This window comes from Ammospiza nelsoni, chromosome 10 (assembly GCF_027579445.1).
Source record: "Ammospiza nelsoni isolate bAmmNel1 chromosome 10, bAmmNel1.pri, whole genome shotgun sequence".
In the NCBI taxonomy this organism is placed as follows: domain Eukaryota; kingdom Metazoa; phylum Chordata; class Aves; order Passeriformes; family Passerellidae; genus Ammospiza; species Ammospiza nelsoni.
In genome coordinates this window covers 421,949-679,774 of record NC_080642.1, presented here as the reverse complement: position 1 = coordinate 679,774, position 257,826 = coordinate 421,949, and the positions used below count along the sequence as shown (strand labels likewise).

Genomic DNA, 257,826 nt, shown 5'->3' with positions numbered 1-257,826 from the left:
CCGCTCCTGCCCCGGTGTCCCCCTCTGCTCCTGCCCTGCAGAGCGCTGCTCGATTCACCATCCCACCCTACGGGGGACTGCAGGAGTGGAAGGAACAGCTCTCCACGAGTCCCTGAGCCTGCTCGTGGCATGTACCAGCCACCAACAGCCTGGCACCAACAGCCTGGGCCCAGCTTGGCCCCAGCACTGGCAGCAGAGTGGGGGGAACAGGTCTCTGTGTCTGCACAGCTTCCTCACTGAGGCTGCCCCAAGAACTGCCCTGTGTGACAAAGACAGTCCTGAGTCCTGATTTCAATCACTAATAAATAATAAAATCAATTACAATAGTCACCTGAGAAACATCCATTCCTATTACAGAATTTTGTGTTTTGTCAGGGATAGGGATGCTCTGCATCAGGGGTCTCTTCCCATCCTGAAGCCTTTTCCAAGCAGAGCACAGGCACCCTGGTCCCTTCTCTGGGATTCCCAGAGATTCTCTAGCTTGGTCAGAGTAAAACCCCCAATAAGGGTGAAAGGTACCCAGAAATCTCACCCAGGGAGATACAACAGATAAAATTTCCCATGGGTGTCAGCTCTCTGTGCAGAAACCCAACATCCTCAAGGCCTCCATCAGAAAAGAGGCCTCCATGGAGAGGGGCCCATGTCTATCTGAAAATCTTGGGTGAAATGACAGATTTCTCCTTTCTCCTGATGCAGCTGTGGCACTGCCAGGCACAGTGAGCTGCAAACAGCAGACAGCCCCATTTAATGGGGTAATGACACGATTAGCCGGGCTGCAAAGAGAGCAGGGCCCACCCGCCTTCCCCGCGGTGCCCGACGTGCCGCAGGGGGAGTCTCCGTGCTCTGCTGCACGGGTAAAACTGCTCACTGAATGCTCCTCACAGACACACTCGTTGGCACGTTATTACTCAGGCCATGGTGTGCTCTGTGGCGATGGTTCTGAATTGAGATAAAATGTGTCATCAGCCCCAGATGTACAGGGTGAGCACTGGTGGTGGCACAGATTACAACGCTGCCCAGCTTTTTTCCTTTTTTTTGTTATTATTCTTAAAGAGTCCAAAGCCTGAAGTTTTTCTTAGGCTGCAATTATTAAAATAATGAGTTCCTTCAGAAAGGCAGCAAGGCCAGCCCGTGTCATGGTGCTGCTGAAGGGGTTTCTGTTCCCAGCGTTTCAGGAGCTTTAATTCTTTCTCATTAAAGCTGACAGTGTCTGACCAATTGCCCCACTCTGTCCGTCTTATTATTTTTCCAAATTTTGTTCACATCTTTGTTTTGAAAAATAACGATTGTTAAAGTTTTCAGGGGCAGGAGCATTTTGTTTTGTTTGCAAAGGATAAGAAGTCTCTGGTTAATCTGTAAGAGATTATCTGAATCAGAGGAAGTGTGGGAAACATATGGACAATCTCATCTCTCCCTCATTAGGAGATAAAGTGTCCATGCTCCTCATTTCCATCCCAGCATTGGAGATAACAGCTTTGCCTTCCTGCTGGATATCGTGTCAAACAGATCCAGATTGGAAACAAAGGTCTCTCCCCTGATACGGGAACCAGGAGCAGGATCCTCATGTTTTTATATTAAACCCCTGTGTGAAATAATAATAAACTGACCCTTTTGTACCTTCTTGTGTTGTTTAGGCAGCTTTTGTATTTTCCGTGAGGAATTGTGTCACCAAGGCAGACCTGCCCTGGGCACGCCGGCCTGGCTGGCACTGGGCAGGAGTGGGAGCATCTCAGCATCCCTGAGCTCCATCCCAGGGAGGAGTGCTGGAGTCCAGCATAAAGGAGGAGGAGGTTGGCTCAAAAATAAAAAAAAACATGTAAGTCCCAAAAGTGAAATTCATATGTAAATGCAAACTGCACCAGGTGAAACAACAGACACTTATTTGCTGCTTTGTTGGGCATTTTTCCCTTTCAAAAGGTAGATCCCAAACAAGTTATGCTACTAAAGACATTCCTGCTGTATTCTTTACCTTTTTCTTTTTTTTTTTTTTTTTTACTAAATGTATCTAGGTATAAAATAAAATATAGTTTTAAGAAGTTTGCAGATTTTCAGGCCTAGGATTTTTGAATTTTCTTTTTCAATCCTACTTGTTATCATCCAAGTGCCTGGCCTAGCGCCAGTGGAACTCCCCCCTTCCCTGCCTTCCACAGCCTCCCCGGGCTTCCAGAGCCATGGCACATTCCTGCCCGCAGCGAGGCAGCCAAATCAAATATCAGCTCCTGGGAATGTTGCTGGTTTCCCTCACATGCCCTGGGTGAGGCTCTGGGGCTGGCCGTGCACAGTGCCCGTGGTGCTGCGGCACGTTGGGGCACTGCCCAGAGCGGGTGCAGGTGGGGCTGCACCAACTGCACACCTCCTGCACCTCCTGCCACCTCCTGCCACCTCAGCACACCTCCTGCACACCTCCTGCACCTCCTGCGCACCTCCTGCACCTCCTGTGCCTCCTGCCACCTCCTGTGCCTCCTGCCACCTCCTGCGCACCTTCTGCCACCTCAGCACACCTCCTGCACCTCCTGCGCACCTCCTGCACCTCCTGCACCTCCTGCCACCTCAGCACACCTCCTGCACCTCCTGCGCACCTCCTGCGCCTCCTGCGCACCTCCTGCCACCTCAGCACACCTCCTGCACCTCCTGCGCACCTCCTGCCACCTCCTGCACACCTCCTGCACCTCCTGCGCACCTCCTGCACCTCCTGCGCACCTCCTGCACCTCCTGCGCACCTCCTGCGCACCTCCTGCACCTCCTGCACCTCCTGCCACCTCCTGCACACCTCCTGCCACCTCCTGCACCTCCTGCCACCTCAGCACACCTCCTGCACCTCCTGTGAACCTCCTGCACACCCTCCTGCACCTCCTGCACACCTCCTGCGCCTCCTGTGCCTCCTGCACCTCAGCACACCTCCTGCACCTCAGCACACCTCCTGCGCCTCCTGTACACCTCCTGCACCTCCTGTGCCTCCTGTGCCTCCTGCCACGTCCTGCACCTCAGCACACAGCTGGCATCTCCAAACCAGTGCACAGCCAGGATTTGGGCGCTTTGATCCCATCTCCAAACTGCCATCTCAGATCTGAGCTGCCCAGCTGTGGGGGGCACTGCCTGTCCCCTAAATGACAGAGGCATCAACAGCTCACAGCCACATTTAGAAACAAAGAAATTCTTCAGGGAAAAACCACAGCCAACTACCTACTAGTTACTCTCAATATTTAACCCAAAGCACGGCTGCTGCTGGGCAGGAAACGCTGCTCTGGTGAAAGCTGTGGAGTTTTACCAAAGTATCCCTTTTGCTTCCATACCACTTGTGCATCTGTGACCCAAAACAGCCACGTTTAAAAGTGTTCTGCTGTCAAACTGCCAAGGGGCACAAGTGGAAGCACAAGGTGAGTCTGCCTTCACACAGAACACAGTAATTCCAGCCATGGAGATGTTTCCAAAGGACAGCAATAATGCACAGCCTTTTGTACAGCCCCACTCTGTATAACCCAGCCATGCTCCAGCATGGGCACAGACCAGCAGGCAGTGACAGGGAGCAAGTCCCCTCTGCCAAAGGAGAACATGAAAATTACATTTCAAAGTCTGGTTTAATTTCTGTGTGGCCATGGAGGGTTGTTGCTACTTGGCCTATGCCCACACTGAAATATTACATATAAGGAGAGAGGCAGATGTGACTTAGTGACCCATGCATTTTTAGCCAAATAACAAGCATGTGATATTGTCCCATGTTTTAGCAAGCCCCAGCAGTGCCCAGCCCCAGCCTGGCACCGTTTGACAGCACCCTGTGTGTACTTGCACGGCGGTGTGAGCGCCACAGCCCTTCACCGGCTCCGGCAATGCCGAATCCGCGCCGCTCCCTCTCCGAACGCCGGGCTCGGGCGCAGGAGGGAAGCGGCGTTCCTGCCCTGCCAGGGCCCGGCCGGGGGCAGTGCCGGGGCCGAGCCCCGCCGGGCAGCGGGCACGGCACGGAGGCACAGCCGAGCGAAGCACGGCCGCGGCCCGGCGGCACCTGGCGGGGAGGGAGGGACGCGGTGTGTGCCGCCAGGCTGCCCGCAGACAGCCGGGGCCGGGCACGCCCTGCCCGGAGCGCCGCGGGGCCGGGGCCGGGGCCCAGCGTGTGCCCGCCGTGCCCGCCGTGCCGGGAGCTCCGCGCCGGGGCTCGGCACCAGCACTCACACCGAGCCGGCGCCGGCCGGCGGGGTCCGGCTGGGAGCCGCCGCAGGACCCGCCCTGGCCCGGCTCGGGCACAGCCTGGCCGGAGCGGAGCCGCACACCCCAGCCCTGGCGGCTGCCCTGAACCCGGCTCGGGCACAGCCTGGCCGGGAGCGCATCGCAGCCCTGGCGGCTCCCCCGGGCACAGGGCAGCCCGGGCACAGCCTGGTCTGGAGCCGAGCCGCACACCCCAGCCCTGGCGGCTGCCCTGAACCCGGCTCGGGCACAGCCTGGCCGGGAGCGCATCGCAGCCCTGGCGGCTCCCCCGGGCACAGGGCAGCTCGGGCACAGCCTGGCCGGAGCGGAGCCGCACACCCCAGCCCTGGCGGCTGCCCTGAACCCGGCTCGGGCACAGCCTGGTCTGGAGCCGAGCCGCACACCCCAGCCCTGGCGGCTGCCCTAACCCGGCCCGGGCACGGCTCCGCTCGGCTCGGCTCGGCTCGGGGGATGCTGGCCACAGAGAGGATGCTCAGCTGTGTGGGACAGCCAAGACTCTCCATGTCCCTGCCTGGGTGAAGGCATTGCCTTTTTGGCACATTTTGAAGGGATGCCTAAAGGCTTCCTCCAGCCTTGCAAACACTCCAATCAATCTATCTTTCTGTCTCTTCAGGAAACCACAGCCCCCAGTTTCTTGAGAAGACACTGCTAATTCACATGGGTCTAGTTGAGACCTACTTTCAGACACATCCTCTGCTATCAGACACCCTCCAAACAAGCATTTTATTGCACATTTTCCCAGCCTGAGGAATTAACCAACCAGATAAAGACGTTACTACCGTGGAGCAACTTCTCTGGCTGACAGCCCTCATCTGGATGCACCAGCCCCATCTTGTCAGACCCAAGGCAAAATAATCTGAATAAAAATATAAGAAGGTGACAAGAGTGTTGGTTCTGCCTTGCTCTCATCAAGGCCGAGTCAAAGAAGACAGTTTCAGGGTTTTCTTCTGAAATCACACATTGCTCAAGAACTGCCAACAGGATGATGGAACCCCAGTGAAGCAGAGCAGGGTGACCAGCACAGCCCCAGAGAGGACAGACAGAACGCACCTCACACTTCTCTCTGACACAAACCAGGAGCTGCCCTGAGCCGCTGTTCTATGGCACAGCTGTTCACAGAGCACCCATCCCCTTGGGCAGTGTCCGGGCTCCTGGCCCTGTTCCAGCCCCTCCACAGCCTGCCATGCCACGGACAGAAAACCTGAGCAGTGCCCAGTACAGAGCAATTGGTGCACTGGGCATACTGGGATGCAGGGTGACACCACCAGGGCCGGGGTTAATGATCAGCTCATTCTGTAAACACCAGCTGCTTTCTCTAACTCGGTATTTGGAGATGCACTCTTTCTAATTAAGTAGTGACTATAGTTACGTGTCGTAAAAATCAGATTGCAAATAATTAATCATTAGGTCATGTTTTAATTGGGTTATTTTTAGTGAAAAGGCATCCTTTGTCTCTTGTGGTTTTGAAAAGTATATAAAGAAAAATATGAAAGATACTATTACAGCAGGAAAGAAAAATAAATAAGAAGTGGCACATCCAGACAGTGAGTGCATTCAACAGGTTTACAGTCTGCCTGTTACAGGCATGAACCAGAAACTTGCTCTAAAATAAGATTTAAGGAGCCCAAGGAATCAAAATCAAGTCTGTCATGCTAAGAAATACTTTTGGAGAAACTTACATTCGATGCTATCAGTACAACAGGCTGAATCAGTGTAATGATAGGCAGCAGCTTTCAGAAAAACTGATTTCTCTGCTGTAATTCAATATAGGAATAATGTAGCTAAGAGGAACCATTTAACTCTCTTTATTTTTATCTTTATCGGTGTAAAGCAAATACATAGAGTGGTCTGAAAGGCATTTTAGGAGGTAAGCAGGCTTATCCTTCCTCACACAGCAGCTGGTCTGGAAAAGCTGCGTTCATAAATATGGCAAAAGTCACACCAAACCCCTTGGAAGTTTGTATGTCACAGCAAGCAGAGGAACTGTTAATGAGAACAGGATAATTGTAACTAAACATTAATTCCTCTGTATTTATTTTGGTACAAGGTCAATTCTGATGTTATTTCTTCCCTTGCCAAGTTATACCAAACACTCTGCCCAAAGGTGTTGCAGGCAGGAGAAAACAAAGACTGAATTAATCTCTGATGGGAACAGGAAAAGTCATTTTGGGATCCTTTGAGGTTACTACTGAAATCCTTCTAGGAAATGACAGAAATCAAAGCAGAGGAGAGAGCATCTGCTCGTCAGCTCCAGCTGCATGCACGGGATGAGGATGAAGGAGGTGCACTGGTGGCAAGGCAGGGATGGGGCTGGGACAGACACGGGGGTCACAGCCCCCTCCTAAACACAACCAAACCCTGCATCCAAAGGGCCTTTATGGAATGCAGCCATCTAAAGCGTCCCGTGACACTTCCCCAATGAAGCACAATGAGCAGCACAAAGCATCACCATTTTGTAATGATTGCCCTGAAATGCACAACAACTAATTAAAAGGAAATAAGAAAAAACACCCTGAAAGACAAATGGGCACTGAAAGTAATTTGCTCCCAGGGATCAGGGAAAGCTTATTTCTCTGTGACAGAACTATAGACACAAACCTCAGAGAAGCCAGCATTTCTTAGGGCAGTCAATAGCTAAAACATTCCCTGCAAAAATATTGGGTTGAAATACACAGAAACTAGAATATCCCCATACACCATAAAGAAAAATAAACATTAGGGTGATAAAGTACTTCCTCTCCTGTCAGAAATGTATTGCTAGATATAATATCATGGCAATTGAACCTCATACATGAGGTTTTTAAATCCAGGCCCCCGTAGAAATGTGCTGTAACAGGATGGTGTTTGTTTTCCCTGGCTGCTGCTCACCCTGGAGAGCCCCCAGCCATTGTGCTCCTGCAGGAGGAGGATTTCCGCTGGTAAACCTGCCAGGGAGCACAACCAGGCACCCCAGGAGCTGCATTTCCTTAGGAGAGTGGGAAACCCCTCGAGTGCCAGGGGCTGCTCAGTGACAAAGGCGATGCGAGCAGCCCAAGGCCCAGCGGGTGAAGTCGTGTTTGTTCTGAGCCTCTCCATGGGCTGACCGGGGAAAGGAGCTGTGGGGACTGTCTGAAGAAAAAAAGAGAAAGAGAGAAAGTCCCAATTGCTTTATAGCTACCATTCCAAGGATGGAGGGAGCCCATGGGAGTACTCACACAGCCCCAGCCGTTTGCCAGGCCAGCTGAGGACACAAATGCCGCGTGTCCCTGCCGTGTGTCCCTGCAGAGGCAGAAGTGCCGTGTGTCCCTGCCCTGTGTCCCTGCCGTGTGTCCCTGCAGAGGCAGAAGTGCCGTGTGTCCCTGCCCTGTGTCCCTGCCGTGTGTCCCTGCCGTGTGTCCCTGCAGAGGCAGAAGTGCCATGTGTCCCTGCCATGTGTCCCTGCCGTGTGTCCCTGCAGAGGCAGAAGTGCCGTGTGTCCCTGCCGTGTGTCCCTGCCCTGTGTCCCTGCCGTGTGTCCCTGCAGAGGCAGAAGTGCCGTGTGTCCCTGCCCTGTGTCCCTGCAGAGGCAGAAGTGCCGTGTGTCCCTGCCGTGTGTCCCTGCAGAGGCAGAAGTGCCGTGTGTCCCTGCCCTGTGTCCCTGCCGTGTGTCCCTGCAGAGCCCGGGGCAGCTCCAGGCAGGTCCCTGGGCTCACAGCTGCTCCTCGTACCTCCATTTACAGAGACATTTCCCCGTGGTTTCCCTTGTAACCCAGCTCAAAGGGTTGGTTTTTTTGCACATTGCCTCTCAGTTACTCCACCTGCAGAGGCCTCCCTTCACCCCTCCTGCCTCAGCACAGAGCAGCTCTCCTCACGTTGCTGCTCATTTCCCATAAACCAAACTGGGTCCCTTTATTTCTCTGCAGGAGCTCCTGGCTCCACCTGGCTGTCCCACCACAGCCCTACACCACAATGCACGTACAAGCTCTCTCTCCAGCAGATCACCCAACCAGCCTTCCCCAAGAAGTGCCACATTCTGCAGTAATTTTTTCTGCTGTAACTTTAGTTACAAAAGAGACTTTTGAGAACTGTCACCTCATTCTTACCTGCTCAGCCTGCTCCTTCCTTGTGACCCCCACCAGCACAGCCCACGGGCAGCACAGGGTCCTTGTGCAGGCAGGAAAGCAGCACCACAGCCCCTGTTTAACCCTTTGGGCCCCACATCCTGTCTGATGGGGCTCCTGGGCCAGGTGGGACCCATTGCCCCCTCTGGCCCCTCACCTGGACACCGCCCAGCCCGTGCCCAGCCCTGCATCACCTGGCTGGGAGGGCAACAGCTCCCTGTTCCCCCAGCTGGGCTGTGCCAGCTCAGCCCCCACTGTCCCATCAGAAAGAAGGAATTGGGCCAGCAGCACGAGGGCTGTGTCTGCCCCTGAACAGCATTCACCAGACAGGGCAGGCCTCTGGGAAGGAAAAAGAATTCCTAAGACCAAGCCTTGGAGAAGCCAAAAGCACAGGATTTATTTCAAAAGGCAGTGGGCAAACTGAGGGATTGCTTTATTTATAAAATAATTGCTTCATCTGGACGGTTGTGAGACCTTCCATCCTGTGACTCTTATAGTGGCTGTGTCAGGAAGTGAGGCAAGAGTGCAAGAATGAACAAAGCAGCACTTAAATGTTCCACTTCACTTATGTGGGTCAAAATCTCGATAAGACACAGAAAGCTGAAAGGAAAATGAGTCTTGCAGGCGCCTTGCTCTGGCAGCCCTGCAGTGCTCTGCGCCCAGGTGGTAGTGCGTTCTGCTCAGACCCTGATGCTGCTGATCCAAAAGCTGCTGGAGCAAACAGGTGAAGCTCCAGGTGTTCCCATGAGTGTGCCTGCACACCTGGCTGCTGCCCAGAGACCTCGGGGGGCTGCAGAGCTGCCCTCACCTCACCAGCCAGAGCACAGGCTGCCCAGAGGGTGAAGCTCCTCCCGGGCTCCACGAAGACTATTTTCAGCTCATGTATTTTTAGAAAGTGAAAACCAAATTGAAACCAAGCAGAAGTCAGCTGAATTAGTATCTTCATTACTGTCAACGTGAGCAGTTAAACTCTGAATGAGTGACATGGTCAGGAGCCCTGTGCTGGTGCCAGCCCCTTGCAGGTGCCCAGGGCAGCCACCCCTCACACAGCACTGCCCTAAACCCACAGCCCCTGTGTGGGCAGCCTTGCTCTTCTCTTACAAATCATTATCATTAACACACTGCAGAGCAGCAGCTGCTGTGGCACAGAGCACTGCAGAGAGCTGGGGCAAGCAGCAGAGGCGGCTGAGCACAGAGTTGGGCAGTGCAGGGCAAAAGGTGATGGGAACAAACCTGGGAAATTCCCTCTAAATGTCAGGAAAAACACATTTTACACATTCCAAGCTGCAGAGGACCTGAGGTTTGGTAGGGTTTGGAACGAATAAGAAATAGATGCACGTGTTCTCTCGTGGGTGTGAAGCTGGCTGTGAGTTCCCTGCAAGGACGGGCTCCTGCAGGTCGCACTGAAGGGGAGGCTGAGCCCAGCCCGGTGTGCTGGCCCTGGGAAAGTGTCTGTGGGGCTGCAGGGAGGGCCGGGGCAGCCCCAGCCCCTGCCCTGCCCTCACCCTCTTCCCAGGAACAGTTATTTTTAGGTCACTTACCGCCACTAAAACATACTTGGACTGTTTTCAGGCTGACTCACAGCTGAATTCCTGTTCTGGAGGCATTTTCAGTCCACACCCAAAATAAGGAAAGACAAAACAAAATGAAACCAAGAAGGCCCTGTCTGAATCAGAACCAAAGCCTGTGCCCAGCTGTGCTGATGCCTGCAGCCCAAGGGTGGCTCTGCCTGGGGGAACCTGCACCCACCTTGGTCCTGCTTAGCCCAGCTCAGGTGAACCTGGTGGTGCTTTGGAGCTTTATTAACTGAAATTTCTCCAAGTACCACTCAGGAGTAGAAGAATTAAGCAGAGAGGAACATGCATGTGGAGCTTGAATGTGGTGGTTTATATTATCTTTTTTATCACATTTTTAATTGCAAAACCAGCAGCATCACAGTTAATTGTGTAATGATCAGAAGTTTCACTCATTAGTTTAGGGAAACAGAAGTCATGGAAGCTTTAGAGGTTGCCACTAATTCAAAGGTACAAACCAGGGCTGTCCCAGAAGGGGGAAGGACCAGAGCCCAGCAGGTTTTTGAGTCCCTCTGAGGTGCTGGGCTCTGTGTGGAGCAGGGATCAGGCAGGGACTGGCTCCTCATTAGCTCCTGGTTCATTAGTGCAACTGCTAATGAACTTGAACTAAGGTCTGAGTTCTGCCTCAGGCTATAGGTTCCACGGGCACTTATAGACAGCTATAGTGAGGCTAGGTAGCTCCATACCCTGGTGAGTGGCTGTGTGAGCGCCCCTGTGAGCGTGCCTGGCTGTCCTGGTGACCCATGAAGCACTTTTTGTCCCGGCCCAGGCCCAGGTTATGGCTCACAGAGCAGCTGTCTGAGAGCAGCGTGCTGTCCCTCAGAGAGCTGCCTTGATGGCTTTTGATGGCAGTATCAGTGGGCTGTGGAGCATCCCAGTTCTGGCCTGTGGGAGCGAGCACAGCATCCCTCCTGGCTTGCTGGAGGCAGCTCAGCAGAAATCTCCTGCACGACGAGGTGACAGGTGCATTTAGAGGAACACAATCAGCTCATACCTATTCTATTGCATAAATAAAGTTATCTAAAACAATGGCACATTGCTGAATGCTCTCCCTCAGAGAGTTTCCTCCCAGACCTCTCCCACCACAAGGGGTGTGCTTACTCATTCACCTCCCAGTGGCTGTCAGCCTGCCCAGGAGCTGTCTTGTTTTGGCCATCAGCATCTCTCTGAAGTGGTCACCCATCAGGAAATAAAAGATGGGATTAATGGCACTGTTTAGGAAGGCAAAGGGTCTGGTGATGATGTAAGCAGTGGTGATGACTCTCTGCGTGCCCCCAGAGACGTTGAGGGCCGGGATTCGGGAGGCGATGCGCACGTTGCGCATGACGTGGTAGGGAGTGAAGAGCAGGGAGAAGGTCACCACGGTGAGGATCACCAGGGTCAGGGGCTTCTCCAGGGTCAGGGCGGAGCGGATCTGCTCGCTCCTGTTCTGCAGAAAACAAACCATCTTCAGGTAGAAGCAGCCCATGGTCAGGAGGGGAATGAGGAAGCCAAAGACGGTCAGGAACATGCTGTAGACGAGGCTTGTCACGGGGTCCCCAGAGCTGGCGTAGTCAAGGCACTTGTAGTTATTGGCAGCTGTGACAGGCTCCAGGAAATACAGCAGGGGCAGCAGCTCCAGGATCACCCCGATCCACACGGCAACAGACACCGCCACAGCCGTGTTCCTCTTCTGCAGGATGTGGTCCCTGAAGGGGTGCTTCATCAGCATGTACCGGTCAACGCTGATGACCATGAGGAACAGGATGCTGCTGTACAGGTTGGCGTGCAGCAGGAATCTGTTGCTGTGGCACAGGGTGCTCTCTGCCCACTGATCTTTGGAGTAGCTGTTCACCAGATTTGGCAGAGTGCACAGAAATAGCAAATCTGATATGGATAAATTGAACAGGTAGACGTTGCCGCTTTTCCATTTTTTCAGGCAGAAAACATAGCCAAACACCACGATGATGTTTCCAAGGGCACCTATAATGAACTCAAGGCTGTACATGGTGGAGAGATAATACTTTTCCAGTACTCTGTTTGTCGGAAGATGGCCACTGGTCTCGTTCACAGCCTGGAAAATCACAAGAAAAAGAAATAAACACCAAACCCAAGTAAAAGACCATAGCACAGTTATTGTTATATCATTGCTGTAATCAGTGAATGCAGCCTGCAATTTCCTTCCAGCCTACAGGGTAAGTAGATAAGTGACCTCAAATATCTCTCCCACACGGGACTGGTACTTGCAGACGCTGATCAGAGTTACAGAAGGAGATGAAAACTCACCCGAGCAAAGACCTGTGTGAGGAACTCAAAGTGGGAGCATCACCTGAATGAAGGCATCAGTCACAGTGTGCCAGCTTGGCCAAAGCCAGGGCAGTACCGGGGCCAGGAAAGTGAAACCAGCCCGTGGGTGCCCTGTCAGAGCCTCGTGGAGTCATCTGCCCCTGTTACCCAACTCCAGTCCCGTGGGTCCTGCCTCATCACTGAGGGGTTTGCTGACGGGGCCGGTGAGGGATGAAGGCAGCAGCGCTGCTCAGAACTGGCTGGGGAGCCAGGAGAGATGTGTTTGTTAAATTAACCCAGCCCTTAATCGAGCGCTTTGTGAGCTGTGCTGCAAACTGGGTACCAGAATTGCACGGAGGATGGAGCACATCTCCTGTGCCTTCTGCCAAAGCTTCCTTCAAAGCTGCACCACACATGAGCTTGCTTTCTTTCTAAAGGCTGGTTAAAAAATGCTTTCATCTCCAGGGAAGGAAACAGAGCAGCATCTCAAGTGTTTACTCCCTCCCTCCTCAGCAAAGCCACCTGTCCCTGCCACAGGACACAGACAGCTTTTGGTGACAGCCTTGGATAAAGTGTCAGCAAACAACTGGAAAGCAGGGAAAACCAAATGCCAGAAACTGGGATATAGATCAAAACTGAACTCAAGCTAAGGTTAAGCATTTCCAAAGCTGTTTTGGTGTCAAGAACTTGCTCACAGGTCTTTGTCCTCAAAGCAGAGATCAGCTGTATTTCATTTCGAAGGGAGATGATGAGGCAGAGCAAAAACTCCATCAAGCCATTTCCATCAACTCTCTACACTTACTGTGTGCCCCCCAGGAGACAGAAATGCTACAGAGAGCCTTTACTCTGCTCAGACCTCACCTGCTGAGCCCTGTCTGCTCGGTTCTTGAGGAGAAACTCAACACCTTAGCGAGATTCTAGTCTAGAAAGCACATCCCAGACATCAGCAATTTCAATAGCGACAGTAATTGAAAGTTCGGTATGGACAGATGCAGTAATTGAAAGTTCGGTATGGACAGATGCATTAATTCAGAAGTTGTTAGGAAATGGATCAGTTTAAGGCGAGAAGGAAGAGCAGTTGGAGCCCCCCCAGAAGCGTGGGTGCCATGCAGGGTGCCCATGGTGGAGCCTTACCATGGCCGGGCCGTGCTGCCTCGCCGCGGGTCCGGCGCAGCTCTGCGGTCCGCGCGGCGCCGCCGCCTCTCACTCAATCATTAACGACCAGGGCAAGGCGGATCTGATGCCAACAGCACTTCCCCTTGGCAGGAACCCGTGGGGAACCAGCCGGGGGGAGGCACCCCCTGCTCCCATCCCATGCCCTGGGACAGCCGGGGCTGCAGGAGGGCAGGCCGGGGCAGGAGGAGCAGCAGCTCCTCACACAGCAGCACCAGCTCCTCACACAGCAGCACCAGCTCCTCACACAGCTCCCTGCTCTACTGGCATTGCTGTAGAAACTACTGGCAAAGATAAAAATACAATAATGCTGCTAATGCGGAGTGACCACACCCCACAGCCAATAATTGCACCCCTCTGCCGTGGGCAGGGACGCTCCCACTAGAGCAGGCTGCTTCAAGCCCCATTCCACCTGGCCTTGAGCATCCTCAGGTATGGGGCAGCCACAGCTTCTCCACCTTTCCCTCCCCTTTTTTTGTGATGTACTTCACAGTTAGCAAATATTAACCTCATTAATATATATAAAAAGTTATTGTAGCTTTTCTCTGTGGACAAGGCCAATAAATCAGCTCATATTTAGGCATTACCAAAGCTGATTTGAAATTTCCCCCATGGCTAATAACCGACACTGGCTTCTCATTTACCACCTTTTAAATATCTTGTTCATTCAGGCAACTGCTGTTGCGCTGAAGGATAAAATAGGGCTGAAGAAATGGAGCATTTCTTCCTTCCTGCTGCAGTAACTCCTCAGAAAACTGGTGAGGGAGCAAGAAATGCTCATTTCAGTAGGCTTAGATTGGTCCCTGCTTTACAGCTCTGCAACCATTGCCTCAGTTGGTTGTACTTCTAAGCAGTTTTCTATCCCCTGGTTATTTTGGGGCTGTCCCAGTCACACACGCTGGCATTCCATTGCCTTTCAGCAGCCCTGTCCATCAGGATCACCTGAGCTGGGCTCAGCACGGGCTCTGTGCTGGCTGGCACTGCAGGCCTGCAGCTCCCAGTGCTCCTGCCAGGGCAGGTTGGGTGCTGCTGGGCTCTGATGGGGCTCCAGCCCAGGAACCAGCAGGGACCCCAGATCTCCATGGGGTGAGCAGTGGTGGCAGCCTTGGGACCCTCCCCGAGCCCTCCTCAGGAACAAGGGCCCGGCTGAGCACACCAGGAGCAATCAACCAACACTGCCAAAACCACCAGAAACACAAGAGCACTGTCCAGTTCTGGGGTTTGGGGTTTCGGGGGTGGTTTGTTGGGGATTTTTTGGGTTTTTTAACCGGTGTAGTACTGCAACAAAAAGTTAAGGATTCTTAAGAAAAGGGTGATGGGGAAGCCCAGATTGGTGGGGATATTTTGAGGATGCTTCATTTCCTCCTTGACTCACCTGCAAGCATGAAGCCCCTCTGTTCATGCAGCTCCCACTGCACCCTGTGGCAGGAGCGTCTGTGACCAGTGTCCCTGTGCTTGGGCGTCCTTGGAGGGTTTGATCTCTGCACCCAGAGCTGGCTCATAACGGGGTTGTGGACCCACCATGGCGAGGCTGAGCTTTGTCCTTGACTGTCAACCACCAAACCCCATCCTCCCTTCAAGGGAAGGCTTGTGGAGATGTACCAGAGCCTTCCCTTCTGGTGGTTTGTCTTGTTTTTGGTGTGGATAAACTTACTGCAGCTCCAGCCTCTCCTGCCAGCAACATCAATAGTGCAGCTTTCACTGCCTCGTTTTGTGCCTCACCAGGCACTTCCAATCCCAAAACCTATTTTAGGAACCTAAACAAAAACACACAGCCCAATCAATCATGAGCCCATATTTAGGTGTTGGTGCTTAAAAGCCATTTACTTCTGGTTCCAAGAGCATCCTATAAAAACACACAAGGGAAGGTTGGCAATCTTTGGCTGGCATTGTTCCTTAGAACACAAATTTCTCTCCTGCCTTACAGGCAGTGTGCCTGGCAGCGCTGATGCCCGAGCCACGATGGAGGAAGCGCAGTGTCACAGGTGGCAGTGTAGATGGGGAGGATGGCCCAGGTGTGCTCCAGCTGGGCTGGCACAGGCTCCTCCAGCAGCCCTGAGGGGAGGCAAAGCCACCTGAGGCCAACACCTCAGCCCAGTGCTGCCCTAACAGCAACGTCCCAGCGCTGCGGGCAGGAGAGCACCAACGCCCCTCTGGCTCACAGCAGGGCAGCCTGCTGAGGGATGGGATGTGGGCACGTCCCCTCCAAACCAAAGCCACAGCCATCCCCCTGAGCAGCCTCTTCAGCAAGGTTGTCTCCTGGAAACCCCAGCTGGGCTCATTCCGTTGGCATTTACAACCCAGAAATGCCCATCCCAGGGAACACTCTTGTGGAAGTGACCCTAAAACTGTACAGAAAATCAAACCAAAGGTGTTAATGAGCAAAACCCCCAAGCCCAACTTCCTCAGGAGCACTAAGAGGCTGTTAATTAATCCCAAATGTGGGAGGAATAAAACGGCAGTGGAGCTGTGTCTGGCAGCAGAGGAGCCCAGGCTGTGGTGGGCACTGGGCTGTGCTGGCAGTGCTGCAGGGGGACCTGAGGAATAGCCCCCAAACCCTCTGGGACTGAGCACAGGAGCACAGGTGTGCACCCAGGGGGTGTGCAAAGGGGCCAGGACAGACCCACCCGAGCACGGCTGCTTCCCTCGAGCACAGCCCAGCCCAGCCCAGCCGGACTGGGGGCAGAGCTGGAGCTGGGGCTGTCTGCAGCAGCCACCCCTGGGCTGCCACTGCTCCCGATGCACGGGACACCAAGGGACAGAACACTGCTCTGCAATCAAAAACCAGTTTAATGTTTATATTCATCTGAATGAAGATGGAAAACAGCAATCATCCCCTACACATGCCATCTGAACAGGCTGCACGCACTCAGGAAAATAACCCAGAATTATTGAAGATTCAGTATCTTTTATGCAAAAGAAAAGGAGGATACGTGAAGTACCTGACCAGTGGTTCATTTACTTAAATCAACAGCCAACCCTTGTATTCATGCTTCAGTCAAAAGTTTTAGGGTTTATATTTAACACACAAAACATTTGCATAGAAGTTATTTGTTCCACATAGCCAGCTGAACTATGTTTCTTTTCCGAGCCTATAAAATTTCTAAGCTAATTCTACTTTTAAGAAATCATATGTGAAATCTGATAAAAAATTTCAAGGACAATTAGAATACCCAGTACAAGACTGAACAGATAAGTAGAGCACAGACCACGCAGCAGTGTTATCCTAAGTCTGGGACCTTCACAGCTTCCTTTTTCCAGTGAATATCCAGTGCTGGTGTGATTCACTAATTCCTGCTAGTGCAAGGATTAAAGAAAGGAAGTAGGAGTAAGATATGTGCTTTAAAAAAAAAAAGCAAAAAACCCAACACAACAAAAAACCCCAAATAAACAAACCCCCCAAAAGAAACAAACAAGCAAAGCCCAAAACACTTGCACAATTTTTAGCCATCCCACTGGGTTTCCAAGCACCTCCCTCAAGCTGTGCAGAGCGGGAGCAGCCTGTGATGGGGCAGGTCCCTGCAGCTGCCCCGAGCCTCCTGCAGCTCCCGGTGCTTCCCTGCAGCCCTGGCAGCAGCGGGGCCCCGCTGCCACATCCCACAGAGCCAGAGGGGACAGAAGGAACGGCCCCGAGCACGTCCCGTGTGCCCGCAGGCACCTGGCCTCGGGCACACACCACGGACTGAAGGTGCGACAGGAGAGAGAAGCAGCAGCAGAGAGCGGGCAGCAGATCCCAGAGGCTGCGGGGCCAGAGGAGGAACCCGGGGCAGTCCCGGCACTCTGGGGGTTTGAGGTTCGGATGGTAGCACTGGAGGAACGTTGGGTTGGGATCAGGCTGATTTCCTGCCAGACAGGGTGGGAAACGCTCCAGCCCCAGCACCGCGAGGATCGCAAAGGGGGACGGCGATCGCGGCCAAAATGCAGCGGAGCTCCAGTCCCGCCTGGGCACGCGAGGGGCTGACTTCGGCTCACAGGCTCTCCTTCAGCCAGCGCACGCAGGTGTCGAAGAGCCGCCGGCCCACGGCCAGCTCCAGCGGCCAGGCCAGGAAGGTCACGGCGCCGTGGAAGGCGTCCTTGGCGTGGTGGTGCGTGACGGGCACGCCGGCGGCGCGCAGCCGGGCCGCGTACATGGCGCCGTCGTCGCGCAGCACGTCGTGCTCGCAGGTCAGCACCAGGGCCGGGGGCAGGCGGCGCAGCCGCGCCTCGGGGGCCAGCAGCGGGCACGCTCGCGGGTCCAGCAGCCCCGGGACGCGCCGCGCCGGCCCCGCGGCAGCCAGGGCCGGGCCCTCGTAGGCGTGGGCGCCCCGCATGTCGGCGGGCAGCCAGCGGCTCCAGTTGAGCAGCGGCAGCAGCGGCGCGGCCTCGGGCGGCACGTGGCGGCCGCGGGCCATGGCGGCGCGCAGGGCCGGCTCCGGGCTCAGGTACTCGCTCCAGAAGCGCAGCATCAGCGCCCGCGGCAGCAGCGGCTTCTGCGCGTTGTCCCGGTACGACGGCAGGTCCAGGTCCAGCGCCTGCAGCGCGGGGTAGATCAGAACCTGAGCTTTCAGCTTGGTTTTCACTTCAGGGTCCTCCGACAGCTGCAGGAAAACAGAACCCGTTGCAAAGAATCGGGAAAGGTGTCGATTCTCCCGCACGGACAGATCGTCCGAGGTGAAGAATGAAAACGCACGTTTTGCAACGTGAGCAAAATAAGATTATCGATAAAACCAGGATAAAGAAATTCCGAATCTATAGGCAGGTTATCTAGAACAGCGTGCTGTAATAAAAAATTCTCAAACATCAAATATAATTTTATTTTATTTCTTATATTGAAGGATAATGATTTTGGGGGAATATTCTTTCTGAAATTTTGATGCTTTCTGAAGTATTGACAGAAAATTTTCTATAGCTACTGAAAATTTCTATTACATCATAAAGCTTTCATGTTTCTGGGTCTCTTTATCATTTCTCACAATTTATAGCATGTTCATCAGTTTGGCTTTTAACCCTGAGATGTTACAACTCAAGCAATTGCAATTCTGTGCATTTTAGAGATGTAACAAAATGTGATGAATTGAACATTGACATTTCTTACATGTCAATCTTTTCCCCTCTTCACTAATAAATTTTCCATTTTCTCCTTCATCTTCTGCCTTCAGCATCCACAGTAAATTCACCACCATTCCCAGGGTTTCGTTGCAGCCCAAACAGCTTCTCAAGAGAGCAACAACATGGTGCTGACTTTATTTAATAAAGCTGAAGGAGAAGTGCAAAAGGCACCAGACTGTATGCTCAGACACCGCAAAATTTAGTGAGGGTTTTTTTTTGTTTGCTTGTTTTCCCTGCTATTTGCATCTTTATGAGTCACATAGTTAAAATTCCCTTTGCAAACATCATGCCTAAACCAGACAACACGAGCTTAAGGTTGGAGTGATGTAAGGCCTGACTCTGGAGGGCAGGGAGCCTTTTTAGGGGACAGGTGTCTGGATGGCATAAAGCTCCTGTGATGGCACTGAGTGGCTCAGGCACAGCTGCCTGGTCCCCAGAGCCCTGTGACAATCCCGCAGGCTGTGACACCCTGACAGACCATGAGAGCAGCTTTCCTCAGTGGTGGTGAGGCTGCACAAACCCTCTTTGAGCTGCAAACCGTCGGTGCTGTACCTGCTGTGCCACGGCTGCAGCCAGGTTGCCCCCGGCGCTGTCCCCGGCCACGCAGACCCGCGCAGGGTCCACCCCGTACTGGGACAGCACCTTGTCCTGCAGGAAGAACTTGGTCACCGAGTACACGTCCTCAAACTGGGCGGGGAAACGGTGCGGAGGGGCCAGCCTGTAGCTGGGGGAGGCAAGAGCAGGGTGTTAGCACCTGCTGTTAATAAAGAGAAGGGTTTACTCCATCTCCCTGTTGGGGGATGTTTGTTTCTGTGCTCTGAGAAGTGGGAACTGTCTGTCCCAGCTTTATTACCCACCCATCTCCCTAAAGCCAAAATAGCCACCAGCCACAATTCCCCTGTCACCCTGGCAGCCTCTGCTCACACATGTGTGTAAGTCAGCAGGAAAGCACGCAATCAAACACAGGAACATTGAAAAATCAGATTAATTGAAACAGATTAATTTACTCCAAACCCTCATCCCATCTGGAAGGAGAATATCTCTTACTTGACTGACACCACGACAGCATTCAGCTCGTTTGAAATCCGCCGAGACATGAGATCGTAGCCATGCATGCCTGCAATGGAAGCCCAGTGCATGTGAGAACGGGCACACACACACAGAGCCCAGTCTGTTCCCCTTGGCAGCACTTTGAGCTGACTTTCCCGAACCTCCCCTGTTTTCAGCTGGTGAGACCCCCGTGCCCTGCTCCTCCTGTGCCAAGTGCCACGAAACCAAAGGCAGGGCAGTGAGGCGTGGGCACAGACCCAGCCGCGATGTGCAGGGCTCACCTGCGTCTCCCAGGCACCAGCCGCCGCCGTGGAAGAAGAGCACGGCTCTCCTGAGCCCCGCAGGCGGCCTCTGGGGCAGGAACAGGCGCACGGGGACCCCGCTGAGCTCCGTGTCCGTCACCGTGACGTTCTCGTCGGACGTGGGAGCCACCAGCTCCACCGTGGAGATCAGCCTCAGCCCCTCCATGTAGTGCATCAGCCCCAGCAGCTCCCCCAGCTCCGACTGCAGCACAAGACAGGGCAAGCTGATTCCAGGGCAGCCTATTCACTCCCAGACAGAATTCCCTGCAGCCTTTTGATGCTCTGTGCCGGTGTGTGAAGTCGCTGTGGCAGTCACACAAACAGGCCGGAGCAGAGTGCCCCCACCTGAGCCTGGCAGTGCCAGGAGCACTCATGGCATGCACCCACACTGCCACCAGCTGCCCAGCAAGGCCAGAGCCCGGCCAGAGCCAGGGCTGCTGCTCCATGCCACACCCAGACTTGTGCTCGGCGTTCATGCGGGTCACCTCTGCAGCCCAGTGTCAGCTCAGTGAGCCACCAGCACCAGCATTGTCCCACGGAGAGCCACCACAGCCCCTGGCCTGCTGCTGGCACCAGCGTGGTGTGGGGACAGCCCAGGGAGCACTGCAGAGCCACCCAGAGCCCCTGCACTGCTGCTGGCACCAGCACCTGGGCTCCTCCACCAGCACCCCGGCAATGGGACGTGACCCTCTTCCCACCCCAGCCTCACCACATCACAGCTGAAACAATAAGAAATAAAGCCAAGCTCTTACATGTTATCTGAAGGTGAAAACAGATGAAATTCAGAGCAGGTTGGGGTTTTAAAAGGAAGAAAACAGCCAAGCCTGGTGCAGAACCTGTTTGGAGTTTGGCTTCGCAGAGAAGCTTTATAGTCCCCAGGGAGATTGTGGAACCCCCACACTGAGTGGTTATCTGCTGACAGGTGTAACCTCTGGCCTTCCCACTCTGATAGTGGAAGCCATACAGTCTGACCCTGCCTGGTGCAGTTTTTTCCTTCAAATTGTATTTAAATCAACTGCTTTATCAACATCTATATATTACCAGGTTTTGAGCAACCTAGTCTAGTGGAAGGTGTCCCTGACCTTGGCGGGAGGGTGGAATGAGATGAAATTTAAGATCTTTTCCAACCCAAAGCAGTCTGGGATTCTGGGATTCCATGCTATAACCTTCTTTTTCAGGAGCTGGAATAGCACAGAGCTCAGCCCCTGCTGGCAGCCCTTGACAGGGATTGTCAGCACATTTTTGAGCCACCTCTCTCCAGGCTTGGAGCGGGTGATGCCAGGGGAGCCCTGCCAATCCCAGCGTGCTGGAACTGGGAGGGAGATGAGTGGGCAGGCCCTGGCACACGGCAAAGGGAAGCACAGGTCCTTGCCATCAGCTCCATGAAAACAAGCAAACACACATGCCCCTGCCAGAATTGCTGTTTTAGCCACCACATTGACACCGTTTACATAAACATGTCTCAGTTGTTGCTTTTCCCCCAAGGATTAACATCTTGGAAAAACAAATGTCTCAGTCAGAGTGAGTCCTGCTGTGACTCCAATGAGCCTGTGAAAGCCCATGGTGGGAGGAATTCCCTGAGCCCCAGCACTGAGGGTTTCCAGAGCTCTCAGGGCTGTTTTCCACAAGTGGACAATTTACATTGTGGAAAACCACTGGGCTGCTGCCTGCGGTTTCCAGGCCATATCAATAAAAGGAAATGGTGCCCTCATCTGAAAATCCTCATTGTCCCAGTGTGAGATCATGGGGTGTTATGGAGCGGCAGGAAAGCCAGCCACTTTGGGGCTGGGATCCCTGTGTTTTGGAAAGCACTTTCCTTGTGCTTTGCAAGGCATTTCCCCAGTCCCTACGGCAAGGACAGACCCACACCCTGTGCAGGGGAAGGGATCCTGGCTGTGCCCGGGCAGGGGCAGCGGCCCAGGGCTCCAGAGGGGCAGGGATTGGGATGGGGACCCTCGGGGGGCAGCCCATGAGCAGGGCCCAGGCTGGGTCTGTGCTTTTCCAGAGCTGGGCTGAGGAGGGGGGAGCTCTGGGGGGATGGCACACAGCGACAGCAAAACCCTCCTGCTGTGTTTTGTACCTTCCCCAAGGGCACAGGGCCCTTCCTGGAATGCCTGAGGGATTTGGGGCTCAGACTCCACAGCAAGTGGAGCAGGTTTGCTCTCAGAGGCTGCTCCCCAGCTTGGCAGCACATGGGGCCAGGACACAAGCACCAACAGGCCAGGGAGAGTTCCCAGCCTCCCTGCTAAAAGAGGGGGCACCCAGAGCCCCTGAGCTCACCCAGCAGGGCTGGGGGCTCCCCAGGAGCCACCACAACAGGGCATGGACATGTGCCGTGGCATGGGGCTCTTGGCACCCCCTTTGGGAGCCCAGAGAGGATTCTACTGCCCAGGAGTGCTCGAGGGTGGCACTGTGTCCCCTTTGCTCAAACCTGCACCAGGGAGTCAGAGAGACTGCACCAGGTCCCCTCTGAAACCCAGCCCTGCCCCAGTGAGCTCGAGTCACTGCCCTCCAACTGCACGGCCACTCAGGATATGCTTGGGACAATTTAGGGCCACCTCACTCTAATTTGCACCAGTGCAGCTCCAGGAGGCTGTGGCTCTGCCCATCCCTTGGGATTATGGATTCACAGGAGATGAGAGCGCAGTTACAAAAGGCGTGCCCACAGCCCCGCCGTGCCCAGGCAGGCAGGAGAGCAGCAGCAGGCGCAGCCCCACCTTGCAGGCGATCGCAGCACCGCTGTGCCAGGCAGGCAGGACAGCAGCAGCAGGCGCAGCCCCACCTTGCAGGCGATCGCAGCACTGCTGCGGCCAGCAGGGCCTCCCTGCAGAGGGACAGGGTGGCCGGGCAGCACCGGGCGTGCCAGGGCAAGGGGCTGCCCGTGCCCGCCTCCAGCAGGGCATTCAGCAGGGCAGGCAGCGCACCAGCACTGCTGAACACGGCTGCTTTCCTTCTCGCCGCTCTCATCTTCCACCACTCAGCCCCGAAACCAAAACACGAATCCCTGACGCACAAAAACCTCCTCATCCTCCCTGCTCCTGCAGGCAGGAGAGCCCTGGAGAGTACCCCCGCCAACAAGGGCTGTCTCACACAGAGATGTTGTTTTGTGCGGTTTTCAAGCCTTTTGGCCAGTGGATTGCCATGAAACCACAGAAATCAATAGAATGTGAGAGCTGCTGCAGCGTCCCCTCCCCGGACAGCCGGGGGAGCCGGGCAGAGGAGCCAGGGATGATTCGGGCAGCAGGGCTTGAGCTGCACAGCCCTGCACGGCAGGACAAGCCTGTCTGTGCCTGTCGGTCCCATGTCCCATTCGCTACTCTGAACGGCCCTTTCTAAGGCTGCAGGACCAAACCTTTCCTACGTTTCCTTCTATCACAGTCACAGTTCAGCGTTCCATTCTGCCCTCGGGTCCGTGTGACACACGCAGCACACACACACACACACACACACACACACACGCACCCCGTGCCATATCCCCGAGCCCACAGAACCCCCCTGCCCGGCCCCAGAGCTCACCAGGTGCCCCAGGGCCCTGATGGCAGCCGAGAGGAGCATCACGGTGCCGGGCTGGGCCAGCTCCGGGGGCAGCGGGCTGTAGATGTAGTAGGCGAGCAGGGCGGTGAGGAGGCACAGGCACAGCAGCCGGGCCCCCATCCTCGCACGATCCTCTCTGCGCTCCGGAGCCGCTCTCACCCACCCACCGCCTCCCAGCGAGCCAGCGCAGGGCAAAGTTAATCCCGTGTTTTGCTTGGGTCCCGGCCAGGAGGTGATTTCTTGTGTTACCACCCGGGGCAGAGGTTACTCCGCTGTGCAGCTTCCAAAACAACAGGTTTCACCAGCAGATTCCCTGTGCAGCAGCCGGGAGCCGCCGAGCCGGCCGGTCCGGCTCCGAGCCCCGCACCGAACCCCGCACCGGGCTCCGCAGTGAACCTCGCACGGAACCCCGAACCTCGCCCCGTCCCTGCCCCAGCCCCGCACTGAACCCCGCACCGAGCCCCGCTCCGAGCCCCCCGGGACAGGCGGCGGAGGGAGCGGGACGGGAGCGGCGGGGCCGCACGGTGACACCCAGGTGCCCACAGCCGTGCCGGGTGTCCCGGGGCACGGAGCTGCCGCTCTGCAAGGCAGGAGCTCGAGCAGAGCCTGCGACACAGCGGTTTTACCTTTTCGCATTAAAATGTAGGCGATTTCTTTGGCTAAATTCTACCAGCAGCAAATCGGCGCAGCCTCGCGCTCTCCGGCCGAGCAGCCTTTGGAGGAGCAGACAGAGCAGGAACATCACAGAAAGCTGAGAGCCGAGCCTTGTGCCACCTGCCCAAACACAAATGAAGATTGGCCCTTAGTCAGACTTTCAGACATTTAAGTTCTGAGCGCCTCTAAACTATTCAAGTATTTTAAAAATCCATCCCTGCTCTCTGTCCTCAGCACTTCTGCAGCACAACAGCCAGTGAAAGCCCAATGTTCCTGACCCCACTCCCACAAAACCGAGAGAGAACACAGCTCCATGGCCACTCCACCCAGCCTGCCGTGCCAGGTGCCGGCCAGGGCACAGGTGAGCTCACTCTGGCCCAGGTGAGGGTGGCCTGGGTCCCAGCAATGACACGTGGACACGCAGGGCTGGGCGCAGAGCAGCAAACCCATGTCCTCTTTTGCACAGCTCAGGTCTCTTGTCAGGGGCTGAGAGGTAAAACACAGGTAAAGAAGGCAGATCTCAGGTGGCACGGGAAGATGAGGCACAGCTGATGATGGGGCATGCAGGACAAAGTCCTCTCCTGCCCTGTCCCTCCCAGGAGAACAGGAGCCCCCAGGACGGCACTGGAGGAAGAGGAGGCCAGACTGGAACCACCACAAAACTGGTGTTTTATTTTGCTGCACTTAAGGAAGGTTTCCCACTCTCCTTCCAGGCTGGTCTCCAGGTGGAAGCGTGGCTGTGCAGCGACAGCCGGGGCTCTGCTCCTGCCCCGAGGTCACCCTTGCCTTAGGGCAGGAGATCACAGTGCTTAACCTTGAAAGACCCACTGTCTCATCCCATGGCAGAGCCACTCCCCTGCCCTCCAGTGAACCACCCCAGCAACCTCCCTGAACCCGCAGCACTCCCAGATGGAGGAAATCATAAACTGATGCACCCAAAGGAACCGTGCAGCACCAGCTGCAGCACCAGGTGCAATATGGAAATGCCTCTATGCCAATTTTGTGAGCGCCCTTTCAGTCAAAGGGACCAATTTTGTCAGAGCCCTTTCAGTCAAAGGGACAGCACAAGACCTCTGTGAGACAGGGGATGGGTGCCAAATGGAGCACATGGATGTTAAAATCCAGATCCATCCCACGCAGTGCTTACCCTTCATACCCCAGCACCAGCCCTGCACTGCCAGTGCTCTCCAGAGCCCACACCAGCACTGCTGGCTTGCTGTGCACCACCTGCTCCCCACCACTCACAGCTTTCTAAAGCAAACATTCCGTTTAGTCCTTTCCCTCCTTATTTATTTCATTCAATAAAATGAATGGAGCTTGGAGCACCTGGTCTAGTGGAAGGTATCCCTGCCCATGGCATGTGGGAGGAATGAGAGAATTTTAAGCCACTTCCCCAACTCAAACCATTCTGTAGTTATACAAGGATGAAATGTCACATTGCTGCTTTTCCTGCACGCAGTGTACCAAGAGCCATGAAGCATGCCCTGCTTCCCACCCCCTGCATTCCCATGCAGTCCAGGCTGCCGATGTTTCAGAAAAACACGAGTGCAACGTTAAGCAGGCTAAAGCCAGGGTAAAAGCTGCAGTAGGAAGAGCAGCAGGCAGCGTGTGCCCCTGCTCAGAGCCAGCATTCCCTGCATCCCTGTGCTCCACAACACGGACAATCCGAGCCAGGATTGCCTGGGTGTGCTCAGCCGTGCAGAGTGGCAGGGACTCAGTCAGGCACTGACCTGCCCCCTCAATAAACCAGCAAACAATAAGTGTTGCAACATCAGGCTGAGCTTTCAGACTGTGGTTTGGAAAGGAGATATGCGTAAGTTTATAACCTTGCACCTTGTTTGTAACAGCAATCCAGGCTTACAGCCCAACGCCTGTTTGTAAAGCAGTCCCTCTTCACCCCCCGGCACCCCAGTGCACCCCCAGAGCATCGCAGGCCCTTGTTTGTCTGTCAGCCACGGAGTCATTCAGGCTGGAAAATCCCCCCAGGACCATCGAGTGCAGCCATGCCCTCAGCACTGCCCAGGGCACCACCAGCCCCTGTCCCCAGGTGCCACCTCCACACGGCCTCTCCAGGCTGGGGACGCCAGCACAGCCACGGGCAGCCTGCGGGCATCGATTCCCACTGTGCCACCTCAGCCTGCCCTGCGGTGCAGGTGTCAGCACTGCCTCGAGTGCAGGTACAGCGCTGCTGTGGCCCCGGCTGTGCCCGGGGTGCTCCTGGCAGGGGTGGCACCCCGGGCATGTCCCTGCTGTGGCCCTGGCTGTGCCCGGGGTGCTCCTGGCAGTGGTGTGCCTGCACAGGTGTGCCCACATTGTCCGGGCTCACACAGGTTGCCTGTACAGGTGTGTCAACACCGCCTGGGCTCACACAGCTGTGCCCGCACTGCCCGGGCTCACACAGGTGTGCCCGCACAGGTGTGCCCACATTGTCCTGGCTCACACAGGTGTGCCCACATTGTCCGGGCTCACACAGGTGTGCCCGCACAGGTGTGCCCACATTGTCCGGGCTCACACAGGTGTGCCCACATTGTCCGGGCTCACACAGGTGTGCCCGCACAGGTGTGCCCACATTGTCCGGGCTCACACAGGTGTGCACACACAGGTGTGCCCACATTGTCCGGGCTCACACAGGTGTGCCCACATTGTCCGGGCTCACACAGGTGTGCACGCACAGGTGTGCCCACATTGTCCGGGCTCGCACAGGTGTGCACGCACAGGTATGCCAACATGCCCAGGCTCGCACAGGTGGGGGGACCCACACAGGTGTGCCTGCACAGCCGTGCCCGCACAGGTATGCCGACATGCCCAGGCACAGGCGTGCCCGCACAGGTGAAGGGGAGGCAGAAACGCTTTGGTGCCAGCACCGCAGTGCCCACGGCAGCGCTGGGCTCCCGTGCGAAGGACGCTTTCAGGAGAGGGAGGGAGAGGCCGCCGGGCGGCAGTGCAGCCCCGCTTTCTTCTTTGTTGGTATCTGTACTTTTAATGCTGCTCACAGGACTGCAAACTGGCCTGTTTCTGGGGAATGGAGGGATGGCATCCACAAGAAATTTTATACAAGAGAATTTGGACACTGCTGTTTCATCTGTTGCTTATTACCAAATTGCAAGTTGTGTAAATGGAAACAAATGTCTTATTTGACAATGCGTTCATACCCTGAACCGAAAAAAGCAATTCTCTGAAACTCAGTAAGCAGAAGTATGGCACATGCAGTATTTCTGAATACAAGACAGAGCAGCAGCTCCAGAAACACACTGTGTTCATGAAGGCATTAAAGCAGCCAATAAAACACCTTCCAACTCCATCTAAAAAGAACATTATTATCAGGATAAGGCAACAGGGGATCTCAAATAAGTCAGTGTTTTGCTTTGATGCTTTCAGACTGAAATCTTGCTTTTAAACATGCAGCTTTTACTGTTTGGCAGGAAGGCAGCAGCACTTTTGCTTTCCACTCTCTCTGTTCCAGGCGAAGCAGCAGCTCAGAGCTGCTCCTGGGAGTGCAGATCCTGCTCTGCACCAGCACACCAGCTGCTCTGCCAGGTGAGGACAGAAACCCTCAGGGAGCCTACACAGAGCCAGGACTGCACGCTCCCAAACACTCCCTGAGCTTCTCCTCACACTGAAGGTTGTGGTTCAAAGTAAATGAAGGAACCCAAACTTATATAAGGATTTTGTCTAGCTCACACCTCCCAGTGCCACCTTCTCACTGTCCATCTAGTTCTGGTTCTCATATAGTTTCCCATTTTACAAAAACAAGCACAATTCCTGAACTCTGGACCAGCAGCAGCTCGCTGGAGTCGGATTTGCCATGCTGGGGGAACAGATAAGGCAGAGAAGAACCTGAGGGACAATCAGCAGGAATCTTACACACAGTTAAAGCAGTAAATTTTAAAAAATAGTCGATAAATTGAAGCCCAAGGCAGTCACTTGGGAAGGGGAATGGCCATCCAAAATACCACGAACAGGAAAGGGACCATTTGGGAAATGTTTGCCTCAAGAGGGGGCTTGGATCTGTTTGCCCAAACATGTCTCTGGCTCTGTGAATGCACAGATGTGCACCAGCAGGAGCACGTGTTGGAGGCTGAATTCTGAAATTAGTGACATTTTGGAACTGTAGGGCCACCAGGCAGGCCAAGGATGAGGAACAGGAGGGACATTATCCACACCAGAGGTTCACAGCTTCTCCAGCTGAGCTGCCATGGCACTGGGGGATTGAACTCTGAAATGGAACTGCAATAGCAAATGAGGAAAAAGCACAGCAAAGCCCAGGATTTGGTTACTTTGCTGTTTACCTCACCAAATGAACACTTTGGGATGCTTCTGAAGGGTACACACAAGGTTATGCAGAGCTCCACCCCACGGCTCCAGGGCAGCCCCACTGTCCCTGGGGCCAGGGCGGGCGCTGCAGGTCTGTGCCTGAGGGCAGAGGGCGCAGAATGAGGGAGGGCAGCTCCTCCCTGCACAGCTCCAGGGCCCGGGGGCTGCCCAGGCTGAGGGGCACCCCCGGGGCGCGCTGGGATGGGGTGGGATGCAATGGGATGCAATGGGATGCAATGGGATGCAATGGGATGCAATGGGGATGCAATGGGATGCAATGGGATGCAATGGGATGCAATGGGGATGCAATGGGATGCAATGGGATGCAATGGGGATGCAATGGGGATGCAATGGGATGCAATGGGATGCAATGGGATGCAATGGGATGCAATGGGATGCAATGGGGTGCAATGGGATGCAGTGGGATGCAGTGGGATGCAGTGGGGATGCAATGGGGATGCAATGGGATGCAATGGGATGCAATGGGGATGCAATGGGATGCAATGGGGATGCAATGGGGATGCAATGGGGATGCAATGGGATGCAGTGGGATGCAATGGGGATGCAATGGGGATGCAATGGGATGCAATGGGGATGCAATGGGGATGCAATGGGGATGCAATGGGATGCAATGGGATGCAATGGGATGCAATGGGGATGCAATGGGGATGCAATGGGGATGCAATGGGATGCAGTGGGATGCAGTGGGATGCAATGGGGATGCAATGGGGATGCAATGGGATGCAATGGGGATGCAATGGGGATGCAATGGGGATGCAATGGGATGCAATGGGATGCAATGGGATGCAATGGGGATGCAATGGGGATGCAATGGGGATGCAATGGGATGCAATGGGGATGCAATGGGATGCAATGGGGATGCAATGGGATGCAATGGGATGCAATGGGGATGCAATGGGATGCAATGGGATGCAATGGGATGCAATGGGATGCAATGGGATGCAATGGGGTGCAATGGGATGCAATGGGATGGGAGGGTGTGGGACTGCCCAGACACAGCCCGTGCTGCTGGGCACAGCCCGGCCCCGCTCCTGCCCGGCTGGGCTGGCCCTCCTCACGTTCCCTCCTCCAAAATCAGGAAAAAGGAAAGCAGCGACGGGGATTCCCACGTGCTGGGAACACTCTGATATTGCTGCTGAGCAGATAGAGCCACAGCACTAGCAGAAAGTGCCCATTTGCACTGGATCTCACATTCAATAAACCAAATATGCAGCAGTACTGGGACTTCCACTGGCTGGGAGATAACCACATGGCTTGTGCTGAGTGAGCTCAGTGTCCTGGGGAAAGCGTGGGCTCCTGGGACACAGCGTGCCCCCCAGGTGCATTTCACGTTTCCCCCTCCACAGGTCTCTCATCTGCTGCTTGTTTCTCCCAAAGCTGCCCCGGGCCCACCTCCCTGCAGGGCCCTGCCAAAGGCTCTCCCTTGCAGAAGCAGGTCCTGCTGCCCAGACCTTATTTCTACAAAGATTTTTCTTTTGTTTTGTAAGCAGAAAACCTTGATTTTCTTAATTTGTTCCTTTTGTGAATAGGAGAGGGAAAGGAAACAAGCAGCAGTAATTCTCACCAGCTGCTGGAAACACCAACACAAAAGACCCCAGGGATGTTTCTTCATGCAAGAGGAGGTTTGGCCAAAGGGCCACAGACACTTGGCTGTGTATTTGTGAGAGAAAGGTTAAACCAAAACCCTTGTGCCACCAGGTGCCATCCCCTGGGGCCATCCCTGCAGCAGGGCCAGGAAAATGGATCTTAACTGCTCCTATTCCCACTGGAAACTGGGGGCTCAGCACATGCCTTGAGCTATTTTCCAGCATCAGTCTCATTACATGGCTGTGACAATGGGAAGATGCCAGCAGCTCACATTCCAAGCAGCAGACCAAGAACTTAATATTACAACTTACTTTATAAGCTTCTTGACCAATGACACGGAGCAAAAGCACATTGACAGTATTTATATCTGTATAGTATATATTCTATATTGACAGTAGTTCTATCCAATCACATAAGCACACGTACCTTTGGTTAAACAATGCTTGCTTATTTTGAATAAAATACCTGCTTGTAATCCTTAAAGCACAATGCACAGAGCTCCATTATTAAGCTTCAACCTTCCTAATACCTTGCTAGATAAACTTTTCTGCAGCTTAGAGAGTTATTCTAGACAAGCGTTAATACACAGACCATTGTTCTATTTGTCCTTGCTTTTCTACAGTTTAAATGATTTTTCTGCTGACCAATCTCATGGCTGCTGTTTTAGCTCCAATCACAGTTCTGCTGTCTCTGGGGCCTGCCTTTTGCAGCTTTCCCAAACCCTCTGATTTTGTGGATTCCCACACTCTGGGGCCGTTTCCCTGCCGTGGGGCAGCGCCCAGCCAGGCATTGCCCTTGTGCAGGGATGGAATGATGGAATGTGCAGGGATGGAAATGCTCTGGGGCCGTTTCCCTGCCGTGGGGCAGCGCCCAGCCAGGCATTGCACCCACGTCCCTGAGGCCATCACTGCTGCTGCTCAGGTTCCCCATTTGCAGAGCAAGGCCCAGGGCTCCCACTGGGTGATTTGAAGTGAAAACCATCTACAATTATAACTCACTAAAACCTCTAAAAACCCATTTCTGTCTTTAATAATAATAGTGCAAGCTAAGCAAATAGCTCTCAAACCACTTCTGCAAATATTAAATCAGCTCCAAGACTGTGTTTCGCCTGTGGGACGGTGAAGCAGGGATGGAAATGGACTCCTGGCTTTGCACAGTCCAGGGGACAGAGGCAAACCTGACTGCTGGTGCCTGCAGGCTCCTGGAAAAGCCTCCCTTTGTGGCCCCATCACTTACAAAAGCACTTTGGAAAGTGCATCCCATCACTGTGTCATGTGTAAAACCATTAAAATGCTGCAAGAGAATCCACAACCTGTGCCAATAGCCAACAGAGCCGAGGAAAACAATATCAGAATATTAACAGGACTGAGATTTCTGCTGGGACTTTACCAAGGACTGGCCAAGAGGGTTGACCAAAATTCATAGAAACAGCCTCAGGATGTGAATGGCGTCAGACTAAACCCCCACAGCCCCTGCTTTTTAAACAACCCCAGCAATCAGCAATCAGTGTTTCTTGCCCCAGCCCCTGACAGCCTGGGCACCCTTCCTGTGGCATTTAACTGAGTGCAGCTCTGCCCAGAGTGCTGCAGGTGCTGCAGGAGCTGCACGCCCACCCAGGCAGCAGGACAATTTTACAACTAAAGGATTTTTAAAATTATAAAATGCATTACAGAAAATTTAGCTTCTATAAACAGAAAAATCAACTTCAGGAGGAGGTTGACTTCAAGCCACAAAGAGGCAAATATAAAATTATCAATGTCTGCATTTGAGTGGAAACTCTGAGTTCCTGAGCAATTTCATTCCTGCTGTAATGCTGCTCCAAGCAGGAACTTTCACTGTCAGCCCTGCTGTAATCCTGCCACAACCAGAAACGTTTATGGTTTTTCCATGGGCTGCATTCTTTCTGGCCAGGAACAAATTCAGGCTCTCGCTGCCAGAGCCAGCTCATCCCGAGGTGTTCCCAAGCTGACAGCCCAGGAGCAGCCTGGCTGCTCAGCCTCGGGAAAAGGGGCAGAATTTCCAAATTCCCCAGCAGAGCAGCCTTGGGAAATGGGGCAGAATTCCCGAATTCCCCAGCAGAGCAGCCTTGGGAAATGGGGCAGAATTCCCAAATTCCCCAGCCAGAGCAGCCTTGGGAAATGGGGCAGAATTCCCAAATTCCCCAGCCAGAGCTGCATTAGGGAAAAGTCAGGCATGTCATCCAGTTACTCAGGCTCTCTGGCTTGTCTTGGTCTTGAAATAAAACTATTTCAAAAACTACACCTGGAAATGTGTCACAGCCTCCTAATGACTCGGATGAACAATTCAAACACAATCTGCTGCTGCAGGTGGAAAAGGCTCCCTCCTTCCATCCAGGCCCAGCAGATCAGGAAGGAAAATCTTCCTGGTATTCTGGGCTTTGCTCCAGAGCACAGAGGAGGGCAGAGGGGCAGGGACAGAGCCCCAGGAGATGCCCACACAAAGGGCACCCGATGCCCATGCAAAGGGCACCTGATGCCTGCTGGCACCCCCAGAATGCTGCATTTGGGGCAGTGACCACAGGAAGGAACTGCAGCTAAAAACCTCCTGCAAGAAAAGAGGAAAGGGAGAAAAACCAGAAAAGGTTTTTCTGGAAGAGGAGGAAAAGGAAGAAAAACCTCCTGCAAGAAAAGGAACTGCGAGAAAAACCAGGACAGCATTTGATGTCCAAGGAAGCAGAGAGGAGGAACACCAATGAGTCAAAGTGCTCAGTGCAATGGCTTAACAACTGTGAGAGCTGTTACATCCAGCATTCCTTGACTCCCTGCTGGCTGCTGTTTCCACGCAGTGCTTTGGTTTTAACACAAAGTTACAGCTCATAATGCTGGTGAATACATCAGCCAAGAGCAGCGTGTCCATCCAGGAGGACAGAGAGAAGCTCCTCATGCCCTGCCCAGGCAGGCCGGGAAGGAGAGGAACGCAGCAATGGAGGTGAAGCTCTCCATCCCTGCGTGCAGCCCCAGAGCTGCTGAGCACCCCATGGCAGGGGAGGCTTGGGGTGAAAGCCCTCCCAGCCCTGCCCCGTTCCGGGGCTGCTCTGGCCCACGGAGCCCTGCACAGTCAGGCAGCTCCTGCACAGCCTGCTCTGGGAAGGTGTTTGTGCTCAGTTTTATGTTCTCCCACCCTGTGCCCCTCCTGCACTCCTGCTGCTGAAAGCACATTTCACTGAGGTGGCTGCTCCTCTCATGGCCGTACAGATAAAATTTATTGTCTTCTTAATACATGGAATAAAATGGTAAAATCTGTCACACACACTGCTGCGCTGGCTTTGGCTGGGCTTAAACCACAGCAGCTGCTTATCTCAGAATCAGGATAAACAAATCACACTGGCTCAGTGCTGCACTGCAGGAGAGGTGCTGGCCCCAGATCTGTTCTTATTACAGACATGTGCCACTAATACCAGTACTTCTCATGCTGCAAAAAATCATTTATCCACGTGACACGAGGGGTTTGTCTCTGAGCATTTCTGCCCACCACAATCTCAGTGTCATTCCCACAGCCTGGTTGGATTTCAGGCTCCCCTGGACGCCACTTCAGGGGGGTTAAGCCCTTGTGCACATCAGTGGGAACTCTACAACAAACCTGCATCCTCCCAGCCAGGAGAACCAGAGGAGCAGAGCTGAGACCAGGGTGCCAGGGCCCTGCAGGCCTCCTCCAGCTGAGCAGGGCTGCTGGCGTTTGCCAGATGTGTTTAGTTCCATTTATCTCCTCAAATACAACCAGACACATCCAGCCTCTCGAGCCAGCAAGCGCTCACATAAACATCTGAGCTGGGGAAAAAATAATGGAGTGCTGGCAGAAAGGGAGCCAAATGTGTTTGTCAGAGGCACTTGGATTTGCAAAGCCAGCCCTCCACAGCCAACTCAGCTCTGGAAATCAGGGGGAGTTTACCCATGTCATCACTGGATCAGAATTTGGCCCCCCATCCCTGCTCACCACGACCCAGAGATGGAATCCAGCTCAGGCACACCCAACCAGGTATTTTCTGCAGGGAGTCACGAGGGAAAGCTGCCAGCAGGACAGAGTGAGCCCTGGGCACCCTGGGCTTGGCTTGTACTTGAGCCAGCATTACCAGGGAGAGGGGAAGCCAGCAGGAGACCCTGCCCAGGAGAATGCCAGGCAGAGCAGGGCTCAGCGCAGGGAAAGTGCCAGAGGTTTCAACAGCAAGGAAACCCCAGCTCCATGTTTGTACACAACTCTCCCAAGCATCTGCACTTCAAAGATTCCAGCTACGTGGCCTCTCCGCCAGATGTTTCCTTTTCTTCTGAGACCAGAGATGGATGGAGGGAGCAGAGTGCAGCTCCTGGGCCAGAGCAGCCCTTTGGAGACAGCCTGGGCTGGGAGCCTGGCACAGCCTGGCACGGCCTGGACCCCCAGCACCCCCAGTGCTCCTCCCAGCCCCACCAAAGGCGCCGTCCCAGCGCCTGGAAAGCAGCACCAGGGGCCCAGGGTGCTCCTGTGAGGCACTGCTGGGATGTGCCAACACCCAGCCCCATGAGCACACACAGGCACGGCGTGGCACGAGGGAGCCTGGCACCCAGGGCTGCCTGAGCAGCAGCACCAGCCCTGCTGGGCCTGGGGTCTGCAGCAGCCCCCCACCCTGTCCCTGCTCCCCTGTGCAGGAATTGCAGCTCCCAGAGGGGATCTCACAGACCTTGGTGCTGCAGTGAGACCGACACAAACTGGAATAAAATCCAGTTTTCACTCGCGCATCATGCCATCCCATGACCAGTGGGGCACAGAGGCTGCCAGCTTTGCCCAACACACACGATGGTAATCGCAGGACTGTAGCATCCTTCTAGGGCAGTCGCTTTGGACCTCACATTGTCAGCAAAACCAGAACAAAGCCAAAGGCTTTCTGCTAAACACAAGGAGATAAAGCAAACCAGAGGCCAAGAGCATGTGAATTTACAGCTAACTACTCCCAGGCAGCAACTCTGGTCTTGGCTAATTTCAACATCAGAAAATGTTTTTCCAGGAAGGACTCAGAAATGAGCTGAGTCTTTCAGAAAGGGAAGGAAGCCAAGCTGTCCTTTTTCATTCTTGTACTGAAAAGGGAATTTTGAAAGTCCTTTTCTAGGAAAGGAAAGACTGCATGTCGTTCAAATGCTGGGAAAGCAGTAGTTTTGCCCAGGTAAGCTTTGGGCTCTCCCACCTGTGGGCACTGCCTGGGGCACAGCCCTGCTGGAAGGGTCGGGGTGGCTTTGAGCAGCTGCCCCAGCGCTGCCAGCCCTGCCCAGGGCTGCTCCCCAGGGAGTGCCAGGCACAGGGAACACAGGAGGGGCAGGGAGCAGCTCCAGAGCCACCACCGACCCCTGCCAGCAGGGAACCTGGTGCTGTGCAGTGAAACACAGCACAAATGTGCGTCGGGTTTGCAAACGCAGAAAATCTCCTGCGATCAAGTCCAACATTTACTGCAAATAAATCCGGTGTTTAGAGTTGTTGTCCAAGGGCTTTGCACATAAACAAGGTTTATTAACACGCTGGCAGAGGTTTAGAAGCTGTTTAATTGCACAAGTCCCCGCTGGCAGGGGCAGATCAGCAGGACAAACCCCTGGAGTGGACCCAGAGCAGCCTCAGCACAGCACCAGCCTGGGCTCCAGCACCTGCAGGGCTCAGCTCCCCGGGGAAATCACTGCTGCACCCACATGACACCACGGAGCAAAGAGCCGTTCTCTGTTCCACTCAGGAAATTGAGGCAAATGTTGTAGAAATAAGAACAACATTGCTGGGGCTTGTGAGCAGAGCTGCTGAACGTGTGGCTCAAGAACTGCTGAAAGAATTAAGGACACATTCCTTTCAGCTTGATTCAACAATTTTCTTTATGTAAAACAATGCAGCATTAAGCTGACTGTTGTGGAAAATTCACCGGTTTTTAGCAGAGACATACCAGCTTTAAACAGAAAGCCCTCAGCCTGCATTCACATCTTGCTGTAGTTTTACCAAGACCAGCATTAAAGTCTTTCTTGATCTATTTCCTATTGTGAGGTTCAGCCATTCCAAACCAGAGTCATTGCCATGTCCCGATCAAAGCAAAGCTTTTCTGTACAGCAGTGATGGATTGTACCTACAGCAGCAATGCCTTGCACCCACAGCCTCTCCAAAATCAGTGATTTGTCCCAGTGCAGCAACAGAAGTCAGTCATGCTTTTGGGCTTGACCTGTCTTCAATTAAGGACTCAGGAAGACAGTCAGAGTTTGAGATTCCTAATACAGCACATTTAATTTCCAGATGCAAGCCAAGGAATAAACAGAAAAGAACATTTATTTTAGCGGCTGTCGAGTCGCTTCCAAGTGCTCTCTATCCCACATCCCTGACAGGATAAATAAAACCAGATCACGCTGGGCTGAGCACAAGGGATCCCAAACCCCAGAGCCTGGAGATCCCTGCTTGCCCGGGGGTCCCTGAGGGTCCCAAACCCCAGAGCCTGGAGATCCCTGCTCGCCCGGGGGTCCCTGAGGGTCCCAGAGCCCTGAGGATCCCTGCTTGCTCAGGGGTCCCTGAGGATCCCTGCTTGCTCAGGGGTCCCCGAGGGTCCCTGCTCGCCTGGGGGTCCCCGAGGGTCCCTGCAGCACCTCCAGCCCTCAAGTGCCAGGGTAGCAGCACAGTGCCCCCAGCCCTGAAACGCCAGGAGAGGAGCACAGTGCCCCCCAGCCTGGCACCAGGGCCTGCCCCACACTCTGCCCCTTCCCCGAGCCCCCAAATGATGGAATTTGCATTGAGGGCTGTGCCAACAGCAACAGGGAGGCGAGGAACCAGAGCAAGCTGCGGGGTGAGGCAGTGGAGGCTTGCTGCACTTCGATATGTACAAAAGCATCGGATTTCCTGACTCCAGCACCGCAGCTGGATATGCCATAGGAGGCCTGCTGGAAGAAAACAGTGCTCTGGAATAGTCTGCAGCATTCATCCCTGGAGAGTCTCTTACATTCATAATGGAAAGGACATTTGATCCAACCGACAGCCCCGACACAAACCAACACACAGAGGAGTCTGAAACCCACTCCAGACCAAAGGGAGCACGAGAGCAGCCCCAGGGAACCAGGCAGGAAAGGCTGTGCCCCCGCCAGACCCCTCCTGCTTTACACTGCCCCTGACAGAGAGAGAGAGCTTTTGTTCCATCCAGCCCTGCTGAGGGTGCCCAGCGCCACCAGGGACGTGCCAGCAGGGCTGGGCAGGGGTGGCATCTCCCCCAGGGCACTCCCACACCTGGAGCCAGGTGCCAGGGCAGCGCTGGGCAATGCTGGCACCGCCTCCCAGGGCACTCCCACACCTGGCACTGCAATGGCACCAAAAGGCATTCCACAGGTAAATAAATGCTCTCACAAATAGACATCTATACACTTCCTTGGTGCGTGAGATTGGCCCTGGTTTCCTGTAATTGGAGTGGAATTCACTTCACTGATAAAAAAGTTTGTTTGAGCCTCTGGGCCCAGGGGACCTGGATTTGTGCCACTACCAATACATCCATAGCTCAGAGCTACCACAACAAGACAAAGCCCAAGATGCTCTAGAGATCCCTTTAGTGATGTAATTAATTCAGAATTGCCCCTTCCCTTGCAGTCAGGGAGGCAGTAGCCCAGGCCCCTGGCCAGCACCTTTACTGGGTTACTGGGAATGGCACAGGTGGCCCCTCCAGTCCAGCAGGGCTGCTCCTGCTCATGCCCCTCACTCGGGGCGTGAAGCCATCAAATGTGGCACCTTTGTGCCATCAAATGTGCAAATGTGCCACACTGAACTTCCTCCTGTGCTCCAGCAGGCTCCAGACATTTTCAGCATTACACCTAAAAACACCCATTTTAAACCACTGAGTCACATTGCTCTGTGTGACAGCTCAGAGACTTCTCTGCAGGGGTTTGAGGTCAAACTCAGCCTGAGAACCAGAGTGCAGAGCACAGACAGACACTGCACAGCCTCACTCGGGCTGGAGCAGAACTGGCCAACACAGATTCAGAACCTCACCTGCAGACGTTTGTGAAGTGGCTTTTTGACCAGATCTCGATTTTGCCTGGGGTGATCCACGTTAAACCACAACACAAATAAGCTTATTAAGTCTAATAAGTGACACCACAGCTCCAGCGTGGTTTAAATGTTGAACCACCCCACATCCAGAGCTCAAAGCAGAGCAGCTCATGAGCATTTAATCTGCCATAGGGCACAGCCACTTCCAGAGCTTTGGGAAGCCAACAGCCACACAGCAGTCCCCGTGAGCCATTCAAGGAGCCATAGGAAAATATTGTTAGACTAAAGTGGCAGAAGAGACAGTGGGAGATCATTGTCCATCTATGACCTCATTGTTTCAATTAGGAGAATTACAATTTTTAAAGGATTTTAAATTAGGTATTCTCAGCTACTTGAAAGTGGTGGAGAACCACTCTGCTGTGCATACAAATGGAGAAAAAGGAGAAAGTGACAAGTTTGAGCTCTCCACTTTTCAATCCATATCACACTTTCCATGCCTTCTCCTCCCAAACAATTCCTCCCATGCTCTTCCAGAGAAAAGCTATTCCATCACTTAGAACCAAGGGTTTTAAAATGGCCCAGCAAGTGAGCATCCCCTCTGCCCTCATCAGCTTACCAGTGCCAGTTCTCCACCAGCCCAGCAGTGCTCATTTGGCACACACAGCCCCAGAGCCCACATTGACTGTTTGCTGGCACAGCCACAGCAGGAAAGTCTACCAGTGCGAGGAGAGTAAATCCAGTTCTGTGTGACCCACCACGGGGAGCTCAGCCAGCAAACCACATTCCCCAGGTGAAAACCACTCCTCCCCCCTGTGCTGCCAGCATGAAGACCCCAGGGTGGCACTGAGGCTTCCTTACCTGCAGAACAGGCACCTTTGCCTCCTTTCTCAACAGAGTTCAGCACAGAAGAGCTCTCATTTTCTAGTCTTGACTTTTACAGGCCCATGCAGTAATTCCTACATCCATGAGGCTTCTCACACCCTGCCATTGCTGGTTTTCAGTCCCAAGCCTCCAACCAGGGACACAGAGAGCCCCTGCCCTGCCCTGCCCAGCCAAACAGGCTCTGCCCCTGTGCCTGCCCTAAATAGCACCTAAATAGGGCACCTGTGCCCCACCCTGCTGGCACCTGAGAGCAGAGCAGCTCCTGCCCGAGCAGGGCTGGGACAGGCTGATGGGCAGGGGAGGCTGCAGCTCACACCTGGGCTCTGCCGTGAAACTGTTCCTTTAATTGTCACGGGGAAATAAAACAGAATCCAGAAACACACTGTGACCTGTAACTTGGCAATAAACAGCCATGCCTCATCTCCCTTACCCAGAGGTTTCTCTTGGCTTCTTTGGGTGAGGGCAGGGGTTGGTTGGGTTTTTGTTAGGGGTTTCTGTTTGTTTTTTCAACAATTTAAAAGCTGAATTAAAGACCAATGTGCAGGGCTATCTTCAGCAGATGACAAATTGTTATTCCAGAACAAGCAAAACTTGCGCAGCAAAGATCAGCTTTTGGTTTGCTGGGAGATGTTCAGGTTCTTGTTAATGAACTGCAGAACACTTTCCTTTAATTACTGCATTAGACCCATAGGTTATGGATTTGTAGGCTTGCTGCCTTATCCTGTGGATGTAAATCCATGATGCATAGTGGCCATCCAGAAACAGGAACATGCCTGATTAATCACCCTCAGGAAACAACTGCAGAGAGCAAGACAGAGACCTCCAAAATCTGGTTCAGTGCTGCTTTTGCAATTCCAACCGTGAAATACCACTCCACTAATGTAAAAGACGAGTGTTGAAAGCATCCAGGCTGCACCTGCAGAAGTGCTTTGGCAGGAGGGCCTGGAGTGGATCTGCAGGTGCCTGACAGCAGATTAAAGATCTCCCCGAGAGCACAGGAACCCCTGGGGGAGCAGATCAAACATGGAATTACCCAGCTGCTCCAGTAATGAGGAGAGCAGACCTTCCTCGGGCACACCGAGGGTCAAACAGGCTTTTCCTCTGACTGCAGGGACAGAGAGCCCCTCCCTGCTGCCCAGGACACAGAGAGGGGTCACAGCGTCCCAGACACAAAATGCAGGAACCCCTCTCCACTCCACAGGTGCTGGCCGTGCTGGGTGAGGCAGCCAGAGGAGCTGCTGTGGCTGCCCACCCGTGGGGGATTCACCCAGCCCCGGGTCATCCCTGCTGCAGGGGGTTCAAAAGCACCAGCACGGGGGTCCCTGGCCCCTCACAGCCGGTGTGGACATCAAGGACAGCCCATCCCTCCCCAAGAGGAGGGATTGTCTCCAGCCCGGGGGCGGGGGGAGCACGGGGGGACAGGAGGGGTCTGGGGTACAGGGGGGCAGAAGGAGTCTGGGGTAAAGGGGAGACAGAAGGAATCGGGAGCACAGAGGGGCAGGAGGCACCTGGAGTGCAGGGGGGACAGGAGGAGTCTGCTGACAGGAGGAATCTGGGGTACAGGGGGACAGAACGAACCTGGAGCACAGGGGGACAGAAGGAATCGAGTCTGGGGTACAGGGGGGACAGGAGGAACCTGGAGCACAGGGGGACAGAAGGAATCGAGTCTGGGGTACAGGGGGGACAGGAGGAACCTGGAGCACAGGGGGACAGGAGGAGTCTGGGGTACAGGGGGGACAGGAGGAACCTGGAGCACAGGGGGATAGAAGGAACCTGGAGCACAGGGGGACAGGAGGAACCTGGAGCACAGGGGGACAGAAGGAATCGGGAGCACAGGGGGGACAGGAGGAGTCTGCTGACAGAAGGAATCTGCTGGGGACAGGAGGGCACAGGAAGGCAGCCACGGCCCAGGCCCCTTCACAGCCTGCACTCCTCTGAGGGCTGCCTGGCTTCCTGGAGGGCAGCACTGGTGCCCTGAGCTCAGCACCCCCTGCCCACGCAGACAGCAGCACTGTCCCACAGCAATGCTAGCACAAAGCACCAGCAGCTCCAAGCACTGACCCTGCCTCCAGAGGCACTGGCTGCTTGGCTGGGAGCCTGTCCAGCTCATTACAGCGGAGCTGGAAGGTCTGGCTGTGGCCTTAGCCCCAGGAGAGCTGTACCTAGGTGTGCTATTGTGAAAATGTCCAGCACGGCGCTCGGAGGGTCCTGTCCTCCTTTCCGAGGATCCAGCCACCCACCAGGCATTGGGAGAGCTGGGCCAGCAAGAAGCTGCGAAGGAGAAGAACAGCATGAAAACTTTGCACAGAGCCTTTGAGGAGAATTGGCGCAATGAGGAGAGAAGAGAGAGCGCGAGGAGGGACAAACGGAGGCAGAGTGGGAATGCAGGAACAGAGGCACCTGCAGGGCTGGCCTGGGAAACAGCAGGGACAGCATCACAGGGGAACAGGGGCACGGGGAGGGACCAGCCCATGCCTGCAATGGAACAACCAATGTAACACCAAACATCACCAAACAAAACCCAGGTACATAATTCAGGCACCTAATTAAGATTAGAATTGCATAAAAAACCCGTTTGCCGACACTGATGCATGAAACACACCAGGGTGGCATTCTCCAAAGCTGCCCCTTTAATTGCATTTCTATTGACCTGCCCACTGTCCCTGCCCACAGTGCCCCAGGAGCACACAAACCTCACAGATGAGCTGTGGAGCAGCTCTGCCTGCCCTCCTGGCTCAGACAAAGCCAGGTTATTCCACAGAAAGGTACATTAGGAACTGAACTGCTGAAAAATGAGCTGAAATTGTGAAATTCCGTTTTTGATGCATACAATTTGCTATACAGATGCAGTTCACAAACAGCTCCCTCGCTCAGCTTTCCCCTTCCCAGCCCTCCTGAGCTCACACTCAGTCACACTTTCTCGCCAAAATATAGTTTCACTTCACAAAAAGCTCCCTTCATTCTCCCTTGTAATGAATTCCAGCTAAACCAATGTCTCACAGTCAGACACGGGCCAGGATTGCCAGCAAAGCAGCGAGCTCAGCCGGGGTTTGTACAACCACTGTGCTCCCTGTAAGGCTGCCCCGGAGATCCCAGCCACATCACAATAAAATATTCCACATGTTCCCCAGCCACCTTCCGGAGGGAGAGCTCTGTGTCTCTTGTAATGCAATGCTCTGCCTCTCAGCAGTGGGAGCTGCAGCTTAATGACAACAGACAGCACATCCTGAGATGAAAACCCTGCTCTTAAAATATCAACAAGGTCCACGTACATTTAAAACATTTGTTTTTATTTTAATGCAGATTTTCAGAAACGTGATTTTGGAAAATATTCTCAGAAGGGGCTTCAGTTCCTTGTCTACCATGTCTACAAATTATGGAGACTGGTACAAATAATTTAAAAATGTCTTTTACCTTGAGTTTAAACTCACAGAAGCACAGCATTGGAATGTGTCACTGCAGAAGCCTTGACCTCAGTCTCCCAGAAGAAAAAAATTGATGAGCTGAAAGAGAGCAATTGATGCTTTGCTTTTCAGACAGCAATTAGGATGGAGAAAAGGCACATAACACCAGCCTTCTCACCCTCTCTGGCACCCAGGGGAACAGAATTCAGCGTGAGCTGTTAACATTCCCCTGTTCTTAGGGTGGCACCTGAAGATGCCGCCTCAGGATTCAGTGCAGGGCTCAGTTGAGGCGTTGTTCGTTTTTCTGGGACCCCCAGTGCGGTGACACGAGTGGGGCAGTGTTTCCTGCCCAGCTCCCGTGCTGGGTCAAGGTGAGACCATCCAACCCTGAGACAGCAAACACCAGCCAGCAAATCCCACCAGTGAAGCTCTAACTGCCCTACACAGAACACCCCGTTCCTGCCAACCCTGCTGAACTCCCACTGCTCACATTTGATTTTGAGCTCATCTGAACCATTTCAGAAGCTCTAAAAATATATTTGAGCCTTTATCTTATCTTTAAAGCTTTGTATTGCCTTTACATCTCCAGTCGGACTCCTAGAAGGAGGTTTGCCCTAGAATGACACACTCTGAGCATAAAGCTGCTGTCAGTGGAGTTTGAGGCTGTCACAGACACCTCTGAGCCGAGAAAAGCCCCCGGAGCACCGACAGACACCTCCACAACGAGAGGGAACGTCCTGCAACCCGAACTGAGGGTGGCACCGGCCGGTCCTGGGAGGGTCGGGCACGAATCCCCCAGACAGAGAGCGCTCCTCGAGGGCGAGGCAGCCGAGCCCCGCCGGGCGGCCCGGGGGATGCGGGATTCCCGTGTGGGGCTGGGGGATGCGAGGTTCGGGGATGCGGGGTTCCCGCGCCGGGCAGGGGGATGCGGGGCCGGGGGATGCGGGGTTCCCGTGCAGTGTTTGGGGATGCGGGGCCGGGGGATGCGGGGTTCCCGTGCGGGGTTTGGGGATGCGGGGCCGGGGGATGCGGGGTTCCCGTGCGGGGTTTGGGGATGCGGGGCCGGGGGATGCGGGGTTCCCGTGCGGGGTTTGGGGATGCGGGGCCGGGGGATGCGGGGTTCCCGTGCGGGGTTTGGGGATGCGGGATTCCCCCCGTGCGGAGCTCCCAGGGAGCGGCGGCGCCGGTCCCGCAGCATCACCGCAGAGGCGGCGGGCGCTCCTCCGTCCCCGGCCCGCAGCGAGCGGTGCCGATGGGGCTGCGGGGAGCCCGGGGTGCCCCGGGGGAGGAGGCGGTGTCGGGTTTGCCCCTGCCCGGCCCCGGAGGGAGCCGCAGGTGGGGACGCGCAGGTGGGAGCGAGCGGCCGGTGCCGGTGCGGGTTTGCGCGAGGGATGCGAAATGAGTTAATTCTGCTCGGAATGGGAAGGAGCTGACGTGTGGAGCCGCCTCCGGGGGATGAGCCGCCGGCGGGGCCGGGAGCGCTCGCACAGCCGGGCCGGGGCGCACGGGGCACACGGCGGGCACGGCTGCGGCTGCCCCGGCTCCCCGCGGGATCCCGGCTCTCCTGCCCCGCACGCCGCACGGGCACCGCGGGGCAGCCGTCGAATGACAGCGCTTTGCGTCGCGACACCGACCCGTGGCTGAGGGGAAACCCGAGAGCTGGGGGCCGGTTCGTGGGCGGGTTTTCCTTTCGAGTTAAGAATTCCTTTTTGCTGATGGCTTAACCCGAGCGGCTGGGCTGGGCTCGGCTGGCGCCCCGTGCTCTGCTCGCCCCGAGGAGCCGCCGGGGATGGCAGCGTAGGACCGCGCACGATGCGGGCCCCGCGCACGGAGTGGGGGCCCCGCTGGCTGGGGACGCTGCTGGCCGCCTGCCTGGCCACCCTGCCGGCCGCCAGCGCCTGCCCCCGGCCCTGCGCCTGCCGCGGCTCCGCCGAGCTCCACTGCACCTTCCGCTACCTGAGCGCCGCGCCCCCGCGCATCCCGCCCGACGTGCAGCGCATCAACCTGGGGTACGTGAGCCGCGGCAGCCGAGCGCTCCGCCTGCCCTTCGGAGCTTTGCACGACACTAATTAACCGTCCGGGTTTAGGGCTGAATGTAACCACAGCTATAGGTGGGTCTGTAATGTTCTGCAGTGCTCAGCAGGGGCTGCAGCCGCAGCCAGCAGAGCCCGAGACCACCCACAGAAAGGAGAAATTCTGGGCATGTAGCACAGGACAGTGAGAACTTCAGACGGTTTTGAACTTAACTTTCCTTTATATTACCCGAATGTGTTGTGTCTGTAGGACGGAAGCTGGAAGAAGGCTGAAATAGATTTCTCTCTGGGGAAGGATAGTCCAGAGCTCAGAAGGTGGTCTGGAAAGGGAGCACGGGTATTAAATCTGCAGAGACTTTGCAGTGATGCAACACCATGGTCGGGGGTTAGATCCCCCTGTGAGCCTTTCACTTAGGGGCTGGACTCAGTGATCCCTCTGGGTCCCTTCAGATCCAGCCTGCTCTGCGATTCTGTCACTCAGGATGTCCCACAGCATTAGGGTCTATGCTTTCAGCTGCTCAGTTCAAGGGAAATTTCCCTTGTCTGGCCATGTCAGCCTCTGTGGTGGCTCCGTTCTCTGAGTGGTTAAAGGAGCAGGGAATAGATCACACCCAGGCTTGTCTGGCCCCTTCACGCAGTTTCCAGCAAGTGTCCTCTCTCATAAATCAAATGATCAGACCCATCAGCAGTATTTGTCTGATCTGTGTGTCCCTTTTGACACACATACCCTTTGAACCATGCAGATGTGTCTGCAGAAATACACAAGGAACTTTTCACTGAGGTGGTGGCACAGTGAGCACAGACAGATGTGTTTCATTGCTGTCACTCACCCCACGCACTGGGAATTCACCATCAGAGCCCTGTCCTGGAAAAGCGACCACCTTTTGTGCCAACCTGAAGGAATGACTCACTTTCCTCTTGGCAAGGGCAGTGCTGCTTACCTTCAGCCGTTCCCAAAGAGTGGTGCTTTTGTTTTGGGTTGGTTGGATTTAAAAGCTGTGAGCTGACTAAACCCATCCCATACAGCTACAACAGCCTGAGAAAACTCAGCCCCACGGACTTTGCTGGCCTGGAGAAGCTGGAGCTGCTGATGCTGCACAGCAATGAGATCAGCACCGTCCCTGAGAAGGTGTTCAGAGATTTACGCTCACTGCAGGTAAGAGCTGAATGAGCAGCGTTAATTTGGTTATGATTTAACTCCCAGTGATACTGGTAGGCAGCCACAGGGCAGCCTTCTGCAGCGTTTCAGTTTCCTGTTTCTTACCTTATTCATGTGAAAGCCAACAGCCTTCAGAATCCAGTGTCCTGGTGGGAAATGTCTTTCCTTCCCAGGCAGGCACTCAGGTACAGGGTACAGAGCACAACAAACACTTTGGTAGGTATCTCTCAGCTGTGCCTTAGCAGGAAACTGCAGTCAAAACTCTTCCTACAGAGCAGAAAGATTGCAAAGCTCCAACTACTCTGTCTATAAAAGGAAACCTGTCATTGTTAATTTGTTAGTCAGTTTGGGGCTTTTTGAGGATTTTTTTTCCACTGAGATTTCCCTTTCCCTTCAGTACAATCCTGTCCCTTTCTAGCCTTCATGAAAAAAGGCCAAACTGTGCAGAAATTTAACACACTGCATATAAACACTTCAGTTCTTTAAAGAAACTCCAGTTACCTGGCATTCCTGGTCTGGTGAAGAACTGTCACTGCACAGAGCAGCCTTCAGCAGCATTTATTAGGGGTCCTATAACTTTAACATGGCTTAATATTATGCATTTGCTACTTTTTCATGAACAGGTCTTAAAAATGAGTTACAACAAGGTCAGAGTGCTTCAGCAGGATGTATTTTATGGCCTGAACAGCTTGGTACGGCTGCATATGGACCACAATCAAATCGAATTCGTGAATCCCAATGTTTTCTACGGACTCACCTCCTTGAGGCTGGTGCACCTGGATGGAAATTTCCTTCAGCAGCTGCACCCAGACACTTTTGTGACCTTGCGCTATAGCCAAATATTCAGAATATCCTTCCTGAAGCACATCTCTCTGTCTGACAATGCGCTGACTTCACTTCCCCAAGAGATGTTTTCCTACATGTCAGAGCTTGAGAGCATTTACCTCCATGGAAACCCCTGGTCCTGCGACTGCAGCCTGCAGGGGCTGGCAGGGTGGGCACAGGAGAGACCAGGTGAGCTGAAGTTTTGTTCATGCTCTTCAATCCTGTTGTAGCATCCTGCTCTTCCTGATACAGTTAATTGTCCTCTACTCACCTGTTTATTCTCCCAGAAAAGACTGGAAGGTAGGATTTGTGTAGGCGTGTGCAATCAGGATAAGGAGATTAACACCACTGCATTTCCCAGATAAAATGAATCTTGTGGCCATTCCCAAGTGCAGCTTTTCTTAATGGAGAATTTTCCTTGGCCAGTCTAAAGCTTCTGTGCACTGGGAGAATCCACAGGGAACAAGCTAACTTTTGTGGAATTGGCAAGAGCAAGAGACACATTGAACTTGATTCTTTACAAAGAAAGTCAGGAACTCAAGGGGCTCTGGGACTTTCCCTGCTGCTGCCATTCACATGTCACTTCAAGCTTTGGTTTTATTTTATTTTAAAGAACCTCTTGTTAGTAGCTATATGTCATTTTTAACACTAAAACTTGTAGCACAGAAACTTACTGAAGTTTTCTTCCCTTCAGATATTATAAAGTGCAGAAAAGAGAGAAGTTCTGGTGTCCAGCAATGCCCGGTCTGTGCTAGTCCCAAAACTCACAATGGGAAAAGTTTAGTGGATCTCCCTTCTGCATCTTTCACCTGCACGAAGCCAGTCATTGATGACTCCCTGAAATCCAGAAACCTCTCGGTGCCAGACGATGGGGATTTCAGTTTTGTGAGTTCCAAGGACTTGATGGCTCCCATAGGATCTGTGGTTTTGAATATGACTGACCAGGCAGGAAATCGAGGCAACTTGGTTTGCGATGTCCAGAGACCTAAAGAAATGTCTCCCATCTCGTTTGACCAAAGCGGCCCCAGCAGAGTGCTCCAAGCCTCGTTCTCAGCATTCCTGGTGTGTGGCATCGATTATGGGCACATCCAGCAGCTGTGGAGCATCCTGGCCCTGTACAGCAGCTCCCCTTTGAAACTGGAGCAAAGCGTGGGGACAGCTGAGGAGCCTTCTGTCAGCCACAAATACAGGCAGGTGTACGGCGAGAAGGATGAGCTGTTCACCAGGGTGGAGGCCGCGCTGCGGGCCGAGCCAGCGTGGCTGCTGCAGAGGCAGGTGTCGCTGCAGCTGGACAGGACAGCCAGCACGCTCAGCACGCTGCACCTGCGCTACGCCACCCACGCCCGGGTGGCCCTGCCCGGCCAGGACGGGGAGCAGGGCAGCCACGGCTGGGCCCTCATTGCCAGGGACAACAGCACCCAGACGGAGCACACGGTGCTGGTGGGGGGCTCGGTGGAGCTGGGGTGCCAGGCGGCCGGGCAGCCAGCTCCTGCCGTGGGGTGGATACTGGCTGACGGCAGCAGGGTGCGAGCCCCCCACATCAGCGAGGATGGCAGGATCCTGGTCCTCAAGAGCGGGCTGCTGACGCTGAGGACAGCTGACGTGTTCGACTCGGGGCTCTACCGCTGCATCGGCACCAACCACGGGGACGCTGACGTGCTCACATTCCGGATTACAGTGCTGGATCCCCACGTGGGACACGGCGGCGTCAATGGAGCCCGGCTGCCCGCTGCTCTCGGCGGCACGCTGCACCTGCCCTGCACGGCCACGGCTGCCCCGGACCCTGCCGTCACCTGGGTGCTCCCTGAGCACACGATCCTCCGCCAGTCTGCTGGAAACAAACACATTTTTGCCAACGGCACCTTGAGAATACAAGGGGTGACGCAGCGAGACCTGGGCTACTTCCGATGCGTGGCGGCCAACCGGTTCGGGGTCGATATTTTGGTTTTCCAAGTGCTGGCGAGACAGGATGAAACCGCTCTGAAGAAAAGGCATGGAGCTGTGGGAGAGTGGGAAGAGGGCTCTGGCAATGAGCTGCTGCGCCCTGCTGCAGCACAGAAACACCCCTCAGGCACCGCAGGCCCCCTGAGGGCTCTCGGGGAACCTGCGGCACCAGCGGCCAGCAGCCAGGGCACACCCCACAGGAACAGCCACGGGAACAGGCCTCACCGGCCCCACGCTGACAGGACGGGCCGGCGCCTCAGGGGACGCAGGAGACAGTTTGTTCCCTCGGGCAGGAGAGCTGATCCACAGCGCTGGGCAGCCCTGCTGGAGAAAACAAAGAGGAACTCGACAGTGGCAGACAAACGAGGAGAAGCTGCAACAGAACCACCCGTTCAAGCCCATAGGCTCTCAGAGGTACCCGGGGATGAGGAGGAGGCATCTGGTGATCTCGTATCTCCAGAAGAAGAATTCATGATAGCAGCAACAGAGAGATCCCCAGTGCCTGCTCTGGGCAGAGCAACAGAGCTCACCATCACTGCAGGGCCCAAGGGGACTGAGAATCCCCCTCCTGCCTGGAGCACCTCTGTTCTGCTCTCAGAGCCAATAACTCCCCTACCCTCACCTCCTCCTCACCCTGGGGCACCTGCCAGCAAAAGGCTGCAAACACTTCCCAAACCTACAGACTCATGGGAAAGATCCAATTTGAGTCAAATATCAGCAAATGGTGTAAAACAGCCAACTGTACCAAGTGGGACAGCCATACTCCTCCCTGCTGGGCAAAAGTCAATATATTCTGGGGAAAGTAATAACCAGCACCTAAAGTCTGCATCCATGACAGAAGCTACAGGCACCAGCAAGGCTGTAACTCCCCAAAACACAGCACACAAGTTACATATTTTTACTGGGTCTATTGATAATGTCCCCACCAGAACAGATCACCAGGTCCCTGTGGCAACAGTCAATGCACCAAGCTCTGAATTTGGCCCCATTTATTTTGACAGTACTCAGAAAGGAGGAGCCCCTAATCCACCTGCCTCGACTTTCACTGCTCATCAGCAAATTCAGGTTATCCAGGGGGGTCCAACCCATCCAGCCCAGCTCCAGCAGCACCATGGAAGACGAAGGAAAATTTCTGGTCGGAGACGAACTGTTAGACCAGGACGTGTCCCAGGCATGAAGGAGCCCCGGTACAATTTTGGGAGGCCAGGGTCTGCCAGAGGAAGTACAGCTGTGGCTACAGGTGTCCAACTTAATATGAACTATATATCAAATGTACCAACCTTGAATAACTCCAGCAGTTCCATCATCAATCCATTTAGCCCAGACACACCCCAGTCCTCCCCCTCCCCCATGAAAATGCCATTGGAGCACCCCATGGGTACCCATCAAAACACAGCATTCCTCAGGGAGGAGGAAAAGAAACATGGTGCAAGGCAAAAAGCTGCTGCCACAGTCGTGTCTGTCACTGCAGAGAACACTGCCCCTACTGCAGCCAGTGGATTGGGTGTGACGGGTTTGAAGCCAACAGTCACACTTGTTCTTACTCCTCAAACCAACACCAGAGCTGCCAAAACCAAAATACTCAGAGTGGGAGGAAGGAGAGGTCAGAGGAGGAAGAGGCCTCCTAAAACACCTGCCCCACAGCGTGTGGCTGCAGCCCAGAGCACTGCAGGCACTGCAGTGAGCAATGCAGCCACCCCTGCAGCCCAGAGCACTGCAGGCACTGCAGTGAGCAACGCAGCCACCCCTGCAGCCCCGAGCACTGCAGGCACCCCTGCAGCAAGCACAGCAACTCCTGCAGCCCAGAGCACGGTGACAGCTCCCGCATCACCAGCTGTGCCTCCAAGCCTCGCAGCTGCAAACCCTGTCCCCGGGAGCAGCAGTGCGGTCCCCAGGACCGAAGCAGCAGCACTGGGGGTCCCTGAGAGCCCCGAGGCCCCTCAGCACAGGCCCACAGCAGCCACACAGACAGCAGCAGCCCCGGGCACCTGGAGGGGCACCCCGTCAGCAGTGGCACTGCCCGGCACTGTGACTGCTCAGAGCCCCCCCATGGCACCCCAAACCCCACCAGGCTCGCACAGGAACGCCCAGCTGGCCACGGCACCTGCTGCCAGTCCTGCCCAGACCCCCACCATGGGTGCCCAAACCTCACCATGGCTGGACGAGCCCCCTGGTTCCACCAGGGCCACGCCAGGGCCTGCCCAGCGCACCAGGCCCAGTGCCAGGGCAGGAGGAGAACCCCGCCTGGGTCTGGGGGAGGGAGCTGTGCGGGAGCAGCAGGGAGCACAGCCCACAGTGCCAGCCGGAGCTGTGCCCGCTGCAGTCACTGCCCCCAGCACCCTGCGGCCCTCTCCCCTGCCAGCCCCCACTGCCGCCGGGCCCGCAGCGCCCCCGAGAGCGCCCCCAGCCCCCCGGGGGCACGGCCAGCCCCAGCCCCATCCCCAGCCCCATCCCCATCCCCAGCCCCATCCCCAGCCCCATCCCCATCCCCATCCCCAGCCCCAGCCCCAGCCCCACCCCCATCCCCATCTCCATCCCCATCCCCAGCCCCAGCCCCATCCCCATCCCCATCCCCATCCCCATCCCCATCCCCATCCCCATCCCCATCCCCAGCCCCAGCCCCAGCCCCAGCCCCAGCCCCATCCCCATCCCCAGCCCCATCCCCATCCCCATCCCCAGCCCCATCCCCATCCCCAGCCCCATCCCCAGCCCCAGCCCCAGCCCCATCCCCATCCCCATCCCCATCCCCATCTCCATCCCCATCCCCATCCCCATCCCCATCCCCATCCCCATCCCCATCCCCAGCCCCATCCCCATCCCCAGCCCAGGCTGCCTCCCCAGGGCACCGAGAGGGGGAACGCGCTGCAGGCACCACGGATGCCATCTCCACAGGGACGGGACAGGGACAGCTCCGTCAGTGCCTCGTCTGACAGGCGACAGAACCAAGACACCACCACCCTGCCCAGCCCCATCACCGCAGGCTCTGCAAGCAAAAACCACTTCTCAAAGCCCAGAATAGTCGGAGGGAAAGTGGCTGCTTTCACTGTGCTGGCGGATTCCGATGCTTTCATTCCTTGTGAAGCTACTGGGAACCCCCCTCCAACGATACAGTGGACCAAGATATTAGCAGGTGAGCTTGATAAACCTCTCTAGAATTTACCTTCCATTAGCCCTGTAGTTTGGCACCTCTTCTGTGTGCCAAACTCAAGCACTGCTTCATTTCAGAATACTGAGAAATATTAGTGGAAGGTAAACTTGGAAACAGTGACAGACTCGATGGAGAATCTTAGTGGTGATTCTGGAACAGATCTTTAGTGAAATTATTAGAAAAATCAAATCTATGTTTAATTATAATTCCTTGCTTATCATGGGAAGAATTCAGTATTCATTGCACATTACCTGCTATTCCAGGACAGTGAGACAAGCAAGAACAAAAGTGTGGTAGAAACCACTTAAATTAGGTTACAGCTGTGCCAGGTTTGGATTGCAAAGCCCCACGTTCTTTATCCAAACTTTGTCTCTACTGGACATTCAGCTTCATTCCTACTTTAAAGCTTTATTAGTCTATACGCAGAATTCGCTGATTTCTTTCTGGTTTATCGCTGTTGTCTTGGTTATTTGGGCAGAGAAGAGCAGGTCAGGGTATTTGGAACTGAGGAAAACGCAACAAGAGGCAGGCTGTGCCAGTCAGTGCCAGGCTGTCCCAGGTTATCCCAGCGTGTCCCAGGCTATCCCAGGCAGTACCTGGCAGTGCCAGACTTTGCCAGGTTATCCCAGGCAGTGCCAGGCAGTGCCAGGCTATCCCAGCGTGTCCCAGGCAGTCAGGCAGTGCCAGGTTGTCCCAGCGCATCCCAGGCAGTGACCGTCCGTGCCTTGCTCCGCAGGGCGCGACGCCGCGGCCCCCGGCGGTGCCAGCCGCTGGTCGGTGCTGCCCAACGGGACGCTGTCCATCGCCCGGGCGGCGCCGCAGGACGGCGGGCAGTACGAGTGCACGGCGGCCAACGCGCTGGGCTCGGCGCGGCTGCGGGCCACGCTGGCCGTGCTGGCGCTGCCGCCGCGCATCGCCGCCGCCCGCCCGCCGACCGCGCTCTCGGGGGGCTCGGCGGCGCTGCCGTGCCGGGCCCGGGGCAGCCCCCCGCCCCGCATCTCCTGGCTGCTGCCCGACGGCTCCGAGCTGCGGCCGGGCGCCGCGGGCCGCGGCAGGGCGGCGGTGCGGCCCGACGGCACGCTGCTGCTGCGGGCGCTCACCGTGTTCGACCGCGGCACCTACACCTGCCGCGCCCGCAACGCCGCGGGCTCCGCCGCGCTGCCGCTGCGGCTGCAGGTGGTGGCGGCGCCCCCCGCCATCCTGGAGCGGCGCACGCAGAGCGTGGCGGCGGCGGCGGGGCAGAGCCTGCGCCTGCCCTGCACGGCGCGGGGCCGGCCCCAGCCCAGCGTGCACTGGGTGCTGCCCGGCGGCGCCGTGCTCACCCCGCGGCGGGCGCTGCGCGCCGGGCCGGCCCTGCTGCCCAACGGCACCCTGCTCCTGGGCAGCGCCAGCCCCGCCGACAGCGGCACCTACGAGTGCATCGCCACCAGCTCCACGGGCTCCGACCGGCGGGTGGTCAGCCTCACGGTGCAGCGCACAGACACGCCTCCCAAAATTGCCAGCGCCTCCCGGGAACTGACGCGGCTGAGCTTTGGGGACAGGCTGCTTCTGAACTGTACAGCAGGTGGCGAGCCCAAGCCCAGGATAATCTGGAGGTTGCCCTCCAAGGCTCTTGTGGACCAGTGGCACAGGTATGACCCTTTTTTCCTCCCCCTCTGTGGAGCTGCAAACACTGTCAGCTCTGGTGCTCATGTAAGAGCCTATTACAGCACTAATACGCTGTGAACTAAACCAAATTTTAAGTATTAACAGTTGTGAAACATCTGTTCTAACAGCATCTGTATCTAATAACAGACCTATTAACAGATTACATCAATTGCCATAGGTGAATGAGGTCTCAAAACAGGTACAAGTCATATTTGAATTAAGATAATTGCTGTCACCATGCACTGGTTGACTGCTGTCAGTTTAGAGGAGGGGGTCATTTGTAACAGATTTGTGAAGCAGGGCTCAGGAGGGAAGGGTTTCTCTCATCTCTGCCATGTCTACCTTTGGGGTGTCCCCCCACTCCCTCCCACATAACACTCACCTCCACCTTAGGAGAGAGAGCCCCAGGCCAGGGTGTTCCTAGCAGAGCCAGCACTGCTCACATCCAACAACTCCAAAACTGGCAGTGACATCAGGGTAGGGCACGCTGGGTGGGCAGGAGGCACGGGTACAGCACCTGTGGAAAGGCTCTGTGTTATACCGTGCTGCCAGCACATTCAGTCCCTTCCAGTGCTTAGTGTTCACCCCCAGCACTTGCTGCCATAATTCTTTTCCTCTCTCTCTGTCCCAACAGAATGGGAAGTCGGATCCATGTCTACCCCAACGGATCCTTGGCCATTGAGGCAGTTACAGAAAAGGATGCAGGCGATTACCTGTGCGTCGCAAGAAACAGAATCGGGGAAGATCTGATCCTGATGAAAGTCAGCATCGCAATGGAACCAGCCAAGATTGACCACAAGCAGCAGTTCAAGAAGCTGGTGCCGTACGGGAAGGGTTTCAGAGTGGACTGCAAGGCCTCGGGGTCGCCCACCCCAGCAATATCCTGGGGCCTGCCGGATGGGACGGTGGTGAACAACGCGATGCTGGCGGACGACAGCGGGCACAGGGCTCGCAGGTACGTCCTGTTCCACAATGGCACTCTGCACCTCAACAAAGCTGGAGTGGCAGAAGGAGGAGACTACACGTGCTACGCCCAAAACACCCTGGGGAGGGACGAGATGAAGATCCACGTCACGGTCGTTGTGGCAGCCCCTCAAATAAAGCACAACCACAAGACACACGTCGCAGTGACAGCTGGAGACACAGCCCAGCTGGACTGTGAGGCTGCTGGAGAGCCCAGGGCACAGATATTCTGGCTGCTGCCCTCCGGTGAGATGATCTCCTCGTCCACAGACAGGCACTCCCTGCACGCCAACGGCTCGCTGTCCATCAGCCAGGCCGGCCTGCTGGATGCTGGGGAGTACCTGTGCGTGGCTCGGAACCCTGGCGGGGACGACAGCAAGCTGTACAGGCTGGCTGTGGCTGCCAAACCCCCCATCATCAATGGCCTACACAGGAACAAAACCATCATGAAGGTGACGGCAGTGAGGCATGCCAAGAAACACATCGACTGCCGGGCAGAGGGGACACCTCCTCCCCAGATTATGTGGATCATGCCTGATAACATTCTCCTAACAGCCCCATATTACGGGAGCAGGATTGTGGTGCACAAGAATGGGACACTTGAGATTCGGAACATCAGGCCCTCAGACACGGGGGATTTTATCTGTGTGGCACGTAACGATGGGGGAGAGACCGTGCTGGTGGTGCAGCTGGAAGTCACGGAAATGCTACGGAGACCAACGTTCAAAAACCCTTTCAACGAGAAAATAATAGCAAAACCTGGGAAGCCTATCACACTGAACTGTTCTGTGGATGGAAACCCTGCCCCGGATATAAGCTGGATGCTGCCCAATGGCACGTGGTTTTCCAGCAGCATCAGGACACCCCAGTTTGTGACAGGGAGCAGCGGCACCCTGACCATCGCCAGCGCCCAGAGCCAGCACGCCGGGCGGTACCGCTGCGCTGCGCGGAACCAGGTGGGCTACATCGAGAAGCTGCTGCTGCTGGAGGTGGCCCAGAGGCCCAGGATCCTGAGCCAGCCTGCAGGGCTGGTGCAGGGGGTCAGCGGGGAGCCCCTGGCCCTGCACTGCCCGGCCGAGGGCAGCCCCAGGCCCCGCGTGGCCTGGACGCTGCCCGGGGGCCGCGTGCTGCAGCGGCCGCAGCTCCGCGGGCGGCTCCTGCTGCTGGACAACGGCACCCTGCTCATCGGGGCGGCCTCGCCCCTCGACACGGGCACCTACCTGTGCCGGGCCCACAACGATGCCGGGGACTCCTCCCTCAGCGTCCCGGTCGTGGTCGCGGCCTACGCCCCGCGGATCACGGGCAGACCGCCCCCGGCCATCCACACCACGCCAGGGGCAGCCGTTCAGCTCCGCTGCGTCGTGCTGGGCCTCCCCAAGCCAGAAATCACCTGGGAGCTGCCTGACCGCTCCGTGCTCTCCACAGCTCACCAGGCCCGGGGCTCTGGGGGCGCGCTGCTCCACCCCACGGGGACCCTGCTCCTGCAGAACCCCCAGCCCTCCGGTTCGGGCACGTACAGGTGCACGGCGAGGAACCCCCTGGGCACCGACACTGCAGCCACCTACGTCCACGTCATCTGAGCCAGGAACGCTGCAGGAGTGGTGGGAACACAGGCTGCAGCCAGGCTGGGCTCAGCCCTGCAACGGCTTCAATCAAAGGCAGCCACAAGCGCCTGAGTGCCTGGGCACATCACAGCATTCAGTCTGCAAAAGGAGAGAGGAAAGGGACAATTAGCTCTAGCATCATTTGCTAGCATTGGTTCTCTCCGTGTTCAGGGCATTTAAAGGAAAGCAAAATTAAGGCGCTTAAGTGCCTGAGCCACAGCAGGAACAAACTCATAATGCCCAAGCTACGGCAGGAACAAACCCCACAGTGCCCAAGCCATGGCAGGAATAAACCCCACGGTGCCCAAGCCACGGCAGGAACAAACCCCATGATGCCCGAGCTATGGCAGGAATAAACCCCACGGTGCCACGGCAGGAACAAACCCCACGGTGCCCAAGCCACAGGTGCCCGGCTGCACCGCCCTGGCACAGGGGCCAGCAGTTGGAGAGGGCAGCGAGGGCAGGAGGGTGTCCTGCACAGCAGGGACACAGGCAGCACCTGAGAGCTCTCAGAACCCTGCTCCCTTCCTGCCCTGCAGTCTCCCAGCAGGGCGCTCAGCCTGCACAAGAGAAGGGTTCAGGATGCCCCACTGCAGCTGTGGCACTGAGCACAGCGGGATCACACCCAAACTCAGTGCCCGCCATCCATCTCTGGGCCCTCAGCTTTACACATCTGCCTCCTCAATCCCCAGCTGTTTTCTTCATTAGACACAGGGAAAATGCACGTGCTTCTAATGCTTTTAATTGAGTGATTCTTTGGAAATCTGATGTGCTGAATAAAACTGGAGTAATCCTGTACCCTAATAACTCCGTGGGCGCTACAGAAACCGCCCCAGCTTTGCTCAGCAAAACCTGGTGCTTACTGAAGGCAGTTTCAGTGTTTTACAAGACTTCAACATCTTTTCCCTTTCTGAAACCAAATCCCTCACTTTAAACATGTTGTGTAATCTCCTGGCTACCAGGCTGCAGGAACTGCTGAGGTTATCAAAGGCACTAACCAGCACATGGAGGTTTTTGGGGGCACAAACCCAGCCCACAGCACCTTCTGCTGTGCAGGTGTTGGCAGAGGAGTCTGCACCAGGCAGGTGCCCATTGCAGCAGCACTCTCCCATCAGTTTGTTCAACGTATAAGAACTATTAAAAACCCCTCAAAAATGGATGAAAATTATATAAGATTAATACTTTTTAACTCAAAAGCTGCAATATCAGCATGACTGTATTTTCTCTACTTTTCTATAGCAAACTTTTCCTAGTTATCCTCACCTACCTTAAATATGTTTGGAAAAACTGTGGCAATAAAGGAAACAAGCATAATGAGAATGAAAAAGGATTTGGCAGTGACAAATGTTGGGTAAATTCATTTACTAACCCAGCAAAGGCTTCAATCCAGCAGAAAGTCGTGTCTCAGAAGTAATTCAGTTTGTTCAGCTGTCTTCATGCAACTCTGGTTTATTACTAACAATTTAATTTAAAAGGATCCTCAAGCAGTAAACCCCATTTTCCCCCCAGCCTGTTAGCAGTGCAGCCCAAAAATCAAGGATGCCAAGTCAGGAGCAGTGCCCTGTGATGGGGCACAGCAGGGCTGGGGGCAGCTTGATAAAAACCATATATCTCTCTGTCAGACTGCAAAGGTCATCTTATACATTTGTTTTCAAAAGCAGCATTTCCTTAAACTTTTTAGCCACTCTCTAGTATATTCTGAAGACTTTACATAGTTACAATATAGGTTAGTTGTATTTGGAGCTTCAGGAAGGAATATTTAATATCTATAACTGGAACCAAACTTTTAAACTTCTGCTCGGAGAAGTCCCAGGAATGTTTCTCAATTCATCACACAGTGCTGCCCTCTGGAGCCAGTAAATCGCTGTAAAACTCTGATTCACTAACCAGAGAAAACGGACAATCGCCCACAATATAAAGCACCTATCTGAAATGCTGAAAAAGTGTGAGCCTGTGGATTTATTACATCTAGAAGATGGCAAATTACTCACCATGGCTCTTGGTATGAATCAGAGAGGAAATAACCCAAAGGGCCTTTGTTCCTTTAATAGTCCATTTCTCCCTCACTCATCACAGAACCCCACCAGCTCTGACACTGCCACCACAGGAGTTGTTCTGGCTTATCCACCCACAGAGTTCAGCACCTGAGCACAGACAGAGCTACAGCTGAGAGCAGAAAAGCCCTTTGAGACCCCCCAGCTGACAGAGGAGTCAGCCAAACAGGGAGAGAAACAGGACAGGGTCACAAATCTGCAGGCTGTGCCCCCCAGCTGGGGCCAGGGGCTGGCTGTGCAGGAAGGGCTGGGCTGGGGAGGGGTCCCATAGGTGTACCCCCAGCCTGTGCCCCCACGGGCACCCCCAGGTGTATCCCCAAGTGTACCCACAGGCTGTGCCCCCCAGCTGGGGCCAGGGGCTGTGAGAGCCAGCAGGGCTGGCAGTGTGAGCAGGGGGAGGCACTCTGTGTGAGCAGGCCTGTGCACAGCCCTAAAATACACAGCAGAAGGAAATGTGAGTTCATACCTTGATAACTCATAAGTAATGCCCATTTTCCTACTGAGTTATGAAGAGACAGACAGGTTCCTTGTTGTTGGCAAGGATGTGAACTCCTGGTGAGGTTCTGGTGATTCCCACTGCCAGCTCCAGGCACACCCCAGCCTCAGGAACAGGCACCTTCTCCAGGCATGGTCAGGTGGAGACCAGGACAGCTCAAAGTACCAGGGTATGAGCAACATGAAGAACTCCACTGAAACATCAAAAAGGCCAGAAAATCATCTTAAAATCACAGCTACTTAAGCCACAGCACATGGGCAATGCAGCTGGATGCTGAGGGAATCCCAGCACACCCATGGATGATCCAGCTGGATGGATGCTGAGGGAATGTCCATGGACAGTGCAGCTGGATGGATGCTGAGGGAATGTCTGTGGGCAGTGCAGCTGGATGGATGCTGAGGGAATGTCCATGGACAGTGCAGCTGGATGGATGCTGAGGGAATGTCCATGGACAATGCAGCTGGATGGATGCTGAGGGAATGTCCATGGACAGTGCAGCTGGATGGATGCTGAGGGAATGTCCATGGACAATGCAGCTGGATGGATGCTGAGGGAATGTCCATGGACAGTGCAGCTGGATGGATGCTGAGGGAATGTCCATGGACAATGCAGCTGGATGGATGCTGAGGGAATGTCCATGGACAATGCAGCTGGATGGATGCTGAGGGAATCCCAGCACACCCACACCAGGGCTGGCCACACTGGTGCAAGGCACGTTTCCAAACTCGTGCTCCCGGTGACTGCTCAGCTCAGGAACCCACAGCCCCAGCCCCAAGAGAAGGGAGAGCATCTCAGACACCAGAGCAGGCTGCACAGCAGGACAGGTTAGTGTGGGAGGCTTTTCCAAACTGGTTCCATTCGAATGGGACCTGGGTTTAAACCAACGTGTTTGGTGTCAATATAACATGACCAGGAAGCATTTCAGAAAGCTGCTGATGCAGTGACAGCTGCAGCTTGCCCCAGACAAGAGGAAGCCCACACAAACCTGGGTGAGAGCCAGCAGGGCTGCCAGGCCCTGGTGATGCTCCCTGTCCCCAGCTCCTTCTGGGGGCACCCTCAGCCATCAGCCAGACAGAAACGGGGACAGGGCACACCACCACACTGCTTTCACTATTAGAAAACATCCACTTTCTGCATGAATCATTTCCTTGTACTTTTACTAAATTTAAGCAAGTGGCTTTGCAAGGTTTTGGGGGTTTTCTCTTTGTTTGAAAAATGTAAGTTTTCTTTTCATCTCTTCTTTAAATGCAACACAGAAGGTACATAATGCAAGTTTAGTGTCCCAGACATGAATAAAAGTAACTAAGTGTCTTGCAGGGTTCCCAAATTTAACAGAATATGAAGAAAGTCCTAGAAATCTCTTCCCATGCCCACATTCCTGTATTCTTATTTTCTTCTATTTCTTCTTGTTATCACCAGGAATGTTTCAGTCTTTCCTCTTTTTCCCAGACAGGAGGAATGACAGAATTAAAACATGAGCACAGAAAGCAATTCAAATGAAATGCTGAAAGTGACACACATGACACTTACTCTTAATTTCTTCACTGAATGCCTGTAAGCCCTTTTGCTGTGCTCAGGCCCCCCTTGGGAGGGGTTTGACAGGTCTGAGGTGAGTGTCCCACTGATGAGGACCCCCAGCGTATCCAGCACAGGGGTGAGCAATCCCTGAGAGTGAAAACAGGTGTTATCCTGGGAGCTGTGGCTGCAGGAGGCCCAGAGAGAGATCTGATTCATGGCAGAGGCCCCAGAGGCAGCTCAGAGTCAGCACAGGCTCCAACAGAGCAGGAGGAATTACAGTGCCCAACAAGGGAAATGCTGCGGGGAGGAAAAGGGAATAAAGGCTCCAGTGCTTTCCCAAATGGAGGCACAGCCCGCACAGACCCTCTAAAGGAAGCAGTAACAGGATGAAAAGATAACAATTACACACATGCAGCCTAGGCTTAAAGCTGTAATGACAGGAGCCAGCTGTTTGAACAGTGCAGAGGTTCTGGCTGCTCTGCAGATCCACAGCCCCTGAGGATGGCCTGCAGGAGCAGCAGGGCCACTCTGGCTGCACCGGTGCTCCCTGCACTGTCACACATGCGTGTCTGGCTGCACTGGTGCTCCCCTCACTGTGTCAGACAGTCTGGCTGCACTGGTGCTCCCTGCACTGTCAGACATGCATGTCTGGCTGCACTGGTGCTCCCCTCACTGTGTCAGACAGTCTGGCTGCACTGGTGCTCCCTGCACTGTCACACATGCATGTCTGGCTGCACTGGTGCTCCCTGCACTGTCAGACATGCATGTCTGGCTGCACTGGTGCTCCCTGCGCTGTGTCAGAGTCTGGCTGCACTGGTGCTCCCTGCACTGTCACACATGCATGTCTGGCTGCACTGGTGCTCCCCTCACTGTGTCAGACAGTCTGGCTGCACTGGTGCTCCCTGCACTGTCACACATGCATGTCTGGCTGCACTGGTGCTCCCCTCACTGTGTCAGACAGTCTGGCTGCACTGGTGCCCCAAGTTTGTTATCAGCTGAGATGCATTTGCAGGGCTTCGTGCATCACCTGCCTGCCTTTGGCATCGTCCTGGTACTGCTCTTCTCTCCACTCACTGAGGATCTAAGGAAAAACATTGTACTAAGGTTCTTTCCTTCCTGTCATGGTCTCCCTCTAAGTATTGTGGCCTTTTAGCTATAAGGAATCATATTATTGACCTCTTTATCCTTCTCTCTGTTTAAGGCTTAGAACAGGCTGAGAAAATTGAGAGGAAGAAGTTCATTTGTAAAGAGCTGATGATCTGCTGTCATTTGTGTGAGTACATTGTCCTGTTGCAGAAAAAACGAATCAGCTTTGTCACGCATTTCTTAGCAATATTGCTTGAAACACACTATTTCACAGTGGGTAAGTCAATACGTCTCTTGCACTGGATGCAGCTTCCCAGCAGGATCTGGTGGGGTCTCCAGATGAGAAATGACCACAAACTCAGGGAACCTGGAGCAGCTGCAAATCAGGGACAACCCAGACAATGAAAGGAAAACCCAAGTGGCAGAAACCGGGGGGGAAACCATCAAAGGAATGAATTTCCCTGGGACGCAGAGCTGTGTCCCAGCCTGGACCTGAGCTGAGGGGCAATGTGGGAGTTCAGCATGGCACCAATTGTCACTGTCACAGCAGCTGACAGAAACTGAGCTCAGGGAAAGGAGGCAGGCCCTGCTGGGCACTGGGGATGCTCAGGCTGGAGCAGCAATGAGGGCACAGGAACCCTGGAGCACCATGAGCAGGGGCTGTGAGGAAGCTCAGGAGGAACAAAGGAGGGCTGCAGGCACAGCCAGCCTGGGACCAGGAACGCTGCTGTTTGCAGTATGCAAAACTCTTCAACACTTTCTCTGTGTCAGCTGGAGAGAGTGACAGGTTTTCCTAAGGAAGGACAGCTCTAAATACATACAAACTTCTCAGGATCAAGCAAGGGGCTGGGAAGACATGCTCTCAGGGCTAACACCTTTATGGTTTTTCCTAAAAAGAACTGAAATCAGACTTCAGTTCGTTACATTTCTCTGCAACAAATTTAGGAGCAAAGATGTATTCACACTCACAAGAGGAACAAGGCCTCCCCCTTTTCCCCTCCTGGGACTGCTCCTTTTGGCACAGCTCTGTAATTCCCTGGGTTTACACCATCAAACTGCTGACACACACCCACCTGACAAAGGTGCTCACAGCTCTGTGCTTGCTTTTCCTGAGTAACCTGACAGTGCAGGGGTGCCGGGAGCCCTTCCCTTTGCTCATCCTGACCTCGGGGCCGCGAGCACCAGAGGCAGAAGCGCTGCTGGCTCAGCAGGGACACGCTGCAGGAGAAGCACACACAGCACTGCAGCAGTGAAGTTATTTTGATACTTCCCATCCTCAGTCCCTTCCCTGTTTTGTCTGCCCGTTTTCCCCTTAAGCGGCAGTGCTGCCTCTGTGTCTCTTTCTGTTTTAGTCAATTAAATCTTGGCAGAGGCATTCAGTTCAGGAGGGCAGAGCCCCAGCCAGCCCAGCTGCACTGAGATCCCCAGCTCAGGGGCTGCCCCACGCCTCAATGGGACCCACTCTTCTCAGATGCCCTTTCTCCAAGTGCTAGCTCTCCCTTTGATTTATTAACATCCTGTAGTTCAAGAGAGAATTGACCAGTGCCCCCTCAATCTCACTGCCGGCCCGCTCCTTCATCCAGGGAGGATGAGAGGAAGGACCTGGCAGGGAGATAACACAATGGGGAGAGTGGCACCAGGGTGAACCCAGAGCCACCCCAGAATGCTCTGACAAAACTGGAGCTGCTTCCTCAGCACACAACTGCAGCAGCTACCATTTACCTGATGCTTTTCCTCAGCAAAGCCAGTAAAAATTCTGAATTACTAATGCAGGGTGCCAACAAGCTGAACGAGTGCCAGACCAAAGGCAGTTACTTGTTTAATAGCACTCACCATTTGTGGAGAGCTGCTCAGAGTGATGCTTTTCCAACTCCCACAGTGGCAGACACCCAGGATTTGTGGCAGAACACAGAAAACCCATCTGAGACCCTATTTCCCATCTATATTTGAGAGGGACCTGCCTGAGTGTAAATGCACTGGGACTCGGGGTGGAGGTCAGGGTGAACACCTGGAACAGTCACACACGTGCCTGCAGCCTGCATGGGGGCTGACCCACAGGGAAATGTGCCTTTGGCCTGGGCTCTGCTCCTGCAGGACACAGGGACACAGGACAGCGGCCACGTTCCTGCCTTGCTCTCAGGGTTTCCTTTCCCAGAGCATTCCCAGCAGTGAGCCAGCACCAGCTGCTTCCCACACACACTGCCATAAACACACCACACAGGGCTCTGCACACCCTCACCAGCACCACGATCGCCTTCAGGACTGCACACACAGCCCCACTTCGCTGGTGCTGTGAGCAGCAGCCAAGAGGCGACAGTCACAACAAGAACAAATTCCAGAAAACAATTTCTCTGTGGCAAGAAGAGGAAATCTTGTAAAAAATGGGTATTTTTTACCAACTAACGTTTCCTTTGTACGAAATCCTCCTCAGCCAGAACAGCTACAGAAGCTCAAGAAATGAAGAAAGAATTTAATCTTCTGGCATTGAAACTGCAGCCTAACAGGTAAGTGATTAATTCAGCTGGGGTATGTGGTTATGATGGATTAATATCAAAATAAGCTGTGGGCACTGAAATAGAAACAGGAGCCTGTTGGTTCACTGCGTCCATGTGAGCAGGGAACTGAACCACGATGAGACACTGAAGCCTATGTTGCTTTTGACACCATAGATTTAGGAAATTACTTCCCTTACCTCACCTGCATGACAAATGAGCCAAAATTAAATGCTGTAAATGCTTGAAATCACACTTACTCTCCATTTCCATGTCAGGCTCCCAAACAGCACAGTGTGTATCCCTGTTAGTGCCTCTGCCCTTCTCAACACTGCCAGTGCAGAGAATGAGTAATTTCAGCAAATTCCTCTAGTTTTACCTGCATCCAAACCATTTCCCAAACAATTGAGATTATTGGTATCAACTCCTCAGTAGTGAAACATCTGCAATTTTGAACTTGCACTGTGGATATTTTCACCTGTGAAAACATGCAGCCATCAAAAACCAACTGTGGGTTCACAGAGGTGTGTGAGCACCCAGCATCACAGACTGAGGTGTGTAAGGCCCCTCTGCCAGCTCTGTGTCACTGCAGGACCCTTCCCCTGCCCAGCCAGCACTGCCATCAGGAGGGAGACCAGCCACAAAATCAACTGGCATTAAAGAATTTCACTTCGGAGATCCCATACAGTGTAATGTGGGATCTGGGGCATGATTCAGGGTTATGTAACAGCTGAAGAAACAGCAGTTGACTCACCGCAGTGCAAGTTATGTTCTCTCTATTCTAGAGTGAAACTCCTTTGGCTGCATTTAGAATTTCCCCTTTGTGCTCTTACAAAACTGCTTCCTCTCAGCTGCTCTGCCCTGCCAAGGATGCCCCACACTCCAGAGAATCACAGACTGCTTTGGCTTGGGAGGAACTTAAATCCCATCCAGTCCCAGCCCATGGCAGGGACACCTCCCACTGTCCCAGGTGCTCCAGCCTCAGTGTCCAGCCTGGCCTGGGGCACTGCCAGGGATCCAGGGGCAGCCACGGCTGCTCTGGGCACCTGTGCCAGGGCCTGCCCACCCTGCCAGGGAACATTTTCTCCCTCACATCCAATGTAAACCCAGTCTCTGCCAGTTTAAAACCATTCCCCCAATAAAAACTCTTACTGCTTTTAAAAACCAGATTTTTCAAAAATCTACGTAGACAAAATCCATAATCTATAAATTACACATTTAATAACAGGAGGCAAGGACCTAATGCGGAACCTTCCCTCATTTCCAGACTTAAACAGGAAAGGATTGTCCTGAGCTGCTCAGTCTGAAACAGCAAAACTGCTGATACCAAACAACAACTGCTGGTGCCAAGCACCAATTCCTGGTACCAAACAACAACTGCTAGTACCAAACTGTTCCTGACAGTCTGACAGCAATGCTGCTGCTCCTCCCTCCCTTCTGAGACACCGCACAGACTGATTTAACGCGGTAACTCAGAGTACATTCTCACAGCAGGGATGAAAGCGAGCAGGGTGCAGAGGCAGGCACAGGACAAGCAGGAGGCAGGAACTCTGCAGAGCTCGCCTGCACAGTGCTGCTGCCCCTGCACGCGCCCAGCGGAGCTGCCCCGGCGCTCGGGACCTGCCCAGCAGCCAGCAGCTCACGCTGGGAGCCGAGGGCTCTCCAGGACATCCAGCAGAGCTCTGCTCCCACAGCAGGCTGGGCTTTGGGTGTTGCTGTACATCGTCATCTGCTGCACCTGGAATGTGCACGCTGGGACCCAAACCAGAGCTGCCTGCAAATGCACACGGCAGGAACGCTGCTGGCGTGACAAAATCCTGCTGGGTTAACATTGCATACAGGTTTTCAAAATCCTGCTGGGTTAACATTTCATACACACTTCCAAAATCCTGCCTGGGTTAGCACTTCGTACACATTTTCAAACTCATTTTGGTAAGCAACATCTACCAGATAACAAGGCTGATACACCTAGTTTGTTCAAGTTTTCCTGCAAACAAAGTCTTGAATTTCCCAACAAGTTCTTGGACGTTTCTAGGGCTGAAATTGTGAGCAGCTGGGCAAGGCCCAAGACCCTCCTCCCCAGCCTCTTGCTGGGACATCAGGTCTCCCTACAAGGCACAGAACTCCCCCCCCAGCACTGCCACCCCCTCCAGTGTCCTGACCTGTGAGATGCAGTGGGACACAGGGAATTCATTAAGGAGAAATGAGAAAATATATCCAAATTAAAAGCTACATTTGGCAATAAGGTGACTTAACAGACAGGATCTGGAAATCGGTAAATAGAGATTTTGATATTAATGATTAGACAAAAGGGCAAGAACTGTCCCAGGCCAGGAACACCAATATGTGAAGTGGTTTTCTTGAGGGAGAAAAATAGTGTTAGTGAGGAATGCAAATTTCACACCCAATATATTCCAAGGAACATTTGTCTCCAGCATAAGGTTTTGTATCACAGGGACAAATTTCCCTAATTGGCCCAACTGGGAAGACTTCCTCATTACTGGAAAGAATCCATGAACTGAAGTTAAAACATCTCCTGCAGCCCTGGGACCCCCTGTCACTGCCAGCCCCAGCCCAGCTCCACATCCTGACACCCCAGGCAGGAGGACAGGTCATTAGCAGGGTAATTAATTACAAGGACCGTGCCTGATGTTAACCCTCTGCTCCGACAGCCACTGCCACAGCCAAGACACAACTCCAGGGAGCGTTCCACTCTGGGACAGCCCTTGCACCAGAAGCAATACTGAAGGAGTGGCCAGGAGATAGAATCTTTAAAAAAAAGTGAAGGAATTGTTTTAAAAGAGGAAGTTTACGGAAGATAAGTAACTGCTCCAGGCACACGAAACCAAACACACGCCTCCCTCACTGACACACACTCGGAGACACTGCAGAGGAGACCAGAGCACAGCAACCCACAGAGGGTGAGTCTCTAAACGTGAGCATCTGTGAATTGTAATTTATTTATTATTGCTTCCAACGGACTGAGAGAAACAGCTGGTCTTTCGACAGGCCAGAAAGGAGCTGAAAATGTTCCTGTGAACACACAGTGGGGTTGGGCTTTTGGAAAGGAGACCAACAAGGGTGTAATGTTACTGCCTTAAATATAGCTGTTTCAGAACGTATACATACATTTTATTAACAGTTTTCAGGAATTTCTAACTCCACTTGACAAAAAAAAAGGTGCTTCCAAACAAGTTCTGTTTATCATATCTTCAACAAATTATTTACTACCCTGTATTATTACTAGACCCTATTTTGACTTATTATTGTAGATTTACCTTAACAAAACTTGTTATTTTTGTTGCATTACTGAACTTTAGCTTGTAAGCAGAAGAAATTAACATAGACGTCAGACATTTGTGTAGTTCTATATTTCCTATTTCCTTTTCCTGGTGTTTCTGATTAAATTCTACTGCTGCCAGGTGTCTGTAAACCTACTAAAATATTATTACTGAGAAATACTCTCCTGTCCCCTATGAAATGGAACCACAAACCTGAACTATGCAGACCCAAACTAGGGACAAAAACCAGGAGGGGAACAGCAACTGGGCCAGTTTGTGGGTATCACAAGATGAGGATTTGCATCTGAAGGGCTTCCATTCCTCCTTTACAAAGTAAAAGCCAAAAATATGCCATATGGGAGCCTAATCCTTTTTTAACTTAAAAATCAAGGAACTGAACATTCAAGCATAAAACTTCACAAACTCAAACGCGTTTGTGCCTCTCCCCGCACCAAAGGACGCCTTTACAGAGCGCTGCAGCTGAGATTTGGCAGGATTTCCATCCAGCCCTGCCTGCGCTGCCCCGCGGTGCCCCAGAGCCGAAGCGGGCACCCCAACCCGCGGGGGCTGAGGGGGCTCCGGTGCCGCGGGGCTGCCCCGGGAGGGTCCCGAGCCGCGGGCACGGCGGCCCCGGGCTGACACAGCGGGAGCGGGAGCGGCCTCAGCCCCGGCACCCCGAGCACGGCCCCGGGCACCGAGCACAGCCCCGGGGACAGAACAGCCCCGGGCACCGAGCACAGCCCCGGGCACCGAGCACGGCCCCGGGCACCGAACAGCCCCGGGCACCGAGCACAGCCCCGGGCACCGAGCACGGCCCCGGAACCCCGAGCACAGCCCCGGAACCCCGAGCACGGCCCCGGGCACCGAGCACAGCCCCGGGGACAGAACAGCCCCGGGCACCGAGCACAGCCCCGGGGACAGAACAGCCCCGGGCACCGAGCACAGCCCCGGGGACAGAACAGCCCCGGGCACCGAGCACGGCCCCGGGCACCGAGCACAGCCCCGGGCACCGAGCACGGCCCCGGGCACCGAGCACAGCCCCGGGGACAGAACAGCCCCGGGCACCGAGCACAGCCCCGGGCACCGAGCACGGCCCCGGGCACCGAGCACGGCCCCGGGCACCGAGCACAGCCCCGGGCACCGAGCACAGCCCCGGGCACCGCACAGCCCCGGCACCCCGAGCACAGCCCCGGGGACAGAACAGCCCCGGGCACCGCACATCCTCCGGGCACCGAGCACAGCCCCGGAACCCCGAGCACAGCCCCGGGCACCGAGCACAGCCCCGGGGACAGAACAGCCCCGGGCACCGCACAGCCCCGGAACCACACAGCCCCGGGCACCGCACATCCTCCGGGCACCGCACAGCCCCGGGACCCAGAGCACAGCCCCGGGCACCGCACATCCTCCGGGCACCGCACAGCCCCGGGCACCGAGCACAGCCCCGGGATTGCACAGCCCCCAGGGACCGCACATCCTCCGGGCACCCCAAACACAGCCCCGGGACCACACATGCTCCAGGCACCAAACATCCACCGGGGACAGAACATCCCCCGGGCACCGCACATCCTGCGGGACCGAACATTCCCCAGAGACCAAACAGCGCCCAGGGACCGCACATCCTGCGCAACCCCCCATTCAAACCGTGCCCTGGATCAACACTCTGCAGCACATCAGTAAACAGAAGACAGATGTTTACAAACCCTGACACTTACTACATACAAATCCATTGAAAAAAAAGACGTAGCTCCTAAAGTGGTGTCTTGTACACCCCAAAGAAATTGAAATATGTGTAGTTTGTTTCATTGTAACTGTTTATATTTAGTCTTTCAACTACGTGTAAATATCATATAACATTGACTTACTGTATGCAGCTTAAAACCTGAAGCACTGCTCTACAAGTCGCATAAGGAAGAAATATTTCCTTCAATAATAACCATCCCCAAAGTAACAAATCACTACTTTTTTCAAGGACTTTAAAAGTTTTGAGAAACAAGGCTGTGTACAGAAATAACACTAAGGACTCACAAGCCCAAAAGGGGCAGACAGGAATGCAGCTCTGCGCTCAGAGAAGTTGCACAATCTGACAAATCCCCGCTCCCTTTACAAATAGTGCCTCTGGGAGTCAGTCAAAGGCAGGAAGCAATCTGCTAATTATTTCTTAAAATTTCATTTCTCCCTCTTTTCTACAGAAAACAGAAGCAGAAGCTGCTAGTGCATCATCTGGAATCCACAGCTGTCACTGGCTAAGAAAGCAGTTTGGAGCCAGAGCAAGGTCTGAGCCTCAGGCCGGGGATGCTCAGCTGCTCCTGCTGCCTCTGCCTGCTCCGAGGGGCTCCCCGGAGCCCTCCTGCCCTGCTGCAGGGGCTGCCAAGGGCCCCTGGCTGAGAGCAGCCTGTGCCCAGAGCACTCAGCTCCTCCTGGTGCCCGCCCTGGCCCTGGGGTCCATGTGCCCACTCTGCCAGGGCTGCTCCCACAGCACGGGGCTTGGCACACCAACCTGCTTCATCTTCAAAGCAAAAGCCTTTTCCCTACTTTCTAGGAAGAAATACAACTTTGTCAGGGCTCTGGGCATCAGCTGAGAGCACATCAATTCCCTGAGTGCCTGTTTCCCACAGGCAGAGCCCAGACACAGAACCAGCTGCATCACCACACACCTGAGCCCTGCCCTGGCCCAGCTGGGTGCACTTGTTCACAACACAACAATTCAAAGCTGACTGAAAAGGCTGAAGCCTCATAACAGATAAAACTCTCAATTTCTTCTTTTTTCTTTCCTGTTTGTTTCTCCAGGGAGAAGAGATACCACAATGCAAATGAAAGCCATAACCCAGTTCAGCTCCTCCAGGAATGACAGCAACTGCACCAGCGACAGCAGGATCAGCCAAGTCATCTTCCCTTTACTCTACACATTTCTGTTCCTGGTGGGGATCACCATGAACGGCCTGGCAATGTGGGTCTTCTTTAAAGTACCCAGTAAATCCAATTTCATTATCTTCCTCAAGAACACTGTGATTTCTGACTTCCTCATGATCCTGACTTTTCCCTTTAAAATCCTCAGCGATGCCAAGCTGGTGTCCTGGGTCCTGCGAGGGTTTGTGTGCCAGGTCACCCAGGTGGTGTTTTACTTCACCATGTACATCAGCATCCTGTTCCTGGGCCTGATAACGATTGATCGCTATCAGAAAGCCACCTCACCTTTCAGAACCTCCACTCCACGGAGCCTCCTGGCCGCCAAGGTCCTGTCCACAGCCATCTGGCTGTCCATGTTTGCTCTCTCGCTACCCAACATGATTTTAAATAATAAGAAGAAAACACCCAAGAACGTAAGGAAGTGTGCTCTCCTGAAATCGGAGTTTGGCTTAGTCTGGCATGAAATTGTGAACTACATTTGTCAGCTCATCTTCTGGGTTAACTTAGCAGTCATAGTGGTATGTTACATCCTCATCAGCAAGGAACTGTACAAATCCTACAAAAGGACTCGATGCACAGGGAAGGGATCTAAAAAGACTGTCAATCTCAAGGTTTTCATAATAATTGCTGTGTTCTTTGTTTGCTTTGTGCCATTCCACTTCACCAGAATCCCCTACACCTTGAGCCAAACGAGAGATGTGTTTGACTGCTCTGCTCGGAACGCCCTGTTCTACATGAAGGAGACCACGCTGTGGCTGACGTCCCTCAATGCCTGCCTGGATCCCTTCATTTACTTTTTCCTGTGCAAGTCCTTCAGGAAATCCCTGCTGGACATGCTGTGCAAGCACAGGGCAGTGTCAGGGGCACAGACTAAGGGGGATGACTCTGACGAGACGCCGCTCTAGGTCCCAGGGCTCCTCTCCCCTTCACACACCTTCACTGGGGGTGGCAGGAGCACAGACCCACGAGGAGCATCCAGATCTCCGCTGACTTCCTCAGAAACAGCCCTGCAGATGAAGCACGAGCACCCTGGAACCACCACCACTGCTGCAAAAAGAGAAAGCTTAAATAAACACCAGAGGAGTCCCCCCAGCCTCCACCCTTGCCAAAACCAGAGCTCCTCGGCTGTCAGACCCCAACCTCCACGGCTGTCAGAACTGATGGGAAGAAGTCAGAACTGAAAGGTGGAACTGCGAGGAAAAACTTAAAACAGAATCATGAAATGCTACAGATGATACCATGAACTGTAAAGATGTTGCAGAAATAGCTAAACTTGGGCCAGAGTAAAGTTCATGACAACACAAGACCTGAGAAATGCAGATAAATGCACAGTAGATGTCATTTTTCAACACAGGGAGTTGTCACCCTGTATGCAACTGGCAGACAAACAGAAACATACAGAGAGCCATTTGGGCAGAGTTTTGGTAACAGAATAACACTTTGCTTATCTCATTCTATGCTTTCAGTTCCTAATCCATTGACCAATAATTAATAGTTGTATTTCAGAGGAAATTATTTCTTAATTAGGCTTATCTTGATATTAATTAAATCCCCAAATCCTTCCCCTTACTACATAAATAAATGAAGTAATGTTTTCACAGAGAACATTATATTAGAAAACATACAAACACTCGATTTAAATCTTACTGAGAGCCTGGGGAAAAACAGGCTCATGGTAACTCCTTTACTGATGATTAAGGGCAGCTTTTTCCACTGTAAAAAATACTCAACCACTTCCTTTTTGCACTTGGATAACTTGAAAAAAAAACAGGGAAGTATTTTCAAGTACATGACATTTTGAGGTATCACAGCAATTACCCATGAAATAGATTGTGGGCTATTGGAATAAATTGTGGTTCATTTTTCACCACTGCAAACAGCTCCAGCTGAGCAGTGTGTGTCCCTAGCACACAGGAGCTCAGCCTGCCAAAGCCATCACCTGTCCATCCTTCCTGGGACCTGTCCCTGCCTGCCAGGGCACTTGTGCAACCCAATTTCCTAAGAAGTTAAAGGGCAGCTCACTTGTTGCACCTACTGCCACCCTCAGCCTTGGGGTCTGTGCATTTCCTACAGCCCACAGGGGTGAACCCACCTGCCTCAAACTGTGCATTTCTAATAATCCATTGGGATGAACCCACCCTGCCTCAAACTGTGAATTTCCTACAGCCCACAGGGGTGAACCCACCTGCCTCAAACTGTGCATTTCTAATAATCCATTGGGATGAACCCACCCTGCCTCAAACTGTGAATTTCCTACAGCCCACAGGGGTGAACCCACCTGCCTCAAACTGTGCCACCCCAGAGCGTGCTCCCCCAGCAGCCCACAGCCCCTGGGCCAGGTCAGTCCCCATTAATGCCCAGGGAGGGCAGTGCCACGAGCCCCACTCCCACCCAGAGCTCATTCTGCACACATTTTGCACCTACACGTGCAGAGAGAGTGGCAATTAGGCAGGAGCTGCTTTCCCTGGCCAGGTGAGCCTGTCCAGACACCAGGTGTGCACAGGTACCTGCTGACAGCTGGGGACAGCATCAGGAGCTCAAAACATGGAAGGCACTGCCTTGGACAGCAGTGCTGGGGCACTGCAGTGGACTGTGATGGTCACCAGTGGGGACCAGAGGGCAGGGACAGCCGGGACACACCACGCTGGTGGCAGTGCTGAGCGTGACTGAAGCCCAGCCTGCTCTCAGCAGCCATTACCACTGACACCAGCACCTACATTAGCCAAAATGCCCCAGGTGCTGATGCACAAACCCCTGACACTGCTGCAGCCCAAGCTCCTTTGGAGCAATCCCCAGGAATGGCCTGAGCAGGAGCACTGCCCACAGCGAGCCCTGGGCCAGGGCTGTCCCAGCAGCAGGCAGCAATGGGCTCACACAGACAGCTCTGCTCTCACAGAAATGCACCCAGTTGCAGCCCAAACCCAACACACACCAGCAACCCACGCAGCAGTACCGGCCCCGGCAGAAGGGGCTGCGAGCTGCACAAAGGGGCAATCCCTGCCTGCGTGGGCTGAACCCCAGGAATCCCTCGGGAGAGGCAGAGCCAGCCCAGGCCCTGTGTCAGGGACACCAGGGGCAGGAGAGGGGGCAGGCCCTGGCACCACTGTCAGGAGGCTCTGAGCAGACTCTTGTAATGCTTTGGCAATGACTGGTGCCATCCAGAATACGGAATTCACACACAAACAACACCCGGGAGCTACGTTGGAGGGTTATCCTGGAAAGCTGTCAGGAAAGACTCTGTGTTTGCTCATCCTCCCAGCCCAGGTGCAGCAGGTCTGTCTGCCCCATGCACACACAAACCCAGAAATGTGCCTGTCCTGAGAGGCAGGCTCAGCTTTCCTATCCCAGCTCAGGAGCAGATGGTGTGCTTTCTCACACAGAGCAAAGGGAAGAGACAGAAGCAATAGCAATGTGACCAACTCAGGCGGCACTGAAATGAGGAAGGAAACCACACACCAGCAGAAAAACGTCTCATCTTTCTACACATTTCCCCACTCCCAACACTTTGCTCGAGGCTTCTGCTGGCAGAGGAGCAGCGGATGAGATGGGGACAGCCACAGAGGGCCCTGTGACAGCTGCTGCAGGCTTGCCCAGGTACTCGGAGTGTTCGGGGTGTGGGGGGTGCTCAGGGCGGGGAGCCACCTGTGTGCAGCTGGCATTGGAAATGCTATCTGAAGCTGTGCTGATAAGGGAAAGAGTGGGTGCTTGGAAAGAATTACCAGAAGTCACATACCCAGGAGTGGCTGGCTTTTGGACCACAGCTCCAACATTTCTATTTCTATGTTATATTCAACACTAAAATATTTCTATTTTAGTGTTGAATGTTAGAGATATTCAGAATATCTCTAACATTTCTATTCAGCACTAAAATACATTTCCATGGAAAAGCCAGCAGTGCTCCAGGCAGTCTGCTCTTATACCCTGCTGACATTACCCTAGGCCTCCAAAATAAGTGTGAACCCTTTTAACTCTTCAGTGGATGCTAGCCTGCAAACAATTTAAATTTCAGCAAAGATTTAGATTTTCCATGAACCAGAAGAGAAATTGGCTGGGCTGTTTAAGCCACACTCGGGTTTGGTGTTTACTCATGCAAACCTGCTGCCACGGTAAGGAACGTGTAATACTACTACAGAAGGGTGTGTTTTGTGTTCTCTCCCTCCTTCTCCCCCAAGTCTGTTCCCAACCATGGGAGGCTCTGCAAACACGAGCTCTGTGGGTAACACCAGTGGAGCTCCCTCCTCTGCACCGTGCCAGCGTGACACCACCGTCACCCACCTGCTCTTCCCCGTGCTCTACACCCTCATCTTCCTCCTGGGGCTCCTGCTGAACAGCCTGGCCTGCTGGGCCTTCTTCCACATCCCAAGCACATCAACCTTCATCATCTACTTGAAAAACATCTTGGTTTCTGATTTCATCATGACGCTGATGCTGCCCCTGAAGATCCTGACAGACTCCGGCCTGGCGCCGTGGCAGCTCAAGGCCTTTGTCTGCCGCTTCTCAGCCGTGATATTCTATGACACCATGTACATCAGCATCGTGCTGCTGGGGCTCATTGCTTTCGACAGATTTCTCAAGATTGTGAGACCTTTTGGGAAGTTCTGGGTGCAAAACCTGACCTCAGCAAAGATCCTGGCGTCTCTGGTCTGGCTCTTCTTCCTCGTCCTGTCCCTGCCCAACATGGTCCTGTCCAACAAGGCAGCGACGCCGCAGTCCGTGAGGAAGTGTGCCTCCTTGAAGAGCCACCTCGGGCTGAAATGGCACGAGGCTGTCAACTACGTCTGTCAGTTCATCTTCTGGACTGTCCTCATCCTCATGCTGCTATTTTATATAGTCATTGCCAGAAAGGTATATGAGTCCTATGTAAAAACACAGAAGAAAGGCAACAGAAGCGAAAAGCGGATCAAGGGGAAAGTATTCATCATTTTTACCGTGTTCTTCCTGTGCTTTGCCCCCTTCCACTTCAGCAGGGTGCCCTACACCGTGAGCCAGACGAGTGCCCACATGGAGTGCCGGCTGCAGAACCAGCTGTTCGTGGCCAAGGAGAGCACGCTGTGGCTGGCAGCCACCAACGTCTGCATGGACCCCCTCATCTACCTGCTCCTCTGCAAGCCCTTCCTGCAGAAGGTCTTCTACAGGAGGGTGAGGGCTCTGCAGGGAGCAGCCCAGGCAAACCCAAAAACAGAGCTGGACACACAAGCATCTCCCACTGAGTCCTGATTCTGCAGCTGCACACTCTGCTCTGCATCCGCATAGAGAACTTGAAAAACAGTTTGGTTTACTTCTGCTGAAGAGCACAAAAGGGTGTTTGCCAAGCAATACTAACAGTCAATAAATGCAGCAAAATGGATTTTTTAAGTACACTCACTGCATAGCCTTAATGGCCAAAAGGCTCTTGCTCAAACTGCCTAAGACAATCCACAGGTTAATTCTCTCTCCTTTAAACTAAACCAACTCACTTGCTAACACCTGAGCAGCTTACTGACTCTGGCTGCTCTGAAGGGCAATCCAGCTTTATTTGGGAGTGAACCCCAGAGCTGGTGACCATGTATGTCAGTAATTCCTACCCTGAGCGTCAGCTTGGCTGCACACCAAGAGCAGGCAAGGGGAGGAACAGAGGCAAGGACTCGGTCCCTTCCCAGCCCTCCTCGCCTCTCTCACACATGTAATTACTTTGCTGCCACCCACAATGTTTCACCACCCTTCCTTCTGCTCCCAGCAGCAGCACCTGGTGGAGGGCAGTGCCCCTGTTCAGTACCCCAATTTCCCAGGGCAGTGCTGGCAGTGCCCCAGTTCAGCACCCCTGTTCAGTACCCCAATTTCCCAGGGCAGTGCTGGCAGTGCCCCGGTTCAGTACCCCAGTTCAGCACCCCATTTTCCCAGGACATGCTCCTGCCCAGGCGAGCAGAGCAGCCAGGGCTGCATCCCCACCCTGAGCCATGTGGGGCTCGGCCCCACGCTGCCCTCACCATTAAGGAACACCCAGAGATGCCCCCTTGGTGGCACCTTCACCCTTCCAGTCCCAGGCCAGGCCAGGAGCAGGGGCAGGGGGCCCCGAGAGCCTCCCCATCCAGAGACTCCCCTCCACCCAGCTCACCAGACCACTCACAGGGCTCTCCCTGCCTATCCCACGGGGACTCTGCCTGCACAGAAACTGACCCCAGATTCTGGAATTTATCTCACTAGTTCAAGACTGCAGTGTCCCTCATCCCAAACCACCCCTTCCCCTCCAGCTCTCCTGCCAGCTTTACTCTGTCTCACACGTGCCAGACACTTTGATCACCACCAGACTGCTATTTTTAGAATTTCATTGTTCACAGCAGCCCAATCCAACCCAGCAGGTTGCTCCATACAGCTTGATTTTCTCAAAGCTGCTCTAGATTGCTGTGCATTAATTATCTCTGCCCCTGGGGTTCCCCAGCCTGTGCCACACAGGGAGATGGATGTCTTATTTAGCAACTTATACCCACTACATCTCCTCCACCAGGCATGTTACACACCTTCTGCAGCTGGAACACCCTTCCTAACTGGAAACTGAACTATCTCCACTCAGCTTTCAATTGGTTCTGAATCTGCCTATAAATCAGTGTTATCTCAGCCATTGTCTACCTCTTACATTAAATGCTGCGGCATTAAAGGCTCTCCCCACACACACATGCACTGTTATCAGGATTAACTTTGCTCCTTTAGGAAAAGTAAATATAATACATTCTCAGCTGCTGAAGTAGCCAGCCCTTCAGTAACTTGTTGGAGGAGCATACAGGAGGCTGGAACTGCTCCTCCCAACCTGCTGACACAGCCTGACAGTAACAGAGGGCCCTGAGCCAGACACTGGCAGAGGAGGGTCTGTGCACTGGCCTTCCCCAAAGCACAGCTCACACAGAGCTCCAGGGACTGCCAGCACATCCAGCTCTGGACCGGCAGAGCAGGCGGGCACTGAGGAACTAAGAAGATGAAAACCAGAAATTTCTTGTACTTTGTGATTTCTGCTCGTGACCGAGGCTCATCCAACGCTGTGCACACACAGTGGCAGCTCACACAGCTGAGAGCCCGTGTTAGGGTGGGTGTAACCACAAAATGGGATGAGTTGGTCCTTAAATAAAGGGTGTGACAAAGGTTTCTGAGCAGTCTTAATCATCTGTTTTTCAGCTGTTACTTCTTAGGTAGGTAAAAGGAAGCCAAAGCTACCAAACTCTGTGGCAAAGGAGTAAAGGTGACTGTGAGGACAGAACACCTGGTTGGTGCACCTAGGGGAAAAGTCCCTAAATACTAGCACTTGGGATTTTGCACATTTTTTCTACAAAGTTTTAGATCACTGCCTCCAGATGGAATAAAAACCACAGCAGTTAAAATGGCTCAAAATTTAGCTCTCTGTTTTTTAAGGCTCAAACAAACACCCCAAGGAGAACTTTGCTTTGCACGTGATCAACCAGAGCCGTGTTTGGAGAGCAGCTCTGCCCTGGCAGGAAGCCCAGAGCAGCTGCCATGGGCTCCCCACATTCCTGCAGGGCTGCCCAGGGATTTGTGGAATGCTGCAAAGTTTACCAGCATATTCAATACAGCCATCACCATTTTCCCAAACCTGGTTTCTGTCCCAGCCCACCTGGGAACGTGCTGGTGCTGCCTTGAGCAAACCCCTCGCTGTTCCCTGACAGAGCAGATGGACAGGACAGCAAACACCAGCACCATTCCATCTGTGCTGGACAGGACAGCAAACAGCAGCACCATTCCATCCCATGGACAGGACAGCAAACACCAGCACCATCCCATCCCATCCCATGGACAGGACAGCAAACAGCAGCACCATTACATCCCACAGACAGGACAGCAAACACCAGCACCATTCCCATCCCACAGACAGGACAGCAAACACCAGCACCATTCCATCCCATCCCATGGACAGGACAGCAAACACCAGCACCATTCCATCCCATGGACAGGATAGCAAACACCAGCACCATTACATCCCACAGACAGGACAGCAAACACCAGCACCATTCCATCCCATGGACAGGACAGCAAACACCAGCACCATTCCATCCCATGGACAGGACAGCAAACACCAGCACCATTCCATCCCATCCCATGGACAGGACAGCAAACACCAGCACCATCCCATCCCATCCCATCCCATGGACAGGACAGCAAACAGCAGCACCATCCCATCCCATGGACAGGACAGCAAACAGCAGCACCATTACACCATTCCCATCCCACCTATGCTCACTCCAGCCCATCACATCCCAGGCAGCAGCAGGGCTCTCCCTTCCCACAGACAAATATTCCCTTGCATGGTTTGTCCTCACTCCAGACAACCTAGAAACTGAAAACTGGCACAAGGCTTTGAACCCTTTTGCAGAAATGACCCTTGTCACAGGCTCCCATGGGCCAGCTCCACACAGAAAGTACTGACACTCGTCCTAAGCACCTCTGCAGGTCACTGGGTTCCTGGAAAGGGAACTACAGGGCACTCAGCAGGTGAGTTTAGTAGGAAATCACTCACTTGTGTACATAGAGGCTTATACAAATTTTTCATTTTCCTCATGTTTCAGAAAAAGGAAGTATTTTATACCCTCACATGCAGCCTCCTGCCTCACGTCAGAGGGACAGCATGGTAATTCCTGGGTACCCAGAGACAAACTGCTCTTCAGAGACATCCTGACCCTTGGCACAGCTACACACATCGCTCCACAGCTACACACATCCCTCCAGACACATCCTGACCCTTGGCACAGCTACCCACATCCCTCCATCCAGGCTCCCCAGCTCTGAGTACTCCGAGCCGTGCTTCAATTAATTAGAAATGCAAACCAATGATTTGCATCCTGAAGCAGAGCTGGGCAGACAGGTCCAGCAGCCACGGTCTGACCCACATGATGGCACATGCACAGAGCCAGCAGGGCACAGGGGGGGACTGGGGGCACCAGGACAGAGCTGAGCCCGCAGGCAGCACCAGCCAGACAAGGCCTGCAGCTCCAGGCTCCCTGTCAGCACACAGCGAGGAGCTCACGGGGAAAAGAACTGAGCTTTGAAAGTCAGCTCTTGGTCAGAGACTTTCCTCCTTCCTTCCCTGTGAGTGAAGGCAGCACACAGTGACTGGAGTAACCCACACCAGGAAAGGGGAAACGCCAGCTCTTCCAGGACTCTTCCCCTGACAAAAGCACCTCCACCTGCACATCTGCAGCTCCAACGCTGCAGAATCCTCCCCGTGGTGCAAGCTCTGGTCTGTCTGACACTTTTCTGCTTAAAAAGCAGAAACAGCCAGTCCTGTGCATTACCCAGGTGATGAATCTGCTGTAGCACAACCTTGCAGTTCACATTGCTAAATATGGCAGTGAAGACGTTTTAGAATGAGGTAACACAGTAATTGTTGTAATAACGTTGTTCGGGTTCTTATGAAATTTGAGAGTTGCTCTCTAATCATCAAAACACAAAAAGGGACATCCAGCCTGTAAATAACGTGAACAATAGTTAAGTTACAGGTTACCTTCAGCTGTTCTTTGCATCAGACCTTCTCACTCCTCCTGCGCTGTTTCAGGGCAGGCTCCCCCATTCCAGGGTTTCGTGTGTCAGCTCGTCCTGGCCTGCTCAGCCTGGCAGCTGCACGTCTGCATGCCGCCTGCCCGGGGATGCCAGGGCACCGGCTGCCAGCCCATCACGTCCTTCTGTACGCCAAAATACAGAGATTTTAAAGAAAAGTTAATGTGCCTTCGCACCATATCCAAAAACTAAAATTAAAACCCCATTCCAGTGCAGATTTTATTTATTATTTGAGTGTTACTAACACACCAATTTTGGTGTGTAAACTCCACTGCCAAAGTGCCAACCCCTGAACACCTGGGTCTCTGTAAGCAATTAAATCACGTTTTTTAAGCATTTCAGTTTTCACTATAAATTTCTTCCCTCTTTCCCCATGGCACATCCTGCTGCACTGGTTCTCAGACCCCAGCCTGGGAGACCACCAGCACTGGCAGCGATGAAAAGCAGCAGCACAAATGCAGGCAACACATGTTGTTGTGCCATGCTGGACTGCAGGAGTGGCTGCATTCCCTGAGCCCAGCTGTGCCCACAGAGTCCAGCTGTGCCCAGCTGTGCCCCCGGGCAGGGATGCAGGAGCTGTGCCCCACACAGCGCCGGCTCTGGAGCTCAGTGCCTCGTGCAGGGCGTCGTTCCAGGGGGTACAAACCCCTCCAGACCCCCTGAGCTTTGTTCCCCCACGCCAGCAGGCGCTGCCAAAGCCCAGAGCACAAGGGACGGCTGAAGGAAGGCAAGGGGAGCACACACTGTCCTGCACAGTCAAAGCAAGGCAAAGGCTTCATCAGGTCTCCTCTCCCTCGCTGCAGGGAAAGCCTCCTCCACCCTCAGGGGTGCCTGAGCAGGACCATCCCCTTGCAGGGCATGCAGCTCCCGGGGAGAGCGCGGCAGCCTGCAATAACAGAGCTGAAAGCACAGCAGATGAGCCCGTGTTCCTGCAGCCTCATCTGCATGGCCTGCTTTGCCTTGCAAAGCTGGGCTTCAAAGGCGAGCTGTGCCAGCAGTCTGAGTGATCAGGGACTGTGCCTGACCCGAGGGAGAGGTCCCGGGGCAAGAGGAGATTCTGGAGTCTGCCCACGAGCAGCAGAGTGGGATTCAGCACAGGGATGCCCAGCAGAAGCTGCTCAGCCCTGTGGGGCAGCAGGTGGGTCCTGCTCCGGCTCAGCCCCTCGCAGGCTCCTGTGCACAGGGGCAATAGGGGCTCGGCCCCTCAGGTATTTGAGAAAAAAATTGAACATGTCTATGGAAAAGGCCAGGCAGAACAGACAGAAAATGGCCTTGGCAGCCACTGCTCTCAGAGCACTGGGGATTATTCTTTCTTTTCTCCCAAATTTTTAATGAAAGAAATGGGAATTTGCTTTCTTTTACAGAAGGCAGCAGATATGGAAAATTACCCACTTCATCCTCCACTGACATGAAGCAGAACTTTGTCCCAATAGAGCAGTCCCAGTATAATATGTCCCAATTTTACCCCATGATTGTTTCAGGGCTCTAGAGGCACTAAATAGTCTGATTGTAAACATGTGTACCGGCAGGACCACGGAGGGCAGGGCTGTGAGAGGCACAGTCAGTCCTAAGGAGCACCACGGCAGGAAAGAGGGCATTTCAGCTGCAACACTCAGTGACAGACCCGGAGCTCCATTTTCATCCTGCACGTTATTTAGGAGGAAGGATCGGTTCAAAGCACAACACTAAAGGCAATATAAATACAATCAAATTAATAATTGACAAGATAAGCTCGATCAGTAGATATTTCCATGTGTCCAGCACCAGATTTGCAGGCTGGCAGCGAGTGCAGAGGCAGCAGCACCTGCGGGCTCCGCAGCCTCCCCAGCACGCTCCCCCTCCCAGGTGAATCACTGTCTGCGTCCCGGCTGCGCTGGAGCCAGGAAGTGAGCGGGAGCTTCCCTAGCCTGGCATGTGAGTCATTCCCAGGAATGAGAGAGCCAGTTGCTCCACTTGCTCCTGGCCAGGGGAATTTTGACTCTCTGAGCAGGTATCCCCCCCAAAAAAGCCATCGGAAGCCCAAAAATCCTGCTGGCAGCCATGGTCGGTTCGGCTGCCCTCTCCCAGGAATTTCTCTCCTGCCCAGTGTAGCTCCAGGATGGGTTCTGCAGGAGTCTGAGGCGCCTCTGGGATGCAGCTCCGAGAGCGGAAGGCGACGATGGTGACAGGTAAGCGAGCTCTGATCATCCGAAAAGCATTCAATAAGTTGTTCAGTGAATCTGCTAGCACTTTCTCACCCTTGGCTGGAAAAACAGGAATTCAGATATAGTGCTGAAAGACAGACTTGGAACCATAAACTGAATGCTGGATCAATTCGAAGCCTGAAACATTCTCAAAATAGCGTGCCTTTACCAACCTTTACCAACTCGTACATGGTATTCATGGTGGCAAAAAAGTTCGGTTTCTACTGAACCTTCCTTCTCAGATACGACTCAAAGTGCAGGTGGGTCCATTGTTTCAGTAACTCGCTTCCTGACAGAACTTAACTCATATGAAATTAAATTCAGCAAATACAGTATCTGAATTTGCTTTAAAAGGGTTTTTCTGTATTCCCTTTCACCTCTTTCAGTACAGGAAAGCAAACTTGAGCTCTCTCTCTATATGAGGAGAATAAATGTTCTCTTCCTTCGTACTTCATTCAAGTCATGTTAAAACTTGTCAGGTTCACTGGAAAAACCACATAGCTCTGAATGAGCAGACTGATCTGATGAGTCTCGCGGCTTGGGAAATATCTGAGGTGCTTGCAAAAACCTCTGTCTTTTATGGAGATCTCATATTGGGAAGGTTGTTGTCGGTTACGGAGCGCTGGGAGAGCAGCGCGATTCGAGGGTTTGTTAAAAATCACTTCTTTGTGCACTCTGGGGCCTGCAGCCCCTCCTGAGTGCTGCATCTGGAAACTGGCAGCACTTCACACTTCTTTCCATCTTTGCAAAGAATTCTGCAACCCTCTTTAGAAAGGGAACCCAGGAAGCCCAGGCAGCCTTTGGCTGGTGTCGCTGATTCACTCGCAGGCGCTGGCCCTGAGCACGGCGCCACCAGCACTTTTCTGGTTGGGGGAAGCTTGCCCTGCTCTGTCCTGGTGGGCCAGCAGCCGCGGGGCTCCGGCAGGGCCTCTCCTGGCTCCCCATCCATGGGAGGAGGGACGGCAGCGCCGGGGACAGCCCCGACACAGGGACCGAGCAGGGGAACCGGGGCTGGAGGGTGTGCGGGCATGTCCCGCACGGACACCGTGTGTGTGCACCGGGCTGGGGGAGAAAAACAGCAATTTGGGCAGCAGCAGCAGCGAGCCCTCCTCCTCCTGCTCCTGGTCAGCTGCTCGGGGCTGTCCCAGCTCAGCCCCGTGTCCCAGCCCCGGGGCAGGGAGGGAGCTCGGAGCCCAGAGAGCCCGGCCCGGCACACAGCCCGGCCCGGCCCCGCACACACAGCCCGGCCCCGCACACACAGCCCGGCCCGGCCCCGCACACACAGCCCGGCCCCGCACACACAGCCCGGCCCCGCACACACAGCCCGGCCCGGCCCGGCACACACAGCCCGGCCCCGCACACACAGCCCGGCCCGGCACACACGGCCCGGCCCGGCACACACAGCCCGGCTCCGCACACACAGCCCGGCACACACGGCCCGGCCCGGCACACACAGCCCGGCCCCGCACACAGCCCGGCCCCGCACACACAGCCCGGCCCCGCACACAGCCCGGCCCCGCACACACAGCCCGGCCCGGCCCGGCACACACAGCCCGGCCCCGCACACACAGCCCGGCCCGGCACACACAGCCCGGCCCCGCACACACAGCCCGGCCCCGCACACACAGCCCGGCCCGGCCCGGCACACACAGCCCGGCCCGGCACACACAGCCCGGCCCCGCACACACAGCCCGGCCCGGCACACACAGCCCGGCCCCGCACACACAGCCCGGCCCGGCCCGGCACACACAGCCCGGCCCGGCACACACAGCCCGGCCCCGCACACACAGCCCGGCCCGGCACACACAGCCCGGCCCGGCACACACAGCCCGGCCCCGCACACACAGCCCGGCCCGGCACACACAGCCCGGCCCGGCACACACAGCCCGGCCCCGCACACACGGCCCGGCCCGGCACACACAGCCCGGCCCCGCACACACAGCCCGGCCCGGCACACACAGCCCGGCCCGGCACACACAGCCCGGCCCGGCACACACAGCCCGGCCCCGCACACACAGCCCGGCACACACAGCCCGGCCCGGCACACACAGCCCGGCCCCGCACACACAGCCCGGCCCCGCACACACAGCCCGGCCCCGCACACACAGCCCGGCACACACAGCCCGGCCCGGCACACACAGCCCGGCCCCGCACACACAGCCCGGCCCCGCACACACAGCCCGGCACACACAGCCCGGCCCGGCACACACAGCCCGGCCCCGCACACACAGCCCCGTGCCGGGCTCCAGAACCCGACCCCGGGCACTCCCCTGGCTCCACACACCCTGGGGACACCCAGGGGCAGCACGGCCAAACGGGACGGGAGCCCCGGGACAGGGCAGCGGGGCTCCATCCCGACAGCTCCACACCACAGCGGCACTGCAGAGACCACAGGCTCCTTCCCAGCCCCCGGCACAGAGCCCTGGAGTGGTCAGGACAGGAACCAGGCACTGGGAATGCTCCTTCTCCTCACCTGGTGAGCAGTCCCTTGCTCACCTTCCCAAAGCAAATCTCCAGAAGAGCCTCCTCTTTGGTCCAGTGAGCACCAGCAGAAGCCAGGCAAGCCCCCTGTGCCCCAACTACAGCACTGAACCTGAACTGTGCAGTCTTATCAACAGAGTGGGGCTGGTGGAAACACACCCAACACACCCTGAGCTCCAGACCCTCGGCACACCCGTATCAGCTCCACGGGAGCCCAGGCTGCAGCAGACACCAACCCAGGGCTGCCAGGAGAACTCCAGAGAAAGGAGGCAAGATCCATCCATACATTTCAACATTAATCCCTTCCAACAGAAAAAAATACCGCAGCACCTTAAATGAACTCAAACATTGCACTGTCAACCATCAGAAACTGGGTTTCCACTCCTGACCAGCAATGAACCTCACACAGGGTGCTGCCGCAACCACTGCTTCTGGCTCTTGCTCAAGGCAATGTCAGTGGCATCTAAGGGACAGCAGATGCTGAGCAGCACAAACTGCACTGGGACCAGCCTGTGTCACCCTCCCTGCAGCAGCAGGCACTGCTCGGTGCCAGGAGCCAGAGCTGGGGGGCAGGAGGGGCAGCAGCTCCCACAGCTGTGCCCAATGCCGTGCCCAGAGCCAGCAGAACTCCCCAGAAATAACGGCCTTGCACCAGGCTGGACTTCTCCCTGAAATCCCCGTGTCCTTTCCTTCCTCTTTCAGGCAGTGGTGCTGCTGTGAGTAGCAAACAGCATGGTGTGGCAGCAGGATGGACTGGAGCACAGAGAAACAGGCACACGTGGATTTCTTGGTGCTCCTGTGATGTGAATTAGGACTGCATACAAAAAAATCAATAGAAATTGCTTCAGCACAAAGAAAAATGCCTGAAAGTTAGACTGGAGTTACTGAAAGGCTTAAATGGCAGTGGCTATGTGCACATACCAATAATTATTTTTGTTTCCCAAGATATTTTCTCACAGTGGTCCCTGAGGGATGTGATAGAGGCACAACAGACACAGGTCCAACAGATGAAGGTGCAGTGCTACCAATCACACACTGCATTTCTGTGTTTGTGCCCCAGACATCTTGATTCTTTTAAAGTGTCATTTTGAAATTTTTACTTAACGTTTTTTGCTGTGCAGTGAAATAAGCAAACCTAAAAGCGGATCTTTTCAGTAAAAACCTCTGACTCAAGCCTGACCATCTCAACCGTGGCCTTTGCTGGTGGGCAGCAGAGTGTGGCAGCCACAGCTCTCCCATGGCAGCTGTGGCACCAGTGACAGGGACAGGTACCAGTGACAGGGCACAGGCACATGCCACCCGTGCCATGGCACTGCCAGCGTGGCACCACGCTCTGCAGCAGTGCCAGGGCCCCCTGCTCACCTGCACAGGGGCTCTGGGCCCTGCCCTGCCCGTGGTCGCGCACGGGGCTGCAGCTCAGGGGTGAATCCTGGGTGGGGGCCAAGGAAAGCCTCTGTGCAGGGCCCAGGCTGCTCCCACAACCAACAGCAGCATCTTCTGCAAAGGAGCAAAGGAAACATTCCAGAGCTCCTTTCCTCCTTGCTAATTAGAGGCTGCCTTATGAGAAAACATTCATTATCCCAGCTCTGCCAGCCACTGTGTTGAGCTCTCTTTTTTTCTATCCCCTCCAAAAATCAGCCAGCAATTGCAACCCAGCTTCTCCTGCAGCGAGAACAGCTGCTCTCCTGCTGCCCAGGTGATGCCAGCTCTGTGGGCAGAGCGCTCAGCCTCATGCAAAAGCCACTGCAGTCCTCAGGAGCAGGGCAGCTGTACCTTGCCATGACCCTCAGAGGTGACACAGCCAGGTTGGGCACAGCCAGGGCCTGACACAGCCACCCTGGGCACAGCTGGGCATGGGCACAGCCAGCCCTTGGCACAGCTGGGCATGGGCACGGCCACCCCGGGCACAGCCACCCGTGGCAGTCTCAGCTGTCCCAGAGGAGCACTGAGCCTCGCTGTCACTTGGTGCCAGTGCGGGGGCTCTGCAGGGCACAGGTGACACTGGCACGGCAGGGATGGGGACCCTGGTCCCTTGGGCACGGCAGGGATGGGGACCCACACCGCTCCCTGCCAGCAGCGTGTCCCAGCACAGAGCCAAGGAGGGCTGCTCCCGTGGGCATCCCCACCTGGATGCCAGCTCACGGCCGGGCAGGGGTGCCCCCTGGCCACTGCCCTTCCTGTCCCTCCCGAGGACAGACGGACAGGGCAGGGCCCGGGTCCCAGAGAGCAGCCAAAGGCAGAGGGAAGCCGGCTGCACAGCAGCTTCCCAGGGCAGGATGCTGCTCTGAGACATGCGGGAGCAGAGCTGGGGGAAGCCCGAGGAGGAACCTGAAACACAGAAGGGGTGCTGTGCCAGATGCTGGAGCAGCTTTCCGAGCAGATGCAGGTTCCTATTTCTGGCTAGGACTAAGGAGAGGGGCAGCACGAGCCACAGCTGGGACAGTTGTACAGGCATGGGGGCACGGGGGGCACGGGGGGCACGGGGGGCACTGCTCTCACCCTCTCCCAGCCAAGGAAGGGACCCTGCTGGCTCTGACACCCCACGCTCAGTACCGGGGCTGCTCGGGGCCCCAGCACTGCTCAGAGCACGGGGGACCCCAGGAGCTCCCACCCCACCCTGCAGGGCCAGCACCAGGAGGTTCTGGCTACAAAACACCAGAACCATCAGAGTGTACTGCAAAAACACCAGAACCGTCAGTGTGCTACAAAACACCAGAAAGAACCATCAGAGTGTGCTACAAAACACCAGAACCGTCAGAGTGTACTGCAAAAACACCAGAACCATCAGAGAGTGCTACAAAACACCAGAACGAACCATCAGAGAGTGCTACAAAACACCATAAAGAACCATCAGAGTGTGCTACAAAACACCAGAAAGAACCATCAGAGTGTGCTACAAAACACCAGAAAGAACCATCAGAGTGTGCTACAAAAACACCAGAACCTCAGAGTGTGCACAGCCCAGCAAAGAGGGCAACTCACCGAGGCAGGCAGCGACTCAAACAGGAATTTCAGGTTATTCCACTGTGCATTACCAGCACATTAACGTGCTCCTCCACCAAAAGGGAGCTGGACCATTTTTGAGAGAAGCCTCCCAGGAAGGGAAAGGCGGCTGTGCCATGGCAGCTGGGACTGGGCTTGCAGGGAGCAGGAGACAGCACTCAGACAAAGAAAGGGATGCAGGCAGGGCAAACAGAGCATGGAGGCTTGCTCAGGGACAGGGACAGGGACATGGGACAGGTGTGGGTGACACAGAGAGCAGAGGCACAGGCTCAGGCCTGCCTGCAGCAGCTCCATGCACACAAGCTCTTGCCCTGCACCAGTGCTTTCCCCCTGCATCTTTACAAACAACTCTGTGATGTGGTTCTGATGGGCAAAGGAAAGAAGGCTTTGCAGCAGCCTAGGGCAGGTTTAATATCTGCCCCACATGTCTATTGCTGCACCAACCCTGTCATTTACCCATCCTTACGGTGATGGGTGCAGCAGGAGGCAAGGAGGCAGACACCAACAAGTTATGGGTCCAAATAAAAAACATTGCTTGAGACTCTGCAGCCCCATGACCTAGAACAGCTGGTCTAGAACACAAAGAGAGTTTTCTAACTCTAAAAAGTTCTAAATAAGATGAAAAAAGATTAGATTTGAGGATGTACAATTTCTTTAAACAGGAAGGTAACTTAAAGCCTTAGTCACCAGAAGAACTCTGCAGTCATTCCCTATCCACCCGACACTGAAGGCTGCCATTCAGCCTATTATTTCATTTCTTCTCTGAGGTTACATCAGTCATGCACATAAACCAGTCTGTCCGCATCAGCAGCAAGAGATTATCTCATCAACCACGGACAAAGCACAGAAGCTACAAGAAGTAAAATGTATTCTGCTTTACAAAGCTGCTGGATAAAGCAGCAGCTTCTAGTGCATCTTCAAAGCCTTCCAAGCAGAATACATTTGTATAGCAGACTGAGACAGCTGCTTAGGATAAAATTGGTGAGGAAAGTGTCCAGAAAACTGGACAAGGAGAGGAAAGGCAGCCCTGCTGAGCACAAAAATACTGTATTCAGACAAGTAAAAAGTCCACAACTAGAGTACACAGACAGCGAGCATCTGCAAAATACCCTAAAATACTCTTCAAAGAGAGCACAGTCTTCATCTCTTGTTGCAATAAAACACATGAAAAAGAGTGAATTCTCCATATAACAAATGTGTTCCTACTCCTGGAATCTGCAATGTAGCAGGCTTTGTTGGAAAGAATGAAGCTACAGAGGACAGCTACCCCAGCTCTACACTTGATCACTACCCCAGTGTGTAAATAATGAAGCCACACTGCTCTCAGTGCTCTGCCCACCACAGCACCCCTCAGCCTGGCAGGCTTTGATAGGGAACTCTGGAAACACCTTTGGACTGCTGAGTCTGAGCAGGACCATGGCCCTGCATCCCACCTTCCATCACACAGCAGCTCTGTGGTACAGGAGCACAGCTCTGCATCCCTTCCATCACACAGCAGCTCTGCAGCAGGAGCTCAGCTCTGCATCCCTTCTGTCACACAGCAGCTCTGCAGCAGGAGCACAGCTCTGCATCCCTTCCATCACGCAGCAGCTCTGCAGCAGGAGCACAGCTCTGCATCCCTTCCGTCACACAGCAGCTCTGTGGTACAGGACATGGCTCTGCATCCCTTCTGTCACACAGCAGCTCTGTGGTACAGGACATGGCTGTGCATCCCTTCCGTCACACAGCAGCTCTGCAGCAGGAGCATCCCACCAGCACTGCAGGAGGTGTTTGGTGTGTGGGGAGGGCAGGCAGGTGCAGGTGCAGCCTCTCTGCTCCGCCCTGCAGCCACCAGAGCAACGCTGAGCTCAGGAGTGCTGAGCACAGGGCCCAAAGCCCCCTGGCACAGCTCACACTGGGGAACAGTTTGCTGCTTTCTGTTCCCAGCCACGTTTGTTGAGATCATTTCGGGACATATCCTGACACCAAAACCATCAGGAACAAGAAGACACAGAGAGGCTTGGCCTGCACACCAGCACGCAGCTCCCAGGATGGTTCCAGGGGCCTGGACGTCCCTGGGCAGTCTGAGGGTGGTCACAGCTTCCCTGGGCAGGGACACAGGGCAGGGTCCGCCCTGGGCAGGGCTCGGCAGGGCCACGACAGGAATGGCTCTGGGGACACTGCAGAGGGACAGCAGCTGTGTGCAGCCCGGGGCACACAGAGCCAGCCCCAGCAATGCTGCTGCAGCATTCCCAGGGTCACAGCAGGGCACACAGCAGCCCCAGCCATGCTGCAGCATTCCCAGGGGTACACAGCAGCCCCAGCAATGCTGCTGCAGCATTCCCAGGGGTACACAGGGCACACAGAGCCCCAGCAATGCTGCTGCAGCATTCCCAGGGGTACACAGGGCACACAGCAGCCCCTCCTGCTCTGCTCCAACCCCAGGTACCACATCCAGCACCTCCTGCCTTCCCTGCACTGAGGGTTTCATGGAGCACCTGCCTGAAGAGCCTGAGAACAGGGAGATTTCCAGGGGCCAGGAATTATGCAGACTTAAAAGAAACCCAGAAAAGCAGGGAAATAAGCACCTTATTTACATAAGGAGTTAGATATGCATCTTTTCATAAAATCACGTACTCTTTTGATCTCTGCCTGCTGGGCAGAAAAGAGAGCTGCAAATCCTCAACAACAGCAATGGATGGACTATTACAACTACAGCAATGATGGATTACTGCTGCTCAGACACACAGAAAACAAAACACCTGCAACCCCTTTGACAGCCTCGTCACTGTCAGAGCAAACAGCGCCAGCCAAGAAGCCAGACTGGTAAAAAGGTTAAAATACCCAAGTTAAAGGTTTTTACTGATGCTTTCACGCACCATTACTTGCTTTGGTGCCACCTAGTGCCACACAATACAGTTCCTACATGGGGATGGCACCGAGAACAGTTCTGATCTGCAAAAGGGCTGCAGGAATCCCATCCTCTATTTGTTCCCATGAGAACAGTTGGGTCTTGTGGAATTGGTGAGATCTGAACCATTTGCTAGTTTTCCTAGCAAAATTTGTAAGCAAAAAATGAATCCCAGAAAAGTTACTGCATTTGCATACTGATTGAGGCAAGAACAATTTGGAGAACAGCCTTACAAACTGGTACTGGCAAAATCCCTTTTGACAATATCAAACATTGTGATGCCATATGGCATTAATGAGTTTCTGCAGGTTTCAGTGCTCCTTGTGTGCCAGTTTCTATGAAAAAGGAACAGGAACTTGTCATTTCCACCATTTCCACCCCAATTTCGGGAATACACTATGAACTTATACACAGATATCTCATAATTACTGATAAAACTTTTTTGCTTCAAGAAGTGAATGATGATTAAAAAAAAAAAAAATCTACTCACTGAAATGAGCAAGAAGAGGGCAATAATGAAGCCCTGACAGCAGAACCACTGTGCAGTGTCAGCCACCTCACCTCCCTCTCTGGGAACTCCAGAGGCAGCTCCTGTCACAGGGCTCCTCTCATGCAGGGGACATGGACAGGAGCTCCAAGGTGGGGTCTTCTACTTTCCTTTGGTTTCAATTTGGATTTTCTTTCCCCAGAACATCATCCTGGCACAGGCCCTGCTGCATCCCAGACCCACGGCTGCCAGTGGGACTCCTGAAGAGCATTTCAGCCGGAAACCTACAGCGACACAAAGGATGGGGTACAATTTGTCCTATGGAAAACTGCCAGGTAAAATAACGATGGAAATACAAGAGATTGATAAGTGTTTATTTTATTACTGTAGTTCCTACCAGCTTTTGAAAGAAATCAGTCATTGCAGCACGGCTGTGTGAGCACTGCCCAGCCTGCCCCACAGCCAGCCTGCTTGGCCTCACCAGACAAGGTCAGAGCATAAACAACATGAAACAAAACATACTGACATTTATGGCACAGTTTATAAGCTTTTCACAAACATTTACATATGAAATCTTAAAATCCCCCAGAGACTGTGACTTTTGAGTGCATTTAAGTAAACCAAGTTAAAATTCACGTTTTGATAGGCCTGAGGAGTCCCTCCAGAGCCCTGTCCCATGACAAACATCTCAGCTCACAAGTCACACTCTGTCAAGAAAGCCAAGAGCTGACAACCCGCAGCTCTGAGTTATGGCTCACCCGGCAGCCTCAGACTGCCAGAGAGGGCAGCTCCAAACTGGCCAAGTCTGTAAAGCAGCAGAGAGCTTTACCATTGTTTCCTTGCTTGGTCCCATCTGTAAAACACCATAAAGCTTTACCATTGTTTTCTTGCTTGGTCCTGTCTGTAAAGCACCATGCAGATTTACCTGTTGTTCCCCTCATTTGTCCCCACCTTAAAAGCACCATGAAGCTTTACCTGTAGTTTCCCTCCCTTGGCCCACCCATAAAGCACCATGAAGCTTTACCTGTAGTTTCCCTCACTTGTCCCCACCCATGAAGCTTTACCATTGTCTCCCTCCCTTGTCCCCACCCCTAAAGCACCCTAAATCCTTGCCATGGTGTCCCTGTCCCGCAGACAGCCGCCCCAGCCCCGAGAACAGCAGCTGGCCCAACGGCAGCTCGGCGGCGCGGGACGAGTTCACCACCATCGTGCTGCCCGTGCTCTACCTCCTCATCTTCCTGGCCAGCCTCCTGCTCAACGGCCTGGCCGTCTGGATCTTCTTCCACATCAGGAACAAGACCAGCTTCATCTTTTACCTCAAGAACATTGTGGTGGCGGACCTGCTCATGACGCTGACGTTCCCGTTCAAGATCATCCAGGACTCGCGGCTGGGGCCGTGGCACTTCAACTCCTTCCTGTGCCGCTACAGCACGGTGCTGTTCTACGCCAACATGTACACCACCATCGTCTTCCTGGGCCTCATCAGCATCGACCGCTACCTGAAGGTGGTGAAGCCCTTTGGGGACTCGCGCATGTACAGCATCACCTTCACCAAGGTGCTGTCGGCCTGCGTCTGGGTGGTGATGGCGTTCCTGGCGCTGCCGAACCTCATCCTCACCAACGGCTACCCCACCAGGCGCAACGTGGACGACTGCCTGAAGCTGAAGTCTCCCCTGGGAGTCAAGTGGCACGCGGCCGTCATCTACATCAACACCTGCATGTTCGTGGTGGTGCTGGTGGTGCTGATAGGCTGCTACATTGCCATTTCCAGGTACATCTACAAATCCAGCAAACAGTTCATCAGCTCCTCCAGCCGGAAGAGGAAGCACAACCAGAGTATAAGGGTTGTCGTGGCTGTGTTTTTCACCTGCTTTTTGCCCTACCATTTGTGCCGAATACCCTTCACTTTCAGTCATCTGGACAAAATTTTAGATGACTCTGCACATAGAATCTTGTATTACTGTAAGGAAATGACCCTGTTCCTGTCTGCATGCAACGTCTGTCTGGATCCCATCATTTATTTTTTCATGTGCCGATCATTCTCTCGAAGGCTGTTCAGGAAATCCAACATGAGAACCAGGAGTGAGAGCATCAGGTCCCTGCAGAGCGTCAGGAGGTCGGAGGTGCGCATCTACCACGAGTACACCGACGTCTGAGGGCACCCCAGAGACTGTGCTGACCTGTGAGGGTGCTTGTATATCATGTAAATAAAACGTCTCTAAGTGTCTGACCACGGAATCTCATTGAGAGATGTGCAGACACGTTCAGCTTTTCTGTGCCAGCTCAGCAACATCCACCTCAGATTCCATCCCCGCAGGGATCAGGCTCACTCCGTGGGGTTTGAGTGGGTGGGTGGGTGGGCAGGCTGGCTGGTTAGGGTTGGTTGGTTGGTTTGGAAGTCATCACTCCATGGGGCTGGGGTGTTTTGGTGGGTGGGCAGGCTGGCTGGTTAGGGTTGGTTGGTTGGTTTGGAAGTCATCACTCCATGGGGCTGGGGTGTTTTGGTGGGTGGGCAGACTGGCTGGTTAGGGTTGGTTGGTTTGGGGCCACCATGAGGCTGCCTGGGCTCAGAAGGCAGCCCCGGGCCAGGAGGCTGCAGGCAGGATGGGCTCTCTGGCATTGAGCAGACCCACTGGCAGCAACCCTGTTCCCCAGGGTCTGCAGAAGGCAGCAGGGGAAGGGGAGGGCAGGAGGTGGCACAGGCCCCGTGGGGACCCTCGGTGTGCCCAGGGCAGGGCTCTGGTGCCACTCGGCTCTGTGCCACAGCCCCGGGGCTCCGTGTCCCTCACCCGGCACCTGCACTGAACCCTCTGCACCCTGCGATGCCCACGTGGGTCAGTCTGTCCTGGGCTCGCTGGGACTAAATCAGGTTTGTTTAGAGCAAAAACTGCTGGCACAAAACCTGACCGAGCTGGCAAAGGCAGGCTGGAGCTGTCAGGAGCCCTGAGCAGCCTGCGCTCACAGCCAGCCCGGTGCAGTGCAGCCGCACAGGCAGGAGATGGCAACAGCCCATCGGCCACTGTCTGACACTCCAACCACTTCCCTTCTCATACACACACAAAAAAACAACACACCAGAAAATCCTCAAAATGCAGCACACAAATGACAAAATTAAGCTCCGCATGAGAACATCTTTCATAAAGCTTTCCACTGAAAGAGCAGTTTCTTTCTTCTATTTTTTTTAACACTATTGGTTTAGGTTTAGATTTCGGTTTATGAATAATTAAGAAGTTGAAATGTAAGTATGATAATATTTGGATTAATGCAAGTATTATGAAACCACTTACATGATTAGGAGAGAGTATTTCTGGTAAGGAAGTCAGAATACTTTAGCTATTTATCCTACTTTAAATAAAAATATTTTAAATAGCTAAAATACCACAGATAAACCCTGTTTCTCAATCAGCTTTGTAGAAAACTGTTCGCACACAGCAGACAAGTTCTGGGACCAAATCTGCCATCTTGCACCCTGAGCAGTCCATGCACGTACAAAACCATATTAAGAGAGCCAGCTTGGGGACTGGGTTGCATAGCTTAAATTCTGACAAGCACCAGATGAAATGGAGTGATAGCATTGAGGACTGGAAGATCTGCCCACAGAACTGACGTTCCTAACCAAAGTCTGTCCCCTCAGGTCTTATATGGTTAAAGCCAATCAAGGCTGAGTGCTTCTGGTCTCCCTTTCACAAGTGTCGATCACCGAGGGTTTATGGCTTGTTAAATTGTGCCTGATGGTTGCTGTGTTAAATCCACAACGGCCTTTTCCCAGGTGGGCGGTGGGCTTCCCCCGCAAGCCCAGCAAAGCCCCAGGAGCCCCTTCAGGGGCAATGTCCCTGCTGGTCCCGAGCAGAGGGCACCAAAGGCAGCTGAGGAGGCAGAGCAGGGGCTGGGGCCGGCCCTGGCCCGGGGGGAGCTGCTGGGGCAGCTCAGGGGGGCCGCAAACACAACCTGTGCCTGCATCCCCCGGTGTGCTGCGTGCCCTCCCGACAGGACGCACACTCACCGCCCCTCTCACTGCCCACGAATTTTCAACTGAAGGATGGATTTTCATGGTGCTTCCCCCTAGGAGAGAAACTGCTGAACCCTCACATAAGAGCTTTCCACCAAAAACTCAGTCACCCAAAGCAGCTGCACTCAGGTGATGGCATGGTGCCCTCCAAAGCTCAGCCTGAACATTCCCCCTGTGCAGGGACACAGGCATGAAGCAATCAGCAGCGTCTGGGAAGGGTCCCAGAAGGGAAATCCGTGTTAAATGTGGGAAGGGAAGGCACAGCCATGCAGCCCCTGCACGCAGGCCAGGCAGGAGCAGCCCCTGCATGCAGCTGAGCTCTGATTGCAGGCAGCGCTGCAGCCTGAGCCCTGCATGCACCCTGCACTGCAGCCTGAGCCCCGCATGCAGGCAGCGCTGCAGCCTGAGTCCTGCATGCAGCTGAGCCCTGCATGCACCCAGCACTGCAGCCTGAGCCCCGCATGCAGGCATGCATGCATGCAGCCCTGCACTGCACAGCCGCCCCAGAGCAGCCCCGCATGCAGGCAGTGCTGCAGCCTGAGCCTTGCATGCAGCCATGCATGCATGCAGCCCTGCACTGCACAGCCGCCCCAGAGCAGCCCCGCATGCAGGCAGTGCTGCAGCCTGAGCCCCGCATGCAGCCATGCATGCATGCAGCCCTGCACTGCACAGCCGCCCCAGAGCAGCCCGCTGTCCTCGACTGGTGCATCTGTGACAATCTGGTCGCTGCTTCGTGCACACCCACATGCATGACGGCTCTTTGAAGATGCTCCTTGGGAAGTATTTTCCCAGGGCTAAATATGAATTGTACAACAACATCCCAATCCCCAAGTACCAGATAACTATATTTAATTTATCCAGATCTGACATGGAAATTTGGTCTCTAAGAGTTCATCGTGAAAGAAAAAGCCCCAAGGAAGTTGTGTGGAAAGTCTCTGACCTGTGACTGCCCTTTCAGAGAGCCTCATCAGAGCAGACATGGATATAAACTCTGGCTCTGCAGCCCCAGAGTCCCATTTTTAAGAGGAAACACAGTTTTCTGGTGGAACTACAACAGCAGATCTGATCCAAGAATGCAAGGAGCAATTCCTGAACAACTCATTAACATTTGGGGTTTTTTACATTCAGGAAGATGTGCATTACAGTGTTTGTAACTCAAATGCAATTATATCTTTCATATTCTGATTGAATAGCCAAGGCAGAGCTCTCCATGCCAGGGCATTATTGTGGCAGAAATGTGATTTGAACCTGTACTCAGAGTCAGCTCCAGATCACTACTGCTGCAGGACTTTTGTCATCACATTTATTTTGCACTCGGTTTCTGTGGTTTTTCTACTAATGACCTTTCCTGTGACTTTATACCAATGCAGCTTCACAGGAATCCTAAAAAAGGAAACTAAACCCACCAAATTTCTAAAAATCTGTCCTTGCATTGGCATCCACCACTCTCGAGGTGGATGAAGCAGTGGGAAAGCACTGACAAAGAGAGTGGCCGTGGCAGGTTCACCCAGCCTGGTCAGGGCTGGAAGCAAAAACCAGTGAAGAAAATGCAAAACTCAACCTGCCATGGAGGCCAGGGTTGGAAGGATAAAGCAGTGAAGAAAATGCAAAACTCAACCTGCCAAGGGGCCCGTGGTGCAGGCGCCGGGGCGGATGGGGCCCTGTGGTCTGTGTTAACCAGAAATGCTCTGCAAACCAAACCCACCCCTACCGACACAGCTGCCCTGTCAGAGCACCCACAGACGCCGGAAGGTTGGGCTGCAGTCCCACCACAGAGCCTCACACATCAGGGGCTACTGAGGTATAAAAGGTACCCCAATTCTGCATCTGACTGGGGCATGAGAGTCCAACACAACACTGCAGGGACAGACGGACGGGTTTGGCCTCCTCACCTCCCCACAAGAGACACCATTTCACAAGATTTCTGTCCTCATCTATGCCCAGTGCTCACCCAGATATAGGCTTGTGATCAAGACACTTGTGACCAGATATTAACCTTGTGACAGATATTAACCTTGTGACCAGAAATGGTGGAAGAATGAGAAAGAGGTAAAAAAAAAAAAAAAAAAAAAAAGGAAAGAAAAATGTGGAAAAGATAAAGGAGTTATTTGTGCAGTTTTTGAGGAGAGTTTATCTTGCACACAAAATGAAATCAAAAGATCCCCATTTCCTGGAAAGGCTGCAGATGTAGAATGCATTATTCTGAAGTCAGAAAATGAGGTGCTTTAAACACAATTGTCTTTTGAGGAAGAGACACAGGAGAAATTGCAAAAATTATGTTGATGGCCTTTGAAGTACAAATGTGCAACTAGAAAAACTGCTGTCTGTGCCTGAAGGACAAGAGGACCATCTGCAGGAAAGCCTGCTTTGACTAAGTAAGGAAAATTACTCGATCAGATCCCACATGAAGGGTTTTCTAGTTCAGCCCAGCCCAGTCCCCTCTCCTGCCACCCCCTAAGGGCAAACACCAGCCAGGAGCAGCAGTGGTGCCACCCAAACGTGGGCACAGCTTGATGAGAGAGCCCCAGACAGATCCTTGTAAGGGCTCAGCAGGCACCCACCCATCACCCAAACAAAACCGAGCAGAAAACATTTGCTGGCAGATTTGACAGGGCAAAAACACAGCTGGAAGTCCTGCAATACTTTTGTAATTAGCTGGCTTCTGGGGGGATTATCCTAAAAAACATTTTTTTTTTTTGCTCATCCTGCTTTCAGCAGTTCCCAGCGCTGGCCACTGATAGCCCAGGACCTGCATGGATTCGTGCTCAGGAGGGCTGGCAGCACTGGCAGCTCTGCCAGCTGGGCTGGGGAGGGCACAGGAGAGACGCTGGGCACAGACACCCCTCCCCATGGCCAAGGCTTGGGGCTGCGTTTGGAGCCCCTGCGTTCAGAGCTCCGGCAGCACCCGTCAGCCCAGCCAGGGCTGCAGAGCTGCCAGCCCTCCCTGCACTGCTGCTGCAGCCAGGCAGGAGCCGAACCAGCCCAGCGCCGCTGCCAGCACGACAGACCCGCTGGGACACGCCAGCAGCGCTCTCCCCTCTCTGGGGCACGAACCCACCACCAGGATCCTGCAAAGCATTCCCTTCTTGGGCCCTCAGCTCGGGCAGAGGGTTAACAGCTTCTCTCAATAGCACAGCCAGCAGCTGGAAAGTTTGGTGTTTGTGGGAAGAAGCAGACTTGTATGGCTAAAGGTAAAATACATTATCAGTTTGTTCTTCAGCCACCTAAAGTGCATGGCAGAGTGCGGGGCCTTCTAGTGACCATGCTCACTGCCCACTTTATAACCCTTTGGAAACAGCAGCCGTATCTTGAGATCCTTAAACATTGGATTTGGCTGGCATGTTGGAAAAATCCCCATGTTTGTACAACAGAGCAACCCCTGGGTTTGCCCAGCTGCCCAGAGCCATTCCAATGGGGTGAAGCTGTACACAGAGCTCAGGCTCCCCACCCTCTCTTTGAGCCCTTAATCCTCTGCCCTGGACAACTGCTTACTTCTCACTGCAAAAAATTAACTGTGCTGCAACATTTAATCCATCACAGACTGGCATCTTACACTGGAGAACATTGCACATCCTCTTCTTTGGGGCTTCTCTCTCTTAGAGAGCCTGTGGCTTTTAAACCAAAGCCTTATCTGATTCACTCCTCCCCATCCCTGCTTCAAGAAATGACCACAGGGTGCACGGAAATAGAGGAGAAGCTTGGCTGCCTGGTGTCTTCTGGGGAGCCCCTGAGAAGCCTCGTGCCCCATTTGTTCAGCCTGATCCATGGGGAAAGTACAAAATTGTCACTGAAGCCAACGCCCAAACCCAACCCCAAAGCCATGGATTGACCACTGCACCTTTGGGCTGTGAGTCTCAGGATGGAGAGGGGACAAGAGTATGGACAAGAATGTGCAGACAGTTCTGCCTCTCAAGATACTCCTTATTGCACTGAGAGATGATCAATGAAATCTGGAGAAGGAAGGACTGGGGGTTCAGGGTAGCTCACAGTGGCCCCATGTAAAGCATGTGGATATGGCAGCAGCACGCAGGGAGAAGGTGCATGTGTTTCCCCGTGGCTTTGGACCCTTTCTTTACACAGATAAACCCTCACAGAAGCAAAGTCCATGAGGAATTGTGTGTTTTCTGTAGGGTTTAGGTGACACACTGTCAAGCAGAGCTCAAGTCCTGCACTAAATGTTTACTTGTTCTAAGGTACACAATGTACATATTTCACAGTTTTTAAATAAACATTTAAACCTCGATTTATCTATCTCCCCAAACCTCAGCTCTCTCTCAGAATATATAGTCCTTTCCTACTTCCACAGAGAAGATACTAGCTCTTCTATTACCGTACATTTCCACTAATTCTGTGCTTGATTTCAAAACTTTTGGGAGGAAGAGGAGGGGAGGAAGCCAAGCAGGTGTTTGAGCTTAAAAGAAAATAATAAAGCACAAAAAAGAAGAGAGGAAACAGCCAAGCACCAAGGATCCATCACGAATCCCCAGACGCCGTGTCCCAGCCCCGGCAGGCACCACGCGAGCCCGCGGCTCCGCTTCAAGCCCTGCCGAGCTCCGAGCCGCGGCTCTCGGGGCAGGATGCGTCACAGCAAAGGTCGCGGCCAGCCCTGGGAACAGCTTCGGAAAAGCAAACTCCATCCAGCCCGGCAGTCCAGCCCTCCGGCTGCTGTGCCAGCTGCACTTTCTGTCCCGAAAGGCGCTCGGCGCTGCTCTGCAGCCGGGACAGCTGCGGGCCGGGAGCCGGGCACGGCCAAGGCACGGCCAGAGCTGGGCAAGGGCACAGCTGGGCAGGGGCACGGCCAGAGCTGGGCAAGAGCACGGCCAAGGGCACGGCCAGAGCCAGAGAGGGGCACAGCTGGGCAAGGGCACGGCCAGAGCTGGGCAAAGGCACGGCCAAGGGCACGGCCAGAGCTGGGCAAGGGCACAGCTGGGCAGGGGCACGGCCAGAGCTGGGCAAAGGCACGGCCAAGGGCACGGCCAGAGCTGGGCAAGGGCACAGCTGGGCCGGGGCACGGCCAGAGCTGGGCAAGGGCACGGCCAAGGGCACGGCCGCAGCCAGAGAGGGGCACAGCTGGGCAGGGGCACGGCCCGGCTCGCCAGCCCTTCCCCTTTTGCTCCGCAATCCTCGCAGGGCTGCGCTGGGGCAGCGGCGGGGCGCGGGCACGGCGGGCGGGCAGGAGCGGCTGAGGCTCCCGGGAGCGGCTCCGCACGGCTGGACCGGGACCGGCTCCGAGGCTGATCCGTGCCCGGAGCGGCTCCCCGACCGATCCATCCCGGGAGTTCCCCGGCCGATCCTTCTGACCGACCCATCTCCGGAGCGGCTCCCTGACCGATCCGTCCCCGGCCGATCTCCTGACCGATCCATCCCCGGGGCGGCTCCCGCCGATCCCCGCTCAGCCCCGGCCGGAGCTCTCGGAGCGGCGCAGCCCCGGAGGCACCGCGCAGCCGCCCCGCTCCGCTGCCCAGGTGAGACGCTGCCTCCAGCACCCGCTCCCGTCCCCTGCAAACGCGCTCCAACACCCTCGCGTGCTTTTGAGTAACTGCCACCGCAATTTTACTGTTTAAATTGGCAAATAAGGCGAGCGTCCGCGCCTTCTGCCAACCACTAACAAACAAGCAGTTCTAACTAACTAACTAACTAACTAACTAACTAACTAACTAACTAACTAACTAACTAACTAACTAACTAACTAACTAACTAACTAACGAAACCGGTACAGAAACTACTATTTCAGCCATGGAGCAGGCTCCAGCTGTGCCAGCAGACAGAGAACCTGCAGGCAAGGATTCTTCTTGTCTGCCTTAAAAAGATATTTTTCTTAAGCAACTAGTTTTGTTTTCATTTATGGCTGAGAAAATGTAACTATATGAAACTCATAGTTTAAAACATCAGAAAATTGAATTTAAAATATTTGAATGACAAATACTACCATTAAAATATAATATTAAAGGGGAAAACTTTCTTGAGCCACGTTTTACTACTTTAAAAACCCAGTTTTAGGACAATGTAACTAATAATCATTAAAATGCTTTATTGATGCAGGGCTCTGGTTTTAGCTGGGATAAAGTTAATTTTCTCCCAGTAGCTGGTACAGAAATGTGTTTGGGTTTGGGATGAAAGCGATGGTTCTCTGATGAACCCTGATGGTTTAGCTGTTGATGAGCAGGGCTTGCACCAAGTCAGGTGCAGCTTCTCATGCCCTGCCAGTGCAGAAGGGCATGCCAGGAAAGCTGACCCACTTGTTTTTCTTGGGGTTTATCTCTCTCCTGTTATTTTCCTTCATTACAATCTATTATTATTGTCATTGTTATTATTATTACCTTCTTAAGCAACTCTTACCTGACCTAACATTTCCTCTCACATCCACCACTCCCTAATTCCAGTATGAAAACTGATGTGAGATAGGAAGGCTCTCAGGGGAGGAATTTTGAGACTTAATTTAAGAAACTGAGTATTTGAATTAGTTCTGAAAATTATGCTGTATGCAAAGAGCTCAAGGCATTGTCCAAGTTTCCATCTGAATATCAGGGTTTGCGCGAATACGTCAGTCTACAATCTTTTAAGGTTAAAAGTGTGCCCAGAATAGTGCATACTCTTGTCTAAAAGTCAGACATAAAAAGAGAATGAAAAATTCAGCTGATGAGGAAGACAAAGCTGTTAAATTTCAGATACCAGAGAGCACAGAGGCTGCTGGACAGGAAGAAGAAATGAAACAGTCCCTGGCAGTTTTGCCAGACAGAAGTACAGTTCTGCCCTTGAGGTGTCCTGACACTGCGCCCAGAGGAGCCATGCTGTAATGGAAATGCAGAACCTTATCTCCTCCTCTCTGTGCACCTGCTGGCTCTGTCCCTGTGTCCTTGAGAGCTCCAGCAGCTCTGCAGGTGCCGGGAGAACATCACAGATCCTCTCCCTGATGTAACACTGCAGGGACACCACCCCACCCTCTGTCCCTCCTCACCACAGCACTCTGCATTTGGCCTTTGGGATCACAAGGGGGATGTCCTGCTAACATGCACAGAGGCAGTCCCACCTGTCCCTCCGTCCCATTTCTGCCAGCCGTGCAGACAGAGCACACCCGTGTCACCAGGGCCACCCCACGGGACACACACTCTGTTCTCAGCCCTGCCACAGGGAGCAGCTGGGGAGAGGCACGGCTCTGTGTGTGCTCTGTCCTTGCACAGCACACCTGAGGGGCCCAGACAGCAGGAGCTGGTGGGCACGGGTGAGAGACAGCGGTGGTTACTGCTGCACTGAGCCCTCCACCGCTGCCTGCAGCCCTGCGCTGCTGCCTGCAGCACAGAGGGGTCCCTTACTGCAATGGGAACACCACCCGTTCCTTCTGCCCTCCTAACTCATCCCACTTTCCCCACAGCAGATCCTCCCTCGCTGCCTCCTGCAACAGGAATGCCTTTGGTTTTTTCTGCCATCCTAATTCCAGCATTCGTCCCGTTTTCCTCCACTACATTCTACACCAAACAAGAACAGCTACCACCCAACATGCCATTTCCAGAGGCTAAAATATCCCATTATTTTGCATTCTTTTATTCTCTTAAGTATTAAAGCCCAGACATTGCCCTATGACAAATGTCATAATAAGAACAGTAAATAACAAAATTTCAGTCTCTTGGCAAACTCACAACAAGTCCAGTGCCCCAACCACAGGCACGGTGAGCAGTGCCCTGCAGAGCAGAGCAGCCGTTCCAGCTGGAGCCCTGCAGGTCCCCCTGGCACAGCCCCGGGCTGGGCTCCTCTCTGGGCACACAGGGCAGGCTCAGAGCAGCCCTGGGCACACCAGGCTGAGAGATGCCCTGGGGTTCGGGGAGGAGGCTCCCCCCGGGCAGTGCCCAGCACACTCCTGAGCCTCACCCACAGCTGCCCCACAGGGACACCCACAGCTGCCTTCCACTGCATTGCACAGCACGGACAGCACTGCAAGTTCCACAGCACCAACATTCCGACCACATCAGAGAGAAAATCTTAAAATAAGGTTCTTCTTTTAGCACACTCAGCACAACTTGCAATGGCTGTGGTGTGTGTGGTGCCTCTTCCTCCTGCAGCTTCCTCCTAACATCAGAGGTACCATCCACCCTGATTGCCTCCCCTGATTAACTCCATTTTGCAGTTCAAAAAGACTTCTGGCAATAGTGACCGCTGTCACCAGTTCCTGACCCAGTAACTGTATTAATATTTATTAAACAGCTGCATTCGTTTCCATAAATAGCTAAAATGTGTACTTGGAACAACACAACTTCTGGTAAGGCCAGGGTAAATAAATTAAAAAACAACTTATAAATATTATTCTTATGTTCAGTAAAGCAGGGTGAACTTTGAAACTTGACAGCCATGTCACAGAAGTCAAGAATTGCCTTAATGCTACTGTGGAAGAGTCACAGGGGACAGCACAAGCGTGACCTCAGAAGGGACAGAGCTCTTCTAATGGTTTATGCAGCTTCCCTTTGGTGTGCTGTGCCAAGACAACACGATTTACACACTGACAAAGTTCAGAACTTTTTTATACTTTACCCAATCCATCTTGGCCATATGGTGAATCAAGTTTGCTGGTTTTGCACAACTAGCTGACATTATTCACAGAATCGATGTACTTTATGCTGGCCCAAGCATTCAAACAAGAACAGCTGCTTGAGTACGAAAGGCTGTGAGCCACCTATCCCAAATGGCACTGACACACTCTGTGTGCCACCTGTCCCAAATGGCACTGACACACTCTGTGTGCCACCTATCCCAAATGGCACTGACACACTCTGTGTGACACCCGCCCAAATGGCACTGACACACTCTGTGTGCCACCTATCCCAAATGGCACTGACACACTCTGTGTGCCACCTGTCCCAAATGGCACTGACACACTCTGTGTGCCACTTGCCCCAAATGGCACTGACACACTCTGTGTGCCACCCGCCCAAATGGCACTGACACACTCTGTGTGCCACCTATCCCAAATGGCACTGACACACTCTTTGTGCCACCTGTCCCAAATGCTGGCACTGACACACTCTGTGTGCCCCCTCCCAAATGCTGGCACTGACACCCCCCCTGTGTGCCGTGGGAGCCCCCCAGCAGCACAGGTGTGCTCTGCCAGGACACAGGGCTGTGTCTGTGTCCCCCACAGGTGTCCCAGCAAGAGCACAGCCCCGTGCCCGGGGATGGGCAGCGCTCCAGACCCTCAGCAAAGTGCCACAGCAGGCAGCTGAGGGGAGGTGAGGACGTGCCAATGACAGGGAAGGATGGACAGGGCCCGGCCTGGCCAGTGGCCCCCTCTCAGTGACACACAGCTGATCAATCTGCTGGTTTCAGATGTAAAACTCATCTAGGGTGTCCTCTGTGCTGCGCAGACACAGTGGACGTCACAAAGATTTGGTGTCCACATCTGCAGTCACACAGTTCTGAAATAATCCTTTGTTGTATGATGCCTCAGCACAAAACACACTTCGTGAACTTGTAAACAATTTAATACCTACCCCCAAATCCAAGCACAGACAGACCCACCTGGGGGTTCTTGGCTGTAGAAAACCCTGCAGAGAAGGAGCAAGTTCTTAATGCACCGCGTGCAGAGACAGCCTGGAGGGAGAAAGGGAGCAGGGACACAGCAGGAGAGAACAGTTCTAAATACAGTGTGTTGCTATTTAATTTAAAATGCCGTTTGCTATTAGTGCCTTTCCAGAAGATGCTTCTGATTTCAGCAGTATCACCCCAAGCTCTACCCTCATTACCTCCCAGCTCTAACACACCTGTACATGTGGTAGTTTAATACCTACTCTCCAAACCACCTTTATCGTTTAGAACCCCAGCCAAACAAAACCAAATGCCTTGATGGCAAAGGAGGAAAGGTGCTGCTCTGTCAGGATAGTGACCAGGACAAGGTTCAGTGCAGGCTTTGGGTGTCTCAGGGCAACACACCCACCCCACGCTCCAGAGCCCACCTGAGCTGATCAGCCTTCACACCATCTGCAAGAGGTACAGGACACAAATACACCAAAGGAGACCATTTTACCTATTTGAGAAAAAATGTCAATTTCTAGCTACTGCAAGCTTGCATTCAGGCTCCAACCCACTCCACAGAGACATCAGTTACCGACTCAGAATGGGGATAAAAGGAAATTTGTTATTTTCTGCAAGACAAGGTGGGTTTTTTCCCAGCTCCAAGGCACATATTTTCCAGTTGCCCAGGGTTTCACTTGCCAAATACAGCAGCATTATATTTATATCTATATTTGTTCTGCCCTCCCCACAGAGGATAATCCACCCCCACAAACATTCTGGCAAAGAAAAGCAGACAGCAGATGTGATTTCTTCTTGGAGATTCTTTAAAATGTAAATCTGACTGACTTGAGAAGCCAGCTCAAACTCCCACATCACAAACTAACACAGACACACTGCTGGGCTGCTGGAATTTTGAAGTGAGCTCTGCCAGCTGCACATGCAAGTTCCTTGGAAGGGAACACTGGGGTATATTGCCATAGCTGGGTATCTCCAGCCTTGACTAACAGGAGCTTTTACAGAACACTTTGACCAGGAATATTCACATCCCTCATGTTTCATGGCAAATCAATGTCAAAAATCCACATTTAACGTTTAAAAAACACATCTCATTAACCCTGAGTCACCAGATTGCCATGGGTCAGTCCCAGCTCCCAGCACAGGGGCTCATGCCTGCAGGAAAGGGGCAGCCCTGGGCTGGAAGGTAAGGGGTTAAAGTCAAACAGAGAGGGAAATGCGTCCTCTGCTCAAAGCAACAACCTGGAGCATCACCAGAAGGTGAGATGGCCCCGCTCAGAGAACTCTCTCCATTCCCTGCTGCAATGCTGAGCTGTGGAACGTGGCTGTTTGTGAGGGGCACACTGAGCCTGCATGGAACTGAGGGCAGAACACTCAGAGCAGGCAGCAGAAAGCCCAGCACCACCCTGCCCTGCTCAGACACTCTTTTTCTGCTTCCAGGAATGAGGATACTGCAAGATGCTCAACTCCAGCAGCAGCCCCTCGGGCAACAACTGCAGCCACAGCACGGTGGTCAGCACCACGGTCATCCCGCTGCTCTACTGCCTCATCTTCCTCGCCGGGCTCTCGCTCAACGCCCTGGCAGCCTGGGTCTTCCTCTACGTGCCCAGCACTAAGAGCTTCATCGTCTATCTCAAGAACATTGCCGTGGCCGACCTCCTGATGAGCCTGACGTTCCCTTTCAAAATCCTCGCTGACTCGGGGCTTGCCCCTGCCCGGCTCAGCCTGTTCGTGTGCAGGTACTCGGCCGTCGTGTTCTACATGAACATGTACATCGGCATCACCTTCTTCGGCCTCATAGGCTTCGACAGGTACTACAAAATCGTCAAGCCTTTGTTCACCTCCTTCGTCCACACAGTTAACTACAGCAAGGCGGTCTCTGCAATCATATGGCTGTTACTAATGATTGTGTCATTTCCAAACATGATTTTAACCAATGAAATCACTAAGGACAGTTACTCCACAAAATGTATAGGTCTTAAAAGCGAGCTTGGCAGACAGTGGCACAAGGCAACAACTTATATTTGCACAGGGATTTTCTGGATTGTTTTTTTCCTGCTAATCGTATTTTACACTTCTATATCCAAAAAAATATACAGCTCTTACAAAAAATTCCAGAGGAACTCAGACACAGCCAAGAGAAAAACCAGCCGGAACATATTCACCATCATGTTTGTGTTTGTCATTTGCTTTGTGCCCTACCACCTCTGCAGGACCCCATACACCTTGAGCCAGACCAGCTCCCAGTTCACCTGCCAGTCCCAAAAATCGCTGTTCTATGCCAAGGAGTTCACTCTGGTGCTGTCTGCAGCAAACGTCTGCCTCGACCCCGTTATTTATTTTTTCCTCTGCCTCCCCTTTAGAGAAAAGCTGTACCAAAAACTGCACCTCAAGACGAAAGCTTCAAGTGAGGTTGAAATTTCTAAATCCAGAAGATCAAATACGCTTGGGGAAAGCATAAACATAGTGTAGGTTTGTGTCTCCACAATAGCACACATTTCAGGAAATTATTCATGAACAGAGAAGAAACAGAGAAACAAGAGCACAGGACAACCAGCAGCCAGCAGGAGAGGGGCTCAGCAAAACACCAGGTGCTACTTCCCTGCCTAAACCCAGTATTGCATGTGGCAATATATTCACTGTGTGCTGTTCCAGCTGATGCCCTGATGGCATCGGGGTGTGACACGACCCACCTGGATCTCAGGAACACAGAGAGGAGAGCCTGGAACAGCACACCCTGGAGCTCCAGGCCCTGGGTCTGTGACAGGACCATCCAACTGTCCCAGCTGATGGCATCGGGGTGTGACACGACCCACCTGGATCTCAGGAACACACAGGGCAGAGCCTGGAGCAGCACACCCTGGAGCTCCAGGCCCTGGGTCTGTGACAGGACCATCCAACAGGCCCAAAGCCACAGCAACAGGCTTCTCTGGACTTGCATGAACAGAAACAGCCCCACACCAAACTGCAGCCACCCCCTCAGTGCTGGTGCAGCAAGAGGCAAGAGCACCACGGAGCCGTCTGGGAACATTCAAGTACAGCTGTGTAAAAACTCTGGTACATTTAAATGCAGAAAGAAAGGTTTGCTGGTTTTCCGTGATTTTTACACAGCAACAAATCATTTCTGTCTGTACCAAAGTAAGAGCTGAAGGCCACCAACCTGCTCTATACAAATATAATCTCTGTTACAGCTTTATTTTTCAGAGCAGCTTTTTTTAAATTGATTTTATTATTGTACAGGAAAAATATACCAGGGCCTAAAGTATCACTAAAGCTTTCTGAGAGTGGCTCTGGAGCTGAATGTCTTCATTTTACTTAATAAAGAAGCTATAGGGACATAAATATCTTTCTGCCACTGCTTTTTGTTTTAGTCCAAACAGATCCAAGGGTGGACATTTTTTACAAACTCAGTGCTTTCCCAGCACATCAGGCTGGGGTCAGACAGCCCAAGCCAGCTGCTCACACACTCAGGGAGCTGCTCACATTCCAAGATCTGCTCTCTTCCCGTAACACTTCTGCAGGAAGGGCAGACCATTACACTGTAAAGGTTCACTGAACCATCACTTTGTTTTTTTAGGCCTGGAAAAGTTCCCTGCTCTGTAAACTGACTCTGCAGAAAAGGGCAGACTGACTGACAGAGACACACAGCCAGAAACAACTGCCAGTGCTGCAGTTTGGGCTCAAAAAAACCCTATGAGTATAGGAAATCAGCTTTGCATGAGCAGAACACTACACAATGAGTCCATGTTTGCTTGCAGCTGGACACGGGATCATTCCAATTATTAAGCTTTGCAAACCTTTTGACAAATATGGTCTGAACTTTCAGTTCATGACTAAACCTAGAACCAAACATTCTTCATCTGTTCCTCCACACAGCTCTGGTGCAGGGTTTGTAAATTCCTGTGGATTCTCAATTACAACCAAGGGCCACCAGCTGGAGTTTCAGTATTGCTGTCAGTACCTCACCCCCAGCACGGGTCAAAGCTTTTCTTGCGGTTTCCCAAACCAACCAAACAAAAAATAAAGATTTCCCTGACTTCCCTAATGTGCCATGTTATTTTAATAGTCCTTGGAAAATATCCAAATATTTAGAATGTTCATTGCAATCAGCAGAACCCCAAGGTGTCTTCAGATCTGCCAGCTAAGGTGAAACTCTAAAACAAACACCATGAGATCCCCAGAACCTTGAGGAGCAGCTCCATTGCAAAGTCCTGATTTCAGGCAGATTTCAAATGTGAGATACACGTGGGGAAGGGGGAAAGGAGAGCTCCAGACTGACGAAAACAGAAGCAAAGGAGCTGATGCCACACAGATACAGCCCCCACACCTCTCCCCCAGAACAGGAAAGCGAGGGCTCTGGGCTGTTCCGTGAGCTCTTATTGCTTTCTGTCACTGCTCTTCTGGGTAATCCCCACGTGATTCAGCTGCTTGAATCTGGGTTTAACTGTGTCAATCAGCCCCTCTGGAAACCACAGCCCCGTCTGGGCCCGGCAGAGCATCCTGGGCAGCAGGATACAAACCAACCTGGGACAGCAGCCTGGGCAGCAGGACACACAGCAGCCCTGCAGAGCAGCCTGGGCAGCAGGACACACACCAGCCTGGACAGCAGGACACACACCAGCCCTGCAGAGCAGCCTGGGCAGCAGGGCACACACCAGCCCTGCAGAGCAGCCTGGGCAGCAGGATACAAACCAACCTGGGACAGCAGCCTGGGCAGCAGGACACACAGCAGCCCTGCAGAGCAGCCTGGGCAGCAGGACACACACCAGCCTGGACAGCAGGACACACACCAGCCCTGCAGAGCATCCTGGGCAGCAGGGCACACACCAGCCCTGCAGAGCAGCCTGGGCAGCAGGACACACACCAGCCCTGCAGAGCATCCTGGGCAGCAGGATACAAACCAACCTGGGACAGCAGCCTGGGCAGCAGGACACACACCAGCCCTGCAGAGCAGCCTGGGCAGCAGGACACACACCAGCCTGGACAGCAGGACACACACCAGCCCTGCAGAGCAGCCTGGGCAGCAGGACACACACCAGCCTGGACAGCAGGACACACACCAGCCCTGCAGAGCATCCTGGGCAGCAGGGCACACACCAGCCTGGACAACAGGTCACACACCAGCCTCGGCAGCAGGTCACACACCAGCCCTGCAGAGCAGCCCTCGGGGACACCAGAACTCTGCAGACCATGCTCAGGACACCCCCGGCCACCAGCACAGGTAAGTGGCTTCAGTCTCTGTCTGTTACAGCCTGTTTAGATCTCCGTGGATGGACAGCCCAAAATCCAGCTGTCAGAGGTCGGGCTCAGCTTTTGGCAAGGCCCTGGCACTGCTCACAGCTGGGTACCCCTGCCCACGGGGCACGGGGACAAGCTGGGCTGCCCTGTGCCCTGTGCCCCAGCCCCGCCACCAGCAGCACTGCTGCCCTCACCCAGAGCCACTTCAGCCCCTCCTCAGCACAGGGACACCTGCACAGAGCCAGCTGCAGGGGCCAGGCTGCTTTCTCCAACGTCTTAAACCACCCGAGTATCTGCAGTCATTTTGCTTTACAAACTATGCAAATCTGGATACAACTTAACAGATTAAATTGCGTGAGCAGTAGTTCTCTTATGTTGTATAGAATATTCTGTGCAACACATAGAAATAGAGTGTTGCAGTCTGATGCCACTGAAGGCATAAATGTGCTGGTTCCAAGAAATTGAAAGGAACAGCCTTTCCCACAGCCGCTCTCTGCAGCAGGCTGACGCAGAGCAGCCAACAAACAAAAACCCCTCTGTCTTTGAGCAGTATTTAGTTAAATTAGGAACAAAATTTTCTACTTTCCTTTTCTACTGAAGCCTACAAAAGAAGTGAGCAAAATTATTTATTATCTGCTTCTTTCAAAATGTGCTTTTCCTAAAGGCTTCACAAAAATACGAGCTCTCTGCTCAAGCAGGAATGGAGAGCAGTTTGCTCTCCCCTTAGGGCTGATGAGGACCATTTGCTCACCCATCTGATATATCTGTATATTGGTTGGACAGTGCATTCCCTCTGAACTCCCAATGCATTTTACAGAAAGGGGATGCTACAAATACTACTTTTTTTTTTTTTTTTTCCAGGTTATGATAGAACCTGGAAACCTTTTTTTTCAAAGGTTATGATGTTTCTGTATGATTGTTATTAACAAGATGCTTAAATAGATCCAAACCTTTTTCTCTAGCTTTCTGGCTGGAGGAGGGCGTTGGAGCAAACACTGCCAGAAAAGCTGCTGTAGTGGAAATGCTGCTCAGAGGGCTCTATTCTTTCAGAAACAAATCCTAATACACTCCTAATTCTTCCAGCATGAGAACAAAACTCTCCTGAATATTTGGGAAGCACCATGAAGAGGGAGAAAAATATTTCTTCCGAACTGTATTTTTTTTTTTAGAATTAATCAAGCAAAATTCTAAGAGAATAGCTACTGTTGCTGAGGAAAGGCTGATGGCATTGATGACCTTTTGGTTCTTTTGTAGCTCTGTGATACCTCCTGTCAGCAAAACCAACTCACACAAGGAGTTTACAATGTCAAGCAACATTTCTGAATGTCATCTCTATGAAGAAATGGAACCCTTTACCTATTTTTACTACTTGATTTTTCTTATGGGAATTATTGGAAGCTGTTTTGCACTGTGGGCATTCACCCAGAAGGAACAGAAACAGAAGTGCATGAGCATCTACTTGATCAACCTCCTCACTGCAGATTTCCTGCTGACTTTGACACTGCCAGTGAAGATTATTGTTGACCTAGGAATCGCATCCTGGAGTCTGAGAATATTCCACTGCCAAGTCACGGCCTGCTTCATCTACCTGAACATGTATTTGTCAATCGTATTTCTGGGATTCGTGAGCATGGATCGCTGCCTGCAGCTGATGCACAGCTCCAAGATGTACCGCGTGCAGGAGCCGGGCTTTGCCAAGGTGCTGTGCGCGGTGGTGTGGGCCATGCTTCTGCTCATCACCGTGCCCAACATGGCCATTCCCATCCGGCACGTCGAGGAGCGCCCGGGCGTCGGCTGCATCGACCTCAAAACCAAATTCGGGAGGGACTGGCACGTGTTCACCAACTTCATCTGCACAGCCATCTTCCTGAACTCCTCGGCGGTGGTGCTGGTGTCCAACTGCATGGCGGCGCGGCAGCTGCGGCGGCACGGGCGGAGCGGGGAGCGCGGCGGGCGCGCGCGGCGGGAGCTGGCGCACGTGCTGCTGGTGACCGGGGCCTACCTGCTGTGCTTCGTGCCCTACCACGCCGTGCGCATCCCCTACACGCTGAGCCAGGGCCGCGCCAGCGCCGCCTGCCCCCTGCGCCGGGCCCTCTTCAAGGCCAAGGAGGCCACGCTGCTCCTCGCCGTCTGCAACCTCTGCCTCGACCCCCTGCTCTACTACCACCTGTCCAAGGCCTTCCGGATGAAATTCACCGAGGCCTTTGCGGCCCCCAAGGAGACAAAGGCGCTCACGGCCACAGAGATGGCACAGCAGAGCCCAGGGCAGAGCTGCAGCCCAGCCCGTGAAACAGCAGCAGAGCCCAGGGCAGAGCTGCAGCCCAGCCCGTGAAACAGCAGCAGAGCCCAGGGCAGAGCTGCAGCCCGGCCCGTGAAACAGCAGCAGAGCCAAGGGCAGAGCTGCAGCCCAGCCCGTGAAACAGCAGCAGAGCCAAGGGCAGAGCTGCAGCCCAGCCCGTGAAACAGCAGCAGAGCCCAGGGCAGAGCTGCAGCCCAGCCCGTGAAACAGCAGCAGAGCCAAGGGCAGAGCTGCAGCCCAGCCCGTGAAACAGCACCAAAACCAAGGGCAGAGCTGCAGCCCAGCCCGTGAAACAGCAGCAAAACCAAGGGCAGAGCTGCAGCCTGGCCTGTGAAACAGCAGCAAAACCAAGGGCAGAGCTGCAGCCCAGCCCGTGAAACAGCAGCAGAGCCAAGGGCAGAGCTGCAGCCCTGCCCGTGAAACAGCAGCAGAGCCCAGGGCAGAGCTGCAGCCCTGCCCGTGAAACAGCAGCAGAGCAGAGCACACCTGCAGCACCAGCAGCTGCTGGGGGACTGCAGCTGTGGCAGCACTGCTGACAGCACTCCTGATGAGCCATGAGCCCAGGCAGGAGGGAAACACCACCAAGGAACAGCTCTGGCTGAGTGACTGCTCACACTGTGCCCTGAGCATTCACAGCCTCCAGAGATGCCTTCACCAACAGCCCAAAGAACAGTGCTGACCCACCAGGCATCAGCAATGCATGAGAATACATGTTCAGACTCAAATATACCTTGGAATTATTTATGGCAGACACCTGGACTCGCCTTTACTAAGTTAAATATTGTGCATTTTTGATATTAAAGGACTTGGTGCTATCAAGTGAAGAAATTAGCAAACAGCAGCTCTTCAGCTGCAAAGCTGATTTGACAAGACTAACCAAAAAGCATTTCAGAGGGCATTATTTACTCCAAAAAGGGATTTTAAACTGTACTGATTAAAAACTATTGTATCTGCTTACACCACACCTGCAAGGCTTCATAAATAAATTTCCTCTTCTTGCCAAGTTCCACTGTCTATCCCTGCTGCTGCCTCAATGAATACAAGAAAAGCTAACAGCAGGTTATTGCAGAAAATTCAAGTGAATTGTAAAAGGAAGATAAAAAGCGTAAGTATCCATCATTTCTTTTCATCCAGGATTTCAGATTCACGATATTTCTGTACACAAATGCACACAATATCCCCAGCATTTGCATCTGAGGCCACCACACTCTCTTACCTCTGCATCAAGTCCAGACTCACTCTAGAGTGACATGCTTTTCCTATTAACTAGTTTGGTTAGTTCTAAGGTGTTTTATTTAATCAATTTGGCTTACTGATAGGAAAGCAACTTCCAGGAGCACTGTGAATACAAAAGGAGTTCTCTTGTCTGTGTAAATTACAGATGGAACACAGCCATGGCCCTGTGCTTCCCAGAGCTCCTACAGCTCCCTCACAGAGCAGCATCACCACGGGCTCATGGTCTGGGGCTGCCTGTGCAGGGCAGGACAGAGAAACCCCCTCACCCACAGAGCCCAGAGCTGGTCTGACCCAACAGCCTGCAGCTCTGCAGGAGGAAAAGCCCAGTGAGCTGTGGCTTGGGCTCCCAGTGCACACATTGCTGTCACTTGCACACATTTGCTTTCTTTGCAATGTTCTCATATTAAATATAAGCTGGAAGCCAAAGAGAGAAAGTTTTCATGCCCCCAGTTTTCATACTGCTGATAGTCAAATCAAAATTTTACCTGATGACAAAGTTGCCTCATAAAATCAGTGAAGGTTGATGTGCTTTGTGAGCAAGAGGAAGAGGAGCAGTACCCACAGAGCCTCCAGCCCACTCACCACAGGATTTACACACTCATTCCTCCAGCCCTCCTCTGTCCATTTCCAGGCTGTGACTTGCATCACACTGACACATTACAGCAAACAAAACACCCCCGACTTCTAAAGATGTTATCTGTCAGATAGGCATGGTTGAAAAACTCCCCAAAAGCTCCATTTTATTTCTGACATTCTAAAGAAACACCATGTGTGTTTAGAACCCTGCATTTACAGAGCAGTAATGGGATATAATGTGATAATATCCAGTCCTTTTTCCTTGTGCGCTCTGCTGATCTCACTTGTCCCTCCTAAGCTGGCCACCATCTCTGAAGACTTCAAAATACTTCAAAACACCAACCTGCAAACTAAAGAGATGTGCTTTTCCTTCTTTGCCCAGGATCAATGGAAGCTTCAGAGAGCAGTGGCCACCACAGGGGCTGGAGCCCAGCACAGCTCCCTCAGCCAGGGAGCACTTCCCCAGGGTGGCTGGGAATCACAGACCCAAGGGCATGGAAGCTCCTGCCTCACAGGCGTTCAGCTGCCCTCCCGAGGAGAGCAGAACACGGGTTTGTGCTGAGCGAGGCTGCTGCGCACGCACACACACACACACACACACACACACACCTCACAGGTGTCCCAGCTGCCCTCCTGAGGAGAGCAGAACACGGGTTTGTGCTGAGCGAGGCTGCTGTGCACACACACACATACACACACACACCTCACAGGTGCCCCAGCTCAGAAGAACAGAACCCAGGTTTGTGCTGAGCGAGGCTGCTGTGCACACACACACACACACACACACACACACCTCACAGGTGCCCCAGCTCAGAAGAACAGAACCCAGGTTTGTGCTGAGCGAGGCTGCTGTGCACACACACACACACACACACACACACACACACCTCACAGGCGTTCAGCTGCCCTCCTGAGGAGAGCAGAACACGGGTTTGTGCTGAGCGAGGCTGCTGCGCACACACACACACACACACACACACACCTCACAGGTGCCCCAGCTCAGAAGAACAGAACCCAGGTTTGTGCTGAGCGAGGCTGCTGTGCACACACACACATACACACACACACACACACACACCTCACAGGTGTCCCAGCTGCCCTCCTGAGGAGAACAGAACCCAGGTTTGTGCTGAGCGAGGCTGCTGCGCACACACACACACACACACACACAGAGCCAGGGCAGGGGCTGGAGAGAGGAGGGGAAATGCCTTTCTCTTGCCCAAATAAAGCAACACGATGGCACCACCACTGCCGTGGTGAGATCAGTCAGCTACCAACAGAACAGGGATGCTGCACATTTCTGAAGACAACGCAGAGCAAAGTCTCTGCTCTCCACTGATGCAGACTTTTGCTGGGCATGGCCAGAGCCATTCCCTCTGGGTTCTGGAACTCAGGGCCCCGGCAGCAGCTGGGACAGGAGAAGCTGCAAGGTCCGACCATCAAACATGTCATTTCACTCTTGACTGGAAATAACAAATGTGGAGCCACACAAAGGCTTCCTGTGTCACAAAGGCTGTACCTCAGGGTTCCTCCCTTCCAGCACCACCTTTACACACACTCAGAATGCATCAGCCTCTCAGAATAACCAGGCTCTGGGCGTGTCTGACCTGGGGTCTTGCACTGCAGCTGGTCTGGCCTGGACAGGCACAGACCCCTCACCAGAGGGGCTCAAACTGCTGCCCCAGAGAGCAGCAGCAAGGTCACAAGGAAAGCAGGCTTGAAGCCGTGTGCTCCTCTCAAGGTCACTGTCAGTTATTCAAGTCACAGAATAAATTTTTACATTCCAGAGAGATTCTGCACTTTGACTCCTTTAGATGAGCAGGAACCTGGTGTTGGATTTGCTGGAACAGTTAAGGATGAAAACACCCAGACAGGTAATTAAGCAATTTGAGCAACCAAAGTAATGCTAACTGCATTATTAAAACTATTACAAGACTGCTCAGAACATGCTCCACTTTCTCAATGCTCCACTTTCTCAGTGCTTGGGAAAACAGACTGAATCTGCAGATATTATTTTGCTCATCTTGTCTCTCTTTCCTGTCAGGCAGCCCAGCACACTCAGATTTGGGTCCCTCACAAATGTAATTACAAATGTTAAATTGAAGCTCCGTGACTCCAAGACCCATCAGAGCTCCTTTCCCACAGCAGGGTGGGGAGTTTTGTTTGTCTGTGTCATTTCCAGAAATGTGATCTCAGAAAGACAAATATCAACTCTCTACATTTGTCACAAGTCCCATTCCTGAGAACCACATTTAAAACAGGACTTTTTCACTCTAAAGTGAAAAGCATCTCTTGGCATCATAAGAATTCAAATGGGCTTCAAAGACAACATCAGAAACAAGACTAAATACAAGTACACATCCCTAAGCCTTAAAAGCAGAGACCTAAGTGCATAAATATCCATGGAGTTCCAGGATTCTAATAGTGATTTCAAGAAATTCCACATCAATCCTTTAAGACATCAATCACTCCCTTCTGTCACATCACATTCACTCCTGCACACTGGCTGGAAAATCCTCTACCAAGCTGCATTACCAGGGATTCCCCCACTGCTGAGGGGTATTTTGAGCTGTGCTTAACCAGGCTGTATTTTGCTACACAGGAGACTGGCAAGTTCAGGTTTCTCTAACCATTCTAAACATCTTAAAATGGATTAAAGAGATGAAAAAGCCATTCACTCTCAGTTCCCTTCCAAGGTGGTACCTGTGACAGACTATGATGGATAATAAAATACGCGTAGTTCACACGTTAGGGGAAATTTGAGTGAGTTTAAGCCCTAGGAAAATGACATGTGAACTCACAGAGGAGTTGTTACAGACATGAGAAAGTCACTACTGCATTCTCCAGATCACCCTTTCGAGGACTCTGTTTCTGCCCAAATCAACTCCTTGCCCAGCTGGAGCTGCAGGTGAGTCACACATGTTCCAAGAATATGGTGTAATAAAATTTATTCCAACTGAAAACTGTACAGTAGCAATACAGACTGTTTACTGGATTTACACCTTGACCATAATCACCACTGTGAAAATCATTCTGGAGCTGTGCACAGGAGATGATTTGAGTCAAGGAAATGTCACATGGAAAATACTTGTGGCCAGAAATAAGGTCAGTAGTTTTCTCTGCAATACTATCTAAAAAGAAAGTGAATTTACTGCTTTATGACACAGAATAGGTTTCCAGATTTTGAGTCCTCCTACTCAAGCAAATCTCCCAAGGAACCCACACAATCAGAGAGAACCAGGAATGAGAGGTCCTATCCTTGCTCAGTGCACATGGCCACATTCACCAGGAGCAGCCCTGTCCCTGTGTTCATTGTGAAGTTGCATCTTTATGGGCCACCAGAACAGTTCAACAGTTGCTATCATTATTGAAACCTCATGAACAAGGAGCTGAGCCTCTGTCAGCCACAGCAAGTGCAGGGTTTGGGTTGCACACAGCCTGCTGGGAGCCCGTGCCTGTATGGAAACGTGCCACACAGGAGCCAGCTGGGACAGAATCACAGAATCGTCCCGGGTGGAAAAGGCTCCTAAGAGCATCACACCAAACCACCGGGACAGCACTGCCAACCGCCACTAAAACACGTGTCATCCAGGGTAAAGGCTCAAACCAAGTACCAAAACTGGAAAAACAGACAGGAAATAGGTTCCAAACATGCTTCACTTGGGCTCACATCAAAACACAGGCAGCGGACAGCTGTCCTTCAAAGAACATTTCTAAAAACAATAACAATGTCACTAGGCAGATGTCCTAGCAGGGGACATGCTATTTACAAAACAAAAATCCTTACAGGCTTACGTGAGCTGCCGGCTGAAAACAGCGCGCACAGCCTCGTGACTTACAGCCTCCTCTGCCAGGGAAAAGCAGAAGTTTATGAAGGGGAAGGAAGCAGGAGACAAAAAGAAGACAAACAGCACCGCACGTGGTGACATCCCCGCAGCGCAAAGAGCGGGGAGCGCCCGACATCCAGCGGCCGTGGGGCGGCTGGGCAGCCCCGGAACCTGCCCGGGCTCCGGGAACCTGCCCGGGATCCGGGACACCCCTGCCCGAGCTCTGGGAACCTGCCCGGGATCCGGGACACCCCTGCCCGGGCTCCGGGAACCTGCCCGGGATCCGGGACACCCCTGCCCGAGCTCCGGGAACCTGCCCGGGATCCGGGACACCCCTGCCCGAGCTCTGGGAACCGTGCCCCGGGCCAAGGCAGGGCTGCCCGGTGCTCACCACAGCCCGCCCCGCAGGTGACACCCGAACCTGCACTGCCGAGGTGGCTGCGTGCGTTCCCTGACCACGGCAGGAGGATGGAACTGCATGATATTTAAGGTCCCTTCCAACCCAAACCATTCTCTGGTGCTTTGGAAGTTCAAATGTCAAAATGCACAGGCACCCGGGCACCATCCATCAAGCACTCTGCACCCCCATAGCTAACTAGACTCAGTCTTTAAGCCCAGATGATATAAAATTCTTGAGCCACCTGTAGAGCGTGTGCATACCAGCCAGTTGGTGTGATTCAGAGAAAACCCAGACCCTGTGCTTGCTGCGGCAGCCAGCAGCAGCAGGACATGAGACACAGGAGCTGTGCGTTCCTGAGCTCAGGGTGGGCTGGGCCTTCTGTCGAGCTGTAAGAGAAAACCTATTTGTGTATATTTGAAACCTGGACTGAACAGTTTGCTGAGCATTCTGCACACTGCAGTGTACATAACAGACACACTGTCCCTGCCAGAGAACACCCTGACACGGAAAGTGAGTGCAAGAAAGTGCCCAAATGCAACTGGATACTGAACTGGGGCCTCCTGGCTTGGCAGGGTGCTGGGCGTTACCTTAAAAAACAGCAAAAAAAGAAATGCACCCAGATTGAGAAAAAGAAAAACAAATCCCAAAACCAAGAAAACAAAACAACAACCAAAATATACAAGAGAGCACCTTGGCATTACTGGCTTTAGAAAAAAAACCTGCAAAAATAAGCCCTCTGGAAGCTTCCTTTATGGAAAGCAGACAATCAAATAGAGCAGCCAAGCTCGTCTCTGAACCCCCAACTCATCCACTGCCCGGGGGCTGGGACGAGAGAGCACTCATCAAATTACAGAGATCTGTCATCCTAAACCCTCGCTATCAAGTGACAGGGGATGCACTGCAACGTCTGCAAGCTGTACAGAAGGGCACGGGGAAAGGGAGCCTTTAGAGCATCCTCCAGCCAGGGCTGGGGCTGGCCGGGGCTCTGGGCATCGGGGCTGGGCCGGGGCTGGCCGGGCACTGCGGCTCCCGCACGGGGCTCTGGGCATCGGGGCTGGGCCGGGTGCCGGGGCTCCGGGCATCGGGGCTGGGCCGGGTGCCGGGGCTCTGGGCATCGGGGCTGGCCGGGTGCCGGGGCTCCGAGCATCGGGGCTGGCCGGGTGCCGGGGCTCTGGGCATCGGGGCTGGGCCGGGTGCCGGGGCTCTGGGCATCGGGGCTGGGCCGGGTGCCGGGGCTCTGGGCATCGGGGCTGGGCCGGGTGCCGGGGCTCCGAGCATCGGGGCTGGGCCGGGTGCCGGGGCTCCGAGCATCGGGGCTGGGCCGGGGCTCCCGCTCGGGTCCGCCCGGGCTCGGGGCGCTCGGGAGCCGCAGCGGCGCGCGCAGCCCGTCCCGTCCCGTCCCGTGCCGTGCCGCGGCCGCGGCCAAGCATGCCGGCGCCGCAGAAGAAGCTGCTGTTCTGCACGGCCGGGCTGCTGAGCCTGGGCTGCGCGCTGGGCGCGGCGGCGGCCGTGGGCAGCCAGCTCTGGGTGCGGGGCTCCATCCTCTGCAGCACCGGAGCGCTGCTCGTCAACGCCAGCGGCCCCGAGCTGCACAAGTTCATCGGCGCCATCCAGTACGGGCTCTTCTCCGGGCAGCGGGTGCGGCAGTGCGGGCTCGGGGGCAGACCGCTGCACTTCTCATGTGAGTACCGCGGGCCATCGGTCCGTCCATCCATCGATCGGGCTGCCCGCACCCTGCGGCCGGCGGGACAGGGCTGCCCCTCGCTCCGACACCGAGCCCTTTAGTGCGCCGACCGGCAGGGCCGATAACTTGTTCTATGGTACTGATACAGCCTGCCTGATGCCTTCGAGAGTCTATTACTGCCGTTACACCGGTAGCCACATCCCAAGAGATTTATGATACTTCTTTTAAAAGAATATTTTGGGGGTTCAATTAATCTCTGTCATGTGTGCCGGCATTACAACATTACCTCTGTGCTGCCAAAAAGAATGAGCTAAACCAGCAAGAACCTCAGGAAAGAGCTGGGGCACTGGCTGCTATCGAGAAACCAAGCACCCCAAAAGTTGCACTCTGTGGCACTAATTGGAAGAAGGGCTGGGGAGGCTGTCTGGGGAATGCTGGCTGACTTGGTACCTGACACGGAGTGTCAAAGTATTAGTAATGGTTTCGCTTTACATTCATGACATATTAATCTACAAGGATAAGAAGATCAATGAGAAAATTATGAAGTGAGACACAATAGTATCCAGCAGCAGGCAGAGCAGGCAGTAAAAGCCAGTTGCTGTGTGTACAATACCTCCCCTGAAGTTACTACAGCACACAGATCACAATGATTCTGCTACAACAGCACATGTAAACTGCTCACATCCGTGATTTAATGCAAGGGAAGGTTGCCAGACTAGGTACTACAAATTATTTCCTATATAACATTTTCCAAAAATAGTAAACCAAGCTAATTTGATATGGTACCAGAATTTGCTCTCTCTGAATTCCATCACTAGTCTGTTCGTACCACTGCAGTTCCCTGTTGATTGCTTTGTGTGCCATCCCAGTGTTATTGCACCATGGCTGTATTTTCAGAGGGGTCTGTGCCCTCCCAAGGATTTGGGTTGCTGTAGGTGACAGCTAGCACCCAGGGCTGGCCCAGCGGTGGGGTGACACTCAGGGTGGGTCAGTGACAGCTGTGAGGGGTCAGGAGCATCCCCCCGAGAGCCCTGGGGACAAGGTGCTGCTCCTGCTCCCCGGGGCTGCAGCAGCCCCCTCCCATCACCTCCGTACCCTGGAAGCTCACCAGGAGCATTCCAGAAAACAGGACAAACTTATAAAATACACAGCCACAGCTCAATGCACTCGCTGCACTGCAGCACGTCTGAGGAGAACAGACACGGAAAATAGGCTACGTGATTTAGTTCTGTGCTTGTTCCCATTAAGTGCTCCCCTCTGACCACTGTATCTCTTTTAATTGTAATATGAATTTGCTCTGCCAGCAAACCCAGTTCAGCTGGGGAAAACTTCTGCTCCATTTGTTCCCACTCATTCCCATCAGTTTCTAGGTCAGTGGTTCATTTTCTAAAGGTCTCTGCCATGCACAGCACACATGGGTTCATTCAGGACCATGAGGAATGTTTTACTTTCAAGACAACATTGCTTCTGGAATTAAGTTTTCCAGATAAATCACATATAAAATGTTACTAACAGAACCAGCTGTAGACGCAGGTGCCCAGGGGAGGATTTAATACCATGCCATAACTTGTTTTCTTAAAACAAACCATTAAAAATTGCATTATTAAATACACAGTTTTGCATGTTTTCCCAAAGCATCAGATAGTGTCACAGGAACTATTCCCTGTAGGAATCCTGCAGAGGGAACGCTGCAAGGGGCTCTGAGGCCTCAGGCTGAGCGCCCCCAGCTCTCCCAGCCTGGCCCCTTCGGGCTCACTCTGCTCTGTGTTTGGGCATTGGGGGCAGCTCTGCAGAGGGAGCCCCCCGAGCAGGGCAGAGGGGCAGAATGAATCGCCCTGTCCTGCTGCTCACGCTGTGGCCCAGCCCAGGGCAGGGTCTGGTCCAGAGCCCCCGGCCCAAGCACGGGAGGTGAGCCCAGGGCAGGTGCTGAGCCCAGGGCAGGTGCTGAGCCCAGGGCCCCCGGCCCAAGCACGGGAGCTGAGCCCAGGGCAGGGGCTGAGCCCAGGGCAGGGTCTGGTCCAGAGCCCCCGGCCCAAGCACAGGAGCTGAGCCCAGGGCAAGGGCTGAGCCCAGGGCAAGGGCTGAGCCCAGGGCAGGGGCTGAGCCCAGGGCAGGGGCTGAGCCCAGGGCAGGGGCTGAGCCCAGGGCAGGGGCTGAGCCCAGGGCAGGGGCTGAGCCCAGGGCAGGGGCTGAGCCCAGGGCAGGGGCTGAGCCCAGGGCCCCCGGCCCAAGCACGGGAGCTGAGCCCAGGGCAGGGGCTGAGCCCAGGGCAGGGGCTGAGCCCAGGGCAGGGGCTGAGCCCAGGGCCCCCGGCCCAAGCACAGGGGGCTGCTCACCCCCAGCACCCCCGTCCTTCCCTGGGCAGCTCCCAGCACGTTCCCCACCAGCCTGGCCTGGCTCTGTGCTGGGATTGCCCTGGCCATCCCACAGGCAGCACCTCGCACTGGGCCTGGCCCAACCTCCCGAGACATTTATTTCATTAATTTCCCTTTCATTTAGTCAGGGGGATAATCGGATTTGATAGCCCGTTACCTGCTGCCCTGTGCTACTGCATGGAGCTGCAGAGCAGTTTGCTGGTACAGACTTTACACAGAGGAGTAATTGATGTGAGGCTGCTTTACTTTGCACACATTACAGCAAAACGGCACCAGGCATTATTACCTCACTTTAGTCATGCCCCCATAGATCAGGAACAGTGAAGTATATTTCACAGTTCCTTCCAAAACACCTCTTTTTTGCCAAACAGACAGGAATTTTTAAAAATCATTCTCTCTTGCTCTCTGAATGTCTATCTCTGTGTCCTAGACAAACAGGACTGCAATTTGAAACAGTAGCTTAAAAGTTGCACAAAAATATTTAGAGTAAATTATTCCTGAATTTGTGGATCCACAATCACAGCACAATTTCCTTTCCCATGTCACAACCCTTTGCGGGACCTCATGAACACGAATGAAAGAAGTCTAAAGAAATATTTATTGTCCCACTCCCAGAGAAGAGGGGATGGCCGAGCCTTCAGCCAAGGGAGATCAGCCCCTAACACTGGCACTGGAAGAGACCTCAGTGGCACCTTGTGCCAGACCTGCCTCCCCAAACACAGCTTCCTGCATTGTCCCCAAAAATGCTGTCACATTAAGGAGCAAAGAGCACCCTCAGGACGGGGAGGAGAGGCTTTTCCTGGAGCTGGTCTCTCTCCCTCCTGGCCAGTCTATGCCTCTGAGTTCCACAGAATTTTTCTGCCTCCAAACATCCATGAAAAACCATTTCTAGCGAATTATTACATCTGGTTGCATTTAGAAGAGCAGGATCAAAACAAATATCACAAACAAGCAGGAACCCCCAGCCTAACATCAGAGACAACTTTGCCTAATGTGTATAATAATGTTGTGTTTGTTTTGTTTTCAGTTTTTCCAGATTTGCTCAGAATTATCCCTGCAAGTATTCACGTCAGCGTCATTCTGTTCTGCACTGTGCTGATTGTCTTTGCCCTGGTGGGAGCAGGGTTCTTCATGTTCAATGCCTTTGGCAGCCCCTACGAGACGCTGCACGGCCCCGTGGGGCTCTACCTGTGGAGCTTCATCTCCTGTGAGTGCCAGGCTGGGCTGGCACTGCCAGCAGCACCCACTGCTCAGCACAGGGGCAGCTTGAACCGGGCCTGCTTGGGCTCTCAGTGGGCAAAAGCAAGGAAGGAGGCAGGAAGGCGGGGGCTCTGCCACGTCAAAACACGTGTTTTCCAAAGTGAAGTTGGGAGATAAACTGGAAAAATCCCCCACAAGGGGGGTGGCAGGATGGGAATGGGCAGGCAGCTGCAGGAGCCACGGCAGGGACCCAGAGCTGGGGTGGCATCACTGACACCCCACACACAGCCAGAACCAGGAGCCACCCAGAGCAGGAAAGGGGGGAGAAAAACCAAAATATGACAGTGATGCAGCTGGTTCCACAACAGGAGGGGTCCAGACAACGTGAGCAGGGCCAGCAGCCAGAGCAGCAGAGCCTTGCCGAGGACAGGAGAGCTGAGCAGCCAGAGGCAGCAGCAGCACTGCCCTGCAGGGAAAGCAGCCACACACCTGCTCCCTGGGCTGACAGGCAGGTTTACCCCGACCTCACAAGGTGTTACACGTTACAACCACAATTTCACAAAGGACTTCAGTACAAGTTTACGTTCAGGCACGCAGACAGCTCCGTTATGCTCAACGGGACAACGAGCAACTTAAAGCTGAACATGAACACAGACATCTCACTAGCTCAGGGCACTAAAGCAGCCATGCTAAATATTCCTGGTCCTGAGCCAAACTCAATTAGAAAAGCTTACCCATTTCAATAGCCATTGGCTTGGATTCCGAAAATAATCCCTGTTAAAGCTGTGTGGCCATACAAACATTCTCCCTGTGGCACTGGGCTGCAGCACACACCGTGCAGCACAGCTGAGGGATTCTGAGGTAATGAGCATCTCCCCCTCCCTTTCAGGTTCCTGTGGCTGCCTCATCATGATCCTCTTCTCCTCAGAGGTGAAGATCCACCACCTTTCAGAGAAAATTGCTAACTTCAAAGAGGGAACTTTTACATTCAAGACTCACAGTGAGCAGTTTGCAAATTCCTTCTGGACCATCCTGGTTTGCTCCCTGGTGCACTTCCTCAATGCCCTGCTAATCCGATTTGCTGGATTTGAATTTCCCTTTTCAAAATCAGAAGAGTCAGGGACAATCACAGGAGCGGTTGACTTGATGTATTAAAATGATGGGATTTAAAAACATTTCAAGCAAAGAAATTTGTTACTATTACATCAACTACCACCAGATGTACCAATCTGTGAACGATTGCCCTAGAGAAGGTAAAAAAAGGGAAAGTTTCAAATAAGTGTTAATGTGGTGTAAGCAGCGAACAAAAGAAGATGTGCAGTATGGTAATGCCTGGATGGAAAAGCCCTCTAAGACATTTTTTTCCTGTAAACTGTTTAAAAAGGGGCTGGTAAGAAGAAAACCAGGAATTTCAGTAGCATTGCACTGAATCTGGCAAGTCCAATCAATGGGTTCAGTGGAAGCACACACTCACCAGCAGCAGCTCTGCCCTCAGCCCTGGTGAAGGCAAGGATGCAGCAGAGACCAGGTCAGAGCAGCAGGGCCAGGGACAGCCAGCAAGGCACAGGGCAGTGCCCAGGCTCTGCCCCAGCACACCCAGACTCAGCTCATCTGCAGCGCTCAGAGGGCACAACCCAAACACCTGCACTTCCATCTGGCTCCCCATGCATGGCAACAGCATCGTTTCTCTCCATGAAACTCTCTGGGTTTTTCCTTTTAACAAACCAAACCGCTCCAAACCCAAAGCCCTGGGAGCCCTCGTTTCCCCAGCAGCTGCTGCAGCTTGGTGACAAAGCTGACATAGCACAGCAGATGCAGGGGAGATGCCACGGGCTGCTGCTGGCCTGAGGGAGGCAGCCAGGTTTGGCAGAGCTGAGCAAACCCTCTGCAGCTCACCAGGCAAAGGGCATTTCCCAGGGCAGAGCCACGGGACTGAGCCCAGGTACCGCCACCTTCCACTGCCCCCTCCAGACAACAGCCCTGCAGGTTCTCATCAAGCAATGCCAACAAACCCCATCAGAACCCCTGGTGAAGGGCAGCAACAGCACAGCAGACAGGCTCTCCTGCAGGCTGCAGCCCAGCAGGGACTGAAGAACAAACACAGGAGGGTCTGGCATGGGAAGCCAGAATGGATGGACACATCAACCCTCGCCCCTGGACAGCCCCAACCAGCTAAAGCACGGGATGCTCCCCAGGCTGAGCATCACAGCACCAAACGCTGCCCCTGTGGGCTTACCCGGGCACCAGGAGATGAGCTGCTCCTCACAGCACACAGAAACACACAGAGGCACAGAGCCCCTGCCCCATTTATTATCTGGGGGGGCTGTGCCCAGCTCTGGGTGAGGACAATCCCTGCCAGCTGTGGGTGAGGGCAATCCCTGCCAATCCCTGCCAGCTGTGAGTGAGGACAATCCCTACCAGCTGTGGGTGAGGCCAATCCCTGCCAGCATCCACCCCGTGCCCAGGTACAGATCAGACCCAGGTGCCAGGTATCGCAGCCCTCTGCACTTCAGGATCCACCAGCCCACAAGGCCTTACTGACTTTGATGTCATTTTTTTGCATTTTTTTTACTGTGAAAGGCAAAACACTGCCGGGTTGCTGCAAAGGTTTGTCAGCTGCATCTTTCCCAAGGTAGCTCTGCCTCCTCATCTCCCTGGATCTCATCAATGTGGAAGGGCTTCTGCAAGTCAGCACAACTCCCAGCTTCTTTCATCATTTTCTTCATAAACTATATGCATAGTCCTCCTAATGTTAATGTATGTTCTTAAAGCATCATTTGCGTTGCATCTCATGGTATTGTTTACTATACAGCAAACCCAAAAACACTCCTTTACTGAGCAGACAAGAGGGGGTTTCCGTGCCCAAAGCCCGGTCTGACCACCCCCACATCCCACCCTGCAGCCTGAGGGAACCCCAGGAACGACCCTGGGGGAGTCCCAGCATGGACCCTGGACCCCCTTGCATCCATGAAAATGCCCCTGTTACTGCCCCGTGCTGGGAAATGCCCCCGTTACTGCCCCACTGTAGGACAATGCCCCCGCTCTGCCCCACTGTGGGACACAGCCCCGTTCCTGCTCATGCTGGACAATGCCCCGCTCCCGGCCCCGCTGTGGGACACAGCTCCGCTCCGGCCCCGCTCCGGCCCCGCTCCGGCCCCGTTCCCGGCCCCGTTCCCGGCCCCGTTCCCGGCCCCGCTCCGGCCCCGTTCCCGGCCCCGTTCCCGACCCCGCTCCGGCCCCGCTGTGGGACACAGCCCCGCTCCGGCCCCGCTCCGGCCCCGCTCCAGCCCCGTTCCCGGCCCCGCTCCGGCCCCGTTCCCGGCCCCGTTCCCGACCCCGCTCCAGCCCCGCTCCAGCCCCGTTCCCGGCCCCGCTCCCGGCCCCGCTGTGGGACACAGCTCCGCTCCGGCCCCGCTCCGGCCCCGCTCCGGCCCCGCTCCGGCCCCGTTCCCGGCCCCGTTCCCGGCCCCGCTCCGGCCCCGTTCCCGGCCCCGTTCCCGACCCCGCTCCGGCCCCGCTGTGGGACACAGCCCCGCTCCGGCCCCGCTCCGGCCCCGCTCCGGCCCCGTTCCCGGCCCCGCTCCGGCCCCGCTCCAGCCCCGCTCCAGCCCCGTTCCCGGCCCCGCTCCGGCCCCGCTGTGGGACACAGCTCCGCTCCGGCCCCGTTCCCGGCCCCGCTCCGGCCCCGCGCTCCCCAGCAGCCGCTCCCGCCGCATTAATCATTGATGCTCCGGGCTGTCTCACTCCCCACGGCGGGCGGCAGGGCTCGATGCCCCTCTCGGTGCCCGGAGCAGCGAGGGCAGCGCGGCCCCGCTCCGGACCATGGGTGACCCGGGCGCCGGGCACGCTGCGCCCGCTCCCCTGCAGGAGATCGCCAGCAGAATCTCTGACCTCAGCAAGTGGAGGGAAATCTTTAGTTCCTGTGGGTAAGGCTTTTATTCCGCTTCTTTGACACAGTTTTAATTCCAGGTGGTTATTTAACGCAATTTTTCAAGTTATGTTTTGTTACAAAACTTATGTGACAATGACAAAAGGTCCTTGTGCACCCGGTAATATAAATGCTACAGGTCTTATTCTTCCTTTGTTCTGGGGTTCTCTTCTGGCTGGACTCCGGTTTCCCCACATGCTAGTAATACCTCTGTTGGGTGTTTTCATTTGTACTTTATTTATGCTTTCAGCTTGGAACTCAACAGCACGACTCATCAGGTAACTCCTTTTCCAAAGGTAATATTTTCTGTTTGTCTGGTGAGTTTTGGGCTGTCCTTAGATGGCACACGTCCACACCTGCAGCCCAGGTATCCATGGAGATTCATTTCTCATGCTGCTTCTTTGAGAAACAGACTTCAGATATTTTGAAGTCAAAGGGGCAGACCAGTCCTGCACTTGATTAACCTTTCCATTAAAAACTAATGGTGAGTTTTAGAAAACAAACTAAGATCTCTAAAATGTAAGTATTTGGAAAGCCTGCTGTGCCCTTAGGTTGGGAGACACTGAAGTTATTCCCTGCAATTCAGACAAACACAGCACTATTACCTGCTGCAGTCATCGGCTCGGAGGGATGTGTTGGGAATGTCTGAAAACAGCTGGAATTCAAGGGCACCCCCGTTCCAGAGCAACCCGTGCCCCCAGCCCCCTGCCAGCCCAGGCACTGTGCCCACCTGGGGGCACTGGGGGCACGCTGGCTGGCGCAGCAGCAGCCCCGGTGATGGATGCCCTGCCTGCTCCTCTCCCGGCAGCAAGGACCGAGCAGCGCTGGCCCGGGTGATGCACTGGGGGCACTGCGGGCACTGGGGGCACGCTGGATGGGGGAGCAGCGCTGGCCCGGGTGATGCACTGGGGGCACTGGGGGCACTGGGGGCACTGGGGGCACGCTGGATGGGGGAGCAGCAGCCCCGGTGATGCACTGGGGGCACTGGGGGCCCGCTGGCTGGCGCAGCAGCAGCCCCGGTGATGCACTGGGGGCACTGGGGGCACGCTGGCTGGCGCAGCAGCAGCCCCGGTGATGCACTGGGGGCACTGGGGGCACTGGGGGCACTGGGGGCACGCTGGCTGGCACAGCAGCAGCCCCGGTGATGCACTGGGGGCACTGGGGCACTGGGGGCACTGGGGGCACGCTGGCTGGCGCAGCAGCAGCCCCGGTGGTGCCCGGGGGAGCAGCAGCCCCGGTGATGGATGCCCTGCCTGCTCCTCTCCCCGCAGCCAGGACCGAGCCGCGCTGGCCCCGGAGCGCCCGGAGCCGGGGAGTCCCCGGGGTCACAGCCCCCCTCCACCGTCCCCCGGCCCCTCCGGCTCCCTCAGGGCACGGGCGGCTGCCCCATCTCCCCGGACACGGCCATGGTGAGCTGCCTGCTGAATTAAGCATGAGCTGTAATTGAATCTCCTGAAGGGAAAGAGACTGGGGAGCCTTTCCTGGTGCCCTGACTGCAGGGTTCAGCCTGCTGTCAGCTGAACAGGGTGTGGAATGGGGATGGATTATTTAGGAGACTCTTAACAAATATGGCTGGAATGCAACCTTAAAGCTGATACGCAATAATTCTCAGGAGAGAACCAGTCCAATGACAACAGGCAACATTTGCCGGCACTTGGGGGCTTTCCTGACAAACAGCCTCAGGACAGGAGGCAGGATCATGGAATCTCAGAATTGTTTGGCTTGGAAAGGGCCTTTAACACAAATCAGGGAGGGATTTCAGCTCCCGCTGAGTGCCTGGCCCCAAAAGCACTGCTGCCAGGTGCTGTTGTCCAGCAGCTTGGCAGCACTGCAGGCAATGGCAGGACTGGCCCCTGCGCAATCTTCCCCAAAATGTGCACTGTACCCAAATGTGAAATGTAAATGTACAACCAGGCTTCAGCAGAGAGGCTGAGTGCTGTGTGCAGTGCCTGCACTGAGCTCAAACATCACCTTGCTGTGAAGCGGAGAGGCCTGGCTCTAGGCAGGTGCTGTGCCCGGCTGAGGGCATACACAGCACCTGCACCTGGAGAGCCCCGAGGGGACAGACCCTCACGGCAGGCCGGCAGCTCTGACCCGGCCCCTCTGCCTCCTGCTCCACAGAGGCTGCAGCAGCTGCTCTTCGGGAGCACGGCGCCCCTCTTCAGCTGCGAGTGGGCGGCAGCGCGCTTCAGGTTCCACCCGCCGCGCTCCCACCTGGCCTACGCGCTGCAGGCAGGACAGGTGAGACCCCGCACAGCACCTGCCACGGCTCTGCTGCCACAGACAGCGTGGGAGCCGGCAGCGGGGCAGGGGCCCCGGCAGCACACACACCTGTGTCCTGCACACCTGTACCCTGCAAATCTCTACCCCTGTACCCTGCACACCTGTACCCTGACACCTGTACCCTGCACATCTGTACCCCGCACACCTGTGTTCTGAACACCTGCACCCTGCACACCTGTGCCCTGCGCATCTGTATTCTGCACACCTGTGTCCTGAACACCTGTACCGTGCACATCTGTACCCTGCACACCTGTGCCCCACACACCTGTGTCCTGAACACCTGTACCCTGAACACCTGTACCCTGAACACCTGTACCCTGCACACACCTGTACTCTACACACTTGTACCTTGCACATCTATACCCCACACACCTGTACCCCGCACGCCTGTGCCCCACACACCTGCTCAGGAGAGATGCAGCAGGTTGCAAAAAGCTCATATCTTTTCAGAGAATTAGACTTACCCGATTATTTCTGCTCCACCTAAAAATCCAACAAGTGAAGTCACCTAAACTATAATTTATAATTTTCTGAGATGGAGGTTTTCTTCTTCCTTATTTACCATCACAACGCTGCACCTGCAGCAGAAGGCCAAGATACACACTCGAATTGTAAATCCCCTCACCTTGTCCGGGGGCTGGAACGCTGGCCACAGCCACGGGTGCCACTCCCTGCATTCCAGAGCTCGGTGCTCACGGAGGGAGCACAGCCCGGGTGGGTCAGCACAGCCTGGGTGGGTGTCAGCACGATGGGTGAGCACAGCCCTGAGAGTGAGCACAGCCCGGGTGGGTGTCAGCACGATGGGTGAGCACAGCCCTGAGAGTGAGCACAGCCCGGGTGGGTCAGCACAGCCCTGGAGGGAGCCAGCACGGTGGGGAGCAGACACAGGCACTCCTGTGTGCAGCCTCACATCAGCCCTGGGCTGCCCCAGCGCCTCTGTCCCTTTGCTGCGAGGCCAAAAACAAACCTTGGAGCTTCCCAGCACAGAGGGTCCCTGGAGCTGGGGGCTATTCCGTGGGACAGAGGAGGAAGGGCACCCACCCACAGGATCATGCACATGGCCAGGGCTACCCTGCAGCTTCCTCTCCATAAGGGCCTCTTGTTGTCCCCCCGGCCAGGGACTGCTGGGTGTGACAAGTGCTCCTTCAGACTCCTCAGATGGCAGGGGCTGTTTTTCTGTTCCTAGGGAGGAACAAGAGCCATTCTGGCAGCTGTACAAGCACACATCATCACATTCCTGCTCTTCACAAGAGAGACAGAATGTACTCACCTGGAAAGGTAAGCTGCTGGGCCTCATGGGATGCATGAAAATGATTTCCATGCACTGCTTGGTCAGTGCCAGCTTCTGGGTTGAGGCAAACCGGATCCAGGTTCAGGTGGGGATATACACTGGGAGAGAAGCCTTGGCTGACCCCCTGGCAAGGCTGCTTCCCACCAAACCCTCTGATCTGGGGACAGTGGCACATGCCCCCTCCTCTGCGGTGCCACAGCCGCAGCCCCTGGTTTCCCCTGGCACAGGCTGCGCCGGCTCGGGCACAGGGAGCAGGGCCAGGCACTGGCCACGGCCCTGGCAGAGACCCTGTGGGCAGCAGGAGGAGGTGGCAGAGCCGTCGTGTGCCTCGTCACTGCCCCTGTCACCACGATGCCATGTGAAGGCTGCAGGGCCAGCAGCTTCACAGAGAGAGTGAGTATGGAACCGTCTTCTGCCAACGGGGTTTTCCTTAGCGATACCTTGGCCCACAACACAGAACCTCCTGCACCTGCTCCCCCACCAATGCTGCCCTGCAAACAGGGGTCACCCCAGAGCCAGGTCTTGCTGCAGCCCGTGATACCTCCACCTCCCCTTCACCAAAGCCCACCTTCCTTCTCCTGCAAAAAGGAGAATCCTGTCAACACAGAGCTGCTGCCCTGACTCCCTGCACAGCGCCAGAGCCCACAGCTGGGCAAGGGGCACAGCAAACCTTTGCATTGTTCTTTCACTTGACTAATGGACAACAAGATTCAAAAGCTCAGCTTTTTTGTTATAATTCGTGTCTCCTTTGCACCACCCTCACGGTGTCCATGCCCAGCAGATCTGGCTGTTCGAGTTCTCGGAGAAAGCTGCTGCTCAGGAGTTCATCTCTGATCACATAAACTGTGTAAGTGGGAATAACTGCTTTATCCAAGTTATTTTCTTGCTAAATTACATCTTATTTCCCATTCAAATTGGGCATTTTGGACACAGCAGTGTTAACATCATCAGGACATTCACACAGTTAAGGTACAGTTAGTTCATTTCCAGCCTTTTCTATAGGAAGGGATTCTGCTCCTAAGTAAACCCCTGTGACTTTATCCATTATTCCAGATCTTTCAGCCCACAAACACTGGGTAAACAGGGCAGTATTACATCATTCAAAGATGTGATTCCTTGCAGCCTCAGAAAAAATATGGGAAAAAATGTACAAAACCCGTTTAGCCAATAACTGGAAGTTTCTTCTTTCATTTTTTACCTGAACTTATTAAACAAAATTAGTTACAAAATCTTCCTGGAATAACACCTTACTCGTCTAACTTAACACACTCACCTAGGGCTGTATTGAAGCAGAGGAATTGTTTTAATTAAATATTATTTACAGGCCATAATTTCTCCGCTGTGATGCCTTATTTCTTTTTTCAGTTCAAAGGTGAAGGAAGCCATGGAGTGATCCTATTTTTATACAGTTTACTTTTCTCTAGGACACTTGAAAGGTATATTTTGCTTTTTAAACATTTTCCTGTCGTTTGGTTACATCACCTGAAAGGCCTTTTCCTTTCCTCCCATTTCTGGTGGCCAGGCAGGGAGGTACAGTGTTGCCTCTGGCACAGGCCCAGCGCTGCCCTGATGATCTCTGCTTGGCCACACAGGGTCCAAGAGGATTTGGGTGATGCAGCTCCTCTGTTGAACATCAGTTCTGGAAATATCACCTGTACGGAGGTAGGATCAGCCACATGTATCAAGCGTTCTGGTTTTATTATTCCCACATCTAGCTTAGGAAAAAAAATATCACTTGGTAATTAATCCAAAGAAAAAATAAGCCTAAGTTAATTTAAAAAAAAATTTGCAATTTTAATCATGACTGTGGACTTAAAAAATAGGTGATGATGATGATGATGATGATGATGATGATGGTAACAATAATTTCTAAAATGGCACTGGCAGCCCGGCATTGCCACAAGCTGGGAGCAGGCCACGGCCTGCACGGGCGTTTGCCGGTGTGCCCGGTGCGAGCGGGCCGTTTCCCGCAGGCCGTGCTCAGCCTGCTCCTGACGGGCCGGGCCAGCCCGCGGCAGCTCGGCGGCGGCGGCGGCGGCCGGGAGCCGGAGCCCGGCGCTGGGCACGGCGGAGGCGGCGAGGCTGCGTGCCCGCGGGGCTGCGTGGGCTTCCTGCGCTGGGAGCGGGCGCGGCGGCAGCGGCAGGTGAGCGCAGGGCACAGAGCGGGACCCCCCCGGCACAGCCCAGGTGAGCGCAGGGCACAGAGCGGGACCCCCCCGGCACAGCCCAGGTGAGCGCAGGGCACAGAGCGGGACCCCCTCGGCACAGCCCAGGTGAGCGCAGGGCACAGAGCGGGACCCCCCCGGCACAGCCCAGGTGAGCGCAGGGCACAGAGCGGGACCCGGCACAGCCCAGGTGAGCGCAGGGCACAGAGCGGGACCCGGCACAGCCCAGGTGAGCGCAGGGCACAGAGCGGGACTCCCTCGGCACAGCCAGGTGAGCGCAGGGCACAGAGCGGGACCCGGCACAGCCAGGTGAGCGCAGGGCAGCCCCACGGGCAGTGGGACCCCCAGGCTCCCGACAAGTGTCCTCCTGGCCAGGTGAGCCCCGCGCTGCGGACGCCCCGGCTGCCCGTGTGGCTGTGCAGCCTCTCGGGCAGGCACAGCGTGCTCTTCGGCACCGACAGCCGGCTGCTCTCCGACTGGAAAGCCGAGAGAATTTTCCACCTGTACTTCTACAGTGGGCAGCAGGAGCAGACCCAAACTGCCCGCCTGACGATAGGTACGGACCCAGATTTACCAGGGACTGAGGTGTGGGCAGCACAGATAACTCATTCCTGCATTAAACACTCAATACAAACTTTAAACGCACCAGGAAGCTGGACTGTTTCATGATTAGTTCAACATTTATAATAACATTCTCTCCGGCTGCTGGGGTTTTACCCCAGCCAGCCCTGCCCTCAAGCCCCATGCAGCTGCTCACTCACTCACTCACTTCCCCACCCACAGCATCAGGGAGGGAATTGGAAGGGTAGAAGCTAAAGAACTTGTGGGTCCAAACAGAGACAGGGTAATAAGAGAAGCAAAAGCCACACACACAAGCCAAGGAAAATAAAGAACGAATTTGCTGCCTCCATAGGCAGGCAGGTGTTGCAGGGCCCATCGCACACAGCAGTGACTTGGGAAGACAAACACCATACTCAAAAGGCCTTTCTCTTCCTTGTCCCCTGTTCATATACTGAGCATGATGTCCCAGGGTCTGCAATACCCCTTTGATCATTTTGGGTGCTCTGTCCTGGCTGTGCCTTCTCCCAGCCTGCCATGCACTCCCACCTTCCTCACCAGCGTGGCAGCAGGTGGGAGCAAAAAGGCCTTGGCTGTGGGGGCACTGCCCAGGAGTAACAAAATCACCTCTGTAAAATCAGCCCTGTGTTCAGCACAAAGCCAAAACACAGCTCCATACCAGACCAGGGAAGGCAATGAATTGTATCCCAGACAAAACCTGCCCACCAAGGCAGCGAGGCTGGCACGCAGCGGGGCCACCTGCCTGGCTGACTGCGGCTGAAGTCTGTCCTCCTGCCCAGCACCAGCTGCCACCACGGTCCTCGTGTTCCCCATCGAGTTTCATATCCCCTCAGGAGGGATGAACTGCTTCTGTAGCAATGCTTGGGTTGTGAACCAGGCTTTGTGCTTGGGGTGCAAGGTTCGTGTTTCTCTGCTGCTGTGCATCCCTTACCTTCCTCACTGGGTGCCTCCTTCCTTGCTCTCCTTTCACTGCAGCATTTAAAGCAAAGTCAGAACCTTGAAACTAAAGGGTAAATCTGCAAGGAAGCAGAGTGATTTGAGATAACTGTCATGATACCTGGTGTGGCCACAGATACTATCTGAGCATCTGCCCAGAAACGCAATATGCAAACACATCGTGCAAGGAGCCCAGAGCCGCACCCAGAGCAGCGGAATTTCCCGAGGGGCGCTCGGTGCAGGGGCAGTCCCCAGCCCGGGAGGCCCTGCTCAGCCTCCACCTGCTCCCTGGGGCGGGATGGCAGCATATCTACACCAATACAGCTGCAGAGGCTTCTGCTTTTAGCTGTCACTGAAGCCTTTTTGAGTGGGGTTGGGTTGTTAAGATTTTTTTAGACATTTATTTTTCACTTCCTCTTCAGACACTCATTCGCATCACTGGGAAGAGGCTCAGAGGGAAGGCCCCTGCAGCCCAGGGAGGAGGCGCCCAGCCCTGGAGATGGCAATCAGGACCAAGTGGCCAGGTGCGACCGTCAGCTGGAGCGGGACAGACCCCTTCTTCTGAGGAGGGAGAAGGATGGACCCCTGCTCCTGCCGGGCACTGCCATCTCCACACACTACCAGCTGCACTGGTCACTGCACTCTGGAGCACAAAAAGCTCTCTCCAGTCAAACAGCCTTTGGTGCATTGAAGGGACACCCTGTCCATAAGGCATCACACCCACTGCAAAAGCGTGCACTGCAGGAACAGTGACTTGCAACCCTGTGCCACTGCATGCCTTTTCCAGGTGGTAGGATGCAGGTTCTCCTGCTCCCCACGACAGCTGGCAGGAAAAGGAAAGAGTCAAGCGCTGGCAAAGACGCCATGGCAGCGGTGGAGTCTCCATCCCTGGAGGGACTCAAAAGCTGTGCAGGTGTGTGATTTGGGAACATGTTTAGTGGTGGCCTTGGCAGTGCTGGGGTAGTGGTTGAACTTACTGGGTCTTAGAGGGCTTTTTCAACCCAAACTGCTCTGGGGTTCTGTGATTCAGTGATTTTACTGCCTTTGCCAAATCCTGGCACCCTACGTTCACCTGACAAGCATGGGCAGGGCATATTGCTTCTAGCTGACAGAAACCACTGTCCACTTCCTTTTTCATTGTCATCACTCCAGAACGACCTGTAAGTCACACCCTTACTGTGTTGCTAACAACAATTGAGAACAATAAACCGTCTGCAAGTGATCCAGAAACTTGGTTCCCATTTATTGAATTTTACAAAAAACAAAAAGAAGCCGCGGCACCCGGCCCGAGATTATCCTGGGCCAGGATGAGGAGATGCTGGTTACAGCACACGCGGGGTCTGAGACCGCGCTGCGGGCCCCGGGCACCCGCAGCTCCCGCCGCACCGGGACAGGGGCCAGGGCCGCGGGGCACGCACGGGCCCGGCGAGGGGCACGGGCCCGCCGGCACGGCACGGGCCCGCTGAGGGCGGGCAGTTCCGCTATGGGGCACGCTCCCGGTGAGGGCTGGCAGGGCACGGTGCCGGTAGAGAGACACGGTGCCGCTGAGGGGCTGACAGGACACGGTGCCGCTGAGGAGACACGGTGCCGGTATAGGGACACGGTGCCGCTGAGGAGACACGGTGCCGGTAAAGGGACACGGTGCCGGTAAAGGGACACGGTGCCGCTGAGGGGCTGACAGGACACAGTGCCGGTACAGGGACACGGTCCCGCTGAGGAGACACGGTGCTGGTACAGGGACACGGTGCCGGTAAAGGGACACGGTCCCGCTGAGGAGACACGGTGCCGTTAAAGAGACACGATGCCGGTACAGGGACACGGTGCCGGTAAAGAGACACGGTGCCGGTACAGGGACACGGTGCCGGTATAGGGACACGGTGCCGCTGAGGGGACACAGTGCCGTTAAAGAGACACGATGCCGGTACAGGGACACGGTGCCGGTAAAGAGACACGATGCCGGTACAGGGACACGGTGCCGGTAAAGGGACACAGTGCCGGTATAGGGACACGGTGCGGGTAAAGGGACACGGTGCCGCTGAGGGGCTGACAGGACACGGTGCCGGTAAAGGGACACGGTGCCGGTAAAGGGACACGGTCCCGCTGAGGGGACACAGTGCCGTTAAAGAGACACGATGCCGGTACAGGGACACGGTGCCGGTAAAGGGACACGGTCCCGCTGAGGGGACGCTCCCGCGCAGCGCCGGCAGTCCGGGGCGGGCCCGCGCGGGGCACGCCGGGAGCGGGGCGGGGGCCGCGCGCAGCCGCCGCTCGCCCAGCGCCGCCCCGTCCATCATCATCATCATCATCATCCTCCTCCTCCTCCTCCTCCTCCTCCTCCTCCTCCTCCTCCTCCTCCTCCTCCTCCTGAGCCGCCGCCTCCGCCCCGTCCCCAGCGCGGCCCGATGGTGGCGGCGGTGGCGAGGCGCGATGAGCCGCCCGTCCTCCGCCGGCCCCGGCCCTAGCAAGCCTTGCGGAAAGCAGCAGCAGCACGCCCCGTCCCCTGCCGCCGTCCTGCCGGGGACCGGCGGGGCTTCTCCGCCGCCTCCCCCTCCTCCTCCTCTTCCTCCCCCCCAGCAGCAGCAGCAGCAGGAGCTGACCTCGCTCTTCGAGTGCCCCATCTGCTTCGACTATGTCCTGCCGCCCATCCTGCAGTGCCAGGCCGGGCACCTGGTGTGCAAGCAATGCCGGCAGCAGCTGAGCCTCTGTCCCACCTGCCGGGGCTCCCTCACCCCCAACATCAGGAACCTGGCCATGGAGAAGGTGGCCTCGGCTGTCCTCTTCCCTTGCAAGGTAAGGATGAGCGGCTGGGTAGGGGGACGGGCCCGGACCACCCCCGATCCCTGCACCCCTGCCGAAAACCCTCAAGCATCACCCCGATCCCTGCACCCCTGCCGAAAACCCTCAAGCATCACCCCGATCCCTGCACCCCTGCCGAAAACCCCCAGGCATCACCCCCACATCCATATCCCCAGACCACCCCCCACATCCCCCTGCAGAGGACACTCACCCACCACCCCAGTTGTTGAAACTAGAATCCTCTGTTCTTTTTAAAGAAAATGAATATCCAAGCCAGGACCTCTCCAGGTGATCTGGACGGATCAGGTCTAACTGCAGCAGCAGATCTAAATACAACTCAGCCATACAGCCCATTTTATCTAAGTGCTTGCGTTAGGAAAAAACAACCACAAAAGACAAGAAGAATCCATTTTAAGTGGAAACAAAAACTAAGTAAAGCTCAGCTTGAATCCAGGGCCCCGTACAAGTAATGTAATATTTGCAATGAGCACAGGAGCTCTGGTTGATCACCTGTGTTTGCAGCTGACGGGTGGGAGCAGCGCATACCAGTGCCGGTGCCTTTCCTGACGGCTTGTGTTTGGTCTCTTTCCAGTATGCCACAACAGGCTGCTCCCTGACCCTCCACCACACAGAAAAGCCAAAACATGAAGCCATCTGTGAGTACCGTCCCTACTCCTGCCCGTGCCCCGGTACCTCCTGTGACTGGGAGGGATCCTTGGAAGCCGTCATGTCCCACCTCATGCATGCCCACAAAAGCATTACCACCCTTCAGGGAGAAGACATCATTTTCCTTGCCACAGACATTAACCTGCCGGGGGCAGTGGACTGGGTGATGATGCAGTCGTGCTTTGGTCACCACTTCATGCTGGTGCTGAAGAAACAGGAGAAGTGCGAAGGTCACCAGCAGTTTTTTGCCACCGTGCTGCTCATTGGCACCCGCAAGCAGGCAGAGAACTTCCAGTACAGACTGGAGCTGCACGGCAGCTGCCACCGGCTGACCTGGGAGGCGTCTCCCTGCTCCATCCACGACGGCGTGCTCGTGGCCATCCGCAACAGCAACTGCCTCGTTTTTGATACGGCCACTGCACACCTCTTTGCTGACAACGGAAACCTCGGCATCAACGTGACCATTTCTATGTGTTGCCCGTGATGCATTGCTGGCAGACTCGAGCTGGCTGGAGGTAGTGCTTCACTGGGGTTTGGTTTTGGTTCCTGTTTTTTACGCTGTTCAGCTGTGTCATCTTGTATGCTAAGGTTTCTGACTAGCCAACGGTTGCAGCTTTGGGCAGAAGAGGAACAAGAGTGTGCTGTAAGTAATGTGAGCAGGACAAGGTCTTTTAAAATTCTTGGGTGCCTTAGGAAGATTACACACACAGTTACTTTTTATAATTTAATTATATTTTATGTGAAGAGTGCTTCCATTGGATATATGGCTTAAGAGGCTCCTGTTTGGAGCACACCTATAAGCCTTTTCATTAGCAGTACAGACTCCCTGTGATGCTGCTGAGCTTTAAGAAAAGGCTTTAGTATCACAAGAGGGTTTGGTTTGGAAGAGACTATCATCTGTTCCAATCCCCCTGTCATGGGCAGGGACACCTTCCACTGTCCCAGGCTGCTCCCAGCCCTGTCCAGCCTGGCCTTGGGCACTGCCTGGGATTCAGGGGCAGCCCCAGCTGCTCTGGGCACCTGTGCCAGGGCCTGCCCACCCTCCCAGGGAACAATTCCTTCCCAATATCCCATCTCGCCCTATCCGCTGGCAGTGGGAAGCCAGTCCCCCTTGTCCTGTCACTCCAGGCCCTTGTCCAAAGTCCCTCTCCAGCTCTCTTGTAGCACCTTTAGGCACTGGAAGGAGCTCTAAGTTCTCATGATTTACCCTTAGTGAAGCCACGTTGGCTATCACCAATCACCTCCTTGTTTTCCGTGTGCCTTAGCATAGCTTCCAGGAGGATATGCTCCAATCTCTTTCCAGGCACTGAGGTGAGACCTGACCACCTGTAGCTCTGGATCTTCCTTTTTCCTCTTTCTAACAAAAGAGGGTTATGTTTCCCCTTTCGAAGTCAGTGGGAACTCCTCTGGACTGCCTCAACTTCTCAAACACGATTGATGATAGTGGCCAAGCCACTTCCTCCACCAGTCCCTCTGAACCTGCAGGTGCATCTCATTAGGTCCCATGGACTTGTGCACCTTCAGGTCCCTTCGACCTCCTCGACCCCACTCCTCCCCTGCTGCGGGCAGTTCTTTGTTCTCCCACTCTCTGCCTTTGCCTCCTGCAACTTGGGCAGAGTGGCTGGAGCAGCTTGCCACGAAGGCTGAGTCAGAAACATGGCTGAGTACCTCAGCCCTCTCCACATCCCAGGGAACTGGGGCTCCCATTTTCTTCCTTAGAGGGTCCACGTTCTCCCAAGTCTTCCTTTTATCACCGGTGTACCTATAGAGGTTGCTTTGCTTGTTGCCCTTGATGCCCCTGGCCAGATTTAATTCTTTCAGGCTTTAGCATTCCTAACCTGATCCCTGGCTGCTCACAATCCTCCCTGGCTGCCTGTCCTTTCCTGATAGGTGAGAAAGGAAAGAAATCCAAGGAACCTCTCACAGGAGAAGCCGTGGGGGGAACAGTAGGTACTTCAGCAATGTTTCTCCATTCCCTGCTACCTTACGGAAGGGAAGGGCACTGGGTCAGCTGTGGTGGTGGCTTCAACAGGAAAAAGGAGAGAAGGAGCTGGGGTATGGCATGGTACATTTCACATGGAATTGCTGGCTGCTGTCTGCTTTAGGGGGATCAGGCCAGGTACAGGTGCAAGCAGGAGGCACAAGTCCCACAGACTGCAGATGGATGGAGCCAGAGACACAGGGTTGTCCACGTGCAGCTGCCCTGGGACACATTCTACTATTGATTATTGTAAAAGATTCATAATATAGCAAGAGCTTTATGGCCAGTGTCTTGTCATTTGGTATTTAAGTTTTGTTGCCATATTTCTTTTATTTTGCAATAAATATTTTGCAAAACCTGCGCTGAGGAGCTGTGCTAACCCACGAGTGCGCGGCAGCTGCTCCGCGGTTACGCCGCGGGCTCGGCTGGGCTGGATCAGCTGGCATCCCCTGGCATGGGCTGGCTCTCCTGGAGGGGTCCTTGCCCCTGTCACCGTGCTGGCACCACAGCTGACTCTGCCTGCAGCTCCCAGCTCTGCCACGGGGTCGTTGTGCTTGAACCACTGACAGCAAACTGCAGCTCCCGTAGGCTGTGCCAGACCTCGTCCCCGTGTGTGCCCTTTGGAGCAGGCAGTGAGCCACGGGGTGACGCTGCCAGGGGAAGCCTCACAGGAGTGGAAAATAGCAGGGAAAGGGACGGGTGAGACTCGGTGTCAATAAATACAATACAAACGAGGAAAAACAGTCCTGACTGTTCCTCCTGGGAGAGCTCTATGTCCAAGCCCATAGCAGCCATCACCAGCCCTCAGAAAAGTGCACAAGGACAAGTTTAGCCTCAGTGAAGGGAAGCTCAGTCTGGCTGCAAGAACTTGCAAGTAGCCATGGAAAAAACCTCCCAAGGATTTACTCTCTAGGCACTGAACACCAACAATTTAAGATTCTACACCTGGTCTCACACTGTGCTCTGGCAGAACTCTGGCCTGGTGAACTAATTGCCTCCTGCATAAGCAGGATCAAAGTCATGCCATGGTTCCAACACCTGTTACCACCTGTGCTTTCATCAGGATTCATCAAGCAAGAATTCCTAAGGATTTGATTAACTTTTCTGTAATTCAGCAAAACTTGTAGCGGAAGGTAGTTTTCTTACTGACAGCTGGGACATAAGAGGATTTTTGCATAAAGCAGAATTCCGGAGTGTGTCTTTGAATACAGCAGCATTAATTACTCCAGTGTTACCTATAATCCACATTAGATAAGTTAACACATGTTATCATTAGGTCTGTCCAGACCACTCAGTTCTGAAGAAGTGGCAAACTACTGTTAGATTTCACTTCAAAAAAAACCCACACAAAATAAACCCATCACCTTGTGTCTTTTCTGACTGAAATTGAGTTTAGGATAAGGAATACCTCAGCTGGCACTGCCAAGAAGGGAGGTGTTTCCAGTTCAGGTCACTGAGCAGACAAGTGACATTCATTTCAGGATTCCCTCAGGTTTCAGGTTTTCTTCCCAAGGCAGCTGATACGACTTGCCAAGTAAAAGTTCCTCAAGACATTGAGGTTATTGAGGCCTGCCTGGTTCTCTGAACAGAGCTGACCCTCTCCCTCAGACTTGAAAGGGAGGGTGAAGCACATCCAGACAGAGCTCGCAGCAGACAGACCTGCGTGCCGGGCAGAGCCCCAGCCAGGTGCCCTGCAGCCCCTTGGCTGCTCTCCAGCCCACCAGAAGCACCTGCTGTGGATCTAGAGTTCTCCCTAGAAACTATTTCCACTTCAGACAGAAATTAAAATGTGCCTGTCCAGGGACTAATGAGTTTAGAGCGAGCACAGCTCACCTCGAGGGCCTGCCCCGGCCGTGCTGCCGGCCCTCTGCTGTCGGGACCATGGAAGTGATGTCGCAGTGCTATGGGGAGTTCTCGACACCAGGTGAGCCACCGAGACACTGGCTGCACCTCAACATGCTCTTTCTGTCTGAAAAGTACGTGAAACTGACTTCTCCGTTGTGGAACTCACGTGCTAGTAAGACATTGCGAATTCTTACCGACAGCACAGGTAAGGTAGCGCACACCTGCTCTCCCGAGGGGAATCCAAACCTGGCTGGGTTTGTGCAAGACGGTTTTCTCTCTTTTATTCTCCGAGCTGTATGTGCAGATTCCTTGGAGAGGTTCGACAGCGCCAAGTCCTACGGGAGAGATCGGGAAGATGTGTGACAAGCGTGTGACACAGGTGTAAGGAATCCACTCGGGAAGGTGTTCCAGGTGCAGACAGGCCGTGTCCGAACAGGCAGTCACGCCGGGTTTGGTATCGCGTGTCACCCCCAGTCCGGCTCCCAGCTGCGCCGGGACGGCGGGACCAGGACCGAGCGCGGCGGCTCGGGCCCCGCCAGCACCAAGGGCCCCGACAGCACCACGGGCCCCGCCAGAACCAAGAGCCCCGCCAGCACCACGGGCCCCGCCAGCACCACGGGCCCCGACAGCACCAAGGGCCCCGACAGCACCACGGGCCCCGCCAGCGCCACGGGCCCCGCCAGCACCACGGGCCCCCGCAGCCCCGCGCAGCCCGGGCGCCTCCGGCTGCCCCCTGAGAGCCGCCCCGGCTCCGCTCCCGGCCGTGGCCCCCGGGCGGTGCGGCCGGCACCGCGCCCGCAGCCCCGCCGAGGCGGGCACGGGGAACGGAGCAGCCGCAGCTGCCGCCCGGAGGAGCAGCGCCGCGGGGCAGCGGCGGCCCGGCCAGAGGCGGGCACCGGGCGGAGCGCCGGGGCCGAGGCCGGGCTGGGGCGGGGCCGGTACCGGGCGGAGCCGCCCCGCGCGGTCCCGGCGTGCCCCGCGCCCCTGGCGTCGCCCTGGAGACGGCGGCGCAGCGGGCCGGGCATGGACGGGCCGGGCCGGGCCGCGGAGCCCAGCGGAGGGGCGGACGGTGCGGCGGGCGGGCCCCGCTGGCCCCCGGCCCCCGAGGAGGGCGCAGAGCCCCTGGCAGAGCCGCAGTGCGGGACACCCCCCGGGACACCCCCGGCCGGCCCGCAGCCGACCCCCCCCCCCACGGTCCTGCCCACCCTCCTGGCCTACAGACCCGAGTCCTCAGAGTCAAACGTACACCACGAGGTCAGTTGGAGTGGGCGCTCCCCGCTGCTTCGTACACACGGTTCCACGTGGAAAACAGGGAACCGACGCCCTTTGCCGAGCCCGCAAAGGAGCCTCTTCATGACAGCTTTTTCTTCTGCGAGGCTGTTGAAACAGCCTGGGCAGCAAGAGGCTATGCACCCACCCCCCCTGCATCCTCTGTTGAGAATTTCCCAGCAGAATATTTTGTCTAAATCAGACAAAAAATGTATATAAATAGATACAGCCACCTAATACAAGCAGGGCACAGAGTTCCCCGTAGCAGAGCAAAGTTACCAAAGAGTTAACTCAAAGCATGAGGTGGGGAGCAATTTTGTTTCAGGACATCAGTACTCATCCTCAAAGCACAACCTGCTGTCAGCCTGGTTTGCATCTGGTCAGATGTGACCAGCTCTGTATCACCAAGTCTGCTGGTGCTTCCTCAGAAACTCCCACAACTGGAGTTTTTCTCTCTGTAATGCACTCAAATCCTCAGCTCCAGTGTTCTGTGCTCTCAGCTTCCCTGGGAAGGAGCAGAACTCACAAATACCAATCATTCCCTTTGTTTGGGGGCATTTATTGATTTATTTATAACACATCTGCTATTCTCTTTGGTGGTTTTCTGAACCTAATGTTTTGAGTCATTCCAAGATATCCCAGATGTGGATCTGTTGTGAGTGCCCTTAGGTGCTTTGTCACATGTGTTGCATTTTCACCGTGCTAACCGGTGATCTGGGGGCTGGTGCCCCTCATCCTTTCACCATCGCTGCAGGCAGAGGAGGATGCTGAGCCAACCTGCGAGTACTGTGGCAACCTGCTGAGGCCGTTCCCCTTCTCCCAGGATGTGCCTCTCTCCGAAGACCAGGAGGACGTAAGCTGGCAGGGAGGATGAGCAGGGGTTTGCTGTGGAACAGCCACGCTCACGGCTCTGCTCTCTCACCTCTAGAAATTCTGCTGCAAGCGCAGCCGGGAGCTCTATGAGTTCATCATGAAGGAGAAGAAGAGGCTCGAGGATGCCAGCAGCCTTCCCAGAGCTGTCAGCACCCAGGAATCCCTCAGCGCTGAAGCCAACCTGCTGCTGTCAAAGGAGCAAGACAGCCAGAGGTACTAGGAGGACTGGGGATCAGGTCTGTGTAATGAACAACAGGGAGTTTGAGGGGAAAAAGAGCGTTAAGAAACCACAGGGAGAGGAATGAAAGAAGAAAAACCTTTGCTTTAGGCACCAGTCCTGATTCTCTCTGGTCCCTCCTGGCTCCTCTATTGCCAGGCTGCACAAGGAGGTGGCAAGGCATGTGCTGAGTGAAATGTTAATTCCAATCCTGACAGACGAACTATCTAGAGACAGGTAGAGCCAAAAAACCCCACAGCTGTGGGAAGGGACAGTATTTGGGTGTAGCTTCTACCTCTGGCACTGAAATAAAGCTGGTGTTTGTATTTCTGTTTTGATCTATAAACTGTGTTTGGATTACAGTTTCCAGAGGCATACACAAGAACTCTGCAAGTTCTCAGGCTGTTTAGCAGGAGACCCAAAGCTTGTGCAAGAGTTTAAGCCTCCAGGGAAAGTCTAAGCCACAGGTGTACTGGTTTAGTTTTCCTTTTCCTTTAGGGAAAAGGAAAACTAAACTAGTACACCTGGAAGTAAACTGTTGGTCTCCTCGAAAATCCTTCACAGTCTGAGGGTGCAAGTGCCTCCTACTATGTACAGAGCACACACCAAGCCACTGTCAGATTCACAGGAAGCTACACAATAGTGAAAATATTCTTGGAGATGAGCTGTTTTCTTGATCTTGTGGCATTTGTCCTTCTCTTTCACATGAAATACTGATCCAAACCCCATTACAATATTCAGCTCTCCTTCCTTCACTGCAGTGGCAGTCTGTTCACTGGAATCTGTGTGGGCACAATTCCTTTCTGTTGAGGTATGAGTATTTTGGTGACATTCTGCTGCTTATTACTTGGAATTGTGAGCAGGGAGAAAAACAGATTCAGAAATTGTGTTCCTAAAGCAGGGGTATCCACTACTTGCAGCTTTCTAAACATGATACATGAGGTGTCAACAACACTTCTATTTTCCAGGCAGCAGAAGAGACACCTGGCTAGAGAGTTGGCTGACCAGTCTTTAAGGCTGAGTGCCACTAAAGGTGAGCTGGTATTTCCTTATGGATTTGTCTATTTATCTCAACAGTGCATTCAGTGGAATTGCTGGTTTCCAACTGGGGTATTTTATACAGCGACATGTTCATTCATTGTCAGACATGCAATCTCAGTAAATTAGATACAAATCATCCCTCATACATGAGCACAAGAGGAGGCACATCTTTGCACAGAGTTTGTCATGATTTTCAGTATGTATCTGTGATGTTTCCAGCTGAGATGCACAGAACCTGACCTGAGAGGCTAAGCTGGCAAAGCCAATCCCTTAGGAAACAGGAACTGCCAAAATGAGTCTTGCCCATATTTTGCCTGATCAGGTGGTTATTCCACCAATTCCTAGCCCAAGCTGTAGATGACTGAGCAGCCTTTGGATAGAGGAGTTTTGACAGGTGAACCAGATTTTCAATATGGGCATGTTTTCAGAGAGGATGGCAGGGCAGTGAGGCTTCTGCAGCACTGGGATCTCAAATGGTCAGTTCCAGTGTGTGGAGCCAAATGTTATCCCAAAAAGTTGCTCTTTACACAAATATGTGTATATATGTAACTGAAAAAAATGCTATCTTTTATCATAATCCTGTGCTCTGAAATAGCTGAGCACTTTGGACTGCTCTTGTTAGAAAATAGCCCGAGACAGACTGTGAGGAGGGAGTGTTTCAGCCAGGAACTCCCACTCCCCCAGTTACAGCAGCGATGTCGGGCAGCCCCGCGGTGGGCGCTGCCGACCCTCTCTGCTGCACAGAGGCCCTCCCTATGCCCTGCAGGGTTACGGCAAGCTGGATCCGCTTCCTACAAGCCTTCCCAGGAACGCACGTCTCCCAAAGGCGGGACACCAGCGCCTCCTGCAAGCGCAGCCAAGCACGAGCCCTGGGCCAAGGAGAAGCACAAGCTCGAACTCGAGCCCTGGCCCGACGAGAAGCCTGAACTAGAATCCCAGCCCAAGGAGGAGCCTGAACTGGAATCCCAGCCTAAGGAGAAACCTGAACTGGAACCCCGGCCCGAGGAGGAGCTTGAGGAAGAGCCCCAGCCCGAGGAGGAGTCTGAGCTGGAGCTTTGGCCTGAGGAGGAGCCCGAGCTGGAGAACGAGCCCGAGCTGGAGAACGAGCCCAAGACCCAGCCCGAAGAGGAGCCTGAGTCCAAGAAAGAGCCCAAGCACGACAAGAAGCCCGTGTCCCGCAGCGTCCTCTGCTACGAATTCAGTCTTCTGGGGAAGAAGGCAGGTACCTGCGGCCGACAGCGACGGGAGTACCTTGGACATGTCAGCGCTGGCAGAGCCTGGCAGTGCCCATTTTCACAGGGCAGCTGTGCCAGACTGCTCTCATCCGTTTTATCCTTCCAATCTTAGGTGGGGAAGGGTAAACTGGTACAGAAGTACTACAAAAATGGAAAGAAATTCCTTACCATGCTCCCAGACGGAACATCGCAGTTATTGTATCCTTTACAGGGTTCACTTGCCTGCCTTAGTCCAGGGCTGTTGCTAATTTAAGTGTGTCCCAGTCCGCTTTATTACAACCCAGCTCATCGATCCCACTTGCTCTGAGGAGCAGTGAAACTTGACACAGCTCCCGGGCTGAGGTTTCAAAGAACAGCCAGCTCCAATGAGCACTAGCTTCCAAGACCCAGCCCACACTTTTAACACCGTGCTCTGGGTAATATATCAGTTTTTACACTCCAAAGTAGTACCCAGAAGTATTTAGTGTGTAATAACAGATCAACCAAGCAAAGCAGGGGGTTACAAACACCTTACCTAGCAGCAGCTATCCATCTGGAAACCTGGCCATCATCATTGCACAAGCCACCGACCAGCTGATGTGCATAGTACAGGAAGATGAGCCAAGGACAGCCAAAATCCGAGCACTGTTTCAGTCTGATGGCAGGAGCACATGCTATTACCCTTCCGGAGATGAGTGGTGCGTTCAGCAGCTTTGCTGTCTCCTCTGTGTATTGACATCCCAAAGGCCATAAAGGCTATTTTTAACAGTATCCAAAAATAGACAAATTGAGCAGCTCATAGGCCCTGCTTCAGGTGCCCCCAGAGCAGCAAGGCCACCCAGCTGTGCCTTGAGGGGTGGGGAACAGACCCTGCCCCTGCTGTGCCTCTGTCCCATCCCTCAGAGGAATAAGAGACCTTCTGCCACAAGAGCTTACAGGGTTCAGAGCTTCCATTTCCCTTTCTTTAGGATAAATATGAGTATGCAGGGTGGGCAGTATTTGGACCAAGCAGGCAACAGGGTAAGAAGGTGGATGTGGCCAAACTTGTTACCAGAGCCCCAGGTCCCACTGAGCCCCATTTTCATCTCACTGAACCACTACGTGGGGGTCAGGATCCTGGCCCAGGACAAGATCTTCGTCTCCTTCCTTGCCATGGGGCGACAAGCAAAACTCAACATGGGAACCAAAGTGCAGGTAATTGTTCCTGTGCTGAGCCACTCCCCCCAGCGGGAGCGGGGCAGCCAGGGAAGCTCCCCTCCCTCTGTGCTTATCCTGTGGCGGATGCTCCCTATGTTGTCCCATGCTCCGTCCCCAAAAAGAAAGCTGTGGAGATGCACATATTCCTGCCACTCCTATGGAGATGGGACACTTGCCAGCCTCAGCTCTCTGCAAGGGGCCACAGTGTGGGACTCCACTCCCAGGCAGATGCCTGGCAACATCCCCAAGGTCACCCTGGCTCTGTGATCCATGTGGGCAGGGTGCACAGCAGCTCCTTTCCTCCGCAGGCTCCTGTCCCACGGACAGGTTTGTCTGCTGGAGACGGAAGCCCCGTGCCCAGCTCGGGTGGCTCTGCTGACACGTGTGCTCTGTTCTGCAGGTCAGCACTGACAGCCAGCTGCCTCCTCCAGCCCGGCTGGGTGAGGATGAGCTGCTGCTGCTCGCCTTCCGCGTGAAGATCCTGCAGCTCTTCGACAGGATGCGGGGCTGCCTCACCTTCCCCTCCAGTGAGCAGTGGAACAAAATGCAGCCTCCCATGTACCTCATCAGCCAGGCTGTGAAGATCCTGGAGCTCTGCGTGACTGCTGACATAAGTGATGAGCTGGCCAACTCCATCAAGGCGATAGTAAATGCCCAGCAGTTCTGACCAGTGTGTGTGTGGTGTAAGGTGTCCCTGACACTGTGGCACCTGCATGTGCTCAGCAAGGTTTCTCCTCCAGCCCTGCCTGCCCTGGTGCAGAGCAAAGGGCAGTCCAGGGCTGATCCACAAAGCCCCAAATGGGTCTTGCTCAGGGCAGGCGGTACCAGCCCACACTGACAGCACCTTGGTCATGGAGGCACGGGAGGGCTTTGCTCAGGCAACCCCGTGCTCCACAGCAGTGCACTGCTCCTGAGCAGGCTCCCTTCTGTCTGCAGCCCCAGCTGAGCACTCACCTCAGCCCTCGGGAAGGCACAAGGCACAAAGGCACAGCTACAGGGGTACTGCTCTGCCGCTCCTGACAAGAAGGTGGCATCAGCAGGAAGCCCCAGGTGTTCCTGGTGCCCACGCCCACGGCAGCTCAGCCAGCTGCAGGTACAAGGCAAGGTGGTTCCCTGCGCAGAGAGCGACAAATGCCCTCAGAGTGCCCAAAGCAATCACCTATGCTTGGCCCAGGGAGCACCAGCTGCAGCCTGGGACGGGCTCTGGTTCAAGCACTGCAAACACAGAGCTGTCAGTGGGTGTTTAGAGGCTCATGGTGCCGCAGTCAGCCTCTCAGAGCTGCCTTTGAAACTAGGGGTTCACCTGGCCAACTTCCCTCAGGGAGGCCACACCTGAACTGTGGCAGGTGCCTGAAGGATAAGACCATGCCCCATGTGCCCCTCCCCACACTGGAGGTTCTTAGGGGCTTACACAGGACAAATACAAGGTCAGTAACTTTGGAAAGTTGGCTTTTTATGCAGTTTTTCCATTGCAGTTCCAAGAATGTCCATCGGTGACAAACAAGGTACTTCACACAGGAAATGGGAACTCTTTATTTCAATTAATGTTCTTGGGTTCTGTTCAGGACAGCAGGATGGCCCAGCTCATCTCTCAAATGGCCAAGGAAGAACTGCTGGAGCTGGTCCACATGATTAAAGAGCAGCTGATCTTAATTTTCACTGAAGTCACCAAGTGATGTAACAATTCTGCATATAATTTTGCTTATATAATTCAGTATATAATGCACTGTTCGACTCTGCCATAGATTTTGAAAAATATACAAACCTGTTTTAACCACATTAAAGAGATTTGATAGACAGCTATCAATTACTCAACAGTTTAGGACAATATCAGACACTCCTATAACTTCATTTTAAACTACAAAAAGAACATAAATTCATATAAAATACAACAGATTAAACAAACTTCTCTTTTTCCAAGGAAAAATTAGGTTTCAACTCAATCTGCCATAGTGTGAAACATGAATATAAAATAAGTTACCATTAGTAATGCCTGCATTGCTGATCTATGAACTGGTCGAATGAAGTCTTAAAAAAACTATACAGTATTATTGCACTCGTGGCTGTGCAGTGTGGACTGGCCAGCACTGAAACAGGGCTCATTGAGTGTTTGTCCAGGAGGCACAACGTGGCTGCAAGAGAGGCATCCAGCCTGCACCAACAGCAGCTGTCTTCAGTGCAGGCCTTCATGGGTCTGCACCACGTGGCCCGGGAACCACCACCCAATGCCTGCGGAGAGACACCTGGGTTACAGTCCTGCAGCACAGCAGCACACCTGCACTGAGCCAGCCCCAGGATGGGGAATCGTAAGCCATGCATTTTGAAAGCCACAGGTGACACAGGGACGTGCAATGCAGAGGAACAGGGCAGGACACCAGAGCATGACATTGTTCTGCTCTCCAGGGTTAAGCAAGGAATAGACAGCATCCTGTTCCCCAAGGCTCTGGAATTCAACTGGGTTAAAAGCCAGGGAGACCTCAAGCCCCAGGACAGAGGCTATTGTAACGCACAAAGCAGTTTCACTGACATTAGGCCTGCACCACAGTTTCACTGACATGAGGCTTTCTGCCTGTAGTAACACACATTTTCCTGCCTCATGGAATGCCAGCTTCCTGCTCTGAGACAGGCAGAATGAGCTACATCCCAAAACCTCCCACCCAAACAGCCTCTGTGACACCACATGTGGCAGTTTAACATCATGGGAGCTGGTTCTCCAGGAAAACATTTAACTGAACAAACACACAATCCTAAAATCCAGTCTCCAGTGTGCCCGTCTTATGTGGGCAAACGCACTGGAGGAGACTTACGAGAAGTTTCAGTGCTGATCGATGGGGCTATGATCGATGATGGGGCATTGACTCCATGTGCACATTGAGCTTCATCTCGTTATCAAGGATCTGTACAAGCTGCTGCATGGAGGGGAGGTGGCCAGACTCCAGCTTAGACCACACTGGGACATCTAGTGCAGAACACACACGGGAGAGAAACACCATTACACTGGGAGCATCAGAAAACAGGCAGATGTGCTGTAAACACGGAATTGAAAAGCGCCAGGAAACTGTCTGAGCTGGTACTGATCTAAGTTGAGGAAAGCATCTGAATCAACAATGCTTCCAACCTCTGGCTATGCTGAATCCTAGCCCAACTAGGAGAGCAGAGTGTCTAATGCTTCCATTTAGAAGTGTATCATATTGATGGAGAGGTGCAGAATATCCACTGACATTCCCCTCTACCTGAAAAATCAGTACTGTTGTCCATCAGTACTGATAATCCGGCAATAGTAATGGATTCTTTAGGATTCCAAAGCTAAAGCATGCTGCAGAACAGACAGGAAAAGCATCTAATTGGAAAGTACATGCCCCTAGCTGATGATTTCTTATTTAATGCCCATCACACACAAAGAAAGAATATAACACAGTTATTTCAAGGCACCAAATATCCCTCTGAGAAAGTTTTTACAGACCTGTTCTAGAATATCTGACATCTGTATAAATTGCTTTATAAGACTTCTATGATTTTCATGATTTATTCTGATAGGCAACACCTGAAGATCCAAATGGATGGCAATGTCCACATATCACATTTGGGACATAAATTTATTGACATCATGCCTCATTCTCCACACCCCACAGCCCTCACATATGTGACACCCCTCAAACAAAGTCTCAGCTCACCATTCAAAGTGATTTCAAAAGCCCCAGTGGACATACACTGGTTCTCAATCATGTTGCTCAGGAAGAAGACCATCATGCAGGCGTACACCTGGAAGGGAACAGAGACCCACACAGACCTCAGCCATGTTAGGCACACCTGCTGTTGTCCACAGCTGCCTCTGAACTCGCTGTCATTGCTCAAGGAATGTTCCCATCTACAGACACCTCCTCTTCCTCCTTTTACAAACTGCACCTTGCCTCCCCCAGAAAAGCACCAAGCCAGCTCCAACCCCAGCCAACTCGCAGCCCTCTGCACCCCTCTGGACCCAGCACAGGCAGCTGCAGGGGGCTGGCAGTGTGACATGGGAACTCCACTGTCCCCAGACACAGCCTGTCACTGTCACAGCAATCTCCAGATCACAGAGCCTAGGGCCCAGCCACAAACAGCAGAGCAAGGCAAGTCACGTGCACAGGACCCTCCTGCACACCTCCAAGCCTTCATCTGGAATCTTCTCTGTGCATGGGTGACTAAGGAGGAAAGGACAGCATCTTCAGCAGTGCAGCTCCTCCCTCACCACCAGCATCTCTCTAATTTCCTTTTCCAGTTCACAGGCACACTCACACAAGTCACTGCAACACCACAGAACCTGGCACAGGGACAGCAGCCACGCACTGCAGCCAGTCCAGCCAGGCATGCAGTTGACCCATTTAATTCAAATGGAAATATTACAGCTTCTGGGCATGCAAACTGGCCAGTGAGAGACCCAGGGCACTGGGCAGCTCAGCATGAAGGTCTGTAAATTAGTTTAGTTTAGTGGAATAAATCTAGAACAAGATTACTCTAAATCAGAGTACAAAACACTGAATCTACTGGCATCATCAGTACTGACGCATGGGAATATTCTCCCACAACGTCATGCCAGTCTGCTCTCCGAAAACACCCACAACATTTCAACTTCATTTCTCTAACGCCCTTCTAATTGCTGCCTAATCTATCAGGAGTCTGATGGAAGCATCAACTGCAAAACCATTATGAGACAACAGAGAAGGGAAATGGTAATTTTAACATCAACAATATTGGCTTGAAATGTTCTTCTTGAGCCCTAAAAAATAAAGAACTCTTTTATTGTCTTTGTCAGCACTTTAACCTCAGCTGCCCCTCTGCAGTAGCAGCAGCCTGGAAAGAGATCACAGAAGCACATCTGGCTTTGTCAAAAGCATAAAGCACAATTGGCAAGAATTATTCTACCATAAGGCTGCAGCATATGAAAGGTAAATCAGTCAGAACTGAGGGACCCAGAGTGCACCCTCATGAAGTAACTTTGAAGCTGCTTTTTCAGATTAAAAGAAGTATGTCCTTTACCTTGTTTTCCTGGCCCCACTGCCAGATGCTTGGAGCTTGCATGCCAAAGAAAGCAAACGGGTCCTTGCCAACAATGATTAAGCCAATTAATACTAGTTTGAAGACAGACAGGAAGGATGCTATGTGCCTGTTGGAGACAACACACAGCAGTGACTGAAAGGTTCAGTTCCTACTTCACCATACACAACTGTAATTCACATCACTAGGAGACAGTACAATCAAATGTTTCAGGGAAGTACAAAACTTTCCAAAGTTTATCTCACTGTAAAAAAAACCCAAACCAAGTCAAACCAACAAAACAAAAAAGCAACACACATAACAACACCTCTAATAAGGCCCTGCTTCTGCACAGCACCCCAGAAAGCTACCTTCCTGTAAACCACAGAGAGATTCTTTTGCTCCTCAGCAGACTTCAAACTTCAAATAGGACTTTGCCTTTATGCCTGGATAACAGATTCAGTTTCTAAAGCTGTTCCATATTACACTGACGGGCACCCTTCCTGTGGAGCATTTCCCAGTGATGTGCAACTCCCCAGAGCCAGCCCACACGGAGGCACTGCGCCCCGCAGCCTCCCACCACCACAACCCTGCCAGAAACCGGGCCAACGAGCGCTCCAGGAGCCACCCAGTAACTATGGCATCACTCTCCAGCGTGGGCACACTGCTTTAAGTAACAGGAATGACACTGTTCTGCCTTCTTCTGAATTTCTTTGGGCTTCCCCCCACAGCTGCACCAAAGGCCATTCCGGCAGCCCCTAACCTGAGCTGAGCTCTCCCTGATTCAGATGTTAACACTGAACTTTCCCTTCCTCTGTGTCCTTGAATCCATTACAGGCATTTGTCACTAAGTGCATAAGCCTGAGCAACAAACTGAATTTATGTCCAGATACAGCATGAAGAAAAGCTAGGAAAATTCACTATTTCAAAAACAAGTTATGTAATTTATTTTAGGTTGGATATGACAGGCCTCATCATACAGATATACGGATAGTGATACTTGTATGGAAAACTAAGGCAGCTGCCTGGAAGGCAGAAAATCACATACAAGAAAATCATACAAGCATCCCTGTATGTAATCGCAGTAGAAAATCCCCTCAAGATGACATTTTCAGTATTGTTTCAGTGTAAGTGCATGTGTTTAGCAGTGGAAAGCAGACAGAGAGCACACAGTAGGAGGCACACGCTCACCTATAGATAGGTTGAGGAAGGTAGTTCTCCCCTTCGATTCGGATGTCTGGGTACCGCTGGCTGATGACCCGCATGTACTCCTCAAACACCCGCCTGTAGCCTCAGGAGACACTGAACACAGACAGCACGGTCACCTCAGCTCCAGGGCCGCGCTGCTCAGCAGCACTCACCCTCCTCAGAACCCCGCCTAGCTAAAACAGAACTCACATTTTTTATGGCTCAGAGAAAACCTCATCTGCAGTGAAATTACACATCACAAATCCCAACAGGTAAACCCTGGGTGTGACACTGATTTGCTCCAAATCCCAGCAGACACAGAGCTCTGGAAATATCCACTTAAGCATCAAATCACTCGCTTTCCTTGTAAAAATCTGTTAAGTTACGATTAATTTAGGAACTCAATGTAAGCAATCCCTTGCTCTGTGCTGAAAAAGTCTTCACATAGAGCCGTCTGAATCCCTCTCTGGGACTGTCCAGACAGGCAATGTCTCTCCCAGCGCCATCTCTACGTCAGCACGACACGGGAACTGCAGGAGTTAAATATTAAATATTCCCGAGCTGTCCTCCGCCTCGCCTTTCGGCAGCCCCCTCTATAAAACTGCGGTAAACCGCCGAAGACCCCGAACGCGGCACTTTCCGCTGAGAGTTTCTGCGGTGCCTCGAGGACCCGCAGGGCCCGCCCAGGCTCGGCTCCGGCCTCCACCGGGCCCTGCGCACCCCGACGGCCGGGAACCGGAGTGACGAGTGCTCCGGGCCTGCGGAGCTTTTTTCGCCCTGCCAACGGGCTCCGTGCTGCTCCGGGGCTGCCTGAACCTGCTCGGAGCTGCTGACACCATCGGCAACACCGCCGGAATGGTGCAAAGGTGCCCCAACGCACCGACTGCAATACGGGCACTGCACCAACACAGTACATTACAGCCATTACTAAGACATCGGTTCCTCCCAAACGCTAGTCCCGCACTAGCACAACGCCATACACGGCATTAAAGGGCCCGAAAAGCGCGATTTTATGGCGGGTGGCCATAGAGCGGGACCCACTGAAAGAGCCGCCGCCCGCGGCCCGGCGCCGCCTCCCACGCTCCAACAAGGCCGAGCACCCCGACAGGTCGCCTGGGGCGAGGCGGCCCCTGGCCCTGGGGGAGGCCCCTCCACGGACAAGAGCGAGCGAGGCCGCCGCAGCGCTGAGGGAAAAGAAGGGAAGAAAAAGGAACGAGGGAGGGAGAGGCGACGGCCCGGCGGACGCCGCCATTTTGGCCGCCGCCATCTTGGCGGGCGCCCCTCACCAGATCTGAAACTTGAGCAGCGGCCCGGTGGCGTACGCCATGCGCAGCTTCTTCGCCGGCAGCCCGCCCTGCTCCGCCGCCGCGGCGCCGCCGCCGCCCGGTGCCGCCGCCAGCCCCGCCAGCAGCAGCAGCAGCAGCAGCAGCCGCCGCAGCCCCGCCGCTCGCATCTCGCCGCCGCCGCCGCTGAGGCACCGCGCGCGCGCCGCCTCGCCAAGGTCACGCGCGCGGCGGGGCGGAGCCAAGGCCGGAGCCCCGCCCCCTGGCGCCCCCTGGCGGGCACACAGCGCTCGACAGCTCGCTGTTATAAATGCTCTTTATTTCATCTACAGCCCGTCATCGCATAAAGATCGCATCTCTTCTTAAATATAATAAAGCTATCAAATGTCTTTGTCGCCTTCCCTTCTCCCACCCAAATAAGGAAAAAAAATCTGATCTAGGCAGTATGTTCTCAGAAAAGGAGCGCATTTCTCGTTGGAACAGCAGCAGAACTGGCTGACGGATACTCATCACTTGCTTACGGCTTTATGTGCACAAATCTTTAGGAAAACTCTTTTTTAAAGGCAAATGAGCAGCAAATCTGTGGACTGTCGAACCCTTGGTCATCTGCTGAAATGTTTAACAAAACTACATTTTGCATGAACTTTGTGATAGCACCACACTGGAGCTCGAGGAAGATTTAAACACCCAGTTCTAGGTCTTCCAGTTCCTTAAGGAGAGCAGCTTCTTTCTGAATCTTCTCCACCTAGAGCAGAAAATGTCATAGATGTAGCTTATTATAAAATGAACCTGGAATAAATTGTACAGATCTCAATCATACCTGATTCTTCTCCAGCTGTTTGCCAGCAGCTGCCTGTTCTTTCAGCTGCTCAATTGCCTTTAGTTTCTGAAACAAACAAACAAACAAACAAAAATATTGGTGAAACAACAACAGAAAATAAATCTTACAAGTTGCTGATGTGTCTGGAGGCAGGTCTCTATGGAAAGCACAATCCCTTGACCATCTCCAGAGGCTTCACCCAGAATTTCCCACCCACAACCCACATTTCTTTCAGGAATAGAACTTAGGAACAGCAGTACTTCATCCCAGAAACAAACACCAGGCATTGTCTCACTGAAGGGCTAGATCCAAAACTGGAAATTACTCCATCACCATCCCTCTTCACCACACATTCTCCTCAAAAAGCCTGGAAAGTTAATCCAGAGACTATGAGCAGCAGGAGGCAGCAAGATAAATGGGAAAGATTCTCTAGCCAGAACTTAACAATTCCTGTTCTGGAATTATTTAATGCAAGAATTCTCAGGACTGGCAGTAAACTTTGCACTCAGGCCACAAGGGCACTGCTCCCTTGGCAGATGCAGGTCCCAACACCCACAGAAGGCACAGAGCTCCCGTCTGAGCACCAACACCTGCCAGGGCACCCTGACCCTCAGCTGGGACTGGCTGCACCTCCACAGCGTTCCTGAGGGTCAGCTTTAGAAACTCCTCCCTGTGCTGCCACCTCTGATGGGACCTTCAGGAGCCCTGGCACACGATGGCTGCACAGGTGGGAGGGCAAAGGGAGGGGGGTACAAATCCGGGACAATTCCGTGAAGGTTCCTGCATGCTCCTGGACTCAGCTCACCTTACACTTGCACTAGGTCTGACAGACCAGCCCTTGGAGGAATACTGTCTGTTAGAAATCTAAGAATCTCTTTGCACCTTTTTCAAATTCTTTATCTTCTTATCCACTTCAGGATCTCCCGTTGTCATGGCTGGCACAGTGTTCTGTAGGGCATTCTGTGGGGTTCTGACCTGGGCAGGGCCTTGGGGCACATCAGCTTTGGCCTCCTGTAGACACATAAACACAATATAGAAAATACCTTTGATTACAAAGAGAATGAAAAATGTCTTTAATCACTTTAGAGGATCCATTTAATATTCCTTCTTTCCCCAGTTTGCTGGACGTATTCCAAAATCCAGGATGACTTGCTCTGAGGTACTGCATTATCTATTGATCTGCCTTCCATGGACAAAGGCTTATGTGGAACAGCTCACATGCTGTTTCTTGTTTAATTTCTACTTCCTCAAGGTCCCAACCACACACAGCACAGGGAAACACCAGTTTAAGGGTGATACGACAAATACATACACAAATATTTTACAAAGCAGACTGGGTCATTGTCTGTGAAGCAAAAAGAAAGGGCTCAAAAGCAGTGCTAGAAATTTTTTTAAATAGCATTTAAAGAAATTATTGTGGCAGAGGTTTGTAGTAATTGGAAGGCTAATACCATAAGCTGACTTTTATCTACCTAGTCAATGAACAGTAAGTCCAGAATTGACAGACAGGCTGTCTCTGGTCTGCCCTAAATACACACCTCAGCCTTGACCTGCAGGGAACACAAAGCACCCACCTGTTCCTCCCTCCTACCTAAAACCAAACCACATTCTGCAGGATGTGAGGAGCCAGAATCACCTTGTCTCCACACTGATTTTAGCTAACATTTGCAGCGACTCAGCAAAGCTGTTACTACTGAATCACCCTTCTGTAGCTGCTCTTCTCTGGTTAAACTCTGCTGCCCTTCCCACACTGCCACATAAGACTGACCACTGCCTTTGGGGAAGCTAATTAACTAATTAACGTGATTCTTACAACAACGACTTTTGCAGTACCTGTTTAGCAGCTTTCTTAGCTTCGTGCTTCCTCTGATTTTTGAGAGCTATTTTAGACACTGGCTTATCACTGCCTCCCAGCTGGGGTTTCATGTTCTGGGGTGGCTCATCTTCATGCTGCGGGACATGCAAAATGGTTAAAACCCCACATTCCATGTTGGCACAGAAACCCCAAAATCTACCTCAGACAACATCATATGCAAAGATGAAAGAAAAAAGAAAGAAAAAAGAAAAAAGAAAGTGGAGGAAAAAGTACACACTCCTTGGAACAGCCAAAGAAAGGTGAAAAGTGTTTCAAACTCATCCACTAGAGTATGCATGGGACTACCCCGTGTGCCCCAATGATTTCACAGTTTTCCAGTAAGTAAACAAAATCACTGTTTTCTATCTCAGGAAGGAAACAAAATCCAAGAAGAATAACCAATCACAAAATGACTGAAGCCTGGCATTTTGCTGTTGCTGACAGCTTTGTAGTTCAAACTCCTGATGACCAGAGAGGAAGGCTGAGTGCTGGGAGGGGACTTGGGAGGCAGTGAGGGCTGAGAAAGGGGGCTGTTTGGTGTTTTTAAGATAACTCTCAACTGTGGAACTGTATTTTTTTAATGCGTGTGACAAAACTTTTTGCCCATATAAGTAAGGAGAATTATTTTGCTGACTGTATCTTTTCCCTACTCCCTCTGCTCAGGGATGGTCTGTGAGAGCAGCCCTCAGCATGGCTAACAACAGACTGCTCACAGTCTCCTGCAAAGCACCAGGCTCAAAATCAAAGCTTTCCAGGACCCAAACACTAAGGGTGCAGCTGTTACATGGAATTAGTTCTACTCAGCCTACTCTGGAAACCTTCAGAAAGAAACTAATTATACAAGCAGATCACTGTACTGAAATGTGTTTAAGCTGCAGCTGACTTGCTAATGATCCAATCTCCAGTAAGTACATTTACCTCATTAAAAACAAAAAACCCAAGAAAGAATGGCTGTTGGGAGGCTATTCAAGCCCCAGGCTGGCTGGGGTCAGAACTGGCAGGGTCAAGTCACCCAGATCAGAGGCTTCTTTCCTAACCAGAGTACTCAATTTCAGCACATGAGTTTAGTGTTCCAGTGCATGTTGCAAAGAGTATTATAGAAGGTTGCAAACGCTTTGCGAAAGGACAGTGTTTGGGCCAAAGAGATGAGAGCTTTCTAGCATACATTCTTGCAAACTGTGAGCAGAGTGCCAAAGGAGGTCACCAAAACCCCTCCGAGCCCCCGCAGTGCTGCCAGCCTGGCTGCTGCTCTCAGGCTCCTCTCAAAAGCACGCGGATGGCAGGCCAAGCTCCAAGGAGCCGCGAGCGGGCGGGCAGAGCCCCGGGGCAGCGGCACTCACCAGCTTGGAGCTCGCGGCGGGCCGGTGGCGCAGGGCGGGCGGGCGGTACGCCTGCGCGGGGCCGGGCGCGGCGCGGGGCGGCTCGCCGGGCGCCGCCTGGTACCGCACCGCTCTCTCGGGGAACACGCCGTCCAGGAAGGGCTGCCAGAACACCTGCCACATCTCCTGGTCCGCCGGCACCTCGTGGGCGTGCAGCACGGAGCCCGTGTAGTGCCAGATCTTGTAGCCGTTGCCGACGCGCAGCCGCGGGGCGCACGTGGCCGTCACGATGTGCTCCCCGTCGGGACACCACGCGAAGTACGTGGAATCCGAGGCCACCGGCTTGGAAATCAGCTTGTAGTTCTTAACGTCCCACACTTCCATCTGTCCCCTGAGGTTCCCAAACCCTGCCAGCACCAGGATGTGTCCGTGGGGGCTGTAGTAGGCAGCATTGCGAGGCCCGGTGCCAAAATCAAACACGGGGTCACACTTCAGGTTAAAAACCGTGGCTTTGGCGGGCATGAAACCATACACAGCGCAGAACTCGACAGAATTTGGGCTCCAGGCAACATCGTAAATAGGGCCGTTTTTGGCTAAAGGAAAAGGAAGAACATGCAGCTGTTGGGAGACACTGTTTTTTCAGAGCAAGCCAAAATAAAATCCATAGTGACTCTTCATGCTTTGCTAAAATGATGTATTCTAATTATGGACGGTGAAAATTAATTCTGCTAACAACAGAGGGAAAAACAACCTTGTATCTTCTGATAACTTTAGTTACAGTTTGCAACAACAACTGCAGTCATTCCAAATTACCTCTGTACGGCCAGCACCAACACTTTAACAGTAAGCATAGCTTGACATGTTAAAAAATTCCGTTTTTTTTTTTCCTCAAGTATGACCTCAGGGCCTTCTCAAATTGTCCCACTGGAAACCTGCAAAAACAGGAGTTTTATACCAGCTGGATAATAGCTTCTCTTCTTTTAATCTAAGAAATATTGTGTAGTTCAGCTTTGTAAAGGTAAGCAATAGTGACTTATCTTTGGACCATGCCCATGCACAATATTTCATAACTCAGACTTTAATGTGGGTGAGCACACAAAAATGGCCTTACATGTAACGATCAAAACTTGCTACTGTTAGAAGCTATTCTGGGGGTTGGAACATTAGGATATACTGAAGAATAATGAATTAGTGATGAAAACTGAGGTAAAATACCCAGAGGTAAATACAAACCATATAACTTTTCATCATCTGGGTATATTCACCTATAGTTCAGATAAATGCCAAATGCATTACTGAATCCTTAAATTCAGACTTGACCCAAGATGTTCAAACTGAGTTAAATGGTTCATGTCTGTTGTCACTCTGAAGTCTCATTATCTTTACAAACAAGGATCACACTGTGTTCCCCTTCGAAACCTTTTCAGTGACATTAACCCAATGCAGCTCAGCTACAGAGGTGACAGAAAATGACACTTGGTGACAGCAACAGCTGGAGAGATGAGGACAGCTCCATGCAGGCTTCAGAGCTCTGCCAGAGCCTGCAGCAGCACCACATCTTAGTCGAAAATGAAAAGCCCTTTGCAAATGCCAGAGTGGAAAAAAGCTTCAAAATTGCACTTCAAAAATGATCCAACTCCACAGGCACTCTCAGTCCAAGTGCCAGCACTTGCTTTTATCAGTTTGGACTTTTCCTTGAAAAGGAATAGCTAAATTAAATGAAAAGACTTCCTGTTAAATACAGATGCAGTAGAAATAAAGAACATTTTAGTAGGTATGTAGTTAAACAAGTAGTGCTCTACTTGTAAGCTGGGTCAAACTACTCCCCATGAGATTCTATATACTGAGTCATGACCCCAATTCTCCTTCCCCAGGGGAGTTACTATCAAGGGGAAACAGGGCACAGTACTCATCCACAAGTTTTGCAGCAGAAGGCAAACTGGAAATGCTCCCAGCCAGCACTGTTATGGAAGTCACATTCACCTCCAGCACAGGTAGTCCACGTCACCCCAACCCCAGTGCTCCCAAGCACTCCCAACAAACCAGCCTCTACAATCCCAAGCAGGCCAGATGTTTGCACACAAGAGCAAGAGCTTGAGAGAAGGAAAAAAGACCCCCACAGCAGAAGTTCAGGCATGGATTTCCAGTTAAAGCTAGACACTGGAATGAAGCACATTCATCTGCTGCCCTCCAATATGTCATTTTTAGGTTTTAAAACACTTTCAGTATTACAATACAAAATAAAGGAGTTTTATTTTCCCACAGACTTCGAAACACTGCTGTCACTCTGCCCTGGCTCACTGAGGGCAGTATCTTGCATGTGTTTAAGTGCAGGTAGGACTATTCAGTTTGGTTACACACATTCCTGCCCGTTATGGATTCTCAGACATCAACCTGGCTCCATTATCCAGGTGTTTTCTCAGAAAATGAGTATAGTTCCCTCCCTGTGCACCTGAACACCTTCCCAGTCAAATTATCAGTATGTATTTACTGGAACCTTTATGTATGTATTAATTGAACGCCACTGACATCAAGATGGTAAGTCTATCATAGGTAATAAAATCCAGCTACTGAAAAAAACTCCACACCAACCCAGAAAAAAGCAACATCCCCCTGCAGAGATAAAAAACAAACAACAAACAACAACAAAAAAAAAGGTGAAGGATTTTTTTGTTTAGAGGATTTTGTTCTAACGGTCATTTCATGAGACTAAGGAGCCTGGCAGAGGCAGGAGCTGCAGGGCAGCGGAGCCTGGCCCGGCCCCGCCCAGGCCCAGCCCCAGCCCCGCCCAGCATAGCCCCGCCCCGCATAGCCCCGCCCCGCATAGCCCCGCCCCGCATAGCCCCGCCCCGCATAGCCCCGCCCAGCATAGCCCCGCCCAGCATAGCCCCGCCCCGCATAGCCCCGCCCAGCATAGCCCCGCCCCGGCCCCGCCCGTACTCACGCAGCTGCACCACGGCGCTCTCCCCGCTGGCCGCCAGGTAGTGCAGCGTCTGCTCGCCGTAGTACGAGGCACCGCTCTTGTCCACCTCGGTGCTGGCAACCACCAGCACGGCCGTGGCTGCGAACACACACAGTTACTGCAGCGCAGCTGCTGCAAACCACGGCAGCCGCTGCACTAAACACCCGACTGAGCAAAACCAGCTCTGCTATGAGCTCCTACTGGGCGCTTGTGTGGTATCGGTCTCTTTTGAACTGAGTTTTTCCTAAATGCGAACACAAAAGCACTGAATACATTCCTTTCTCTATACATTTACTGTTAGATCACAAGCAAGTGAACATCCTTTGCGGCTATTAAAAAAAATTAAACTATGGCAGAAACCAAACATCCTGATCAATCCTTGACTGAAACATTTCTTCAACATCTTATGTATGCACATCTGTTATCCAAAGCTTGGGGGGTGCAGAGCAGGGCACTGTCTCACCAGGGCAAGGCCCAGCCTGCCCCTTCCCACAGACACACGCACCCCAAAATGTCTCAAGCAACAATCTTTGCTGTCTCTCACAGTCCCCAAGCATGGTTTCAACACCTTCCTTTACATTCCAAACTATGTGGGTTGAAGGAAAATGATTTGTACAAAACCATTCTGAAACAGCTCATTGCTAACAAACAACAAAGCGCAGAGGCCTCTCAGCTCACCCCAGTTATCATATGTATGCATACAGATAATTCTACAGGTTAAGATCATATCATCACATGAACTGTTGTTATGTTTACAATCCAATTTCATTATCGACACAGAATGCAAAATTATATAGGAATTTGTCATTCAACTGAAAACTTTACCAGCATGTATGGAATATTTTCAAGTACAACACAAAAAATGATGAAAGTCACAGGATAAGTGCTGAGCACTCCAGGGTGTGCAGAAATGCACCTCAGCAAAGCATTAATGGCCGCCCTCAGGATTTATCAACATATGCAAACTAAACACAAACCCCACACAGCAAACAAAGTCAATGCCAAACGAGCACAATATAAAAGTGTCAGTACACAGCTGCTATACCTTTTTTGTTCCACAGCATTGTCACCTTGTCAGCTTTAAAGAAGCTTTTGTTGGCTAGTGCTGACTGCGGGCCCCCGAAGTTGGGGTACTGGTAGAGCCTGACAAAGGACGGAGCACCTTTGCTGCCTGGGACATAAACAGCAACCTGAAACAGCCATGAGATTTCACTGCGGGTTAAAGCCTTGGTAGCCGGGGCATAGTTACTAAAATAGTTACACTAGTACTAAAATCACAGTGCGTTTTTTTTTTAAGAAAACAAAAAAAAAAAAGGTTGGAAGCTGGATCAGAAGTACCTTGGTTGGCTGTGCTCCTGGGGACAGCACAAAATCACTGACCTTCTGCAAATGCAGCTTGTTTGCAATGGTATCTGCCAAGAAAAAGGCCACAGATGTCTGATGTTAATGACAAACCATGTTACCTGGATGTCCTAACCACATCCTGCTGTGGGGCTGTATCCTGCATAACGCAGACCAGTAAAGAGAATCACAAAGGATCTCTTTTTCTAGGCAAACAACTATTATTTTCCCATTTCACCTACAAAACCAGCTTTAATCAAGCCTATGCCTGAAACTCAGCACTTAGTATCTGGAAGTTCAAAAAGCAAAGGAAGCCTCTGAACCCAAGGTGAATGCAGCCTGTGTTTGAAGCAGATCTTCTTCACCTCATCTGTGCTGGCTTCAGTCACACTCAGGTGCCATCACACAGGGGCAGGGGCTCTCCCCTCACACCTCCATGGGATAACTCTTCCCAGCAGGCTGCTCAGGGCTCAGCACAACTGACGGCAACAGCATCACCCCACAGCTCCACTGCAGCCAGCAATGCGCACTGCCAGCACACATCCTGCTGAGGCTGACATTCCATGCTTCCCACAGCTTGATTAACATCACCAGGGCTAATTCTCAGGAAACTGAACCTCTTGTAGCCCTAATTCTTCTATCAACTTTATATTTAAAACAAAACAAAGAATGCAAAACTAAATACAAAACTAAAATCACATGCTGCTGTTCTCCCCTCAGTTTTCTCTTCACTCCTTTACATTTTTGTTCTAATTAGTTTTTATCTTTCTGCTTTTTTCTTCCCCTTTCCCTTTTAAACACCTATCGACTCCAAATATTCTATCACCAACAGTAAATCTCTGTGGTAAAAATCTTCAGGCTTCACTATTTCATTTTTGCCACCAATTTTTTAATGAGCCATTTTTAGCAATCTATTGACAGAATATGCACAACCCAAGGAAGTAATGGCAGATCACGTTTTCTACAAAACAATTTCACGGATCTCATTAAATGAGTAACAATATAGAATAAGGCCTTTTTTACTGAGAATCAGATGCATTTCACATCATGTCAGTCAGTGAAAAGATAAATAAGAAAGTGAAATAATGATTCTGAATTCCAAACTGAAATAAAATGTAGGCAGTATTTAAAATAAAAGGCAAGCAAATGAAGAAACAAAGAAAAACCTGAAAACAAAAACCACCCCTCAAACGAAGCAGCGTTTATAGAGGGAATTAAATGTAGAGAAATACTCGCATACTGAAGTTGTTGTTTTCAAAGAAGTGCACCTCATTGTTCACATTTCTGGCACAAATACTTTCATCCTCTGCCCAGCAAGGACACCTGCACATCAAGGGGAAAGTCAGAAACACGAAATGACGCTCATCATTAGCACTCCAGGATTGTTTTTTCCCTCTACTGTGAACCCACAATGTTCAAACATGATACATTTAATGTGGATAAATGACATCTGCATAGCAAAAATATACAAGTGGACTTAGTTATTGTCTGCTCAGCTTTCCTCTGTGGTGCAAAGTGAGAGTGAATTTACAATAAACTACACACAGGCACTCACAGGCACAGACTCTGGCTTTCAGTTAGCAGCGGGCATTGCTTTGAAAGCCAACACCACACTAACAGCTCCATTTACCTGGATCAGATTTTGAAAACCACATTTCTTTGTAAACAATTAGCATCTGGAAGGCTTATTTACCAGTTCTGCATCTTTTTCTGCACAAAAGACTTTAAGCATTTTCCAGTTCTCAGATCATGGAGCTGCAGGTTGGGCACCCCGGCTGTGCCATCCTTAGCAGCTGCAAAAAAACATAGTGGTATTTGAGGCTTAAATCTGCTTCACCCCAGCATCCCACCTCATGGTTCTGCATGAACATCTCGAAAGCATGCAGCTTCTGCCCCCGAGGGACCAAACCCATGAATGCTGATTGCTGCACCTATTAACCTCAGCCTGCTTGCATAAAGAACTCATATTTGGAGTGCAGGGTTTCTACTCCCCACTGCAAGGCTGCAACCAACACCTGCACAGCTCTTTAATCCAAACCCAAAACCATCCTCAGGGCAAACAACGGAGGCATGTTCTCCACTCCAGTGTTTTGCTCTCACAGGAATGAGGTGATTTTGTCCCTTCCGCTGTAGTCACTGCTGCTCTCTCTGCAAGCCATGCAAAACAGCTCTGCTGCTTTTAAGCTGTCTGTACTCTCCTCCTTACCCAGGCTAGCCCAGCTCGCCTGCTGCTGTAGTGACTCACAGCAGCCCCAGAGCAGCTCACAGCTTGTGATGTTCTCTTACCCTACAGCCTGTCCCAGCTCCCAGTGTCCCCACAGCCTGGCCAGCTCCCAAGGCCCAGCCTTGCCCAGCTCTTCCCTCCCAAGGCAGCATTCACACTGTCTGTGCCTCAGGCAGGACTGCAGCTCTCCGAACCAGGATCTCAAAGCCCCCAGGGATGCAGAGCAGGAATAAAGCTCTGGACACAAAGAACCCTCCAGCCATGGGCCCCAGGCAGGACACAACTCTCCAGGACAGCACACCATGTCCCTTGCCTACCCAAGAACAGGAGCTGCCTGCAGGGCACACGGCACCAGGACCACTTCCCAAAGCTCAGGAAAGACGTGCCTGAGTGACAGAGGGACTGTGAGCACGGGCACTGACAGAGCGTGGGTGAGCACGGCCCACACCCGCTGCTCTCAGAGGCATCCCTCCCTCTGCACTGTGCTCCTGACTGCCCACACAACCTCCTGCGCCTTCCTGCACTGCTCATTTGGCCAGCACACGTGGGCTCAAAGCCTCCCAGCTGGCACAAAGCCCCCCCAGCTGGTACAATACTCACTTGCATAGGCCTGCCACGTTGCCAGAACGTTATTCTTTGGCGAGAATTCAAGGCAAACTGTCTTTGGGAGATCAAAGGAATGCAGTAACTCAGCTCTGGTGACATTAAAAACATTGACTCTGGAACCAAAAGATGCTATTTCAATAAAACATGCTTACAATAGTTAATTAATGCTGAGAGAATTGTTCAAGTCTTTGACTCTTCTAGATCTGCTCCAAATTTGGCCAATGGAACAAAATTGGAAGAGCTTCCCCTACCCCCCTTGTTTTTACAAAATTTTCCCAAGAGCACATTTTAAAACCAGACACCCAAGCTTGACAGAAACCACTGGTCAAAACATAATATGTATTTTTGTATGCAACACATAAGCTCTAAATATGAGATTGAACTCTATAATGCACCTGACCTATAAAAAAGGAACCTTGTATTGTAATGTTCACAAGGTGAATAGACTCATTATTTTCTGTGCACTCTACTAATAGATTAATCCCAGAGACCAGGTACTGGGAGCCATGAATAAAAAAACAACCAAATAAAAGAGAGCATACCAGACTGCATGGGAATGGGTGCATCACGGCTGCACCAAGAACACAAAATATTTCATCTGATAAAATCCATTTCAAGTGTACTTGCATTAACAGCAATCATCTTTACACAGACAAGAGTAAATAAGGCATAACTGATTACATTTCATACAAGCTAAACATAAGATAATAAAATGCACCCACTTTTCTCCATTGCACCAGGCAAAGAGGGAGCCATCTTTGCTAAAAGCAACAGCTTTGCAATTTTTTCCAGAATCCCTAAAGAAATGAGAAACGTACATAAGTACCCAACAGCACCATAGTTAAGGTTTTCTCAACAAAAACCAACCCAAGAGCTTTCCTGCCGTGCTCCTGAGGAGCCCTGTGTCACAGTGCAGCCCCTGCTACCCCTGCCCAGGGACTGTCACCTGGCAGCAAGAGCTCAGGCAAGTGCAAAGCCTTCCAAGCCATCGGTGCTCTGAACTCACTTATACTCACACATTTTTCAATCCCACAGTCTACCCTTACTTTTCAGAAAGCAATTTCTTTAGTGCCAGTGCCAGCAGTACCTTTGGAATGCCACGCTCTCAGTGAAGCTGGGGGGCCCATTCACCATGTAGAGCCCCTCAGAGCCTCTCACTGCAGGGGAAACAAACAACTCATTTCAAATGCAGGAAATTGGAAAAGCAGGTGATTTTCTAACTTGTGAACCCTGAGCCATGCACAGTGTTTCCCAGCCTTGCTACAAGGAAATTCCCAGACACAGCCGGGACGCGGCCCTGGAGCTGCCATCCCTGTGCAGGATGTGCCCCAGGGTGGGCAGCCACAGCCTCACAGGAGAGCAGCTCTTCTCACGCCCGAGTACAACTGTACAGGGTTCACGCACGGCACAGCCCCCAGAGACCCTAAGGGAACCCCTAACACACCTGAGGTGTGCCCCAGGACCGTGTTCTCCAGCCCTCCCGTCACGCTCCCCGTTAGGATCCAAACTCACAACAGACGGCAGTGAGCAGCCAAAAATCCACACGAGCAACTGCCGCCCCCACGGGCCCGAGCGCGGGTTAACGGGCTCGTGTTTAAAGCTCAAAAATACAGAAAAGGACAATACGCATCCCTTATGATGAGGGAGTTTAAAAAGTGAGACACGGAAAGGGAACACGCCTCTCGAGAAGCGGCAGCCAAAGCCCGCGGAGCGCAGCGGACACGGCAGCGGCTGCCCGCACGCCCCGGTACCCGCGAGTGAACCACCCGCGGCCGGAGAACGAATCCGCGACACGGGGCCACGAGGGCTCCGCGGGGCGAGGGAGCCGGCGGCGGGGCGGCTGCTCGGGGCAGGACCGGGGCCTCCCCTGGGGCGCCGCCGCTCGCCCTGGCCCAGCGAGCACAGGGCCCGGCGAGCCCTAACCAGCGCCGGGGCCGGCACCGCCAAGAACTCCACGACCGGGGCCGGACTTGGCCACGCCGCGGCAGCGCACGCCGGGGAGGACCGCGCGGCGGAAACCGACGGGCACCGGAGGGGCCCCGGGCCACCCCACCCCAACTCGGCCGCCATCTCCCGCGCACCGGCCCCGGGCCCGGGCCAGACGCACCTGCGAGCAGCGGCGTGGGCGGCGCCATCTTAGGGCGCGGGCGGAGCGGTGTTTCCGGTTCCGGGGCGGCGGCGGCGAAGCGGCCGCAGCGCGCGCCACGTTACCGGGCGGGGCGGGGCCCGGGGCGCGTGCGCGGGTTGGCGCGCGCGGGCCCCGCCCCCGGCGCGCTCCCGGCGTGCGGCGCGCGCGGTGCTGACGCGGCAGCGGCGGCCGGGCCGGACCGGACCGGGCCGAGCGCGGACATGGTGGCCAAGCAGCGCATCCGCATGGCCAACGAGAAGCACAGCAAGAACATCACCCAGCGGGGGAACGTCGCCAAGACCTCGGTGCGCGGGGCCGGGCCGAGCCGGGCGGGCACGGGCGGGGGTGGCGGGGCCGGGCCGGGCCGCGCTGACGGCGGTGCTGTGCTCGCAGAGAACGGCCCCGGAGGAGAAGGCGTCGGTCGGGCCCTGGCTGTTGGCTCTCTTCATCTTCGTGGTCTGCGGATCAGGTGAGCGGCCGCGCGCGGGCGGACGGGTCCGGCGGCGGCTCGGGCCGGGCATTGCCCTTCCGGGCCGGGCATTGCCTCTCCGGGCCCGGTGCTGCCCCTCGGGGCCCGGTACTGCCCCTCCGGTCCGGGCGCTGCCCCTCGGGGCCGCGAGCCCGCTGCTGGCGCTGCCCGGCGAGCGCTCCCCTCTCCGCTCTCTTGCAGCTATCTTCCAGATCATCCAGAGCATCCGGATGGGCATGTGAGGGGCCGGTGTCGGGCCATGGCCCGCCGGCCCCGGCCGCCGCGGCAGCTGCCGAGGAGCGGCGCGCGGCTCCGGCCGTGTCGCATTCCAGGTCCCTTCACGAGTCATTCCGAGTTTTCTAGCCCGTGCCACAGTGCCTTGAACAGCACCACATGTATAAAGCAATAAAAGTCTGTTGTTGATCTACAATCGTGGACCTACTTATTCGCTGAAGATCCGGCCTGGTCTCTGTAATACGTGGAGCTATACGCGACGTAGGTCCGTAGGAACTGGCATCTGTTTAAACACCGGTCCCAGATCAGTGCCACCCTCGCTGTATAGCTGGAAATGGCTTTATTTGACGCTGGAAGCCAGGATTCCTGTAGAGGCTGGAGCCCGACTGTGCAGCACGTTCCCGAGGAGCCTCTCTTGCTCCGACCCCGCCGTGCATCCTCCCGTGTGCGCCGGGCGGGCCCACTGCAGCATGGGCAGTGCTCGCCGTGCCCACGCCACGGCACCGCCTGTAGCTTTGTCCTAATCCACGCCAAACGCTTGTCTGTGTAGGGGTAGAGGGGTGTGAGGAGCTGGCACGGCCGGGCAGCAGCTGCTCTGGCAGGACCAGCGCTGGAGCTCCGTGGACTGCGGGAGCACCCTGGCCAGACCTGCGGCTCCCCAAGCCTCTCCCGGCCCTGCCTGTGCTGTAAATACTTCTTGGACAACTTTCAACAAGTGGTGATAGTTTTAAATTTGACAATGTTGTGTGGGAATATTGGGTGTGGGGGGGGACACACGCTGCCTCCCTGCCCACAGTTCTGCTTCTGTATGTGCAGCTCCTGCAGAGTGTGGTGTGTCTTGCAATATATATTTAATCCTATTTAAGGTAAAACCTGCCTTCAACTCAATTTCTTTTAACAATGGATTCAGTAATTAACTGCTTCCCTACTGGTGATCACAGTTCCTTCTTCTGTAGACGACTGTAACTTGAGATCACGTGGAAAATGCTGCTATTGATCATATTTCCCTGCTGATGGCCCTGACTCCTGCTGGCTCTGCTGTCTGCGTGGTGACAAAGGTGGTGGGAATTGCTCAGCTGGTGCACGCTGTTGCTAAAGGAAGATTTCTCCAGATTTCTTAGAAGACAAATTTTAAGTCTGGTTACACTAGATATCATAGAAAACAAAATGGGTTGAGGTTACTGAATTGCCTGTTAGCCGTGAAGGAGCAGATCTGTACGCGTTGTATTTCCATATGGAATCACTGGACTGCTGTGAGCCGGGGCTGCCCAGGGCACGGGGACCTTGTGCTGTGACAGCGGGGGCAGTCTGTATCATCGCTGATTTTAAATAAAGTTCTTTTCAAACGCAAGCTGTGTTCACTCTGCTGTGGGCAAGGCAGGGCGCTGCTGGCTGTTGAGGCTCGACCATTCACACCGAGCAGGGATTGACTGGCTTTTCCCTAGGAGGAGCCTCTGTGCCATGGGCCAGGCTGGCACCGGGGGCCTGAGCCGGGGCTGCCGAGGCTCTGGGTACGCCCAGCTGCCGCTGCCCTTCTCTCGGGCCCGGCCATCCCCCAGGGGCTCGGCAGGCGCCCTCCTGTCCTCCCCTGTCCCTCTGCTCCCGGGGATGGCACGGCGGCCCCGGGTCCGGCTGTGCCAGCGCAGCGGCTGCTCCCGGGCTGTGGGAGCCTTCAGGGTGGTTGTACGAGTTGGTTCTTGGAAGTTCAGTGAATCCTTGCTTTGGTGCGAGCTGGGCAGAGGTGTGTGCAGCACTGTGCCTGCATTGCGAGGGTCGTGGGCAGCTGCAGTGCCAGAACCGGGGCTGGGGGCATCTCTGCAGGGCCCTTCTGGGCCCAGCTGTGCTCTGGCTGCACACATCCAGGAACAATTGCTGCAGAACACCACACTTGTTTCTTTCCGAAACCCATCAGAGCAATACCCGTCTGTTTCCCCTCGTGAGATGCAGTTTGTCGTTGCCAGGCCCTGAGAGCCGAGGCGCTCTGAGGCGCTGGGTGACCGCGCCACAGCCGCGGCTGCTCGGGCTCCTCCGCCGAGCTGAGCCTGCCCAGCTGACGTCACCAACCACCTGCAACACACTTGTCTCTCAATTATTGCTTTTTCTTTTCACCTGTGAAGCCTTCTCAAGGCTGGCTGCAGGACTGCGCTTCAGCAGCGCATCGGGAGGGGCACACGGTTTGCTTCCCAAGGCCCTGAGAGCTCCCTGCTGTCCTGCCAGGCCTCTCGCAGCTGCTGGCACCGCACAGAGCGCCGCAGCCACGTCCCCGGCGCCGCGTCCCGCCCATCTGCGCGCACGCAGCTCGGAGGGGACCCGGCAGCGACAGGAGCCGCGTGATCCAGGAACAGCCTCGTGGAGCGGGGACAACCCCTGCGCCGAGGCGGGAGCCCGGGACAGGCGGCGGCAGCGCCGCTGGCAGTGACGGCGCGAGGGCCCGAGCGACGGGGAACCGGGCCGAGGCAGCGGATCCTGGAACGGGAACGGGACCGAGAACAGGACCGGGACCGGGAATGGGAACGAGAACGGGAACGGGCGGGGGCGGTGCGGGGACAGCCCCGCCCCGCTCCACAGCGCCGCCTCGCGGCCCCCGCAGGTCCCGCTGCGCCATGGGCGGAGCCGCCCGCCGCAGCCGGGGAAGGCTCGAGGGAAGGTTCGGGAGAAGGGAAGGGTCTGTGCGGCTCTGTGCTCACCTCACCCGGAACCTGCTCCAGAGCCGCCTCACGGCTGTGCCAGCCTCCTCCTGCAAGCGCTCCCCTCTGAGCCACGGCCGCGGCCTTGAAGCTCTCCTCAGAAAGCATTTCCTCCGCCTCCTCCACTGTTTCCGTAGCTTTTCCCCTCATCTTCTGTCACGTCCGGTCTGAGACGCCGGGCCTAACTCGGAGCCTCTTCTGCCCAGCTTCAGTGCATTCAGAGCGTTCTGTGACACCGCGGCTGCAGCCCGCTCCCCACCGGTGCCAAAGCACACGCTGCCGCGAACACAGCAGCTGAATCCTTTAAACCAAAGCTATGGAACAATGTCGAAGACACGTGTTAGAGCACCCGCACCTGGCGCGGAGAGCCGGCCCCCGCAGCCAGCTCGGCCCCGGGCCGGCCCAAGCGCGCCCGGCCAGCGGCGGGAGCCGGGCCAAGGACGGGGCCCAGCAGCACCGAGGCTCCCTGGCACTGGTAGCCGCACACCTGCTGACACCGCGGCGGTGTCCCTGTGAGAACTGCTGCTCCTTTTCCTCAGGCAGCCTCTCGACAAGAGCCCGCAGCATTCTCTGACCCTTTCCTACAGTTCACAGGGCTCTCACAAGCCGAGCCGCTGTCCACAGCTGAATACAGCTTATCTCGACGCGAAAACTCAACACAAACCCCCAAAGCAAACCTGACAGGAGCAAAGCGAAGGCTTTCCAACAGCATCAGTTCAATCTTTGTTTCATCCCCTTTTTCAGATTTACTAAATGCTTCTTGCTTTTGGAGAAAGCGCCTCTGCAGCGCCCCGGTGTGAAGGACGCACCCATCGCTGCCCCACAGCTCTCACACGCAGAGGAACAGGCGTTCCCACCCAGGGGAGCAGAGCTGCTCCCTCTGCTCCCAGCAGGAAAACAATCACCATCTGGGGCAGCTTCAGAAAGGTGCCTCTGTTCTGTTTCACTCAAAAGTGAACTGACAGGTACAGAGAATCCTCCAAGAAGTTTTAATCAACTACTCACCTGAGGGACTCTTGTTCCCAGAAATCCCCAATTTGTCCCTTTTTTCTTACTTTGCCAGCATCATCCTCATTGCACAGCTGGAGTGAACCACTGATCACACTGCAGAGGAAACGCACATAGCTACTGGAATATTTTGCTTTCTAACCTGTGGCACTAAAGCCTCCCAGCAGTGCTCACAGCACAGGGGTGCAGCAGGCAGAAAAAACCAATCCACAGCTAATGGAAAGATCATTCTGGCGTTACTTTAGCAAGAACTTTTCAATAAGCACACAACACAGGCTTTGTTTGAACTGTGCTGAACTGATGCTTACCAGGAGATGCCTCTCTGTTTCCAGGACATGGACACGTCTTTGAGATCTGAAGACACCAAAACTTGCAGTTTCCAATGCTTCCTCTGTTCTTCCTTAGACATAAACCTGAGCAGAGTTAGAGCTGCTCAGGGCTCCAGTACTGAAGCAGACATTCACAGTAGTGACTGAGCAGGCCCAGATGTTTATTCAGAGCTATCAGTGCAAACCCAAACCCCTAAGGCAGCCACTGACAGCATTAGAAGATGCTTCTCCTAGAAGAGAAGAAACCAGTCTGCTGCATGAAAAGTGGTAACCCTGGCATTGGTCTGTTACTGCCTCACTGACACTACATTTCTCCATTTTGTTCAGAAAAGAGCTACTGATTTTAATTACACTGCAACAATATCTACAGCCAAAAAATTCAACAAAACTGGTTTAATTTCAGAAAATGTGTTAAAATATATATATATTTGTACATCAATTTGACACACTGCATTAGTTTACACAAATGATGGTCTTTTTTGAAACTGTATTTATGAAATGTACATTTTTAATTTAAATACTCAGTATACACTGCATTTAATCTGCATGTTGCATTTATTAAATACATTAAATCTGCAATGTAACAAAACGTTTTCTGCATACGAAATTCAAAACACCATTTTAAATGAACAAAAGATGGCTCACTTCATTTATTTGTTTTAACAACTAGTGCCTAGCACACTAGCTTAGCTCCACCAACACCAGCTGTTCTTTCTGTTTATTGACATTGTTCACAGACTAGTACATATTACACTAAGAGTGCTGGATAAAAACATGAGGTACGGAAGTGGTTCAAAGATTACAGGTCATGCAGATCATGCGAGACAGCAAAGAAAGTTGTGAATGAGAAAACACTAAATAAAAAATACATAAAGAATGTGCATTATAAAATTAAAAAAAAAAACGCAAAACAAAAAACCAACAACCAACTCAATTATACAGCTTTGCTTCTTTGGTTACAAAGTAGGTTGAACAATTTCACAGCTTTTTATTCCCACCCAAAAAACCAAACCAAAAACGAAATGTCAAAAAGCAGAGGAATCATGGCCCCCTTCTCTCTATTAAAAAGTAGAAACAGAAATGAGCAAAGTTTTCTTCATCAAAATAGCCCATCACTTATTTATTATATCACAAGGACTGGTGACTACCTGTACAGATGCACTATGGTCTTCATACTTACACTCTATACAAAATTTACATTCAAGCTGGATCTTTACTACCGTAAATAAATACCAAAGGTCAATTGCCATTAGTGTTAGAAATACGCCAGGATTCTTTGTTCAATTATTGCCTAGACATTGCATCTATTAACGCAATCCCATCTATCATTTTACCCATACAGAGGTTTATTTAAAAAAAAAAATTCAAAAGTTCTGTGACATTGTTCATGTACATTATGAAAATAGCAGCCCTGTAATAAATAAAACAAATAAATGAAACTAACATAGGCAAATGTTACTTATATGAAAAGAACAGTGGCTCTGAAGAGGAACTGCCGCTCCTTACCAGCCAGCAAGGCTCCAAGCAGCCCAGGAGCGATGGGAGCCTCGGAGAGCCGCGCAGGCCGTGCAGAGCTCGGGCCCGCAGCCGGGCGCGGGCACGTCCTGCGCCGCAGCAGCGCGGGTGATTGTCTAATACTGAGAAGGCCAAACACACAACGCAAGCAGGCTGCCGGCTCGGCGGGCCGGCGCTGGCGCGGACGGGCCGGCTCACGCCGAGGACACGTTGGGCTGCGGCGGCTGCGCGGGCTGCGCCTGCGACGTGCTGCTGGGGGCGGCCTGTTGGCTCGACAGCTGCGATAACTGATCGTTGTTGGAAAGGGATTTCAACAGTGCATTTTCTCGTTCAAGTAAAGAGTTTCTTTCAACTAATTCTTTTATTTGTTCCTTCAGAACTTCCACTTCTTCTCTCACTGCATACATCAAATGGCTTTTCACTAGATCCTGCAAAGAACAAGCGGACGGTTACACCACGGGGAAGAACAAGTTTCCTTCACCCCAGCCCCAGAACTTACTGCTTTCACTGCAGTAAGCCTGGGAGAAAAAAAGCACTCATCACCAAACATTTATGAATAAATCAGCCTTTGAGCACAAACAACCCAGCCCTTATGTGAAGTGGGCCTGATATGAAAAGCTTTGTCTCCAGCACTCCAGTCACTTCAGTTCTGCGGAAGCCAAGGAGAAGAGTGATGCCCCAGCTCCTCAGAAGGAAAGCACCTGCTCTGATGCTGTCACCTGGGGGTATGGGTCTGTGGAACGCAGGCCCAGCCACTGAGGCGTGTGAGAACCAAATCAACAAGAAAGCTTTTACGTCATCACAAGCAAAAATCCAATAGCTCTAACGGAAGCTGAGCAGTGTGTTAAGGATGACCCTTCAGAAAAACTAGTAATGAACTTGGCTAGAGTAATATGCACTCTATTTTCAGCACTCCTTCAAGTTCAATCACCTTGCTCACAGCAATTTGTAAGAAAATTAACTAAAAAACATTTCTAGGCCAACAGTAAAAGCAATAATGGTTTGTGGTCATTCACAGATGATACAGAAAATCCTTTATTGATGCTCTCAGTCTTACCCACCTGGAGGGATATCACAGCCTCACAGAAACACAATAAAGCAGGAAACTTATGTTCAGTGATGAGCCACATTAATCCTAATAGAAATAACAACTTATATTTTACTTACCATTGCCTGTTCTATTTTGTTGTCAATGGCAACAACACTTGCACCAGAGGCACTGTAAATACAATGAGAAAACTCCGTGAGTGTTATTGCATCACTCGGGTAAAACTGTGCACCTGCAGGGCTCCTGGATCATGCTGTCACTGGAAGGCTGAAGATTAGAGTCAAGAATCCAGTACACACTCACAGGGGGGTGTCCCATGTCCCTCCCACCCCTCCATTCAGTTGCCCAGCATAGTTGTGACTCACAAGAAACACTGCTCCTTCAGTTTATATCTTGTCACACTGGGCTTATGACACCCATAACCATAAAAATGCATTAGAATAAACACTGTATCAACTGCTTTAATTCCTGGCCTCATTTACCAGCTTTCTTCACTGAGGGAAACAAAAATTCATGGGATATTCATCAGATTCTTACCACTAGCATTATTTCTTCCCAACTGTTTTTATAAAGCAATGAAGAAAACATCCTGTTTTAATATCTGTTCTCTGGACTCACTAGAGTCCACCTTCCAGGTAAGGAGCTCCTGGCACAGCACTGCCCCTGCAGTCTGTGGCAGCAGCCGGCAGGAGGGCAAGGCAGGACCAGAGCCCCGAGCCTGCAGCCACTTCCCGGCTCGCAGTGAATTCTGCCTGGATCCTGTCTGACAGCTGACAAACACACGGCCGTGGGTCACAGCTAGGGCCAGGTTTGTTCCACAGGCACACTGGGGCAGGGCATCTACCAGCACACCGCAGTACGCTGTGAGGATGTTAATTCCTGCGCCAACAGGATCCCAAACTGGGACCTCTGCATCCTGTGCGACAGAAATGCAGCCCTGAATAGCCAGGGTCTGTTTCCAAGTCACACCAGAGGCACAGAAGCCAAGCCTCACTGGCAGCTCTGGAGCTGCATTTCAGCAGGCCGGGGGTGCCCTGCTCCCCCACAGACTCTGGTTTCTCCCTTCAGAGAGGAGCTGTGGCTCTCCCCAGGGCACGCAGGGCTGCAGCCTGCAGCAGCCACCGCCTCCCCTCCGCATCAGCCTCCCAGCCCGGGTCTCAGGGTCCCATTTCCCACCCAGCCCCGGTCTGACACAGACAGGAGCTCCTGGGCTGTGACAGCCCCACCACTGAGGGCTGCTGATAACACTCCCAGCCATGCACATGGCTATCAGCAGTGCGCAGCCACCTTCAGTAGCGTTAACACGGGGAAAGTGCAAGGGTTGCAGTCATGCTGGAAAACTCGCCTCTCACCAAAACCAAGTGTTAAGAAAAAAAATCACTCAAGGCTTTTTACAAAGAGTATGGCAATGTGCTCAGCAGTACTAGTCACAGATGTGAAACACAGCTCAGCTCCTGAAAAGTGATACTGGCCAGAGAAGTTAATTTTAAGGGCTCCCACAGAACCATCAGCACTAGAACTGGGCTTTTACAAGCAGAGGGCATCAGGTTTGCAGACTGGGGAAGTAACAGCCTCTATTTCTACTGAACCAATCTTGAAACCCAAACCAAAAGCACTGAATATCCATTTCAGAAGAAAATTGTTCCAATCTCTTACTGTCTTCTAAGCCTCTTCCAAACCCTATCTATGGTAAACCTCCTCAGAATAAAAGCTATTTATAACTCATGCCAAGGGAAGCATGCCTTTTTATGCTGAGTTAACATATGTCAGACTCATCTGACACTGTCAGAAGTATCTGTGTTCATGAACCACAAAATCCCCAAGACTCTATGTCCTCTCACAGTCCTTCATGGACACCACTCTACAGATCAGATGAGGCAGCTCTGAAGAGGTAACAACAAGAGGAGGACAATTAAAGCAAACTGCACACTTGGCAGTGGGATCTCCTTCCCCATCTCTGCACCATAATCGTACAACTTTTGTCAAGATCCATCTAGTCAAACTTGAGATTGGAACTTTGTTCTTCTATCCCTGTTTCAGCTACTTTGTAGTGTGATTATTTAAAACAACAAACCCCACTACATGACTCTAAGTAAAGGCATTCAAGCAGTCACTTTCACGAGAAAGACAGGCAGCCTTCCCTCAGCCTCCCCAAGAGCTGTACCTGCATGGCACACTGCAGAGGCACCTTTCCTCTGTGTACCTTGTGCTCTCAGCTGCTCTCTGCCTGTTGGGTGGGTGTAGGAGCTGTGCCTCCCTGCAGTGTGACTGGAAAGAGCCAGGGAAACCACTGCTTTACCACACACACCCCACACACCAACAGTGCTGAAAGCTCTAAGCAGCTTTATACACTACTCCGTAAAGTTCTTGCTGCCCTCGTTCCCAGAGCAGCTGAGTCTGGGTTCCAGCCCTGCTCCCTGTACACGTCCTCAGTCCCAACTTCAGCAGGCAGAGGCTGGCACCATGCAGACCCCTCCTCACCCACCCAGGAGAAGCTCCACACTGACACCAGGTGCCCCAGTTTGCAATCAGGATAAAAACAGCTGACTATACTTCATGTCACTTTCTCAAAGCAGATGAGAATTAGATGTTATGGTTGCACAATCCCACAGGATTTCGTTCATCTGACAGTGCTCCCAATACCAAGCAGCTCCTATGGGACATTCATGAGCAGAGCCCTCCAGTGACAGCTGCTCTCATGGGAAACTCCAAACACGCTGCCAAATCTTAAAATTTTGTATATTTTTCTCAAATCCTAAACTCTTGACATCAAATTCCAGTTTGCATAAAAATATTTTTATCCCATGTCTGCAGAATGGCATTTATAAATACAATCCAGTCCTTATGAAAAGGCCAGGAAGAAATCCAAAATACCCCTTTAACAAGTCTTTTTGGATGACTGAGTGGAGAGAGAGTCTGACACATTCTGTGAGTGCACTATCCACTGCAGAGCCAATGCCTCAACTTGCAAATACTGGAATCAGAAGAGGAAAGACACCATTTAGTTCTTGTAAAAAAAGAGCAATTGCTGATTGCTCCAAGAGCTACAGAAGTCTGACAACTATTGTCAAAACTGCAAAAAACTCCACATCAAGTACCACAGGGCAGATTAAGGAGTGCATTAGGCATGTAATACTTGTTTTTAACAGCAAAACCCCCATCCCATACTGAGCTTCTGCAGCCCACAAAGTATCAGATACACTGAACATGCACACTTCATTTTGACTTGGACCTCGCAGTTAAGGCTCTACCCAAAAGGATGCTATATTGTTACACCAAGTTCACACTGAAGCCCACAAGGTACATGGCAAGATTTACAGTCAGCAATTAACATCAAAGGTGCCCCAAGCACAGTTTGTCATTCCCAGAGATGGAGAGTAATCCCAGTGTTTTCCTGCCTTAAACACCAGGTAGACAAAACCCCATTTTGTCAGAGAAATCCTCATTTTGATGGTTTAAAAAAAATCTCAGCGGCTTTTGCTTTACCTATTAAATTGTCTTTATCTCAGCTGACACGTTCTCTCACTTTTCCCATTGTGGGAGAAGGGGGAGCTGAGCAAGTTGCTGCACGGGGCTTAGTGCCAGCAGGATTAAACCAAAACAGCCCTTTTTGGCACCCAGCATGGGCCTGGAAGGGTTCGAGGTAAGGACAGATTTGACTGGGATGTTCTAGACTGAATGGATTGCTGTTCCTTCTGTGCAGCTATTGCCTGGAAGCTCCTGTGTTTGCCATGGGCCTGCTTGCCTGAGTCTCTCAGAGCCCATGCTTGCTAGTGGCCACTCTTTGCTCTCCCTGCTGCCACACTGCTCCTTATCACCTCACTGCTGTGCCTGGAACACTTGGTAACAGCCACCAACTACTATGTGCCTGGGCTGGCAGGTGCCCAGGAAGTGCTGCCACACTGGGCAGGCCGGAGCTCCAGCCCTGTGGTCATTTATTCCTTCCCCTCATTGTTTACTCATTTATGAGCTACTGTCTTAGCACTGGGTGAGCTATTCTGTCTACCCAGAGAAATCTTTTCTATTCTTGAAAGAGTTAATGTCTATTTAATTAGCTCCATCCCATAAAGAGATTTTATAGTGATAGCATCCCAAGCAGTCCAATCACCTATCCAGCCTGGAAAGAGGATCTGTGTGACTACTGCAGACTTCCGTTATTGTTCTTTGTCAAAGCCATGTGAGAATGTGCAACAACCTGAGGCAGTGAACTCACTGCCTCAGGAGTTCCCACACACACTTTGAGTTAATTTATATTGTGAAGGCTTAATGCTTCACACATAAATGCAATGGAAACATAAATCCTACTACTTTAAATTCAAGATTCCTAATACTGTCTGTGCTTTAGGCAGACCCACCTAAAGCTGTGCACCTTTACTGTGCAAGGACAACCCAGGCCCAGAAGAGCAACCACCCAGACTCACGTGGACATGCCAAGAAGCCACTATTCCCCTTCTTAAATCACATCAGCTGAAAAAACCAACCATGAGACTTGTGCCTCCAGCAACACCTATGCAAGCACTGCGCATGAAAACATCCCTGCTAACGTGTCAGTAACAACAGCATCTCCCCAACACTTACTGGTCTGAGTGCCACCAGCACTCTTCCTGCCACAGCGTGTTGGTGAAAAATAAAATAGTTTCTATTCACTGGAGCAATTCAGCAATCTCTTTCTCTCTATTGCAGTATCATGTGTCTACCTATGCCGATTTCAGCAGGTCCCTGGAGACAGTTACTCATAGGGGAATAATCCATATTTGTTAGAAAAAAATACTAGAATTACACAGAAAGATTTTCTGTTTATCCTGAAGTCTCCTAAGTCAAGCCCCTCAGGTTCACAAAGTACTTCTGAAAGAACTGCAAAATGCAATTAAGAGCTCACTGCCAGCAGCCTCATGATCCTGGTGCTCTGCAGTGTGTCAACCCCCACATTTTGTGATGGGCAAACAAAGGGACAAGTCACACAAGTTTCTTGCTTTCACAGCAGCAATTTTTCTTTCCCAAACCAGAGATGCCAAAAAGAAGCCCCAGGCCACGTTCTTGTTAGAGCCCCCACTGTGTCCTGCCCAGCTCCATCCTGCAAGGGTCCCACCACCAGCTGCACTGCTCACTGATGGCCCTGGTGCTCCCTCCACCAGCTTTTACTGCAAGTTTATAGCTGACGGCCTCTCAGTTTCAGTCATCCAGTGAAGGAAAGCTGCCTAATGTGACCTTAAAATCCAGTAACTGGGGTATAAATGCAAAACCTGCCAAATCCCATCCAAGACTTTGGAATTTGAATGGATTATAAGTTTAAAACATGTATCAATCCTAATGAATTGCATTCTATGTTCTCACAAATGCTTGTTTCTACCACAAAGAGTTCACTGGCAAAGATGCAAGGTTATTTTAAAGGTAACCATTTACATTCTTCTATCTGAATTTAATGTTTTATATCCTGCATTTCCAGCATTTGCTTCAGGAATTGTTCATAAACGTCAGATTTGTGAATCCTCCATCTTAATAATTCATTATTTGATTTTAGGGTTTTTTGAATTAGCTTCCTCATCTTAAGACTTATGTTGAGGCATGAAAATAAAAAAACAGCTGAAGGCTAGACCACAAAGTGACCTTTTGGTCTACAAACCAAATGTGTATTCTAAGCCCTGAAGTTCGTTCCAGTGAAATAACAAAGTCCTTGAAACCTAAATACCAACTCTGTTCCATAAATACAGGGAAGTGGCATCATCCAGAGCTTGAAGCAAAAACATAAATTCATCCAACTTACTGCTGAAAAAGGAAGATGTGCTTTGAAACTGAGCTTAATGCCAGCACCCCAGCAATACAAAATAATTTTTTTAAAAAAGAGCAGAACACTAAGCATTACTTATAACCTTCATCATTGTGCAGTATACAAACTGTTGCCAAGCAAACTTTAAAGGATTCAGTTGAGCTGTGCAAGTTGAGAAGCCTTTCAAGTCAAATACAGCCAGGACAGTGACGAAATGGTTATCAATACTTCAACAGCCAAACAAAATTTACATTCTACACAGCTTGTTAAGCAGAAGTTTCGACAAGCCAGAGCAGCACAAGGCATTAAATCACATCATCACTAGGACTTTGATTAATGCTGACAAAAAAAAAATCCCTCAAAATCATTAAAGCACAGGAGAGAAACAGTTTGCAGCTACTGATGAATTAGTAATGCACCTCTCTCAAGTCCTATCCATGCCAGATAAGACTTTGTTGCACTTCACTGCAGTTTCTCACCATGAGTTCAATGCTAACCTTGGAGATTTACTTTGTCCTTGCCACAGTTCACCTATGTTCCCCATCCAGCTTTACTTGAGCAGAATGAAAGTAAGCCAGAAAGCTTTTTTTCCTGGTTTAAAGATGTATATATATATATATATCTTAACTTTGCCAAAACTGTTTAAATGTAGTATTTTCACAATGTGTTTTCTGACATAGGACTCAATGCCAAAAAGTTTCCTCTTTTGGAAAAGGAAACTGAATATTTAGGCAAAGGTCACCTAGGAGCTGACTAGCATTAAACTCTGAGCTTACACATCATGTATGATACATGCATAATGGAAGGAAGAAGAAAAAAAAGTCATGTCATATTTTGGAGTTTAGTTCCATGTTTCAGAACAAACACTTCACTTCCATGACCGCTTTCACCTCTTCAAACTGCAGAAGCCCTATATGGAGCTGTGAACACAGGCAGCAGTTGTGTGCAAACAACAACAATGAGAAACTTGCACAGAGCAAAGCAGTTCATGCATACCTCAGCATGTATGCATTCCATACTCAAGCATCCATACCTATCCCCGGTGGTCTTTGACTCGTGTAACTTGTTGAAATGGAACGCTTGGTAGAATGCAGTTGACGGATTCCTATGAGATCCAAGAATCAGACAGACATATTGAAAATGGGTACGTAATAAAAATACCAACACTCTTCATTCAACCTGCATTACAAAGTGAATTAGCTGTCCAGACAGGTTAAACTAATGTTTGAAAGGCCCCACTGTTTCTGTGAGTTTGCATTAAGGACACAAGGATCCAAAACAAAATAGTAATTCTCCAGCCCTATGGATTTTCAGGCTATAGCAAGCTGCTCCTCTACAAAGATGAGACTGTAAGGTCAACAATAAGACATCTCCTGTCCTGCTGGCAACACTGTGTAGTTTAGCTAACCACCACCCTAATGCCAAACATACCTAAACCCAAGAGACACCTTTCCCATTTTTGGTATGTTCCAGACAACCTCTACACACAGTGCCCAGTGTTTCCATCCTACTTAACCTCCTGCTTTGTACTCAAAACAGATGATTCCTTCAAGGAGACCTGGAAGTCAGAGCTCAATACACCACATTCAAACTATGACAGATGAAGTTACAACTGACAAACAGATCCAGCTAGAAATGAGAAATGGAACATCAAGTACCTTTGTAAGCACCTATCAGCCACCTTGCCCGTGCCGAGGCACAAGAGGGCAAGGGCTGCTGGAGCCCCTGCCCTGCACTCCCCAGAGTGCTCTCACAGCCACAAGCCCAGAGCACAGTCCCCTTCTCACTGAAAACCCTACACTGTGGCCCCGTTCCAGGGCCAGAGCCCTGAGGCTGCCTGACCCTCCCGCCTCAGCCCCACCATGGCAACTACACTGATAGTGCAATTAGACAATTCTACTTCTCCAAAGCCTCATCTGAACATTTGTTGTGAAGTGGATACTGGATGAAGCACACACTTCTCTGCTGCCAGTGGCTGCAGCAGCGTTATACTGAAACTTAGAAACTCCCTTCCTCAACTGCTCATCTTCACATGGGCAGAGCTGCACCAGTCCTAGAGACAAATGCAACAGCCTTGCTGAAAGATCTTCAGAAATGCAAACATAAGCTCAAATTCCTTTTAGAATCTGTTTTAAAACAGGATGCTTATATCACATTGGAAGCACAGGTATCAATCCCTTTTCTAAGTTAACGGCAAGAATATTTCTAAAAACAACAGTCTTCAAGCTACTCAAATATTTCAACTGAAATACAATTACTGCATAATAAAAATCACATAAAATAAAACAAAAACATCACAGAGGCAGCACCATAACAAAACACTATCAGAAGTAATTAGATTCTCATGGCAGGTATACGCCAAAAATCTTGGAAGGATAGTGGTATTTTTGTATCAGCAATGATCAGCAAGTGTCTGAGTTTAAAGTCCCACCTTCAGCACTGTACCCTTCAATAAAAGAAAATTCACACAAGTCTGGAATTTAGCTTAAAACCTGCTACAGAAGTTGCTTGATTGAAACTGATAAACACCATCCTCCTAGTTTGGTAATATCCACATTTTCCTAAGAAGCACTGCACACAACTCAACAAATAATTACAGGAAGAGCAACACAATAGCTAAAGGACATTTGTGTAATAGGACTTCACATGTGGAAAACAACTGGCATCTGCAGATCAGGAGAGCACTCCAGGCCCAGGCTCTTCTTTCTAACGCAGCTGTCAGGAGCATGTACAGTCCCTTCCTTGGAATGAGGCTGTAAATAGAAAGTCATTCAACTTCCAAGATAAATTTACTTGTAGCATATAAAGTCACGTTGCTACTGTTAGGTATAAAAAGTGGTTTATAACACACAGCATGTACTCCATATAGTTTATTTTTGTACTGATACACTCTATGCTCTGTATTTGTGTACTGTTTTTAAGCAAGCATCTGAAAAGATATGGAAAAATTTTCCTTATTAGATTCTTATTTGCAACCCCTACTGTTGAAATTGCTTTTGCATTACTTCTGACAAGTAAGAGAATTTTTTCTACTCCACAGCTATATATTTTAAAAATAATTAATTGGGGTGTGTGTACCTAAACAGGAAAAGTAAATCCACAGAGGCATCATGAATGATACCTCACATGCAGATCTGAACTAATATGATTGAGTTTCAGATTGCTCAGGCATCTAGTTTAACCATAAGAAACAGTGAAAGGCTAGAGAACAACTAAAATGCCTTTCTGCTTGCAGGAACAACTGAGAAAACAGCTTACAGGAGCACTAAAGCCTAGCCTGCTGCTGCTGTGCCACAGCTGGAGCCCCACAAGTCCTGCTGACGCTGCCCTAAGTGAATGCAGGGACAGCCTGGACCAGAAAAGCACACTGCCTATGTCTCCTTCCAGGCAGAATGCCAGGGCTGAGGTCAGGACTCAGTCCCACTCCTTGCAGATTGATGCAGAGGAACTGAGAGCCACACAGGACAGAAATGTCCCAGATGCTGACCCAGAGAAAGAGCGAGCACCTTCCACAGAAGGTGCTCCAGAACTTCTCTTCCTCCATCTTTAGTGAGAGAGATCAGGTATCCCCAAGGGTACGCGGGCTGATTTCATTCCCAGCTTAGTACACTTAAACATTTGAAGCGTATTTCAAGTGGCCAAAAATGCCTCTATGTCTCTCTAAACAAGTACTACAACATATACTGCATTTATGTTCTTTAAAAGCTCATGAATGCCAATATTCTCAACTCACTCCCACGCTCTTGTTTCTAAGAACAGTTTTCAAACAACAGAAAATTTGATCCAAATTTAAAGAAGGAGACCTTACTCAGTTCTCTGAATGCCCAGGACATCAAGCTGTCCCTTTAAAAGGGAAGCCTAGACCTCATCCCAAGTCTCATGTCACTGTTGGAAGTGTATCCTTCCACTGCAAATCATCTGGACAATATGCCAAGTACAAACTTCATCCTTGAAGGCTCTGTTTGCTAGAAACCATGCCTGTGAAAGCTGGCAAATCATCAAGTATACAGATAAATGCCTTTTGGTTCAAGTAATGATACTGGCTTTGGACTGTGTATCAGCCTGACCACAGATGCCTTTTTACCAGCTACTTCCTTTGAAAGAAATAGTAACATCATTGTCCACGAACAAGTCCCAGTCTTCAAACTACTGACCAACCTCAGAAACTGAGGGCAACAACAAGAAGAACACACGTAAAACAGCACATTTTTCCCAGTAAAAAATCAATATCAATTCAGACAGTTCTCTCACAACCTGAGTTATTTTCTTGAGATTTGAGAATAGGAATGACGCAAAACATTCAAAAGGCCCAACCACCTGTCTTTGAAGAACACGAGAACAACAGGTCAGACCATCCACACTCAGTACCTCTAAGGAAAACCAAAGAGGAACAGAAGCACATATTCACAACCCAGACAGAAGCAAGCACACATGGGTGACCTTTACAGAAGCTCACTTCAGCCATAATTCCCTCAGAGAACAATTAACAGGTCTCATATAGAAAGCCACAGGAGATGTGACCGTGTCATAAAATTAGTTGCACTTTTAATGCCACCTTGCGTGACATTTTTGTTGGTAACAAAAGGCTGTTTACTGGGGTACTGACTATGACCTGCAATGGACACTGATTACAGCTGCTCTCAATATTACAGACTTGGCAGGGTTCATCTGAGATCTGGAAGAAGGATTTGACGATCACTTGATCACAGTTTATCAAGAAACTTGCAGCATAGTTTATGGCATTGTGAGATTATGTTTACACTAGTAACATAATTCCTTCTCTATCCTTCTCCATCTCCTTTTAAAAGGTGTTTCACTTTATTTTTAGCACCTTCTATTTAAAGCAGCTGCAACTTTCAATTAGCTTTCTTTCGTAAGACTCAATCTACAGAACAGTAACTGGAGCACAAAGCTTTGCAGGAGAAAACTAACAGGCACTAAATGTGGGGGAGTCAGTGCAAAACTAAGGAAAATAACATCTCAAGCTCTGAAGCAATGTGTTTAATTGCATATTCTGTTCATGCAGTTCCTCAAAGCCATTATACCTGCTATACACACCCAGAAGGCCAGCAAGAATTCAGAGGTTTAACACTCAGTTTTAGGTGTATTGTAGCTACAGATAAGAGGAAGGGCTGATTCAATGACCAACCCACATAACAGTTTTTGGGACAGCGGCTCTCAAACACCACAATGGATTTAAAGGGGCTTCACATGCTACTACAAAACAAACATATTGTAACAGCATAGAGAAAGCACACTGCAGGGAACTGATCTTCACTGGATAAACCAAAAGCAGTAGCCCATACTTCTTCACCTTGCTCTCAAAAGAATATTTTGGCAAATAATTTCCTGCAGTGACCAGAAGTCTCTAAGGAGAAGGAAACACAGACAACTGCCTCAAATACACAGAATATGAAGTCTGGCAGAGGCATTTCACTGACCACTTCCCTGCTCTGTTGAAACATTGGCATCAAGCTTCCCCTGCTCTGAGTGGCCTTGAGTATTTAAAAACAATACCAGGAATATTTTCCAAATCCTACCAAGGTTATTACTTGCTTGATGTAATTATGTGATTTTAATAAATAACAAAAAAAAAGTTTCTTTATTACCTATACTGGGTCATAACCCTACACTAATTCTGAAGCAGCTTTGCTGAAGAGTTCAAATAGTAAATTCTAGTATGACTATTTAATACTAATCAGAGAAAGAATACAACAATTTCTAAGTATCTTGTTATTCCTGATTTCAACAGCTGCAGCTCAAAACTCTGAAGTCCAGTTCTCTTGGGTCCCACAGATTGGTCCCCAAGGCTCAGGAGTGCTGCACACAACTGTAATCACAACAGCTTTATGATTTCCAGATCCAGTGATGACCCTTTCCATCCTCAGGCTCTCCTGCTCCTCCTGTCCCAGACAGCACTGCCACAGACAAGCTAATTAACACAGCACCTGCTAATGGAGCACGGCTCTTCTGTGAAGGCTGCCAGTCAGGCTGAACTTTAATTACTTCATCTCACCAACTGTGTGAGGACTAATCTGAGAGCTTCTGTTCTTAAATCAAAATATGTAACAAGTGTAAGATTTTTTTGTACTAACGATTTGTCTTCTCACTGGATATAATCAACCTTCAATTCTTGGAGGGAGGATACAGAACAAAGTAGTTCACACAATGCACAGCTTGGCTTCCAGGCAAAAAAAATCTACAGCAGATCACATTTTCAGAGAGAAACTTATAGATTACAAGTTGATAACAGCAATGCAGAAAGTCTGCCTGATCTAGTCAGGGATTCTTGCCTCTATCAAGTAGCTTTCAAAAAAAAGCCATAGAAAAACTCACCAATATTATCCACGTTTGAATGAACTGAGAAAAGTTTAAAAAACCCCCAAAAACAAAAAACCAAAGTCTTATTGATAATAACACCCATGGTCACAACAAACACCTTGAACTCCATAAGGAGTGGAGCCCTTCAGCATCTACTGATACCTGCCAAAGAATATCACTATGCCATCATACTCTCCTGCAAATTACCCCATCCATTCAAGAGAGCAAGCTCTGAGTGCTCCTACTCAGCAGACCCTGATATGCTCGTATAAAGGAGGGAGCAAAATAATAAATTCAGCATTTCTGAAATAAAAAAAATCACATTTGCTAGTATTGCATTATAGGTCAAAAAATCTGCAAAACTCCTCAAAATTATTGACTTTTATACAACATGGCTGGTAAAGAAAATGCATGTATTTGTATGTATGAACCTGTTATTGAAGATGATCAGGCTCCTGCTGCCTGTGATGCCCACAAAACATGATTTTCTCAAACACAGTGATAAAGGGAAAGGTGCCCGTGATTTCTGATGAAAAGTGGCCCTGCATAGTGGAACAGGGCTTGAATACTCATTCTCAAATAAAACTGCACTAAAATGAGATTTCCCCCCCCCCCCACTAAGTCGCAGTGACACTTTCAGCTATTTCAGTCATCTATAAATACAAACGGGTCCTGTTTTTTGACAACAAAATATTTCAGTATCTGGGGGGGGCGGGGAATGAGCGGATAAAACAGCTTCAAGCAGACTCAGATGAATCCCACCTGTCCTACTCATGTGATAATGGTCAGGAATGCATGTATGAGCAAATGTTTCAAATTACACATTTGGCTTTAAAAAAAAGATGTTAGATCCTAGGCCATGTATGGCACTTTGTTTTTACACAGTATATTATAAATCTGTCTACCTTCCCACAACATTTACAAAGTCTCCACCACTCAAGTTTCAGGCCAGCCTGTGCTGTCAGTGAGTGTTCACCACTTGGTTTACAGAAAAAGTATTTTTAAAAATGCATTTGAAGGGTTGGTCAAGGTATTTACAGGCCTTGCACCCACCAAAGAGTGCTCTACATAGGAGACATTCCCAAGAGCTCTCATCCACACCCGTACAAAAATAGCCAAAGTAACTTGATGGAGAAGCAAGCAGGGTTTTTTTAACCCTCATTTCTGACCACCTTATCCTCTATTGGATATTACATCTGCCTGAGATGCAAAAGCTTCAGACACTTGACTGCAAGCAGTATGTCATCTCCTATCCGAAGCTCACACACCTGCCACAGTCATCCCCTCCCAGACAAACGGGTCAGACTCTGCCCTCCCTGCAGAGGGGGTGATTGCCCTCCTGGGCTGCCCAGGGCAAAGTGCAGCAGGTGGAGGGAGGGCATCCCTCCTTCCCCCAGCACTGCTGAGGCCGCACTGCGGGGCTGTGCCCACATCCCCACGCCACCTTCGGCCTCTCACGTGTACGGACAAACCCACCAGCTGTCAGTGCCACTGACAGCTGACGCCTCTCCAGGGCGCTGATTAATGTTCCTGCCTTCTCTCCACACTGACAAAAGCACTCAAGCAGGCTGTCACAATTCAAATACATCCTTTATGGCTTCGAAGGGAGACCAGATATACACGCTCTTGGACTAATTTTGTCTTGATTGACAAAGAAAATTAAGACAAGCGTATAGCTGTTCTTCATGTGGCCAAGTTATTCACCTGCCCTGCCTGAGTGAAAATAGACTATCCCATAAGGCAAACATTTCCTGACACTTAATACACATTCATATTTATGAAGGTGAAGTTTAAAGACGGAGTAATTTTCAAGAGGAATGAAAGTACAACCTTACTCTGCACTTCAATTGACCTCTTATGTCTGGAGAATCTTCTCAGAAGACAGTGGCTTTAGCAGTTACTATAAATATTTCTATCTTTATACTTTGTCAAATATAGGAATAAAAGCAGAAACCTGTGCTTGACAATCTAGATTTACTGAACAGAACCATCCAGATGTACTTTAGCAGGAGGAGTGTCACAAAAGTTTAAGGAATCGCTGCTGACACATAAAGCATAAACAAGATTTGCACTTTTCCTGAGCAAGAGAAACTGCTAATTGCTAGCTTTTAAGCAGGAAAATTATTATACAGCCTCAACACGCAACAGGCTGATAACTCAAATATCCAGGAGAGTAACAGGGAGCAACTCCTCTTTACTATAGTGTCACCTGAAGTCATAAAAATTATCAGCAGCTTCCATAAAAGTGCAGCCTCTGAGAACTTTCAGCCCGTCTGGTGTCTGAGAGCAGTTTGGTAGTCCTGCCTTTTCAAAACATCCAAATACTTCAATATTCAGCTTTTAACAAGAAGTTTAAAATAGATTCCATAAAACATATGCAGTTATTTCTGTCATGCAGACAGTACTCAGAAATCAGCTATGGAACATCTTTTGTAGGAGATGAGGAAAAAACTAACCCCCAGCAGCTGAGCAGAACACTTGTGAGTCTGAGGTACAGGGAACCTCTCCTGTCAGGGCTGGTCACTACAGTCTTTGAAACAACCTGAAGAGTACCACTGTCAATTTCTTTCAACTACTTTCCCCATTCCCTCCTTTTAATAGCTCTCTCATCTGAAACGCTTAATGTACCTCATAATTTTTAAGAGTATATTGACTCCTCCTTAACAAAGGCATTTGGATGTTTAAACTGGGAAACAGTACTGTCAAACAAGCAACCACAGTTTTGTTATCTTGCAGCACTCTAAAAGTGACTGCACAGCACGACAGGCTTTCTATAGTGCAGACACCCATGCAGCACTGCAGTTACCTTTGGTAATTTTTGTTATAGAAAGTACAGCAAGCAGTGAACACAACCAACTGGAGTTCCTTTGCATCAACCATCGTTTGCTGCCATGAGCTGCAGGGGCCACCCCAGAAGTCCCAGCTCAGTTTTCGAACTGCCCGTCAAACCAAAGGCTCTCCAGGCTCTGGAGCGTGTCTGTCCAGGCTTCATTCCCACCTGCTCCCACACACACTCACAAACACAGGCCTTCAGCAGGAGAGCTGAGAACAAGTGTGCAGCTGCAAGAGAGCTCAAGCCTCTGTAAAGTTTAGGAGCAAGGTGAAGAAAGGGATAACAATGCAAACTAATGCAATTCAACTATCATGTACTGGTAGGTACTTGCAGAAAACTTACTTTTCTTTTTAGGAGCACAATAAAAATATGCATGTAGGGCAATAGTTAAGTGATCCCATGCCCAGTTTTGTCTTATGTGATGGACATGGTCTCAAGAGCACAGTTCCCGCAGCAGTTAGTGCTCCATAGGAGTCCGTGATTCAGCTGAGCTCGCAGCCACGCTGCAGAGAGCCCTGCACAATCAGGTTCTCAACAGCTCAGCTGCCATGGCTGACAGCTCACAATTGCAGCCATTCATTAGTGTTCCTGGAATACAGCCGGAACAGTTCAAGCCGGGCAGTTATCTCTGGAAAATGATCTATACTCTGCGCCTTTTCCAACAGCCCTAGTAATATTTTGCCCCAAAAGTCTGCCAAACATGTAGGAGGTTTGAACAAGCTTTCTCAGTAACATTCTTTTAACAGAAGCCACATATTTCTTTTCCCTCAAGAGCCAAAATAAAGTTATTAAGCCAGATGAAATATTCTGCTTGTCAATTACAAATTTGTGTATACACGGGCATAAGGGCAAGCAGAGAACCTGACACACACTGATACCAACATTCTCTCAGGTGCTCTAACTGCCCTCCCTTCAAAATAATTACTACTAGTGCTGAAGTCCAACAAAAGAAGAGTCAGAGCAATTTTGAGACCTAGTTCCAATAGCGTTTTCACACAATTACTATTTTCCCTGTTTGACACAGCAATACTCGCATCTGCCTCAGTACCAGTACTGGTTCCTCCATCCTTTAATACTGCTGCAGCTTATTTTATTTGCAGCCACATTTAAAGAGGAAAATGTGTTATGCGGTAAATATTTCATAACTTTCACACACATTTTTTTCTTTTTAAGAGCTTAGCAATTTGGAAACATCAACTGAAATACTGGCATTGCTTTTCAAGGAAGGTGTAACACACCGAAGGCTTTTTTCTTTTTCATTCTTTTGGGCCACCTATCCACCATTTCTTCCCCCACAGACAAGATTTTCCAATTAATTGATTCTTCACTATTCATCAGGTCAATGCAGGAAACCACAGGTTTTTATGGACTACTGGCAAAGTGTACTGGGCTATGGGAACATGAAATTAAAAGTCTTTGGGCAATGGCTTGGAAGAAAGCAATCTATAAACACAGTTCTCTTTATATATCATACTGGACCACCTCCACCCCAATAACCTTAGATGCTGTTCAACTTAAAACAGCAGATTATAAGATAGGAGTAATAAAAAAACCGTTTCAGAAGTACATGTACTGATCAACTTTTTACACCATGTTTACTGTTTTACCAACATGCTGCTTTCAAAGAATTTTCATCCTATTTTACCTTTAAAACAGTTCCTCTTCATATTCAGAATGGTAACTTCCCAGGTAAATCCAGGGTATTGAGAGCTATACACTACTCCTTGATGAGTCACTGCTTTAGAAGATGACTATAGGAGAACGATCTAACAAGTCTGTGAAGCTTCAAGTATGTGCAAATACTGAAGTATAACTGCAGGTGCCAGAAGAAACCTGGATACCTGCCTCCACGCTGAGCCCCCTTTCGGGGAATGTTACAGATTAATAGTACAAAAGACAAAGAGAAAAATGCTTTCCACAGATTTATAGCTTCTATGACCACCAAGTAACCTCTCTGAACTGAGCTGTGTGCTAACTTCCTGGACCTGCCAGCACAAACCATGACTCATGATGTATCAGCTCCCTTTGTGCTTTAATAGCTTTATCAGTGTCAACCCCCAGCCTATTAATGACACTTGAAGGTCTTCATTAACTATTTCACCACTGATTCCAGTAGATAAGGCAGCTGGGCAAAGCCCATGGGAGTGGCAGCACAATTTAAATGGCTGGAAAGCGGAAAAAAGCAGGAGCAAGAACAGAACAGCCGACAAGCAGGAGACAGTTTTACAATAAAGCCTTCTCAGAGAATAAAGCAAATAAAAACCAAAGGTAAAACAGCCTTAACAAGCTGCTAGGTTTTCATTCTCACCTTTCTCTGTCTGAAGCCAGTGCAAATCAGTCTACTGTTTGAGAGAAGCAAAGAATAAACTCCCATCTACTGTGTCTGTATCTATCTCCTACGTTATGTATGAGGTCTAGGTCTGTTTAAGGTGAGTTTTCGTGGCTTGCCAGAATCACCTTCCCAGCTGGGAAAGACTCTCACACCGTACATGTGCTCCTGGCTTTCTGACAACCCAGCACACGGCACAGTTTTATCACCCAGTGCAGAAGCTGACAAACGACACATAGGCACTCCTCCACTGATAACCAGACTTTCATTTCTCTACTGAACACCACAGCATGGCCTACCAAAAAGGGCACACTGCATTCACACCCCATTTCCATTTCTTATTCATAGTTCTCATGGCAAAGTGTCTGTAAGAGTCTCTTTAGATATGAACACCATGTAAAGCACCACTGCAAGGTGGCAAGTGCAAGGACTAAACTAGAAAATTAACTTTAAGAATCACTGTTCTGGTAAGAGCGCCAAGAACTGACCCACTGGAGTGCCACACAAAGTTACATGTCCGTAATTTGAGTAAGCAGAATAAGTGTTTCTCTGTCTTTACACAAAAGTTATTAAATTGTCACAGATAATCATGTTCATTGCCACAATTTATATTAAGTATTAGAAGCTATGGAAAACAAATGCAAAATGCATTTCTTTCTGATTCCTGAATCAAGAGAATGATTAAACACCAGACAAATCGTCTTCTCAAAAAACACTGAGCTATGAAAAGAACCCACCAGCTTGAAATCAAACCTTACTTGCACAAGGCAGTTTGTCAGCCAGATTAGCAGTCTTCTTAAGGTGGACAAACTGCGAGTAAATTTTAAACTTTCAGTTAGTCCTTCACCCCTTTATTCAAAACCAGCACAGGTTTCCAAACCACAGCTTTTCCTTGCAGAAAAGCACAGCAGTTACTTTCTCAGACACAGCGTCAGCCAGTGCTCCAGCAAGCACAGGCCTGCATTAAACCTGCAGCCTGAACTCTCCATACACTTTGAGGTGCTCTCTCCATCCACTGCACCCCAACTCCACAGACACAGCTGCTTCACTAAAACATCCTCAAAGCAACTCTGACTATATTATCTTCATGTCTGGTGCTGCCTCAAGGTGAGAGAAGACTTACAGAGAAATTCACCACAAGATCTGCTCATGATGGACTAATGCCTGTTTTTAAAAACAAGTAACACACATGTATTCCCTTCCTCCAAACTGCAGCAATTCTGACAGCAAATGTCGGGACTTGAATTCAGTGCTCAAACACTGCTTGATTCTTCTTTCCCTCAAAGAAGTCAATCAAGTGGTTTGGCCTTCAGAGCAGTCCGACGTGTCCATGGGAACAGCAGCCACACACCCACTCCCTCTCTCAGGCCCTCTTCGGAGTCTGCTCACACCACACCCCTCCGTTACAAGTTAGAGCTCCAAATTACTTTCCAACTTAAAAAAACTCACTGTAAGGTTGTACTTCCCACCGTGTCCACATCTTTGCCCAAGTAGTGTCTGTTTTCTCAGCACAAAGGACCATTCTCTGCAGAGCTTTCCCTGCATACGGATTTGCACACAAATCCATATACAAATCCAAGTACTTTCCTTACTAACTGACACTATAAAGTGTCAACTCTACAGCAGAGTAAAAATCAAGACTCTATGTTCAAAGCCCTGAGATAGCACCACACAGATTTAACACTGCAATACAGTGTCATTTTAACCCAACTGCCATTGAAGTGCTTTATAATGCATTCAGGAAAAATGAGAGAACAGCCCTTCGCACAGCCTCAGCCACTGGCTACAGAAAGGCAGCTTTCAGTCTTCTGATTTGGAAGAGGTAATATTATTCATGCATTAAGCAGCTTCCAGGATACTTTGTACCCCATTTTGTGAGAAAAGTAATCACACTCACACCCTGCAAAAAACAAGTACAATTCACTACTGGCCTAAGTACTTAGCTATGGCTTGCGCTCTTAAAAGAAAAATATAGTTCAGGTGAACCTCAGCATGACCTTCTGAAAATGAGAATTTACAAAAAACACTGGGCAATAACTTGAAAGTTGACTTCTCCCCCCTCCCCTAAAAACACAGTTCTTTTTTATGGCATTATAAAATAATTCATACCTGTCTTCATCACCATCAACAGGAATGGATATGCCAAAAACAGAGCTGGCAAGACTGTTCATTGGAGTACTTGCAGGTAACTGAAGAGGATTTGCTAGAGTGTCTGGGATGGGAGGCTTCACAAGAGGTTTATTTTCAGCTATAAGAGAAAGTGGTGGCTGAGGTAGGGGTTCCGATTTTCTTCTAGTATCATCAATCTGGCCTGCTAAGGACTGGGCCTGGGTCTGAAACTGTCCGAGGCTGGCCTGAGGCAGACTGGCGGGTGCGCTGGGCGCACCTTGCATCATCGAGTGTCCGACGTGCTGGGACTGGACCGCGCCAGTGCTTCTGCTGGCAGAAGGGTGGCTCGTCAGCTGGGACTGCACCAGCGTAACAGGGACGTTTGGCATAGCAGCTGAGGCGGTGGTGGACGCACTAGGCACACTTGTACCGGGCACAACCGCAGGCACGCTCTGAACTCCAGGGACCACAGCATGGGGAGCACCAGGCATTCCCGACACTTGACTGCTTCCCCCCATTGGATGCTGAGTCACAGATTTCTGTTGCACAACCCCCGTATGCCCAAGGCCTGGCTGCACCACACCTCCCTGCTGCGGGAGGGCAGGCTGACTCGCTGGTGCCTGGCCACTCTGCAGCAGCCCCGATCCCTGCCCGACTGCTTCGCTGGGCTGCGCTGACACCCCCATCACTGGCGCTCCCACAGCTGAGGGGTTCTGGCCCGTCACCTGCCCCACAGGAAGGCTGGAGGCCACAGTACTTGGAGCAGAGCTTGTAGTAGCCTGCTGAATAGCTCCTTGAGACTGCATAATTGTCATGTGCTGCATGTATTCAGCCTGCCCAGGAGGCTGCGTCGGCAGTAGATGCACTGGTGGAATCTGGGACTGAGAATAAGCAAATTGTTGAGGCTGAGTCACTGGTATGTTTGCCTGCTGCACCTGCTGCTGGGCCACAGGAATGCTTGACTGCCCTACTGTCACATTTGACGGTGCCATGCCTTTCCCGTTGGGTCCAGCCTGTGAAACACCCTGTGGATTTACCTGTGGCTGTGGTTGCTGCGGCACTATCATCTGCTGACTTGCTCCCGAAGCCCCAGAAAACACAGGCTGAGCAGTACTCTGAGGCACGGCCCCACCTACGGGCTGTTGCTGTTGCCCAATGACAAAATTAGGTTGCTGTAGAGAGGACTGGTTCATTTTCTCTGTCTGAAGCAGCTGTGACACAGCAGCCAGGGAGCTGTCAGCTATAGAATCGGGGCCATGGGCTGACGCCGGCACAGTCGAGATCACAACAGAGCCTCCTGTGGCACCGAGGCCACTGTCCCTCTCTTGAGCAGCCTGCTCGAAGGTGCTGCTGTGCCTAATGCAATCTCCAGTCCTGCCCAGAACACCACCACCATCGGAGTCCCGGTCATAGTACTCCATACACGTCCATCGGCCTCGCCTGTAGGGCTCCCCAGTACCGTGGTCCAGCTTGATCACCCTGAAGCGAGAGCTGCACGCAGCAGCCGCCGTCTGAGACATGGCCCCGGGGGCAGTGGGTGCCTGAGCACTGCTGCCTCCCCCCACAGCAGTGCCAGGAGCAACAGCTGGCAGGGGCACAGCCGAACTTTTGGGCACAGCCCCCCCGTTGGGGCCTGCAGCCACCCCAGCAGCAGCCACAGCCAGCTGTCCGTCCAAAATGAGATTGGGAGAGACGCTGCTGGGAGTTTCAGCCTCGCCCACGTTGTTGAGAGTCTCTTCGGAGGAGCTCCGCTCACAGACGTCCTCGGGGCCGTAGTCGGTGGCTCGGGAAACATCAAAGATTTCAGAAGACACGTCCTCGGTGCGGGACTCATCCGGGTCATCCAGGCTCTCGGTGTCCTCGGTGATGCTGCTGGCCACCTGCGCCGTGGTCACGCTGGTGATCTGGAAGCAGCTCTTCTTCTTGGCCGGCATCTTGGACATGTTTCGTCCACAGGAAGGGGCTCGGCCGGCCGTGGCGAGGCGAGCGGGACGCTGGGGCGGGCTGTCACGGCGTGCCGGCCGGGCCCCCGGCGCTACCGTACATCCTCCGGCGGCTTCCTGCGGCGGGCGGAGGGCGGCGGGGCTCCTCCTCTTCCTCCCTCTCCGCAGCCCTCTTCCCGCGGCCGGGCCTCCTTCGCCTCCCTGCCGCCGCTCCGAGCGCCCCGCGGCTTCCTGCGGCCCGCAGCAGCGGGCCCGCGGCCCGCCCCGCGCGAGGGGCCCCGCGCTGGCCGGGCGAGGCCCGGGCGGCCCCGTGTCCCACCCCCCCCCCCCCGCTGTCTCCGCGCTCTACCTGGAGACCAGCGCCAGGCGCATCCTGCTCACAACGGGCCCGCGGGCTCGCCCCACGGGCAAACCCCCGCCGCGGGCGGGGTGCCGGCGCCGCGGCGGCCCGGGGAGCGGCGCTCAGCGGCCGCGGGCGGGCGGACCCGCTGCGCTGCACCGGCCCCGGAGCTCCCGGAGCGCGGTAGGGCCGCGGCTCCTCTCGCCCAAGATGGGGCTCAACTTGTGCGCTGCACCCTGGGAGCGACGTGGCCACGCCCCCGGCGGGTGACGTCACGGCCCGGCGCAAAGCAGCGCAACGCGGCGCGGGGGTGGCGGGGGAGTGCGGCCTGCGGGGGGACAGTTGCGATATGGCGGCGCACGCCGAGTTCCCCCCTTCCCCCCGGGGGTTGGTCGCGCCCGGCCGCACGCAGCCCCGGCCGGCGGAGAGTGCGCGGCCCCGCCGGAGCGCCGGCGAACGCGAGAGAGCGCCCTCGTCGGGCGGGGCCGGGCAGCGCTCCCGCTGCGGTCGGACCAGCGCCGGGCCCGGGAGCTGCGCGGCGGCCCCGGCCCGGGGCCCTGACCCGCGGCACCGCGGCCTCATTCCGGCTGGAACGGACCGCTGAGACCGAACCGTGCCCTATGCCCACCTTGTCACCCAGCCCAGAGTACCGGGTGCCACGTTCAGCCCTTCCTGGGCCACCTCAGGGATGAGCACTCCAAACCTCCCTGGGCAGTGCCAAAGCCTTACTCCCCTTTCCATGGGGAAATTCCTGCTTGTGCCTACCCTGAGCCTGCCCTGGCCCAGCCTGAGGCCGTTCTCTCTGCTCCTGTCCCTGTTCCCTGGAGCAGAGCCCGACCCCCCCGGCTGTCCCCTCCTGGCAGGAGCTGTGCAGAGCCACAAGGGCCCCCCTGATCGCCCTTTTCTCCAGGCTGAGCCCCTTGTCAGCTCCTTCAGCCCCTCCTGGTGTTCCAGCCCCTTTCCCAGCTCCGTTCCCCTCCCTGGATACTCTCCAGCCCCTCCGTGTCCCTCCGGGCTGCGGGCCCCGGGCCTGACCCCAGCGGTCCCTCAGCAGGGCCCGGTCCCTCAGCAGGGCCCGGTCCCTCAGCAGGGTTCGGTCCCTCAGCAGGGCCCGGTCCCTCAGCAGGGCCCGGTCCCTCAGCAGGGTTCGGTCCCTCAGCAGGGCCCGGTCCCTCAGCAGGGCCCGGTCCCTCAGCAGGGCCCGGTCCCTCAGCAGGGTTCGGTCCCTCAGCAGGGCCCGGTCCCTCAGCAGGGCCCGGTCCCTCAGCAGGGTTCGGTCCCTCAGCAGGGCCCGGTCCCTCAGCAGGGCCCGGTCCCTCAGCAGGGTTCGGTCCCTCAGCAGGGCCCGGTCCCTCAGCAGGGCCCGGTCCCTCAGCAGGGTTCGGTCCCTCAGCAGGGCCCGGTCCCTCAGCAGGGCCCGGTCCCTCAGCAGGGTTCGGTCCCTCAGCAGGGCTCGGTCCCTCAGCAGGGCCCGGTCCCTCAGCAGGGTTCGGTCCCCGCCGCTCCGACGGCCGCGCTGCTCCCACACCGGCCGGGCGCCGCCGTCAGGAGCGCAACAAGGAACGGGCTAGTGTGGTCTAGCAAAGAGAATGGGAGATTAATAAAAGTAAAATAGTCAAAGGATAAGGAACAAGAATGAATAAAGTGAACTGATTCACTAACAAACCAGAAAGGTTTCTGAAAAATCAAGTATGAAAATTGCTACAGCCCACAGCCATGTTAGCCAAGATCCACACAGTAGACCACACAATGGCCTTGCCAGCGTTACGCTGATAATATTTTTGTGATGTTGAAATAGTGCTGAACAATATTCCAGTATGTTGGGCACAAATACACTGATATTTTCATTAAGTGTCAAGCATGTACTTATTCCTTTTTCCCTTCAAGAACAACAGTGGCCACAGTTAGCTAAAAGGAATTCCCAGGTGCCTTTTGTTTGCGTGTGCGAGCACCGGCTCAGCGGCACCCTCCCGGTGTCCGTGTGCTGGCTGTTTGGACCTGGACAGGCCAGATGGAGCAGGCAGGGAAGGGCCGCAGGCTCCTTCTCACCGCTGCCGTGTCACCCGACAGGGGTTTGGGTAATTCTCCTCTGCTCTCTCCATCACCTTCACCATTACACTCTTCACTAGGAGGATCCCCATACAGGTGTCAGTGAGACCCTTAGTGGCTTTTCTTGTGGTTCTCCTGTTCTCACTGTGGGTGATTTTACATATTTTGCCATTTAAAGATCATGCACCAGTCATGTGAAAGTATCTCTCACACAGCCTCTGGACTGAGGGCAGAAATGCCCCCACAAGTGATAGAAGACTAAAAAAGAAGCTATTCTGGAGTGTGATAGTTGTAGATACCCAGTGAAAATGGCACTACAATGTTCTGTTTGTTTCTAGAATTTTAAATGGTCAAAAGGTGGTGCTTCCGCTGATGGTGGCTGAAGTCTGTGTGGCACTAGCACACACTAAACCCCTGAATGCTTATGGAGTGCACACTGCCCCACACGTGCTCACACCCAGAAATGAATGTATGGCTGGATAAAGATGTATGTCAATATATGTATTATATATTATTATACATTAATATTAATGTGTATTAATAGGTGTATGTGTACATTTAAGCTTTTGAAAAGCCCTGATATAAACTTTAAAATTACGATGCTTTTCAAAAGAAAGAGATAGGAATATTAAAAAGAGTCAGTTTATTAGTATCCAGAGCGCATGGGTTCAGTTATCTCAGCCTTTAATAACATTAGGTGATTACTGTTAGAGACTAAAATCTAGCCTGAGGATGCCATTGATCTAACAAAAAGGGCATCTAGTCAAGGGTCAGGAGTCCAGGCTGAGACTGTTTGAGGGGAAGTCAGTAGGAAACGTTTAGGGGATTGTTTTTTAGCTTCAGTCTCACCCCTCAGTTGGTATTGATCTGCAGTATGGCTTTGTACAAGTTATTTTTCATTCTTTGATCTTCATTTTTTTCTCTCTCATCTGCCTTATCTGCAGATATAGAGAACTGTTGAGGGCTCCACTTACCATTCTTTTGTGTGTTGAGTACTGAGACCTAAATTTTAGTCAGGCCATGTGATACTGTCTTAGCAATAGTAACATACTGGCACAGTAATGAACAAGTGACAAGCAGTTTATTTTTCCCTAGGGTCTTTTCAAATTTGAGGAGAAATTTAGGAGTTACTAAAAACTGGATATTTTAAGAGAGCACTCTGTTTCTGATGACCCATATCAAATCCTGCATTACCATTATAAATTTTAAAATAAGCAGTAGTATAGAAATTCCTTACTGTAAACTGTACATCTTCCTTTTTATGAAACTCGTGGTTCTAGACAGTAATACATTGCCTAAATTATTCTTGTTTTTAAGACTCCTCTAAAGTAGCCCAAATCTCAATCCAAACTGAGATGCAATTGTAAATTAAATTTCAAGTTCTTTTGAATTTCAAGCTGTAAGACACAAGACCTGGAAGACAAATACCGGGTTACAGACTGCTGGAGGGAAGAAGGCACAAAAAATGGCAAATCAGTTATTTGAATGTCTAAGTGGGATTTTTGCATTTATAAAGGCCACTAACTATCCAGAGAACCATGAATAGTACTGCAGTATTTAGCTTCAGGCTCCTAAAGTTTCATGTGACAAAGAGCACAGAATTTTCCTCTCCCCTGACTCTAAAAAAAATTGCTCTTTTTGTCTTTGTAGTGTTCATAGTCTTCTACATGGGAAATAATAAGCACTAAATCCAACAACCAATGAAAAAAAAACCATAGGAATAACAAGTGAGAAAGATGGACACTGTTTCACACATTGAAACATATTGAAAGGGCAAGTAGAAATGAATAGATGTTAGGAAATACCATCATCAGTTTTTAGCCTGATCCTGATCCCTTTCAAGTCAGTGGCAAAACCCATCAAATGTCAGTGGCAGGTGTGTCTTTCTTTACTGAGAGATGTTAAAATCTAGAATGCGCATTTGCACAGATCAACAGACAGGCCTTTAGCGTATTAGGCTCTTCTTCATGATGGGCACCTTTACTTTTTCTGAAGATCTTGTGCTGCACACAGCTGTGGTGTTTGAATAGGAGCAGCTCCTCCAGTCAGAATGATGGGTCAAACACCGCTGTTCTGTAAATTATTCTGTAAATAACTGAGGGAAATGACAGCATTCTGTGGAGACTGCCGTTCCACTGGGGGGCCTGAGGTGTTCTCTTGGTGGATGGGTTACTGCCAATACCTCGTGGGCTGAATAAGCCCCTGTATGGATTTCATCTGTGGGATTTGGCTGCTGTTATTTACCACAGTTGTTCTCAGCCTCGCTGTCTGCTGTATTTTGAACCATTTGTGGTTCAGAGGCAGAGGGAAGAGAAGTATGGACAAAATCTGAGCTGCAAATCTGGTTTGGGATTGTAGTTTGGGATTGTTCTTGATGCTAAAAAAGAACTGTGGATTTGGAAGTCATCATAAGGCAACTACCATGTTTTGGCACTAATGATGAATTACTGCTGCCAGGCTTTTAGGGAAGGCACAGAGCAAACCTGGGTTTGGGCCACAGTTTTAAAGCCAGGAAATCAATCCTGGCTTTAGGATAAATAAGTTGCGTTGGTCTGTCTTTTTCTCAGTTTGAACGTGAAACAGTTTGTAAACTGTTGCTGTTTAGCTAATACACTGGAATGCAGTGAAATTTAAAGACATGCAATGTTTCTTCAATTTGATGTATAAATAGATTACAGCATTTTCAGCATTCCAGTCTTATGATCAAGTGGAATCCAGATCAGGTTTCATTTAACCTAGTAAAGAGAGAAATGTGAACGGTTTCAGAGAGCTCATATGGCGTTCAGCAGCATACTCTCTCATTTATTTCAAACTCATATTAAGTAAGGTGTGATATCAATATTGGAGAAAATCCACATCTCTTTGATAGACTTGGTGTGTCTGAAATATTTCTGTTTGGCATGGTTTTATTTTAATGGACTTTTCAATAATTCATGGCTGGATTTCCTAGAATCTAGGTTGCTAATTTTCTTGAAAACTTCAGCTTTGAACAGTAAGTAATCACTTTGCTTTGTATATAAATCATTCTTCAGACTTTTCACCAGCTTTATCAATTACATCTCAGTGTTAAAAGCATGAATAATGGCAGGGCATTTGTTTTTAATATGTTGTCTAAGCAAAAAAGGGAACATAGACAAACTTCAGAGAGCTTGTCAGATATTTTAAATAAGTACTATGTGGCACAATTTGATCTGTAGTCATAAATCCATTTTCAGGACTGAGTTCCTAAAGGACTTATGTAATACTTGTCTACAGAGTAGACATTAAAGCCATTGCAACTCCACAATAATGATGTTTCGATGGCCTATTTAAATGGAGCTCCCAGGGAGTCCTGGTTGTTTGGAGTGGTGGTATCTGTGCTAAGGAGCCACTGCTTGGGTCCGTGGGATGCTCAGGTACCTGCAGCCCTCACATTTCACTTCCAGAAGCGCAATGCCCTCTTTCCCCTTTTCCTGCTAAGCAGGAATTCAAAAGCAGAGATCAGAGCTGGATAAATAAAGGTGTGGGGAAGCATGTACATATTTAAGTTCTGAGCAATTTTTGACAGCTCTATTGCTGCCACATCATGTAGGACATGAGACAGCAGTCAGCCAAAACTGGTTCCCTGGCCTTTTCTGCATAAACATGCTTCAGAAAACTTACAGTCTGGATTAGCTCTAACTTTGCTACAAAAGCAGAAATGTGGGGTTTGTAGCAGATAGTGGATTGATGGATTCCCTGTCTCCACATGGAATCTGTATGCAAAATACATACCAAAAAATAGTACTTCTGTGGCTAATTCTTGCTTTTCTCATCCAACTGTACAGCTACTATCAACGTCTGTGACTGCATCTACTGAAATAGTCCTGCTGTCAGACACTAAAATGACGTGTTGAATATAAACCTAAATTCTCTTCATGTAAATCTCTGCTTTTCTGTTGTTAATTTTGTTTTAAACCTTATATGAGTAGTTCTGCTGAAATCCACTAAAAATAGAATCATCAGAAACGGAGAGCTTGCTAAACACAACTAAAAGTGTTTGGGGTAGACAAATAACAGTTGTTTATGAGGACCTGCATTTTGTATTGTTATTATTATTTTATAATTGAGCATTTCCATTACAAACATGATTAAAAGGCACAACTTGTCCTTCATTAATGCTGAAGAAGTGATCTCAGTGTGTATCTGGTTTGCAAATTCAAACCATTTTCAGAGGTTAGGTTTTGGAGCCTGAGAAAAAAGGGAAAACAGAACGTTTGGGGAAGTGAATGTTCTGACATTTGTCAGAGTAAACTGATGGAAGTGATACAAACTACTGGGTTAAATGAAAAATACCACAATAATTAAATTACACTACTAGGATTCCCAAAGTAATTACCTGTTTCATGGCAAGCCCTAACAGATTCTCCATGAGAATTTTGATGAGTGGAATTGTCCTGTAGGTGTTAAATGGTGTGGGAACTCTTTAGTAATGCATTGCAAAGAGGTGATATACTCAGCATCATCCTTTGGAGGATTTTTTTCCTCAGTTGCACTATAAATAATTCCATATGGATAAAAATTAGCTCATAAATTCTGCAAGTTAAGACTAGGAATTTTCTCTTCAGGGGCTTGTATTCTGTTAAGACATCTGAAAGTCATTAAAAGCTCTCAACATGGAATTGTCTCCAAGAAGAGAAGCTGTGGTCTCTGTGGGGACTAGTCAGGACATAGAGACTCCCTCCAAAACAAGGAGAGGGGGATTGTTGGGTGTTTGTCCAACCACAATCACACTTGCTGTTGTTTGCATGAACCTGACAGCACCTGAAGGGAACTCGTGGAGGTTCAGGTGTTGCTCTGCAGCTGCCAGGTCAGGGTGGGGAGGGATGGGCACAAAGTGCTGCACGTACAAACCAGACACAGGAACAGCACACTGGGCTTTGGCTTTATCTCAGGGGAAATGTGGTGGTGGTGGTGCCCGAATCAGCGGCACTGACCTGTGCAGTGCCCGGTGTCACCCACACACACCCACCCGTGTCCTGCCGGGGCAGCTGGCCAGCAGGAGCACAGACAGGCACTGGGGTCAGGATCAGTCTGTGCCTGCGCTGCCTGTGGCACCAGGGGTGCACTGCTCACGCAACATCAAGGCTTCTCCAGCACCCAGCAAGGGCAAGGTCAGCAGCTGGGGGACAGTGCCCCGTGCCAAGGGCAAGGTCAGCAGTTGGGTGACAGTGCCCCATGCTAAAGGCAGGGTCAGCAGTTGGGTGACAGTGCCCCGTGCCAAGGGCAGGGTCAGCAGCTGGGGGACAGTGCCCCGTGCCAAGGGCAAGGTCAGCAGTTGGGTGACAGTGCCCCGTGCCAAGGGCAGGGTCAGCAGTTGGGGGACAGTGCCCTGTGCCAAGGGCAGGGTCAGCAGTTGGGTGACAGTGCCCCGTGCCAAGGGCAGGGTCAGCAGTTGGGGGACAGTGCCCTGTGCCAAGGGCAGGGTCAGCAGTTGGGGGACAGTGCCCCGTGCCATGGGCAGGGTCAGCACATGGGTGACAGTGCCCTGTGCCATGGGCAGGGTCAGCACATGGGTGACAGTGCCCTGTGCCATGGGCAGGGTCAGCAGTTGGGTGACAGTGCCCTGTGCCAAGGGCAGGGTCAGCAGTTGGGTGACAGTGCCCCGTGCCATGGGCAGGGTCAGCAGTTGGGTGACAGTGCCCTGTGCCAAGGGCAGGGTCAGCAGTTGGGTGACAGGGCCCGTGGGTGACAGAGGTGGCACGGTGCTGCCCAGGAGGGCACACGGTGGGACAGAGCCCACGTTGTGCTGTGGGCTGGGTGCTGTGACGCGTGTGGCCCATCCCCAGCAGCCCTCCCTGTCAGCACCGATGGAATGCTGGCATGGCTGAGCCAGTGCAAACCAGGTGGGCACACGGTGAGAGCTGCGTACAGGTTAGCTGAAGGAAAGGATGTGGGCTCTGAGAAAACATCCCTGTCAGAGGTGGAGGCCGGGGGCACATGTGCCTGCTCTCTCCACCCGGCTGAGCGGGACTGTGGCAAGCAGCTCCTGCAGCCTGCTCTGTGCTCTGGGTGCCTCCTCAGGCACGGGTGGCACTCAGGGGGAGCCTGCCCAGCACAGGGGCTCACGCCAGCCAGGCCTTTGGGACTGCACATAGCTCAGAACAAGCCAGAGAACTAAAAATTCTGTGGAAGCAGGGTGCTGAAACACAGAACAGTGCAGTTTTATTCTATATAGCCCAATATCACAGTTAACCTGGGCAAATATTTCTGTGTTTATTCATGTGGTAAAAGACTTTTATAATGGTGAGTAAATACCTAGTAGGATAGATTTAGCATGTGGGAAGGCTCACAGTGAGCCTTGTAAGAACCTGAAGGTTGAGTAATACCAATGTAGACACAAGCAGCAGAAAGGGGGTGGTTTATAAAAGTTAAATTTCTGCATGCAGGCATGATGTTCATATTAGCATGCTAGTACATACAGAATTTATTTGAAATTTCTCTTTTTAAGAACACAGACATATTTAAATATCTTTTCCTAGGGCATGATGCATAAGGAAATACCTGTTTTCTTCCAGTGTACTTCGCAGAACCAGGCCTTAAACACCCCATTGTTAAAAGAAATATGCCATCTCTTCTGTACCATGAACTGTTTCTGAAGTGCTGCTTCTGTGAAGGGTACACAGACACATCTCAGCTTCTGCTGAAATGTAATTAACAGGTGGATTTTAGGCAAATTTTGTGGAAGTTCTCCAAGCCTTATAAATAATACCTCCTAGTTTTTTTCAGACAGTAAAACCGAAACCTAAGTTGGAAATTATTCCCCTTTACTCAAAACTTCAGAGCAAGTCAGTGCCCAAATTAAAATCGAAGGTTTCTTGATCTCCTGCCTAGTCCTGTGAACACTGAGCAGTGCCCTGTGTAAACTCTCTTGAGCATATCTTGCAGTGAATAATGCATGTTGCACTACCCTGTTGTTTCTGTATCTGTGTTTTTGCAGATGAATTGGTACCATGTAGGATATGGGGTGAAAAAATGCTTTTGAGTGTTAAATAACTAAAGGATTTTCAAGCCTGTACTTCATGGTGTTTCTCAGACAAGGGAAACAAGGTACTGTTCTGCATGTAGAAGAGGTGATGAACAGCAGAAACTTGGAAAGCTGGAGCTGAAGTTGTGCAAGGAAAAGAGAGATGCTTTCAGTTCCCTCCCACATTTTCTGTTTATATCTTTCCCTATCAGAATTGCTTCCTCGTTCCTGTGGCAGCAGCATGTGCTGGGCTCAGAGTAAGCCCTGGGAGGATGGTCAGCGGTGCCAGGGGGCTGCCGGAGCTCTGATCAGAGCTCTCCAGCACAGCCCCTGCAGGCTGCGAGCCAGAGCCGCACTCGGGCAGGGGTCTGGCACCGCAGTGCCACTGAGGGCACACCAGCTGAAATCAGTTCAGGCACCATTGCGTAGGTCTGGGATTTTGCTCCCAAAGACAAGCTGGGGGATGTGAAATAGAGCCAGTGACAGGAACCTGACAGGGACCTGCATTCTGCACAAAGAACCCCAAGTGACAAGTCCATATGGCTTTTCCCTGTGGAATATGGACTGTGGATTGCTTCCTCCTATGACTCATTGACAGTTGCACACAGGTGGGATCCCTGTAACCCTGATTTCACTTTGTAAATCATTAGACTTAACACTTTTCAGACTCCTCTTGCTGAAATACTAAAATGAACCCCACAGCCTGGTAATGCCTGCTGGCCCTTGTTCCACGCGGGCACGCTCTGCTGCAGGGGTCACTGGCACGGGCCCTCTCAGCTCTAAGAGAAAAAGCTTTCTCACAGGGTGCTTCTGGCAGGATCATGACTTCAGGACAATCCTTCTTTTTTAACGTCATGTTTGTAGGGAGTAGCACACGGTACATTAAGACATTTGGAGATCTGCAAATCCAAAGCTGTACAGCAGTGACGTTCTGGTCAATAAGCAATCTCACTAGGCAGAATGCTGGTTCACACTAACAAAAGGGTTTAATGATGAAAGTGATCAGAATCTGATCCATAGCAATGTCACTGCAGGCATTAACGCTTGGTTGGACTCAGGGTTCTTCAGGAGCACAGTGAGGGAACAGAAAGGCAGAATGTGAGAGGAACTACATGGTGAAAGAATGCACTGTGAGGGCTCTTTCCTGCAGCTGCTGAAGCCTTCTTTTCTCTCATAACAGTCATTCTTAAAAAAAAACAAACTGAGAGAAGGGAAGATTTATTGCTTAGTCCTTTGATGCCATGGTCTGTTGAAGCATGGAGAATGGCCATAAGAACTGGGTTTAGTGTTCTTTTGTGGTAAGTTACAAATGGCACCAAGAATGAGGAAATGTGTCTAATCCTTGCATGGACATCAATTGATTCAATGGTATCGAGTGAGTTTCTTCATCTCATTGCATCACAGTTACTCCATTTCTGAAATCAGGTCGATGACTATCAAGCATTGTTCATTGTTTGAGATCTGCAGTTATAAAATAGGAGCAGCATGGGCAGAGCCAGGATGCCCCACGTGCAGCTGTGGGTCCTGTGGGGTCCTGCCCTGTGCTGCCCAGATGGGTGATCCAATAGCCCACAGCAGTTGCCAAGTAACCACTGGAGATTATGAAAAATCTAATAGTCAGAATTAAAAACTATGGAAAGATCCAAGCTCACCACAAGACCTCTCCCAAGGCTTCCTTATAATTCCGTGTTTGGGCAACATTTTAAATTCATCACTGACATTATTTTTATGTTGCTAATTCCCAGAGCCCTATTCAAGTTTTATGCATCAAAAAGGATAATTGTGTTATCCAAGTAGGTCTTCAGAAATTGACTTCTATCTTTGATACCCAATAGCTACAGTCACCTGTAGGTGTTTGGGTTTGCCATCAATATAAAAATCTATTTATGAATTCAGCACTTATCTAGATACTGAGTAGTTTACAGTGAGCAAAGGTGTTCAATATAGAGTCTGATCCTTTGGATATTGCCCAAGGAATAGCATTTAAAGTTATGCTTTGACCCATGCCAATCCTGAGCAATTCCCACCCTTATGGAAATCTCTGTATGATATGACATTTGTTTTCTGTAATCCAGGATGTGCCTTTGTAACCATAACTTTTCTTTGCACACATATGTATGCCTCTAAAACTGTCTGGTTCTGTCTGACAACATAAGAAATTTTCAGAATTATATTCATTTTGGGGACATGCACTTATGTCTTGGAAAAGACTAAATTTATAAGCCTTGAGGGTGTAAGGTATAGCTTTCATCCTAAATTTAATTTAACTTTAAATCCTGTTGATAAATTCTCTGTACTGATTTCAAAGTCATAGGGCATGTTAGCTGGATGGCTAAAATTTCTAGAGAAAGGGGGTTTTGTATTTATAAGGATTACAGTAATATTCAGAGTGACCTTAGTAAGGGTTATAAAAATAATTAAAAGAGTTGAGTTTAAGAATTAATACATGACCACAAAGAATAACAAGTGAGGAGAAGGAAAATGCAATTCCTCTGTTATGCTGTCCTCTTGCTGATGGCATGGCAGGGTTGGACACCAGACTGGATCCATCACTAAAGAGAATGCCTCCCTCACCTCCCCAGGTGAGCAGACACCAGATCTCACAGTCCCTCATAAACGCAGTCTGGTTTCCCAAGGGAACATTTATGGTTTTGGCAGTACATGCTGCGAGCCTGGCTGTTCATGCTGTGGGAAAACAGTGTGCTTGCTCTCGTGTGCATCCTCACCTGGAGGCTGCCCGTGCCTGTTTGTTCCCTCAGTTTGCTCTCTGTCCCTTCCTGCAGAGCAGTGAGTGCAGTGTGGGGGCACTGCCATGGGGATAAGATCACACTTGTTCTGTTCTCTGACCTGAAGGAATGCAAACTTGCTGACCTCATGTATCTGCTGACGTTGGCAGATGCTCTTACTCACAGCACCTTGTAATTCAGCATTATGCTTACTCCTCACCCTGCTCCGTGCTGTGCTCCTGGGAGATGCCACCGCTCCGTGCAGCGCAAAGCAAACTCCTCAGGCAGGCTGACTGAGGGCAGAGATGGCCCAGGGAGGCCCAGAGTCCTCATTCCCTGGGCAGGCCACGAGAAGGGACCTGACTGCTGTGTCAGTTTGTGCAGACAATGCCCCAGAGGCTACAGTGAGATGGGCAGCGGAGTCTCTAAGCCCACCACCTGAGCCCAGGTGAGCTGTGGGGAAATCCTCCGGCACACTGAGACACCAGATACCTGCCTCCATAGCTGCCTCCCTGCAGGCGTGGGAGCCCTAATTCCCTTTGGAACATTCATTACTGGTGTGACTTCCCCATGGAAGTCTGCTGTCAGCAACCCTCACGAGTGTGCAAAGTGCATCTGCTGTCTTACCTCAAACTGTCTTCTCCACGCCCTGCTGCAGCTCAGGTTGGCCCCAGAGGCAAATCTGTGACATTCCAGTTGAGCATGGTTCCATGTGAAGGTGCCACAGCGCTCTGTTCCACGGGGGCAGAGAAGGGGTTTCTGAACAGGATCCACCTCTGAGCAACGCCTGGAAGGAGCAGACTGTCCCACACAAACTGCAGTCACTGCTGAGGAAGTGAGAAGTTGGCACTGACCTCTTATCATACATGCTCCTTTTCTTCTCCCATAAAATGGGGGGCTGGAGCACCACACTTCTGTGTCATTAGGGAGTATGTCTATGCTGGGCTATGCATTATTGGGCTTTACTTTGATTTCAGAAGCTGTAGCAATATGGGTCATGATTTACATATCTGGTAGGTTGTAGTAGCCAGAAGAAGCAAACAACTGCTCTTGTATTTGACATTTTAAGTGCTTTTTAGCAGTGTTACTATCAAGACAAACCAACATTACTTTGAAAGCTACTGGGGAAATTCACAAATGATAATATAGCAAGAGACAATTATAAACATGTAAAACAAAGATGTTGTTTTCTAAACATGACTCTAAGGGCTGACCACTGGCTCTCCATCATATGCACTCCAAAGGGTCCATGGATCTGTTATAAAGAGTAAATTTGTATATATAGCAAAAATTTAAAAATAGGTCACAGTTACATGCAAAACTAACACTTCTCCTTTAAGGATGACTGGCTGAGAGCCATATCTCCCCAGGGGCAGTTGCAGCTCCAGTGAGGATAGCTGTGGGAGCAGAGGGACCTGAAGTCAGGTCCAATTCTTGTTTGCTTATTCTAGCAAAAAACCTTCTTAGAACAGTAAGAAAAAGCTCTTTATTCCTGCAAAACTTGTGGCATTATCCACTGTAACCTTCCTGAGGGTGGGGTCACTGCCACAACCTTTGCAGAGCTTCCCTCTGAGGAGTCATCACAAGCCCTTGCACTTCTCAATACAGAACAAAGTTACACCAACACCCTCGCTTCAAAATGCAAAGGGTTATTGCTGCAGGAATAAATCCTCTTTCTTGGAAAGAGAGGCATAGAATGGAGCAGGGAAATTGAAAGATTTTGTCTTGTTCCTGCTGCAAACGTTTGAAATGCATAAGACTGAATTATCTAGGGAGCATGTCAAGGGCCTGACAAAACCTGGCAGTTTTAATTAATGGCCTCTGTTCAGCTGTCAGAATCCAGTGGCTCTGCTGACAAGACAGAGTGATGACAGATCAACCTCCACTGACATCCTGTGTAGATGCCTCTAAAGTAGTAAAACGTACATTTAAAAATTTATACTTAGGCATGTACACAAAACTTGAAGTCTTTCACAGGTGCTCAGATTTGTATCTCAATTACAGATTCCCTTCAGTGAGGCATGCAATTTAAATCCCCAAACCAAGTCAAACATGACACAAAAATGATTCATTATGGAAAAATAACACATTGTTATTGTTATTGTGGATAACAAGAAGAGGGGAGTTTTACCACTGCAAATACAAAATTCACAGTTGTAAGACCTGGAGTGAGCTTGGAGCTTTTTTAATTGCCAGAGGAATCATGGATTTTGGAATCACTACAATGATTTAACATGGCTTTGGGTGCTATTATTTTGTTTTGCAGTGACAGAGACTTCTGCAGGAGAAAAATGTGGAATCCCAGTGTAAAATCTCCCATTGCATAGGTAATGCCTTTAACCTCACATGGAGCCAGGCCTGGCCACCTGCTCAGGAACGCTGCTGAAAGGCAGCAGTGAGAGCAGGTCAGGCCTTCCAGCGCCAGCAGGGACGGCTGCCCGGGCTGCAGGGATGGCTGCATGGGCTGCCCGGGCTGCAGGGATGGCTGCATGGGCTGCAGGGACGGCTGCCTGGGCTGCAGGGATGGCTGCATGGGCTGCAGGGACGGCTGCCCGGGCTGCAGGGATGGCTGCATGGGCTGCATGGGCTGCAGGGATGGCTGCATGGGCTGCAGGGACGGCTGCCTGGGCTGCAGGGACGGCTGCCCGGGCTGCAGGGATGGCTGCATGGGCTGCAGGGATGGCTGCATGGGCTGCAGGGACGGCTGCCTGGGCTGCAGGGATGGCTGCATGGGCTGCAGGGACGGCTGCCCGGGCTGCAGGGATGGCTGCATGGGCTGCAGGGACGGCTGCCTGGGCTGCAGGGATGGCTGCCCGGGCTGCAGGGATGGCTGCCTGGGCTGCAGGGATGGCTGCATGGGCTGCAGGGATGGCTGCATGGGCTGCAGGGATGGCTGCATGGGCTGCCCGGGCTGCAGGGATGGCTGCATGGGCTGCAGGGATGGCTGCCTGGGCTGCCTGGGCTGCAGGGACGGCTGCCCGGGCTGTGCAGCAGCAGGGTGGGCACCAGGCTGGGCATCCCCTCCCGGCCGGGCTCGCCCCCGGACAGGAACCGCGCCTGACACGCAGCTCAGCTGAGCACACAGCCAGCGGGAAAAGCACTCCTGGCAGCAGAGACAAAGCCAGAAAGTGACAAGTGACAGAAATGGGCCTTCAGGTTGGCACTTGTGTCCATATCACCCCTGAGAGTGAGTTCATAGGCCCTCAGACAATCTGTTGTTGAGATCCTCAGTGCACACTGGCTCTCCCCGTGCACACACCAGCCCTGTGTGAGCGCCCCTTGTGCAGCTGCTGGCAGATTTTGGAGGCTCTGAACCTATGACCAAAATAGGTGGGTCTGGTTTCCCTAGTCATCGTGTTCAGGGTTACACATGCCATGATGATGAAGCACTGTAAATCATGAGTCTGCTTGCATACACTGATAAACCAGTCATGCAGAAGGTTCCTTGGAGTAGGAATTCAGCACAAGGCATTTCACATCTGTCAGAAATAATTCAAGGGTGTGGAATGACTAATTGGGAACTGCATGAATAATCAAGACTTCATTTTCAGCAAGACAAAGCCATGAACTTTTGTCTGGCACATCAGTAGGGAATATGTTCCCTTTATTAAGGCCCATGTTCTGGGGACTGATGCTAGCAAAAATACCAGAAGGAGGGATTTTTGTGATGATCACAGTGTCCACTTTTAAAGTGCAGCTCATAAGTCTAGCTAAAGGACAGAGCTATCGGAGAAGCAGATGATGCTATGTAAACCTTAAAAAGAAATGATTAAACTGAAAATAAAGAAATAAAATTTGAAAGTAGAATAAAAAAAATGGCAAATGAAATCAGCCTAAGCCAAGGTTTTTAATATTAAGCAAGGACTCAGATCTTTCCCTTGGCCAAGTCTAGAAACCAGCCACTGGTCTGCCAACCACTACTGTGGAAAATAGGAGCTGGGACTCCTTTTTTCCCTCCAGACTGCAGAACAAGCAACAATAAGAGTTGTGCTGGTCTGAGGTTTTGATTTGCTGTGCTGTGTAAGAACATCCCTGAGAAAGGGGGAGATGGGACCATTTTCCATGTGGCCTGTGCCAGGTTCAGAGTGCAGGCACCCTCCAGGGTGAGGGGCTTGTCCCACCAGAGCTCCCCCCAGGCACTGCATCCCTGGGGACTGGAGACTTGGCAAATGTGAGAGACGGCAGGAAAAGCTTTAAAAGCTGAGCACGGGCTGGGAGAAAGCTGGTGAACTCTGGTCACAGCTTATAGAACAGACAAAAGCATGTCAAACAACGGACACTGCTGGATTTCTATGTGTACTGAGGTCCAAAGATTCTCACTACAGATAAGTATTTCCAGTACATTTTTTCTTTATACAAATTGTAAAATACGTCCCAAAAGTACTGGTTAGATGACAGGATCTGTTCTTTCAAGGACAGGGCTGGGGCTAAACCCATCATGACCACAACTTGCCAGCACTTCATATAACCTGATCCCATGTGAATAACAGGGCGAGTGGGAGCTCTGAGAGCTGAGTCCATGAACAAAGCATGTCTCGGAGCGGGGTGAGGAATGCAGAGGCGTGTGCTGCAAGGTGTGGCAGCTATGTGTGAGCTGTTAATGACCATGCTGAAGAAATCCTGGTGATGCAGAGGTGAAGGAGTCCAAGAACTGGAGGAGTCCAGAACCCATGCTGTAGGATCAGCTGAAGGATGGATCTGCATCCATAGCAGCTGCTGCAGGTTCCTGGCATGGAACTGCTGTTCAGCAGCAACACTTCTGAATCTCACACTAGCAGCAGGTTTGGGCCTGCACTAGTATTATCTTAATTTTCAAAGACTTTATCATGCTTTTCAGAACCTTCTTTTCTTTAATTTGAGACTTCACTAGATAGGGCACTCCATGGCTACTACCACTGTTCTCTGAACCAGCCTCTCTGAAGGTGACCTCCTCCACTTAAAGTGAGAAAAGGCAGAAAAAATAGAGTTTAATGGGTGGAACTCTGGATGGAGCATGGATAAACCCAAGAAGTTTAACAGATGAAAAGTGGCTAAACCACTGACGAGCATTTGCAGAGCTGAAATGCAAAAAGCTTAAGATCTGCAACTTGCAAAGCAAGGAGTGCGTCTAGTTGTGAGTCAAAACTGTGGCAGGATCTGACCCTGCCTGCTGAGCCCTGCAACTGAGGCTCTCTTTCTCCATGTTAGGGGCTTCAGCTTCAGCAGAGGGACCTGCACCATCCTGACATGAACACTGCTCTGCCTGCCCACACCGCCTCGCTGCAAAGAGGGGCTCTGAATTATGGCTGGGCAACATTCACCAAAATGGATTCCCCAGAAAGTTTGGTGCCATTCACCTTATTTGCTCCAAGGGTTTTCTCAACCCCTTGGAGGTCCCACGCCACTGGGGAGGGCTCTAACACTCCTGGAACAAGGTACACCTTGCTGGGGAAGTGACCTGTGGCCGTAAGTGATCTTTCCTAACAGCTGGCAGTTGCCCCACCCAGGCTTCACCTGCATCTCCTTCAGCCACAGGAAGGATGGGGATCAGGCTGCTGGGTGAACAGCACGCTCCTGGCCCTGTGTCCAACCAGCACTAATGACCAGGCATGCCACCAACAGACCTTCCCAGGAATTCCAGGCAGGAGACGTGCCGTGTCCATCTCATCTTGATTTTTGATATTTTTCCACCCTAAATTGATTTTACATATTTTTCTACTTGGCTAGGTGATTGTTGGTTGGCTTTTTAAGTTCTTCTGTATGGCAACTGAAGATGTTTACCATCAGGCAGGAGTTTTGTTTCCCCAAGAGCAGCAGCCTCAGCTCCTGGAAGCAGGCAGCTTCAGTGGCTGTACCGGGCACCTACTGACCTCAGGCCTTATTCTTTCACCTGTCTTGTCACTGACCTGTGTCTGCTGGTGCTGAGGGATTGAATATATGATGCCAACAGCCCTCCCCTCTGGGGAGGTGCAAAGGAAACACCAGACGTTGATTTCTAGTTGTCTCTCTTCACATTTTGTACTGGAAATTCACTGATAGGCATTCAAGCACGGAATGCAGCGATTGTTTGGAAGGTGGCCAGACAACCCTGGCATTCTGGGAGCAAGTTATCCTTCTGCAGTTTGTCTAGCAGAGAGGCACTGTGGTTCTATGAAATTTTTCTGCCTATAGCCTGAGGTGATGCTGGTTGCTTCAAGTCATAAGCAGCAAAATCTCAGGGCTGTGAAACCTTCCAAGACAGGAGTGGCACCTGTGTTAATACAGAAAGACACAGAGTTTGCTTCTGACCCATTTCCATGTCATAGGGCATTATAATTCTGTGCTGTTAGGTTGTGCTGAATCTAGCACTGGTTAACAGTGGGCTGAGGCAGCTGGGTGCTCACTGGCGGGGCAGGGGCAGCTCGGGGCCCACCAGCAGGCTGGCCTCATCTCAGCTGTCACTGTGAACTCTTCAACCCCTGTGCTGAAGGGCTGAACACATTCAACAGCTTCACATTTGTCTTCTCTCTTACAGACTTTCTCTTCCAAAAATTCTGACTGCTAAGGGCCACAGTCAAGCTGGAGGCCCACTGGCCCCCGGGATGCCCAGGTGGGGAGGGGGCTCTCTCCATTGCCAGGGAACTCCAGGCTGGGAGCAGGTGCCCTCTGTCCCCGGGGAGCCCCAGCCAGCTATGCAGGGCAGCGCTGGCACAGGTGGGATCAGCTGCTGCACTCAGCAGGCACCGAGCATGTTTGCCCAAGGATTAAGCAAGGTAAGCCTCTGGGCTTGTCCATCCCCATTTAGGGGGCCCAGTCCCTTTACCTTTCTCTGTGCACAGGGCACTTCAGGGCTGGTATTTAAGGCCCTGGTCCCCTCAGGAGGGCTCCTCGGGCTGGCAGGACGTGCTGAGCCCCATGCCCTGCTGCTTTGGGCAGGCACGGCTGTGGCGTCTGCTGTCTGCTCAGCTTTACTTTGAGGTATTCAGACTTAGCAGAGTGGCTTTTTTTAGATCCAAATGCATAGATCAGGTGGTCACCTGTGTCAATATGTTTATTCACAGATCCTAGCTGCTCTCAGAACCAGCCTTCTCTAAACATAACTAGGCTATTTAAGTAGTTGCTCACAATTACCTCTTGGTTCACACAAAACACCATGAATTCCCTCACTGAGCAAAATCTCCAGGTGACACCAGGGTGAACAGCAACAAGGATTTTGCTGTTGAGTGCCTCAAAGATACTACTGTCAATGGATGTTTACTCCTGAAGAGCTGCCCACTGTCTACTCTGCCATTATGTCAGTTTTCAGCCCAGCAGCTTTACCGGGCACTTTGACAGCTCTTCCCTCCTGTCAGCCTCCCTCGTCCTGGCTCACACTAATTAGGCTGGAGGTATATGCAGCAAAGCCTGATTTGGGGCTGGATGTGAATAGAAGCTTTTCAGCTTTTCTCCTTTTGCCTGCCCTAAATTATTGATTTCTGGGATTGCAGCAAGGCCATCACTGTGTGTGTGTGTCTGTATGAGAGTGGGCGAGCAGAGCCCCACACCTGGCCCCAGCAGGCACTGAACTATCGGGTCATCTGGAACATGAGTCTCATTTTCAGCACTGCACAATTTTCTCCACACTGATGTTATCTTTGCCATCAGCTACTGGCATGCAGCAGCTCACATATGCCATTAGCAGGTGGCAGAAGACATAAATGGAATTTTCTCTCAGAACATTTCTTCCATTCTTCCTCCCAGACTGATGAAGTGCAAGTTCAAGCTAAAGGCATGCAGTAACTACAGCCCGTTCCCAAACAGGGCCATGGAGAGTTAAAAGCAGGCTCCAGGAGAAACTCTCACATCTTTCAGTCTCTCTGCCATGTTAGCTCTCAGCACACTGCCCTTGGAGCATGGGGAGTGCAGCTGTGTGTGCCTGAACTCTTTTCACCCTGGTGGCCAAGGCACTTGCCCATGGTCTCAGCAATTGCTGGCAGCCTGGCTCTGCTCTGGGCTCTGGAGATGAACACAGAAATTTAAGGATCAGGCAAACAAATCGCCAGAAAAGGCATGAATTCAGGGACACAGCATGTGCACACTGTGTGGCCTCCAAAAGGAGGAGGCAGAAGCATGAGGAGCTCCAGATCATCCCACAGTTATGCTTCCAGCAGAGCCACACTCAGAGGCAGCTGGGAGCTGCTGCTGGAACCGTGTGCCCGAGTGCACTCCTGACTCACCATTCCCTTTTGCATCTGCATGTCTTACAGAAGATATAAATGGCTTTTTGAAAAACCTTATCCAGGGTTCTTCTTTTATTTTTAATATGATTTTTTTTGTCTCCCTCAACTGCAGCAAATCCTGCTCAAAGTTGCTCCTGAACTTGATGGAAAAGAAACATATTAAAGACCATGGCTCAGGACCCCCTTGGTCTCCAGACCTGACATGAGCATTTATTTTTCATCTATTTTGTTTTGTCCCGAAAGGACAATTTCATTCCAGCTTCATGAGCTCATACTGAAAAACAATAGAACATTTCCAAAGTCACAAAATTCTGTGGAATTGCAAGTCTAATGCTTTAGATCCAAAGCTCAACTTTGGATTTTTTTCCCCACAAGCAGATACTCGACCAAATGAAAAGTGCTTCAGTGCTACAAGTGCCACATTGATGCTCTTGTCTGTCTGAACGGGGGAGGGGACTGCCATTACCTTTTGTTCATGAAAACCTTTACATTCCAAGGTTATTTAAAATTATTTTCTTCCATACAAACATAGTTTCTATTGCCCAGTGTGCTCTCTCATCATATGTGGGAATGCCATTCCCTGGCTTCAAGAAGCGTTTGGGTTTTTGAATGCTGCTCCTTCCCCACGTGGGGGTGGTCTCTGCCCCCTTCCCCCTGGGCTGCTGGGGGCCAGGGCAGTGCAGAGAACACTGAACTATTGAAGCCAGACTGCTGCGTGCACCTGGGCACTGCTGCCACTGGAGAGGTGCTGGGGAGAGGCACTTTGTTCCAACCACAGAAATAATTTCCTTAGAAAAGTATTTTGCCTAAAGCCCACTATAGATTGCAGACCCAGATAACTCACTTGCTTTGTCCAGGATCAGAGCTGAAACTCTGCAGAGGGGGCATGGCCAGCCCTGGTGTGAGCACTGCTGGCCATACAGGCAAAGGATCTCCTGTGCCCGATGACCCAGGGCAGAAGGAAAGAAAAGGCAGTAAGGAAAACAGGGGTTGCAATAATTCTGTTGTACTGCAGGGAAAAAAAGAACTTGTCATCTGGCTAAGAAAGCAAACTCCACTGGATCCTAAATTTCCTACCAATCTCCATGGAACAACTTCTGTCAAGTGCTGTCAATACCTCAGAGTTCTCCCATGCTCCTTTCTTTTAAAGTTCAAAGTCAAAAGGTGACTTTGAGGTGGCTGCAACTATTTGCCCTTTTCTTCCCTTGAAGCAAACAACCAGTAAAATTCCCTGGCATATTTTTCTCCTTTCTGAAGTTTCTTTCCTCCATTGCCCTCCTCCATAAAATCAGACCCCTTTTCACACATGGGTGAACCTAGAAAATTATTTAGAGTGGGAAGCACGTGAACCACTTCAGTGAACATCAGGTAATTGTATGTTAGAGGCCTTTTGAAAGGTCATCTATTTCTGGGTAACTTTTCCAGCTGCTTTCTTTGTGAACTGAAGCTCAGTGGCACCGAGGGAAGAGCAGGGTGGCTTTGCACACATCTCCAGCTCCCTGGCCCTGTGATTCCTTTGATGTTTTCTTTCCAAGATGCCCATCTCCACCTGCTTGTGCCATGTTTGTATCACTCACCTGTCCTGGGAATGGCTGAGGTTTTCAAACACACTGCTCATTAGATTCTAAACTTTTCTGAAAAAGGTTGACTTTTCAGTAGCATCAGGATATGAAAAACAAGCTGAAAATCACGAGACACACAAACAGACTCACAGACAGAGCGAGCACCGGAGTGCTGGTGAACCTGCCTGTCCATGGCTGCTCCCAGTGCATTTCTCCTACAACGAGGATCCCAGGGGGGCTCACGCTGCAGCTGCACCTTCTCAGCACCACAAATCTGGGTATTATTCCTAACAAACCAATAAACTTTGCGGTAATAAATAAGAAACTAAAACATTAATTTAAATGAACTGACAAGTGTTACAGCCACAAGATGGTAATACAATCCCAATTTCCATTCTAAACCAGACAAAAACCATCAAGCAACACTAAAGAAACTTTATGTTCTTTAGTAATGCAACTTCAACTACAGAAGTGAATAAATTTGTTTTATACTAAGAATGGAAGCACATAGAGGGACTTCTCTAGATAAAATTTCTATTTTAGCAGAGATTTAAATTTCCTAAACTGATCTTGTTTTCTGAAAAACAACCCAGAACAAAAAAAGAACAATGACACTCAGGCTGCACATTCATTAAAGTAAAGGCTTTTTAAAAATTGCAAACCTGGCAATCGAGGCCCTGATTTGTCCTCCTGGGAATGCAAGTACAGTCAGCTCCCAGTCCCAGATTCCTAACTGCTGCTGCAGACACTGCCCAGGTTCTGCCACATTTGCCTGTGCAGGGTTCTGTTCCTGAGGCTGCATTCCTGGGTTCTGACAGCAGCCACCACACAGCTCCAAACATGGCAGCACTCAGGCAGACACATGTGCACAGAGGCATGTGCACAGAGGCAGGGATAGCTGAAATTTTAATTAAGGAAAGCGTAAGTGACATATCCATTTGAGAAAGTGATGGTTGTGCAGTGCAAGTGCATCAGTGCCAAGCTCCATTGCTGCAGCCAGCAGTGCCTCTGCTGCAGGAGAGCAGGAGTCCAGCTCTGCCCCATGCCTTATAATTCTTTTTACCAGTTATTGCAGTTACTGTTTGGAATGCGCTTCACTGTGGAGGCAGCAAAGCCCCACGGACATTTACATGAAAGAAACATTGATGTGACTCTGTTAAAGAGACCAAAAGGCATTTTGTGTTTTTTTTTTAGGTTTGCCCAAGTCCTGTATATTTGTATTTCTTGATACTACGGCAGAGTATAGGAGATATTGGCAGCTGTGCCTTGGCACCAGCACTGGCCCTGGCAGTCTGTGCCAAGGTCATGGCCAGCAGCCCCAGAGTGGCCTCACTGACCCTGCACTGACCTGCACTCCCACCGCCACACAACATTAATTCTGACTTATCCATGAAAATGAACAATTTTCCAATGGCACAATGGACTCAAATTGGTGATCTTGGCAGGCTCCAGCCAGGTGAAAGCTGACGCTGTTACAGTGCTGTGAGCACAAAGGAACGCCTCAGCCGTTCTTCTGATGTGGAATGGGACCATAAAGCAGCTCTGACCCCCTGGCACTGCCAGAAAATCCTACACTTGCGTGTCCTAAACCACTCTAGGCTGAGCTTGTTGTAAGTCTCTGATCTCTGCATGTTACTCATTCCAATGCACACTCTAGGGCTAACCACAGTAGAGAGAAAAACAGCCGAGGACACAAAACACCAGAATAATTTTAAGCATTCACTATTAAAATACTGTATAAATTAAAAATGCTGTCAGCATTTACACTAAAATCAAAAGCATCCCTAGTTTTAGGCTTTGTTTTACATTTCATGCTGAGTTCAACAATAAATATTCAATCACAAGAACTTAGTTTGAAAGTTCAGCAATTTTTCAGACCGCCCAAAGCGAGTTTGAAGCGGGCCTTTCCCAGCAGCCAGAGCTCAGGGGGCTGTGCGGGACTGGCAGCGTCACCCACAGCCTGCCTGCGGCAGGGGGGCTCCGGGAGCCGAGGCCAAGGTTTGCTGCGCTGGCTGCTCTCACCAGGCCCAGCCCCAGCGGCCGTGGCTCTGGCAGAGCCTCCCTGCCAGCCATGCCCAGGAACGCTCGCCCCGAGCTCCAGGCGAACACCCAGAGGCGCTGGACACTGCCCGCTCAGGGACTGCCCTGCTGCCCGGCAGCCCAGAGCCCCTGCGCAGAGGCCGCCCTGCCCAGACACTGCGGGTGGCAGAGGCGGCTGAGCTCAGCACCTCATCACCAGGTCTGCCTGCTCATTGTTAATTAGTGCTCCCCAGCCCCAGGAAGCAGCAGCGCTTCACTTCCAGGGGAGCCACCCAGAGGATGCGCCCCTGTGGGTGGGACATGGGGAATGTGGGCCATGGCAGGTGGGCACCGCCATGGCAGGTGGGCACTGCCGGGGTGGGACTGGGCACGTGGGATGTGGGCAGCACGGCAGGTGAACCACGGGCATGTGCCCATTGCTGCCTCAGTAATTGCACAGACTTCAGGACCAGAATTTCTCATCCAGAATGCCAAAGAGCAAATCTCCACACTTTCCTGCAGTAGTTAAATCTTTTCTTTATTTATCAGGGCAATATCGTTCAGAAATCAAAAGCTCAGGTCCTTCCTCCCCCAGTGCAGAGCTCATGTGACACAGCAACAGCCAGCCCCAGTGACGCCTCTGCAGCACTCACCCCTCTCCATGGCCAGGCTCCCAGGGCTGCTGAAGCAGGCTCCAGGGGCTGGAGAGCGAGGCTTTGGCAAGTGCCGTCACTCACAAGGGAGTGTACCTGTCCTATACGTTTGCTGGTCCCCTGAAATGAGAGATGAAATGAAACTCATTAAACTATTCGAAGCAAGGACTAAAAAAAAATTACTGCAATGAGGAATGAATTTAAAAGAAATGATACAGGTATTATCAGCTAAAGAGGCTGCTGTCTCTTCCAGAACATGCTGCTGCTGACAAGACCTTAACATGTCAGCTGGTATCACCACTAACACCTGAGACAGCAAACAAGAGCTAATCCTTACACCCTTCTTGTGCTAATGACTGCAGGCGATAACTGGTGTCCCTGGCAAGTGTCCCATTTAATTCAATTAACTCCAGCCAAGCCCTGTTGACTGCACTGGCAGTGTCAGAGAAAGCCAGAAGCCAGATCTGAAGTCAGATGGTAAAACCAAGGCAGTCTCCACCATCCCTCTGTGGCCCAGTCCCCAGCAGCCAAGCCCAGGGCTAACAACCAACCTGGCATCCACAGCAGCTTCTCCAAGGGAGTGTGGAAAAGCGTAATTTTTTCCTGAAAACGCTCAATGTTGTTTTCCCTGAGAAAACGCAGGCAACTAATTTTGCTTATTTATTCTGAAATGCTGGGCTATGTGTTGGTTTAAGCAGCAGTTTCACAGCGTTCCCACCCCCTTCCATGGGTCCAAGCCAGTGGGAAGATCATGTTTCTCCTAACACAAGGCAGATGTCTGCCAGCTGATCTGGGGGCACACAGAGCTGCTAGCCCCTCCAGGGAACCCTGACACTTGCAGAGATTGAGGTGTCTCAGGTATGAACTGAAACATTCTGATAAACATGAAAAATAAACTAACCATGAAAAATTAGGCTGCAGGAACAACTGGTATATCCCCTCAGTTGATACAATTTCCAGGTCTGTTTGATGATAGTAAAAAAATACTTTCCAAATATTTTCTTTTCCCTTTGAACATTCTTCTGCTGTGAGCTTCAACAGGCAGTGATGTATCTGCCAACTCATATTTTTCAGTTAAGAAGTTTTGAAATAGAAAGAGATATGCAGAGAAGTTTCCTTGGTGGCACTTTTGAAGTGTAAGTCTGGGATAGCAGGTAAAATCCTGAGATGCCTTTACACTGTCAACATAAATAGAAAGTGTATTTAAAGACTGGAGATTATCCATTCCTTGACAGGGCTGTCATACCTACTGTGTTGTCAGGTCTTAGTAACAGTTTTATTTGAAGGTCAGTCCAGCACAAGTAACACCCAGAAAAGCTCTTCTGCTGGAAAACAAAGCATTCAAACCTTCAAAAGGAGCTATAAGGACCTATATGTGACCATCAGCTTGGACATGTCTCTCAAGCAGCATGAGCCAGTGGAGATTTCTGAAGCTTCACTGAGCTTCTTTGTGGACAACTTCGTTATGGCGTTCCAGTCATCCTCCAGCCTTTGTGTACCCTCCAGGATGGCTAAGAGCACAACAGGGAAGCCCAAACAGTTAAAATGTCACTGTGTTGCACCTGCAAATCCACTGGAGAACAACAATTCTCTGCAATTCAAGCTCAGCTGCTCTTCAGCAACTGGCTTCCAACTCAGAAAGCTGTGCTGTGGGTCCACTCATTAACATTAAATACATGTTTAAATAAATTTCTACATCCTATGGACATTTTTCCCATGCCGTGGCTCCATTGGATAAAAGTGCTGAGCTCCTGGTATAGATCTTGGCACTCATCTCCCATTTGTCCCCATCTATGTGCTTGGTATTTTCCAGAAAAGAACCAACCTCCCCACTGTGCTGCAAACCCAGCTGTGCCCAGGTATTTCCAGACAGCCCAGGCTATTCCATCAGGCACCACTTTTACACCAGCACAAGATCCATGAGGAATAACATGGGGAGACCAGAGCTGTGCAGGAATACTTGCAAGCAGAAGAATGCCACAAAGTGCAGCCACAGCTGGAACTCCCACCCCTGCCAGTGCCGAGGAGTCCTGGGCAGGCTGAGCTCAGCGGTGCTGCAGCCCAGAGCAGGGTGCATGGAGCACAGCACACATGTCCAGGAGAGCACTCAGACCAGGCCAGCACAGCGGGACAGAGCTGCCATCCTTCCTGGTGCGTCCCAGAGAGCCACAGGTGGCCACTGCCTAGAGAACACTCCAGTCCTTCCTTGCTGCTTACAGGTACAGGGTGCATGCCTATGGCATCCTGCAATTAGCAGCCTTCCCCCTTCAGACCCCCAGCAGGACTGTGCTGAGCCTTATCATTTGCCAGGTGGGGTGTCAGCCAAGGGGAAATTGTGCCTCATGAGGGCTGGTGCCCACGTGAGCCGTGTGTGCGGCAGCAGTGGGACAGCAATAAAAAAATTGCATAAAAACCCCAGGGCCTTTCAAAGCATTTCCAAATGCTGCCCCAATTTCCCTGCTGTGTGTCAGGTTCTAGGAAGCAGCCACCCACACAAAGCAACTGTGGAGCCACATCTAAGACTGCCTCACCTGTGCTACGGAAAGAGCTGACAATGGCATTAGCATGAAACTAAAATTAGAGGCTAATTGGGTTCTGCAGTCACTGAAATTGATGACAGCTCAGTAATTAACATCCCTGGGTTTTCTTGACTAAAATAAACCTAAAATCTGCTCCCATTCATGCTTCTCCCTGCTCCACGAGCAAGCGCTGTGTGCGCCTGGCCCGCTCTGCACACAGGGGAGTTCTGCCACCTCTGCCAGGGCTTGTGGGGTTCCCAGCAGTTACTGGGGCAGGCATAGCCCTAGGAAGGGACTGTGTATCTGCAAATCAGTGTCATTTCAAAAAAATGGGATGTGATATTCACTGCCAGGGTGTGGGAACCATCACCAGTGCAGAACAGACACAACACCGTTCAGCAGAAACGGGAGAGGCCATGGCGCCTTCGTGCAGGTACGTGTGACAGTGAGGCCAGACCAGTGCTGCTGCGGCTGCTCCAAGAAAAACAGGGAGATACCAACATTAAAAAGTGAGGGACTAAAAGCATCTGCTCAGGGTGTCAGTGGGACACAGGCCCAAGCCTCTATCAGTACTCCTTGAACGTGAATCACAACATCTTCTGTTAAGGTGGGCAATAACACCTACTGAAAGGCATATGAACCTTTCACTGGACCTCCCTGGGGTGCATCACACATTTGGAGCACAGAAAAACACACCCTATTTAACTGTACAAGTTATTTTCAAGTTGAATGGGTTGTTGTTCAAAATCCATAATGAGAGACCAAATACACTGCCATTACAGCTGCAAGCTCTGCCTTAGACAATGTGCTGAAGACTTGCTGTGCAGGATATGGCCATGTGCAGCCTCTTTCAGGCTTTCTGTGTATGTGTGCTGTGTGTGCCCATCTGGCTGTGCTGTGCTCACCTGCCCTGTGCTCATCTGCAATTTGTGCAAGAGTTCTATGGTCTCATTTCTAGTTCATTGTTCTGTACAATATTTGGAGTCTCTGATCCATAAAAACATCTTACAGTGGTACATTCGGAAACGCCACGGCATGCTTCTGCCTCCACTCACAGCTGAAGGCTCTGACTGCTGACAGAGCTGTGCTTCCAAAGCCAGCCCACCTTCTGTCCCTTCCTTCAGCACCTGGCTTGATTTTGCTGTGGCCAGCAATTTTATTTGCACTCTCTGGTCGAGATGTTGCCTGTGGCAACTCAAGAGAAGCTCCCGGTTCTGCTGCGACCCATGAGGCAAGGAAGGAGCATGGTATGAGGCCTGTTCCCCACGTCAGCTGTGATGAACACTGGGTCAGGGCTGGCCCCCTGCTCCTGCTCTCAGAGGTAACTCACTGCCATCACCACACAGCTCCACTCTCCTCCTCCCTTCTCCCACACTTGCTGCAGGCACGAAATGTTCCAGGCTCTCACAGCCATGCCTGGGGCATGCCAAGTCCATATGCTGCTGTCCCTTTCACACACATTTCCAAAGGGCAAAAAAAATCACTCCTTGGAGATCCCCTTCTCTGTGCACTGTTCATCAAGCAGAAAGAACAAACCTGGCCAAGATGGCCACAAAAACATATCATTGTTTAGAAAGGCTTCACTTGACACCCAAAGATATCAAGTATATTATTTTGGGGTAAAGTAGTACAATCAGTCCTATTTCCAGTGCAATGTGCCTAACTTTTTCTTAAGTAAATTGCTTTAGTACTCATTTGGTTTACAACTCTTGGTGTGCCAGGAAGAAAAATGTCTGCATGTGTATTATATATATTATACTACAGACATCCATTCCTTCCACCATTTATATCAGTATTTCAGACTATGATCAGAGCACTCTTGGCTTTGTTCCAAAACTCATCCCCACAGATTATGAGCAAATGAGTTTCTGCATTAAAGTCCACAGCTCCCGCTGTCCCAGGCTGTCCCTGGCAGTTACCTGTTGGAGATGTCTGCGCTGTGCTGGCTCTGAGGGCACCACGATGTTCTGATGTCTCTCCGTGGAGAGAGGGGCACAGGGGCTGCAGTCCCTCTCTGTGGCTCGGGGTCCCTTGTTCTCCATGCCCCACTCTGCAGATGCCATCGGGCTCTGTCCCAGGAGCATCATCACGGGAACTGAGGCTTCAGTTACAGCGGGCTGCAAAACACAGACTGTGAACAGCATGGATTTTAAGTGCCAGATCTTTTCTTGACTGATGCTCACAGCTGATGGTGAGTTCATATTTCAAGGTAACATCACATTCATCAGTGTCACAAACAATCGCTGCCTTAAGAATCAACAAAATCCTTCTCTCCACTAAGTCTCACCTGAGGAATCCCCACATGCAAGGAATGTGTCTGACAGCTCTCTGGGATGCCAAGGCATAAGCAGAATAAAGACCCATGTGCTGGGTGAAAGCTCAGGCCCAGGGCTGGAAATGTCCTGCTGAGCAGCAGCAATTGCAGCTCACGTCACAACATTCCCAATAAAAACAGCTGAAGATCCCTGACTGAACGTTATAGCCAAAGCCGAACTCTTGTACTCATCACTGCAGCAGCCTCATGGGGCTCATTCCCCTCCCTGTCCCCTAACATATGTGAATTATCCTCCCAAGTAACTATTTTTCTACCAACAATATGGACATCTTTTCAAAGGCAAAGTGGAAATCCTTGCAAGCATTTCTGGTACTGCTTCCAGTCAGAAATAATAATCTGATCCACAAGCGAATTGCATTTCTGTTGCTGAATTCCTTTGTACAAGTGTCTTTGCTTTAAAAGAGTTTGGCAGCAGTGAGGCACAGGCTAATTTTACTTATAAGGTGTGAATCAAAGAAGATTTGCAAGTTTCTGAGTCACAGAAAGGAAGCGTCTGTGGCCTTTCACCACTGCTGTCAAGAGAAAATGTCACGGTTCAGCTATTTTAGATGTGATTTCAGACCGCTCACTGCGCCCTGCAGATCCCATCTCCCACCAGCTCACGCTCTCCCCAGGAGACCGGGACAATTCCAGTCCTCTCTGGGGCCTGGGGAACTCCCAGCCTTGCTCAAACCTGCTCTGCTCATGGCTGCATCACCACGGGCTGCAGTGTGAGAGAGCTGAATAAATTATTAATTTGGCAGAATTCAGCAGACACTTTGTGGGAAAAAGAAGTGGCCAAGGAAAGGGTGAGCTACTTCCACATAACACAGCACTGAAATCCCTGGGAAGCTGAGGGCCTAAGCTACAAACACTGCTGCAGCAACAGCAGCCAACTTCCAGGGTCTGCACCGTGCCTCCAGCGTGACTCTGCTACCATGTAAACAAGGGACTATAATCAACCAACTCCTTCTGTGCTGCCCTGCTGCCAGAAGAGCTCCCACCTGAGGCCAGGCTGTCCTGAGTGTGGGGACAGCTCTGCTGCACTGGCTGTGCTGGCTCCAAGGAGAACATACAGGTGTTCTGTACCTTCCTCCAGTCCCAAAGATTTCATGGCCTCCGAGACGCTGCTGAGGCCAGGTTTAGTCACTGGCTACACCCAACCATGGGAGTTCACTGTGCCCAAGAGAGGAGGTGGGACAGCCTGTGCCCACATGCTGGCAGCAGGGCCTCCCTGTGGCACTCTGGCTGGTGTGTGCAGGTGCTCCTCTCACCTCTTCTCTCTTTATCCGCTGCTCAGGGCAGAGCCCATCTCCTCCAGGCCTGCAGGGATGTGCCAAGGACTGGCATATTACAACACGTCATTCCAGTGCCACCACCTGCTGCTCTCCAACTCCAGCTGATCCTTGTGATGCCCTGTCCCCAGCTGAGGGTGACAACACCATCTTCTGCCTCAAAACAGGTCCTCAAGGTTTGCAGACAGCAGGCATGCTATAAAAGCTGCACAGCAGCTTCAGCAGGAGTGGAGGGCCCTCCACCTTCCAGCCATCTGTGGGATCTGCCCATTGAATACATGGATGAGTTCTCCCATAAAAGTCAGTATTGGGCATGCTTATCTGGCTTAATTATTTCCATTCACTGCCACCTTCAGCTCCATCCAGCACAGCTCCATGGCTCCACAGCCACTGTCAAACCAAATTCTTCCCCGATAGTCTGTGGAGATGTGTATTTGTCATCTGTAATCTATTCCTTGATTTCTGGCATGTGTTTTCAGTGCTTCCTCTTGAAAGCTTTTTCAGATTTCCCTGGGTTTCTCCCTAACCTCTGTGAGCAAAGCCTCACACAGTTTAATTGTTGACAGCTGTGTCAGAAGAAGTTTTTTGGTTTTTTTTTTACATTCCTCTTGCTGCAGCACACAAGCCACTACACAAAGGGCTGCCTGGCTGTGTAATGCACCAAAATGTGGAAAGCAGACCATGTCTTCTGAAAGGAGGTTTTGGGGTGTTTAATTCTTTGTGATGTTTTTCAGAGATAATTGCAGCTCCACACATGAAAATGCTGACAAATACAAGGCAGCTGAGCAAACAGGTTAAAAGCTTTAAGTACTGGGTTGGAGAAAAGTGAATCTCTCCTCCTTTCCAGGAGAGTCTGCATTTTGGTTTCGCAGTAAAGAAAAATCCAGTTAAAAGGAATAAAAAGAAACTTATGATTTTTTTTTTTTTCCCAAGCAAAAGATGGGAAATGCAGAGGACTAGATTGATATCCCTTTTCTGCCGGGCTGAACTCAAATCTGAAACATCTGTTCACATAACTTGAGACAAGCTTTCCCAGTCAAATAATGTAAGCTCAAACTCTTCCTGCCATCAGTGGAGAACTATCAGTTAACTTTTTGTGGAAGCCTAAGAATCCAGACACTTCTCTATGTTCCTTGCAAGCATTGAATAATGATGGGTTCTCACTACCAGCAAATCACTTACAAAGTGAAATTAGCACCTTTTCCTAGTATTCTACATCCTAAAATCTGCCTTTTTTTTTTCTAGAACGACACTGCACACATTATCCTTCAGGAGTTATTCAAACTGGGCAGTACCAGGTATATAAAACAGTATCTCACCCAGCACAGACGGGTTAACTCAGGTGATTGCAGATATCAAGGGCAGGGGAAAATATTCTGTTTTCAATATAGAATCACAGACTGGTTTGTGTTGGAAGACCCCTTTAAAAACCATCTTGTCCCCCAACCCCACCATCAGCAGGGTCACCTTCCTCTATCCCAGGCTGCCCCAAGCCCTGTCCTGGCCTTGAACACTTCCAGGGATGGGCAGCCACAGCTGCCCTGGACAACCTGGTCCACAATTCAGCTGCAATCTGCAAGGCAAAGAGTAGGATTTTAGCTGAAAGTATTGAGAACCAAATTTGCTTGCAGAACTTGCATACAGGCCTGGGTTCAGGGCTCACACCCCTCATTGCATCCCCGTGCTTGGCAGAAGAGGACCTAAGGCTCATGTAGAGCTCCATTCTCATATAAATGCCTGGGCATAGGTAAGTATAGAAGAAACGTCTTGGCTGTACAAGGACAGGAGATTCAGAAGCACAGCACAGGCAGATCAAGCAAGAAGCCCCAGAACTGAGCACTATCCTGATCCTGTTCTTATTCCTGCAGCCCTCCAAGAACTCTCTGTGTTCAACATACAGAGCGTGAGCATGAACCCCATCCTGTCAGATAGACTGGAAATCGACGTTCATCTCAGATTCTGCTTCCAATTCTGTGTGTGTGTACAAGTCACTTTGTTTCTAGGCTGTTTTCTCCAGCCTCACATGACATGATGAACAAGCAGGGACTGTTCCCAGCTACAAACCTGCACAATGTCCCAGTCAGGGAACTGGATTGGAAGTGAAGGGCTCTGGAAACCACAGGGGAGAAGAAAAAAAGAAGAAAGAGAAAGAAGAGAAAAAGCAAAGCGCATGCAGTTCACGGTAGCCAGTGGCTTTGCCGTCCTGGTTGTTTTTGCCTTCTCCCCGCACAGCAGTAGATGGAGCCCTGCCTCCCTGCTCTCGCCAGAGATGCTGCCAGCGCTGCTGCTGCAGGGACAAACCTGCGGGTCACACAGCAGGGAGCTCGCCTCACCGCTCCTGCCGGCTCGTGGAATTCTCTCAAACTTGTGACTAACAAAGGTATTCGACTAACCACAGTACTGCCTTTTCTTCCATTTAGGCATTGGGTAATGTTTCTTTCCTTTGTGACATCAGGATTACATGGAATTCACCAGTTTTATTTCTTTTGCAAAATAAGGAAGGGCAAGGTTTGCTTGCCATACTTAGAAAGAACATATGGAAATTTGTGTCATGGCTGTGAGCACTGGAGACTTCTTACCCAGAGGATTTTACAGGAACCATAGGTCGAGGGATCCATGGCTCACAGCTCGGGTGCCTGCAGCTTGTGTGTGACAGCAGGACAGAGAAGGGATGAGGGGACACTGGCCACCATTTGCATCTCTGCAAGATGGGAAAAATTATAAATGTGTACGTTGATTTTCTCTCCCCACTTCCATCTCCAAGTGCCCTGCAAGTGACACCAGTACAGCTGCACGGGTGCCTCTGGAGTCATGCACCACTTGGCCAGAACTTCCACTGCAGCTCCATCAAGACGTCAGCCAGGTCTTCTACAGCAACAGCTCACAAATGGAACATTTCAGAGCAGTGAGAGCAAAATCCACAGAATCACAGAATTTGCTGAGTTAGAAGGGACCTACAAGGGCCGTGGACTCCAACTCCTAGTCTTGCAGCATCACACAATGTTCCTGAAGGTATTGCCTAAATGCTCCTTGAACTCTGTCAGGCTTGATGCTGTGACCACTTCTCTGGGAAGCTTGTTCCAAAGCCTGACCACACACTTCTTTTAACATCTAACCTAAAACTCCTCTGACAACTTCAGGCCATTCCTTTAGGTTCTGCCACTGGTCACCACAGAGAAGAGATCACCTTCTACCCCTCTTCCTCTCCTCATGAGGAAGCTGTAGACTGGGATGAGGTCTCCCTCCAGTCACCTCTTCTCCAGGCTTAGCCCTCAGGCAGTCCTCATCTGGCTTTCCCTCAAAGCCCTTCAGGATCACTGCCCTCCTTTTGACACTAACAGCTGAATGCCTTTTTTGTATTGTGGTGTCCAGGGCTGTTGCCAGCCCTCGAGGTGAGGCTGCTCCAGCTCGGAGCAGAGCAGGGCAACCCCTGCCTTGCCCAGCCGGTGCCCCCAGACACGCCTGGCCCTCCCGGCTGCCAGGGCACTGCTGACTCATCTTCCACCTTCTGTCAGCAAGGACCCCAGGGCCCTTTCCAGGCGCTGCTCTCCAGCACCTCATTGCCCAGCCAGCCGTAGATGCAGGGGTGCCCCATTCCAGGCGCAGAATCTGGCACTGGCCCTTGCTGAACTTCACAAGTTTGGTGATTGCCCAGCTCTATAATTTGGTGACGTCTTTCTGCAGGCCTCCCTGCCTTTGAGGGAGTCAACAACTCCTCTCAGTTTTTATCGTCTGCAAACTTGTTTAGTATCCTTCCAGTCCTGCACCCAAGTAATTTATGAAGATGTTGAAGAGCACAGGGCCAAGGGTGGAGCCCTGCAAAACTCCACTAAGGGACTGGTGCCAGTCTCATGCCACCCTCTGCACCTGACCGTGAGCCAGCTGCTCGCCATCCCATGACATGTTTATCCAGCAGTGAGATGGACAGTTTGTCCAGAAGGATGTTATGAGAGACAGTATTGAAAGCTTTACTGAAATCCCAAAAGATTACATCAAGTGACTCTCCTTGATCAGCTAGGTGGGTTACTTTGTAATAAAAGGAAATCAGGTTTGATAAGCAGGACTTTCTTCTCATAAAGCTGTGCTGGCTTAGACTGCTCTCTCTTTTTTCTGAATTTTTCGGAGGTTGGTTTTTTGGTTCGGTTGGTTGGTTTAAAAGTGCACCGTGCACATCCTGCTTCATTCTGCTGCACATCCAAGTGCAGACTTGACTGTATATAAGAGCAATCCATGCTGCCAGGGAAGGCTATCCTCAAAGCCAGTGTGCAGCCTGCTGTTCTCTGGAAACATGTACTGCTAGACAAGCAATATATGAAACCATATTTTGTCTTGTTTTAGATTCTTTGAAGAAGACCATGTTATGTAGGTACGAAAACTGAGAATATTGCAGTTACACAAGATGCTGGAGATTATATTTGCCAGCAAGGTAACTCAATATACATCTATTCTGGCACTCAATAATTGAAGACAGGCCCCCAGCAGTGAATTGCAGGATGATCTGCTCACAGCAGCAGCAGCAGCTCCCCACACCAGAGAGGGGCCAAAACCTTCAGTCAGGCACTCACAACCACACACCTCATCTGCACAGTCCAGTTTCAAAATGTGAGTGGCCAGTGGTTTTAGCAGTACTGATTTTTCATTTCTCCAAATAGAAATTAACAGAAGAAGGGAGATTAGACACCCATCCATGAAGACAAGGAATTTCTACAGATTAGCCTAGAAGTGACTGAATTTCTGAACTCAAGACCTTATGCTGCCTCTGATCTGTATGAATCCATGGATTCATACAGAATCCATGTCCCACCCCAAGTGGGTAAAAATCTAGGTAAGGACTTTGGCATTTGATCTTTACAAAGCAGAAGCTAACAACTGACAAATCAAATACTTTGGAGCAGTGAAAATTAAACAGTGCTGCAGTCACGAGTGTTGGCATATGGAAAGCTGCCACTAAGCTAATAATGGAATTGTCTGCCACAGCACAGAGGGAGCTCCCGGCATCCCAGAGCAGCCACACATCTGGAGACTGGAACAGAGCCATTAGCAACCTATGTTTAGGTAGCACATTCTTGCTACCTTCCTGCCAGCTCCTCATCTCTCACCACAGGCCGAGGGCAGAGGCTCACAAGCAGTAACGTGGCACTGGGGACAAACTGGAGCAGCCTCATGCACAAAGGAGGGTTCCTCAGTAGAACCCTGCCTGTCTGCATACACCTGCTTTACTCACCTCACCAAAAAATGGGCAACTGACTCATCTGTCACACTCCTACATTTGCACACTCAGGACACCAGCCACTTTCACTGGCTCTTTCAAGTACCTGTGAGGAGTGTAAGGTGCTGGGGGATGAATGTTCCTGGCTCACTCCAGCCTGGCCCCTGCACAATTTTCATGCACGCAGCAGAGCCACACTGCTCAGGAATAGGAGGAGAATCAGAGCCAGGAAGTGGAAGATGAACCAAACACGCAGATCTCACTCACAACCAGAGACAGAGAACGATTTCCAGACAGGTGGGCATGGAGCTTGCACAAGGTATTCACCCATCAATGAATGACAGGGAAAACAGAATCGGGACCGTGGATGCAGCCAGACAGCAAACAGGCTACTCACCAGCAGCTGCTGCAGAAGGGAGCCCAGGCAGGGATGGGAAGGCCAAAGCATGGACTGTGCTGCAGGAGGCAGCAGCAAGAACATGGATGTATGGTGGGGCTGTGGGAGGAGAAGAGGCTCTCCTGAAGCACCCAGCACTACACACACAGCGCTCCTGCAGATGCCAGATGAGGCTGATCCACAGCACTCCCCTCAGCGTCCTCCCCCCTGCAGCAGAGAGCTGGCAAGAGACAAGGAGCACCAAAGAGCAGAAGGGAGATAAAACACTAAAGAGGAGAAGGATGTAAGATGCTGGAGAGATGTGCATGAGTGTCTAAACACACACAGGAACAAGCTTGAGTATAAAGAATGGGCAGCTTGAGCACTGAATCACTGCTTCTCTTCCTGAAGTACCTACCTCATACTTGAAAAGACTTTGAAGGTACCAAGCTGTAGAAAGCTGTATCACTGCTGAGCAAGCTGGATAGCACAGGTGAAACCAAGTGGAAACAGACCAACCATGCCTGTTAAGGATCCACCACTCTATAGAAGAGCAGTTCATTCTGGCTAAAGGTGGCTGTGAGAAGATCCTGCTCCCAAGGAAGCAAAAGGAAATTAAATTCTAAGAAGATTCTTGGCAGACCAGTTCTGTACCCACTGACATCCACTGCAAGGGGTATTTGTTGGCTCAGGAGATGTATCATGGGTGTTGACAATGACTACAGCTTGCTTAATTAGGCCATCTTCCCTCTTTGACAATAAAAGAGACCTGAGTGTCTCAGATTCACCAAAGCAGATTTGTGTCCCAGCTGCCCCCTTCAGAACACCTGTGGAAAAAGGTCTTAGGATCAATCAATATCTTGTTCTCCAAGTTTGTGCATAAAACAGCTGGTGCATCCACACAAGCTGCTGTTCAGTCAACCCTGATACTAATTGCTAATAGCAATGACAACTGCACTAGAGTGCATACACACTGTACGTGTATTCTCCAGAAAAATCTACTCCTCTTTACCTGCTACTGTAGCAAGAAAATAAAAACTCAAAAAGAATCTGCATGGTCTTCTGTTTAATGTTTAGTGCTTCCTGGTCAGAGGGATGGTCATGCACCTATTGGTTTTCCCAGCAAATAGACCTGCTGTCTTCCATGTGTGCAAGGCCTCCAGCAGTAGAATTTAGCTGGCAATTTATCCCTTCAGAAACTTCACTTACTGGTACTGCATCATCTGCCTGTAGAATAAGGCTTTAACATCCTGTCTGATTGGGAACATGAGCTTCCAAAAGCCCAGAGCTGCATCAGGTGAGTTTGTTGTTGGCCTTTTGAAACCATTCCTTTGAGCCGGCCAGAGCAGGAGTTTGACTCCTGCAGCACTGACTGCAGGGACACACCTGGGATGGATATATCTTCGGGACTGGACAGGTTCTTCCACCCGTCAGGAGGAAAGGATGGCTTTTTCCTTGCTCAAGCTATGGATGACTGTGGCCAGGCATAGCAGGGAACACCTCTGGAGGCCTTGTCTTTCCTCGGCACAGGCTGACCGTGGCCAAAATAGAGGATGGCATCCTGGCCTTCTCTACCTGTGGCTCGTGCATTTCCTCTGTCTTTGGCAGCTCTCTTCTGCTGCCACCGTGGTCTCTCCTGCCCCTGCTGTATCTCCAGCAGTTCCCAACACAGCAAACTGTGAAGGGCAGGAGACAGGAGGAGGGAGCACTGGGAGGCTCATGCACTCTTCTCCCTTCATCCATTTCTGGGCAGGTGACCATGCACAGCAATGGTGTCAATCCCACTCAGGGCAGCAGCTCATGTATTAAAATAGCAGCAACACTGACAGTACTCACAAATCTCAGAAAAGAAAGCTGATGTGGAACTGGCTTGTTCATCTTTTCCATGACAGGAAACACTTCAACCTCTGCTATCAGCATAAGCATTGTCTGCTCCCACCAAGGGTCTTGCCATACTCCATCCTGGGACCACACAAATAAAGAATGCCAGAGTGTTACTTTTGCCTTCTACAGGCTCAAAATGCAACAAAACTCAACTCTCTGTTGTGCTTTGCAGGCTCCAAAGCAATCAGCTGCTCAGTTTATGGTGTCACAGCCCATGGATGTTTCAGCCTTCTAAGTAAAGCAAGCTGGTCACCCAGAGCCAGCTGCTGCAAGTGCCACAGGACGAGTGGCCTGTCCAGGGCCAGGAGCCCTTGGGCCACTGGTGGCCACCAGCCAACCTGCCTCAGCCAGACAAAAACCCTCCATTTTCAATACAAATACATAACAACTGAGTAAAGAGGCAAGGAGTAAGAAGGGCAACCAGCCCTCACAAGAACATATGCAGCACTAGCTTCAGCTCCCATTTTTCAATTACTTTTCTGCTTTATGGCCCTTAACACGAGGAAAAATGAAGGTGAGGTGCAGAAAGCAATCAGTTTCTCAGTTTCTCATGCACTCACACCAAAGCAGAGCTTGGATCAAGGACACCCTCAGGAAGTGATGGAAAACACATCCAAAGCTTTGTGAGGAATTGCTTTTACGGAACACAGGTTGTTTTGGAAATCTCAAGGAAAAGACACTAAGTGTAACAAGTTTTTAAAAGGTCAACAGAACATTCCTATGGCATTTCATACACAATAAAACCTTATGACTTCAAAATGTGAATCAGGAATACCATAAAGAAGCCTTACCGGAAATCACAAGTGAATCCTAGGGACTTTGATCTAAGCTGGAATTTGGCTGCTTCAAATCTTGCTGCAGAAAGCTTCATAACCCTGAAATCAACAGAAAGGACACAGCAATAAAGTACATGTAAGAATAAGACCCATTGGGTCTTATTGGCCCTAAATCTGATTTAGTAAAACCAGGATAAGATAGGATGCTAGCCTTGGCTTCAATGGTTCTGAGCTGTCCCTCAGATAGCATCTGTAGTAGAGGAGCTGTACTCTAAAATTAGAAAATGAATTAGCTATATTTTCTAAGGATCAAATTCTTTGTATACTTCTCACTGAAAGCTGACTCAAGCAGCCTTCTCTTTAGTGACTGCGCAGTTAGATTTTGGGGCATCATGTACTTGCACTGGGCCAAATTGCTACAATTTGCCTCTTTACTTCAAGAGAAGTTTTTCTGGGGAAATAGCAGTTGCAGTAATGAGCTATCCCTGGGGCCCCAACAGCACAAACTGTAGTTCACTCTAACATACCAGCCATTCCAGATTTCACTTTGACCTACCTTATACACAGGTGCAGGTTTCATCAGCTAAAATTTCGCTTTGTGCAGAAGGTGATTGTCTGACACACATGCAGCACCAGCCTGCATAATATCTCAGCAGCCCCTGGGCTCTGGCTCTCAAGGCTGGGAGAGGGCTCCAGTCTTGGGGTGTCACAGGTATCAGATATTTGTGTGCATAAATGAGGTACACAGTTGCCCCAAATCTGGTATTTGTATGTGCAGCTTGGAAATATAGAATCAAAAGTTTTTATTAAAAAATTGGCCATCAAAAGAGGAAAGCAAAAGAATATATGTGCAGAAATCTAATTTCAAATGACAACCAATGCATGTTTGTTTTATGGATATCAGCTATCAACATAGGCCTTGAAAGGCACTCAGAATAAAGCAGGGATGGCCCATGGCTTTCCTTTTCACCCAAAGACAGCCTAAAGCAGCAGCTTTGGTCATTTGCTTTCCAGAGTTTCTCAGGTTATGATGTAAGGAGACAAAAGACATCTATGACTGATCACTGCCTCTCTGCCCCTCTGTACTTCATCCCCCTCTCCACCAAGTGCTTTTTAAAATCTTTTCTCAGGACTGACTGACTACCTGCTATGCCAGTCCTGGTTTTCCTTCCGGATGGCAAACATCCATCTCCTGTCTGCACTCACTTGCAGGAAGCAGCAAGCCTGCTGCCTCACTCCCCACAGCACTGAAACAAGTGACATGAGACTAAGCTGCACTATAACCACCAATGTACCTAATCCACTGAAAACTGTGGGGCCAAGTTTGCATGACAGGCTGCTTGCAGAAGTCTCAGACTTGGGGTACAACAGAACATCAGTTTTAGGTGGATGTTATGTGCTAGATGGAGGCCACTCATTCTGCTGTTAGAGGCACATGAACACAAAAAACCAGTGTTAGACTCAGCATTAGCAGCTGACCAATGCCATGTCAGGAGAGACTTATCCTGTAGCACCAGATACTGAAGTCTTTACAGAGCATGCCACCTCTGGATCATAAGATCAGGAGACACAGACACACTGTAGACACAGACACACATAAATAAAGCCCAGCCAAAAAAAAGAGTTACAAAGACATCCTTATTTCCATCATGAGACCTAGACCAGGATGGAGGCTCTGTTCTACATGCCCCACAGTCATCACTACCCTCTTCCTTTGAGGGCTTCTCACTTCAGTAACCCAGCACCCTCTGGAGCAAGAGTCGTGAGCTGTCTCATCAGACCACAGCAAAGGCCAGCAGAGAGCACCAAGCCTAAACCTATGAGCCTGAAGTTATTTGAAGACAAAAGCACACATAGAAAAACCTCCCATTTAAAACACGGGTTACAAAAGCCAAGCAGTTGTGCACTGTACTGCAATCAAACGCCATCCTTATTCCGTCACAGCTTGAAATAGATTGGGTAACAGGCAAACAAGTGTAGAAATCCTGAGCTGCTGGCAGTGCCCACGCAGCAGGCAGCGGCACCGAGGCTCGCTCACTTCCAGCTGGCCAGGGAAAGCCTCCACGATGCTCCAGGGGACGCTGACTGTCAGGACACCCAGAGGAACCTTGCTGCTGAGCTGCACATTGCAAAGGCTCCACAGGCCCCAGCAGTGCAGGCTCACCCTCAGCTAACAGGACACAGGCAAAAATGCCCTTATTTCGTTTACCCAGTCCATAGAACAAAAGCTAGGTGCATGATTCATGGTCTTCCCAGCTCTTCTGAACCCCCTCTGTCAAGCCTAGGTAGTTCTCCTATTTTAGCTGCTGCCTGCACAGGCTTTGTTAGTGCTGGAGGCTGAGGCTTTGTACCAAGCCCCAGGAGTTCAGTACATTCTGTTCACAGTGCCAAAGGCACTGAATAACCACTTACATTTGCATTTGCCTAAACATAGGCTAAACATATTGCAAACAAATAGCAGGAATAAGTTTAGCACTTGAGGCATAATTAAAAGCTAAAAACACCCATCAATAATTTGGTCCTTTTCCAAAAAGACCAGAAAAAGCTAATAAGAATAATTGAAATGGTATTTTTGTACTGCAGCAAAAAACAAAGAATAAAAAGCCCGAGATGTTTGCCAAGAACTTTAAAACCTATTTTTAACCAGTCAGTACATTTTATGAGCTTATCTGTAGATAAGATAAGCTGCTAAATACCATTTCTGAGGTTTAGACTTTTTGCTACAGGCATGTGCAAATCTCTGTTGCTGCCTGAGCCTGGCTGTTTTTCTCTGTAGCCGCAGCAGGATCACAGAGGTAGCCAGCCTCACAGCAGAGCTGCTGCATTATGAATCAGATCATGCTCACCGAGGAAAGGAGGCTGGAGTGCTGCGGGTGGGCTTGAGAGAGCCAAGAGACTCGGGGCGCTATTCTTGGCAGCAGCAGCGATTCACCGCGTGACCTTGTGAGAGTGACTTAATCCCGGCACGGCTCCGCTCCCCGCTCTCCTGTCAGACCGCGGCGCCGCCAACGCCCGCAGGCTCTCGCTTTCGGGAAGGGAGAAACGCAGCGAGACTCTATGAAAAAGAAAGGAAATGATGCAGTGCATGAGGATGCAGTTACGCTGCTGATTTCAAAGGCAGCTTGGACTGTGTTTGGAACAAAGACTCTAATCCATGTAATAAAAGAGAGATAGTGTTAAAAAAAAGAGTAGCATCTCCTTAGTTATTTTATCCCTCTGGGCATTGAACGAGGCACATACTACTGTAATCGAACGCCTGTGAGGTGTCTGGGTGCTGCAACACCTGATGAGATTCATCCTCCCAACATCCCTGCATGAGCGGAGGAGGAGGCTGAGCCCTGTTTGGTCTGGAGCTGGTGTACAGCAGAACACTCCCACAGTTAAAGACAGCCCCTGTCGCAGTATGTGCGATGTGCAGAGCGATGTTTCACCGCAGCTCCGCCCGGTAACAGCGCAGGACACAGCCCAGGCGTGCAGGATTGATCCCCGCTCACCGCAGCGGCCTGGAGCTCGGCGCTGCCACAGTCCCGCCAGGCCGTCCCGGAGCGCGGGGCCCCGCGGGGCGGCAGCCGGGCTGCACTGGCAGGCACCAGAGCTTCACTGAGGCCATCTCGGCCGTGCCGGACAGCTGGCACTCACGGGCACGCCCGGGGCCGCCCGCAGGCCCCTCTGCCCCGGGCACGCCGCGGCCAGGTGCTCAGGGGAGCTGCGGCCAGGCGGGCCCGGCGGGTCCGGGCCGTGCTCAGGGCAGCTGCGGCCAGGCGGGCCCGGCGGGTCCGGGCCGTGCTCAGGGCAGCTGCGGCCAGGCCTTCCCTGGCTCTGCTGGCAGAGCATGGGGGCTGCGGCACCGCCAGCCCGCTCCCTCCCCGCCGACAGCAGGCACCCACGGCCCGCGCCCTCTCAGCTCTGTCCGGCTCCCCCACAGTGCTTCGGCTGCTGTCCGCAGCCAAGAGTGACTTCGGGAAGCCATCAGCTCTGCTGCTGCACCACAGCAGGATTTCATTGCTTTGGACAGAAGGCTCCAATTTGCACATCTTACCCCCACATCCATACTTCAGAGTCAGAACACACCACAAATCACACCTGGAAACCGCCTATTTAATCCTAGAGATATTTTCCAACCTAAACAATTCTATGAGTCTGTAAGACGGCTCTGCCTGGAACACCGGCCTCAGCCTCCCTGAAGAGGCTGCAATAAGTGGGAGTTTCCCCGAAGGAGAAACCAGTCACCACCTGCTGCGTTCTGGGGTCGGGGCTGGTTGTTTTGTATCTACATTCACAAGGCCATTGTCATCAGTTATGCATGTGTGTGTCAAAGCTGTTTTTCAAAATACTGCCAGCCACAACAGCTGAGAACACGACTGCCGTCCGATTGCCACATCCAGTTTCAAAGCCCAGGCAGATCCTAGATTGCATCCTCCAGCCTGGATTCACAGCTCCACCTCAACATGCCACTGCATGCTTTATTGGAATGAGCTGCCTCCTCTTCCTGTGCACCACATAATCTCACACTTGCTGATTTCACTCCTTTATTCTAGGTTAGCTGTACCTTTGCTGAGCAGAAATACTGCAATTCCAAGGAAAGCAACAGCCACAAGTCACTTCAAACAGTGACATTAGCCATGACTGCTAAGACATGATATAGCAAGGCTACTGAGCAGGGACTGTCACAATCATTTTACAGATAGGAGAATGAACCACTTCAGAAGACAAGGATGCAAACTGGCACTGTCCAAGTGACCAGATTAACTGCTTTTGAATGCCAATATTTACTTGTGTTTGCTCTCCATTTACCACGGAGCACATGTCAGTGACTCACTCTCCCCTCTGCCCCTGAACAGCCACACCTCTTCTCATCTCACCCCTTTATCGGTCACACAGTTGTCCCTGTTATTGGACAAATGTGACAAATCAGTTACCTGATTAACTCAATTTGGATAAACTGTCTACCTCATCCAGACTGAGGTGGTGTGCAAAGGGAACTCCTATTTGAAGCCCTGCTCTGACATAGACTATTCACTGAATCCATCTTTGTTTTCTTTTTGATATTTTTAAGTGTTACTTCATTGTAGTCTACATTTTTCTTAATAAATTTATCTTCAATATAGGAAGAGATGCTTCTACTAAGGTGTTTCTACTGTTGTGCTGAAGCCTCAGAGGAATTCAGGTGAAGATATCCTTTGAAGTGTATTCCAAACACTGAGCCCCATCTTGTCCTTCAGAAGCACATGACAAGTGACATTAGTCAATGCTGCTCTATGCTCCACCACCGTCCGTTTGCAAGAGCTGGAAATGCTGCATGGGCAATATGGGATGCAACAGAGCAGCAGTCACTAGGGCAGCAGACACTTGTGTCTGCCTAGCTGGGTGGGGATACAGTTGTACACATGGTTTTTTCAACAACAGATAAGTCTATGCCTACAAATACGCAACTGGCTTTTCAGGTGGCAGCTTTTAGGGAGCTGGCAATGAAGCATAGCCTGTTTCTGTGGCCAACACCTGCTTGTTGATGACAGAAAGGCACAACCAGATGATGCAGCTGCTGGAGGACAAGTCTGATCAGCACAGCCTTGCATTCAGTCAGTGAACAAACCATCCATGCACCTCCTGTTGCCCACATGCCTACTTTGTTTGTCCAGTGCTCCATCCCACAGGGCTGATCTCTGGGGAGATCCCACAGCCTCTGGAAGCACAAATAATCACCACAGATCTCTGCTGTTGGTCCTGCTGATGTCAGGCTGATCAGGGCATACACCTGACTGAAAGGTGCTTTACTTTGCCCTAGCAGACTGGTAAACTGGGGTTGAAACTACTCAAAGGTAGAAAAGACAAAGCCAACTAAAACCAAGTTATGTTTTCTGATGTAAAATACCAGTAGTTCCCACTCACAGGGCTGACAGCTGCTGGCCCGTCTCCATAAGCAGGGACTATTGCTGAGGCTCTCCAGACCTAGCCTGGCAAACTGGAGGGTTGGGGTTGTGCAAACTGACTCACACTTGGAAGTGAGCAGAAATCTGTTCTGCCTTTTTGATAGTGAAGCAAAGCTTCACAAGGAAAGATGTTATGGGCCACAGTCCACACATAACGCTTGCAAGTGGAACATGGGCCAGCCTGGGAGGAACATTGCCACTGCCCAGCAGAGAGCCAGGCTCCTCTCCCTGCTTCCAGTGCCCTCTCTCTGGCAGCCTGGCCCCACGGCAGGGCAGGAGGGCTCCTCTTCCAGGTGGAACGGCAGCACTGAGACTTTCTCCATACTGAGAGGTGAAACAGCTCTACATCAGTAGAGCATTTCTATACACTTCTGTTACAGAAGTGAACACTACAGTGTCTTCTGTGCTGTCCAAAGACACACGTTGCTGAGATGCAGATTCAAATTAACTCAAAGTAAAAATAAATAAGTACCAGTCACTGCTTTACAATTCAAATTCATGTGAAGAAGCCAAACTCTAAATGCAAAATTAGATCAACCCAGATCTTGTACATAAACAGACCAAGTTTGCTCAGTCTTGGATTCGTGCCACTTTTAGTGTTTTTCTAGTCTTGCCATGCTCATCCTAAGCCAGGGACCCAGGGAAGCAATGTTTCTGATGAGCTACAATCACACACATACCATGGTGTTCCCCTTGTATTTCTGCTCTCTCTCCCCACAGGTACAAGGGTGCTGCAGATGCGGTGTTTGGAATAGCCCTACCTGCTTCAGGGCTTCACCTCACTGCTGTCTCCATGGTTTATAGCACTGCCAGGCTACAACTATTCCACCTGTATTTGTCGTGCCAAGAGTCCCTCTCAAATGGAAGTATTTGGACTTGTGTAAAACAAATCAGGTAGCTTTAAGAACAGGGAATAAGACAGTGCTTTAATTAGACAAACATTAGCCACTGCAGCTTCAGCAGAAGGTTTGGCCAAAGCCAAAGAGGAACAAAACCCAGAGACAAGTATTGAGGAACGATTGTACTGCACACCCAATGCAGATTCTGCCCTGGGGAATTATGTCAGAACAAGGTTAAATATTTCACCAGGACTAATACTTTGCATTTAATATTTTTTTATAAATCAATCTGCATAATGTATGCTGGCATCCTTTACATTTCAATTTTGCTTACAGTAATAAAACTAACTGTGCAAATCATCCTTGGCTGTATGTTATTTTTACATCCAAGAACACCGAGCGATAGAAGCTTGGCAGGACAGATCTAAGAGAGAAAAAAAGCATTGTACTTCCCAACATAGCAGAACAACCCTGATTTTAAAGCTGTAGGATGAAAATGATTCAGCCTACAGTTAAAATTAGAGGTATGGTGAGATTTAGACTGCAAGTGAAGTACTGAATTAAATGTGTTTTTACTTGACTCCAACAAGCTTTTTTTATTAGTCCCTGGTAAATGAAATACTAGAAACTTTAAAAGTCTGTGCAACAGTCAAATCCACATGGTGTTTCATGGAGCAAATGCCACCTGCCATTGTCAGCACTGCAGGAAAGCCAGTGGCAGCAGAGCACGGGAGCCACACGGGGCAGATGCCATGGCTCTGGCTCCCTGTGCCTCTCTGGTCACTGTCCCCTGCCTCCAGTGCTGCATGAGAGAACAGGGCGAGCCAGAGTCAAAAGAGAATGGCAGCAGCAGCCGTGTGCTCAGGTGGAACACTGACACCCTGCACAGCCATCAGGCACCTGGCTCAGAGCCACCCTGACACCCTTTTCTGTGTGTTCTGGTGCTTTGTTGTGCTCAAGAGACACTTCTGGAGCCTCTTGTAATGAATAATTACTGAAACTCATCCCAAATATATGTATATGTACATGCACATGTATATGTATATGTACATGTACATGTATATGTAAATTTTTCAATAGACGTAAAGAAATATAAACCCCACAAGCATTTTGAATGCTAAATGAAAAAAATCATTAACTGGAAGAGTTCACTAATCCAAGTAACCAAATCAAGATATTCCCATTCCCCTCCTCCCATACACTATTTACAGCCATCAGGAATGTGTCACTGCTCAGCATTCCGACCCACTGCCTCCGCAGGCTTTTCCTTTCTCCAGCAGGAAATCCTCCAGCTGGCCCTACTTTGTTCTCTACAACATTTTAAATTCAGCTTATTTGCATCAATTGAATGTAGGTGCATGCAGGCATGTGGTACCTGCATGTGGGTGTTCCTCCTGGTGAGATTTCCTTACTTTCAATTTCGTTATGAGCAAATAAAAAGGAAAAAAAAAAGAGCAATTCCTTTAGTGATTTTTCTGCCTTTCTGCAATATACACACACACAAAATTCTTTAAGAAATATAGAAAACAACAGCCACTGCAGGACTCTGCACTTCCCAATTGGATTGACCAAGTCCTGCCTAAGTTTATGGTGAAGGGTTTGCTCAAATCAGTGTTGCAGATTTCTCCTTAACAGGAAAACTTTTGATTTCCCCAAGCCTTTATGCTTAGAAGCAGTATTATTTGCAAGTTGGTGTCATACCATACCATGGGCCAAATGTTACCCTGCACATGGATTCCGTGGAAACTTAAGGAAATGCATATTGTGTCTCTCTCAAGCCTCCGTGGGGAAGCACCATGCCCACGATGGGCACTGGGCTTTTGGGGCAAGGGGCTTGATTCCAAGGGCAGAGGGACAGAAAGGAGGCACATTATGGGTGAGCAGGAAAACTCAACCCTCACTCTGGCTGTGGGTAGAGCTCAAGGGGTGAATCACTCTTGTTTCAGGAGCAGTACCTGGGGCTAAAAGTAGTAAAATAGGGAGTATGGTAGGACACTTGCTAGGCAGAGTATCCTTGGTTTGGTTTGGTTTGGTTTGTTTGTTGTGGGTTTTTTGATGCTCAGCAGCTATTACCACTAAATAGCAGAACCTGTGAAAATACAGAGAATATAATTGCTTTGCTCTAAGAACATGAGCCACGTTTTCACCAAACAAGAAAGGACGTGTTGGGTTGTTTTAATTTCTGGTCTAGTTGGGCATGTCTTCTCTCTGGCTAAAAAAAATGGAAATGCATAATGAAGGCAGCCAGTTGTCTTGTAGGTAACCAAACACAATTCTCACCACAGGACAGGATTGTTGGCAAGATGTGGTATCAGTACAGGGAAACTTAGTACTGCCAGCTGAATAGATCTGTCAAATTTGTTTCTGCAAAATGTTATGTCTACAACTACTAGAAATAGCACAGCTGAGTGATAAAACTTAAACAAGTGTGAAAAAATATTTGCTTTATTTTCAAGTCTGTTTTCCTTGTGAACCTGACAGCATTTTGTTTTCTCAAAGTTATGTTTCATGTGCCCAAGGACTGCACTTTTCCACCCCGTACACCTGTATTCTCATAAACAGCAGCAGTGCTTAAACGGATTTTGCAGCAGCTTGTACAGACTGAGAAGGCAGGCTTATTAGACCCTTTCATCTAAAAAGAAATAGGAATAAAATAACTTTATATAAGAATATTGCCCCTAGAACAGTGAAGTGCTCTTTAATGTCAGCTTGGCCCTACAAAGACTGAAAGAATTTTCACATTGCCAGAACCTTCCTTCCATGAATAGGCACTGATTTCATGTACTACTTTAGGATAAGGTCTTAGAGGACACTATTTTTAACTATATGAAGAACAAACATGTCTAAAACACCTTAACCTTCCAGCTGAAGCTACACATACTTTAAAGCCATTCTAATATATGCATAATCAATGTGTACATTACTCACCAAATGGTAAACAGCAAGTGTTGCAATAACTCTCCTGTCACTAATTTTAATACTGTACCAAAATATGCTACAGTAAATTAACTAGTACATTTTGGAGTGCCATAAATAATTAAAACTAAAATTATAACTGGCAAAATGAATGAAGCAAGAACATTTTGTAATCCAGTGTTCTTCCTACTCGACTTCATAATTTTCTAATTTGTGTTAAACACTAAATCTGATTCTGTCTGAGCACAAAAAGGAATTTGTTCATATAATTTACTAATTTGGAAAGTAGCTTGGTTGGAAAGAAATTGAAACCTGTTAAAGCCTCCACATTCTATGACAGAGCATCTGTCCACATGCCACACAGCACAAACTGCTCTTTGGTCACCGGTCCCGAGGCGAAGCCAAAGGAAGCACAGCTCAGCAAGTGAGAACCACCCAGGACAGAGCTCTGCTGCCAGAGGTGGGACATCAGCCCCGAGGAGGAACCCATCCTACCTGGTCTCAGAGGATGCAGGAGAGAGACGGGCTTCTGCAGCCATGCCATGCGACACGAGGTGGGTGTTCCATGGCCACAGCAGCAGCCGTGTGTGTGCAGCACCACGGGCAAGCACGGCGGCTGGGTGCAGGGCACAGGCAGGAGAAACAGGCTCAGCTTGGCACATCAAGTTAGACCACTTCAGCTTTTGACATCTGGAGGTGAGAACAGACAGGTGAACAGCACAGGAGTGACATCACTGTATCTTTTACAAGGATTTTTAAAGCACACCAAAGGTGCTTTTATACAAGTTGGTAAAACTTGCTGCTCCATTACTTCAATCAATAGGAAGTGTCAAATTGTTTTTGCAGAAGACTTCTATTGTTCTGTATTGTTTTGCTTTTTAATTTTCATTCTTTGGTTTCACTGAAAGAAAAGCTCTCTTTTTTAAGACAGACATAAAAGAGGCTGACAGACAATGTCTGCTGCTTCACTGCCTTCAGGTGGATTCCATATTCTGCTCCTTCACACCTCTCGCCTTCCTGCCCTGTCTTCTCTGAAGTACCATGGAGCCTTCCACCTCCCCACCCACATTACTTTTATTTTTCATTTGTGTATGATTATTTACTGGCCAAAAAACTGCATCAATTAATCTGTTTATGCTGCGTGAGCTCACCCTGACTTTCATTGGAACAGAGCACCATCCCTACCAATGCACCAAGGCCAGACCTTGCGTGGCATCCTGACCATGCAGCCCCTCCAGAGCAGTGGCAAGAATGCTGAGGGGTGGTGGCCTCAGGATGAACTGTCAGGGAGAAATCCCTATGGACTTTGAGCTTTGACCTTGTTTCTGTAGCCTCCAAGAAGGGGTTCCTGCATCTCTGGAGCCCACCATGGCACAGAAGGATCCTTGGTGGCAGTGGGCAGCCCTGGGCTGCTGGCTGGCTGGTGGGCTGCACCCACTGCCCCACCTGAGAAAAAGGGGAGAGGCAGAAGGGAAAAGCTTCATCTCTCTGCATAAGCCTGACTTGTGCAGTGACACTGCAGCAGATGGAAATCTTTGAAGAGAGCAATGTCCCTGCTCCACAGGGTAAGGCAGTTCCCCTGGCGCGGCAGAGGCGGGCACAGCGCTGAGAACATCCCGGGGGAGAAGCTTATTTAGAGCTGCCCTCTGACAGTGGTAAAAAGGATCCTCCACCCATCTGTCCTGCCCAGCCTGGCTATGGCACCCTCCACGGGAGCTCGAGCAGGGCACACACAGCCTGTTCTGGTACAGACAGCCCACAGCCACCCCACAGAGTCTCGGCACCATGTGAGGAGCTGCAGGGAATGGGATGCCCCTGCAGGGATGTACATCCCCAGGAGATCTTGAGTTCTGGGCAAAGCTGTGTAGGTGATATTGTAATAGCACTCTGGGTATAAGCAAGGACAGTGTCTAGTTCTCAGTTTTTTATAATAATGATGGATTAATCCTGTTCTTGCTAATCTGCCAGGACAGAACAGCTGACACAAGACTCCTCCAAGCTGCAACGGGTGTCCTCAGCTGCAGGAGCCAGCAGCTGTTAAGCACACAGTTAACTCCCACAGACCAACTATTTCCTTCATTTTTTTAATAACCATTTCTTTAGGCAAGTGTCTCCTGGTATTTTAAAAATTCATTTTAATCAATTTAAAATTAATAACAAACCAGCAAAATCCTTAGGGCCTGAAAGCTCCAACCTGTGCCACTCTGGAAGTGATGAGTCAGCTCCAGTGCAGCAGCCATGGAACAGCTGAGGGCTGCCCATGAGAGCTGAATTAGGTCACTTGGTTTGCTATTCATGGAAGCGTGGCTGTCCCTGTCGTTCTGAGGAGCTGCTGCACTCCAAGGGCACTGCCACAGCACTGGGCAGCTGCTGCTGCTGCTGCCATGGCTCTGTCCTGGGGACTCACCAGGGGGGTGCACCAGGACAGAGCCCCTCCAAGAGGAGGGAAAGGACAGTGGCCGCAGGACTCGGCACACACAGAGCCCTGTCCACCCCCTGGGCTCTGCACGGTGCCTCCTCAATTCCTGCCCTGGTCACCAACCCATGCTCTGCTCGGGCTAGGAACAGGAACCAGCAGTGCACAGAGCCACACTGCTGGCTCCAGCCTCTTCCCAAGAGAGCTCCCCCAGGCCCAGCAGCAGCCTCTGCCCAAGGGAGCACATCCCTGGGTACTGGAGCAGACCTGCTGTGCTCCCCCACTCATCACCTGTGTCTAACAGCAACCCCACATGCAGCCATGGCCCCACATGCAGCTCCTGTGGCAGCTCCCTGAAAACGCTAGCTTGGAAGTTACCCACAGCACAGGATTTCCATGCTCCTGGCAGCTGTTCTCATGCCAGTCATTCTGGAACCAGCTCAAACACAGGTGTTTATGACCTGGGAAAACAAAGAAAACAGCCATCAGAGGCTGCAGGACCAGACTCACTTGAGTCCAATTCCTGCTCTGGCAAATGTCCTCTTCCTCACAACAGCCATCAGAAGGGTCTGGTCACTCCAGGGACTTGGAGCTCCAGCATTCCTGTTTGCCAGCTGCCTCAACTCCCAAGTGCCCATGTTTCTGCGACTACAGTCTTCAGAGATCCATAAAAAGATCTTCTGAACACCCTGGGAAGCACATCTGCCCTGTTGCTGCAGGGCAGTCCAGTGCTCATGTCCTGCTTCAGTCTCACGTATTCAAGGAGTGATTTTGTCCCTGCCAGAGGGGAACAACATGACAAAATGACTGTTTGCTCACCTACTAATATTCAGCTGTGATAGGGATGAAAGATTTTGGCTCATATCCTCATTTGTTCACTGAAGAGAAATCAAAATGAACCAAAATGGTTGAACAGTTTGTAAATTATTAAGTATTGAAGCTCCACTTCTCTGGAAGGCTACAGAGTGACAGACGTAGTGCAATGGCAAATAACAGAATAGCTCTTTAAAGTTTAGGTGTGAGATTTCAAAAGACCTTCCTCTAATGTCCCAGACCAAGCATAACAGGCATCCTTGAGGCAAATAACAGATTTATTAAAAAAAAAAACAAGCAAAGCTTTCTTTAGGAGAACACAATGACAATTTCTATGCAATCTCTGCAGGACATACCAGGCACCCCACAAATGCTCCCTGCCCTCCTGAGGCCTTCTGGGCACCCCACCTGTCCCTATCCTCCTGCTGGTTGGCACAAAGCCTCTGAAGAAGACTGAAATTCAAAGTCAGATTTTGTAGTGAAGCACCAAAACAATACTTCAGTGCTTTACTGACAAAATCTGTTATGAGTGTCACCATTTCGGTTCCCAACTTCAGTTTCTTTTATGACTACTTCAGTGCTTGGACAAAAGTTTTGAATAAACCAGTCTCTTGCTGATAAGATCATGGGCACCCAAGGACAAAACTAAATCTACTTCCAGTTACTCCTGTGGAAGGAAAAGATGGTCTGAATTTCTGCTATGTGTGTGTGGCCTGTGAGACAATGGTGCTTGCTAAATGAAAAGTATGAACACTACATTTTCAAAGCTCATTTTTGTTTGTTTTTATTTGTTCAATATTTTCAAGGGTAACACATGGAGGAAAAATGAAGTGATGTCAAACAGATGATTCTGAAATGTTAGCTTTGGTAGCACAAAGTGAAAATACAAATGTATTCTTGCATGAGCACAGCAGACAGAAAGGGTGGTCATCCTCACTACATCCTGAAATATAACCAGGTACTTTGTTCAGAAAAGGTATTACCTTTATGCAGCCCAGCCCAGGCATTACCTTAATTCTGCAGCACAGTTCCAATATACTCACAGCAACTTACACTGTGAACCTGAGAGTACATTAAAGGGTGCTAATGATTATAATGCACGCACTAGAACATGCAGATTCTGTGGCAACGTTTTAATTTTCATTTAGACTAAATTTAAATTATATGATTTATACCGCTCTGCTAAAAACACGGAAAGAGGCGCTGTAAGTGTAGCAGCAGGCATGAATATCTTCATGTATTCTTCTCCATTTTTATCTTGTCGTTGAATTTAACAGACTTCCAAGTGCAAGTAGATTGAAGCTCCATCTAGTGCCAGGGGCCAGGAAGTTGCGGGGAGGTTTTCAACGCAAAGCCAGCAGCCATTCTCGGGGACCGGCCGAGGAGCAGCGGCCAGCCCGGCCCGCCAGCGCTGCCACACACCGGCCGGCCGGAGGGACCCTGCGGGGCGGCTCCTGGGGCGTGCAAAGGCTTCACCTAAAAGCTGCGGTGCCTTGGGCCGAGCAGGGGCACGGCACGGCACCCCAAACACAAAGGCTTCACCTAAAAGCTGCGGTGCCTTGGGCCGAGCAGGGGCACGGCACAGCACCCCAAACACAAAGGCTTCACCTTGGGCCGAGCAGAGGCACGGCACAGCACCCCAAACACAAAGGCTTCACCTAAAAGCTGCGGTACCTTGGGCCGAGCAGAGGCACGGCACAGCACCCCAAACACAAAGGCTTCACCTTGGGCCGAGCAGAGGCACGGCACAGCACCCCAAACACAAAGGCTTCACCTAAAAGCTGCGGTACCTTGGGCCGAGCAGGGGCACGGCACGGCACCCCAAACACGAGCCCACCGCGGGGAGAGGGGGCCCTGCTCCATCACCAACACCTTCCACACGGCTCCTCTCTTTGGATCCAGGGAACCAGCACCCTGCTAACCTCTATCCAAAATCAGGCCATCAATGGTTGTGAAATGCCCTTGCTGTTTAATACGTGGCTGAGCCCTTGTTGGCAAGTCACCATCTCCTCCACAAACACCTACTAATGGTAGCACATAAAATGGGTGTCTATCACCAACACACAGAATAGCCTAGCTGGTGCTAATGTTCCCTTCCTCTCTTCTTCTGTGTTTTTTCCCAATGGCAAGTGCTAGAACCGCACCTGTTTCTAGCTCTGTAACAAAGCCATGCTGCATGTCCCAGCTCCTATAAGCACACACTATTCTTACCCAAAACAAGGAGGAGGTTTGTGTAGCAGAGGACAGCTGTTCAGATGGTTCAGTCAAAGCAGTAACGTTGGAAGTTTTTTTACATGTGGAAGTCATGTTTCTTCATTCAAGAACAGTGGTCTTCATTGCGCATTTTATATTTGACTTTCAAAGAAGACTGTAATGGAAGGAATCCTTTCACTGTCCTAGTTAAATGCAACCCACCTGAGTCATAAAGCTTTAAAAAGTACTATGCCAACTGGACACAGAGTACGGACAAACTGTATTAGATGCATCTGTCCCACATTTGTCTTCACATAACCTGAGCCCAGACTGGGAACGGCCCCATGCAAAGCAGGCGGGAACAAACGCGCGGGTGAGCGGCTCAAGGCACGCCAGCACCACTGATGCATGAGGATGGCAGCAGGACACACAGCTGAGGATGGAGAGTTACACAGCACATGACTGGACTCTTCTTCTTCACAGTACCACCACCATGGCCCTGCTCACAGCTGTGTAAAGGCTGACAGCAGTAACTCGTCTGTCTGCTCCAAAACAGCTCCCTGCCCGGGATCCAACGTTTCCTCCACAGGCACTCTCTGTGTGGTCACAGCAGTGCTGCTGGGGCACTGCCCACCCACGGCACGGGGGTACAGCAACACCAGGAGCTCCTGAAGCCCGCCCAGGTCTCTGGGGATGCCTCACGAGTGTGGCCGCAGGAGCTGCCCCAGCTCCAGGGCAGTGACTCTGCTCCTCAAGCCTGCCACACGCTCACCTTCCACAGTGAACACTTCAGCTGAGAGACAGAATGACTTATTGTCTCTTGAGAGCTATTTTGAAAGAAGATAAAACCTTCTAAATGGAACTGCATCATTCTTAGGCTATTTCCCCCTTTCTTCATTTCTACTTTTCCCCACTCCTCCCATTTTTATATTCTTCATGTTTCCTTTCACTCGTACCAGAGTGGCTGCTCTACAGTTGCACAGTATTAGACTTTCACTTTCAGACTGAATACACTTTTTCTAAGATTACAAAGACAACTTTGAGCAGAACAATTCTCATATACATTGTTCCCCAAAAATGTGATATTTATTTGAGTGGATGCAAATGAGAGAAAAGCACTACACCTATGGCAAAAATAGTTCTCTTCATGATGAAACTAAGCAGTACTTCAACTACCAAAAATTCACACCAAAATATTCTAAATATTAAATATACACTGACTCTTCTTTGATGAGCTAACATCAAGCAAGTTGACTGCTGCTCATAGCTAGGATCCAGTTTTTTGTGACTAAAGAAAAATTTAGTATAAGGTTAGACTGCTATCATTTTGCTAGGAAGATATGGCTTTTTAGACTTCAGAATTATTATTAAATGCTTTTGAAGACAGTGAATGTATTAGGTAGAAATTGTGTATCATAGATAAATTTATGTATCTGTGATTCAAAAATCCTTAGGATTTTTAACAAGTAACAAGCATTAACAGCAAAATCATTTGCGATCAGAGGTGGAAACCGCACACAGACAAACACATTTACAGATCTTACCAGGGAAAGCAAGTTGAATGAAGAAACTAATGCCCTGAACAAAGCTCCAGAGCTCCCCAGCTGCATCATGTGGGTGACTGAACGTGCAGCAGAAAGCGGTGCAGAAACAATCACCTACAGTAACTGTGAGCTACAGAAACAGAACCGTCTGTCAGGGCTGTCACCAAGACACTGCAGGACAAAGCTGCTGCCTGGCGTGGTGTCCCAGGGGACAGGGTCTCCGTGCTCCTGCCATGCATCACAACGCAGCACAACAGCCAGAACTGGGTTTTCTTCTTAGTGCATGCTAGCACAGTGAAAACATGCAGACCAGCTCTGAAAATGATAGATTTGTTCTACCAGTCAACTGTGACAGAGAAAAAACCAAGCAGATGAAGCCTGTGAAAAGTTAAATGTTCTCTTTCATCTCCTATCACTTCTTGTTGTGGTCAGTGAAGCGTGCACAGAGGTCACAGGTTCAGACTTTACACCACAGTAAGATTGTTAACTGTCCCTGTTAAACCACACTGCACAAATATCCATTTAAGAATGACTGTCAAGAGCCTGTGCTTACTGTGCTTCATTTTCCACTTTTCTGCTTTCTCTCCCTCTAACTTTGTGCTTCTCCAACCCTCTTATTGCATTTCTTAGCCTCAGTTTTGACTTTTAAGATAAACTTCCCCACAGCCTTTCACTCACTGCAACAGCCAGAGGCATGCGATGAGTCACCACAAGTTTGGGCAAAATAACATAAAGACCTTAGACTGAGTATGATTACACCTATTCAAGACTGCATCAAGCTATCTACAAACTTAATGAATTTCACAGTTTTGTACCCTTTATTTCATAACTGAACAGTTAGCAGTCACCTATTTGGGTTCTGTTTGCTTGACTTTAAGCAAAACAAAATACTGCAGGATCTAAGCACACTGAGAAGTCTGACTGCTTGGTAACTGCGAGGCATAGAAAGCTGTATCATAATTCTGTACTTGTTACTCCTATAGGGACTCACCAAAGACACCACTATGAACCACAGACTACCTCTCCAAGTAAGAATTTATATACAATGTACTTTAATTTCTAGGAATAAGGTTTCTTTTCTGTTGACCACCAGCAAGATAAAAAATTCACCTTAAAAATCCTAAAGTTGAGCAAAGTTCCATTACTTTAGACATCTTTTTTAGTGCTTTGGCTGGTCTGTAAATCATAAGGAAATGTCCTTCCTCCTATTTTAAGTACTTCTGGAAGCCACTGAGACAGAAGCAATTTCATGTTCTTATATGACATAGCCATATCCCTACTCTTGCGTCTGATTTTCAGAGTTACATTGTGGGTTTGTTCTGTTTGAACTTGATGGTTAAATAAAGAATAAGCAAGGGAACCCTCTCAGAACTGCTTACATAACTGTCTTACATAGGAAAACAAAGGTTTTGCTGAGCTATCTTATTGGTAAAACAATACCAGGCCAAAATCCTCTAAGGAGATGAAACTCTCATAATGGAGAGTTAACATGGAGTTAAACCATTCATCCAAACAATGCAAGGTACACCAGAAAAGCACCTTTTTTTCAGAACTTTCTGGATGGTTTAAGTGCCATTGTACAAGGCTGTCTGCAGTGCAGCCACAGTTGTGCTGTCATGGGACAGGACCTTCGTCATGCACAGCTCTAGTAGCTGTGCAATAAAACCCTGTACTGTGGTCTTCATGATTGTTGCATTTTGAATTACCATATTTTTTAAACCTAGTTTCACATTTTCCACACATTAATATGTCATTTTCGTAACTTGTTTCTAGCTAACACTCATCCCAGTCTTTGGCGGCTTCCTGGGGTTTCGGCCAAGTCCCCTCCCTGGGTAGCCGTGGAAGGACCCGGCCCAGCCTGGCCCTCACCAGGCTGACACACACTGCACCCGGCTGTCGCCAGAAGCAGTGAATCCGCAGGCTCGCAGCGCTTGTGAATTGGTGTTTCCCTCTGCGCTTCCACAAGCACGTGTGGTGCAGAGACAGAGGCCAGGGCCCGGCGTGGTCAGCAGGGGAAGGCAGCGGGGCAGCGCCGCATGGGCACAGCCACAGGGCCCGGCCACAGAGCACAGACACAGGGCACAGACACAGGGCACAGATACAGGGCACGGACACAGGGCACGGCCACAGGGCACGGCCACAGGGCACAGACACAGGGCACGGCCACAGAGCACGGACACAGGGCACAGACACAGGGCACGGCCACAGAGCACAGACACAGAGCACAGACACAGGGCACGGACACAGAGCACAGACACAGGGCACGGCCACAGAGCACGGACACAGGGCACAGACACAGGGCACGGACACAGGGCACGGACACAGGGCACGGACACAGGGCACGGACACAGGGCACGGACACAGGGCACAGACACAGGGCACAGACACAGGGCACAGACACAGGGCACAGACACAGGGCACAGACACAGGGCACGGACACAGGGCACAGCCACAGGGCCCGGCCACAGAGCACAGACACAGGGCACAGACACAGGGCACGGACACAGGGCACAGCCACAGGGCCCGGCCACAGAGCACAGACACAGGGCACAGACACAGGGCACGGACACAGGGCACAGACACAGGGCACGGACACAGGGCACGGACACAGGGCACGGACACAGAGCACAGACACAGGGCACAGACACAGGGCACAGCCACAGAGCACAGACACAGAGCACAGACACAGGGCACAGACACAGGGCACGGCCACAGAGCACAGACACAGGGCACAGACACAGGGCACAGCCACAGGGCCCGGCCACAGAGCACAGACACAGGGCACAGACACAGGGCACAGACACAGGGCACAGACACAGGGCACGGCCACAGGGCACGGCCACAGAGCACAGACACAGGGCACAGACACAGGGCACAGACACAGGGCCCGGCCACAGAGCACAGACACAGGGCACAGACACAGGGCACAGCCACAGGGCCCGGCCACAGAGCACAGACACAGGGCACAGACACAGGGCACAGACACAGGGCACAGACACAGGGCACAGACACAGGGCACGGCCACAGGGCACGGCCACAGAGCACAGACACAGGGCACAGACACAGGGCACAGACACAGGGCACAGACACAGGGCACGGACACAGGGCACGGACACAGGGCACGGCCACAGAGCACAGACACAGGGCACAGACACAGGGCACAGCCACAGGGCACAGACACAGGGCACAGACACAGGGCACAGACACAGGGCACGGACACAGGGCACGGGGACACAGGGCACAGACACAGGGCACAGACACAGGGCACAGCCACAGGGCACAGACACAGAGCACAGACACAGGGCACGGACACAGGGCACGGCCACAGAGCACAGACACAGGGCACAGACACAGGGCACGGACACAGGGCACGGACACAGGGCACAGACACAGGGCACAGACACAGGGCACAGACACAGGGCACGGACACAGGGCACGGACACAGGGCCCGGCCACAGAGCACAGACACAGGGCACAGACACAGGGCACGGCCACAGGGCACAGACACAGGGCACGGCCCTGCAGCCCCTGGCAAGGCTTTCTCCACAAGGGAGCCCAGCTGCACTCTGCTGCTGCTTGACTGCCCTCCCGTCTGTACATAAGTGCTGGTTACAGTCATCTCAAATGGTGAAAAACAGTAATTTGGTCAAAGACAGTTAGACCTGTGACATCATAATGGTTGGACTCAATTATCCCAGAGAGCTTTCCCAACCTAAACAATCCTATTGTGAGAAGTCCTGCCTTTGGCTGTCTCATCATTCCAAGCACAGCAGCAGTGCTGGTAGCTACAAGGCCTGATGGAAAAACCCAAGTTACATTACTCACAAAATATAATCCTCCTCCAAGTCTTTGGCCAATTTCAGTTTTTCTGTTAACAATATAAAAGCAGTCAAGTTTCTCACAAAGCTGTAAATACTGAGTATACTCTGGTTAAGCACAGCCAGTACTTTAGAATTCTTCCAAATTATTCTTTTTCTTAGATGTGATCCAACATCAATTTTAGACAAAGTTCTGAACAGATGTAAAAGACCAGGAATTGTTACAAGCTGCACAAAATCCTACCAGACTGTGGCTGTAGTGTGCAATTAAATTCCAGAAAGAACAACTATCAGGTGAAATGTAGGAAGATACTAAAATGCAAGAAATTATGATTTCACAACTATTTACTATATGGCTATAGCTTAAAAGCAGTCCACTTCCTATGTGAGTCTAGGCACTGATGTTAAAATGACCTACTACATCTATCAATTTTAACAAGGATATTTTTATACATATATAAATATTTTGTTTCAGAAATGTCTCAAATTCCACTTAACTCTTATAGCAAAAAAAAACCTAAAAAACAACTCCAACAACCCTGAAGGCCTCTGCTCTTACAATCTTTAACATACAGAGCATACCCTCATTTTCTTAAACCCAGCAGTCTCAAAGGTGCTGCTGCAGTAGTGCCTACACAAACAGTATTGTAACAATTGTATATAGCACACAACCAAAAGAGGCGCCTAAGAGTGAAAATAAAATTAAAGAATCATGATTTTCAGAAACATGACTCGTGACTGCTGAATCTGCAAATTATACAACCTACCTGGTAGCTTTGAAACATTAAATAATAGCAACCCAATTTAGACTTCACTTTCTAAATATATTACTAGAGTTAGTTCACAAATAACACGACTAGAAGCTGAGCTACCAAGCCGTGAAATCCTCTACTCTGATCCAACCATTTATGTTAAGGAGATCCCAGACTTCCATGCAGGTCTTTCCAATTCAAATCATTCAAAACAGATGTCTGTATTCCCTGTACGGCTAACACAATCCACACACCAAAACAGCCCTCACACCACTGATCACCTGGTCTGTGCAGCTATTAAAAGGTAGTATTGCCTGTGAGGCAGGAGCAATCTTACCTGGCCCTCCCTGCACTGTGACACGCAGGTGACACACCTGTCACAGAGACAAAGCGCTGGATCAGCACACATGAGCCTGGCGTGGCTCTGGACTGTGAGACACAGGTGACACACCTGTCACAGAGACAAAGCGCTGGATCAGCACACATGAGCCTGGCGTGGCTCTGGATGTGGGGAGCAGCAGCTCCTCCCCAGAGCCTGGCCCAGCTCGGGTCTCTGACACGCAGGTGACACACCTGTCACAGAGGCCAAGCCCTGGACCAGCACACAGCAGCCTGGCATGGCTCTGCACTGTGACACACCTGTCACAGAGGCCGGCCCTGGAGCAGCACACAGCAGCCTGGCGTGGCTCTGGACTGTGACACGCAGGTGACACACCTGTCACAGAGGCCAGGCCCTGGAGCAGCACACAGCAGCCTGGCGTGGCTCTGCACTGGGGGAGCAGCAGCTCCTCCCCAGAGCCTGGCCCGGCTCGGGTCTCTGCCGCTGTCACGCAGCACTGCAGGCTGGGCTGCAAGCGCTCAGCAGGGCACAGGTGCTCACTGGGCACAAGGGATGGACAAATGTGTTGGAGGCTGAGATCCCTTCAGGCAAGAGGGCCTTTGGCTAAAGTCCTGCAAACCCACAGGTTCTTGTGTGAGATACCTGCATGCTTGTACCAAGCAGCCTGCCGTCCAAGAGAAGCCCACCTCTTATCAATCAAAGGATAATGATGATTAATAAAGGACAATCATAGCAAATAAGCAGCTCCAAAATCCTCAAGGCCTGCCCCTGGGTCACGAGATGTCTGTCTCTATATCCATTAAATCAACTTATTAAAGTAACACAATTTGGAATCCTTATTGCAACTTGAAGACAATCAACAAAAAATCAAACATATTTCGGTTGAACTCTAAAATAATGGGCTCATCAGCTTCCCACTAATTTCAGATGGATACATTTCATTTTGTGCTAGTAAGAATGTTTAACTGGGACCTCCTACAGACCAGGAGTAAACAGAGAAGCGACCCTCAATGGCACTTTCAGACAGAAGAGAACATTTTCTCCTTCCCATGGAAAGAATCTCTGGAGGTAGGATGATGAAGAAAAGTCAAACTTCACAAAAAGCTTTAGCTATTTTAAAAGCTAAAAGCAACTTTAAGGACTGTAACTCATTGGTAGATACAGTGACATGAAAATATTTCTGGGATACATGGACGATGGCTGTCCAAATTCAGAGGGGTAAAGGCACTGTGAAAACAAAATAGAGAAAAGAAACCCTTATGGAGTTAAGGTAAAACATACAAAGGAGCTCTTTTCCAAGTATCTAGTAATCCAGGCAATTAGTACTAAACAACACTCAATCCAATGACAACGGAACTAGGTTGTTAAAGGACAATGAAACCCTGAAGTGTGCTGTAGGGGTATCCATAATAAATACCTGGGGACTTAAGGTAAAGAAGGGTAAAGGGAAAGGTAAAGGAAAGGTCAGGAAAAGGCAGATTCATTTATTGTATACTATGCCTTGGCATATTCAGCTATGAGATTTAACTTCTTGAATTATAGCCACAAAGCTACTGACATGGACAGC

The 257,826-nt window shown here is 51.6% G+C and overlaps 16 protein-coding genes across 19 annotated transcripts; 11 read left to right on the top strand and 5 right to left on the bottom strand.

Annotated features, from left to right (window-relative positions):
* Positions 1-10,958: 10,958 nt before the first annotated feature.
* On the bottom strand, positions 10,959-13,471 carry SUCNR1 (succinate receptor 1). The gene is made up of 2 exons (XM_059479681.1): positions 13,253-13,471; positions 10,959-11,906 (listed from the first exon to the last, which is right to left on the bottom strand). Exons 1-2 carry the CDS (start codon positions 13,253-13,255, stop codon positions 10,959-10,961), a joined length of 951 nt encoding a protein of 316 aa, XP_059335664.1. The 5' UTR covers positions 13,256-13,471.
* A 2,592-nt stretch (positions 13,472-16,063) lies between these two features.
* Positions 16,064-23,418, bottom strand: AADAC (arylacetamide deacetylase). Its single transcript, XM_059479259.1, has 5 exons — positions 23,248-23,418; positions 19,711-19,933; positions 19,427-19,496; positions 18,932-19,103; positions 16,064-17,868 (listed from the first exon to the last, which is right to left on the bottom strand). Exons 1-5 carry the CDS (start codon positions 23,383-23,385, stop codon positions 17,260-17,262), a joined length of 1,212 nt encoding a protein of 403 aa, XP_059335242.1. The 5' UTR covers positions 23,386-23,418; the 3' UTR covers positions 16,064-17,259.
* Positions 23,419-43,916: 20,498 nt separating this feature from the next.
* On the top strand, positions 43,917-55,403 carry IGSF10 (immunoglobulin superfamily member 10). Its single transcript, XM_059479619.1, has 8 exons — positions 43,917-44,113; positions 45,164-45,293; positions 45,920-46,310; positions 46,816-49,715; positions 49,872-50,509; positions 50,894-51,195; positions 51,950-52,844; positions 53,495-55,403. The coding sequence occupies exons 1-8, from the start codon at positions 43,917-43,919 to the stop codon at positions 55,401-55,403; spliced, it is 7,362 nt and encodes a 2,453-aa protein (XP_059335602.1).
* A 10,492-nt stretch (positions 55,404-65,895) lies between these two features.
* Positions 65,896-70,576, top strand: P2RY12 (purinergic receptor P2Y12). Its single transcript, XM_059479414.1, has 2 exons — positions 65,896-65,994; positions 69,142-70,576. Exon 2 carries the CDS (start codon positions 69,159-69,161, stop codon positions 70,164-70,166), a length of 1,008 nt encoding a protein of 335 aa, XP_059335397.1. The 5' UTR covers positions 65,896-65,994; positions 69,142-69,158; the 3' UTR covers positions 70,167-70,576.
* Positions 70,577-72,805: 2,229 nt separating this feature from the next.
* On the top strand, positions 72,806-74,478 carry P2RY13 (purinergic receptor P2Y13). The gene is made up of 2 exons (XM_059479552.1): positions 72,806-72,855; positions 73,434-74,478. The coding sequence occupies exons 1-2, from the start codon at positions 72,806-72,808 to the stop codon at positions 74,476-74,478; spliced, it is 1,095 nt and encodes a 364-aa protein (XP_059335535.1).
* Positions 74,479-80,750: 6,272 nt separating this feature from the next.
* On the top strand, positions 80,751-92,072 carry GPR87 (G protein-coupled receptor 87). The gene is made up of 3 exons (XM_059479413.1): positions 80,751-80,966; positions 90,045-90,177; positions 90,977-92,072. Exons 2-3 carry the CDS (start codon positions 90,144-90,146, stop codon positions 91,996-91,998), a joined length of 1,056 nt encoding a protein of 351 aa, XP_059335396.1. The 5' UTR covers positions 80,751-80,966; positions 90,045-90,143; the 3' UTR covers positions 91,999-92,072.
* A 6,988-nt stretch (positions 92,073-99,060) lies between these two features.
* P2RY14 (purinergic receptor P2Y14) lies at positions 99,061-106,697 on the top strand. The gene is made up of 2 exons (XM_059479460.1): positions 99,061-99,316; positions 104,808-106,697. The coding sequence occupies exon 2, from the start codon at positions 104,826-104,828 to the stop codon at positions 105,837-105,839; it is 1,014 nt and encodes a 337-aa protein (XP_059335443.1). The 5' UTR covers positions 99,061-99,316; positions 104,808-104,825; the 3' UTR covers positions 105,840-106,697.
* A 1,729-nt stretch (positions 106,698-108,426) lies between these two features.
* On the top strand, positions 108,427-111,814 carry GPR171 (G protein-coupled receptor 171). Its single transcript, XM_059479620.1, is given in 4 exon segments — positions 108,427-108,588; positions 109,860-110,890; positions 111,381-111,419; positions 111,422-111,814. Coding segments are annotated over 3 exon segments (1,062 nt in total). The 5' UTR covers positions 108,427-108,588; positions 109,860-109,908; the 3' UTR covers positions 111,463-111,814.
* Positions 111,815-118,371: 6,557 nt separating this feature from the next.
* Positions 118,372-123,357, top strand: CLRN1 (clarin 1). 2 transcript variants are annotated; one of them, XM_059479637.1, is made up of 3 exons: positions 118,372-118,624; positions 122,030-122,209; positions 123,092-123,357. In XM_059479637.1, exons 1-3 carry the CDS (start codon positions 118,372-118,374, stop codon positions 123,355-123,357), a joined length of 699 nt encoding a protein of 232 aa, XP_059335620.1. The 2 variants fall into 2 exon arrangements, with proteins under 2 accessions (XP_059335620.1, XP_059335619.1); XM_059479636.1 differs by having other exon boundaries at positions 122,030-122,263.
* A 2,667-nt stretch (positions 123,358-126,024) lies between these two features.
* Positions 126,025-134,468, top strand: MINDY4B (MINDY family member 4B). The gene is made up of 12 exons (XM_059479448.1): positions 126,025-126,128; positions 126,381-126,408; positions 127,402-127,539; positions 128,252-128,371; positions 129,600-129,691; positions 129,932-130,097; positions 130,486-130,551; positions 131,070-131,140; positions 131,297-131,366; positions 131,528-131,848; positions 132,245-132,425; positions 133,807-134,468. The coding sequence occupies exons 1-12, from the start codon at positions 126,025-126,027 to the stop codon at positions 133,947-133,949; spliced, it is 1,500 nt and encodes a 499-aa protein (XP_059335431.1). The 3' UTR covers positions 133,950-134,468.
* Positions 134,469-135,811: 1,343 nt separating this feature from the next.
* Positions 135,812-137,330, top strand: SIAH2 (siah E3 ubiquitin protein ligase 2). Its single transcript, XM_059479696.1, has 2 exons — positions 135,812-136,174; positions 136,773-137,330. The coding sequence occupies exons 1-2, from the start codon at positions 135,812-135,814 to the stop codon at positions 137,328-137,330; spliced, it is 921 nt and encodes a 306-aa protein (XP_059335679.1).
* A 4,365-nt stretch (positions 137,331-141,695) lies between these two features.
* On the top strand, positions 141,696-147,150 carry ERICH6 (glutamate rich 6). The gene is made up of 9 exons (XM_059479684.1): positions 141,696-141,926; positions 142,696-142,794; positions 142,870-143,027; positions 144,000-144,064; positions 144,839-145,290; positions 145,420-145,505; positions 145,832-145,984; positions 146,255-146,480; positions 146,884-147,150. The coding sequence occupies exons 1-9, from the start codon at positions 141,696-141,698 to the stop codon at positions 147,148-147,150; spliced, it is 1,737 nt and encodes a 578-aa protein (XP_059335667.1).
* An 839-nt stretch (positions 147,151-147,989) lies between these two features.
* On the bottom strand, positions 147,990-154,148 carry SELENOT (selenoprotein T). Its single transcript, XM_059479486.1, has 6 exons — positions 153,971-154,148; positions 152,688-152,798; positions 151,500-151,626; positions 150,158-150,245; positions 149,291-149,442; positions 147,990-148,712 (listed from the first exon to the last, which is right to left on the bottom strand). Exons 1-5 carry the CDS (start codon positions 154,135-154,137, stop codon positions 149,318-149,320), a joined length of 618 nt encoding a protein of 205 aa, XP_059335469.1. The 5' UTR covers positions 154,138-154,148; the 3' UTR covers positions 147,990-148,712; positions 149,291-149,317.
* A 121-nt stretch (positions 154,149-154,269) lies between these two features.
* EIF2A (eukaryotic translation initiation factor 2A) lies at positions 154,270-167,229 on the bottom strand. Its single transcript, XM_059479157.1, has 14 exons — positions 167,202-167,229; positions 166,182-166,251; positions 165,817-165,891; positions 165,089-165,207; positions 163,958-164,057; positions 163,505-163,587; positions 162,262-162,335; positions 161,969-162,113; positions 160,906-161,022; positions 157,983-158,554; positions 156,621-156,737; positions 155,670-155,798; positions 154,788-154,853; positions 154,270-154,712 (listed from the first exon to the last, which is right to left on the bottom strand). The coding sequence occupies exons 1-14, from the start codon at positions 167,227-167,229 to the stop codon at positions 154,647-154,649; spliced, it is 1,761 nt and encodes a 586-aa protein (XP_059335140.1). The 3' UTR covers positions 154,270-154,646.
* A 131-nt stretch (positions 167,230-167,360) lies between these two features.
* On the top strand, positions 167,361-169,276 carry SERP1 (stress associated endoplasmic reticulum protein 1). Its single transcript, XM_059479402.1, has 3 exons — positions 167,361-167,527; positions 167,616-167,691; positions 167,893-169,276. Exons 1-3 carry the CDS (start codon positions 167,444-167,446, stop codon positions 167,931-167,933), a joined length of 201 nt encoding a protein of 66 aa, XP_059335385.1. The 5' UTR covers positions 167,361-167,443; the 3' UTR covers positions 167,934-169,276.
* Positions 169,277-172,419: 3,143 nt separating this feature from the next.
* On the bottom strand, positions 172,420-196,136 carry TSC22D2 (TSC22 domain family member 2). 3 transcript variants are annotated; one of them, XM_059479403.1, is made up of 4 exons: positions 193,872-196,131; positions 181,313-181,384; positions 174,632-174,683; positions 172,420-173,892 (listed from the first exon to the last, which is right to left on the bottom strand). In XM_059479403.1, the coding sequence occupies exons 1-4, from the start codon at positions 195,812-195,814 to the stop codon at positions 173,659-173,661; spliced, it is 2,301 nt and encodes a 766-aa protein (XP_059335386.1). In that variant the 5' UTR covers positions 195,815-196,131; the 3' UTR covers positions 172,420-173,658. The 3 variants fall into 3 exon arrangements, with proteins under 3 accessions (XP_059335386.1, XP_059335387.1, XP_059335389.1); XM_059479406.1 differs by having other exon boundaries at positions 173,675-173,892; positions 181,276-181,384; positions 193,872-196,136; XM_059479404.1 differs by lacking the exon at positions 181,313-181,384 and having other exon boundaries at positions 193,872-196,125.
* Positions 196,137-257,826: the final 61,690 nt, after the last annotated feature.

Coding starts and splice junctions, on each gene's coding strand:
- AADAC (XM_059479259.1), bottom strand. CDS start 23,385: ATGGGGGCCCGGCTGCTGTGCCTGTGCCTCCTCACCGCCCTGCTCGCC. Junction 19,104..19,426: donor GCTGTCGTGGTGTCAGTCAA/GTAAGAGATATT, acceptor TGCCTCCCCCAG/CTACAGGCTGGCCCCTCCGC. Junction 17,869..18,931: donor CTGCAGCCGTGGCACAGCAG/GTACAGCACCGA, acceptor GTTTTCCTGCAG/CTGTCGGAGGACCCTGAAGT.
- IGSF10 (XM_059479619.1), top strand. CDS start 43,917: ATGCGGGCCCCGCGCACGGAGTGGGGGCCCCGCTGGCTGGGGACGCTG. Junction 50,510..50,893: donor CAGCCCCAGCCCCATCCCCA/GCCCCATCCCCA, acceptor TCCCCAGCCCAG/GCTGCCTCCCCAGGGCACCG. Junction 52,845..53,494: donor CTTGTGGACCAGTGGCACAG/GTATGACCCTTT, acceptor CTGTCCCAACAG/AATGGGAAGTCGGATCCATG.
- P2RY12 (XM_059479414.1), top strand. CDS start 69,159: ATGCAAATGAAAGCCATAACCCAGTTCAGCTCCTCCAGGAATGACAGC.
- P2RY13 (XM_059479552.1), top strand. CDS start 72,806: ATGGGGACAGCCACAGAGGGCCCTGTGACAGCTGCTGCAGGCTTGCCC. Junction 72,856..73,433: donor GCTGCTGCAGGCTTGCCCAG/GTACTCGGAGTG, acceptor TTCTCCCCCAAG/TCTGTTCCCAACCATGGGAG.
- GPR87 (XM_059479413.1), top strand. CDS start 90,144: ATGGGGTACAATTTGTCCTATGGAAAACTGCCAG. Junction 90,178..90,976: donor GTCCTATGGAAAACTGCCAG/GTAAAATAACGA, acceptor CCTGTCCCGCAG/ACAGCCGCCCCAGCCCCGAG.
- P2RY14 (XM_059479460.1), top strand. CDS start 104,826: ATGCTCAACTCCAGCAGCAGCCCCTCGGGCAACAACTGCAGCCACAGC.
- CLRN1 (XM_059479636.1), top strand. CDS start 118,372: ATGCCGGCGCCGCAGAAGAAGCTGCTGTTCTGCACGGCCGGGCTGCTG. Junction 118,625..122,029: donor CAGACCGCTGCACTTCTCAT/GTGAGTACCGCG, acceptor TTTTGTTTTCAG/TTTTTCCAGATTTGCTCAGA. Junction 122,264..123,091: donor ACCCACTGCTCAGCACAGGG/GCAGCTTGAACC, acceptor CCTCCCTTTCAG/GTTCCTGTGGCTGCCTCATC.
- MINDY4B (XM_059479448.1), top strand. CDS start 126,025: ATGGGTGACCCGGGCGCCGGGCACGCTGCGCCCGCTCCCCTGCAGGAG. Junction 127,540..128,251: donor TCTCCCCGGACACGGCCATG/GTGAGCTGCCTG, acceptor CCTGCTCCACAG/AGGCTGCAGCAGCTGCTCTT. Junction 130,552..131,069: donor TCTCTGATCACATAAACTGT/GTAAGTGGGAAT, acceptor TTCTTTTTTCAG/TTCAAAGGTGAAGGAAGCCA.
- SIAH2 (XM_059479696.1), top strand. CDS start 135,812: ATGAGCCGCCCGTCCTCCGCCGGCCCCGGCCCTAGCAAGCCTTGCGGA. Junction 136,175..136,772: donor CTGTCCTCTTCCCTTGCAAG/GTAAGGATGAGC, acceptor GTCTCTTTCCAG/TATGCCACAACAGGCTGCTC.
- ERICH6 (XM_059479684.1), top strand. CDS start 141,696: ATGGACGGGCCGGGCCGGGCCGCGGAGCCCAGCGGAGGGGCGGACGGT. Junction 143,028..143,999: donor AAGGAGCAAGACAGCCAGAG/GTACTAGGAGGA, acceptor TCTATTTTCCAG/GCAGCAGAAGAGACACCTGG. Junction 145,506..145,831: donor GACGGAACATCGCAGTTATT/GTATCCTTTACA, acceptor ACCTAGCAGCAG/CTATCCATCTGGAAACCTGG.
- EIF2A (XM_059479157.1), bottom strand. CDS start 167,229: ATGGCGCCGCCCACGCCGCTGCTCGCAG. Junction 166,252..167,201: donor GCCCACGCCGCTGCTCGCAG/GTGCGTCTGGCC, acceptor TTTCCCCTGCAG/TGAGAGGCTCTGAGGGGCTC. Junction 158,555..160,905: donor GAGCGCCGTGGTGCAGCTGC/GTGAGTACGGGC, acceptor CTTTTCCTTTAG/CCAAAAACGGCCCTATTTAC.
- SERP1 (XM_059479402.1), top strand. CDS start 167,444: ATGGTGGCCAAGCAGCGCATCCGCATGGCCAACGAGAAGCACAGCAAG. Junction 167,528..167,615: donor GGAACGTCGCCAAGACCTCG/GTGCGCGGGGCC, acceptor CTGTGCTCGCAG/AGAACGGCCCCGGAGGAGAA. Junction 167,692..167,892: donor CTTCGTGGTCTGCGGATCAG/GTGAGCGGCCGC, acceptor GCTCTCTTGCAG/CTATCTTCCAGATCATCCAG.
- TSC22D2 (XM_059479403.1), bottom strand. CDS start 195,814: ATGTCCAAGATGCCGGCCAAGAAGAAGAGCTGCTTCCAGATCACCAGC. Junction 181,385..193,871: donor GTTGATGGTGATGAAGACAG/GTATGAATTATT, acceptor TGGATCTCATAG/GAATCCGTCAACTGCATTCT. Junction 173,893..174,631: donor ACAAAATAGAACAGGCAATG/GTAAGTAAAATA, acceptor TGTTCTTTGCAG/GATCTAGTGAAAAGCCATTT.